Here is a 274,438-nt window from a genome sequence, read left to right as displayed (position 1 = left end):
CTAAAGGTTTTTTTTAAATAACTTGGCAAGAGTGATCAACATAATGAAACGATGTGCAGAGCCCAATGATTGGGTTGCTACCCCCAAGGTCAAGGTCACACTTAAAGGTCAAATGTTAAAAAGTTTAATTTGGTGTCCGCTACATAACTTTTAAACTGCTGAAAGTTTTTTTAAATAACTTGGCACAAGTGATCACCATTATGAGACGATGTGCAGAGCGCAATAATTGGGCTGCTACCCCCAAAGTCAAGGTCACACTTAAAGGTCAAATGTTAAAAAGTCTATGTTTCGTGACTGCTCCATAACTTTTAAACTGCTGAAAGTTTTTTTTAACCGTGTCAGAGTTTCATTGCGAAAAGAATCACTATGTTTTGTGTTCACTGCATTCCGTGGGAACCCTCTAAAAGGCTATCACCGTGGGTTTGGCAGCTTTACTACATTCCGATAGACTTTCACCGCGGGCTTCATTGCGAACAGAACCCTCTAAAAGGCTTGTCACCGTGGGTTGTGCCAGCATCACTGCATTCAGTGAGGCTGCGTGGTCTTCACACTAAAAGGCCTTTCACCATTGGTTTTGTCAGGTTTACTGTATTCCGCTTGGGTTTTATTGCGATCAGAAACCTGTAAAAGGCCTACAGTGCATTTCGTAAGTCTATCAACATGGGTTTCATTGCGACCAGAACTCTGTGAAAGCCTTTCACCGTGTGTTTTGCTAGCTTCACTCCATTCCATGAGGGTATCACCATGTTTTTTTTATTGCGATGAGAACCGTCAAAAAGGCCTAACACCGTTTGTTATGTCAGCTTCACTTTTATTCCGGAGGCTATCACTGTGGATTTCATTGCGATTAGAACCCTCTAAAAGGCATATCACCGTTTCTTGTAGCAGCCTCACTGCATTATGTGAGTCTTTTGCCGTGCGATCAGAACCCTTATTAAGAACTTTCACATTGGGTTGTGTCAACTTTACTGCATTCCATGATGCTTTCATCGTGGAAGTTATTGCGTTCTGAACGGTCCAAAAGGCCTATCACCGTGGGTTGTTTCAGCTTCACTGCATTCCGTAAGGCTATAACAGTGGGTTTCATTGCTACCAGAATTCTCAAAAAGTCCTATCGCTGTAGGTTTCTGTCAGCTTCACTGCATTCTGTTAGATTATCACTGTTGGTTTTATTGCAATCAGAACCCTCCTAAAGGCCTGTCACCGTGGGATTTGCCAGATTCTCTTTATTCCGTGAGGCTATCTCTTTGGGTTTCATTGCGACCAGAACCCTTTAAAAGGCCTTTCACCGTTGGTTATTTTCAGCTTCACTGCATTCGGTGATGCCATCAAAGTGGGTTTAAATGGGATTAAAACTCTCAAGGGCCTGCCACCATGGATTGTGTCAGGTTCACTGCATTCCGTCAGGCTATCACCCTGAATTTTATTTTGTTCAGAACCAAAAAGACCTATCACCGTAGGTTTTATCAGCTTTACTGCATGTCGTTAGACTATGACCTTGGCTTTCATTTCGATAAAAACCCTCTAAAAGGCCTATCACCGTGGGTTGTATGAGCTTGAATGCACACAGTGATGCTATCTCTTTGGGTTTCATTGCGACCAGAAACCTCGAAAAGGCCTTTTACCGTTGGTTTTGTCAGCTTCACTGCATTCCGCGAGGCTATTAATGTGGGTTTAAATGAGATTAGAACCCTCTAAAAGGCCTGTCACCATGGGTTGTGTCAGGTTCACTGCATTCCGTTAAACTATCACCCTGAATTTTATTTTGTTCAGAACCAAAAATACCTATCACCGTAGGTTTTTTCAGCTTCACTGCATGTCGTAAGGCTATATGACCTTGGCTTTTTTCGATAAGAACCCTCTGAAAGGCCTATCACCGTGGGTTGTATGAGCTTTAACGCACACAGTGAGGCTACCACTATTAATGGTGGGTTTCATTGCCATCAGAACCCTCTAAAAATCCTATAACCGTGGGTGTTGTCGGCTTCACTGTATTACGTTAGGCTATTACCTCGTGATACATTGCGATCAAAACCCCCGAAAAAAACTTATAATCGTGGGTTTTGTCAGCTTCACTACATTCCGTGAGACTTTCACCGCGGGAATTCTCAGAAAATTCTCAAATAGTCTTATCGCTGTAGGTTTCTGTCAGCTTCACTGCATTCCTTTAGATTATCACCTTTGGTTTCATTGAGATCAGAACCCTCTTAAAGTCCTATCACCGTGGGTTGTGTCAGCTTCAATGCATTTCGTGAGGCTATTACCTTGGGTTTGATGGCGATCAGAACTCTCTAAATTGCCTATCAACGTGTGTTGTGTCAGATTCACTGCATTATTTGAGGCTACCATTTTGGATTTCATTGCGATCAGAATCCTCTAAAAGGCCTATCACCGTGGGTTGTGTCCGGTTTACTACATTCCATGAGGCTATTTTCGTGGCATTTATTGCGTTATGAGCACTCCCAAATTAAGGCCTTTCACCTGGGGTCGTGTCAGCTTCAATGCAGTCAGTGATGCTATCACTTTGTGGCGGCTGTAAAAAGTCTCCCCGTACATTTAATCAATGATGTTATATTTTCGATCCTTGAAGATCGTTCAGCACGACATTATTGTTGTGCTTGTGGTATTTTTAGTTTCAACTTTTCGGCATTTTCTAGTTGGGTGGTTCCAATATTCCTACTTGAATAATGTTGAATCACCCTTAGGATATGTTGCCTGCTTTTTAAATTTGTCTTTTGACGTCTTATCTGTGATACGCAGGCTTCATAACCTCTGATCCCCTTTCAAAATTCCATTTTATTTAGTTCCGCCCATTGTTTTCTCGTTTAGGGCACACGCTTTTTATTACTTGGGGACCATACGCCGCTTTTCATGGAATGGCACGGAAGTGTCACATTGAAGGTTCCATGATAACCGCCGTATGAACACATCTGCGGATGTTTCTAAATTCAAAATTTTACTATTTTATGTTTAAATGTTGAATTCTGCTAAAGCCGGTGCTAGGGGGCGTGGACGGTAACTTGCACTTTACAGTACCGTCCATGAACAGGCTCAATCAAACCGAGCCTGCAACATTTTCAATTTTGCCGTGTTGGGCTTTCTATAGGGATTCTGTTTTTATCTATTTTAGGTTTACTTGCGGTCAGAACCCTCTAAAATCACCGCGGGTTCTGTCAGCTTTACTCTATATTCCGTGAGGCTATCTCGTTGAGTTTTTTTGCGATCAGAACCCTAAGAAAGGCATGTCACCGTAGGTTGTGTTAGATTCACTGGGTTCCTTGAGCCTATCACAGTGGGTTAAATTGCGACCAGAGCCCTCGAAAAGTCATATGATCGTGGGATATGTCAGCTTATCTACATTCCGAGGGGCTATCACCGTTGGTTTCCTTTACACCACAATCCTCTAAAAGACCTATCATCAGACTTGTTTCAGCTTGACTGCATTTCGTGAGGCTAAAACAGTGGGTTTCATTGCTACCAGAATTCTCAAAAAGTCCTATCGCTGTAGGTTTCTGTCAGCTTCACTGCATTCCGTCAGGCTATCACAGCGGGTTTCAATGCGATCAGAACTCTCTAAAAAGCCTGTCACCGTGGGTTGTGTCAGCATAACTGCATTCCATAAGCCTATGAGTTTCACTGCTATAAGAACCCTCTGAAAGGCTTATTAACCTGTGTTGTGTCAGCTTTAATGCATACTGTGAGGGCAATTCGATTAGAACCGTCTAAAAGGTCTATCACCTTAAGCATTGTCAGCGTCACTGTGTTCCTTCAGGCTATCACCTTGGGTTTTATTGCGATCAGAGCCCTCTAAAAGTCCTATCACCGTGGGATTGGTCAGCATCGCTGCATTCCCTGAGGCTTTCACTTTTGGTATAATTGCGGTCAAAAAGCCAATCACGATGGTTTGTTTCATCTTTAATGTGTTCCGTAAGGCTATTACTGTTGGCTTCATTGCAATCAGAACCCTCTAATAGGTATATCAGTGTGGGATGTGTCAGCTTCAGTGAAAAAAACTCCGTGTGTTGTACAGGCTTCTCCTGGGCTCCTTGCCGCTGGCGCTTGTTGCTGGGTCGGGTGGGGGCTGCGTTCATTGAATGCCGCCTTTCCTTGTCGATCTTGTTTATCATATTTTATGCTCACAACCGTGTTGTTTGTGCCGTGTGGCGGCTGTAAAAAGTCTCCCCGTACATGCAATCAATGTTGTTATATTTTCATCCTCAAGGGATTGTTCGGCGTTCATTGTGGGTGTCCCCCTCCTTGTCCAGTCTTCATAGTCCAATGGTTTATATTTATTTCAACTTATGATAATTTTCATACCCAACTTTTCTTTAATCTTACCATTTTGCAGTTTCTGTGTCCAATGTGGCTTCGATACTTTAGTCTCGTAACTTTTGTATAGGTGCCCCACTGGACACGGAATCATTTTATACTACACTTAATTATGAATAACTTAAATAGGAATAATACACATCTTCTTTCACCTCTTCGGGTACATTCTACGTCTACATATTCTATACAGATGAAACATCACAGTACACCTAGACGAACACCATCCGTCGTTCTTTCGCCTTTAAATTTGTCATCTGTTAATTCATTTTATATTCCACGATCCATAAACACTAATATTTTCAATAATTCTTTACGCATCAGGCTTTCCCCTATAAAACATACTATTCTTAAGAAATATAATATCACTACTACAAATTACCCTCATAGATCTAGAGTGTATCCTTCTATAAATAAGTGTAATTCTAAGAGGTGCGGATGTTGTAACTTTTTATCGCACAGGTCTACAATAACCTCTAATGTCAATGGGAGAACATTTAATGTAATTCTAAATACAGATATTGACTGAAAGGCTACTCATTTTGTTTATGTTTTGACTTGAAACACCCCTGGGTGTGGCATACAGTATGTTGGTCAGACAGGGCGTTCTCTTAAAATTAGATTTCGTGAACATTTTTATAAAATGAGAAATCGCTCAAAATTTACAACTTTTCTATATCAACATTTTCGTAAAGATGGTCATTCATTCAAAAATGTTTCAATTCAACCAGTAGAACATATTATTTATGATTCTGACACTTCGACTAGTTTTAAAGTAAAAGTTAGACACTTGGCAGAATTAAAATGGATTAAAAACTTACAAACGCCTTTCCCACTTGGCCTAAATGACAATATTTTTCAACAAGGTAACATCTCTAAAGATCCTAACATTGATATATTTTCTATTCTGAATATTCGTAAACGTAAATCCCGATCTCACGGAATACGTAAAAATGGAAACATCAAACGTAAATCTAAAATTACCCTGTCTGTCACCGACTTAAATAATATCTTAAAAAATTCTGGTAAGCATGCAATGTTATCACGTCTTACTTCTCTTTCATTATCATCTCTGAAAATCTTAGACGCGGAGGCAGATAATATAGTTATTCAAACAGATCCTTTATATACAGCAGCCTATCTTATTCAAAGTTATACTCAGCACGTCTTAAGACCTCATATTGACAACACTTCTGACCACGACAGGCATTTCCTAAAAGTTACCTTCCATAATAAAGGTATCGACTTCATCGATTTACCCAGTATATTTCGTGATAAACGTGTCACTGATTCAGTTCCTTTATACTTCAAAAACTCTGAGATACCTATTATTTGCTATAAATATAAGAAACCTGTTAGAAATATCATATTTAATTACAACAAAGTGGTCTCTGATTTAGACATTCAGTCTAATACTCCAACTACTTGAGACTGCAACACTTCTAATTTCTGTAATTCAGATTTTGGCCATATTATCACTGGTAATTTTGATATTATTGCAGACAAAAGAATTCGTAATTTATTCTTAAAAGGACCTAAATACAGAATTCCCTCAGAAATTGATTTTAATGCTTGTCGTTGTCAGATTGCTGAAACAATTGAGGATTTTTCAAGTAAATGGTGTCGCCGTGAAAATGCTGATAGTAATGCTCTAGCTACTTGGAAACGTAACATTTTCAAAATTATTGATTCACGTATTAATTTTTATCGTGGAAATGAACATCTTCTTCCACCTAAACCGAGACTTACTTTAAGACATCTGAAAAAGGATATTCTAGCTTTTCACTCAAAATTTGTTTTGGTACCAGCGGACAAGGCGGCTAATAATATCATAATTGTATGACGTATCCATTACATTAACGTTTTACATAAAGAACTTAATAGCACTAATGCGTATTCTAAAACTACTGCTTCTGAAAAAGACATTGTTAACAATCATGTTACTAATATTTCCAGTCTAAAAGTCCGAATCGATGAAAAAGAACTAAAACTTCCTATTATGTATTGGATTCCTAAATTACATAAAAAACCTTACAAAGCCAGGTTCATTGCTAATTCTACATCTAGCACAACAACTAAACTTTCTATTTTATTGACGTCTTGTTTGACTGCCATTAAAACACATGTAATTAGATACTGTGATAAAGTATATGAAAATACAGGCAAACATCTATTTTGGTCCATTAAGAATTCCGGTGAAATTCTGGATAAATTAAAAATTAAGAACTATCGGGCTTCAACTGTCAGTACATACGATTTTTCTACCCTTTATACTACACTGCCACATAATTTAATTAATGATAAACTAATTTCCCTTATTCAGAAAACCTTTGCACGGGAAAAAGTTACATTTCTTGCATGTAACTCTCAAAAAGCCTTCTTTACAAACTGTATTGTTAAACAATATACTATGTGGACCTGTGACGAAGTTTGTAGAGCACTCTCTTTTCTTTTAGACAATATTTATGTCAGGTTTGGTAATACCCTATTCAAACAAATCATAGGAATTCCTATGGGTACTAATTGTGCACCCCTGGTCGCCGATTTGTTTTTGTATTGCTATGAAAGAGATTTTATGTTAAGTCTCTCTGAAAATACACAACAAGATGTTATATCAGCATTTAATAACACTTCCAGATATCTTGATGACATTTTTAATTTAGACAATTCTTTTTTTGATCAAATGGTGTCTAATATTTATCCTACGGAGCTACAACTTAATAAAACGAATTCTTGAAATTTAACTACATCATTTTTGGATCTTCATATCACTATCAAAAACAATTCGATTCACACGAAAATTTATGATAAAAGAGATGACTTTGATTTTAGTATAGTAAATTATCCTCATTTGGATGGAGACGTACCGCACGCAACATCTTACGGGGTTTATATATCTCAGTTAATTAGATTTGCTAGAGCTTGTAGCAACGTAAAGGATTTTAACGAGCGAAATATTTTCATTACCGGTAAGCTTCTAAAACAGGGCTACCGCTATTATAAATTACGTAAATATTTTACAAAATTTTACAATCGTAACTTTGATTTAATTTCAAAATTCAATAGTGATCTAAAAACACTTCTGCGACAAGGGATTAGCCAGCCTGATTTTTACGGTGATGTTGTTTACAAACTTCGTAAGATCTTGGGTCATTGTAATTTTTCTGTTGTGTTTACTAAAATTATAAAACGTTTTATTAAAAGGGGTTATGACCCTACTATTTTAAGACATACCGCATGCTTAGTGTTCAACCCATTTACAGTTGGACACTACGCTTTCCTCTTTTGATTACATCTGACGGGCCAAGTGGGAGACTATATGATGGACAGTTCTTAAAGCCCTTTGGGACTGAATTGCCTTAATGTTTGTCTTCTGTCTTGCTTCGTCGGGCCCTTGTAGGTGATTTTCTTGTTGCTCTGTCTTCCTTTAAGACATCGAGTACTTTTGTTATGGTCATTGGGTTTACTTTTATATGTTTGTACATGATCATTTTGGTGTTTTACTTATTTAACCTTTTGTAACCATAACAACTGTTAGAATTTCACTTGGCGGGGATTCATTTTATTTACACTGTCTCGTTTATAGGAACATGGTGGGGCTAAGAGCGAGGTTTGGTGCACCATTAACCGGTTTAAACTCCCCAGTAGTCATTATTATGCTGCTGACCGTTCCAAGGCGGCGCCCCTCTGTGTTCCTCAGATGTATGTCTATGTTGTTTTATACTGTTTTGGTGACACTTTTGCTCGTGTCTCTTGTTGTTTCTCGTCTACGGTAAGTATCTTCCCTTTGTCCCTAGTTTTTATTTATTTTATTTCCCCCCCCCCCTTCCCCGTGTCTCATGTCCCCTTCCCCTGTGCCTTTTGACATTATGGGCCTTATATTAAATCATTTATTTGTTTTGTTTTAGTTCCTTATAAGTTACTTATTATGTATTCTGATGTAGTGGTTTGCCTGCCCGTACTCTGCCTTGTGCCCTGTCCTGTTTTTCTTTGGGGTCCTCCTGGGCTCCTTGCCGCTGGCGCTTGTTGCTGGGTCGGGTGGGGGCTGCGTTCATTGAATGCCGCCTTTCCTTGTCGATCTTGTTTATCATATTTCACCTCATACAGTGAGGCTATCACCGTGATCAGAACCAGGTCTATCACCCTGGGTTGTGTCATCTATACTGTATTTCTTGAGACTATCACATTGGGTTATATTGCGATCAGAATCCTCTAAAAGTCCCATCATCGTGGGTTTTGTCAGCTTCTCTGCATTCCTTGAGGCTTTCACCTTTGGTTTAATCGCGGTCACAACCCCCTTAAAGGCCAATCACGATGGGGTTTTTTGAGCGTCAATGCATTCCGTGAGGCTATGACCGTGAGCTTCATTGAGATCAGTACCTTTAAAAGACCTTTCACCATGGGTTGGTTCAACTTCAATGTATTCCTTGAGGCTTTAACCGTGGACTTTATTGCGATCGGAACCCTCTAAAAGTGCTATAACCTTGGGTTTTGTTAGCTTTACTGTATTCTTTGAGACTATCACCTTGGGTTTCGTACCTATCAGAACCCTCTAATAAGGCATATCACCGTAAATTGTGTCAGCGTCACTACCTTCCGTTAAGCTATCACCATGGGTTTCATTGCGACCAGAACCCTCTAAAAGGCATTTTACAGTAGGTTTTGTCAGCTTCACTGCCTTTCATAAGGCTATCACCGTGGGCTTCATTGCGACCTGAATACTCCATAGGCCTTTCACCCTGGGTTGTGTCAGCTTCACTGTATCCCGTGCGGCTTTTGTTCTTTTTGTCTATAAATTACGGAAAAACATCATTTTCCTTCGTTGCAACCAGTTAAAAAACCATTCGACCAATTCTATTGCAAATTCAATTTTGTACACATTTAGAGGGTTTTGTATGCACGTTATAAGCCCAAATCCCTAACACAAGAAACATGTTTCCAAGTTGCTTGCTCGTTTTCTGGGCCGCCGATATGTTTTCCCGAGGATTTGACCTTTATGTGTATAAATTGCGAAAAAACATTTTCCCTAGCCAACAGTTAAAAAACATTTGATCAATTCTGTTGCAAATTCGATTGTGTACAAGTTTGCAGGGTCTTCTTTGCACAAGTTATGGCCCAAAACCCTAACCAGGAGATTTCCGCGTGTCTTAAACATTTTTGTACAGCGATTTGATTTTTTTCTAAAACCGTTGATCGACTGAACATTTAGAAGTAAATTATGAAGACAAAACATTACTGAACCTGAGATTTACAATATTTCGATTGATCACGCTCAATGCTATCACAACTGTAGGAAAATGTAATTAACTTGTTCCTGACAAGAACACCCTTCATAACACGTCCTTATAACAATTGATCTCATACACTGTCAGCTACACTGTTAGCCATTGTTAAATCTTAAAAAATATGACCAAATTGGATTTTATTAGTTTAAGTGATCTTCTTCACAGTCATTATAACGCTCAAAACTCTGAGGCAAAGAAAATTACAGCAGGAGTCACGCGTAAAATGGTTTCCTTTTGAACAGGCGATTAGTTCTTTAAGAATATAAAGTCGAAGAAATTTCGTAAAATACCACTCTCAAAAACCATTTGACTAATTTTGTTGAAAATTCGATTTTGTACAAGTTTCGAGGGTCTTCGTTGCTCATTATTCGGCCCAAAACCTTCTAGATAAGGTCCAATAACGCTAATCGGGAAATTTCCGCGAGGCTTGCTCATTTTTTGGACCGGCGATTTTTTTCTGTATATAAGTTGTATATTTTTTTGGAAAAAACATCATTTTCACTAGCCAACAGTTAAAAAACCATTCCAGCAAATCTGTTGCAAATTCAATTTTGTACAAGTTTGGTGGGTCTTATTTGCAGGTTATTAGGCTCAAATCCCTAACCCAAGCAATATGTCCAGGAAATTTCCACGTGGCTTTCTCTTCATCTATCCAGTGAAGCTGACACAGTGCTTTTTATTGCGATTAGAACCCTCTTAAAGGCCATCAGCATGGGTTGTGCCAACTTCACTGCATTCCGTGAAGCTATTACCGTGGGTTTTCTTGCGATGAAAACTCTCTTAGAGGCCCATCACTGGGGTTGTGTCAGCTTCACTGCATTCTGTAAGCTTTCACGATTGTTTTTATTCGAACCATTCAAAGGGCCTATCACTGTGGGTTTTGTCAGTTTCACTGCACTCCGTAAGGCTATTACGGTGGATTTCATTGGAATCAGAACCCTGTAACAGGCTAATCACCGTGAGTTATTCATTCCGTGAGGCTATCACCGTGTGTTTTATTGCGTTCAGAACTCTCTGATAGGCCTAGCTTTCATAGTGTTCTTGTGGCAATAAAACCCTCGGTGATAGCCTTGCGGAATACAGTAAAGCTCACACAAACCACGGTGTTAGAGTTGTTAGAGGGTTCTGGTGGCAATAAAACCCACGTTGAGCCTCAGGAAACACAGTAAAACTGACACAATCCACGGCGATAGGCCTTATAGAGGGTTCTAGTGGCAATAAAAGCAATGGTGAATGGGTGATAGCCTCGGAAAATACAGTAAAGCTCGCAAAACCCACTGTGATAGGCCTTTTTGAGGGATCAAGTGACAATAAGACCCACAGTGATTACCTCTAGGAATACAGTAAAAGTCACACCGGTGGTGATGGGCCTTTTAGAAATGTCTGGTGGCATAAATTCCCCCGCCTCGTTGAATACATTAAAGCTCACACAGCCCAAGCTGAGGGTACTGATGGTACTAAAACACACGGTAATGGCTTCGGGGAATACAGTTAAGCCCACACGTCCCGCGATGATAGGCCATTGAGAGGGCTCTGGTGGCAATAAAAGTCACGGTTACAGCCTCAGGGAATACAGCTGTCACAACCCACGCCGATAGACTTTAGAGGGTTCTGGTGGGAGTAACACCGAGAAATACAGTAGAGCTCACACAGCCCACGGTTTTAGCTTTGGGGAATACAGTGAAGCTTACACAACCCACGGTGAATGGCCTTTTGGAGGTTTTTGGTTGCAAAAATACCCACAATGATAGCCTCGAGGAATACAGTAAACCTCACACAACACACGGTTATAGGCCCTTTAAAGGGATTTAAAAACCCATTGTGATAGCCTCGGGAAATAGAGTAAAGGTGACACAACCCACGGTGATAGGCCATTTAGAGGGTTCTGGTGATAATGAAACCCACGGCGATAGCCTCGGTGAATACAGTAAAGCTGACACAACCCATGGTGAAAGACCATTTAGAGGGTTCAAGTGGCATTAAAACCCAAGGTGATAGCTTCGGCAAAACAGAAAATCTCACACAACCTACGGTAGTAGGTCTTTTGGAAAGTCTGGGTGACAATTTAACCGACGATGATAGCCTCGGGCTACTCGGGGAATAAGGTAAAGCTAACACAACCAACGGTGAAAGGTTTTTTACAGGGTTTTATAACCCACGGGGATAGCCTCGTGGAATACAGTTAATCTGACACAACCCACTGTGATAGGTTTTTAGAGGGTTCTGATGCCTATAAATCCCACGGTGATACCCTCTAGAAATACAGTAAAGCTCACGCATCACACTGTGATTTGCCTTAAGAAGGTTCTGTAGGCAAAATTACCCACGACGATAACCTCGGAAAATACAGTAGATCTCATACAACCCATGGTAATAGGACTTTTTTATGGTTATTGTGTCAATAAAACCCATGGTGATAGCCTCGGGGAATACAAAAAAGCGGGCCCAAAACCACACGGTTTGATAGACTTAAGGGGGTTTTTTAGGGGGGAAAGAAAAACCCAGGGTGATACCCTGGGGGAAATACTGTAAAGCTCCCCCAAACCCACAGTGGGGGGCATTTTACATTTGTAAAAAAACCCCAGGGGATAGCCTAGGGGGAAAAAAATTAAAGCTCATTCTTCCCAAAAGTGATAGGCCTTTTTAGGGGGTTTTCTTGTGGCAAAAAAAACCACGGTGTTTTGCCCCAAACTAATATTTTCAACTGCCCCAATGGGGGCCATCGGTATTTCTCCATCACAGCTGTACCTTTTAGCTAAAATGATTCAACGCCTTTTTTTTTAACTACAGGGGTATATGCATTTTCACGGTTCTTTAAAAAAAAGGCGGGCCAAAATAAGACCGGTATTTCTGATTCTTTGAGTGAAAATTTTTGCTCCCTGGACGGTGGCCCAAGGGGAATGAAGTTGTCAAACATCTCAACCCAAATGTAAAATTTTTGCTTAAAGCCCTTCTCGGGCCCGCCCAGGGTTCCCAAAAATTAGGGAAAAAAATTGTGTTATTTCCCAAAGGACTTTGTTTTTAAAATTTCAAAAACAGTTTCCCGGGCAGCATTTCCCACGCAGGCCCCTAAATTGGTAGAGGGGACTTTCCCCATTTTTGGCCCAGATATCAAAAAAGCCATCGCGGGGGCCGTTGCACCTGGGGATTATTTGTCGGGCTGGTATCCCTTTAAGTTTTCATTGGTCCAATCGGACATACATGTATTTCGGGTGACATGAATAGAAAAATCGTATGTTACTTTTTGAAATAACGAAACAAGCAGATATTTATATTTAAGAAATAATTTATTTACATAAAAATGATCACAGATTCATTAAAAAGAGAAATGTTTGTAAAAATAAAAATGATATAATAATAAGAACAAAATGAAATGACAACACTATAAAATGATATTAAAGGACTGAAATACTGGACATTGTGCGATACATTAATATTTATAAAATATTTCATAATCACATACTTCGGAGTTGATAAACTTTGTTTTGGTACTCTAGGATTTGGTAATTATTTAAATCCTTTTATGTTATTTACATCAAAATCCATTCTCGACAAATGTATAATGTTTATTTATTTTTTAACCTGCTGAAAATAGCACATATTTATTTTAATTTCGGTTGTTGTCCATAATTTTTTGTCTTTTAAATTCTATTTTTGGGTCCCAAATTTCGGGCTTTTTGCATTTGGTTTTTAAAAGATCAAAACCTCCACTTTGAAATTTAGGAAAAAGGATTAAAAGAAAAGCATTTTCCCCCCAACCTTCCCCCCCGTGTTGTTTCCCTTTTAAATTTAATGAAAAAAAACCCCCTTTTCCCAAAATTGTCCCTAAAAAAATTTATGGGCATTTCTCATTAAAAAAATTTTTAAAAATTTCTAACCAAAATTTATTGGGGGTTAAAACTTTTTTTTGGTTATAAAATTTTAAACTGCACCCCGGGAAGTGAAAATTTGTATAAACAAAAATTGATAAATTTAAATTTTACAAACGCCATCATCGTCTGCTTCTTTGATCATTTCTTCAACTTTCCCCATCGGTAAGTCTCTTTGCCCCTTGTCCCTTATAAATTTTTTTAAAAAATCTTTCTGCACTAAAAACAAACCCGTTTTCCCGTAAATTAACGATAAAAATGTTCAAAAAAAACAGTTCAGGCACTCGTATTCTTAATTTTTTTTTCAAAATGGGGCATGTGGGGAAAGTGGGGAAAACATTTAGGGCACTTTTCTTTTATTTTGAGTTTTTGAAAAAAGGTTTTAAGGGGGATCCAAAATTAAGAATTTCTTTTTGCAAAAAAAATAGCTTTAGAGATATGGAAAAGACTTTCCCGCTTTTTCTGACGGGGGAAACCTAAGATTTTCCTTTTCCCTTTTAAAAATTTCAAGGGACCCAAAAGGGCCCCCAAAGCAGAACCACCAAAAGCTCCTTTAAACCCGCCTGGTCCCGCTTCCCCCAAATTTCCCCGTCGGAATTCAACCAAAAGTGGGAGGGGGAAGTGGTTTGAAAAATCAATGACCCTTTTAAAAAACTCCCCCCCGCTGCCCCCCATTTTAAGGCTTTAATCCCCTTTAGGCTATTCATTTAATGTGTGAATGAAAAATTTTAAAATATTGTAAAAATTTAAAAGGGTTATCTAAATAACTCAAAATTTTTTAAAATCAAAAGCCTTTATTTTACAGGGAAAAACGTTTTTTTACAATGTAATTTAAAGTAATTGACATCTGGGACAAAAGTATTGAACGTGACAAGAGCTCAAGATTTGCCCCCCCCAGTAGGGCGCACGTGCCCCGGGATTTTTTTTTTGTTTAGTTGAAAATAGGGTAAAAAACCCCCATAAATAAAAAGAAAAAAGAGGCCAAACTGAATGTTTAAAATTTTTAAAAGTATTTTTTATTTTAATTTTCAACCCCACCAAAATGTAATTAAAAAGTTTAGGCCAAAAATTTTTTAGAGAAAATCCGTAATATTTAAGGTGGTGTAAATTTATGCCAATGTATAATGCGTTCATTCTATTTTCCTGTTGAAATTTAAAAGATAATACTTTGATGAAATATCTTAATTATATTCAACATTTTTTATCGAAAAGCAAACTTTTATTTTCAAAAGGTTATAGATACTAGTATACATTTTCGTTTAATATTTTTATAACTGTTTCATCTTTATAACAGAAAGGCTTCCACCGACCGACCGACCGACCGCCCGCCCTGCACCCCCCCCCCCCAAAAAAAAAAAACAAAAAAAAAACAAAAAACAAAAAACACAACAAAAACACAAAAAATACAACGCAAAATCTCAATGTCGTCTGCTTACTTACCCTCTTTATCAAATACCCTGAACGCTTGTAAAAGTTGATCGTCTGGTTCCGGAACTGTTAGACGTTTTGCCATTATGTTTAGATATGCGTCAAAATCTGTCTGTACTTGACCTATAAAATAAAAACCCAACAATTTTACAAGGAAGAATAGTAAATGTGATAAAATTGTCAAGTGTTCGTGTTTTTTTTGAGTTATCAATCTACATGAAACAATAATCGTCTTGACATAGCATGCTCCACGCTGCGTTGTGCCACAGATATACATACATTCAACTCCATGGTTGTGCATTATAAAAAATCAAAGGAAAAAAAATCGTATTTCGGCCTCTATCTTTCATAACAAATATGTAAACAAGACTGTCATTATAGCTATTAATCGCTCACCGGAATACACATTCAAGTTGCTTAAATGAATCATTTTGTACAGATTTTGGTGCGTTTATTCGTTTGACACAAAAAGCGCTCTTTAATACATATTCTTAAATTTTAAATTAAACACGACCTACGAACAAAAAAGTTTTTGTTTGAATATTGTTATTTGTTTAACAGTGATTATGACTGTCAGTTTTACGTTTGGCAATAAAGTATGATTAAATTCAAATTCTGCTTACCCTCTTCGCCGTCTGGTTTCTTGACTAGCTCTTGAATCTCACTCTCTGTTGGATGCTGGGCCATGGCTCTCATGGCTTCACCAAGCTCTCGTGCCGTGAGATATCCATCATTGTCACGGTCAAACAATTTAAATGTCTCCTCTAACTCTGTAATGGCAATTTTATATATTCAACATATTCATTGTCCGTCAAATTTTGTAAACTGTCTAGAAGAAAGGATAAATATGGAAATTAAAACTTACATTCCATAATAATATAACAAAATAAAATGTTATAATATTCAAACACGGGTAGTATTGTTAACTGGAAAACATTTAGTTACTGAACGCGGACACTGATAGTTTTAAAAAAATATTTGAACAGAATTTTTTTACTTTAACACCATAATAAATAAAAAAGAAATTACAAATGTATCATTAATGGATGACAATGTCTTATGAAAACTCCCTAGACCTGATATATAACAACCCGTAGCCATTGTATCCGGTTGGAGACAAAGCGGCCAGCACAATCTGTTGGTAGCTCATTTTTTTATTCTTTATTTTATTTTTTTTATTATTTTTTGTTGTTTTTTTTTTAATTTTTTTATTATTACTGTTTTGTTTTTTTCCATTGAATTGCCTTAAACTTTGAATGTACTGTTTTAAATTCAAAGCAGGGCGAATCCATTATTCAAATTCAGGAGGTTAAAGTTTAAAGTTAAAGGTTAACTAATAGTATAACCATACCTGCTCTCTCCTCGTCGGTGATTGCCTCTACTGCCGTCTGAAATATTACAAACAGAATTGTATGTACATTGCCTATACTCGTTTACTCATATTAAGATAAAGATCATGAGTCCACATTACAATATTAGTAATATGGTTATGTTATGTTATAACATATGTAATTTTCTCTAAACTGTTACCTCTGGTATAAAGATACCCTCCCATACTAGCATTGTCTCCCGAAAGTGATAATTCAAACTGATAATGTTTTATTAGAAAAAGATATGAAATGCTAAATAACTATGAATTTGATTTTAAATTGTATGTATTTTCATCGGTAATGCTTACAAATGCATAACATTTATTTTTATATTTGAAAAGCATTTCAAAGGCTTGCAATGTTTGTTCTAAAAATGATTAACATTGTTACAGTAATAACTGTATAATCAGGACCCCCTTAGGACCAGTCAAATTATCAGAAATTATAAAATAACCAAGTAACAAATTTACAAAAATGTAATCTTTTTAAATAGATAAATAGAATCCATATTGGAATAATGTATAAATGAGCCACTGTACGACAAAAACCAACCATACTGGCGTTGCGACCAGCAGGATACATCAGACTACAATGTTTTTAGAATGACTGCATACCTGCGCATCTTGATTTCTATGTTGTATTCCATCGGTTGGCTTACAAACCACTAAACAATTGAGAAAACTGATAGGCGACAGCAATGGTCTGATCAGACTGCGCGGATGCGCAGGCTGGTCTGGATCCATGCTGGTCGCAAACCCATTATGTTGGTTTTGTCGTGACGCGGCTCAAATGTCATAATCCGATGGCTTTAATAAAATAGCATGATATTGTTGTAATAACATAGATTGTACAATAAGCCAAACTTCATATCAAATTATAGCATTTATAGATATGCAAAACATACATAAGAAGCACAATTCAAATAGAATAATAATATCTGTCATATGTTGCGGTTCGGACCGGAATATCCGTCCCGAGGGGACTCGCCCATTGGGCGGTAACGAGGCTTGTCGAGTTACCGAATCGCAAACATATGTCAGATATTTTTTCTTGTATATTCTGCTGTATTATTTCATATTTAAAATAGTTTACCTCAACATGATAAATGTTCATGGAAATTAATGCCATTTCCTCGATAATTATTTTCTTACAATAGCATAATTATAAACTTACAACATGAATAACAACGGCGAAATGACGTCATCCTAAGCACATAATTCCCTTCTAAAACGACGTCATTTTAACGCGGTTCATCCATAAAGCGCGCTAAAATGACGTTGTTGTTTGGCACGCGACTAATCTGGCACCCCCCATGCCAGATGAAATTTCCGGCATGGGTAAAATTAACGGAAACGCCAGTCTGCTATGCAAGAATAAGGAATATCAACAAGTTTAATTCAATAAGAAATATTTCTTCATGATTTCTTAATAAGAAAATGTTAACATATTCTATTAATGGCTAAAATGCACTGTCTAAATGTATCGACTTAATGCATATGATCTTGATTCAAATTAGAGAAAAATGTAAACGAAACAACCAAAAAATCTGCACAATCATTTATTGTTTCTATGTCAGGCTACTATATATTTTATATACGGTTGTGAAATATGGGGATTCAAAATATCAATACATTTATAGGATGTTCGATAAAATGATAAAATGAGCCGCGTCACGACAAAACCAACATAGTGGGTTTGCGACCAGCATGGATCCAGACCAGCCTGCGCATCGGCGCAGTCTGATCAGGATCCATGCTGTTCGCTTACAAACCCTATAACAAGTAGAGAAACTGATAGCGAACAGTATGGATCCTGATCAGACTGCGCGGATGCGGAGGCTGGTCTGGATTCATGCTGGTCGCAAAACCACTATGTTGGTTTTGTCATGACACGGCTCAAATGTAGTAACAGCATTTTGTATGCTTAAAGTCCAATATGCATTCTATAAAAAGAATATATTTGTATAGTTTTACGTTAGGATAATGCATTTGTATAGTTTAACATTAGGATAGTGCATTTGTATAGTTTTACGTTAGGATAAAAACTAGTATAATGAATTATACATCGGCGAGAACATGTTCATATATACATAAAGTAAAAAAAACAACACTTTTTCTACTATTCAGATTAAAACTTGGGTAAATTGTTTAAGTGTTACAAAAACATATTTTATCAAGATAATTGTGTTTTAGATACATGTTTTTAAGTTTCCTATCTAATCAGTATCGATAGATTTGTCTACAATTTAAGCTAGGACTTATCAACGAATTTATGCAAGCTTGTACAGTGCACATTGATAAAACTAGTGCATAATTATATAATGTCTGAAGCGGTGAAGTAATCTTTTGCTTTTAAGCCTAAATATTACATAAGATAAAATCATATTGCAAAACCATAGGGTAGCTTTAACTTAACTGCGTATATTCGCTCATTGTTGTATTGTTGTTATTTTTTGGGGGCTGGCTATAATGAAAAAAATCCGATCGGGCATTACTTCAACTCAAGACTAATGGTAAATATTGCAACTCAAATAAAAAAATAAATATATCTGGGAACTGTAAGTGTACGTGTCACAAAGTACAGACTGTAGCTTTTGACTATTTAGCCTCAATGAAACCTGTTCTGTTCTGTTTAACTGATTATTGACATTTCTGTAAAAATATTTACATTTGTAATCTTACTTAAATCCTGTAGGAATGCCGTTACATATTATATACAGTAAATTTCAAAACTTGTATTGTATTATCACGATTAACTTAAGATAGTTTCACACTTGAATGTCAAGTTAAGATAAATAGACTAACCCTTCAGAAAACAAAAGATATCAGCGCAAATATAGTGCTCAAAACATCAGCCTTTTGTAGTTTGAAATTTCCAATTCGTCAACTTTTTTAATTATACAATATTCTAATTACTCAGTCTTATTTCTTTTGTAAGATTTTAACTTTAAAAAAAAAAGTATATTTGCACCTTATTTTTGCTTTCAAATGGCTTTACATTTTTTTCCGAAACAAACAATAGTTTTTGCTAAAGCACACAAAACGAAATTGCCGAATATAAACATATTCATAAATTCTAAATTAATTAAAATGTTAAGTTCAGCTTAAGCCAGTGTTTTGGGGTGGAGGCGTTGACAGTAGCTTGTATTTACCACTATTGTTTATTTTTTCCGTGAATGTGTCCATTTTATATATTCCAACACTATAAAACTTTTGATTGTTTAAAATAACTAAAGATTAACAAATGCTAAACCTTGGCAATAAGACTTATCAATAAGCCTTGTACATGTAACTATATAATAACAATGTGAAGAAAAAAACACAATACTTTACCATAAATATTTAAGTTTTTTAAGGGGCTTGGTGTACCTGAACTTGTTAATAAGATGTTTGCCATGTTGGATTTAATAGAAGCAATTTGTATGTTTGACAGTTAAAAAACGAAGTTATGCCAAATTACTTATTTCTAACTATTATAAGCTTCTCAAAATCTATTTCCGCTTGATGGCAGCAAGTATTTATATATAGTAATATATAATTTAAAATGTAAAAAAGTAAGAAGAAAAAAATACATTACGTCAAACCAATTTGTTCAACATTAATTTGCTTAATATATGTGATTGCTAAAAACATATATGCGCCATATAATACATAGCAGTTTGTGACAGAATATATACGAAATTTCAACTTTTTGAGTTTCAAAAATTATTCAAAAATTTTACCTTCGTCATAATAAAGAATATTCCTTGATTTCACATTAACTCCAGCTTTGAAGAATTATAACAAAACTCTAATAATTTCCCTTAACACTATATGACCGACACAATATATCCAATACTTTTATAACAAGTGATCTATATAAAAGATTATGGATAAAAAGCTCTAATCATCAATGTAAACTAGCCAAAAAGGTCCCATACTTGACTGTTTATTTTAACGATTAGCCTGTATTCCATCAACATAGGAATTTGTCAAAGTCTGCCACTTAACTTTAAAGGTAGTGCTCGAAAATTTCTTAATATGACATTTTTATGATCATTATCTGTTTTGGATTTTTTTCTTCTTTCGATAATAAATTAAAAAAAGAAGAATACAGTCAATGTCAAATGACATTTTAAGTTAACTTTCTTTAAATGAATTTTAGTTTTTAAAGAAATAAAATAATTTTTGATTTTAGTCTTTCATAATTTCTTCGTTTTTTCAATTACACAATCAGTATGTTTTTCTTTGGTCAATGATTTTAAAATGAAAAAAAAGTTAACCATTAAAGGTAGTGGTCGAGAGTTTCGTCAAGTGACATTTACCTTAATATCATATTATAATATGTGTTTTTCTTCATTTGTTAAATACTTCTAAAGTAAAAAAGATGCAAACACATACACGGACCTGTTACTAGTCGCTTAAATATACACGAGAAAGAAAAAAGTGCCCCTCGATTATGATGTTACTTGGTCTAATTAATAAAAAAGTTCATATAAAAATTTATCTATTTCGTTCAGATTATTACACTCGAAAAAAATGCTTATTGATGGATCTGATCATAAGTATTTCACTTTCTTATTGTAAAGATAAAAAATCAACAAGCAAAATATATCGAATTTTAACAAATTTAAATGGATGCATGTATCTAAAAGAGTTCTGAGATTCGCTTTAATGGTATTAGCCTCGTTATCAATCATTTGATTCATCAAATATTGAGTAGTCATTTTATATGGATGAGGAGAAATCTTTTAAAAGAACATTTATGTCACCGTACCCCTCCTGTTTCCCGACCCCATCCCCCCTGCGCCCCCCCCCCACACACACACACGTGCGCGCTCACTTAGAGACACTTTTTGAAAATGTACATATATAAAGACAATAACAGATTCCACGTGATTACACATATCAATCATTATAAAACGTTACAAAATACATTCTATCTAACATATTCTAACACTTGCAGTTTAAAAACAGCTAAAAGCAGATCTAAATAAAAGAGCAAAGGGCTTAAAAACAAATCAAGCGCTACATGACTTTAAAGGAAATAAAAAAAGCTGAATATATACTGAATACTTTTCTGTCGACAAATCTCTGTACAACAAATGAATAAAGAATGAAAAAATACATCTATCAAATCTTTAAAATATAACTCACTTTTGGCATTCTGATTTATTTGATATCCACTTATTTTTTTTCTTATTTTAATTCCAACTGTTCCGTAATTGCACGCAGTACGGTGTCTTTTTTCTTTTTTCCAAACGTTGCTTCGCGTATAACTAAATTAATTGTGCTTTAATATTTCCGTATTACGCCTTAAAATCACCGTATATTTACAATAAAGAGTGGATTTTAGTGTCAAATACGTGTGATATAAAAATATTATCATACTATCCATTTTACCTTTGATTGATTCAATAGGTAGATTAAATCCTGGACAAGTCAAGACTGGGAGATGGTTTTTAATTATTTAGTTATCACTTGTGACGAATTTGCTCTTTTGTTGGCTAAATCGGATTGAAAATTACATTGTTGATATGGTAAAAACAACGACAATAGTATCGACATCAAATACCTAATACCGGTAATATGCGCTTAAAATTCATTTGATTTTTGCATGTTTAAAGGACACGTTTGATTAAAACCGTTTTTCTTTTTCTTTTAGAACCTACCATAAAACACACATTTTTAATTAAATCCAGTTTGTTGGTCTGACCTGCGTTCTTTTAATGCCTGGGACTATATATACTCTTCGACTGTTAAAATCTTAAATTTAGATACTGTTTTTCTGGAAAAAATATAAACTAAACAGAATATACTTTTCACTCTGCCTACGTTGAATCTATTAACTAAGATTATACTTAAACTTTGCACAAAGGCAACAACCGAAAACAAATAACTCGGTTTAGAATGAAACAATGTCTGGAAAAGGGAACTAAGGCATTTTATACAAGAAAACGCCACAACTTATAAAAGCACTGGGTACGGTATAATACAAAACAGGTTTGCTTTTTTTTCTATCCGCTAATTATATTTATATCTATTAATTATATTGATATGTTTGAACTGCATGTGATTCACTAAATTCAACTAATTAAAACAGTTTTTTTGCTTATTAATTTGTTCATGTTCAAAACTTTTTCAGCAAACACTTCTTTTTGATGCAATAATGAGTACACTATCAATTAAAATGAACATATAAACCACTTCTAACAAGAACAAAAATTAAGACTGTATTGTATTATTATTATTATTATTATTATTATTATTATTCTATCTTCTCTTGCGAATTGTTACTGCGAACTGGCCCATAAAATCCTGACATGATCATAATAAGTATGATGCTCCGAAACAAAAACAAAAATTATTCAACTGATCTGAGAGTACCTTTAACTATAAGAAGAACCCCCCTGTTGGTATCTTCCACCATTAAGCTGTTCAAATCTATATTCACTGACCTTAAGTCGGACCCAAGTGGCGAGATTTGATTGATTGCCGAGTGTTTTATCAATAATTTCATCTAATATCATAAAAGGACAACCATTGATAACGAATCTTTCACAACTATTGATAACGGATCTATTAGGTTTCCAGTGATTGTACAGTCAAACTTTCTGTTATGACGGATACAGACAAACCCCTGTAATTATGGGTACAGCCAATCCTTCTTTGATGACGGGTACAGGCACACCTTCTCTTACGACGTATATTTGGAAACGAAAATACAATCTTTATCAATAGATAATACGTTTAACAATAATTACTTTCATTGGAAAACAACTACGTTTGATTGTGTGCGATAGGAAACCTAGATATGTGCGTTCATTTTATTTCTATACCTAAATATTGTTCTACATGCCTATGTTTATGGTAAATATGCACTTACAATTTACACATAAAAAATATATAGAGGATATTAAATGAGTAATGGTTCAATACTGAATTTATTGAAAGAGATTAATAAAATGATGTTCTGCAAACCACTGTTTTGTAGTTAACGAGTTCAATAAATTTAGTAATGAAGCTACACGAATGCACTATTCTATATTTATATCACATATAAAACGTTTTTTTACGGAGTCGCAAAAACGGCACGGGTATGTGATAAATGTAGTTATAATTATAACACTAAGAATTTATATGTTAATGAATATCATGATGTGTCACAGAGCAGTACTTGACTCGTTTCTCTAAATTAAGTCTAAATTAAATAATAAATAACTAGAAAATAATGGACTTTACAAATTTGACGACTAGGCTTGACGAAATACTCATTTTTGATGACGTCATATGAGTGCTTTATCATCTGTTCAACATCATCAAAATCATCATCATCCTAAACATCAAAATCATTATCTTCAACAAAAACAACAACATATATTTGAATAAGAAACTGCAACTAAAATACATTTTAGCAAATAAAAGCGCATGTTGCAATACATGGATGATTAAAATAATAATAAAATATTTTCTGCAAAAAGCTATACATAATAAATAATAGTTTCTGCATAAAGCGCTGACACCTTACCAATTGGTCTGCGTCTTCAACAGCCTTCTGATTTGGGACCTGAGCCTGGTATATAGTAGATAATTTCAATATAACAACAAATTAGAAATTATGCTTTAAAAACACTTTCCTAAATTTGCTTTTTTGTCCAAAAAGCCTTTGGCAGAAGAACCTGCTAATAGTTTTCGCGCGCGACTTGAACTGTTGATTTGTAAAATTATCTGTATAGATTTTATCCCTGCAAAAAATATTTCTTGCACGATCATCTACCTAAAACATCAGAAATATTTTATTTAATTATCTTAGTCATACCAACACTGTATCTGGACACATTGTGTCTAATGAATAAGATTATAATATTATATTAGATTATTTTGAATGAATATTGTGATTAATAGCCCAACCTGTCACCCCCTACCCCCTTCTCCCTATCCAATAATATTGTAGAGCAAAATTTGCCGCATATATTTGTATTCTGAAATTTCAGAATAATGTCATATAAGTAAAAAATTATGCAATAAGAAAATCAAGAATAATGTCATTTCAAAAAGACCCCTCCTTTTCAATGCATGAAATCATTTCATTTACGCGATCTAGACACGTACATGTATATAGGGAAATATGCATTAAAATATCTTAAATTCAAAAGTTAGTTGTAGGACTACTTCAATATATAATATGAATATCAATATAAAAATGTAAAAATGTTATCAATCAAGAGCTGTGTAGGTTATAAAAACAAAATACACATTAATAGTATTTTAAGTGCCCCTACGTATTGAGCAAATAAAATGACAAAAAGTCTCCGCCATGGACAAACTTTTATAACTCAAAGAATCAAAATGTAAAATAATAAAGATATAAGTGTTCATATATTGCACGGTGGTTAATAAAAAGAAGACATTATGATTCTTTGACCTTAGAATTAAAAAATATTAGATTTTTTGTCAACAAATAAAAGTATTTCTAAGCCAACCTTACAGGCCGTATGGCCAAAGAAATCCAGAATTTGTTGATACATTTGCATTACTGGAAGTATAGCCGAAGAATTTTGAAATATGTTAATACATTTGCATTGCTGGGCGTATGGCCCGAGAATTACGGAATAATTATGTTAACACATCTACATTACTGGACGAAATATGTTGACACATTTGCTTTACTGGACGTATGGCCGAAAAGTTAGGAATATCAATACAAATTTAGCGTGAGAAGGCCTGTGACCGCAGGAATCCAGAACAAGTATTTAGCGTAAGCAGACGTTATTATGCGTTTGGCCAAAGAGTTCTGAAATATGTTAACAAATTAATCGTTAGAGACCTGTGCCATATAAAATGAATTCCGTAAAAGTATGTTCTCAAAACCTAGCTTGTTGACTAGAGCATAAATTTCACAATTTAAGGTATTTTTTCTCCAAATGATTCAAATATCTCGGTGATATTAGTTGTAACATGTGCAAACAAGGAACAGTATGACTGTCTCACTGGTAGAACAGAGCCCCATGACATCCCGTACAGCTATTCAAATATAGAATTAACAAATTAACAGGAAGTCTACCACTAAGCCATCCTCTTCTGTAAAGGTTCCACCACAGAATGTTTTTGGTATTTGGTACCTTAGTACTTAATACAAATGTAAGTTTGAATACAGAAATCAACTCCTGTGTAAATTTAAAAATGTGTTGTGTTTTTATTAAAAAACATATATTGTTTTATTTTTTTTAATACTTAATACATATGAGATTTATCCTGTATATCAAATCTGACGTTTTTCATTTATGTTAAAAGTAAATTAAAATGACTTCATTAAGACGTCATTTGAATTATAACAGAAAGCTTACTTTTAGACGAAACTTAAAATTCAACTTTGACATTTCAAATTTGAAAAGAAGGAATGGGAGCTTGCATGTTTATGTCCCTAGTAAATGCATTTTTGCATATGGAAGAACAAAACATAAGGCGGTATCGGGAGTTCGATAGTCCCATCAAAATATAGTAAATGATATTTAAGCCAAATACTTAAAAACTCTATCAATTACATCTAATTAAATAATTTCTTTTTCTGAACTTCATTAACTTTTAGGGATTACAAGTAGTGAATACAAGTAGTGTAGGCCTATATAGCTCTTGCTACATGGAAACAAATGAACAAAAAAAATCAAAGAAAAAAAATCTTAATAATGTGAACATATATACCGGTAAAGTTTCAGTGCATTGTGAAATGGGACGCTAACAATAATTATAGGCCTACATTTCAATTTTCATTTAAATTCTCAAAATATCAGGTTAAAGTCATGGTCCCGTTTTGAAAACGGGGTGCCTTGTTAATAACATGTCATGTACCGATTGTGTAAATTTAAGGAAAAATAATTGGGTATTGAAGGTAAAACATTTGTCGAGGGATAATGGTTATAATATTTTCTTTTCACAATAGTTTTCACAATAGTTTTTGTCATATTTTTTTTCGTTCTGCGTAGGTCTTTTTTCAAACCATACTTTCAGACAGTGTGAAGTTAATAAATTGCTTTTTTTCAAGGTTTTGTTATTGATCTTAGGGCTGTATAGAGTTAACATATTTTACAGAATGCCCGAATATGAAAATATTCTTATCATTCTTTCAATTAAATCTTTACACCCCTTACTTTGTTTATATGGATTCGTCCTGCTAATGTTTTAAGGAGTTATCAGTATAAAAAAAGACTAAATTATGCAGCCATAAGCACTATAAGTCGGTCAGATTGCATTGATATTCAGGCTGCCCCGACTTAATAGAATAGAACAGTCAATTTTGCAGTGATCATTCACATAGTAGTACATCATGATTTTTTAACTTCTGATTATGTAAAGCTGCCAAAGTTTTCATTCAAGAAAAATAATTTTCTTACCTATTTCAGACTATAGTACTTGTACAGTACCGAGTAGATAAATGAAAACAAAGCAGTTTTTCACTTCCACACAAAATACTAAATCAAAATAATTGTAGACCTACTATAATTTCAGAAATGCAAAAGAAGCTAAAAATGGTTAGACCTTATGGCCAATGGTGAACTTTTTGGGAACTATAACGGGACGTAAAAAAGATTGAACAATTTAATACATGTAGCTGTTATAGTTTTGTTGACAAACATATGTATTTCAAAACAACGAAGATAGGGCGCTCTAATTGATACTCTTTCGTTTCAAAGACGCAACAGTGACCTATAGAATTCAATGTCTGATTGACTTTAAAGAAAAAAGAAAACTATTTTTGTCAGACAATATCACATAATTAGCACACGTTATGACTTGTTGATCCTTTCTTTAGATAAAAATAAAATTGGCATACAGGCAATAATAGTCATGGTAGACCTTGACAAAACAAAACAAAAAAATATTAATAATAATAATTCTAAATTACAAGAAAAATGCGGACAATTTACGCAGTCCTGTCGAATTTATCCGCGAAAAAAAATCACCCAAAAATATACGAAATTGAATATCAATACATTGAGTGTATACTTGTTTGATATATATGAAAATCATTTCTTTAACACCTCGCTTAATCAAACATGTTCGCCGTGATCAAAGTAACTTGAGATGCCCGTTATTGATATCTTTATAAATAGAAACTTTTATTTAAACATTCCACACTATAATTATAGAGAAATATATCTGTGTTAGCCAAGGGACGTAATTAGTGCCGTACTATAGAAATGGTTATTTTATATAATTATATATTTAGATACACTTGTATTGCACAATATTACGTGTTTAAACGACAATGATTAATTATGCCTGACCAAATACTGGCACTCGAGATCACAAGTTTGATGAAAACTTCAAAAAGAACGAAACAGTAGCATAACCTAGCTAGCTAGACCCGTATCAAAACATATCAAATTTTTAAACTCGCTGAAAAATGAGATTTGCAAATATTATACCCACTGCCAGTTTGAAAGTCGTACTGGATAAATATTTAGTTTAGTAATTAAAAGTTAAAATATTATCATATATACTAATAAATATATTAAACATTTTTTATTGCAAATATATATAGTATTTAAATATTTACATACCATTTCTTTTTTAGAACAGCCTAATCGTTTGATCCACGCATTGATTTATTTTGTAGCTTAATTAATGCACTATTAACAGTGAGAGATTTACTTCAAATCTATACTTCACTTTTTATCTAACCTAATTTCGTCTACGCCTGAATAACCTTATGTAGAACTTAATATTGGCAAGTTCTAAATTGCTGTTCTAATTTGTCGTAAAAGTGTTTACCTTCAGAGTATCAATTTCACATTTTCACGCAGATCGATACATACATGTATTGAAATTGAAAAATATATGCATTTAACTGCCAATTTAGATGTTAAGAAATTAGGTTTTACTGAACGTGACGGTTGAAAACTAAACGCTTGAATTATAGATAGCAAAATCGTTCAATGTTAGGATAAACTATGAGTACAGGCCAATAAAATGGGAAAAAAGCAATACTCAATAAAATATATAAGGCATGATTTAAAGTGGATACATAATGAAAGAAAGTTTAACGGCGGAGTTTTGCTTATAGTTAATTGAATCTATTGGTTTTTGACGTGTTTTTATTAAGCAAAGTAATCCGGGTACAGATCGATTTATTTAACCGTATTTAAGAGCGGAAAATATAACTAGATTAATGAGGGTAAACTTTAAATTACTATAAATACAATTAGGTGTTTTGGTTTTTTAGTGTTTGGTTTAAGTCAAATCGACACATTGAACGTCATATGGCACCTTGTCAGCATAAATCAGTGGGTCTCGAGGGGGCACCTCGAGTAGAAATGCCAAACTACCAAAAGTCTCACAACATGAAAGAATTCAAAGTCACAGGCGGGATTCGAACCAACAGTGGTAAGGACATGTGAATTACAGTCGCTCTAGCTCTATTATAATTAAGAGTTTGCATGAATATTAACTACTAGATCTACTACAAGTATAAATTAAGCTACATCTAATGATTTTTTTAACGTTTCCCTTATTTTATGGTCGATTCACGAAAAAGCTGTAGCATAGAATGTCTCTGTTATTCACCACGTATATGTTAGTGTTTATCCGTGCTGTTCTACAGAAATTAGAAACTTCGACGGGAGCGATAGAGACAGGAGAATGTTTCTAATTTCTGTAGAACAGCTACGGATAAATACTAACATACTTAGTGTCAAGCTTTATTTGGCCTCATTATTATTCACTTAATTACGTCACTACGCGGTTCTATGAAGTACTATGAAAAATAGTAGGCGACTATGAACGGAATTCGATATAGTATCGACTTTTGTTCTTCTATGAAAATTAACACACACAATTTTGAAGAAATACAGCGTTTTCATTGGATGACAAATAAAGCTGGACACTAAACATTATTAGTGTCCAGCTTTATTTGTCATCCAATGAAAACGCTGTATTTCTTCAAAATTCTGTGCGTTAATTTTCATAGAAGAACAAAAGTCGATACTATATCGAATTCCGTTCATAGTCGACTTCTATTTTTCATTGTACTTCATAAAACCGCATGGTGACGTAATAAAGTAATTAATAATGAAGCCAAATAAAGCTTGACACTAAGTATGTTAGTATTCATCCTTAGCAGTTCTATACAGAAATTAGAAACATTCTCCTGTCGCTATCTCTCCCGTCGAATTTTCTAATTTCTTTAGAACAGCTCGGATAAACACTAACATATACATCTAAACCACACTCTTGTCCGTTTTTAACCTGCACTGTATATATTCCTCACTATTTTTACTCTTTCTTTCCGTCTTGCGCATTAACCTGTCAGTAAACTTCAGTCAGTATATTGGAAGAAGAAGAAGAAGAATAACGATTGTGTCTCCTATTTGCCAACGACAAACTTTGTGTTTTGTTGTTATATCTGACACTTAATACAATCAACTTATTTTTTGTATCATAAACCTTACATTATAGACCAATTCACTTTAAGAAAGTTAAAAATTCTGAAAATATATTGCCCTGATAGAATATTTATAGCATAGGGATCCAAACATGATGACAGAAACTTCCGTTGATAGTACATGTATATACACTATTAAAATTTGTTACGACATTCACGGATCTTGCCTTCACCTCTACCGAGAATTAAATTACCTTAAATTACGATTTGTAGCACTTTAATGACTACTTTTTATATTCCAAGGTGCCAGGTGATTTTAACCAGAACTAGGATACATAAATTTCAATCGTCCAGTTTTTGTTGTTGTTTTCGTGTATGTTTTTTTTTTTTTTTTTTGTGTTTTTTTTTTTATAAACAGGTAAGAGTATTTATACGTAACAAATCACCACACAGGTTTTGGTCATTAACATCGTAAAAGGAAGTTTCTGCATAAGTTATTGGTGTGGCATGAGTTTTTAAGAATCTAATGTTATAGCTAGATCCCCAGACCTGAATAGTTCAAAGGAGATAATAACTGAACTAAAGACTGATTATTGCTTTTCACTTAATGCATGATGTAGCATTGCTATTTACTTAATGACTATTGCTATTCAATAAGGGCATGATGGAGTATTGCTATTCACTTAACACGTGACCAAGTATTGCACGGGGGCACCTCGAGTAAAAATGCCAAACTACCAAAAGTCTCACAACATGAAAGAATTCAAAGTCACAGGCGGGATTCGAACCAACAGTGGTAAGGACATGTGAATTACAGTCGCTCTTGCTCTATTATAATTAAGAGTTTGCATGAATATTAACTACTAGATCTACTACAAGTATAAATTAAGCTACATCTAATGATTTTTTTAACGTTTCCCTTATTTTATGGTCGATTCACGAAAAAGCTGTAGCATAGAATGTCTCTGTTATTCACCACGTATATGTTAGTGTTTATCCGTGCTGTTCTACAGAAATTAGAAACTTCAACGGGAGCGATAGAGACAGGAGAATGTTTCTAATTTCTGTAGAACAGCTAAGGATAAATACTAACATACTTAGTGTCAAGCTTTATTTGGCCTCATTATTATTCACTTAATTACGTCACTACGCGGTTCTTATAATGAAGTACTATGAAAATAAGTGGCGACTATGAACGGAATTTGATATAGTATCGACTTTTGTTTTTCTATGAAAATTAACACACACAATTTTGAAGAAATACAGCGTTTTCATTGGATGACAAATAAAAGCTGGACACTAAACATTATTAGTGTCCAGCTTTATTTGTCATCCAATGAAAACGCTGTATTTTTGTGCGTTAATTTTCATAGAAGAACAAAAGTCGCATACTATATCGAATTCCGTTCATAGTCGACTTCTATTTTTCATTGTATAGATTGTCGACTTCTATTTTTCAACCGCATAGTGACGTAATAAAGTAATTAATAATGAAGCCAAATAAAGCTTGACACTAAGTATGTTAGTATTCATCCTTAGCAGTTCTATACAGAAATTAGAAACATTCTCCTGTCGCTATCTCTCCCGTCGAATTTTCTAATTTCTGTAGAACAGCTCGGATAAACACTATCATATACATCTAAACCACACTCTTGTCCGTTTTTATCCTGCACTGTATATATTCCTCACTATTTTTACTCTTTCTTTCCGTCTTGCGCATTAACCTGTCAGTAAACTTCAGTTACTTGAAGGTGGCCAGTATATTGGAAGAAGAAGAAGAAGAAGAATAACGATTGTGTCTCCTATTTGCCAACGACAAACTTTGTGTATCATAGACCTTACATTATAGACCAATTCACTTTAAGAAAGTTAAAAATTCTGAAAATATATTGCACTGATAGAATATTTATAGCATAGGGATTCCGTTGATAGTACATGTATATACACTATTAAAATTTGTCCGACATTCACGGATCTTGCCTTCACCTCTACCGAGAATTAAATTACCTTAAAATACGATTTGTAGCACTTTAATGACTACTTTTTATAGTATACAATTTGTTTCCAAGGTGCCAGGTGATTTTAACCAGAACTAGGATACATAAATTTCAATCGTCCAGTTTTTGTTGTTGTTTTCGTGTATGTTGTTTTTTTTTTGGTGTTTATTTTTTTATAAACAGGTAAGAGTATTTATACGTAACAAATCACCACACAGGTTTTGGTCATTAACATCGTAAAAGGAAGTTTCTGCATAAGTTATTGGTTTGGCATGAGTTTTTAAGAATCTAATGTAATAGCTAGATCCCCAGACCTGAATAGTTCAAAGGAGATAATAACTGAACTAAAGACTGATTATTGATTATTGCTTTTCACTTACTGCATGATGTAGCATTGCTATTTACTCAATGACTATTGCTATTCAATAAGGGCATGATGGAGTATTGCTATTCACTTAACACATGACCAAGTATTGCTATTCACTTAATGCATGGCCAAGTATTGCTGATCACTTAACGCATGACCAAATATTGCTGTTCATTTAATGCATGATCAAGTATTGCTATTCATTAATGCATGACAAAGTATTGCTATTCACTTAACACATGACAAAATATTGCTATGACTTAAGGCATAATCAAGTATTGCTATTCACTTAACGCATGACCACGTAATGCTGTTCACTTAATGCATGGTCAAGTATTGCTGTTCACTTAACGCACCACCAAGTATATCTGTTCACTTAACGCATGACCAAGTATTGCTGTTCACTTAAAACATGACCAAGTATTGCTTCTAATTAATGCATGACCAAATATTGCTGTTCATTTAAAGCATGACAGAATATTGCTATTCACTTAATGCATAATCAAGTATTGCTATTCACTTAATGCATAATCAAGTATTGCTATTTACTTAATGCATGATCAAGTATTGCTATTCACTTAATGCATAATCAAGTATTGCTATTTACTTAATGCATGATCAAGTATTGCTATTCACTTAATGCATAATCAAGTATTGCTATTCACTCAATGCATGATCAAGTATTGATATTCACTTAATGCATGATCAAGTATTGCTATTCACTTAATGCATGATCAAGTATTGCTATTCACTTAATGCATGATCAAGTATTGCTATTCACTTCATGCATGATCAAGTATTGCTATTTACTTAATGCATGATCAAGTATTGCTATTTACTTAATGCATGACCAAGTATTGATGTTCACTTAATGCATAACCAAGTATTGTTATTCACTTAACGCATGACAGAGTATGCCATATTGTTCATGCCTGACCAAGAATTTAAATACTTAACAAATGACCAAACAATTGCTGTATACTTAACAAAAAATAATGTAAAGGGTCTGTTATTACTTCAGTTATACAACAATCCATCATTATCAAAAACAAACAGCACATTTTTTCATTGAGTCAAGTGACCATCACCTGATAAATTAATGGATTTTTAAAAAAACAACAACAAAGACTGTGTAGGTTTAATGTTAATTTATGATAAATGATTTACACAATTGTCAATAAATAAATAATTCAATGAGCAATGAATAAAATGTTTTTAACAAATGAGAATGGATTTAAAATATGATAAAAGATACATTTATGTTCATTGTAGAAACCATCCTATAAACAAGAGCACTGCATGCGGTGTTCACGCTCATCAGTTAAAAATTCTAAAGTAAAAAATGGCATAACTCCAAAAATATTGCTTTTAGAAGTATGCCACATGTCTAACAAAAGCACCTTGTCATGATAAGCAAGTATCCCTAGTTTCATGTTGATACCTTTTGAAATTTTTTCATCACATGCTACATTAGAGTTTTTGCACAATAACGCCAATGCAGTGATCATAATAGCTTGGCTTTTTCTTCAAAACAGATGAGCAAATATAAAAAGTATCTATTAGAATAGCAGTTTTAAACTGACTTACACATATTTTATACTTTTTCATTTAAAAATTGCCACCATACACACTGTGTGCTAAACATAAAGTATATATCACAAATTTATATAAACATAACAAATTTAAGTAGATAAACTTGCAGAAACTTTGAGCTGTAGCAAAATTTTCAAAAACTTAAGTACAACCTCTATTAGCAGGCAAAAATGAATTTACAGTAACATTTAGTACATCATCAATGGTCTTTTCTCAGCAAAAAAAGTAAAAACTCCCTTTAATTTTATAATAGATGACATATAGAGTTGTAATGGGTATGATTTAAATCAAATTGGATTCAAATCTATCACAAATCATTTTCAAGCTATGACTTAAGTGAGCAGGTAGTGCCCTAAAATAGAGTCCTGTTTCATCCATGTTTCATCCATTGAAAACATTAGAATGTACTGTTTAAGTAAAGGACTTACAGATGTTGTTGACTTGTTCAATTCCGCAGAGGATAGACTCGAAAAGGATTCACTGAAAGCTTTAGGGTACTCTAAACAAACAACAATTGACAGATTTTTTAAGTAAGGTGATGTGTCTATGACTCACATGAAATGTATAGTGATATGTAAAAGGACGGATATGAGATAAAAAGAGACTTCTGACTTTCACATGTATAAAATGTATATTTACCATTTTAAATAATGTACCAGTTATGTTGTTTAAATGGTGTTTATGTAAAATTAAAATACATCAAATACCTTTAATTAGTTGTTATACAATATGTCATTTATCTGCCAGTAAAACAGTTTAAAACAGTGACAAACATGTCTGCCTATCATTCCTATGTATTAACCACTGATATTGAAGGTATATGTGCCTTACTGGTGTGTTATAATCTAGGGTCTCAATAAAGAGACCGACTCGATAATAAGACCACTTTTTGCTAGACCCACAAGTGGTCTTAATAGTGGAACTTTACTGTACAATGTACTAAGTTTCAACAAAAGTTTCACCCCAATCTCTCACTTGTGATGGCCTGTTCAAAATACCCCTCCCATACTCAAAATATTCAATGGCAATTGCTAACTGGAAAATCCACTCATTTACTGTTGTCAGCAAATCCAATTTGCACCTCCCAACAACTTTCAATGGTGATGGTAACTTAATGTGCTCCTTGTCACCTGAAGTTTTCAATGATGGTGAAAAACTTAATTCATTTACGTTATCCCTTTAACTAAATTTTCAACGGTGACAACTCATGCTCTGTGCACATTTACACCCTTCCCCTTGCCCCCAGAGCAATTTTCATTGGTGGATCACAAAGAAACTAAACCCTAAATAAGCACCTTTGACAATACTTCTGGCTTTTATATTATTTTATATAAGTAACACTTTGTTAAGTAACACTTTGTTATAACATATCACATGACTTTTGACCGGCCAGCCGACATATTTGTCCTTGATTTGCTTCCACTTCCTTCCCGCCTTTCCATTTTTGGAGGATGAGGGCTCATCATTTCACCATCCAAGGACAAAAGTTCAAGTCTTGAATCTGAAGCATCAAAACTATCCATCCTTGATTCAGAAAAACTGTTAAGCACCATGTTCACGGGTGTATGTACTGAGGAATTGCTACTAGGTCGTCTTTGATTGTTCACACCTTGTGTAACAAGTGTCCCCGAGGGATCTATTTCAGGCAATTTTAATGGCTCCTTTTCTTTAGTATCCCTTCCTGTCCCTAAACTGGACACACTGGCAATACTTGATGCAGATGAAGTCCGTGAAAAGTTACCTAATCCATTTCTAGCACTTACATGACTGGTCTCTGGATTATTTCTATTATTATTTTCACTGACAGATTCAAATGCCTTGTTATCATTACTTTGAGTATCTATACTAGATGTAATGCTTTCAACTGTCTGACTTTCATCCACAGTTTCCATGGAGATCAACTTCCAGACTTCAGATGGTATGGGAGTGGTTTCCTCATCCTCATCTAGAAACAAACAAAATAACTTTGTGTTAACATGATGGCGACAATACTTTTTGAGTTCTAGACAGCAATTAACAATTTCTCAGGGAGCAACTTACATTATAGTAACAATAATTAAAGAATATTATGAAAGTGTTGTTTTAACCCTTAGACAGACACACCCATGTCGTCTGATCAAGGTCTGCACAGTATACTATTCAGTCAGTGTATGTTATGAAATTTACCCTAAAAATCATAGAATGTCTTTTTTTCCAGATTGAAAAACAGATATTTACATTTAAGATATTTTGCAAGTTATGAGTTTAGAAAGTACATTTCAATAAATTTCAATAGCAAAATGTTAAAATTTAGAAGCTTGACAGCACAGATGGGTAAGTTAAATTGCGCTAGCTCTATACTGGTAACATAGGCAAGTTATTATCACAGCCATCATTCTAAAGAGTTACCTAACTTACCTTCATCATCCTCTTCTTTTAGAGTACTAAGATGTTTGGAGAGAGGGTTGTAGGCCTCTGACAGAAGTTTCTGTAACACATCAGGTGGTAGTTTTGGTGGATTATCTAAAATTTCCTGTCTCGCTGACCTTGGAGACCTGTAACAAATAGAAACAGAATCTTTTCAATGGTATATTAAAGCAAAACACTAAATATCAGATTATATTTTCTTTTCAATTGGGTGAGCCAAAATTTATTTAACATTTTAGGTGCCCTTCGATGCATTATTTTAGGCACAAACAGTACCTGAGTAGAACCACTAATGTTCTGTAAGCATGCTGATAGCTTCCACACATGAAAGAATCCAAAGTCCCTGTTGGGATTCTTACCCACAGCCGTAAGGGGCAAGTGGTTTTAAGTCAACATCCCTTTATATTTTTTTTATTTTTCTTGGTAATAAACATTATTTCTATGTAATAAACAGATAATTGGCTGCACTAGAAAGAACAGTTTGTTTTACCTTGGAGTATTGTCTGTTGTTCCATCTATTACATGACTGATTTCAGAAGCTGTGTCTGCAAACGATGTCCTTGACTCTGAGTTCAAGGTCAACCTTGACATTGAGGACATAGAAAGTGATGTCACACATTGTTCAATTAGATCTTTAAGCTGGTCCTCTCCTAGTCTTGGTGTTTCAAGCTTAAATGTAAATATATTCGAATACGTACAATGATCTATATTGTTCAGAAACATTTCAGTTAATACAGACAGATTTTATAAATATTGTTTTCTTTCTGATTCGATCCAGGTTGACAACCTTAAGCCTGCTGACAGCAACAGATTATAGCCAGTGCAGATAAAGCTGGATAATTCATGCCATCTGATCATGGTCTGCACTATTCACTTTCATATTTAAAAACCTTTCGTTTGACCATATTGAAATAAAGGCAAGTCCACTTAAGATATTAAGGATGGTCAAGGTTAAAAGTTCTTTAGCCAATATTATTTCATAAGAGATCCACTGTGGTCAAAAAGTCTAAAAAACATTAAAATTGAAATTTTAATCAAGTGAAGCACATGAAATGGAAATGCAAAAGATGATAAAGAAATGTATTCAGAATTAAATAGAAAATCAATGAATAGTGCAATTCTTAGCCTGGTTAAGTGCAAAGCTCTGCACTGCTTTCCATTTCAGGTCATTTTGCACAAAAAATGTTTATTCCAGAAAAAGGAATGAAGGAATTATCTGATAATTTGCACACAAGTTATTGGTTCAAAACTACATCAAATGGTACACAAATCTCTTTAGGACATTGTAGTTATAGAAGGTTTATACCTGGTAAAAGTTTCTTTCATAATAAAATTTGTTTCCTTCTACTATATACACACACACACTTATATATATTTGGCTTTTGAGTCATCAACATGGTTACGGCCATTTCAGCTTTTCTGATAAGAAGAAGACCTCAGATGCCTTCCATGTAGATTATTTCAAGCAAGAACCACTGGCAGAACTGACAAAATCAGTATTCTTAATTTGCAACCTGCCCTGCTGGAACTGTCAGCATTTTTGGCCAATATAGTGCCAGGCCAGCCTGCACTTCAACTCATTCTGACCACACTCTACTGATAGTGGGCTAATTTCAAATTTTAATTAATTTTCATCACTAAAACTGATAATAAACAGTCACTCAAAATGGAAGCTGGACAAGTCCAATGAAGAAATTCAGCAGGTTAAGGGTTGATTAAAATATAATTCATTGTCTCAGAAACATGAGAAAGAGTTTTAAACTTGCAACGGTGAACAGAAAGTCAATCAAAGTGATAGACCTTAACAATAAAGTTTCTAAAACCACAAAGGACAGACCTTGCCTCATGGTTACAAAACTTTTTTTCTGAGTTATGTCTCAAATCTCAGGATTTTCATTGGTCAGTGGAAATTCTGTGGCAGTTTCTGACCAATCAAATACCTGAGGTCTGAGTTTAAACTAAGAGTTATCTTTATAACCTCGGACCCAGGATTACCCTATTCTTATCAATGGTTATGACAGGAAACTGTGTAAAAGCAGATGTGTTTTCCTCTTCCAATTTCTTTTTTGACTATTTGTCTTTGAAACAAAAAAATGTATACCTCATCCTCAGGATTTTTTAGTCGTATTAGTTCCTCATCTATATGAAACATTCGCTCATTCATTTCTCGTTGCTCTGCATTTTGAAACAGCGCCCTCTCGCCCCGATTTTCCCAGTCAAAAGAATGTTTTACCCCAGTTTGTGTGAACAGCTTATTCTAAATGTGAAACAACAAATTGACAACAATATAACTAAGATGAGGTGTGAAAGTACAACAAAAAATATTTGTATTGATGACAATAAATTTAATGACAATAAAATCTAATACAGAACACATATTCTCTTTGAAAACATTAACTAAAACAAAATAAATTCCTTAACACTGTTCTTTGTCATCTATTCTTTTAACAAGCAAAGTAAATGGTGATTGAAATCAAATAAAATAATCTAAAATGTGTCTACTCAAACTTTAACACTGATAATTTTATAGCTACATTTGTATTTTCAGTATTTTGCACAAAAGTTAAAAAATGTAATACAATTCTAGACTCAAGTGCCTTTACTATGTGTCACTTCCTTTGCATATCACAAACATCGCAAATCACAAAACATGCATGCACTCTAAAAATCCAAGTTTATAACCACATGTTTTTTTTTATAATGTTCATCATGTTTTACCATGCTTATAAAGTTCTCATACACTTGAATGTAGCAAGTCACAAAAGATTTTGGCTGTTTTGCATTTTCATGAATTATCACAACAAAGACGTACAACATACACAAACGTGTCATTTTTTTCTAAATCTTCGAACAAGATATGATTCTACCTGAGGTAAATGACTCATCGAGGAAGAGGCGATTGACTGATAGTCGTCAGGCGGCATAATTTCCCGCAACCGAGAATCTATAGAAGTCAAGGAACGTAACTCTTCCTGATCCGGAACAAAACCTTCCCCAGGTCGGATAGCCAGCTCAAATGGATTATTCTCATCCTAGAAAAACAAGTGACACAAATACTGTAATGATTTTAATTAGGAACACAGAAATAAAAGCTAAGCCAGCAGGTGGTAAATGTTTCTACCCAAGTGACCAATGCAGAACAAGATCAGCTAGCACATCATGGTCTGCACTGTTCACTATTCAGTCAGTACATATTTTGAAATTTTCTTTGTTCTGTCCCGATTTAAAAATGGAAAAGTCCATTTAAGATATCAAGCGTGTTAAGGGAAAAAGCAGCATGACTGCAAATGCATGCATTTTTTTAAATATCATAGCACTTTTTCTTTTTAGTGAAAACTTTGTCAAGTGTACAAATATAATAGTTTAAGCTCTGCACAGGCAGTACATTTAAATATCTACAGAGAATATTTATACAGTGAGCCAAAATATGCGGCATAAGCATTTATAGATCCAATAAGTAACAAATAGATTTTATTTGGTTGGTTAAAAAGTAAATTCAGTCTACTAACCAGTGCAGCAGTATTTGGTATATCTGGAATATTTTCTACATCTTTAAGTAGATCATCTAATCTTTTCTTCTCCTCTTCTGTCATAGCTATAGCATTACTGGCATCTGCTGCCAACTGGTAACAGAACAAATAAAAAGTTTCCATAAATCTTTGAGTACACATAAAGCATATGTCAGTCCTTTAAACTTGTAAATATGTGAGTAAACACAAAGGAATCATCTGTCAGTCATGTAAAATTGTAAATACGGGAGTGTACACAAAGGAATCATCTGTCAAGTCATTTAAACTTAAAAAGAAAAATTTCTTATATTGTACTAAGGTAATTGCACTGGAGTTATTATGAACTATTATTATATTATTCAATAAAACAAGAATCAATGAAATTTTTTTACCTCTTTATTTCTTTTAATAAAGTCTTTCTTTCTTTTATTCTTATGTCTATGTTTTGATCCTTGAGTACTTCCACTAGCTACAGAGCTTGTATCTCCCTCACTGCCTGGTCTGTCACTTTCACCATGACTTCTATGGCTGGAGGCAGTCTGACCTATACATATACAAGAGCATGGTTAGTGGGATTAGAGTGTGGCGTTAAGGGTACCCAATTTTGACAAAAATTCTAAGTTAAAAAGAGACATAACTATACCAAAACTTAGTAATGCCCCTTGTCTAGCAACTGCACTTTGTCATGACAGGCAAGTATTCCAAGTTTCATGTTGATAACTTAAACTATGTTTGAATGATTGGCTACATTTCAGTTTTTGCACGACAACTACCATGACATCGACAACACAGTGATCAAAGTAGCTCGACTTTTTCTTCGAAACAGACAAGTAAAAATAATGCATAAGATTGCAAAAGGTTTCTGCATAAGATAAGCTGTAGCTTTCCTGGATAACAGTTTAAAGAAAGGCATAATCACAGGAAGAAAAGCAAGACAAACAAGATAGCACTGAGGTTGAAGGGAAAAAATGCACAATTCATGTACAATCAGTGTTAATATTGATTACTTGGAATAAAAACAATTTAAACAATCTTTATAATTATATGACATGGACACTTTCAAGTGAGTTGTTTAAAGGTAAAACACTGGTTCATGAAAATCAGTCATTTAAAGTTGATCTTCTACCTTTATCTTTAGTTATCAGATTTATTTGAAAATTCCGCATGGATGCTATATACCAAGATTTAGGTAAATGCTATTTGTGTCTGAGTAAACATGTTGATATAAAACCTAATCTATGATGATCTACTGTAAAATCATTATCATTCGTGGGGCACGGATTTTCGTGGTTTTCTTGGGTAGGTCAATCCACGAATTTAAGATCTGACGAACATTCATCCCAACAAATATTTCTTACCCTGTCTCTGTTCTATATATTACAAACATGTGTCGGCTCTTTTCCGGCCAATTTTCGTGAAATGGATGTATATACATAAATTACAGATAATTACAGATAATCAGGTTAGTGACAGATTAAATCCATTTGCAATATATAAGAAACTTGAAAGAAAACTCGATTATATGTCCTCAATTTAGATTCTACTGTCACAAATACACACTTGATTGTTGTTGATTGTGTTGACAAGAATACTTGACACAATCGAGTAAGTATAGGAACCCAGGCAATCCAATAATTAGCGCTTATAAAAAATGTCAGTTTGCTCTTATTAATTAAAAAAAAAAAGTCTTTGATTTTAATGTCGTAAGTACACAAAACTATAAAAAAAATACAATCGCTAAAACAGATGAATTGTACATTCTTTTGTCATTTTTAAATGATCCAGTTTAAATGAATTTTTATCTGTATTTGTGCAAATGCTATACCATTAACATCAAAGACGCCATCGACTTTTTCTAGATCCACACATACCCGTGTTATTTACTCAGATTAATTAATATGCATATAAACAGTCGCTGTTACGTTGCGTGTAGTTACTGTCAAATATGGCAAGACCAATTCAGGGTGTAAACTTTTTTTAACTCGCTGGTTAAAACGTGTCGGTTGTCGTATAAAATATGCGATGTTTACATTGGCGTATTACAGGGGCAGGGTGTCTAATGAAGGTGCATACCATGTCACATAAATGTGTTAATTGCAGCCAATTATAGGCAGTAATTGTGCCCAGAGGCATAAATTAAATTTATTGACAAGCGCTGTGTGACATGTAAAGATATGTACATGCTGTAAGTAAAAATGTTCAGCGATTAAGTTTAAGATTAATTTGCATTAGGTTACTCAATTTTTTTACAAGAAAATGAAAATCCACGAATTTAAGAACCCGTGAAAGTGCCCATTTTGATAAAACCACGAAATTTCATGCCCACGAATATAAGTGAATTTGCAGTATATTAAAAACTCACATGAACCATTGTTTCAGTGAGCTAAAACTGTAACAATTTGCATAAACATTCAAATTAACTCAAGTACATGTAGTCAAACAAAGAGAACTGTAATTAAGAGAAGATTTTTACATCACACAAACAAAACCAAACCAACCTTTTCTTGATTTATTTCCTCTATGAAGGCCAGGATATTCATCTTCATTAAGCTGGGTGGCAAAAACCTCTTCACCTGTAAACTCATCAGGTACTGTCACACCTGGAATTTATAACCATATCATATAATTACCATACTTTATATATATAAAACAAGAGCACCACTAGACGGAGCATTATATGCCCGAAAGTGATTTTTTATTTTTTAGTAAAAATGAAGCATTTTTAAGACATTGAAATTAAAAAAAAGTATTACCTCCTTCAAATAAGAATCCTCCTATGAATTTTGAATATTGTGGTCCAAATGGAACTTAAGTTATGCCCCGGAAACTGTTTTCAGTTTTAAGGTCATAGTGACCTTGACCTCTGACCTTGTGACCCCAAAATCAATAAAAGTCTTCTACCTAATATGGACAATCATCCTATGAATTTTGAATATTGTGGGCCAAATCGAACTTGAGTTATGCTCAAGAAACTGTTTTCAATTTCAAAGTAATAGTGACCTTGACCTTTGATCTTGAGACCCTAAAATCAATAGGGGTCTTCTACCCAATATAGACAATCATCCATTGAAGTTTGAACAATGTGGGCCAAATGGAACTTAAGTTATGCTCAAAAAACTGTTTTTAGTTTAAAAGTAATATTGACCTTGACCTTTGACCTTGTGACCCCGAAATCAATTCTTTCGGGCATATAAAAACACTATATTTTTGCAATCTTAATATAAGTGTAAACACTGCCTAAATTTCAAATACTTAGTACAAAGTCGAACATGGATTCTGCAAAAGAAAGAAGGGTAATACATGTAGGTTTTTTGTTTCTCTCCAAAATTACAATGATACTACAAAGCCTATTCTAAATGCTGTCTAAAATGCACTTCTTTAGATTTCAGACAAAAAAATCTTGTACATAGGGAACTGAAGGGTTTTTATTTTTACTTCTTATAATGTATATGCTTTCAAAGTATTCAAAATTTCTGCCAATGCAAACTTGTTAAATAACATATTCCGTTGGTTAAATTTAAGAGTATCTGTAACGAAATTTTGTCAAAACAATCAACACAATATCTTATATTTGACATCAAACTCACACCCAGATCAATAAAAAAAATGACTAACACACAAAAAGAGTGTAATTTTGAGTAGAAATAACCCCAAGTTGTTTACCTAGACACTGGAGATCATTTTGGTAACACTTCAAATACTAGGTGACTTTAGATTGTCTCAAAAACATTTTAAGTCCATCACAAAACAACACAGACTGTGTAAAAGAACTGTTATTTTGCTATTGTATACTATAAGCATACATGTCTAAATAAGGGATATGGAATAAAAGATATACATAAACTGACTGACTCATATATTTCTCAAAAGCAATTTTTTTTTCAGTAAAAACAATTTAGATTTTTTTCTTCACAAATAGTGAAGAAACATACACATGTATTTTGAACCTCCAGGCATCTTTTTCAACAAAAAGGACTAAAATATTTCTGAAGAAACTAACCTTCATTGTGCCTTTGAGGCAATTCTAAAGCCAAAAACTTGTGTTCGTTGTTTAATACTTCTTTATATTCATCTTTCTTTTCTTTGTTTATTTCTTCTATCTCTTTCCTCATTCTGAAAAGACAAAATGTAAAAATATGTTATATTAATATTCACATGTCATATAAAATGAAAAGTAAATCAGGAACTTTCCCGCCATTTTCAGAAAAGAACCTTAAGCCAACAATGTGGGGAATATATTATTGAGCTTATCACTGAAATTTAGATTTCCACAGCAACAAGAACTGTCAGTGTCAGTAGGACTATTCTCAGAGCTCAAAGTAAAATAAGAGACTGGATAATGTAGATTATTTTAAGTTCAAAAAGGGTATTATTCCAACAAAAACCATGTTTAGAGTTATAGGCCTTAGAGAGTGACCTAATATACTCTCAAATAAGTGTGTGAAGTTTCAACTCATTCCCTTCAGTAGTTTTGGAGATACCAACATGCATGCAAAAACTTAACCAAAATGTAATGCTGACGCCTAGGTTAGTGTAATAACTCTCCCTGTTTTACGAATAGTCTTGCTAATAAAAAAGAAAATGAAGAAACTATAAATCTTAACTTCATGACCAAGGCATGTTTATCCACAGAATTTTGTTTCACTTACTTTTTATTTTTATTCAATAAAACTTATGAACTGTTCATTCAACAATGCTTATGAGCCTTATGGCACAAATGATTTAAAATCAATGTTTATATACATATTTTAAGTTTCCATATTTAAATCCATGTTTATGGGCATTAATTCAAGCATAAATGGACAACAAAGTAGAACCAACCACAGGAGCTTGACATTCTATAAAAAAAAAGAAAAATATAAGCAAATAATTCATAAATAATGGCAAATATACCCCTCTTACAAATGAGCTCGAGGTGTTTCAATTTATTTCTTGTTTATTTTATTTGAATATATATACCAATTATTGATAGAATGTCAACTTGTCAAGCTCCTTGGAACCAACAACCTTTCACAACTTAGCTCCATTGTTCCTTTAGAGATTCCTACACACAGTGGTTAGGGACAAATGACTCAAATCGGCCCCCTTAACCATCTGGCCCGGCTTTCACCATAGAGCCCTTTGAATCCATTTCAAGGTACCAACTTTTTACCATAAAAAAATTGAAAATTGAATTAAACCTAATGAAAAGTTTTATCACGAACCTTCTTTCCAGTAAAATTCTATCCCTTTTAACCTCTTTTTCTCGTCTCACTCTCTTTGTAAGTATTTTATCAAGTTTTCGCATTTTTATAATAGCATTTCTAAGTTTTGGATCTAAGTTTTCCAGGTCTGTATGTAAGCCCCCTGTACTGTCTTTTCCCTGTTCTCCTTCTGTACCATCTAAAATAGAAATGCATAGACTTATATAAATATATATGTTGTGTCAATAGTATGTACATGTACATTTACATGTCTGTAAACAGAGAAAAAAAATATCTAATACATATTTTGTTTCTGAGATAAGTTATCAAATAAGTTATCATCACTTTAAAATCAGACGAGAATCACTTCCATACAAGTGGCAAACAATGCATATTGTGTGTTTGCTTGTTTTTTCAAGTTTTATACTGATATTTTTCTTATTTTATATACATTTTTTTGGTCATATCTAAGTAGTTGATACAGCTGACAGGCTTTCCTGGATAATTTAAGCCAGTTATAACCAATTTCTCTGCAAGTAACCGACTACTAACTTCACATGATTTCTGAATCAGTGGTGAGAGACAAATGACCATAAGACTCAATGTCAGAGTTCAATTGTCAGGGAGAAATTAACCTCTTCATATTGTGCTACATGTAGGTGGACAGACAAACACATATTGTAATTGTTTTAAATAAATTCATTGAACAATCATGGTATAATCATGATCTGACCATGAATGAAATTCTGAAGAAATATTACCCAAAATTAAATACTCTACAAAAACTTCCCAATGAAAACTACAGCTAGACTCTACTTCAATCTTCAACTGAGCTAAAAAATTATTCTTTTTGGGACTACAGACAAATTTCATGTGCTAAACATGATTTTGAAATGCTACTTTCCTGTTAATATGGAGACAATATTTTATTATGCAAATATTTATGAGGGTCAACAGAATCATAATCAAAGTGAGTATCTTATAGGAAAAAAAAGAAAGAAAAAATAATTTTTTGTTCAGGGTTTCAACTAAATTGTAACTAGTAAGTCAACTATTTTTGAAAATAATTTCAATTTCTCTGCTCCTGGCCAATTAAATTTTTATGTGCTTTCTAATGAACACTAATCTATACTTGTAGCTTTTAAACTTATACATTCATTAATTGCATTAAAACACAATGAAGCAAACCAGGTTTTCTTGATATTTGAAACCACAGCTGCTATGACATACATGCCTAAGACAAAATCTTTCTTTACTGTGAAAGGTAAAAAAGAATTTAATAAGTGCATTTACCAGCATTTCCTTCCAATTTCTTCAGTTTAGCTTTGTAAAGTTCTAACTCTGATTTCATCTCTTCCCTGACATTGTTGGTAATCTCATTACGGATTTCCTTCATTAGTTCATTTTCTTCTTCACTATCAAGATCTTCACCATCCTCTTCTATAATACAACAAAACTTCTCATGTAACATTCTCATTTTGTTGTAAATTTTAAGGTGAATTTAACTTAGTTCATTCAATGGGCAAAAAAGCATTGTTAATACATTGGAAATTTAACTCAAGGTTACTCCATTTATCATATAATGTATCTAAACAGTTTTAAGTAGTTCTACAAAATGAAGTTTAATAAAAACTGACACCAATTTATATTCAGACTTTATAAAGATACCTTCTTACTTTCTTACTGCAATTTTTAACAAGAGCTGTCGGTAGGACAGCACGCTCGACTATTCTAAGTGCTTGATAGTAAAAGAGCCTTGATAATGTTAAATTTTTTAAGGTCACAAAAGGGCTAATTTTTTTTTTATAAATTCATGTTATAGGCCTTAGAGAGAGTCTAATTATACGGTATTGGCTTGACTATTCGGAAGGTTACAAATGTCACAAGGGTGTTTTATTGAGTATAATAACACTTATTACCTATGAATACATAAATTTGACAGAAAAGGTACAAAGGCTTGTTATTAAGATGTTTTATCAAGTAAATCACTGCTTTATTATTATGAATGCATAAAATTGTCCCAAAAAAGGCACAAACCCTTCAGTAGTTATTGAGATAACAGCTTACAAGCAAAACTTTACCATGAATTTCTAAGTTGAAAAAGAGGAGAAAAATCAGCCTAAATGCAAGATAGAATTATGGATCTTTGTCAGTGACCTACAATTATGACCCTAAATGCATATGTGAAGTTTTAAATAAATATCTTTAATAGTTATTGAGATATGTAAAACTTGCATGTTAACATTAACCAAGAGACTAAGTAGAAAAGGGGATATGAATCAGCCTTAATGCAAGATAGAGTTATGGAACTTGGTCAGTGACATACAATTATAACCCTCCAATTATGACCCTAAGTGCATGTGTAAAGTTTCAAGTAAATATCTTTGAAGACCTTTAAACTTTAACAAAAATTTCTAAGTTTCAAAGGGGCAAATAATTCTGCAAATATTGCAGGCAGAGTTATGCAATTTTGCAAACTGATGTACATTGTTACTATAAAAAAGTATGTTAAATTTCAATTGAATATCTTAAGCAATAATTGAGATATTTGACTTTACAAAAAAACTTTAACCAAAATTTCTAAGTTCCAAAGGGGCATAATTCTGTCAATATTGTAGGCAGAGTTATCCAACTTGTCAATCTGATGTACCTTGTTACTATAAATAAGTATTGTTAGTTTCAATTGAATATCTCAAGCAATAATTGAGATATTTGACTTTACAAAAAACTTTAACCAAAATTTCTAAGTTAAAAAGGGGCATAATTCTGTCAATATTGTAGGCAGAGTTATCCAACTTGTCAATCTGATGTACCTTGTTACTATAAATAAGTATTTTAAGTTTCAATTGAATATCTCAAGCAATAATTGAGATATTTTACTTGACAAAAAACTTTAACCAACGAAGACGCCGACGCGGACGCGGGCGCGGACGCAGGGGCGACTACAATAGCTCTCATATTCTTCGAATAGTCGAGCTAAAAAATTAAAAAACATATTAAAATATTTTCAACAATAAATCTATACTTAAGAAAACGAGATGAATCAAGCTTTCTAGATTATCTTATAAAAGGAAACAAAGACTAGAATATCATAAAACAAACCACTTATGGGAATGAGTGACTGGCAATTGTTCATCCCAGTTGGTAGCGGAGTTCTTATCTGACCGTCTTCTGGGGCGTCCTGGGCAAGTTTACGCAGTTCATCATCTCTATCATCTGTGTCATCAAAACTCTCAAGGCTCTCATCATCGTCTTCATCATCAAGTTCTGATGAATCATACTCATCATCATCATCTTCATCATCATCAGAAAACATCATGATTTGCTGGAGATGGGCACGCAGGTCATAACCCTGTGAATAAATTTCAAGCAGTGTTTTTCCTAAACTTGAATGATACTGGACACTGACTGGATATATATTTTAAAATTGAAAATATTTGCTATTTCTTTGCTTCTGTAATGCATCTGTATTTACTAGTAACTTTATGGTAGGTGTTGCTATCTTAAGAGACCAAACAGGGAAATTATAAAATTAAGCATTCAGCATTTAAAGAGTCTGAAATGACTACAGGTCCCTGCATAGGTCAACTTTTTATAATCTTTAAAAATTAGATTGACTTAAATTGCAAGACAAGTACTACAACTTCTTTTTCATTTATAAATTTGTGTTTACCATCATTTTTATAATTCCCAAGGGCCCAATCAAGACTTGAATTTTGCACAAATATTAAGACGAATAAAGCAAAATTTGATAATGTATGCATCTTGATTTTGGAAAAATACTATTTTTTATCATTTTAAACATTTAAGAATAAGACATACCGTTATTGCTTCTGGTTTTGCAACATCTAAGCCATTTACAAAATCTGTTCGTGATTTGGTGACAGACTTTGACACAGAAGTTACTGACTTGCTGCTAGAGGCTCTACTATTGTCCACTGACTTCGTCAGAGTACTAGCTGAACTTGCTGGGGTAGACCGATTACTACCTGAAGCATTAGAACCTGTCTTCTTCTTTTTAAGATTCTTTTCCATCATTTCTGTTAATAATAAAACTTATTTATGATAATAAGGACATACTTGATTTCATTAAATATCAGGGAAAAAAATTTCATAACACTAAATTTATTGTGACAACTTATATAAGGTAAATGGGAACCCGGTGTAGATTAAAATCTATCAAATTGCTTCCAATCTATATGACTAGCCATGAAATCCTCAGGGTCATTTTGACTAAGTTTTACTCACCAGGGCTCATCCTGGGGGGAAATTTTAGGGAGAAGTGACTTCCTCGCGAAAATTAGGGAGAAGGGAAACAACCCAATGTATATGCATTAACATGCATGGCTATACATCCTTATAATATAAACACAATTAACATCACTTATAATATTTCTCCAGTTTATTAATAAATAGTAGATTAATTAATAGTAGTATTAATTAAAAGTAGATTAATTAGTAGTAGATCTGGCAATGGCATCTAAATGTTTTTGAGCTGCAAATATGAATATAAAAAATTATTTTTGATATCTATTGATCAGCTATTTATAAGCTTTCTCTAAATATGTGTTTATATATATTTTCATGTACATTTGTAAGAAAAGATATGATGATATAATCAATTTCATATTTTTTCTTTCCTCACTTTTATTAGAAGATGAAGTCACCTTGGATATTGATTAATAAAATCTGTTCTATTCTGTTCTGGTAACAGAAATTTCTTTGAAAATCCTCAATGTTGTAATGTCAGATTTATATGCATATAATTATGCTTATAAAACAATTTTCAAACATCAAAGAATATGTAAAATATGTATTGCAAACATTTGTGCACATTATATTTGATCACTAAAATTACATATATTCATTTCTTATTGAAAATTTTGACTGAGAAATTGTAGAAAATTAATTTCTAATTACCTCCCTTTATTTTCATGAAATGTTAAATTCGGTAATATCTTTATAAATAATGCTTTTTAGAATTTACAATATTGATAAATCTTAACCTGAGCGTCATATTTACGACATTAAAACAAATATGTATATTGAAACAGTAAGAACTCTTCTTCTTGACAAATTTTGTTGTTATATACGTTACATGATATACGACCAATATGTAGTTTAGCCATATGTAGTTTAGCCGGGATGTCTTGCCCACGTGCGTAAACTGTGTCAAATTTGTAAACAATGCCAAACACCCCCACTGTCTACAACATACCAATCGCAAGATTTTTGCGAAATGGTTTTCTTAAATTTTCGCATAGGTGTATCAGAATCAGTAACTTTCTTTTACTGCTATGTTTGGGCATTTCGCCCTGTAGCCATGACGTGAGCGACATAACAATTTTACAGTAAAAAATTGATGTTAACAGACTGAAATCATTCAAAACTATGATTAAGCTTTTAATCCGGTCGAAATTGATTATTTTTAATTGACTAACAGTTTTGTGATAGCCGTGAAAATATCATTGCACATCGCCTTTACTCGGGTTAAAAACCCACCATCGAAGTGCATCGTGTATATCAATTAGGGAAGATTGCACGTGTTTAGATAACCGGGGAAAAAACAATGTATAATTATCGCCAAATCCCGTATAAACACACAATTATACCGTTTCGGGCCGATGCTCTCATTATTTACTGTTTAGAGTAGGCGGTCTATCGCTTCGCTTACAGGTAGAAGGGTAGTATAAAGCGACGCTCTGATTGGATAATGATAATTAGCGGTCGTCATATGGGCGGATACAATCTCTGCTCTTTACATCGCTAAGTAATTACTATTTGGGAATTAAGATTTTATCGGCGATGTTGACTTCTCTTTGATCAATCGGAAGAGCGAAATTGGAATATACACGGCGAAGTTTTCGCCTGAATCGCCCTTCCGGATGAGCCCTGCTCACTTCAAGGTCAAATCCCCATGATTTTAACAAAATTTGACCCTCCAGTTCAAATCCTGAGGGTCAAATCAGGTCTTTTGGAAATTTGAAGGGTCAAAGAGTCATTTCAAGGGTCAAACGGACACCCTGTAAATATATGTGCTTGACTCAGAAGTCTACAGAAGTAATATTCAAAAAGTGATCATTAAATATGTGACTTTTACTTTTCTTCATCTTCATATTATTTATGCCACAGTCTTTTAATTCATTTCAGATTATGAGTTAGTTTATAAAAAATTATTTTAGTTTGATTGTGTTGGAAGCTATAAGCTTATTGAAACACTGTGGAATCCATTCCTGGAAACAACCAGTACTAAGCAATGATTATGTAAAGTTTCTTGCTCAAGGAAACAATGGCTTGTCGCTGACAGGGTTTGAGCCATCACGGCCAGCAATCTTTAGATAACTAGTCCAATACATTAACCTCTTAGCCACGCTGCCATTATGTGTTGACACTATAGTTAAAAAATCATTTGATTTAACTTAACAGTACATCAAATGAAAAACCAAAATTTATCAGTCCTGAAATGCAAATAAAATTCTTCTTGCCAGACTTCCCAAAATATGTCGGTCCGACGGACATGTCCGATAAATTTTGATTAGGTCCGACGTTTTTTTTTCCAGATCGGTCTGACTGTCCGGCTTTTATCCCAGTAGCATGTATACAAAATGGGGGCACTAAACAGATGCCAAACCTGGGAAAAAACGTAAATCTCCGTCAGAGGAGTGCCCAGAACAGCAATAAAAGATGAAAGAAAAGAATAAACCTGAGACAAAATTTAATGAAAAATGGAAGCAGGACCGTGAATTTTTAGTGTATGACAATTTCCTACCTATAACACTCGCGAGAGGGGTTGGCAGTACTCAGAGATAGATAGATAGATTATTAAGATAGAGATGAAAATTGCGCTGTACAGACTGTGCTTATTGTACGGCGAAAAAATTAATACCGAAAAGTTTCCCTTTGAATTTGATTAATTTTATTCGGTCCGACAGATTTCATTTCTGTCCGACAGATTTTCATGGTTTGTCAGACCGTATGGCCAACACTTTTTTTAAACTTTCAGGAAGTCTGCTTGCAAAAGCGAAATCAATTCAAATTACACAGTTTTTAAACTGCTTGTTTTCCTACGATTTCTAGCAAATGTCATTACAATAAAAAACAACAACTTATCTATATTTTTTTGTTTAATTTTAAAATAATGTCAATCAGCAAGTTCGATTTAATAGGATTAATAGGAACATTCTGCACAATCCGATCATCATTGATCAATTAGATATATAAACAACTTGTCTTCACCATGATCAACGGTTAGAATATTTCAAATTTTAATCAACTATGTATGAATAGCAGTTTTAGTCATATAGTTGACATAATTTCCATGGTGACAGAATAGAACATTTCATTAAACATGGTTTTCACTTTGACGATCACCCGATTAAACATTTCTCATTAATATTTAAGTTAAATTATCTTAAAATTATTTGTTTTAGTACATATAGATAAGCAAATGCATCAGAAAACTTACCAGAATCACGTATTTCCAATCTTAATTTTCTTGATATTCTTCCATATTGGAATTTATAGATTGGTTCCCCCGTTTGTCGTTGAACGCTTGATGAAGGCAAAACCAATCATAACTTCCGGCAAACTATTTTCCGTTATTAACGTAACTCAACCGTACAATATAGACGGACCTAAATAAAATACGGTCACAAAACGTGATTCATTTTCATTAACTTTTATATCATGTACATTTATGATTTGATGAAATCAAACAACTAATTCAAAAGATTTTTCATGAGTAAATATAATAGAAAGCATAAAAAATTTCTTCTGTCAATGTTTAAACCAAGTTTTTTGTTCTTTTTTGTCGGTTTTAACATCACACCAACACAGTTTATTAGGTCATATGATGATTTTGTACATGGTACCCCTAGTCTAAAAGCACGCTCCACTGATTTCATCTTCATAAAAAAACATCTGCAAATGAATTTTATATTAAAGTGACATTATGCTCATTTTTCCATTGTCAAGTTGACCTGAATAGACTATAATTATATTTCAAAAGATTGACTGATATAATGGTGATTGGCCAACAGCTGGTATTGAAAAATGTTAAAATATAATATAAATCTGTCTAAGATATAAAAAGACTGCCCCACTCTTTTTCTAAATAAAAGGTTACAGTTGAATTCTGATTGATATTTACAGAAATTTCCTTGAGCTATGTCATGTATGTCAGTAATATATATATATGTCAATGCAAAGTAAAAAATTATAAAACTGAAAGTAGTTATGGCAAAATGTAAACTTATTTTGACTTTCAATTGTTAACTCACTATATATATACCATCAGATGGGCATAATGTCATGATAAGAAAATGCAAAACCTTAGTAAAGGGATTTGACATTGCTTTTCAAATTAAGTGACTTCAAAATGGAGTTTTGTTATAATGATACAATCTTTCTCTTTTATCTATTTTGCAGCAAAATATACATGTAGATCTTGATCACTATGTACAACATTATAAAATATGTTCTTTAAAACTACAGGATTAAATATGAAACTCGGATATCTTTTAGAGAGAAAAGTTAGACAACTCCCATTGATAATAAAAGTTTTAAAATTGGATTTGTCTTCCTTTACATTCTTTAAATATGAATTACAATATAACTCAAAAAATATATTTTTTCTTTTGAATTATCCATAAGTAACATATATACAATCTAAATTAAGAATAAAAAATAAAATAAGATAACAGACAAACAAAATTTGAGGAATCATGAAAAATTCATGACTTAAATTGTATTCATTTAATCAATAACAGAAATTTAACAATTATCCTGTAACCTTAGTCTGATGATGGCAACTGAATTAATCTATGTAACCAGTGTGGAACAAAATTGTAGTTTTCAGATTTGTGTATTTTTCTAATACAGAAATAACTCTATATAATATTATATATGTATACAAATATTACGAAGTTCTGAAGGAAATTAATAGGAAGAACACAGATGTGAATTAATCTAGTTTAATCTAAGAACTGACCTCGAGGTTATAAAACTTTTATCTGAGATCTGCCTTGAATTTAAGGATTTTCATTGATTTACATTCTCTGTTGGTTTCTGACCAATGAAATACCTGAGATCTGTTTTTTGTGCTTATTAAAATTTTTTATAACTGTGGACCCTGGTCTATAGCGGGAATCACCTGTCTAATATAAGGAGCTGCCCATTCAGGCATTCATTGAATAATATCATACTAACCGATATAAAGGTCAAAGTTAATGTGTCATGTTTAACTGATATCATTACATTTCCCTCTCTTTCAATAAATATTCAAATTGTTTACTTGTAACTGTTTTAAATATCAATAAGCATGCCAGCGTGTTCTGCTATATCTGATCATAGTTTTTACTAGCTGTTCATTATTTAGTTGGTATACATTTTCCCTGGTTTTGCTTCCAGATTCATAGATGGAAAAGTTCATTTCAGATATTTAAGCAGGTAAACAGATTAATTTTGCATCAAGCCATTACCCCTTTGATATTTTGTAATACCCCTGCCCAGGTTTTGAATTTGGGACTGCTAAGTAGAAGTGGCATCAAAACATGATAAGCATGCAGGCAACAGTATATAGGACCTTACACATCAGACTTCCTAAATGAAGAAGCAATCCCAGGGCTCTTGAATTTTTGACTGGTTGAATAAACAAATTGCTTAAGCTGCTTAAACATTAAAATGCCATGACTTGTATTCCCTATAGAACTCCTATTACGTATTCTTTACAGTACATTTAATAAGTTACATCAATACTAAATTAAGTCCTTCCCACAGAATGTTACATGATGTGGATCTTAATGTATCTTTGAGTGTATGAAGTATGATTTATTGACATTATCAGAGTGGGAAATATTATCAAGTGAAAAAATTAAAACAATCTTTTTTTTTTTTATTGTGAATTAACATAACATGAAATTAAAGGATAATTAATAATGCACAAATTGTAAATGAGAAGGGAACATTTTAATAGAACTTTTTATATATTTTATATAAAAGCATGAAAAAACGTCTTTTTAAAATGCAAAAATGGAATTGTGCTTAGTGGGTGAACTTATGTGGAATATAAAGAAATTTTGATTAGTTATCACAAATTTGGTTCTTGTTGTTATTGTTTTTAGACTAATCATGTTACAAACAGTTTCATAATGCATGTGCATGTTATTCTGTTGTGTTGTGCTATATTACAAACGAAGCAAATTGAAGGTAAGTCTTAAATATTTTAACATACTCTGTGTTAAATGCCTCATGCATGTTTTATACAGGCAAACTTGTTATGTGTTATGTCTGGCAAAACCTTTGCAAATGTTTTATATCTGTCACCATCAAACTTGTGGAATTGTCTTATTTATCAATGTATCGGGTTATCTTAGCTGGAATACCGAGATTGTCTCTAAATTGAGCAGGTTCAGTCCTAGAAGTCTAAATGCTTTTCTGTTATTTCTTTTATTAAAAAAAAAAATCCATAATATGATGCTCTCTGACATTCTTTACTGAGATTTTTATTATACTTGGTGCAAGTGTTTATGTAAGTTGGGGTGGTGAGGAATTATCATAGAATGACTGTTTTTGTTACAAGTATAAATGTAGCAGTGAAATATATTTAATAATTTTAGTAAAATTATTAAAATATAATTTCACTGTAGCCAACTTATATTTAAATGTGGAAGATGGCATGTAGATATGTATGTATTATATATGAATCAAACTTTCAGCAGAAGTACATTCAATATTGTACGTTTCGTAATTACTTAAGGCATATAAATGTTTATTATCATGAACTATAGTAAAATAATTATTATATAATTTGATCTGTTTCAGGCTCTTTGGCTACATTGAGCAATGACTCAAACTGTTTTGATGGAGACAAAAATTGCACTGATGGTGAGAGAAGAAATGAAAATACCTCACAAGAAACTCTAGCTCAAGAACATACACTTCATTTTACAAAGCAGACAAATGGGTATGGACATTAAACATAATCTTTTATTGTTGTTACTGACTCATAACATATACCAGCTATGTTCCCTATTTCCTTTGAACACATTTCTTATTGTATTATAATGGCATTCTTTTGTGCCAGAAAATATACACACACTTGCACCATAAAATATATACGCATTTGTGCCAGAAAATATACACATATTGGTGCCAAAAAATAAACGTGCATTTGTGCCAGAAAATATACACATACACAAATTTAGCCAATTCTTATGGTTGTCCATTACATTTTTAAAGCTAAAAAGTGATCATGTGACCAAAATAATGACCTCTGTGATACCATTTATTTAAACACCTGCACATTGTTTGCTTTCTATGCAAAAAGAAAATTAAAAAATTAGGGCGTTTAAAATCAGGTTACTGCCTGAGAGTATGTTATTAATAAAAAAGTAGTCATATCAACAGAAAAAAATTATTTTAACCTCTAGCCTACTGGTGCTACCCTTGTCAACAGTGCAGACCAAAGTCAGCGATCATGGCCAGCACTGTTTGCTATTCAGTCAGTACATAATTTGAAAATTTCCCCAAAAATGATTAATGGTTTTGTCCAAATCAAGATTGGCAAGTCCATTTCAAATGTTGGTAAAAAAATAAAAAATTCAACTGTTAATAACAATTTTTATTTTCATTTTATAGCGATGAAAGGTTCAAGATGACAAGATTGTTGGATGTGGCACAAATGGTTTCTGTACTCACTGGACACAACATAAAGAATCTGTTTTCAAAGTTAATTATTACATACAACAACTTGTTAAATACCTACTCAAAACAAGCAACAGTAATAGCTCAGCATATGGCTGCAATTAACTTTAAATTGAAAAAACTGGAGCAAGATTTAAACACTTTGTGTGCAGATTTAGCTCAAAAATATGAAACGTCCAAACCCGATATAAAGTTTGCTGTGAAAATATTATTAACTAAAGCATTAGCTGAAAGAGAACTTGTCTATAAAAGGAGAATCTCCGAGTACAGGGTTCTACAGTGCGACAGGATAATGGGGATGTATTGTGAAACTGACCAAGATTGCGTGTGTTACGGATGTGGTTGTACATTACTATGCAAGAAATCCGGAATTTTCTGGTGGAAGAAGAGCGTTTGCAGATGAAAACAGATATCTGTGCCAGTTTTTTTTTTTCGATGTTAATTTTGACAAAATTGAACGTTTTCATTTAGAAATCATCATTCAAATTTCTATGAAATTTCGCTTGGTAATGGGGTATCCATCAATAAACCAATAAAAGAATAACCACTTGTTCCATCTTAAGTTGGGTTAGTACTTAATCTGCTGGATTTCTTAAAAGGACTTGTCAAGCCTCAATTTTTTAAACTATCCATTATCAATTTAGGGCCTATCAAGTAGTGAAAATACATTAAGACAGTCACCAGTAAAGCACCTGGCTGGCAGAAGACACTTTTTCAAGATTTAAGGATGTTACAAATATTGAATAGATTAAAGACAGCCATCAATAATAAAAAAATTGTCTAGAAACAAGCAAAAAGTATGGGAACAATGTGATAATACACATTTTTTTTTTAAATTTATACACATTTTAGTTGATATTTTTTCAGTAAAGTTTCAATAGAACCGAAAAGCTTAATTGGTAACTTCAATTTATAAAATAATTGACTGTCAAAAATGGGATACAAATATTCATGAACTGCCATAATAGAAATAAGCAACCACATCTAGCCCAGATATAAAGTCTATTGTGAAAATTTACTATCAAAAGTCTCAATGTCAAAAATGGGATTCAAACATTCATGTACTGCCATAATAGAAATAAGCAACCTCAATCACATCTAGCCCAGATATAAAGTCTATTGTGAAAATTTTACTGTCAAAAGTCTCAACTACTAACAAGAAATACTCAAAAAAAATATCCCTGTACAATGTACAAAGTCTTGAAGGGCTAGTGGATAATAAAAACATAAAAATAAAATGTTTTTTTTTTTACTTTTTAGACTTTAATACCAATTCTTTAACAAAACTGATAGGGTCAATCACAGTTCAATTTCACGATGATTAATTAAGTCTTTCCGAATTATCTAGGTCACTAGGTCACACATTCCTCCGTATCTATAGTTTTTGGCCAATCCAATTCAACAGCCTGAAAAAGATGTACAATAATCTTCAAACTGTATACATGTGATAAAATCAAATGAAGGAAAGTGGTGGTCTTGTGGATTAAGGTGTCTGCCACTTAAGCCAGGTATTGTGAGCTCAAGCCCTACTAGGGTCACAACTAACTTTTCCTCATATGATACCAGTACTGGTTAGTTCAAGGAACTGTACATCAAGAGCTAATTCAAATAATGATTCCTTTTCAATCGTTCTTCAATAAATAACATTTTAATCCTGATGAACAGGTCAGTGGTTGACCGAAACAGGTCAAAAAAAATTAATCACATAAACCCACTTTGATGACCTTGACCTGTAGTTCATCTTTATTTCCTTGTTTACATAGTTTAAACAAAAAATGGTCAAACTAAGAACAAAATTATTGTTTCTTGTTGTTTTTTTTAAATCAACATTTCCTTGTTTTTTCATGTTTTTTATTTTATCAACATTTCCTTGCTTTTCAAGATTTTTTCAACTCAAAGTTATTTAATTTTTAAAACAAGAGCCATGTCAACATGGCCATCCTCCGCTGAATTTGTTTGCTCATTGGAAGAATGTATATGTAGTAGAGCGGAATATTTCCATTTTAGGAGGTCTTTTGGTAATGAAAACTGATGGCTATAGTGATAGCAGATTTGAAACCTATGTGAATACTGATGGCTGAAAATAACAAAGGGCAATTACTGAAAAATAATGCAGGGTAGTTTATCATTCTTGTGTGCTGCATCCCTCCTCAGTAAAATCTATCCACCTATGAAGTTTCAAGTTGATACCTCAAATACTTTTTGAGAAAAAAATTGAATTGAAAAATTAAGTATGAAAAAGAACAAAGGGCAATAACTCAAAAATTATAAAAGGTAGAGTTATCATTCTTGTGCAGTGCACACCTCCTGAGTGAGATCTATGCACCTATGAAGTTTCATTTTGATATCTCAAAGGCTTTTTGAGTTATGCTCTGGACAAAAATTAATTTTGAAAAATAACAAAGGGCAATAACTCAAAAATAATGCAGGGTAGAGTTATCATTCTTAAGCACTGCACTCCTCCTCAATGAGATCCATCCACCTTTGAAGTTTCAAGTTGATACCTCAAATACTTTTTGAGATAAGCTCTGGACAAAATAGCATAAAAAAACAAAGGGCAATAACTCAAAAATTGTATAGGGAAGAGTTATCATTCTTGCGCACAACATTCCTCCTCAATAAGATCTATTCACCTATGACATTTCATGTTGATATCTCAAACACTTTTTGAGTTATGTTCCACTCAGGTGAAAAATTAGGTATGAAAAATAACAAAAGGCAATAACTCAAAAATTATGAAAGGTAGAGTTATCATTCTTGTGCACTGCACATCTCCTGAGTGAGATCTATGCACCTATGAAGTTTCATGTTAATATCTGATAGGCTTTTGGAGTTATGCTCTGGACAAAAATCAATTTTGAAAAATAACAAAGGGCAATAACTCAAAAATCATGCAAGGTAGAGTTATCATTCTTGTGCACTGCACTCCTCCTCAATGAGGTCTATCCACCTATGAAGTTTCAAGTTGATAACTCAAATACTTTTAGAGATATGCTCCGGACAAAAATGTCGAACGGAAGGAACGAAATTTTTCGGCGGGGGATAATAAGCAGTCTTCAGTATCACATTAAGTTAACACAGGTAATTGTTCTAAAAATTGTATATTTGAAATTAATTAGTATCATTATATTTGCTATGTATAGGTTGAGAAAACCAATAAATATCATTTTGCATAACTGTCCTACCAAGAAATTTGATTTGATAAGTACATCTTGTTTCTTTTGTCACTGCTGTTTATTTGTTGTTGTTTTTTTTTATAACAAACTTCATTAGGGCTTCAAAGATAACCCTGATTTTAACATGATTATTCACTTGATGATAGACTATGATTGCTAAAAATTACTAAAAAGGATAGTTATGCATAAATAACAAGAGCCACCGCCGGGCGGGGGCCTTGCTAGATTTTTTGCTCCATAAATAATCGACAATAGTCAGAAAAATATTATCATAATTTAGATAAAACTAGAACTTCGCGGGTCGGATGTGTAGCCTTGTGAACAATATAGTTTAGGAGAAATGGCCACAACACTAATGAAATTTGAAAATCAACAAAGGGCAATAACTCAAAAAATCAGAAATGCAGAGTACCAGTTCTTGTGCACTGCACTTTTTCTTAATGTGATCTATCATCCTATGAAGTTTCATGTCCATAGCTTTTATACTTTAGGAGAAATGGCCCGGACAAAAATAAAGTACGAAAATTAACAAAGGGCAATAACTCATAAAATAAGAAATGCAGAGTTCCAGTTCTTGAGTACTGCACTTCTTCTTAATAAGATCTATCATCCTATGAAGTTTCATGTCCATAGCTTTTATACTTTAGGAGAAATGGCCCGGACAAAAATAAAGTATGAAAATTAACAAAGGGCAATAACTCAAAAAATAAGAAATGCCGAGTACCAGTTCTTGTGCACTGCACTTCTTCTTAATAAGATCTATCATCCTATGAAGTTTCATGTCCATAGCTTTTATACTTTAGGAGAAATGGCCCGGAAAAAAATAAAGTTTGAAAATTAACAATGGGCAATAACTTAAAAAATAAGAAGTGCAGAGTACCCATTCTTGTGCACTGCACTTCGAGTCATTATTAGAAGCATGCATACCAAGTTTGAAGTCAATCCAACTGATAATGACTGACTTATGCTCCGGACAAGCTTTAGGGGCGCCAACGCCTATAACGACGACGACAATGACGCCGACACCGCCAACAAAAGTAACCCCTATATGTCGCCTTTTTCAAGGCGACACAAAAATAAATACATATGCACCAATTGTCATTTTATGCATAAATCAATGAAAATTCAAAAATTAAACTTTCAAGGTCAAGGTCATAAAGAGCCAAGGTCAATTTAAGTTTGAGAAACATGAAGGTCTTGTCTTGTCCTTAAGAATGTTCTGTTATAATATGAAGTAAATCCATTCAATAATAGCAAAGTTAAAGCCAGTAACAGCCAAAAATTTTTGAAAATTTCAATAATTTGACCTTCAAAGTCAAGGTCATTTATGAGTGAAGGTCAAGGTCTGTCTGTTTATTTTAAAGGGCTATCCTTGAAGATTATTATGTTCAAGTTTGAAGACAATCCATTCAAAAATAACAAAGTTACAGCCAATAATAGCAAGAACAAGCAAAATTAGGACATTTGACATTGAAAGGTCATTTATGGATGAAGGTCAAGGTTAGTGTGGTCTACTGAAAAGTCTTGTCTCAAGGGTTGTTGTGGCCAAGTATGAAGATAATACACCAACAAATAAAAAAGTTATGATCCAGGTACAGGTTTGCAGAAGGCAATGGCAACAGCAATGTCGCCAGGACTATAACAATACCTCTACTTTTTCTTTCAAAAAAAAAAAAAAAAAAAAATCGAACTTAAAATTACTCTAGTAGCATACAGGTTTATTTAAGTTTAATGTTGTCAACCTTTTGCACTTTTTGAAAATATGCAAGTTTGATCCATTTCAATCAAGAACTTGCAAAATATGTTAACAGCTGTACAGCTGCATCTGTATAATAAGTTTTACTGCACAAATATTTTCTGTTCGCTTAACAACCATAATTATCCTCACAATTCAATTAACTTTTACAATCATCAATCTAGTAACATATGTGGAAATAGAAATGTTTTATACCAGATTTGTTTGTAAAACATGATTGTATGCCCACTATCGGCAGTCAATTAGTCATGTGGCGAGGTAATTGTGACTGACATTTGACCTAATGACCAAAAAAAATAGGGGTTATTTACTGGTCATGACTAGTAACTAAGTCATCGTGACCGTGCAGCAATTTTATGACAAAGTTACCACAAATCTTACCAAATTATATATGGATAAATTTTATGAATCATGTAGGATTTTGAAATGTGTGTAACAAAAGCATGAACCTGTGAAGTTTTAAGGTAAATGGCCCATGAGTTGTTGAGATATTGATCAGAAAACGTTTTTACATATAAGGTCAATGTGATACTTGACCCCAAAAATCCATTGATCATCTTCTGATCAAAGCAATGCATTGTGAAATTTGATGGTCAAGGGTCCATGGGTTGTCGAGTTATTGATAGGGAACTGTTTTTAAATACAAGGTCAATGTGACCTTACCTTGACTTCTTGACCCCAAAATCAATAGGGGTCATCCACTGGCAATGCATTGTGAAATTTGATGGTCAAGGGTCCATGGGTTGTCGAGTTATTGATAGGGAACTGTTTTTAAATACAAGGTCAATGTGACCTTACCTTGACTTCTTGACCCCAAAATCAATAGGGGTCATCCACTGGCCAAGACCAATGCACCTATGAAGTTTGAAGGCCAAGGGCCCATGAGTTGTCAAGTTATTGATCGGAAACCATTTTGACATTCAAGGTCAATTTGACCTTGACCTTTGACCTAAAGGCCCCAAAAACAATAAGGGTCATCTTCTGGTCATGAACAATCCCCATAACAAATTTGAAGTTCCTAAGCCTAAGCGTTCTTTAGTTATTGATCAGAAACCATTTGGTCTACGGACCAACCGACCGATCGATAGACAAATGCAAAGCAATATACCCCCACTTATTTGAAGGGGGGCATAATTATTTATCATTATAGTTTAACTGTATTATAATTATTAAGCTTTTGAATGTTTCAATCCGGACAAAACAATTCATATTTAAGGGAAATTTTAAAATATGTACTGATTGATGATTACTGACAAACAGTGCAGACCATGTTCAGACAACATGGACATGCTGGCTCATTTTGGTCCGCACTGGTGGCACGGGTAATTCAGTTGCCACTAAAGTAGGCAAATAGATATAAATTTAATGCACATTTCCTATAAAAAAAGTTATAGCATAGTTGTATGATGATTTTAACAGCATTGGACAGTGGTTATAGCATGGTATTAGTGATTATAGCATGGTTGTACAGCGGTTATAGCCTGGTTGTATGGTGGTTATAGCATGGTTGTACAGTGGTTATAGCATGGTTGTGCAGTGGTCATAGCATGGTTGTATAAAGGTTATAGCATGGTTGTATGGTGATTATAGCACGGTAGCACAGTTGTTATAGCATGGTTGTATAATGGTTATTGCATGGTTGTATGGTGGCTATACCATGGTTGTACAGTGGTTATTGCACGGTAGCACAGTGGTTACAGCATGGTTGTACAGTGATTATACCATGGTCATACAGTGGTTATAGCATGGTTGTACAGTGGTTATAGCATGGTTGTACAGTGGTAATAGCATGGTTGTACAGTGGTTATAGCATGGTTGTACAGTGGTTATAGCATGGTTGTACAGTGATTATACCATGGTCATACAGTGGTTATAGCATGGTTGTACAGTGGTTATAGCATGGTTGTACAGTGGTTATAGCATGGTTGTACAGTGGTTATAGCATGGATGTACAGTGGTTATAGCATGGTGGTTATAGCATGGTTGTACAGTGGTTATAGCATGGTTGTACAGTGGTTATAGCATGGTTGTACAGTGGTTATAGCATGGTTGTACATTGATTTTATACTATGGATGTACAGTGATTATAGCATGGTGGTTATAGCATTGTTGTACAGTGGTTATAGCATGGTTGTACAGTGGTTATAGCATGGTTGTACATTGATTTTATACCATGGATGTACAGTGATTATAGCATTGTGGTTATAGCATGGTTGTACAGTGACTGTAGCATCAGAGAACTGTGATTATATCGTTTTAAACAACATAAATACATTTTCAAAAAGGAAACTTTCAGTTTCTGATATTACTAGTATTTTTAAAAGGTCCACATCTGTCACTTTACTTTCTGACATATCAACTTTTGTAATCAAGAAATTTTACAATTCTTATCTGATTTACATTGGAACATGAGGTAACATATGTTTGTTTTAATAGAACACATTATACAAGTACAAAACTCATATTCAATATAAGATCATTTATGGTCTCTCGAACCTATCATCATAGTTACAGGTTTTTTATATTGATTTGTCAGTGAAATAATGAAAATCATCACACATAAATGAGCCTCATCATGACAAAACCAACACAATGGGTTTGCGACCAGCATGGATCCAGACCAGCCTGCGCATCAGCGCAGTCTGATCAGGATCCATGCTGTTCTCTATCAGTTTCTCTACTTGTTATAGGGTTTGTAAGCGAACAGCATGGATCCTGATCAGACTGCGCGGATGCGCAGGCTGGTCTGGATCCATGCTGGTCGCAAACCCATTATGTTGGTTTTGTCGTGACACGGTTCAAATGTTCTATTTCACTGTTTTGTAACCTGTGGCATAATGTAATTCGCATTCTCCTTGAGATTCTTGAAAATCTAATTTCTGTCGCTCACTATTTACTATATATCATAAACTTTCAATATACAACATGTACAATGAAGAACAACAACTCAAGGTCATTTTGGATTGGGAATGGCACCTTACATCAGCCCATGATGACTGCCCTGTCTAGGGCAATAAATGCCCTGTCTTACCACTTCAATAACTTTTTTAATAAGCATAAATTTTCAAAATGGCTTTGTTAATAAAGTGGAAGAATAAAAGATTACAGACTTGTCTCAAGAGTAAAATCTAATTCAGGAACTTTAATTTCTAAAATGTTCACTTTCATGAATAAATTATGCATTGGGACACAATATTAACAGGCCATGAAATAATACATCCGTCATAGCTTAATTGGATAATTAGGTGGTATTGAATCTTTGCGAGACTATTACACTTTAGTTCACTCTGTATGAAATTTTCCCCTCAAAGAAATTTATTATTAAACCATGTATATACTGGTAATTAAAACTGATGTAAAAATTAACATTACCTTAACTTTTACCTTGATGAATTGATTAAATGAACTCCTCCTTCTCTGCCTTTAGAAGCATTAATTAACTTTAAAACAGAAAGGAATTTTAAAAATAAAATGTTATATACGAACAAAAGATATGACACAGTAATAGTAGTTAGGTCATCCAGGATGTCATATAATAACTTTTTTAAGACATGTCGTTATAGCCTTTACTGTATTGATCACACGGTGAAAATACAATAGTATGGCGGCATTAAAAGTCAATCAATTCTAGACTTATCAGTGACAGGTTTCGATTTTTAATAAATAATTTATGTGTTTATTCCATAATTTAAAGACATGAGCAATGAACCTTTAACATATTAGTTTTAAAATAGCACTTCCAATTGAAACAAGATATGTTTGTAAAACATGTATGCCCCCTATCAGCAGCCAATTAGTCATGTGATAAGGTTATTATGCATGACGTCTGACCCAGTGATCAAACAATTAATAAGGGTTATAAAGTATCTACTGGTCATGACCTTGACCTATGACCCCTTGACCCAAAACTCAATAGGGGTCATCTGCTGGTCACGACCAATCATCATACAAAGTTTGAAGTTCCTAGGCCTAGGCGTTTTAAGTAAATTGATCAGAAACCGTTTTTACCTACAAGAATGTGACCTTGACCTTTGACCCCTTGACCCCAAAATCAATAGGGGTCATCTGCTGGTCATGACCAATCACCATGCCAAGTTTGAAGTTCTTAGGCCTAAGGGTTCTCTTATTATTGATCGGAAACCGTTTTAACATACAAGGTCAATGTGACCTTGACCTTTGTCCCCAAAATCATAGGGATCATCTGCTGGTCATGACCAATCACCATGCCAAGTTTGAAGTTTCTAGGCCGAAGCGTTCTTTAGTTATTGATCAGAAACCGTTTTACTTACAAGGTCATTGTGACCTTGACCTTTGACCCCTTGATCCCAAAATCAATAGGAGTAATCTGCTGGTCATGACAAATCACCATACCAAGTTTTGAAAGTTCCTAGGCCTAAGCGTTCTTGAGTTATTGATCAGAAACCGTTTTTTTACTTAAAAGGTCAATGTGACCTTGACCTTTGACCCAAAATCAATAGGGGTCATCTGCTGGTCATGACCAATCACCATGCCAAGTTTGAAGTTTTCTAGGCCGAAGCGTTCTTTAGTTATTGATCAGAAACCGTTTTTACTTACAAGGTCATTGTGACCTTGACCTTTGACCCTTGATCCCAAAAATCAATAGGAGTAATCTGCTGGTCATGACAAATCACCATACCAAGTTTGAAGTTCCTAGGCCTAAGCGTTCTTGAGTTATTGATCAGAAACCGTTTTTACTTAAAAGGTCAATGTGACCTTGACCTTTTGACCCCTTCACCTAAAACTCAATAGGGACATCTGCTGGTCATGACCAATCATCACACAAGTTTTGAAGTTCCTAGGCCTAAGCGTTTTTTAGTTAATTGATCAGAAACCGTTTTTACCTACAAGGTCAATGTGACCTTGACCTTTGACCCCTTGACCCCAAAATCAATAGGCCATCTGCTGGTCATGAGCAATCACCATACCAAGTTTTAAGTTCCTAGGCATAAGGGTTCTTAAGTTATTTGATCCGAAAGCATTTTTACCTACAAGGTCAATGTAACCTTGACCTTTGACCCCTAGACCCCAAATCAATAGGGGTCATCTACTTGATCATGACCAATCACCATCTCAAGTTTGAAGTCCCTAGCCTAAGGGTTCTTTCATTATTGATCGGAAACCGTTTTTACCTACAAGGTCAATGTGACCTTGACCTTTGACCCCTTAACGCCAAAATCAATAGGGGTCATCTGATTGGTCATAACCAATCACCATACCAAGTTTTTGAAGTTCCTAGGCCTAAGGGTTCTTTTGTTATGATTGATCAGAAACCGTTTATAATTAAAAAGGTCAATGTGACCTTGACCTTTGACCCCTTGACCCCAAAATCAATACGGGTCATTCTACTGATCATGACCAATCACCATACCAAGTTTGAAGTTCCTAGGGCCTTAAAGTTCTTTAGTTATTGATCGGAAACCGTTTTTACCTACAAGGTCAATGTGACCTTGACCTTTGACCCCTTGACCCCCAAAATCAATAGGGGTCATCTACTGATCATGACCAATCACCATACCAAGTTTAATGTTCCTAAGCCTTAAGGTTCTTTAGGTATTGATCGGAAACCGTTTTTACCTACAAGGGTCAATGTGACCTTGACCTTTGACCCCTTGACCCCAAAATCAATAGGGGTCATCTACTGATCATGACCAATCACCATACCAAGTTTGAAGTTCCTAGGCCTTAAGGTTCTTTAGTTATTGATCGGAAACCGTTTTGGCTTTTAAGGTCAATGTGACCTTGACCCTTTGACCCCTTGACTCCAAAATCAATAGGGGGTCATCTACTGGTCATGACCAATCACCATACCAAGTTGAAGTTCCTAGGCCTTAAGGTTCTTAAGTTTATTGATCGGAAAACCGTTTTTGCTTTCAAGGGTCAATGTTGACCTTGACATTTTGACCCCTTGACCCCAAAATCAATAGGGGTCATCTACTGGTCATGACCAATCACCATACCAAGTTTGAAGTTCCTAGGCCTTAAGGTTCTTTAGTTATTGATCCGGAAACCGTTTTTGCTTTCAAGGTCAATGTGACCTTGACCTTTTGACCCCTTGACCCCAAAATCAATAGGGGTCATCTACTGGTCATGACCAATCACCATACCAAGTTTGAAGTTCCTAGGCCTAAGGGTTCTTTAGTTATCACTCGGAAACCATTTGGTCTACGGACCGACGGACCGACGGACCGACGGACCGACAAGTGCAAAGCAATATACCCCCTTTTTTTCAAAATGGGGGCATAATAATTGATGCTTCTCCTACAGGTTTAAATTAAAATCTAAAGTATGTTGAACAAAGTAATAAAGGATTGAGTGCAATATTTTAAGAGTATATATGTACATCATATGAAACCTGGGTGTAAAGTTCAACCAGAACAAGATAAATAACCTTGAAACTTGTTTGAAAATAAAATATGCACATCTGCATCAAATACTTGTATATTTCATTACTATTAATTACAACAAAATGTTTTAAAGATATAGCCTAGACAACAATTTTTCAAAGTGACATTATGCCCATTCAGGTGTAAATAATAAGTGTACAGATAAAAGTCAAAAATTACTTATCACATTATTTCTTTTCAATTGCAAAAATTATCAATATACTAACGAAAATTTCTAAAACTAGAAAACTTTATTGAAGTCAAACAAGATGTAAAGATTAAGCCAAATCATAATGATTGGTTAAAAAAAAATGATATCAACGGGACATAACTGTATGAAATCTAATGAAAGCAAAACCAAATTGCAAGGGAGATATATAACTATACGTACTAAGAAAAGAAACATAGACAAAATACCTGTCAAGGTTTTATAAGCATTAAATTTAGATGGTAAATGAGACTTAAGGCCCTCTAAGTTATTCAATTATTTAAGCAGAATTTCTGATTATTTATAATTGTACATCCATGCTATAATAATCAATTTATAATCAATTTGAAATATGTCATTGAAATACAACAAGGCTGGAAACAAGAGCTGTCGGTAGGACAGCAACGCTCGACTATTCTAAGTGCTTGATAGTAAAAAAATGCTTGATACAGTTACCTCCTCCTGTTTACAGGTTGGGGTAATGATGGTGAACAAGTGTGCAAAGTTTCAAAGCCATATGTCAATGGACTTTGAAAATATTTTAACTATTACAAAAACTTTAATGTAAATTCTAAGTCGAAAAAGGGGCATAATTCTGTCAAAATGCTTGATAGAGTTACCTCCTCCTGTCTACAGGTTGGGATCATGATGGTGAACAAGTGTGCAAAGTTTCAAAGCCATATGTCAATGGACTTGGAAAATATTTGAACTATTACAAAAACTTTAACGTAAATTCTAAGTCGAAAAAGGGGCATAATTCTGTCAAAATGCTTGATAGAGTTACCTCCTCCTGTCTACAGGTTGGGGTCATGATGGTGAACAAGTGTGCAAAGTTTCAAAGCCATATGTCAATGGACTTTGAAAATATTTTAACTATTACAAAAACTTTAACGTAAATGCTAAGTCGAAAAAGGGGCATAATTCTGTCAAAATGCTTGATAGAGTTACCTCCTCCTGTCTACAGATTGGGGTCATGATGGTGAACAAGTGTGCAAAGTTTCAAAGCCATATGTCAATGGACTTGGAAAATATTTGAACTATTACAAAAACTTTAACGTAAATTCTAAGTCAAAAAAGGGGCATAATTCTGTCAAAATGCTTGATAGAGTTACCTCCTCCTGTGTACAGGTTGGGGTCATGATGGTGAACAAGTGTGCAAAGTTTCAAAGCCATATGTCAATGGACTTTGAAAATATTTTAACTATTACAAAAACTTTAACGTAAATTCTAAGTCGAACAAGAGCTGTCGGTAGGACAGCAACGCTCGACTTTCTTAGTGCTTGATAGTAAAAAAAAATGCTTGATACAATTACATCCTCCTGTTTACAGGTTGGGCTAATGATGGTGAACAAGATTAGTGTGCAAAGTTTCAAAGCCATATGTCAATGGACTTTGAAAATATTTGAACTATTACAAAAACTTTAACGTAAATTCTAAGTCGAAAAAGGGGCATAATTCTGTCAAAATGCTTGATACAGTTACCTCCTCCTGTTTACAGGTTGGGGTCATGATGGTGAACAAGTGTTCAAAGTTTCAAAGCCATATGTCAATGGACTTTGAAAATATTTGAACTATTACAAAAACTTTAACGTAAATTCTAAGTCGAAAAAGGGGCATAATTCTGTCAAAATGCTTGATACAGTTACCTCCTCCTGTCTACAGGTTGGGGTCATGATGGTGAACAAGTGTGCAAAGTTTCAAAGCCATATGTCAATGGACTTTGAAAATATTTGAATTATTACAAAAACTTTAACGTAAATTCTAAGTCAAAAAAGGGGCATAATTCTGTCAAAATGCTTGATACAGTTACCTCCTCCTGTCTACAGGTTGGGGTCATGATGGTGAACAAGTGTGCAAAGTTTCAAAGCCATATGTCAATGGACTTTGAAAATATTTGAACTATTACAAAAACTTTAACGTAAATTCTAAGTCGAAAAAGGGGCATAATTCTGTCAAAATGCTTGATACAGTTACCTCCTCCTGTCTACAGGTTGGGGTCATGATGGTGAACAAGTGTGCCAAGTTACAAAGCCATATGTCAATGGACTTTGAAAATATTTGAACTATTACAAAAACTTTAACATAAGTGGTTACGCCGACGCGGACACCAACGCCGACGCCGACGCTCGGGTGACTACAATAGCTCTACTTATTCTTATCGAATAGTCGAGCTAAAAAGGGGCATAATTCTGTCAAAATGCTTGATAGAGTTACCTCCTCCTGTCTACAGATTGGGGTCATGATGGTGAACAAGTGTGCAAAGTTTCAAAGCCATATGTCAATGGACTTTGAAAATATTTGAACTATTACAAAAACTTTAACATAAGTGGTTACGCCGACGCCGACGCTCGGGTGACTGCAATAGCTCTACTTATTCTTATCGAATAGTTGAGCTAAAAAACCTTCACTATAAATTTTTAATGGCATATCTTGCAATATAATACATTAGAAAACTATTTATCAAATGACACCATATATTTACATCTTTTAACATAGGGCAGAAGTCATTAACTCTCACCATTGCCAGTAACTGGGTCAAATACCACTGATACTTTAGTATCGGAAATTAAAAAACATCTTTTTCATTAAGGCTGGGGCAAGTATCCGAGTACTCGGATAATCAGGAATCAAAATGAAAAGTCGAGTACGAATATTCGTCAGTCCAGAGATCGTAGATTGCGATCTTATTTGTTTATTATACATTCGCTGTTTCTTACACATTAAATGTCAAAAAAAAATGTGTATGAATTATGCGGCCTTTACCTAAATACAATTTGCTCATTAAAGACAGAAAGTAAACAAACATTTACCATGATGCTGAGCTAGGAAGTCATTAGTTTCGAAAAAGGAATCACTTTATCTTTATTGAGCACTTATTTTCAAATGAAAATAATGAATAGTTTTAGTAGCTATGTATAGATCTATAATGACCTGACATGTATTTTGTCAACATTGTAAGTTTAATTTTTTTTTTTTGGTTGGGTTTTATGTAGGGATGGCAACGAATACCAAAATTAATACTCGAGTACTCGGTCATTTTCCGATCGAGTACTCGGTTACTTGGACGATTTCCAATGATCTTCAAAGTTTATCACACAATAACAACAACGTCCACATGCTACATTCATTTTCTATTTACATTCATAGAATTCGTAACTACAGATAGGACTGCGAAGGAGACAAATGAATTAAAATTAAATCAACGACATTATACTTTAGAACATTTTAATTAATGTAATATCAAGTTTAAAACATCTTTAGCATTTGATACATCTTTTTCTTCTTGTAATAAAATAGACTGATCGGCGGCAACAAAAGTTTAACCAGGTCTAAATACTACCTTAATTATTATACCATAATAGCAATACGGCCCTTTGTTGTTTTCAAAAATGTTACCTTAAAACAAGATTCGGGTACAAACTGCATTATGTAACACAATTAAAGGTTACTAAATATCATAAGAGGCCCGATGACGTAAGCGACACATGTGCGCGTGTCAAACTGTTGATCGCCTCATTAAATTTATGGTATCATGTTCGCACCTCTGCAAGGAAGTTGTGATTGCATTTAACAGGTAATTATGAAGGTATAAGCACATCTTCGAATTTTTGATAATTGGATACACCAGACTGTCTAAATAGCAAATAAAATAGAAAGTATACATTTTGTTAACCGATATTCGGACGTTCGATCGAGTACTCGGTTAACCGGTTACTCGTTGCCATCCCTAGTTTTATGTTGCATCAACACAATATAGGTCATATATGGCAACTTACCACCTTTACTGGTGGAGGAATACCTCAGGTGCCCTTCCATGCATTATTTCAGGCACGAACGGACACCAAAGTAGAACCATCAACAATCCGTAAGCTAGCTGGATACAGTTTAATCACATTAAAGAATCCAACGTCCCTGTTGAGATTCAAACCCACAGTGGTAAGGGGCAAGTGGTTTAAAGCACTCAGCCACAGATACCCCCCCCCCCCCTTAACTATTTCAGGCAGAATGTGATTAAAATCTTAAATCTTTTAGGAAAATCACATCACATATTATAGTTCACTTCTTGGACTAACAAATACTAACATCAATGAAGAAATTAAACATGACTGGCACGCAAATTGCGATAAGTCTTATTGTTCCTGGGGTGAGTGGCAGACACCTCAATCACAGGGCGACTGATTGTTTAGAGAGAACATGTTATTATGGTCAAATATCAAACCCTTTACTCCAAATTTAAACAAGAAAGTGTCATTCCTTAAATGAAATGATAAAGAAGCATAAAATAGGTTTGGTATACTTACAGTTACATCAAGTTCTAGAATATCACATTCCTGAGACAATAACGATGATACATTAGGTAACGTCCGTCCAAAGTCACTGTGCACAAATTCTTTAACATATCTGATCTCATAGTCAAGGATTTGAAGAATTTATATAACAACTATAAAATCTGCAAGGTATTAAAGACTTTTTTGGTTTTTTTTTTATATAACAGGACTGGAATTAATTTTTTCATGATTTCTGCACCATTTCATGTAGATCTAGGTCTGGACCATTTAATTGTGTGCAAATTTTCAGACAATTTGCTCACTATGTATTTTTTCAGAATAATGTTCTTTATTGTGCAAAATGATTCAAAATTTAAAAGCTTTTATTTACTGTTACAAGTGCTCCAATTGTCCTATGTAAGAATTTCAATGTTCATGTTTTATACTTCTTTAAATGAGAGGACAATCTAAAAGAGACTGTAATTTGCCTTAATTGGGTACAGAGTCAAAAAACAGTCTTAAAGAGACAATGATTTGGGCTGACAGTCTAAATGAGACCATGATTTACATTCAATGGTTGAACAGTCTAAATGAGACCATGATTTACATTAAAAAGGTTAACAATCCAAACAAGAGGGCCATGATGGCCCTGAGGTCGCTCACCTGTATATAGCCCCCCCCCCCCCAATGTTGCAGGGCCAATATAACCCAAGGGCTTTTATTTGCAAAAACTTGGTAGACACCCATAAGAAGATGTTTCATGCTAAACATCTAAGCTCTAGCTCATTGGGCTTTTTAAAAGAAGATTTTTTAAAAGTTTTTACTATACACATATAGTTAAAAACAATGACACCCCAGGGGCCGGGCCAGTTTTGACCCCAGGGCTTTTATTTGAACAAACTTTGTAGACACTTACTAGAAGATGTTTCATGCTAAATATCTAAACTCTAGCTATTTGAGTTTTTTCAAAGAAGATTTTAAGTTTTTGCTATACACATATAAAGAAAATCAATGACCCCCGGGGCGGGGCCAATTTTGACCTCAGGTCTTTTATTTAAACAAACTTTGTAGACACTCACTAAAAGATGTTTCATGCGTAATATCTTAACTCTAGCTATTTGGGTTTTTTCAAAAAAGATTTTTTAAGTTTTTACTATATGCATATAGGGAAAATCAATGACCCCCTGGGGCGGTGCCAATTTTGACCCCAGGGCTTTTATTTGAACAAACTTGGTAGACACCTATTAGAACATGTTTGATGCTAAATATCTTAGCCATAGCTCTTTGAGTTCTTTAAAAGAAAATTTTTTAAGTTTTTACTATATGCATATAGGGAAAATCAATGACCCCCCGGAGCGGGACCAATTTTGACCCCAGGGCTTTTATTTGAACAAACTTGGTAGACACCCATTAGAACATGTTTCATGCTAAATATCTTAGCTCTAGCTCTTTGGGTTCTTTAAAAGAAGATTTTTTAAGTTTTTACTATATGCATATAGGGAAAATCAATGACCCCCGGGGCGGGGCCAATTTTGACCCCAGGGCTTTTATTTGAACAAACTTGGTAGACACTCACTAGAAGATGTTTCATGCCAAATATCTAAGCTCTAGCTCTTATGGTTTTTTAAAAGAAGATATTTAAAGTTTTTTCTTTTGGTTGCTATGGCAACCAGAGTTCTGCATGGAATTAAATTCTTTGAACAATCTTTAAAGGTGACCACCAAATGAACATTCCTGTGAAGTTTGGATGAAATTGGCTTAGTGGTTTATGAAGAGATGTCATTTAAAGAAAAAGTTTACGGACGACAGACGAACGCCGGATGAAAAGCGATCACAAAAGCTCACCCTGTCACTTTGTGAGCTAAAAAGACCATGATTTACAATTAATAAAGGGGCAGTATAATCAGTTGTTCTGAATTAACTTTAAAATATTAAATGGACAAGTAATAAATGTTTACAGTAAAAAAGAAGTCAAAATAAGATTTTGCTGGCGCTGTTTATGAGTGAAAGCCTAAAAGAGATCATGATTTACATTGAATAAGTAGACAGTTTAGAGGAGACCATGATTTACATTAAATGAGTGGACTGACTAAAAGAGATCATGATTTACATTAAATGAATGGGCTGACTAGAAGAGATCATAATTTATATTTAAAGTGGACAGTCAAGAGGAGACCATGATTTACATTAATTGAGTGGGCTGACTAGAAGAGACCATGATTTACATTAAATGAGTGGACTGACTAAAAAATATCATGATTTTCATTAAATGAATGGGTTGACTAGAAGAGATTATGATTTACATTAAGAGTGGACAGTCTAGAGGAGACCATGATTTATATTTAAAGAGTGGACAGTCTAGAGGAGACCATGATTTACATTAAATGAGTGGACTGACTAAAAAATATCATGATTTTCATTAAATGAATGGGTTGACTAGAAGAGATTATGATTTACATTAAGAGTGGACAGTCTAGAGGAGACCATGATTTATATTAAATGAGTAGGCAGTCTAAAGGAAACCATGATTTACAATAAATGAGAAGACAGTCTAAAGGAGACATGATTTATATTTAATGAGTAACCAGTCTAAAGGAGACCATGATTTATATTAAATGAGTAGACAGACTAGAAGAGACCATGATTTACATTAAACAAGTGGACAGACTAGAAGAGACCATGATTTACATTAACAAGTGGACAGACTAGAAGAGACCATGATTTACATTAAACAAGTGGACAAACTAGAAGAGACCATGATTTACATTAAATAAGTGGACAGACTAGAAGAGACCATGATTTTCATTAAATAAGTGGACAGTCTAGAGGAGACCATGATTTATATTTAATGAGTAGACATTCTAGAGGAGACCATGATTTGTATTAAATGAGTAGACAGTCTAGAGGAGACCATAAATGAGTAGAAACACTAAAAAAGACCATGATTTACATAAAATGTATGGACAGACTAGAATAGACCATGATTTACTTTAAATGTCTGAACAGACTAGAAGAGACCAAGATTTACATTAAATAATTGGACAGATTAGAAGAGACCATGATACACATCAAAAGAGTGGATAGTCTAGAGCAGACGATGATTTACATTAAAAGAGTGGACAGACTAGAGATCATGATTTACATGAAACGAGCAGGCAGACTAAAATGGACCATGATTTACATAAACAAGGATACGTCCCAGCTTGTGTTGACATTTCCAGCATGAAATGATTCTGATCTTTTCTGTTTGCTGACATCTCATGAATTATTCTATCTCGTGTTGCCAAAGGTCGTCTGAAATATTGTTATTCATGTGTGACAAAAAAATATACCAAAAGTATTGTTCACATTGATTTTTTTTTATAAATGAATAATCATCACCAAATTTGTCATTATTCACTGGTCTGCTAAGGGTATATAATGTACTTTGAATTTGAAAGTGTGTAATGATTGTTTATGGGATTACTCACTGGATTAATAAGATTAATCAGACAATAGTAGAATCTAGCCCGACCATACAGACGTGCACACTGACCAGGCTCTAAACTAGGGGAGGACAAAGCTGTAACAGGTAAACCAAAGGGACTGTCTAGTATAAGTCAATGCTTGGTTGGAAAAATAATACAGAATCTAAAAACTTGTCCATTGTAACAGTTTAACAACATTCTTTATGTAAGGTACATGTATATACACATGTATCTGAAAGCTATTTCTGTTAGGTACATGTATGTCTGAAAACTATTTCTTATTTCTTGTAAGGCACATGTGTATATTATCTGAAACTATTTCATAATCATCATCATACAATGTACCTCAAGTAAAATGTCTTTTACCTAACAATTTTAGCTCTTAAAATGTTCATAAAAATGATAAGTTTAACAAATAATATTTTTCCATTCCTTTACTTTCAAAAATTTTCAACTACTCTCAACTGTACCAGATTCATATGGAAACTAGAAATGTGTCATCATGCCACGCATGCCCCCGCATGCAGCCAAAATTTCAGATGGTGCATTTAAGTTCAAAGCCCTTAAAACTTTTCAATGTTAACACAAACCATTTTCATACAATGTTCAAGGCACTGAAATTATTCAGTCTTAACCTTTTAAAAATAGCATATTGCATATTTGTAGCCAAAATTATGGCTAAAAGAATGCTGAAACTGAAAGTTCAAAATTTTTCCAACATTCAGGAAAGATAAGTTTGTCTAAATTCATTGAACCACGACCAAATTCAAACTTATACTGCTTATTCCTAAGATGTATCTATATTATTTTCAAAGTGAAAGGGACATAACTCTGCCAAAAATTCATCAAACCATGACCAAATTCCAACTTGACCTGCCCATTCCTTTGACATATCCATATGTCAAATTTAAGTTGAATATGTAACACTGTTGGGTAGATAATGAACAGAAACTGTAAATTTCATATTATTTTCAAAGTGAAAGGGGCATTACTCTGCCAAAAATCATTGAACCATGACCAAATTTGAACTTGGCCTGGGCATTCCAAAAACATATCCATAAGTCAAATTTGAGTTAAATGTGTTGTACCATTGGGGAGATTATAAATAAATGGAAACTGAAAATTTCATATTACTTTCAAAGTGAAAGGGGCATAACTCCAAACCATGACCAAATTTGAACTTGACCTGCGCATTCCTTTGACGCATCCATATGTCAAGTTTGAGTTGAATGTGTTGTACCTTTGGGGAGATAATGAACGGAAACTGAAAATTTCATATTGTTTTCAAAGTAAAAGGGGCATAACTCTGCCAAAAATCATCGAACCATGACCAAATTCGAACTTGACCTGTATTTTCTCATGACATATCCATATGTCAAGTTTGAGTTGAATGTGTTGTACCGTTGGGGAGATAATAAACGGAAACTGAAATTTCATATTATTTTCAAAGTAAAAGGGGCATAACTCTGCCAAAAATCATCGAACCATGACCAAATTCGAACTTGACCTGTATTTTCTCATGACATATCCATATGTCAAGTTTGAGTTCAATGTGTTGTACCGTTGGGGAGATAATGAACGGGAACTGAAATTTCATATTATTTTCAAAGTAAAAGGGGCATAACTCTGCCAAAAATCATCGAACCATGACCAAATTCGAACTTGACCTGTATTTTCTCATGACATATCCATATGTCAAATTTGAGTTGAATGTGTGCAACCGTTCTTAAGATAATGAAAGGAAACTGATTATGACGGAATGACAGAATGACAGAAGGACGGAAGGATGGAAGGACGGAAGGACGGAATGACGGAACAGGGTAACACTATCTGCCCGGCCATTACATGGCGGGGGCATAAAAACAACAACATTGTTGTGACCAAACTAGGGTTCAAACCCATAAACTATATACATTAACATTTCTTCATACTATTTCAAAATAGGATTAATTTCCAAATTTCAACATTGTAAACTGTACTTACCTATGGAGCACTCTGATAGGAGTTTTCTGTAGAATTGTTAAGTTCTGAAATTATCAGAAAGTTTAGAATAGAAATAGAACACAATTCACATTAGAATTCAACAGAACAATTATACAAAATTTCCTAAATACTTGTACATGTAACACTGTACATGTAAAAATATTGTAAATAAAGTTTATGTTACACAATAAACATACAATTTTTCTATTTTCATTGAGGGTAAATAACCAATATTTAAAAATCTCTACATCCTTAATGTAAGAAAATAGATATCGGTATAAATCCATCTTTTCATTATTTCCCTTTGTTAAGTTGAAAATTATGGGTGAGATTTGCAAACAATGTCTTTCTAAACAACCATCAAATGGTAATATTGTATTTGAAACAGCACATGTGTCATGGTAATAACTATAGGTTTCTTTAAAATACCCAAAGATTTTAGCATACATTTACTAAATCTATTACCATGCATGAAAAGGCTAACATATGGAAAACATTTTTTTATTTCAAGAAAATTTGTATTTAATTTTCACTAAAAAAAATAAAAAAAGAAGTCTTTACTTTAATATTTGATAATGTGGCAAGTTGTTCATCTGTTACAGGAAGCTTTGACCAGCAAAGGGCGCTATATCTCTTCACTTTGTCGATCTCTCCTTGCTTTAAAATGTCCGTCTCTTCTCTACATGAATATATCAACATTGAATAAAATATTATAGTGGAACCCCATTGTATCGTGCTATTCATTGTATCGATCTATTTACAAATCTTTCGATTTTTTCAAAATGCACTAGCTACTGATTGCTAACATTTACAACAGTGTCACGAAATTCTTTCGCATTTGTTTCGAGCCGAAAAACTGACCAAAAACATGTTTCCCGTACCGTCAGACTTTGTAGATAATAAATAGACTTATAAATAGTGTGTTCTTATTAAAAGCACATTTCTGTCTGTTGAAAGTTCCTAAATTTATGCTGACATTTTAAAACAGACATCTTTGATTCTAATTGACTGAAAAATCTAGCATAAAGATGGGTCAGGGTTCCCAAACTTTGACTAACTGAGCGATTCTCACAATGCATCGATATAATGGCGAGACCTAATTCTTCAACCTGTTTGACATGTCTGTAAATATCCGTATATTCCAAAGCTAAAAAGTATAAATCAGTGATGTTTGCCATGTAAATATTATGACAAAGGGATCAAAATAAATGATACAAAATAAAGATTCAGGGATATTTGATTTTTTTAACTGCAGTTGTGATTTATAGGTAAATAGATCGATACAACGGGGTTCCAGGCTACTTTAAAGAATAAAATTGCTGAATATTTTAAAGATAAAGACATCTTAATATAAAATTTTTATACAATATGCAGCCATTTGTAGTAGTTCAATTGTATGGCTCCTTTTTAGTTTTGTTTTGTTTGGTTTGGTTTTACTTCCCAGCTCTATTGGTGAAGGAAGACTACAGGTACCCCTTCATGCATTATTTCAGGCAAGAATAGGCACTCAAGTAGAACCACTGGCATTTCATAAGCTAGCTGGATAGCTTTTCACATGACATAATTCAAAGTCCCAAGCATGATTCGTACCAACAGCATTGAGGGGCAAGTGGCAAGTGGTTTGAAGTCAACCACCTTAACCATTGGGCTATGCACACCCTGTAACATAAGTAATATTATCAACAATTTTATTTACAATATCAACAGAGAAGATATCAAATAGCTAATTATCACTTGTTAGAGAGAAACTGAAAGGTAGCTTTTCTAATTCATCGTGGATTTACTTACTTAGTGACAATCTGTAAATCTCTACACCTTATGTCTTTTGTATTTGCATTTATTGCCTGAAAATATCAAAAGAATTTATAATAATTCTCACATGAACGCATGATTAATTATGTCAAAAGTATTGTATCTTATCAATTAAAACATTTCCAATCCAGACAATTTCCAAATGGTAAAGGTTATAAGGGCTTATTTAAATGGAAATTGCTGTACTGAACAATAATTTTTTCTTAGAGGTGATCTCTCCACTCTGACTGTGTTAGAAGTATTCTCATGTATTCAGTACCTTCTGTATTTTTGTCATCTCATCTTGTGTTAGTTCTCTTCTTCTTGGGTTAACCAACTCTAATACAAATGGTCGTCCTGAAAAAGCAATGTAAACTTTATCTGATTTCAAATTAAATAAAACATGGATAAATAAAACCAATTAACACTTAACCTGCTGGGACCAAGAGTGATTAACCTTAGTCATCAGTTTAGAGCCAGGCCGGTCTGTATGTCTATGCACTCTATATGGTTGGTAGCTCAAGTTTTGTATTTTTATATTGATATCCCAGCAATTTTGAATGGACTGTTCTAAATTTAAAGCAGGGTAAAGCCATTATATAAATTCAGCAGTTTAGGGGTTAAGTTGACCTATTATCTTCTCATCAAGACAGTCATGCAGTTACAAAATTGCACGATCAAAAAAAAATCTACAAAAAAAATCTATAGTCTAATAATATCTACCCAGCTTATTGTTAGTTCAGATACTCAGTTTGAACTATAGCCTAACACTTATTACATCTGAAATAACTTGTGCGTCACTGGCACTCCCTATTTCCCAAACTGTGATTACTTTGCTACGAAAACATTAAATATCGGTAAAGACAACATTTTAGCTACTTTAAATTCAAAGTCTATACAGGCCTACCATTTCCCAACATAAGAACATCCACATCTTCTCGTCCAGATGATGAAAACTTTATCTCTGAAAAAGATCATAAACATGCTGTATAGATAAAAATCCTGATTAAAAGTGAACCTTTTATTGAAATTTTTTTAAGGTGGGAGGGGGTAAAGTTAAACAATCTGCACAACCGAACTTGGTGGCGATTCATCATGGTGGCAGTTTCCATTAAAGTTTAACATTAGATTGTAGACAAAAACAAAATGCCATATATTTTCCAGACAGAATTAAATAGCTATCATCGCATGAACAGTTATCGAACAAGAATACTACATTTAGACAAATATTTACCCGACGGTTTGAAAATCTTCTTTATCTCTCCTTCAAGTAGTTCCTCTACGGAAGATTCTGTTTTACTTACACCATCAATTAACCATGGTGTCTGACTCAGTGACCTACTGTATTTGTTGTATCTACCTGGAAAAAAATCATACATACATATACATGTATATATAAATATACACACGTAAAAATCACATTAAAAATCAGCATGCCACAGTCGGGACCCCAACAACGGGTCTCTGGATTGCAAGGTCCAGTATGACAATTTTTCTTGTAACTTTTCTGTGTATGATTTCCCGCTCATAAAAAAGTCATGATTTGGAAATTATATATATATATATTGTATTTATTATAAACTAATGAAACTGACAAGTCAAATTATATCTAACAAAATATTATTCATCATATATAAATCATGTTATAATCATAAATAATTTGAAAAGCATTTGCACATGTAACTAGTGTCACTAAATCTTAGGCCATTCAAATTTCTTGTATTTTTAACCCTAACTTGTTGAAATTCCTTATAGACTTACTCTGGAATTAAGAATATTTTGGGTTTTCCAAGCTAATCCAGGGCTACAAACAAATTTTTACAGTTACAGCTTCGAAAATATGCGCAGTAGGCTGACTTTTTTTCTGAACGGTAGTGCACAATGAAGCTGTAGCGGCAAAAGTTTGTACCAGGGGATTAGCTTCAGAGTTCAAGATTACAACTATTTTGAGAGGAGGGAAATACTTACCAGCAATAAATATATTCTCATTTTGGCACTTGACATCACATTTAGTATATGATCGTGGTTTTGATGGAGGGCATTGGTAACTCCTTAAAAATGGAATGATAAAAATTTACAGTCAAACAACTCTGTCCAATATAATTCATAACAAAATTGTTTTTATGTAAAAATCTGCTACGAAAATGTTTGATTTTTATTATGTGAAAATGTTTGATTTTCATTATTTAGAAAATTTAGTTCTTCACAAAAGAAGGCTAATAAAAGTACAAGAATGGTCTTAGTAGATTTGTGGGGGACATATTGTTTAACCATATCAGATAACAAAAATATTTGTCATCAAACATTTCCTTATGTCAAGAAATCTTTTGTTTACATGTGAACTAATTGTAAAACAAATTTTTAAATTAAAAAGCTCTGAAGAAGGCCTTATTATCGCAACTTTTATTGGTTGATTTTTCAACTGATGGGATAAAACTTTATAATGTACATAAGTTTATATAATTTCAGACAAAAGGTGCATATGAGTTGAAGAAACAACCCTCAATATTACTAGAAAGGCTCCTCAAAAGTAACAATTTTAATATCCCAGTCTGAAATAAGTCTATGCTCTCACCTTAATACTTTCATTGAGATGCAGTGCAGTTATCAATATCAATCAATATCAAAAAAAGTAAAACATCATAAACCTTTTAAATTCCTCTGTGGACATATCTTCTGCAGCTTTGGCGACATTTGACCGAGTATACACTGCAAATGTTGTCTTCCGTCGGTTATAACGTCTATCCTGCTTCCTTTTCCTGAATGTGTCATCTGTTTCTGCATCTAATCTAAAACATGAATATACAGCATGAATAAGTTTTAATTGTGAATTTGTTCAAAACAAAACATAAAATCTAAGAAAAAATAGGACAATCAATTAAAAATTGTTTGTCTGTTTGTTTGTTTTGTTTTATGTCACAGCAATATTACAAAGGCATGTGTGCATGTTCAAAATGAACAATACATTAACCATTATTTTTATTTCTGTCATATAGAACTAGAACTCCGCGAGTCGGATGTGTCGCCTTGTGAACAATATAGTTTAGGAGAAATGGCCGGAACAAAAATGAAAGATGAAAACTAACAAAGGGCAATTACTCAAAAAATAATAAGTGCAGAGCAGCAGTTTCTGTGCACTGCACTTCTTATCAATAAGATCTATCACTCTATGAAGTTTCAAGTCCATATCTTTAATAATTTATGAGAAATAGCCTGGACAAAAATAAAGAACTAAAATAAATAAAGAGTAATAACTCACAAATAAGAAGTGCAGGGTACCGGTTCTAAGTAATGTACACTGCACTTTTTCTTAATGAGATCTATCATCCTATGAAGTTTCATGTCCATAGCTTACATACTTGAGGAGAAATGACCGGGACAAAAATAAAGTATAAAAATTAACAAAGGGCAATAACTCAAAAATAAGAAATGCAGAGTACCTGTTCTTGTGCTCTGCACTTTTTTTTAATGAGATCTATCATCCTATGAAGTTTCAAGTCCATGGCTTTTATAGTTGAAGAGAAATGGCCCGGACAAAATTAAAGAATGAAAATTAACAAAGGGCAATAACTCAAGAATTAAGATGTGCAGAGTACCGGTCCTTGTGCACTGCACTTCCGGTTATTGAAAGAAGCATGCATACCAAGTTTGAAGTCAATCAGACTTATAGTAACTGAGTTATGCTCAGGACAAGCTTTAGGGGACGCCGACACCGCCGCCGACAAAAGTAACTCCTATATGTCACCTTTTCAAGGCGACATAAAAAGACAGCTTTCAGGAGAATAAAAACCTGGACTTCAGGCAAATGTCTGAAAATTTGTACCCATGTTTTATGGTGACATTCCAGTTTTGCTGGTGTAGGAAGACCTCAGGTTCATGCATTACTTTCGGCATGAGCCTGCACTTTAGTAAACCACCAACCTTCTGTACGATAGCTGAATAGCTTCCTCTCATGAAATAATCCAAAATTTGATGGGATTTTAACCCACAGCCTTGATGGACCAATGATTTGAAGTTGATGACCTTTACTACTTGGCAAAATCAATGTGACTGCAAAATGGCTCTCAAGAAAATAAAAACCTTTATTGTATCAATAAACATTAATTGATTTCAAATACAATTTGATACAGGACTTACAAAAAGCTACACTCCCTGTTTGAGTTCTCATATTGGAATGTCATAGTGACTTCAAATTTGCTCTTAAAATCAAATGCTGCTCCAAGTAAATCTGTCAACAGAGGACCACATCTCCACTTCCATATGTCTTTTATCTGTGCCACATCTGTATATTTTTTATTTTCATACACTGAACTGAATACAGATAAAAAGTAATAGTAAAATTCAAAGCGGTTTAGTAAGGTTCAAAATCCTAAAACGGCACACATCAAACAGTAAAATATATAAAAATATGCTAAGAATTTAAGGCCCATTATTTCTCAGAAATAGAGGATATTCAAGTTTTTTCTATAAATACATGATTTATTTTCATCGAGTGGTATGAAAATAAATATTTCATGAGTGGCGGTAGCCACGAGTGAAATATGGTAATTTTCATGCCACAAGATGAAAATAAATCATGTATTTATAGAGAAAACTTGAATTTTCTGTTTATTATATACATTTTTCTCTTTTTTGCGATAAAATTTGAAAGACTTTCCCTTAAATTTTGTGTACTGGCAGAATTTAAAAGAAAGAAGTCCGGCAAGACACCAGTGAAAATACGGAAAATATGTTTCACTGCAGTGAAAAATAAATTTTTACAGTGAAAATACGGAAAATGAAAATACGCATTTTATTTCATCAATATTTCTCAATATTTCATTTATAAGTATATAATAAATGCTTTTATTTATCAAAAACTTTTTCAATTTTTGTGTATTTTAAGTAATGTTACTCATTTGCCAATTACCTAAATCATCTTTTCATCTGTTGCTTTTTGGCAATAAGTACAGTTATAGTGATTTTGTATTTTGTATGGAAGTTATTATACTAATTTTTTTTCATTTCGCTACTTTTATGACAATTACTTCATATTCATCACTTAGTACTTTTTCAGGTAACAAGCATGTAACATTCTAAATACATATGCATTATAAAAATCATGTTTACCTTTCTAAAGAAGTAAAAATTAATTTGTTTATGAGGCATAATGTGCCTTTAAAAACCAATTATTTGTAAGTAAAAGCATGCAAAAATAACTTTTCAATGTATGATCACAATATGCACAATTAAAATAATTACTTTGGCAAAGCAGAATAATGAAATCATCCGAAATTTTGCACTAAAGTTATTGGTCCAGACCTTCATCAAATGGTACATAAATTACAATAAAATAGTTCCAATATGTTATAATGTAAAAAAAAACGTTACTTGAGTCCCTTTAAAATAAAAGATGTTTGTATCCATTAGCAGTTACATTTCACCGTACACAATATTAACTGATTAAATATTCATCACAAGTCATCTTAACAGATTAAATGTTTACCATATGCATTATGATAACAAATCAAATATTTAAAATAACTATGAAATGTTCCCTATTTAAAATATTTGCCATCAGATTCTTTTCAGCAGAGATTATAGAGACTCGCTACATAATTTTGTTGACAGAATAAAAACATTGTTATTAACAGACTGCATGCTTAGTAAAAAATATAACATACCTGAACCTTTCTTTTAAATGTAACATCAGGGCATACTGAAGAAGAACAAATCATGATATATGCATTGTAACTTAAAAAAAAATCCTAAAAATACATTGTACTTTGTAATTGTCACAAATGTCACAGGCAAGGTAACCGTCAAATTGAAGGCTTAATAATTGACTCGTATACTTTCGTGACTTGAAACAGAGCAAATGATGACCAATCTTTTCAATGTATACTATGAAACTGATTCACCACTAATAGTGTATTACTCTGCAAAAAGAACAAGTTCATTTTCTTGTAAAAGCAAACAAGAACAGCTATTAAATGTTAAAAATTGTTGACTAACAAAATCGTTGGAATTATTTTTGAAATAAGAGCTTTTAAAAATCTTAACAAATATAAATGAGCCGTGCCATGACAAAACCAACATATTGGGCTTGCGACCAGCATGGATCCAGAACAGCCTACGCATCCACGCAGTCTGACCAGGATCCATGCTGTTCACTATCAGTTATTCTACTTGTGATAGGGTTTGTAAGCGAACAGCATGGATCCTGATCAGACTGCGCGAATGCGCAGGCTGGTCTGGATCAATGCTGGTCGCAAACCCACTATGTTGGTTTTGTCATGACAAGGCTCAAATCAATGTCCCTTGGTGTAATGAATCTAAAGTAAACCATTCAAGAACTAACCTCTCTCAATATAACACAGACTGGTATCATCAAAGAGCACATGTAAGCTGAATAGTGGAACCCTTCCTCATCTACATACTCCTTTAACTGAAAACAAGCAATAAATTATTCTATAACTGCTTTTGCAATATTTTAATTATTTCGTCCGCAAGACTAGTATCAACAGCAAACACACTTCATTGAACAAAATAACATGCCTAACTGACTTCTACAGGAATGAGTAAGATTACCATATCCACCTATCATTTTGGCAAATTTAGTAGAAACATATTCAGGAAGACTTGCGAAGATTCTAGGAAAGACTTACTGCAAACTGGTTGATGGGGGTAAATCCTCAATTCTAACAAGAATATACTGTGTTGTTAACACGCACCTGTTAAAAATTCTATGTTAAAAAGGGGCATAACTCCAAAAATATAGCTTTCAGAAAAATGCCCCTTATCCAGCTACTGTGCTTTGTCAAGGATTTCAAGTTTCATATTGATATATCTAAAATTGTTTGTGTAATGAGCTACATTAAAGTTTTTGCAGGACAACAACAACAGTGACACTGCAGCAGTCATAATAACTGTAATTTTTCTTCAAAACAGACATGCTAATAATAATAAGTAAAATGCCTTGAAGTACAACCCTGACTTTTTCCAAGTTGCTGTTAATTTCTTAACATTCATTAAGTTATTAAAAACCTGCATATGTAAACCATTTACACAGATTGTCTCAAGCCAAATTGTCAAAGAATCAAGTGTGTTGTTTGTTAAGCTAGTGAATGCATAAGTTGTAAAACTTTTTTTCCCACTGACCTGTGTTCTAGTCAAGTAAAATGTGTACATGTATAGTATATAATCTACATTTTCTCAATTATAAATCCTGTAATTCAAAAAACTAGATCACATAATCAATGATTTGCACTTAAAACTATACTTGTAAGGGATTCCATGCAATTACACTTTCAAAATAAGTACAATGTAATATCCTTGATATTAAAGAAATGCCCACCTTTTTACAGGAACCTTAAAACTTATGAATAAACACTTTATCACTAAGTGTTAGGTTATCTTAATATTTACTCACTTTTCTAAGATATTTCTCTGAACAAAAATTCTGAAGAATTCCAAGACAGACAAAACATTGTGGTATTTGAGGGTCTCTTTCACCCCATACAATAAACTCCTTCAAACTCGCTTTATTTTCATCTTGATTCTTATCTGAACATGTTTCCACATATGTCACACTCTCAGTGTGTGTGTTTTCACAATCAGATTTGTTCGTTTGATCAGATTCAGCGACTATCTCTTTATGTCCAGACCCTGCACCATTGCCAATGATCTGCTTACTCTCCAAGACTATGTTATTATCAGTCAATTTATCATCAGCTGCATTAGCTCCTACAGCAGTCTTTGCTTCATGATTACTTTCAACTATTGCAGACTCTTCATACTCTATTGACATATTTTCTTCCTCTTCTTTCTTTTCTGTATAGTTTTTGACATAGCTTTCCATTTCCTAAAATAAATTAAAGGCATTCAACTAAACTGCATCAAAATAAAAAGTTCAAAATATCTGGGATTTTTAAAGTATGACTTTGATGCTTTCACTGCCAGGCACAGATTACCTATGTGACAATGTAAACGGTCCTACCTAGCAAAGCTAAGCTAAATGAAATATTATTTTCTTAAAGTCAAAAGTACAATCTATTTCTCTCATATGTTTCCCTTAATTTATCATTTGATTTGCAATCCTAAATAAATTTAACCATGATTTGTTTTGACTAAGTTTTCTGGACTGTTGGAAAGTAAATTTTAGACAAGAAGCGCCGCAATGCGACAAAAACCAGGTTTTCAATGACCAAGTTTTGATGTGACAGCAATCAATAGGTCAAAGTGCACTGAAGTTATTGAGTAGATACTGAATATTCTATTGTAAGCAAATTACCTTGACCTTGCTCCCAGATATCTAAGTGGTAATCCAAAGCTGCCACTCAGCAAGTTCGGTGAAAAAAGGTCAAAGCCAACTCAAGTTATAACATGAAAAATAAATGCATTAACCTTGACACAGACACCTGGGTAGCAATCCCAAACTGCCTCTTTGATATAAGCTACGCATTCATCAAGTTTTGGCGTCAATAGGCCAAAGCAAACTCAAGTTTTTGAGCAGAAACTGAATTTCTATTTTTAGTAACAGTGACCTTGACCTAGATCACAGACACCTGGGTAGCAATCCCAAGCTGCCTCTTGATATAAGCTATCCATACACCAAGTTTGGAGTCAATACGCCAAAGCAAACTCAAGTTATTGAGCGGAAAACTGAAATTTCTATTTTTAGTAACAGTGACCTTGACCTAGATCACAGACACCTGGGTAGCAATCCCAAGCTGCTTCTTTATATAAGCTATCCATACACCAAGTTTGGTGTTAATAGGCCCAAGCAAACTCAAGTTATTGAGGCGGAAACTGAATTTCTATTTTTTGTAACAGTGACCTTGACCTTGATCACAGACACCTGGGTAGCAATCCAAAGCTGCCTCTTGATATAAGCTATCCATACACCAAGTTTTTGGAGTCAATACGCCAAAGCAAACTCAAGTTATTGAGCAGAAACTGAATTTCTATTTTTAGTAACAGTGACCTTGACCTAGATCACAGACACCTGGGTAGCAATCCCAAAAGCTGCTTCTTGATATAAGCTATCCATACACCAAGTTTGGTGTCAATAGGCCAAAAGCAAACTCAAGTTATTGAGCAGAAACTGAATTTCTATTTTTAGTAACAGTGACCTTGACCTAGATCACAGACACCTGGGTAGCAATCCCAAGCTGCCTCTTGATATAAGCTATCCATATACCAAGTTTGGTGTCAATAGTCCAAAGCAAACTCAAGTTATTGAGCAGAAACTGAATTTCTATTTTTAGTAACAGTGACCTTTACCTAGATCACTGACACCTGGGTAGCAATCCCAAGCTGCCTCTTGATATTACCTATCCATACACCAAGTTTGGTGTCAATAGGCCAAAGCAAACTCAAGTTATTGAGCGGAAAACTGAATTTCTATTTTTTTAGTAACAGTGACCTTGACCTTGATCACAGACACCTGGGTAGCAATCCCAAGCTGCCTCTTTGATAAAAGCTATCCATACACCAAGTTTGGTGTGAATAGGCCAAAGCAAACTCAAGTTTTTGAGCGGAAACTGAATTTCTATTTTTAGTAACAGTGACCTTGACCTTGATCACAGACACCTGGGTAGCAATCCCAAGCTGCCTCTTGATATAAGCTACCTACACACCAAGTTTGGTGTCAATAGGCCAAAGCAAACTAAAGTTATTGAGCGGAAACCAAAAGTTGACGCCCGCCTGCCCGCCGACTTCGGCATTACAATAACCCGGTTTTCGTTGAAAACCTGGTTAATTAAGTAAACTGAGTGGTAAAATAGCAATATAAAAAAGCTTACATAAGTAAAAACAACCCAAGCAAAAAAAGAAGTGAAACAACCTTTGAATCTCCCTTGTAGAAGTACATGTCTTTTAAACCAAGATATCTTAGAGTACATCTAGCACAGCAGCCACAAGCTGACAACTCTGATGCAATGTCTTTTATCATTGCCAGATCAGACGTGAACAATGGCAGCGCCATTCTGAAACACTGAAATGCATACATAATTTAAGACAGATAAATATGTACAAATAATGCTATAAAAAAATTTGCAACAATAAGGCCTTAAAAAAAATTAACATATGTAATTGAAAGTATATTGGCTATATGTATGCTCATGCTATTTTATGCCAAATAAAGATTATGTTATGTCATGTTAAAAAAAAATTGTTTGTTTCTGATGTCCCTATCTCCCTATTTTTTGGCCACCGACCCTAAACTTTTTGAGGGAAAACAGGCCACATTTTTTGTTTGACGCTGCATAATAAACTTTGTGCTGCAAATTCATATTTCCGTCGCATACACTTGATAAAAAATATTTCAAAAAAAAAAAATGCCTACCTACCTACCCTATTTTTTAAAACCATGTCACTGGAAACAAACATTTTTTTTGTTAGGCCTACGTAAAATAATAAATCCCCTATGTATAATCAAAAATATGAGAAAAAATAAAATCCCAGATTAGGTCATTTCCATGAAAATGTGACATTCTTTTGCCATGAATCTTCACACTGTGCCTATTTCAGTCAGTGCATTGACCATTGTTCATTTAGGGCCTGCTCGCAAAGCGAGCTTTACGGTAACGTGAGTACCTGCTAGATAGTGATGGTTTTGAAAACTTTGTCCGAGGTACTGAACTGACACATCGCAACTTTTTGAATTACAAGATTAGACTGGAGCCCTACGCACTTATGGGAACCATCATAGGACAGTGAACCATAATAAACGGAAGCAGTGTATAAAATACCAAATGACAATTTTAGAACAGAAAATGTAAAATGAAAATGAACGATTATTTTATACTATTTCACGAAAAAAGTAAATCGAGCTCGCTTTGAGGCTTTGCCTTTTTCATATTAATTTTTACTGAAGCTTTGCATTTCAAAGAAATACTCACCCCTGAAACATCAAAAGTGTGGCATGGGGCCATTCTGAAGTGTCAGTTTCATAAGGGGAAGTCAATGGCCGTGACTGCAAAACGGGCCCGGACTTTGCAGGGATTTTTTTTGCCTTATTTTATAGCCGATATTCGGTCATATTCCCAATCGAAAATAGTATATTATTTTCCCAATCCACAGGAAAAAATTCCCAATTGAAAGTTACAAAATAAAAATATTTAATAACAAATTCTAAAATCTTAGAAAATAAGGACTTCTTCACTGTTATGGTGTTTAATAGTTTGAAGATGCCTTCCTAGACAGTTATTCTTTGCATTCATTTAATCACTGCAAAATTTAAGTCATGCAATTTTTCCCAAATTTTAACAAAACATCGCTGAAATTCCAATTTCCATGGGTATGGGTCATGTTCCCAAAATCCTGGAAAAAAAACCTGCTTTGGCTTGCCCGGTTATAGACATTATAACATATGTTATAATATTTAAAAGAAAATCAAATTAAAAACAAGTAAAGAACATATAGAATTGTATACCTATCAATGAAATTTACAGTGTCAGTTTAAGTCAGGGTATTTTGTTAACTAATAATCGCAACTTTTCAAATTAATAATATGGGGAAGTCAAAGGCAAGGTCCGCGAAACGGGCCCGGGCTTTGGCTTGCCCGGCTATAGACTACATGTGTATATTTAAAAGAAAATCAAATTAACTTTTTTTTTTAACCAACTTCCCCGTTCATAGGCTTTGCCTTATTTCATATTAAATCGTTGAGTATTCCAAGTGAAACGGAAAGGCTACATGTTCAAATATCAAGTGATAAATTTAAAACGGAAAAATGAACCATTTTTTTATCCAACTTCCCTGTTCATAGGCTTTGCCTTATTTCATATTATTTTCTTAAACAGCTTCAATTGTGTCAGTATTGAGATATATCAGAGATATACTTTACAACGGTGAAGCTGTTGCATTCATATGTCGCGAAAATATATTACACTTAAGTTTATGAGCTTGAAAAGATTTAATTTATATGTGACAATGACGCATTAACTATGCTTGATATGGAGATATATTAGAAAAGTAAAAATATTACAAAATTTACATTATTCAAAAACATTTACCTCTCAAATATTTATTGTGTTCGTTCTATTTCTCGAATTAGAGTTATCCCCCTTCTGACAAACGGTGTTGATGTAAGAATCGCCCCGTCTAAATGTTCTTTTAGCAATATTCTGCAGCTGATTCTTCAGATCCTTCTGTCTCTTGACATGACAGGTAATGATTGTTTACATTTCCTTTTGCCAGTTATCAGTTTACTTACTTTTTGTCTGTTCAGAAATATTTGATATTTGTTAAACATTTTGGCTCTCGATAATTTAATTTTATCACAAAGCAACATTTTATTTTGAGGACAATCTCAACTATTGCAGGAACAGGCCTTGCATCCTGTTTGGTCTGACGGTCAGTCGGTCACTAGTCCAATTAGACTTGTCAAAGAGACATCAAGATAATTTTCTTTTTCCAAAGGGTTTGACAGTATAAAAAAAAGTTAGTAAAATGGGACAAACCGTTCACGCCAAATTAACCAGGCTAGACGGTCACATGGCATAATATGCGGTGTTGTACTGCATGTTTTTTAGTGCCAAAAGTTGAAAACAAATTAATTCATCTCTGAATCAGTAGTGCGGGGACAGACAGTATTTATCACTTTATTGACAGTCTACTGTAGATGAAATGACAATCTTTATATTAAGGCTGTGTGACTTTTCAAAACATTAAAATCTATTCCATATATAAATTCAAAAGCAGAACCAAAGTGGAATCGAATATTTAAATGAATGCTCTAATGAATTCATATAATAAATTGACAGGTCAATAAAGTCAGACTATAACAGTTAGATTTTACAGATTTTGAAATCAACTGATTTGTTTTGAGTATTTATTAACTCTTTAGCAATAAATGGGTGAACTACATGTAATTCCAATATTTAACTAAAACCCCTGTCACACTTGGGCTGCGTTCAAAGAAAATTTAGAACACTAAGGTGAGCGCAGTAAGAACGCAAGCATCGCAGTGGCATCGCATAGAATGCCGACCTACGGCGCGCATTTTGAGCATCCTCAAAACAAACGCCGTCACTTGCATTTTGATAAGAGCGCAGAAGGATTGCAGTAAGGACCCTGTTGCAACTCTGTAGTATCTCCTACAAAGCTACAGGAGCGCTGTGAAAGCGCACAAGGGTTGCTTGTACGAAGATTGTGCAGTGTCTCTACTGCACTTTTACTGCGTGTGTATGGCGCTTTTACTGAGCTTTACGATTTCAGTGCAATGTAAGCACAGTGGAAGCACAAAGAACGCAGTAGAAGCGCAATCCAAACGCAGACAATCTCCAATAAGAATGTGCTATGAAAGCATTACAACACCATAGAAGCTCCGTAGCAACATTATGATCGCTGTGAAGACGCCTTGAAGTCTCTATGTCATAAAAAAAATCACATTTTTCTTACAATCTCGCAGCGCTTTGCTTACTTTAACAACACCATGACAGTCTAGTGTGACAGGGCCTTAAATCAGTGGACAAAGTATACCTTCTATTCATGAATGCATTAAACTTTATAACATTAACTTTTACTTGTCAGAAATGTGTTTATTCTTCACAATAGTGTAGAATATAAAAAATTCTTTCTCAACATGTAAAATGGTACTTGAAAAGTAATCAAAATTTAATCAATAATTACCCTGTTTTTTGATCGTTTATCATTCAGTTACAATTAAAGTATTTGAAATTTGACTCAATTACTAAGTATTTCCAATTATTTGACATTAGATAACTATTTGTTAATTACTTAATTCAATTACCCAGTCCATGGACAGTAAACAGTAAAAACTCTGCTTTTATTCTCCCCGCACTTTAGGGGACTCTGGTCACAACTGACTGCTTTGTATGATACTTGCATTTTTGCAAAAGTGACAAGTAGGACTAGCCACATTGAATAAGAAACTGTGCCTTTACTTTTTGTAAAGTGTTGCATGGTACCAGTAATAAGTTATGGACTTGATGAGCTGTCGCAAATTACTTGAACAATATTGACTTGCAAATCCTTGGGATCATTATTGTTAATGCAAGCATAAACGATTATTAGATATGAATTCCTGAAAAAACATTTTCAGGTAAATGAATTATTTTTTCTCGTTTTGTTCCATTTCACAAAGTACCAATACCTGTGTGGGTATTGGTAATTTGCATAACGGAACGAAACAAGGCGAATTTAATTTCACTATTAACATGCTGCCTGAGATGCATCATTTGACAGCTTATGTTTAGTACTGTTTACAAGACTTTATATATATCTGGACCAGTAAATAATATAAGGTTGCTCTCTGGTTCATATACATGGACAAAATAATTAATGTGATCGTAAACAGATGTATTCAGTGTTATGCTTTTAACTACAAATAAAAGATAGTGTTTTATTCCTTTTCACCAATATATCTTACTCTTTAAATTTTTGTTTTGTTCTGTTTCGCAAAATACCAGTGCCCATGTGGGTAATGGTACTTTGCGTAACGTAACGGAACAAGACTAAAATTTAATGTTTTGTGTATTTTGAGTTTCATTGGACATTATACATCATACGACTATGATTATACAGAGTTTATATTGTTTACTATTACGATTATATCGAGTTTCCAAATTTAAACTTGAATTCTTAATTTCCCCTGTAAAGTGCCCCTAGTTCTGTTCCGTTTCGCAAAGTACTAATAACCAATAGAATGTATTTTATCTAAAAAAAAATGCTAAGCACATCCTTTCAAAAGGAAGTTAATACATGTTAAAATAGAAAACATAATTGTGCAGAGTAAATGAGTCAATAGCATATATGAGATGTTTACAAAAAATACTTCTAATTTTAGTTTTTGATGCATGAATTTATAAATTATTTAATGTGAGCAAATAAATGAAGTTTTTGATAATTAAGATATATGAGCTTATGAAGTATAGGTTAACTGTGTTATAAGATATTAGTAATTTTATATTTGCAGGAAGCATCAGTAGTGGCAACAATATAGAACATGAGGAACATTAAGAATGGGTTTAGAGGCTATGATCTGGAGTCACTATGGAAAAGCTGTTTTGTTGCTTCTTGTAATAGTTGTTATTTTACAAGCTTATCATATGTCGAAACTTATGAAATATCATGACAGGAAAAAGGCTGAGTTTAATGCTGTGGATAATTTTCATGAGGAAAAGAAAAGTGATAAAAAAGTAGAGAAGAATTTAAGAGCAGCTCACAGCATTAAACAAAATAATTTGCTGAAGTACATTGAAAAACTGGAAAATCCTCATGTGATGGACTCAAGTGGAACGTATATGATAATTCCTGATATTTTATCAACTGTGACTGAAGAAAGTAATGAGACTTTGTCTATATGTACACAGACAACTGCTAATAATTTACATTATTTGAAAGATGTGACAGAAACTTGGCATGGGCCAGTGTCAGTGACAGTTTTTACACACAGTTATGATGCAGTATTCGCGCTGTACTCTGTTGTATATATGCACAATTGTTTGGAGAAAGTACAAACTATGGTGAGATTTCACATAGCATTTCCTATATCAAACCCTCCTGTTAATTTAAAAACAATCACAAATATGGAAATGCACTGTGATAACTTTGAAAGTTTTACTTACGGGAATAAAAATAACTACGAGAATGAGATTCCATATCCACATAATGTATTACGTAACATCGCTGTGACTTATTCAATCACTCCATATATATTAATAATAGACATAGATATGATTCCATCCAAAGATTTAAATGCTCATTTCTCCCAGTTTTCAAACCGGAAGCAAAGTTCAGTAACAAAAGAAGATAAAAATATGGAGGAAAAGTTAGTGTATGTTGTACCAGCATTTGAATCAAAGTCTAGCAGTAGAGTATATGATAAACAGTTTCTTATAAACGAATGGGACTTGCAAAATGTGCGTTCATTTTATCAGAATGTTTGTTGGAAGTGTCAGAAAGTGACAGACTATGACAGATGGCGGGGGTTACCTAGCTTGCCTTTCTTTGATGTCGGATATGTATTGGAATGGGAGGATCCGTGGGAACCATTCTATATTGCCAGGAAGCAGAATTTACCGTTGTATGATGGGAGATTTAAACAGTATGGATTTAACAGAATCAGTCAGGTATTCTTTTATCAATTAGTATACAAAATATCATCTGTTCAGGGAGGATATCTTTACAGACTTCAAAGGCCATTAGTTTAGTTTATACTAATTTATTTTTGTTTCTTTGTGTTGGAAGCTATAAGCTTATTGAAACACTCTCGAATCCGTTCTTTGAACCAACCTGGTCCAGTACTAAGCAATGAGTGTAAAGTTTTTTGGTTACAGATACAACGGCTTGCCCCCGACGGGATTTGGACCCATACAGCTAGCGATCATTAGATTACTAATCTGACATGTCTATGTTATTAAATATACATAAGTGTTATGGGTAAACAGATTAAAAATTTCCAGGAACAAACTATTTCGCTGATAAATTAAGAATGCATGAAATCATTGCCAAACCTACTAAAAAAGTAGGTTTGGCAATGATTTCATGCATTCTTAATTTGCTCTCAATAAGGTACACAGACAAAGTTCTGTCTTTTTAGATATTCTGTAATTATTTTAATCACAATATAAACAATGGTTTTACAATCCACAGACAGCAGATATCTAGCTTTATACACTTTAAATGAAATAAGCTCTTTATTTTGACAGATTCATGAAGAGAATGATTACATTTCAGATTTGTGAGCTCCATATAGCTGGGTACCAGTTTGCTGTTTTAAATAATGCATTTTTAGTGCACAGAGGATTTAAGGAACCAGGAAAATTTCACTCCAAGAAAGATGAAGAGAATGACAAGAATAGGGAATTATTCAGACTTTTTAAGGAAGAATTAAAGGAACGTTATCCTTCATTAAATAGGCAGTGTTGAACAGTAAAAAGTATTTTGTAAAAGAAAAATGCTGTGATTAAGAATTACCTATAAGCATTGTGCATGTATGGGACTCATTAAGCCAGTAAATAGGATGTAGGATTACTACACATTGGCAAAAGGAGTCAATGCAAGTGATTACTTCACTACATATTGGCTAAGGAAGTGCAACTACATTATAACATTAATACATAATGGCTAAGGGAGTGAGGCCACATGATTAATACTTTACTACATATTGGCTAAGGGAGTGAGGCCACATGATTAATACTTTACTACATATTGGCTAAGGGAGTGAGGCCATATGATTAATACTTTACTACATATTGGCTAAGGGAGTGAGGCCACATTATAACATTGATACATATTGGCTAAGGAAGTGAGGCCATACGATTAATACTTCACTACATATTGGCGAAGGGAGTGAGGCCACATGATTAATACTTCACTACATATTGGCTAAGGGAGTGAGGCCACATTATAACATTGATACATATTGGCTAAGGGAGTGAGGCCATACGATTTATACTTTACTACATATCGGCTAAGGAAGTGAGGCTACATGATTAATACTTTGCTACATATTGGCTAAGGAAATGGGGTCACATGATTAATACTTTACTACATATTGGCTAAGGGAGTGAGGCCATATGATTAATATTTCTCTACATATTGGCTAAGGGAGTGTGGCCACATGATTAATACTTTACTACATATTGGCTAAGGGAGTGAGTACTTTACTAGATATTGGCTAAGAGAGTGAGGCCATATGATTAATACTTTACTACATATTGGCTAAGGAAGTGAGGCCACATGATGAATACTTTACTACATATTGGCTAAGGGAGTGAGGCCACATGATTAATAATTTACTACATATTTGCTAAGGGAGTGAGGCCTCATGATTAATAATTTACTACATATTGGCTAAGGGAGTGAGGCCTCATGATTAATAATTTACTACATATTGGCTAAGGGAGTGAGGCCACATGATTTTTTTTCACTATATATCGGTTAAGGGAGTAACTAAAACTTAATTCCTGAAGGTATAAACATGTGTTAAAATTTAATTTCGTAGTAGTTAGGTGAAGGCTAGTTGGTTGTAAAAATATTAAAGTAGGGAAATATTGTGATTCTTTAGTTATTTCTGAGTTTAGTTAGTACAATTTTAACATATTTAAGTGTGATTGCGAAACAAGCTCTTCCATATTTAACTGATCACATCATAATTTGCTATGAGGTCAGGGGGTTGTGATATATTTTGTACACTAAAATATTACAGAGGGTAAATAAGATTTTTTTTACAATTCTTTTTGCGGCCATGTATTTTGGTTTGGGATTTTTACTACTAGATATGTGTGGATCAAAATTGGATACACATTTGTGCAGTAAAATGTAAATGTCAACATGTCAGCTTGTTGTTATTTAATTATCTGTTAACAGATAATTGAAGGTTTGGGGAAACATTATGGATAATCACAAAGTCTGAAAGAGGCGAGAGACATGCATCATACATGTCATATGTGGAGGATTAGGCATTTGATTTTTTTTTTTAAATCTAATCGATAGTAAAAAGTTATTTTGGAAATACATGTACCTTAATTACTAAGAAAGAAATTCAGAAAAACACTACTTAATCTGGTACTAATTTAACCATTTTGAAGTTCACTATAGCTAAAAAGTCACATCATGGATTCCGCATCCTTTTTAACATGAAACTTATCAAAGAATATCTCTTATTCCACTCTCTAGAACTGAGAATAAATAGTTATTTATACTAGCACTGTGCTGTTTACTCCTTGGTGCTGTCCATATCTCTTCATGACCAGGTATGTTAGTCTAAGAATGAACTCTGTTATGTAATATGACTGGCTGACTGATTCAAAATTTCTGTTTTACTTGTATAATATTAAAATCACATTTTAGTGCTTGAAGCATAGAATTGTCATATAGTAATATTTATGCCTGTACGGGGTTTAGATAATTGTCTAAATGAAGATATTATGATATCTCATGGTTTAAAACAATGTCTGAGTCAATTAGATCTATGTTATACATTAGTGATTAACTGATTATATACTATTGTGCCAAACTGTGATAACTATATAAAAGATTATTTATTTACATGTAAAGGCATGGCATATTATTTTAATATTACATTAAAAGATTGAAAGAGCTCTTGCCTTTAAGACTTTTATTAACTGACCCCATCAAATCGGTCTATAATTTCTGATTTCCATTTCTGAATACTGCCATAAATCACTTGAATAAATTTTAAATTTGTCAGCTTTCTACTGGGGTATTTTCCCCACTGAGGGGTTTCCTTAAAGGGTTGAAACATCAGAATTTAAACCATCGTTTATTCCTGCGTGATTGTTAGAGGCGACTAAATTGGTTCAAACTACTGGAGTCTATGCATCTTTAAGCTCCTTGCTTTAAGTTTGTAACGCCCGAATTTGGCCAAAATCATTTCCTGTTTCAACACCATATAACCTCAATTGTGTTGGTTACAAAACGAGCTGGTATATTAAAAGGGTGTAATTCTGAAAGCTATAGTTTTTGAGTTATGTCCCTTTTGAACTTCTTGGCAAAAGTGGTTATTTTAACAGACAAACCAACACTGCATGCAGTGTTCTTGTTGGAACTGTTCATTATCAATTTTGGGTAATCAAGATGAAAAGTTTAAGTTGGTCAGTCAACAATATAGACCTTGATCAGAAGGCATGGATCTGCAGTCTGGTTTGGCTCTAAGCTAATGCTAATTTTTTTGGTTTATACAGAATTTATTTTAGTTTGTGTTACTCAGGAAGCTAAAAGCTTATAGACAAATTTTTGAATCCGTTCCTGGAACCAACTAGTACTGAGCAATGAGTGTAAAGGAAACAATGGCTTGTCCCTGGCGGGGTTTGAACTTGTGCAACTATTGACCATTAGATAGCCTGAGACTAGTATAGTCTGACACATTAACCACTTGGCCATGCAGCCACCTGATTATTTTACAAGCAGATTAAGGGTGATCTCTTTGTTTGTTACTGGAGATGACGACTAGCCTATGTCACCAATATTTATGATGTACAGTACATTACAATGTGTATGGAAAAGTTATAATCTTATTGTACTATTTGCTGCTTTACAGTTCTTCATACATGTATTTTGTTATTGAAATCCCTCTCATAATTCAAATTGAAATTAAGGAAAGGTCATGTTATCATTTCATTTGGTTAATATAAAAAAAAAACAATGATCAAACATTTATTTTTCTGAAGAAGACTAAAAATTATGTTTGTTACTGAACAGATTATATTTGGTTTATATGCCAATTTAACACATTTCTGGTCATCTCGGCAGTCAGTCCACCAAGTAGTAATTACAAATTTTTCGCAGCAGTGACAAATGACAAATCCCACATCATCACATGATTTTTAGATCAATGGTGAGAGAGAAAATTGAGCCGCGTCACGACAAAACCAACATAATGGTTTTGCGACCAGCATGGATCCAGACCAGCCTGCGCATCCGCGCAGTCTGATCAGGATCCATGCTGTTCGCTATCAGTTTCTCTACTTGTTATAGAATTGGTAAGCGAACAGCATGGATCCTGATCAGACTGCGCGGATGCGCAGGCTGGTCTGGATCCATGCTGGTCGCAAACGCATAATGTTGGTTTTGTCGTGACATGGCTCAAATGATCATTTGACTCAATGCAAGATCAGTTGTCACAGAAAAGTTTCACCTTGCATGGTCTTGCCATAATCATAATGAAAACTTTCCAGCTTTCACTAGTGAAGAACAACCCTGCCAGTCAACTTGTGCATAAACTAGACACATTAGGCAATTAATATATCTGGCACCAAATTCCACAAACTAGCTCCGGTAAATCCAATGTGACTTTTTGCCTAATCCAGAGTGAAAACTACCAACACCCCCACAAGCTAGATTGATAGCTACCTCACATGAAACAATTGAGGGTCTTTGGTAAGATTCTTACCCACAGCTTTATAGTGTAATAAATGTATATAATTATGATGAATATTAATGAAAATAAACACAAAATGTCATGCTTCCATTTTTTTATATCGCAAAATTCATACCATATAGTTCAACAAATGTTAAACACAAACAATAAGAAATTATTCAATTATTTTGATAAATATTGCTTTAACCCATTACTTCATGAGCATTTTGTGAAAAATGGCTGTTTTCATTGAAAAGTCTCCCGTTACAAGTTCAAATTGCTATAATACTATAAAAACTGCTTCAACACTAATCAAACTTGGCACAAATGTTGACTGGACCATTGCCCTTGCAACAACATGCTCAGGCTTAAATTTTCTGTTACCATGGCAACGAGGGGACATCTCAAAATTGCCAAAAATCACTATTTTGCGTTGATTTTTTCCATCATAATTGATTTCAAAGGGCTGCAACTTCTCAATGGATTGAAATAGAGTCAAATGCTTTTCAGCGTTGGTTACACGTTACCTTATGATCTCTCTGAGGTCATTTATAGCCTCTCACAAGTCCAAAATTTTCTTGGCGATGAGGGGGACTCCGCCCCCCTTCAAACCCCCCAAACAGAAGGGGGCACATCCCCCTTCTGGCAACCCCCTGATGTATCTTTTGGTTGGGGGAACGCGCCGAAAAAGTGGTCACTTTTTTTAACAACATTTCTCAAACAAAAACAAGTGTTGGGGGCCTAAATAAGGCATTTTTTCACCATTTGAGACAACAAAAAGGGTGGGGGGGGGGGTGAAAAAGGCGTTAAAAGGCGTGTATATGAAGTAATGGGTTAAAAGATGGTTTATAAAATACATGTACATACATCTATCTATGACAATGAATTTTGTGGTGTAATTTTAAGGAAATCCAGCTCCCCATATTAAAAAAAAAGTTAAAATGAAATTATACAGTATTCCATTATGTAAACGTTGTCTTTTTGGTTTTGCAAGGATTTAAGTTAAAATGTACTTAATAGAAGAACTTTTATTCAATTCATGTTTCAAAGTGGTAAATTTCGCAATAGATGCTCTTAAGCCTTTTACAGTATGAATTATTTCAATTCCATAATATTTTGTCTACTGTTTTGACGAACAACAGAATAATAATTATTACAAAATTTTCTTTGAATTTAAAGGAAATGAAAATGTCTTATTTCCATGTAATGAAAAGGAATTACATGTACACATGGAACAAAATTCTGTTCGATAAATTTTGTAGATAAAAAAGCAACAGTAAGTTTCCATATTAAAAAGAGCAAATTTACAACAAATTACGAAAGCTATGCCTAATTGTGATAAAACAAACAAAAGTAATATTACAGTAAATAAATGTTTTCATGTTATTTAAAATATAGAAAAAAGGTAAAATTGAAATCTATGGCAAAAAAATAAAAAATTTTTTTAAATAAACCAAAAATGAGAAAATTGAGAAAAGCCTTTTAAGCCTCTATCACATAAGCCGCATAAAAAAATTTGGGTCCTACGCTTTGTATAGAAATCTGTGCTATAGAAAGTCACAGGCAATTTGGCAGTCTATCTAGAGGGATTAGTAGATCTGTCATGTGACAGCATTTGATTACGGTCGACAGTAGCTGCACGATGCTCGTGCAGCAACCCTGCAGTCCTCGCAAGACAAACGCAAAACATTTTTATTTGAGACCTTCTAGAAATCGTCTTCTGTACTATTATCATACGACAGACTCGAGACGTCCAAAATCTGTCCAAAAAATCGCAAAAATAATGTGCATGTTGAGAAATCAGTCTGTGACATTGCGGTTACCTTGCGACCTTAACAATTTGAACGACTGTCTTGCGACTTCCACATGAAACACAGCAATTTTAGTGAAATGTGTTTGAGCGACTGCCGTAAGGCTGAAGTGATAGAGGCTTTAATCAATTCAAAAAGACATATTTTTTTTAATAATGATCATCCAACTGTTATGTTGCAATTTAAAAATATCAATTTTTAGAAAATCTATCTTACTTTCTTTGAGTTCATATCTTTCATTTTACAGTTCATCCCCTTTTCTCACGAAAAAAAGTAACAAAAATATAAAATAAACAAGAGGGCCATGATGGCCCTAGCTCGCTCACCTGACTTATCAAACTCATCCAAACAATTACCTAGACAAGCATTCTGACCAAGTCTCATGACAGGTGAGTCAAAAATGTGACCACTACAGTGTTAACAAGGATTATCCATATTTGAGCAGTGCGACCTAGTTTTTTACCCAGGTGACACATATTCAAACTTGACCTAGAAATCATCAAAACAAACTTTCAGACCAATTTCCAGGATACTTGGATCAAAACAGTAGCAACTAGAGTGTTAACAAGATTTTTCTATTTTTAGCTCCGGTGACTTAGTTTCACATGCGATTTCGAACTCATCCAAGCAATTACCTAGACAAGCATCCTGACCAAGTTTGATGATAATTGAGTCGAAAATGTGACCACTAGAATGTTAACAAGGTTTTTCCATATTTGGGCGGTGTGACCTAGTTTTTCATCCAAGATGACCCATGTTCGATCTTGACTTAGAAATCATCAAAACAAACTTTCAGACCAATTAACAGAATATTTGGATCACAACAGTAGCCACTAGAGTGTTAACAAGATTTTTCTATTTTTAGCTCCTGTGACCTAGTTTTTCATCCGAGATGTCCCATGTTCGATTTATTCCCAGCAATGACCTAGACAAGTTTCCTGACCAAGTTTGATGACAATTGAGTCAAAATTGTGACCACTAGAGTGTTAACAAGGTTTTTCTATTTTTAGCTCCTGTGACCTAGTTTTTCATCCGAGATGACCCATGTTCGAACTCATCCGAGCTATCACCTAGACAAGCATCTTGATCAAGTTTGATGATGATTGATGCAAAAATGTGACCGCTAGAGTGTTAACAAGGTTTTTCTATTTTTAGCTCCGGTGACCTACTTTTTCATCCGAGATGACCCATGTTCAAACTCATCCGAGCTATCACCTAGACAAACATCCTGACCAAGTTTGATGATGATTGAGGCAAAATTGTGACCTCTAGAGTGTTAACATGGTTTTTCTATTTTTAGCTCCGGTGACCTAGTTTTTCATCCGAGATGACCCATGTTCGAACTCATCCGAGCTTTCACCTAGACAAGCATCTTGACCAAGTTTGATGATGACTGATGCAAAAATGTGACCGCTAGAGTGTTAACAAGGTTTTTCTATTTTTAGCTCCGGTGACCTACTTTTTCATCCGAGATGACCCATGTTCGAACTCATTCGAGCTATCAACTAGATAAGCATCCTGACCAAGTTTGATGATGATTGATGCAAAAATGTGACCGCTAGAGTGTTAACAAGGTTTTTCTATTTTTAGCTCCGGTGACCTACTTTTTCATCCGAGATGACCCATGTTCGAACTCATCCGAGCTATCACCTAGACAAACATCCTGACCAAGTTTGATGATGATTGAGGCAAAAATGTGACCGCTAGAGTGTTAACAACTAAATGTGAACGGACGGACGACGGACAATCATCGATCCTAAAAGCTCACCCTGAGCATGCTCAGGTGAGCTAAAAAATTAAATATTATATTGGTCTTAAGAAGAATGCATTTCTTATCAACTACTACCACTTTATACTAATGTAGCTTGAAATTTGAATTACATGCACTTTTTTAAAATACAAGTTTCCACTTTATTTTTAAAATCTATATTATGTTCATGTACACTTTTCTAACACTCAATAGTACTTTTTGAACTAGATATACATTTTTACATTTTCAGCACAATTCACCAGCACATCTTTAACAAAAATAAGAAACATATCAGATAAAAACATCAAGTAACATGTAATATATAATATATACACTCTAAAAAAATATTTCCAGATACACTATTTTGCTAAGAAATTTGTTTTAAAAAAAGAAGAAACATATTAAAACTAATCACAGTTGTTTTAAAACGTCACAAACACAAACATTGCACTTTCATGACATACCTCTGGTTTAATTAATAAATAAATTTTATAAAATATATCAAATATAAAAAAATCATTTTTCATCTTGGAACTTTTTAACAAGTTCTTTAACCCAGCCTTTCATTATAACTAAATTATCAACATCCATACTAAGAAGATCAAGCCTTCCGGTTGAAAATGCCGCTTTCATTCTCCCTCCGCCCCTAGAGCTTGACCCTGACCTACTTCTGAATGAGCAATCATCAAAAGTTTCCAGACCCGATTTTGTCGGAAATTTATTGACTATATACTCTTGTAGTGCAGATCCAGTGAGTTGCCTTTCCTCGCTAACTGCGCGGCTAGAAGAGCAGCTCTGGGTACGACTTGTTGCCGTACTCATACTGCGGCTGGTACTTGAACTTTTGTTACGATATTCGCTATGCGCTGTTAAACTCTCCATTCGCTGTTTGATTGTAGCACTCGGTTCCTTCTGACGAACCTTTACTGGTGGTGGCATTTTTTGTTTATTCTTTTCTTCCAATTGACTAATGTAACATTTAATATTTACAGTAGGAGTAGGTGGTAAAGGGTTTGTTTTTTTCTGTGTAACAGCCGGCGGAGAATCTATGTCATCACAATACACAGCAGAATCTCTAAATGCTTCATCGTTATTAAAAACTTCAGAAAATCTCCGTTCATAGAAGGTGCCTGTACCTGAAGATTCTTTTGAATCTTTATCTTGACCTGGTGACTCCCTACCCTCATGTGATTCCCCACGACGAGGTGAATCTTCTGTTGAACTAGAATCATTATCTGCACTTTGAATAGAAAATGCTGAATCAGACTGGGCCACATTTTTCAAGTTTGCTACAGGATGATAAAGTTTGGATTCAGACTGAGACTGCTGTTTTGATTTGGCAGACTGAATTTGGTTTAACTTAAAACCAGTCAAACTTGCTGATGAAAATCTCCCATAATGCAATTGTTTACCTTCCTGTTTAGATTCAGTTGTTTCTGCATCCTGAGGTAAAGAAAAGGTCGCATAATCATCTAGATCGGTGTTTGCCATTCTCGAGCCAATAGCTTCACTACCTAGTTCTGATTCTTTAAGAAGGGATGGTAGATTTAGTTTCCCTGATCTATGTTGCCCTGGCTTGATTCGTAAACTGAGATTATTGTTTATCTTGTTTGGATGATCTTCAGGAGTAAATCTAGGTGAAGTTTCATTCAGTTTTGATATCTGCGATTGTGATATCACAGACTTCTTTCCAGTGAGCTTTGATGTAATGCTACTTATTTTATTCTTTATTGAATCAACTAAACCTTCTTCTTGTTCTTCTTTTTCTTTAAAGTCACTAGTGCTTTCATATGAAGATGCAGATCCTGTGGATAAGACTGAGTTTCGATTGTAATTTTTGTTTTCATTCTTTTTCTCGAAGTTTGGTATATTGGTTGGAAATTTACTATTAGAGGAACTTAGACTTCCACTTGATGAGGTTGATCGCTTCAAATAATGCTCCATCTCAGCAATGAGCTTTTCACTTTCTTTCATGCCATCACCTAGAATATCAGCAGATGCTGGTCGGTCTTCATGATGCTGCCTCTTTAACTTCGGAGAATAGTCTGACCCTGGTGATGAGAACGATCTAGAAACTTGTGCCCTTTCTCTTGGGAAGAATTTTTCTGATAAACCATTATCATCAAAAACCCCATCTTTCAATATATCTGGACTGCTGCATGTTTCACTGCTTGTGTTTGTTGCTGATAAAGAAATTGAGCTTTCGTTCATTCTAAAATCTGTTTCTTGACCAGAACTATGATTGCTGTAACTACTTGATGAAGTATTAATGGGTGTACTGTGTGAAGCTACAGCTGTCCGATGCTGAGGTGTTTTCATCATCTCTGCATCACTATATTTGGACAGTTGGGTTTGGTCCATTACACCTCTAGGTGGTGTGCAAAATTTATACTTTCTGCCGATTTCTTCACTTGCCAGACCCGAAACTGGCAAAGAGTTTCTGTTTGCATATACAATCCAGTCTAAACTATTGTTTGAGGCCATAGTGTCTTCTCCGTTAAAAGACTGGGTTCTTAAATGTCGTGGATTGTTATTATCTAAACTAAGTCTATCAATTTTTCTGTTTGTTTGTTTACTTGGTGACCTTTCAACTTTAGGAGATTTATTTCTCATTGCATCTAAAGTCAATTTTGTTTCTGTATAAGACCTCTGTTTGTTCCGTACCCATGGATCATCTTTTAAATGTGACAAATCTGACATAGATCCTTTGATGAACCTTTCTTGACCCCATTTATTCAACCTTGCTTGTGATTGTAGAACACTGGCGGAACTTTTTAAAGTGGAAGTGAAAGGCTTAGGCTGGGTTAAACTTAAAGGTTTTGGCACTTCTCCAGTTTTGTCACAAAGGTTTTCCTGAGATTTCCTGATATGTGAGAAAGTATCGTTAAAAGCATTAACATGTTTTTGGTCCTTTGTCAAACTCTGTAAATCGTTTTCTTTGTTTTTAGCTGGTGAAGACGAAATTTGATTTATTTTGTCTCTACTGCATGAAAAGTAAGGTTTAATATCAATTCTTTTGGCATGGTGTATGCTGGATCTTGGTAGATGATTCATTGTTGGACTATAGGCCGACCTCTCGGATGACAGTCTTGAAGTGCGAGGAGAACTCGATGGTATAGTGTTTAAAACAGGCATACTTGCATAGCGTGACCTCTTCGGTGAACTGAGATCATCAAGGTAGCTTCCATCAAAATTATGGCTTTCACCATTTGACGTCTTTTCACGGAAATATTGATCTGACTTATTTCCGCCACCATCTATGTCATCAATACTTTTCCTGACTGATGGTCTCATATTGTCTACAAGTTTCTGAATGTCTCCATTCAATTTAACATTTTCTTCTCCTTCATCTTGACTCTGAAGGATTCTGGCACCGTCTACCGAATCGAACCGAATTGGCGAAACTCGAGTCGCCAGTCGAAAACTGTTTGTTCGAAGAGCTGGTCCATCTGACTGAGACAGATTATCCATGGACATGGAATCCACATTGGATTTCTCTTTTAAATATGGCTCAGGTGATGGACTTTTTATAGAAGAGGTCTGGAAACTCCGACTTCGCTGAATAGAGACAGGACGTTTGGCAGCACGATTTGGAGACCAGTTCTCCTGGTTTTCTTCTTGTTTGGAGACTTTTGATCCTCTTGCAAGCCCTGATGGCGTTCTGTAACCATTGTTCTCCTGAAATATGTACAACAACCATGTTTCAATAATTCTTAGTTTTACTAAACTTTTTGACATTTTACATCAAAACTACACTGTTTAAATGCTAGTTATTGAGTGACTTTAAGATCTTACTACTGGAGAAAGACCCTAAGAGCTCCTCTTTACATTATTTAAGACTTATAGCCACCTACTTTATAACATTTTTATGTTTAACCTTTAACCTTTTTGAATTTCATAAAACAATCTGTTTAGATTCCATTTTTGTAAATGTCCATTATCAATATTACTTATATTAAGATGAAATTTTAAAATGTTAGTAGAACCAGCTCGGACTGCGCATATCGTCACCATTGTACAGTCACGGTTAACTCTTACATAATTTATTAGGAGTTAACCTGTTACTACACTAAGATGACAATATGTGCTGGCTACCTGTTGGCAAAGATAGGATCTTCAAGTTCCAGAAAGGTAATACTTATTTATAATCACCAAACCTTTCTTGATCATAAAGTAAATCAGAAGCATTTCCAATGGACCTTTCCGGTTTTTCGTAGCGGAACATTTAGCCACACCTTTTCCATTCATTGCTAGGTCAACTGCTCACAAACAGTATCACAAACATAAGCACATGTTCTTTTGTGCAAACCAGGTCAACCAGTGACTATGTATTATCTCAGTATAGCGATTGGATAACAAATTAGCCAATTTACATAAAACTGTAAACACAGAAAGGTCCATTTTCTGTTAAAGTGTTATTATAACTAACAAAATTAAAACCTGAGAAAATTTGAGATCAACTGAAATGATCACATCACTTATTGTATTCAGAATTCTTACTTGATATTTGTTCTTTGTATACATCAAACTTTCTAAAGGTTGTGGCTTCAAGATAGGTGATTCAGACTGAAAATTCAAAATATAGTATCTGTAAAATCTTTTCCTAAACCATAAAATACAAAATTAGCTTTTTAAACATGTATATGAACAATTTTAAACATGATTATTTGGCATTCCCTTTATAGCTATGATCTAATATTGTCACTGATGGATTATCAGGGAAATCCCATCCTTTAAATTTAAAAAAAACAAAAAAACTTTAAAGAGCCATGCTATAAAGTTTAATCCATTCTAGGACATCTAAAATGACTGCAGCATAGCACACTTTGCTTGGAAATGTTAATAATAAACATCTAGCATTCACTCACAAATGGAACTTTTACAGTTTTTCAATATTTAGTTTTCAACATATTGCAAAACAACTATAATTTATGCTTATCAAATGTAAAATAAGGGCACATAATAAGGTGCAAAATATGAAAATGAAACGATACCTTAGATTTTGCTTGCTGAGCTCTTCTGTTCTTTTGAGGCCGCAATATTTCTGTATAAATTATAATTAAAATTGCTTTCATTCCAGCATGATCAAACTTTTTGAGAGGTGTTAAAAACTTCACCAATTTCATAAACTGTTAATAACATTGTTTTTATTTTCTTCTAGTTATATTTGGAGAGACTTTAAGCAAAAAGTGTTTCAAGTCATTTGAGGTACATGTACTATGTGAAAAGAAACCTCTACAAAATTTTAAACTGTTAGTCTCATAAGCGATTCCCACTTTATCAGAGATTCTGAAAAATGTTGGTACTTTGGTAGGAGTATTTTCCATGTTAAGCAAGTAAAAACTGCAATAAAAGAATATGTAAAACATACCTGATATAAGGGCTGATCCTGATTTTCTCCGTGCTCGTAGACGTTTCTCAAGATAATCTGGTGTACTCACATGACTTTTTCCGGAATCAGCCGTACCGGCCTGAACCAGTTCTGAAAGTTCCAATAAAAATTAGTTCTTGTTATTCCTTAGGGAATGGGCTATCTGCATAGTCATATTTTAATGTAAATTGTAAAAACAAAATTGTTATTTTGACTTTTTTGCGGAAATTGAAAAAAAAATCATCAACATTAAAATTATATTATTTCCTTAATTTTATGTTCAATTCCCAAAGAATGTCTCTGTAATTTAACACACATGAATATTGCACTGTTTCATAAATAGAATAAAATGATTTGGAACAAAATATTATTCTGCTATTTTAGGTACTAGGGTTTTATCAGTTTATCAATGATTTCCTGTATGCGTGGTTCACATTTAAAGGCAATTCACTACCATGTTTATGTCATCTAAGTATTTTGGAAGTATTATTTTTTAAAATTCAAACACTAATTTTTGCAGCAGATATATAGCTTTATACACTTTAATAATCATTTAAATATGGATTATTTATATTATCATCTTACCATCTTCTTTACTCTTGCCGAGCTTTTCAATAATGAGATCTTTAACATTGTCTGGAATCTTTTTCGAGTAACTTTCGAGTATAAGACGCTTAATCTCCTGACACCATTTCCTTTTCTGGTCAAGATTACGAGCCTGATGAAATAAATTGCATGTGAAAGTAAATTTAAAGAAAATAGAACGCTTATAATCATCACCATACTTCAATAAGTTGAAGCTGCACATGTTCACAGATTTGCCCTTAGTGATGTTGTGGTTAAGTTAAACCTAGGAGTTGTAGGTTCAGGCCCTTCTAAAATTAAACCATCTGCTGGTTAATCCAGAAAAAAAATAATCAAAAGCTACTTATGTAAGTTTTGAAAAAGAAAAAAGTACATGTATAATGTATACAAGAATACTATATTTATTGTTAGTTCTGGTTTCAACACCGATTTTAGAACAGTTTTGGTCATACTGGTATCTTGGTGGAGTCATTTTATCAGGTTTTCTGGGTAACTAACGAGTTATTACCAATTTCTCTGCAAGTGACAGACTGCTCATAATGAAACCCACAGGAGACAAAAATACTAACTTCCAAAATAAATATGGTACCATATACTTACATGGATGATATGAGCAGCTTTAGGGTTATCGAAGGGAATAATCTGGAAGTTGAGGGGTTCCTTAGGGATGCTTTCTACTAACATCAACTGGTTACACTGAAAGTAAACAAAATATGATATCAAATCATTTCATGATGTAAGTATGACAGCTTTAAGATAAAACAAGAGCAGCGCATGTGGTGTTAATGCTTGCCTGTTAAAATTTTAAGTAAAAAAGGGGAATAACTTCAAAAATATTGCTTTCAGAGTTTGTTTGTTTGTTTGATTGGGTTTAACATCACACCGACACAGTATAGGTCATTTGGCGACGTTCCAGCTTTACTGGTGGAGGAAGACCTCAGGCGCCCTTCCTTGCATTATTTCAGGCATGAACGGGCACCTGAGTAGAACCACTGACGTTCCGTAAGCTAGCTGGATAGCACTTTCAGAGTTATGCCCCTAAAAACTGCACCTTGTCATGAAAAGCAATAACTCAAAGTTTCATGTTAATAACTTTTAAATGTTTAAATAATAGGCTACATTAAAGCTTTTGCATGACAACAATGACATTATGCAGCGATCATAATAGCTCAACTTTTTCATCGAAGCAGACAACTAATTATGCTAAAGGTGCATTTCAACACTTCAACACACTGACACTGTTAGCAACAGCTGATGAGTTTTAAGCTGATAATCAATAATTATGTCAAATCAATAATTATGTCAGACTGCATGTTTTAAATGAATTAAAATATATTACGCAAAACATTCCAAAGATTTAACAACAACATCATATATATATACTTTCTTTTTAACGTTTAACCTACTGGAAGCAACAGTGATAAGCCTTTGGCACTAGAATACAGTCAGGCCACACAGCACATCCATGCTGTCTGACCAGGCTTTATGCTATTGGCTGACCAACTTCAAATTCTCGTCCTCACATACCCTAAGTTGATTAATAACAGATGAGTTTTAGAGAAATCAGGGTACTAGAAAACATTAACCCTTTCCCTCTTGAGCATATTGTGAAAAATGGCCATTTTCACTTAAAAGCCTCCTCTTACAAGTTCAAACTGCTATGAAAAATGCTTCAATACTAATCAAACTTGGCACAAATGTTGACTTGACCATTGCCTTTGTAACGACATGCTCAGTCTTAAATTTCCTGTTACCATGGCAACGAAAGGACATCTCAAAATTGCCAAAAATCACTATTTTGCCTCGATTTTTTCCATCAAAATTAATTTCAAAGTGCTGCAACTTCTCAAGGGATTGAGATAGAGTCAAAGGCTTTTCAGCGTTGGGGACACGTTACCTTATGATCGACCTGGGGTCATTTTAAGCCTCTCACAAGTCCAAAATTTGCTTGGCAACCCCCTGAGGTATCTTTTGAATGGGGGGCGGCGCCGAAAAAGTGCTCACTTTTTTTAGCAACATTTCACAAACTAAAACATGTGTTTGGGGCCCAAATAGGACATTTTTTCACTATTTCAGGCCTAAAAAAAGGGGGGGGGGGTAGAAAGTGCGTTGTTTCGCGTATATATGAGGTAAAGGGTTACTTCAAAGAGGATAACAGATGTCGGAAAAAAAGAGCAGGAAGGTTTAAAAAGTTGATCGGCAGATTGACAGACAAAACAAATTTGCTCATATAAAACATATACAACAAACTCTACTAATAATGATATTACTTATAATGATAGAATGGTTATGACGATGCTTTTGCCTTGGTCTCAAATTGGTTGACTCTTGGATATAAGGCTATCAAATTATAACAATATAAATTTGGCGGTCCCCTTAATAACATTATAAGCAGATTTCACTGTATTTAAGTTGAATAGATAAAATATGAAACACCAATAAAAGTTGAAAAGACAAAATAATGCATTCTGAATATTCTCAATCTTACCACTGCACTGATATCTTTCAAAGAATAAAAATTGACTAATGACAATGCAGACCAATGCTAGATTGCTCACCTGGGAACCATGTGCTCAAGCGGGTTAAAAGTTACATATCAACTTACGGGTATCACAGCCTTGCAACTCAGCATCCCGTCTTCTTTACGTTTGGCAATGATTACACCTTTCTCGAAAAGGAACAATTGACGTGAAGCCTTGACCCCAAACATACGAAATGACCCCTACAAATAGATGATAAGATATGAGTATAATATAGATAAAATCATACACATTTGTTAATTCAAATTCAACAAACATAATTATTCAAAATATTGTTAGAAAATATGGATACAACAGTGTACCTACTTTAACAAAGAGCATGCTTTAATTATCTTACTTTGATGATAATCATAAAACTATTTTAACCATGAAATTGTCAAGTGTGTTCAAATATTTTTATGATGTGCACTAAACATTTATTCACCATTAACAAACTAATAAATGATGTTTTACAGGTATTCTAAATATTCAATATTGCATCTCGTAAGTCAAGTATCTGCCAGGTACACACATAAAGCGAAACATGATATAAAATCATCATATAAAAATTTATCATTGTAATCTAAAACCTGATTTGAAATGTTGATTACCCTTAACACAAGTAAGCAGTACAGTGCTCAGTGAATTTCAATTTTTCACACTTTATCTATTATGTCTAAAGACTATACACCAATATATTGGTTCAAGCCATTTTGAACAATGAACATAGCAAATTCAAAAGAGGGTTAATGCACCATTTTTATGCATTAATATTCTGCAGAAGCACAAGGATGCATTTAAAACATGAGCCTGCATGCTGAGGGATTTAATGAGTCCAAGGACTTCTGCAGATGTAAATGCACGGAAAAAAGGTGCATGAAAGCTATTCTTACATAAAAGTTTATGTCTGATTCAGTAATTACACATTTAGTTATTTGTTTTTTTGTATTAAAAACTAATACTGTAATGCTATGCAAGTACTAGTGTGATGTAATTCGACATATATATTTTGATAATGAAACTCACTAGGTCATCATTGCAGTAAGCTTAGAATTTTACATACCCGATTATAAAAAACCTGTAACCAGGGCACATGCTGGTGCATAATCCGATAATTAATGTTTTCATCTCTGTTTATGTAAACCAGCAGGCAAACAAGAACTGTCGGAGGACAGTAACGCTCGACTATTCGAAAATTTGTCACAAGGGTGTTTCATTGAGTATAATAATGCTTACCTATATGAATACATAAAATTGTCCGAAAAGGTACAAACTCTTCAAGTTTCAATACATTTCCTTCAGTAGTTATGGAGAGACAAGCTTACATGCAAAAACTTTACCAAGAATTCATGAGTCGAAAAAGGGGCATAATTATGCAAAAAAGCAAATCAGAGTTATGGGACTTGTACCAATCATCTTAGATAATCACAGAGACCAAGTGTGTGAAGTTTCAATCCATTCCCTTCAGTAGTTATGGAGATACAAGCTTACATGCAAAAACTTAACCAAGAATTTCTAAGTCGAAAAAGGGGCATAATTATGTTAAAAAGCAAATCAGAGTTATGGGACTTGTGGCAATTATCTTAGATAATCACAGAGAACAAGTGTGTGAAGTTTCAATCCATTCCCTTCAGTAGTTATGGAGATACCAGCTTACACGCAAAAACTTAACCAAGAATTTCTAAGTCGAAAAAGGGGCATAATTATGTAAAAAAGCAAATCAGAGTTATGGGACTTGTGCCAATCATCTTAGATAATCACAGAGAACAAGTGTGTGAAGTTTCAATCCATTCCCTTCAGTAGTTATGGAAATAACAGCTTACATACAAAAACTTAACCAAGAATTTCTAAGTCGAAAAAGGGGCATAATTATGAAAAAAAGCAAATCAGAGTTATGGGACTTGTGCCAATCATCTTAGATAATCACAGAGAACAAGTGTGTGAAGTTTCAATCAATTCCCTTCAGTAGTTATGGAGATAACAGCTTACATACAAAAACTTAACCAAGAATTTCTAAGTCGAAAAAGGGGCATAATTATGAAAAAAAGCAAATCAGAGTTATGGGACTTGTGCCAATCATCTTAGATAATCACAGAGAACAAGTGTGTGAAGTTTCAATCCATTCCCTTCAGTAGTTATGGAGATACCAGCTTACATGCAAAAACTTAACCAAGAATTTCTAAGTCGAAAAAGGGGCATAATAATAAAAAAAGCAAATCAGAGTTATGGGACTTGTGCAAATCATCTTAGATAATCACAGAGAACAAGTGTGTGAAGTTTCAATCCATTCCCTTCAGTAGTTATGGAGATACCAGCTTACATACAAAAACTTAACCAAGAATTTCTAAGTCGAAAAAGGGGCATAATTATGAAAAAAAGCAAATCAGAGTTATGGGACTTGTGCCAATCATCTAAGATAATCACAGAGAACAAGTGTGTGAAGTTTCAATCCATTCCCTTCAGTAGTTATGGAGATACCAGCTTACATACAAAAACTTAACCACAGGGACGCCGACGCCGACGCCGACGCCGACGCCGACAAATGGGTGACTGCATTAGCTCGATTATTCTGCGAATAGTCGAGCTAAAAATGGTTTGCATGTTTCACATGTTTAACTATATAAGTTATATGTCTAATGGTGCTTTAATAATTGAGCAGAACATTAAATTTTGCAAACCAATGCACCTCTTCTATTTCCTCTATAATGCGCCAAAAGAGTCTATCGTAGGTGCCAAAAGAGTTTATCTGAGGCTTTGTTTGTTTGTTTGTTTTGGGTTTTACGTCACATCGACACAGTATAGGTCATATCGCGACTTCCAGCTTTACTGGTGGAGGAAGACCTCAGGTGCCCTTCCGTGCATTATTTCAGGCACGAACGGGCACCTGAGTAGAACCACCGACGTTCCGTAAGCTAGTTGGATAGCTTCCTCACATGAAAGAATCCAAAGTCCCTGTTGGGATTCGAACCTACAGCGGTGAGGGGCAAGTGATTTGAAGTCAACGACCTTAACCACTCGGCCACGGACGCCCCTTATCGGAGGCATAAGCAAATAAAATTCAATTATGTGTATACCTCAAGTACAAGTTCTCCCAGCATTGTAAAGTCCTCGCCTTCATAGTCTTCTAGTTGTGACTGTATTTCTTGAACACGCACGGCGTGCTCGTGTTTCCGTTTCATCTCATTGATTTGATGTGACATGTTGGTCATGTGATTTAGAGCTGAGACCAACTTGTCATGCCCGGGATCCTTCTTACTGTAGTGCTTCAGAATATTCTAGAAAAGAAAACATTGCTTATTCTAAATCATTCCTTTCCAAATTACATACATTCTATTTTCATGTTTTTTGATTAACACCAAAATCTCTTTTGGAAAGCAGGAATTGATGATGATATTATATTGATGATATTATATTGCAAAACAATTGAAAAACCTGAAGTAGGTTAACCTTGAATTTATGCCTGATAGAACTGGTATTATAATGTTCATGTACCTTGTATACAGAAAAATTCTTATTAATCTTATTTGTTTGATAAATCATGTTGGGCATCCGGTAAATAACTTACAAAAAAAAAATATTGAACAAGCTAAAACTTGCCTGAAATGTCAGTCAGGAAATACCTAATCAGAAGGCCTGACATAATACTGGTAAAATTGACTTATGTTGGAAAATTTAAGCTAAGTAAAGGAAAATAGAATTCCAAGATTAAGACCATTCTTCTTCCACTTTTACCATTTTAATTATGGTTTCAAATATCGTAGGTCAAGAGTTACATAAATGTACAAAATCATTGCCTAAAGAGCAGGATGGCAATGACCATAGATATGCTCATTTTCTAAGATTTCCTAATGGGTTATAAAATATTGAAGCCCAAAATTACCTGAAGCAGAAGATGATATTTTAAAACTCTCTGGACTGGTTTCAGTAAATACGCTCCCAGTGGTAGACTGTGATTCAATGCTAACTGTCTCTGTTTAAACACAGAATTAAGATGAGGATCACACATGACCTTTGTCAACACTGCCACAGCACTGCAAAACACAAATATTGTATCTTCTTATACTTTAATGATCAGCAATATGGTGCTCAACTAGAGCTGTGATTGATTCAATGCAAAGCATATTGGCGATATATCGATATCAGATGAAAAATACTTGCGATGCACTGATATATACATGTATAGATAATTCCTTATAATTAATTGTTTATCATGCACTTTCATACCTATTTACATGATTTCAGTAACAAAACATAATTATTCTGTTCATACAATATTACGAAGTGCCTTGTTTATAAATGTCAATGGCATGATTTTTTTTATCTCATCACTGCTATGAAATATGCTCATTATACAATGACACCATAGTTTAAGACATGGACACCTGCTTCTGTATATGCTTTGTGTAAATTTTCATAATTTCTACTCTTTAAATCAATAAGTCAATATTACAAAAAAAATTCAAGTATGTATCGATAAATAATCAACAAAAAAATTTTGATAATACATTGATATTGTTTTTATCGCTGACAGCTCTTTACTTAATTGACAATGCTTGGGCCTATCTTAAAAAATTTGCTGACAAACTATGAGGTAAGGAAGAAAAATGATAATCACTGATCTCCGTAGCCTTTAATCTGTCTTATCAATCACAAATCTTACCTAAGGGTAGAATTTTTTTATGCAAGGTATCTAAATACTGGATATCTTATCAGTCAATATGGAAAAAACAATGACTGAGGCAGTTTCAAATCATGTTCTCAAATGCTGTCAAACCCTTGTGTCAAATTTTGTCAGTTATAATATTTATAGCTTGAAATTTATGCATTCGGGAAGTGTTACATGAATCAGAAATATCTTTCATGGTTAGGTAATTTCTTCAAGATTCTCAATGTTTGAGATGATAATGAAGTCCATTAGACAAAATAAACAGAAAAAAATAACCATATGTAATGTCCCCATTTTCCCAAAAGAATGTGAAAAAAAATCTGTTTTGCATTTTTTGTACTTCCTGTTACATAACATTGCACAGAAACATGGTACAACATTGACAGAGTGTTGTATCTATGCATAAAGGTGAATGTAACAATGCAAATAACAGCCCCTGTACATTTGATAACATGAAACACATAGGAGGAAATAGAGTTATATTGTCAAAGGGTTAGCTGCAACTGTTACGAAAAAAAAGACTACATTTCAAACATAATCGGCAATGTATCTGTATATCATTTTGATTTGGTTTTAAGACACTGATATTGAGATTTTACTGCTGTCTTTGTGACAGAAGACCTTAACTTGATCTCTAACAAGCAAAGATTGAGGTAAAAGTGGGTACCCAACCTGTACCACCAAAAATTCAAAATTTTTATCAGAGCATAATTATGAAAGAAATAATGCAGGGTACAAACCTTGGATAATTTGTACAATAGTGAGCATATATCACAAATCCTTCACTGTTCTTCAAGAAACATCCTGCAACTTTTATAGGGTCCATCCCACAATCCTCTAGCTCTGACAGGAAGTGACTGTAATATGGTAAATTTCAATAATATCCTGACTTAAAAGATGTCATATCTACTACACAAATGAAAGAATAGATAGATTTACTGCCACATATTGTTAGAAGGTTCCTTATGTTAACTGACTTACAGACAATGGTAGCGACTTGGCAAAATTGTCCTTCAAAATATTTTTGGCTGGCAAAATAGTCCATTAAAATTTTTGGGTGGCAAACTGGTCCGAAGCAAAAATGTTCTGCTTGCCAAATGCTGTTCAAGGTTATATGGCTACTTTTCAAATATATAGTTTAAAAGTTAGCTTCTTTAATTGATGAAAAAGTTGTATACAGTTTCTTTACAAAAACTTTCAAATGAAAAACCTATTACTGCGACTGAAACTTAATCTATCACTAAATTTGCAAAATTTTTATATGGAAAATATTAAAGCATTGTTACCGGCTAAAGTTATATATTTCTAATATATTTCCAAACAGGCACTCCCTCTCTTGTACAGTGATGTTTAGAGTTTTAGAATCTGCTATATGCTGATAGTAACCCTGTAAAAAAGCAAACAATACCAGATTTCATTAACAAATAAATACAGAAGAAAATACATGTATTAATGACCAAATGCATTATTATAATACATAGTTTGGACATCACCATGTAATATATTGATTTGAAGAAAACATTTCAGACACAAATAAGCACATTATCTGCTTCTATGAATGGGGTGCTGATACATTTTTGTGCAAAAGAATTTCTTAGCTTTATATTCCAAACTGAAAATTGTTCAGTACCAAAAGTTTGGAAATAGAGCAACTAACAGAAATTGGTAAATTGCAAAAATACAGACTGGGCAGCTTAATAAATTTATTGGTAAAATTGAGTCATTCATAGCAACTAGCATTCGGAGAGTTTATAAACTCAGGTTCAACTCTCAAATCCCTGGTTTATTATTAAAATTATGGAGGGGTAATGAAAATATTCATAAAGCACAGAGCTGTTTTCATCTTTTAATTCTAGGAGATATTTTGAGAGTTTGAAAATCTAAAGTTCAAACACTTTTAAAAATATGCAGCTTTTGTGAAGATTAAGATGAGATTTTGGGGCCATTAAAGTTATGATTCAGCAAATGCTTAAGATATTTGAAAGATTGTACACTCATTATCTTTACACAGATAACAATATTAAGATTTTTGAATTTTAACATTTTACACTGCTGATAAGCCTCTGTCCATCAGTAAGGACCCAGACCAGCCTGCATATCATTGCATTTTGAACAGGCTATAGACTACTGGCTGACTAACCTTTATTTTTCATCTTGATATCCCCAAATTGATAATAGACATTCGATTTTGAAAGCTGGAAAGGTCCATTTAAAAAATCTAGCAGGTTTTGGATTAAGAAAGCGTCTTATTATAATTCAGGAAATGCAAGCCAGATTTAGTTAAAGAAATGCCTGCAGGTGGTCTCAAGGTCATAAATTTATACACCTGCTAATTAAAATCTCAATGGCATAATATAACAATGGCATATAGCAGTTTAAAAGAATCATAAATTTTATCATTTTTCAATTTCGAAAATAATAATATCAAATGATAAATACAAAAGGTCAGAACTTAACATGCATGAGAATAACTTTTCTGTACAATTTACTAATATAGCATGTGGTATAAGAATACATATATGCTTCATATAATACCTGTCATCATCATGAATGTTATTTTCACCAGTGACCAGAATGATTAATGTACCTACCTCATATATATATACTATAATTACATACTAGCTGTGAATTTGATAGAATGTTCATTCCCCTTTATGATAAATGATCATGTGTCAAGAAGGCAAAAGTATGCAAGTAACATGTGTAATAACAAGTTTTTTAACCAGTTTTTTGTTTTCCTTACATGTACTAACAGGTGGAAAATAGAAAATACAAGAACAATTTCAATCGCCAATGTTTGTGAAATATATATGCATCTGTTTTGTCAATTAAAGAGTAGGCCTTTATAAATAAGAAATGCATGTACTTTGACAGCGGAATATAAATATTGCATTAAAATTATCTATTGTGCATAGTATTTACATGAGTGACCTCTTTTGTGAATTATAATTACAACAATATACAATGTAGTAACTTTCTCGTCTTCATTTCCATATAAAACTTTTACCATTTAACTCTCTAAATACTAGAAGTGACAAAAATTACCTATGCTACTAGTACATAGGTGTGCCAGTCTGCAAATCTATGCAACTTAATCAGACTGTGCTGTTCTAGCTAACATCTTAAAAGGGCAGGGTTTGAAATACAATGTACTTTGAAAGCTAAGTTTGTGCTTGTCAACATGGTAATTTTTCTAAAGGAAAGGGTAAACAAACCTTTATGCACACAATTGTTAAAAAGAACCTTTGGCAGGAAGAGCTTAGCTAGGGGAGGGAGTCCCCGCCCCCCTCCTCCCCCCTCTGAAGTAGTGGTTTTGGGTAGGTTCCTCTAAGAAAATTAATTTTACAAAATACAAACTGAAGAAGTTAGACATCCGTTGACAAACTTCAGAGTATGACTCTTTGCATTCAACTTTACCACCTAGACACCCAATCCAGTGACGAGTGGAGACATTGAAAATCCTTGTAAAGCTCCAACAGTCAGACTGTAAACTCACATCTTTTACTATTTTGGTAACAGGATGAAACCATAATATTGACTATAATACCCTAAAATACTAATATTAAATTCACTTTAAACTGTCAAAGCTCCAAATTCAAAGAAGGAGAAGACAAGTTTACAAAATTAACAGTGCAGGAATTATGTAACTTTCACAATTATGTACATAAATGACACTTAAACTTCAATAAACTGATCCCTGTAATCATAATTAAACTTTAATTACATAAAATTCACCAGTTGTTGGGGAAAAGTCTACTTTGATTTTTATTTCATCTTAAATTTGACACAATAAAAAACATAATGTCTTTTTAAGTGTCCTGGGCCAGGATGTAGATCTATTAGGTAACCTACACTTTGTCTCTTAAAAAGGCAAAAAAGAAAATGGCAACAAGCTTGTTTATTAACAAGGTGTTGAATTACGCTATCTCATTACACCATCCTATTAAAATTGATAATTAAAACCTACTTATAATGCAGGAGAATGTGGTAGAGATATCTATGTACCCATAAATAGAATGATAGTTCATGATATTAATCATGATGATCACAATATATGAGCTTTAAGCATTCCAAGCTCTGATTAGCTAATCATTTTGGTCAAGATAATTCTTATGTCAATGGCTATTATATAAAAGTATGAAACATTTTTTAAATCAACCCACCTGCTTTATATCTTGTAGATTCCAAACATATGTTCTCTCTGTTTCCACAAGTTCAGTGACTACTCTCTGTACATAGCTCACATAGTGAGCCTGCTGTTTCAATGAAGTTGACCTTGACATTCCAATTGACTTCTGTGATGACCTTGATGGTGACCTTCTGACCTTTTCACCTTCTGAATTACTATCAACAGACTTTTGGTCAGAGGTCAAGGATGATATATCAGCAGTGCTGCTATTGGCAGAATTAGCTGAAGTGAATGATAAGTTTGTATTTGATTGGTCGAGAGACAATGATCTTTCTTGTTTCAAGAGTTCTGGTTGGTCCGATTCATTTATAGAATGGTCCACAGATGAATGAGACTCTGAGTCACCCCCTGACTTTCCTTTATCCTCTGAGGACACAGAAAGTTCTTCAGCACTTCTTTCATGCCCATCTTCTTCAATGTTGTCATCAATGTATAAAATATTGTCAAGTTTTTCAATATCTAGCTGACTAGAGCTGGGTGATTCAACATATTCACTAAGATTTGGTCGCTTTCTTCTTCTTGGAAGAGAAGAGGTTGATGAGGAAGACATTGAGCTTATACTTAAAGGTCTCTTCTTATTATCTTCATCCAGATCAACTGGATTTCTATGTTCAGAGTCAACCCTTACTCTGTTTTTCTTAAACTTGTTCTCAACCTCAGAGTTTGCACTATTTGGCTGATTTAAAAGTTCCCTGAATTTTGATTGGTCAATAATTGTATGTCTGGAAAGAAGAGGTGAAGATTTTGGTGAATGACATTGGTTATCAGAGCCATCCTCCAAGCTATCATTGGTCACAAAGTATTCAACTTCTGATTGGTCATCTGGTCCCTTATCCATTTTGTCATTGGCTGATGCAATCTTGTCATATATTCCTAATAAGGTTGGGGTGAGATCAATGGAGGGCCCTGAAAATATATGAAAAAAAGATAATGTTAAATTCAATTTCAAAATAACAAATATTCAGTTGTTTTTTTTTCTCCTAGGCATTCTTGCATTTTCACTGCAATAAGATATTTGAATTACAAATCAAAAGAACTGTTATGACCTGACTGACAAATCTTTCCATAAAGTAAATGTTACTATATTAATGAAATGAAATGGTCAAGCTTTGAGTTCAGAATTGTCCATTGCTTACAAAATGATTGTAATTAATTCTCTATATCTGCCTTTTCCATTTTTAAAAAAAATTAACATTTAAATCCCTTATACTTTGAATGGACTGTTCCAAATTCAAAGCTGGGCTAGTACATTACAGCAGGGTAGGGTTAAGAGGACAATTGTATAGATTTTGGTTAATACCAAAAGGCCTCAGACGGCATAATTATACAAGTTTTCAAACAGTTATAATAAATAAACCTAAAAGCACATTTTTTGCGTCTAGCAAATTTCAAGGTGACAGGGTTAATATCACTTCATATCAACCAAACAATGAGTCAATAGGAAGTAATTTAAAATATTCATTTTCATGGCGAGATTGAAAAAAATCTAATTTTAACCACTCAATGTATAATCATTTCTCAATTATATGGTTTTAAACTATTTTCATTTGTTAAGAGAGGTGTGACCATCAAATGAGTATGTGTTCACGACTGCAGTGAAACACTTTTGCAAAACAAATATAAATAAACATTCAGGGATTGTAAGTTTGATGCTCAACTAAAGTAACTAATTGGACTTTAGTTATAAGTTCCATGTGAACATACTAATAATTGTATTTAGGTATGACCTTAACTAATGAACATAAACATATGTATTTTCTTCATACATGTTTCAAGAACTGGGTGTATATACTTCTAGCATAAAAAATTCCATGCCAGACAGTCTATCCTTCAAATTATGAGAAAAACAAAGTAAATAATGGCATGGTTGAAAAATAGCTTATACAGCATTCATAACAGGCCAGATGATATGACAATCAACAACCAAAAAAATACATGCCTGCTAGTTTTGCTTGTAATATCAGTTATACCTGGTAGGATAATAAACAACTGTTTGGACCAGTGTTACAATTATATCTTTATCCCCGACTTTTTTCACCACACACCTCTACAACAATGATCTAGCTGTCATAATTTAACAATAAACTAAATACTAACATCTAGTAATGTTAACAAAATCACTGCCAATGTAAACATTCAGCTTCATAAAGACCATATGAAGAAGTCCAAGCAACAGTACATTAACTCCATGTACTTGGAAAGAACAATTTACGACTTTGTTGCAATGCCCATGAGATTTATTACAAGAATGGCTTTCCATACACCAGAGATCAAGGGATGGTACCAAATGTTTAATTAATATCTGTTACTTTGTATACATTTGAAAGCTTCTGATTGTTTCAAATAATTAACATATATATTACCTATAAAAAGCAGAGATACCTACTTAGTAATGAATAAAGTAGTTCAAACATTGGCTTCACCTTGACCCTGCTATTCTGGAATATTCTGCTCACATATATTTTGGTCATGCACTAACTAATTGTACTACCAGCATTGTATTATTTTATGTATAGTCAAAATATTGTGTTATTTCATGCATAATGAAATATTGTGTTATCTAATGTAATCATGTATAGTCAAAATTTGTATTTCTTATGTTACTGAAACATATATAACTTATGTATGGTCAAAATGTTGTATTAACCTATGTATAGTTGTAAATTTGTGTAATGATATGTATAGTTCCTATATTGTATTATGTAAATGTAGAATTATGCATAGTTAATTATTGTGTTAACATACATATAGTCGAAATATTGTATTATTTTATGTTAAGTCAAAATATTGTGTTATTTCATATAAAGTCAAAGTATTGTAATATTTTATATATAATCATTATATTGAGTTATCATAATTGTATAGTCGATATATTGAGTTATCATATGTATAGTCGACATATTGAGTTATCATATGTATAGTCGATATATTGAGTTATCATATGTATAGTCGATATATTGAGTTATCATATGTATAGTCGACATATTGAGTTATCATATGTATACTCAATATATTGAGTTATCATATGTATAGTCGACATATTGAGTTATCATATGTATAGTCGATATATTGAGTTATCATATGTATAGTCGACATATTGAGTTATCATATGTATAGTCGATATATTGAGTTATCATATGTATAGTCGACATATTGAGTTATCATATGTATAGTCAATATATTGAGTTATCATATGTATAGTCGACATATTGAGTTATCATATGTATAGTCGATATATTGAGTTATCATATGTATAGTCGACATATTGAGATATCATATGTATAGTCAACTTATTGAGTTATCATATGTTTAACAAGAGTATCTCAGAGTCTGCTAAATAGATAAACCTAGTTTGACTTTATCCTTACTCTATAATGATGGTATATGTGTTAATCATTATAAGTTCAAGTGTTCAACAGGTTAACAAGCATAAAATAATTATCAACATATGGAGATAATAATTACTTCATGAAATAAAAACTGAAAATTGATAGATGATTTTACGATAATAATAATTATGATTTATGATTTTTTTTAAGGAAAAAGTATGTTTCATATATAATTAGACTTGGTGGCTGTATGTTTGTTTTCTTGTTGTTGGACTTTATTAGTCTCGGCAATACTATAGGTCACATGACAATGTTTCTGCTTCGCCTTAGATGTCCTTTAATGCTTTTCTATGGCACAAGCCAGCATATGAGGAAAACCACCCAACTCTATAACCTAGCTACATAGGTCTTTCACATAAAATAATTAATTTCAAACCAGAAACCTTAACAATTGGCCATAGAAAGGCCTGAATAAATATTAGTTTTATAAATTTTCATGCATCCTGAAACATCTGACAAACTTACTATAATAAATCAAAACAACAAAATAACACAGAGAAAGCTCTGATTATTGCGAACTGTCATAGACTTATACAACTGTTAATGATTTATTTTCAAAAATTACAGATGTTATGAAAAGATTGCATATGATGATTCACCGGCATTGCTTCAGATGATAACAAAAAATGATGTACTGCAGGTGTAAACAAAGACAGATAACTCTAACCTTATCATCTGGAGAACTACTTTACCTTCTTTCTTTTTATTTAATATACCCAGCGCTTGCGATAATATCTCTGCATTTTCCTTGTTACCTTTTCATCATGTTTACAAAAGATGTCTCTGTGAGACATTTACACCAAACAGATGGATAAATTCATCTCACCAATCTTGTAATATACACTACTAATTTCACCAAAACATACTATTAATCCGGATTTTAGATGTTGACACATTAAGTGAAGTATCTATAACTACAATATCATATTATTCGTGAAAAAGGAATTTTACAATCTGATATTATTTAAATTTACTATAATGTACCATCTCGGCTATAACATTTTTGTATTACTTCACAGTTAATGTATTTTAGTAGATGTCAGATAACTTGAGAGAGAAAAAAATATAAATGTATGTGGATAAGAATGCCTTGCCTAATATGTTATGTCGTTTATTTCGCAAAAAAAACCATCAAAATTAAACTGCTGACTCAGCTTCTCTATTCTGTCATACATGTTGCAAATATAAGCCTTTCTAAAATTTTAACTTTGTAAGAGAATGAACTGACTTCTATTTTTAATATTTAGAACTCCCTACCCTTCTTCCTACTAATAAATTATCAGAGAACAATGTACAAAAATTTTCTTAGAATACAAGATACTAAAATTTTCTTTTCTTCCTGACATTTTATAAGTTAGGAGGGTTAATGATTTAATGGTATGCATTGTAAATAAACATGAAGAGGACTCACTTTTGATGTTCAAATCTGGTTGCAAACAAGCCATGATAAAATACTTGTTAGTAAAAGATGTCTAACCTTGCAATGTTATCTCTTATACACTGAACAATCAACATCAAAGAAGTGCATTTAGAGATGCACATGCCTTATAATTAATTACAGACAGAACAACATGCCTTACTTCATTAATTTTTTACCTGGAAACATTTGAATTTTTTTTGTTTTTTTGTAAATCATTAATTTTAAGGACATAATTATTGTTTTCACTTGCATAATCATTAAGGGATAATGTATCTATGACAAAATACGAAATAACTGATTGATCGTTGTATTATTAATGCTTGAAAAATGAAATATACGTGCATTTCACATCGAAAAACCTACACAAGGTCAAAATAATTTTTCATTTTGAAAGTCAGAATCTCTCTGAGGTATATATACATAATTATGTAAAAATGATATAATACCATAATATCTGGACTCACAGAGGACAAAAATTTAACATATTTTGGAGTATCTGCTGCCTTATTTCCAAGATTTCATTTCCTTTTTATATGCATTATACATAAGAGATCCTTCTTCTTCCATAATTGAGTATATTTCATACATTGATATTATATGTACATTAAATCATTACTTGTACAGAATTTATTCAAGAAAATGCCTATAAATCAATTGTTATCACCCATGACCTTGTCCAGCTGGCAGTGGCAGTTTGCCTTATTGCTGAATTATTGTCAAACCATCATTCATCGTTGGATATAAAAAAAAATTCTGCATGTCACTATGACAAAAGCAATTAATTAAACTATATTATATCCTCTTAAATTTCAGTACTTTTCAAAAGCATCAAGTTTTTTTCTTTTTTAAAAATAAGACTGATTCACAATTGTATTAAAAGATTTTAGCCTCAATTCGGGAAAGAATTTAAAGATTAGAATGAAATGCAGCCTTTAATTATTACCTTTGTCAAAGAGCTGTCCCCATAAAGAGTTGACATTAACTCCTGTATCGTACTGCTCCATCCTCAATTATATCACTTATTTCCTCATTATAATCATCCTATTTCACAACACAAGAACACATTTCTGCATCTGACACACTAATCTTATTAACTGACAGTCACTCTCATTTTTTTCTGTACCATAAAAAAAAACCTAGTTTTTTCTGTACCAAAAAAAAATAATTTTTTTTTATCTATAAACCAATGTGTATCTTTCTTATCCAATTGTGTTTTCCCTGAAAGAAAACAAACTATTGCAAATTCCAGCAACAATTCTACGATTCCACAAAATGCAAAATCCAGAAATATTTCCCCCAAAATAATTAAAACACCATAAAAACTTGCAGCAGTAATATTTCCATGATTTTGAGCACACACTGTAAAGACATCTGAAATCTTCTGAAACACCTGGAGGTTTATAATAGTATTAGGCCAGGTGACTGCTTTCACAGAAAATCTCTACAGCATTGCCAATAAAAAACTTTCAAGATTCAGCAATATAAAACTCATATTAATTTGTATTCCGCATAGCCGAGTCTTTCCAAAAGTTACAAGATCATAAACTGTTATATACCAAAAACATTATGACTAATGTAACCAAAAATGATAAAAAAAATGTAACTTTAATACATTAATATTAACATATTGCATAACAAATACTGAAAAATTATGAAGTATTATGACACTCAATCCATAGAAAAATCCTAACTTAAATGATCAATAATCCAAAGTGAAAATTGATAAAATATTTATATTAGATTGTCAAAACAGTTTTGATATTACTATGAAAAACACATGATTTTTTTTTTTAAATACAACCATACAGTGTTGAAAAAAATCTGACCTAAAATGACTACATAAAATGATATTCTGTATAGAGCTAGAATGAAGATAATTATGACATGTCATAAATCATCGGTTACCGGCCCATGTTATACAAGAGCTGTCCGTAAGACAGCGCGCTCGACTTTTTTAGTGCTTGCCTATAATACAAAACATTGACAGTTAAGGGCCATAATTCAAATAAAATCTTTGACAGAATTACCTTCTCCTGGACATGTTTGGGAATCATGATTGTAAACAAGTATTCCAACTTTCAAATTAATATCTCAAACAGTTCAGTCAAAAAGTGGACTGGTACTAAAAACTTAACCAAAAACTTAACCAAGATTCTAAGTCGATAAAAGGCCTTAATTTTTAAAACAAATCCTTGACAGAGTTACCTTCTCTTGCGTACAGATGGGGGTAATGATGTGAAATAGCATTAAAAGTTTCAAAGCAATATCTCAAAGGGTTAAGGCAATAAGTGGATTTTACCCATATTCAATGTATTTTCTAAGTCAAAAAGGGGCATAATTCTGTCAAAAACCTTGACAGAGTTATGTCCTCTTGTCTGTTGATGAAGGTCGTGATGGTAAACAAGTATGGTCAGTTTCAAAGCAATACCTCCAATGGTTTTGAAATAAAGTGAGGTGGTACAAAAAACTTAACCAAGCTCAATACACTTTCTAAGTCAAAAAAGGGCCATAATTCTGTCAAAAACCTTGACAGAGTTATGTACTCTTGTCTGTAGATGGAGGTTATGATGGTGAACAAGTATGGTAAGTTTCAAAGCCATACTTGTAATACTTCTGAAATAAAGTGGGGTGGTACGAAAAACTTAACCAAGGTGTGACGCCGACGCCGACGCCGGGGCGAGTAGGATAGCTCCCCTTTTCATAGAAAAGTCGAGCTAAAAATGTTTCATGTTTCATTACGTATCTCACAAAGAAAATTAGTCTATAAGCTTCCTAATGAAAGTGCACTGGTAGATTTCAGTATTTCCAAATGTATTCCTTTAAATACCACAACACTAATATATTTTCACAACTTTAATTTTATATAAAAAATGGGCTTGCCCTGGTTTGGATTTTGAAATACTAAGGACTTCAGTATTAAAGTGTACTAAATTAAAGTGAATTGGTCTATAAATGGGAAGTCTGTAATACAATGAATAATTACATTGATAGTATTTAGTATTAGACATAACAACAAAACATGAAAGTTGTTGGCAAGTGTAAGATACATGATCTGATGTATATTTATAAATCAGATAATAAAGTGATATATTTCTATTATTTTATTCAATAATTGAAATTCTAATGGAAAATGTGCCAATCATTGAGCAATCCACTTTAACCAGTTAAAGGTTTAAAGTATTAAAGCTGTAGCAGCAGACTGCATGGAACTGCGAGCTTGCCTTGGTGCAGCATAACATTATATGGCACGAGTGAGTTAATATTGCCCCCTCCCCCCTTAGGGTATCATAAATGTTGTAAAATTCTTACGGCTCATTCTTCTTACAGTAATAATACTGATGACACTAATTCAACCTTTTTGTGTCATATGACAAATTTATTTCATATCCCTTGAGATTAGATTTTGTATGAAAAGAGAAAACTGGAACACAGTATTCCGCTTTGAAATATTTTCAGGCAATCATTCATATATGGTTCATATGTATATTAACTGCAAGTATCTGGCGACATCATATTATATCCATGGGACCAGTACAGACCAAAATCAGCCAGCATAGCTATACATGCTATACATCCATGGGACCAGTACAGACCAAGATCAGCCAGCATAGCTATGCATGCTATACATCCATGGGACCAGTACAGACCAAAATCAGCCAGCATAGCTATGCATGCTATACATCCATGGGACCAGTACAGACCAAAATCAGCCAGCATAGCTATACATGCTATACATCCATGGGACCAGTACAGACCAAAATCAGCCAGCATAGCTATGCATGCTATACATCCATGGGACCAGTACAGACCAAAATCAGCCAGCATAGCTATACATGCTATACATCCACGGGACCAGTGCAGACCAAGATCAGCCGGCATGGCTATACATCCACGGGACCAGTGCAGACCAAGATCAGTCAACATAGCTATGCATATTATACATCCATGGGACCAGTGCAGACCAAGATCAGTCAGCACGGTTATGGCTATGTACTCTTATCATGGTCTGCTCTATTCAATATTCAGCCAGTACAATCCTCTTATTCAGACATTTTCCTTAAAAAAGATGAATGGTTTTGTGCAGATTGAAAGATGAAAAAGATTTAGCATGAATAAGGTTAAAATATTGTTCCTCAAGAAAAAAATACATTTTACAATTTTTCCAGTGTAACAATTACATGTTTAATGCTAACAATTTTACTGCATGGTTTATCATTGCCTAAAAATCTGACAGTATAACAAGTTAAAGAATTTCTTTAAAATTTTCATTCCATTACCTTGAAATATTTAAAAAAGTTCTCAGTCACCTTTCCATATGTTGACAACACCTGGTGATATCGTATATCCTGACTTGAGTAAGCAAATTCTTATCAAAATTTCCCATACATAGAAGACTGTTCAGTTATACGGTATGCAAATTTTAATAAATTGTAGATAGATTAATAACACCAAATAATGCATCAATATTCTTATGATAAACAGATAAAACATGCCTTAAAATATGGAATGTGGCCTTTAAAGAGATTTATGTTAATTTTAAGATAATTTAAACATATTTATATTTGAAATTACAAACAGAGGAAATAGTGTGCTAAATATCTTGATGCGTGATAACACTGGAATTCTTTTTTGCCATCTTTTGAATAAATGCGAATAGATCTTGATGAAACTTTGCAGTCACACGTGACTGCATAATACATGTAATAATTTCTTCATAGTTTCATCACAATCAGTTCTACAGATTGTAAAAAAATAAAGAGCATATATTAAGAATCCTACACCAGCTGCCGGTACAGATTGGCACCGGTACCGACCTGAATATCTAGCTAAAGGGTAACTGTTTACAGTGGTTACTAGGCTCTGCCGATAGATATATTGCCATCCTGTGACAACAACCGGTTTTTGATTCTTAATCTTAAATATTACTTATAAATCTTACTTTAGACAGAAATTAAGAAAACAAATATTTTTATTTAGCACCTTTTTTTATGACAACTATGAATTTACAGCTTCTTTTATAACAGCAAAATGATGCCATGCTAAGAACAGGGGGTTAAAGTGAGGGTTTTCTAGCCCCGTTGTAGACTATAGATAATCCTGTCTGATATTCAAGAAAAAATAAAGCAATGGTATGTCTTTTCCCAAAAAGATTTTAGGTGATGAGCAAAGGGCGTAAAATTCTCTTTTGCTTTCTCGTAGCATGCATGACTAAGTGTATTAACATTACATTTCTTTTCAATTACATGCATTCGTAATGCATTCAGATTTAAACATGATAAAATACTGCATGTTAAAAGTGCATTCTGGCATATTATTTTATGAAATTTTGTATCATCACAATAGAATTTCATGATAGTTGAAATGTTCATCACAATTCACTGCACTTTCATTTTAATGAAACGTAGCGTGTAATAATAAACAGGGTTATAACAAGTTTTAATATCATCTTACTTTAGGGTATTCCTTGAGAGAATCAAATTTTTACACCTCGGGTGTCAAATTTGGACAATAAATTCCCTAGTATTAAACCCAAAGGATAAAAATTCCCAGTTGGTAATCTTGTTTGTAGTTTTCCTGCATGTAAATTAATCATTTAAACCATGATGATAATAGCGATGAATATCAAAATTCCCTTTGACTGATGAAATTTTAACAGATATCTGCGGCCTGCCGGGTACCGTAGGATCAGACAGATTATCTTGTTCAACGCGACAACCTGACCACAAGGAAGGCATGTCTTCAATATTAAACCGACAAAATTTAATATATTTAAAAAAAAAACCCTGTACACCTGGAATAAATTGTTTTTAATTGTGCCCCTCATCTTTGTGGATTTTAAAATTTGCTTGAGATTTCTAATTCTTTTTTATGCGAAAATTATCAAAAGTTATCGAAAGTTATTGAAAATTTATCTCACTAGGTGATGGATGATGACACTAGTTCTGAACTTCTGCCTTAAAATTTTAAGTTAGTAGGGCCTACTTTATTTGTATGCAAAGACAAAGGTGCACTGGGGCATCATGCAGAAGCCTTTTTCAACTGGGTAATACACTCCAAAAAACACTAAATGATCAAATCAGTGTTTTGGCGACAAACGAAAACAAAAAACCAACCTACATAATGCCGATTGTCACCCAAATCATGTCTTTATCTTCTCAAAATAGGTTTAAATCTGTCAGCTACATTTTTTGGGTATAAAAAGCACTTTTAAAAGGGGTGACCCTTTTGACTAATTTAAAAGGTTACAACAATTCATAACACTCAAATTACCATTATTTTTGTCCATCCTAGGCACTACCTTTGGGGGGATTTTTCTGAAAAATCTTTTACAAGGAAAAGGGGATTCCCCGTAAAAGAGCGGCTCTGTTCCCTATCTTAGTTTATTACTAGGATTTAGTGACACCAAATCTATTTCAAGGGGGTTAATCCATGCGCGCGCATCCTTAAAGTTCTGATACCGCGAACACTTCAACGGCCGGTATTTCGAAGAAAAACGAGTGGTGTGAAGAAATCAGAAAAGGTATGAATTTAATTTGTTTTGCAAAGAAGATGTCCTAACTTCTAGTTTTTATTTACAAAATGTCTTGAAGTAACTCTTTCCTGTTTTGTCAGTATTTCGCGTTGAATGCGATTTTGATTCTGGATAGTGCGTACACCCGGCGTTGAAATGTTACAGAAAATGAGCAAATATCGATTAAACTGGCCGTTTTAAACGGCTGGAAGTTATATTGTTGTAGAATCCTTTTCAAAAATATATTTTCAACCTTCGTTCCAATTCATTTGTACTCAAAACGTATTTAAACTCACTATTTACAGAAAACAAGGATAATGATATTGCGTACACTCTAAAAAAAATCCAGATACTGCGTACACATAACTATGCAATTGATAAAAAGTAGGTATGTGAAGTTGGCTTGTACATTGTAAATCGTAGTTCAGCTTGTTATACCCCAATTACAAGCTAGTAGTTGGGTATTCAGCTTGTAGTTCGGTACAAATACGCCAGCATACACAATATTTTAATTACTAGCTAGTAGTTTAGTATTCAGCTTGAAGTTCGGACCAAATACATCAGCATACACAATATTTTAATTACTAGCTAGTAGTTTAGTATTCAGCTTGTAGTTCGGACCAAATACATCAGCATACACAATATTTTAATTAATAGCTAGTAGTTGGGTATTCAGCTTGTAGTTCTGACCAGATACACCAGGATACGTTAGATTTGAATTACGAGCTAGTAGTTGGGTATTCATCTTGAAGTTCTGACCAAATACATCAGCATACATTATATTTGAATTACAAGCTAGTAGTTAGGTATTCATCTTGTAGTTCTGACCAAATACATCAGCATATATTATATTTGAATTACAAGCTAGTAGTTGGGTATTCAGCTTGTAGTTCGGACCAAACACATCAGCATACATTATATTTAAATTACAAGCTAGTAGTTGGGTATTCAGCTTGTAGTTCGGACCAAACACACCAGCATACATTATATTTGAATTACAAGCTAGTAGTTGGGTATTCAGCTTGTAGTTCGGACCAAATACACCAGCATACATAATATTTGAATTACAAGCTAGTAGTTGGGTATTCAGCTTGTAGTTCGGACCAAATACACCAGCATACATAATATTTGAATTACAAGCTAGTAGTTGGGTATTCAGCTTGTAGTTCGGACCAAATACATCAGCATACATTATATTTGAATTACAAGCTAGTAGTTGGGTATTCAGCTTGTTGATCGGACCAAATACATCAGCATACATGTCAGCTGACAAAATACATCAGCTAGATAATATTTTGTATGCTGGTGTATTTGGTCCAAACTACAAGCTGAATACCCAACTACTAGCTTGTAATTCAAATATTATGTATGCTGATGTATTTTTTCCGAACTACAAGCTGAATACCCAACTACTAGCTTGTAATTCAAATATTATGTATGCTGGTGTATTTAGTCCGAACTACAATCTGAATACACAACTACTAGCCCTTAATTCAAATATTATGTATGCTGATGTATTTGGTCAGAACTACAAGATGAATACCCAACTACTAGCTCGTAATTCAAATTTAACGTATCCTGGTGTATCTGGTCCGAACTTCAAGCTGAATACTAAACTACTAGCTTGTAATTCAAATATTATGTATGCTGGCGTATTTGGTCCGAACTACAAGCTGAATACCCAACTACTAGCTTGTAATTGGGGAATTACAAGCTGAACTACGATGTACAATGTACAAGCCAACTTCACATACCTACTTTTTATCAATTGCATAGTTATGTGTACGCAGTATCTGGATTTTTTTAGAGTGTACGCAATATCATAATCTCTGTTTTCTGTAAATAGTGAGTTTAAATACGTTTTGAGTACAAATGAATTGGAACGAAGGTTGAAAATATATTTTTGAAAAGGATTCTGCAACAGAATAACTTCCAGCCGTTTAAAACGGCCAGTTTAATCGATATTTGCTCATTTTCTGTAACATTTCAACGCCGGGTGTACGCACTATCCAGAATCAAAATCGCATTCAACGCGAAATACTGACAAAACAGGAAAGAGTTACTTCAAGACATTTTGTATATAAAAACTAGAAGTTAGGACATCTTCTTTGCAAAACAAATTAAATTCATACATTTTCTGATTTCTTCACACCACTCGTTTTTCTTCGAAATACCGGCCTATGAAGTGTTCGCGGTATCAGAACTTTAAGGATGCGCGCGCATGGATTAACCCCCTTGTATTTTAGGTTACAATGATACTTTCTTTTTTTATTTAAGTTAATTGTTTGCTGATTTAAGTATGGCTGGGTTGGAGTGTTTTTAGTCAAGCTGACACTGCTCTGTAAAGGTTGTGTATCGGCGTTGCAGGACAACTTCAGGTGTCCCTTTGCCAATTTTTTCAGAAGGAGGAAGGACTGCAAGTGCCCCCTTAGCCAATATTTTCAGACACTAATCCAGTAATCGGCACCCACAAAAACAGATTTAGTCACTTTCTTAAAGCAAGCTGGATGGTTCTCAACACGAAAGAATCTACAGTTTCTGGCGGGATTCAAACCAAACACTGTGAGAGGCAAGAAGTTCAAAGCCATTGACCTTAACCATGCAGCAATTATAAAGACCCTGACCTCATGCTAAAAGAAAATCTATAGGTTCCTATAAAGGAATATTTGAGAATTACTATGACAGTTTGAAGAATATAGTAATCTGTTGCAAGATTTGAATGAGAAGTTTTGGACTCTGGTGGCCATAACCTCATGAAATTTAAATCAAAGACCTGTCCTGTTTTGAATTTTGGACAGTGCCTATTCTCAATTGAGGGAATTTTCATATCAAAAGTTTGAAAATGGGTTGATATGAACTTGATCCAGTTACATACATTTGAAAGCGATTTCTTGATCCAAGAAATAACAGGCAAGGTAATCATTTAAATGGGGTGATCAGTCTCCTGACATTAATGTAATTAATAAATAATTTATGAATCTCATTCAGATAAAAACTTTTCAATCAAGAAATAAGCTTTCAGCTGTAATCCTCTACAAAATGTTATGTAACATTCCACAGAAAGTCATGTGGAGGTATCACATTGATAACTACAAATATGCATTAACCTATAATCTCCTGAATTTTTTAATGGATTGGTCCAGGTTCCATATTTGGAACAGTCAAATATCAGTTTTGGGGATTTCAAGAAGAAAATGTATAGTCAGTTAGCCGACACAGTATAGAGCCTGGTCAGATAGCATAGGCTCTATAACTGCTGGCAATGGCTCATCCCTTTCGGTTTTAGCCGGTTAACTTGGTAAAGTTGGGACACTTGAAATCTTTCTACTCCAAGAAAAGCTGGGAAGTTGCTTTTATGACCGCAACAATGGCTGTATGTGTGACATAAAACAACTTGATATGTGGGAAGGATCAAATTCTTTGATGTGATAAATAATCTTTAAACATAACAGGAATTAATATAATAAAACATTTAAAATCCATCCCACTCACCACTATAAAATATGAATTTAAACTTATCATTATTTATGGCATACCCTTGTTAAACAAGTTGTTCAAACCCTGGCTTTATTATTACTCAACAGGGCAGGAATCTTGGTGATATCAGTACAAATTAAGATAAAGGTTAAGTAAGACTTCATAACAGCTGACATTTTGATAAAAAACATAGTTTTGATCCATGAAAAAATCTCTGTCTTGTCTTGTTTTCTCTAAATACTAGTGATGTTATTATAATAAATGACCTGCTGAATTCTTGTAATAGAACTGAATATAGTTTTAAATTTGGAAGAGTCCATTTGAAGGTAGATTGGATTTCAAATATCAAAGTATAAAAATTTGGCTACCTTAACAGTATTGAACCTGGCAAGACTGCATGGATGTACAGGCTGGCCTGGCTCTATACTAATGGCACAGGTCTCAGTATAAATCAATTTGTTGCTGTTTTGTAGATATTTTTAATTATTTCACATATATACCTTAATAATAAAACAAGAACAACACTTCTTTGTCCAGCAATGCCTGAAGTAATTTTTTTACTCCTTTGCCTTGATATATAAAGATACAGGTGTTGACAGACATAATTGGTAAACAAATTAGTAGATAAAGTAAACAAACAAAGACTAGTGACCCTGAGGCTTTGTTATTACTGACATACAATGTTATCATATTTGATCCAAGTCAGTCAATCACAAACTTGTTACCAATAAAAAACAACAACTGCACAGACGTCACAAAATATTGCATATTAAATTAGCTGATGTGTTTTTTGACATTATAATATTACCTAACGAAATTACTATCATTTTTTCATACAACTATAAATAGTAAATTTTGACTAGAAGTCACAATGTACTTGAATATAAACCTTTTCAATTATTCATTTGACTTTAAAACATTAATTAATAAGAAAATTAATGTGGTTTTATTTTTATTTTTACCTGCAAAGATCTTGCACTGTTATTTGAAACTGTTCATTGTTAAATCTGATTTCAAAATCAAAATGTTTTAATTAAGAAGTCAACATGTCTTGGCAGACAGCAGGAATGTGCAAGCTTAAGCCTAAGCCTAACTTACATGTTTGTTAAATTACAGGCACTTGGCTTGTGGATTTGATCCCTGTCAGAATCTCAACTACCTTTTGCCAGGAGCATTAAAACCGAGATTAATGAGACTCGATGTTGACCCTACCCAACCAACCCACCTTTAAGACAAATAAATTTCATTCTCTTACATTAAGCACTTATCATACAATCCATTAAAATCTTATTTGAACTGGATTAAAAACAAAAAAATCTTTCAATCTTTAAAAAATTAGTCTTGGTATGGGTAGAATACGTATTGCTACTCAGGTATCAACCCTAAAACTCTTGCCAGGGTTTGAACATGGGACAATAGCAGTATCCTACTTACAGCTAATATGCATACAACAAGAGCACTGTTAAAGGTTATCTGTTAAAAATTATAAGTTTAAAAGGGTCATAACTCAAGACTAGCTAAAACTGGAAAAAAATTGTTACACCAGGGCATAATCTTATTATATGGTATTTTATCAGATAAACAAGACAAGCAAAACATCTCTTTATTGATATTTTGACTTTAAACTGTCAATAAATGAGTAATGAGCCCTATTGCATGTATAGGTTTTTCCCTACATCTTACAGTGTCATCCACAATAAAGTACCAATACATTGTGCTTATTTCTGAAACACCACAAAGTTGTAACTGTAGTTTGTCTGTACATACAGTACTTTTAATTAGCTGAAAAATTTCCAAATATATATTTGTTATTTCGCATTAATCTTATTTGATTGGAAACATAATTGTTGCAATTGGTCCATCAATTTAAATGTTTTGAATAATTGAATTACAATTATACTGTTATTTGCACTGGTGCAAAACAAAATATTTAAAACACACCCAGGCATCTGTTAATGCTTATTCAATGTGTAGATACATATTGTGCCACACCTCACAAGATTTTAACAAAAGATTTCCACCTCTAAGATGATAATCATATTATTTTTAAGACACTGCATCACAGACAGTATATTTCTAGAACTTTGAGTTTGGATTTGTAACTTTTGTTAACTTGGTGATATGTCCTAATAATAAATATATATATATATATACATGGTATATCTGTGTGTGTTTTCACCTAAAGCTCTAGTCCAAAATATTTAGATGTATACTCTGAATTTGAAGCTATATTTTTACATTTAATTGAGTCAAATCTGCTATAATTCACATTTTGAGACAAATGTAAAACTGTAAAATAATGAGAAATTAAGAATGCAGAGTCTTTCAATGGACTACTAAAACTCTTGCATGCAGTAAAAAAGAAAAAATATAACCAAATACATTACCGAAAAATTCATCCCAGTGCAGAGAATTCCTGGAGCAATTTAGATTCTCCTTTCTAACATCATTTTTCCCAATGTTCTTCATGCCCCACTTTAAAAGAGATACTTTGTTATATTCACAAGGCACATGACCTTGACCTTTCATAAAGTTCTGAGACATTGTTACATCACTGTTCAAGTCCATATTCATTTGCTCATCCGATTCGAAATCATATCCACTATCTCTTGCATTCATGAAATCATTTACAAAGTTCTGATAAGCACATGCCTTCCCAACCCCTTGTTTAACAGAGGTGGTCGCCTTCCTAACCCCTTGTTTAGCAGAGGTGGTCATCTTAGCAGACTGAGGAGGTATGTTGTTACTACCATCAGCCTGACTGTCCTCGTAACAATGCGCCTCACAAAATAGTTCTGTTTTGTTGCAGACGTCACTTTTTATATCACAATACTCCATTATCAATGTAATTATATCTCCTTGTATCTCACACAAGCTTTCAAATTCATTATTTTATTGCATTTACAGTGAAACATATGCTGAGAGGAGAAAACCACAGTTTTTCAGTTTAAAATTTTAACCTAAGATGTGAAAAGATAAATTTGTCAATTAAAATTTAACACACATAAATAAAGAGAAAAAAATCAATCAAAAAAATTTATTACATCAGGATATACCAATTAATAAATCAAACATCGGCTATCTTTGTTCTTTATTCATAATCCTACTGATAAACAAGAAAGTATAAACATTGATTTTGATAAATTTAGCCCTGTCAAACCCTCAGGCAACTAAAAACTGTCTAGATACAATTAGTATGTCTATATATAAATCACACCTGTTCAAAAATGTAACTGACACAAAAATTGATATTCCCCACCTTACCCATATCCGCCACCTTAGACATAAAGGAAAATAAACACAATGGAAATTAGACATCACACTCTTAACTGAAACCATGTGATCAACTTAATACATTTACCAATTTGACATTTTACGCAGAATTTTAAATGTCACATAAATCACTCTCATTGTCGAGTATTAAGTCCATAAAGAGCATTTCTTTCATCAAAACAAAAAATAAAGAATTCACAACAATTTGGTATATTCTACAGAATACTTTAATTTATTTGAAAACCGAAAAATTATTTGCATAAAATTTGAAATTGAAGCTGCAAAAAAAAAAGACAAAGTAGTGAAATTTTATCCAGGAATATTGTCATAAAGAGATTATCATTTGACTTTATCACCTATGTTCCACTAAATCAGAGTAATGGACTTTGCCATGTCTTTAATTTGGAACTGTCCATTGTGAATTTAACTAAATAATTATGAAACATTGTATAGTCAACAGTAAAGAGCCTGTAAAATAAAAAAAAAAATGAATCCCTAACAAACGCCCATCAACAAACTTGAAAATATTGCAGACTCAGTTTGATTTAGCCTGTTCAAGGATGGAACAGTTACTGGAAAGTGCAAGTTACCATCCACGCCCCCTAGCACCTAGCAAGAATTAAACATTTAAACACGAAAATTGTGAAATTTTGAATTAAGAAACATCTGCAGATGTAAAAACTGCTGGCCAGGCTTAGATATGCTTGCCTGGCATTGAAATCCTAGCCGGGCTTGGATCTATATAATGTTAGCATGTGGCTGTCAATATAACCTGGTCAGTATATTGGTTATATGTTACCTCTGATTAAAACCGACAAGGTGAAACTGCCAAAAATATCAGCCACATAGAGCTAAAATATGTGCCATGGAAAGTTTATTGTTGCCAGATAGTGAGATAATAAATTGTCAATTAGCTAAGTATCATATCAAGGTAACATTCTGGAAAACATATGTGCCCTAAATATGTAATGATTGTCACTGATGGTCATTCATGTCCACCAAGTAACAGCTGATTTATTTCATATAAAATACATTAACCTACTAGAAATAGTGAAAACTGGAAATATGAAAAACTTTCTCAACACACTGAAGGCTGTTCAAGTTTAATTAAGTCTGTTTATGGAAGGAAATCATGTCCATGTAAGCTCTCTAAGCACAACCTTAAACACCATTGATCATTTAAGTATACAAATTAAAAATTTAGAAAACAACTGCATAAATATGTGGATTTCACAGAAAACACCAAATAATGCTTGGGTCCAAAACACACTGATGAATGATTAAATTAGTTTGTCAAAAATTAGTGTAGCTTAAAACATCGTTTAGATTTTCAGAATGGAAACATTTCAACGTCCATTTCTTAAAGTAAAAAATAAAAAAATTCATAAGCAATCAGTAATCATACCTGGTATACAAAAAGTCTAGCTAAAGACTGAGTAAAATGTTAAATATTATATTTCAATACTGAAATATCTTATTAAATATTACTGAAATACTATATCCACAATGTCTCATTTTATCAACTGCAATATTTACCAAAATGTAGCGATAATGTACAATACTTAAAGAAAAAAATCACAAAGTTATACTGTAACACTTAAGGCGAAATAAATGTATTAAATGTAGTAAGTAGCGAAATATTACAGCATTTTATTTCCAATAATTGAGGAAATAAAGAATCACCACTATTTAAATTGTAATCCATTTTAACTCCAAACTCACTAAAAAATAATTTCTTAAATCATGTCCATGACTAAAATCCATCCAACCAATCAAATAAGACACACAAAAAACACATCCAGGAGTGGTTCAGTATCACAGACACATTAGTGTATTGATTTTAAACAAGCTGTCAGCATCCTCCTGTCCAGTTTGACAGTGACAGAAAAGGTAGATAGATAGGTAATTGAATAACTGTCACAGTTAGTGAGAGACCACAACTTGCACATCTAATAAGCCAAAAAATATGCCTGTTTCCAATTTTGTATCCGACCCTTTAATTTTCGAAAAAAGTTCTTTTCGCATGGATATGATTACATGTGCACTTAAGTGTAACAATTACAAGGGCTCTCAGAAAATTATATTATTAAAGACATCGAGAAGGGAGGCAGGTACTTTTCACTTGTATTAATTTTGTACTTTCATGAGCAAGGTCAAGTACTTTCAACTAGTTTTTATCATTGTAGGTCCAACACTAATGCCTGTGGTCAAATCTGTCTGTCCCTTTTATCAAAAGGGTCATCATTGTGTATTGTAGTATTATTAAATTAACAAGATTACATCCCTTTTAAATGTTCGGGGACAATAATTTTTAAATGCGTAAAAGTCAACATACCCGAGGGGACTTACTGTAAACAGATGTCATAACAATTATTTGAAGATCTCTTTCATTTGTCTGACCAAATATGTTAATTTTTGCCTAAGGGATATAGACAATTTTAACGGCCTTTGCTCAAAATATGTACAGAAGGAATGAAAAACTTTATTCAATGGTTTTTCTTTTTTGCAAGGTCTGCATAATTTGTAGGGAGGAAAAATTTTTCCTCCCTTCAAATTATGCAGGACGGTACAAGATATTTTCATGCAGAAGAATATGCTTTGACAAATAAGTGTGTATTATTACGTCTTTTAAAAATTTGCATACATAAATTTGTAACTTAAGTTGTAAAATATTTTATTTCTAAAAAATGGAAATCATCGATCATGACTTTTGCCAGTATTCATCTCATTATTGGGCTTCCATTTGGTCATATGTCAAAAGAATGCTTTCCGTCAAATTGTTGCTTTTACTGGGGCAATAAAATATAAAAGGGATAAGCAACTAACTACCTGACTAGATATAAACAAGTCATATATTGCTGTTGAAATGATAGCCAATCAATAGATAAAAGTGGTGTTTAATTAATATAAACTCAATATTTTTTTTACAAATTTTCATAAAATCATTGTTAACTAAACGACTGTTAAAATCCTATGCCATTATGGGCTTATGTATTTTTCATTTACACTGTTTACTACAGACAAAAAATACCCGTTTTACAAGGATCAAGATTCGAAGACACATGTTGACGAGTGCGCCTGATTGTACTAAAAGATAATGTGGCGCTAATATTCAGTTGCCTGTCACTTTAAATTATGTCCTAGTTTTTACTGAAATACCCACTGTAGGGTGAAATAGTACTAAAATAAAGAACGCGCCCAAAGGTTCCTTAACCAGAAATGGTGGAAAGGCTGCAAATGACTGGAATTAGCAGAGCTGCAGCAGCCTTTCTTGTTTTGCTGCGGTTTTACGTTGCACCAACACTAAACAAGCAATCAAAATACTAGGGGAATAAAATTGATGTCCCTGCTTTTTTCAATGATTAATTCTAAATAAAGAATTTACGTCAATACCTGCAAGCTTAAATTTTTGCAAAAGTAGTAATTAAATAAATTATGTCTCATGACCTCTTGTGACCCACTGAAATGTTCGAGATGTCTTCAGATGATATAAACACAGTGACAAATATAGCAAAAATTTTCTGTCATCAGTAATATTTCACCATGTTACATACCACTAAACGAAAACCTTTTTCTCAATTTTATTGATGACTAAACTTTATTGATGACTATTGACCCGGTCGTTTGATGAACTGAAGTCAAAGATTTAACTATAAAAGTAGATAGGGTATTGGAAACATCAACATTGCAAAAATGACATTATTGAGATATTCTAAGGTCACTGCTTTTGCTTAAAAAACTGAAAATGCCTTACTCAGCATTATTTCAGACAGGACAGACACTCTAGTAAAACAAAATCTTCAGTAAAGTACCTGGATTATATGTTCCCTCACATAAAACAATTTGATGTTGTATTTGATTTTAAATCTAGGCATCATGCAAGGATCTTAAATACACTACAATCTGCAACCCATTCTGCTAATTTCAGCTGCATTTAAGATAATATACCATATTAAATAAAAAAAAAATTTGCTTCAACAAGTTATGGAAGCAAAAAAAGGATATTCTAATCACCATTCCAATGTTACGAATATATATCATATAAATTATATATTTTGTAAGGTAAGAAATTATAGCCAGCAAAACCATGGAAACAATTTACTTGTATTTATTGACTATATAGTCAGATTAAAATACCTTCTTAAATACTCCACAGAAGAGCTGCTATATAAAACAACTTTTAAAATTCAATCCTAATTTAACAGGCAATATATCCATTCAAATGATCCACTGTTGAGCATGCAAACCCAAATTAACAACAGAATGTTTTCGCTATTATTTTGGAAAAAAATTATGACACAATTAATCTCAAAATCCCTGAACAAACTGCCAATTCAATTTCTGTCCATGTGAATATTATGTGCACTAAAAATATAATATTCATGATCTTTAAAATGCTATCAATGGGAACCATCTGAGGTATCCAGATACAAAATTCAAGAAACTCTGGAATGTATACAAACATTATCAAGTACAAGTGAAGTGTTTAAGTGCCATCGAAAAAATATCCTTGAAAATTGAACGAAAAAAATAATTTCATTTTAAGAGATTCTGTCATGTTAGGAAAAATACTAATATCTAACAATTAATAAATTACAAAAAATAAAAATTAAAAAAAATAATATTATTTTCCGATTTTTTTTTTGGTCATGCGTGAAAGTGTGTGTAAGTTTGGTTGTATGATTACAGATTTTCAATCCTGCACACCACATAGTGTCACCAAATTGCACATTATTTAATTGTAAAAAAAAAAGACTCAATTTATATATGTACAAAATCGTTGTCTTTAGGATGAATGAAAAATGAGCCATGTATTTTATCTAAACAAATACTTCATGTTATGTTAGCAGATCTTAATAAAGATAAACACTTATCTAATTTGGTAATTAGAGAACACTTTGATGTACATTAAAAACACATTAAGAAACTTTCACATATCATATCTCCAGCAATCTGGACAGATTAAAATTCCGAAAGTAATTCATTTAACCCGAACTGTCAATTTTCATCATAAAATTAATATGTAAATAATTTTAGTTTATATTCCCAGTCTCATTTATAGCTCCATTCGAAAAAATTTAAGAACTATCAAGATTTCAGGTCAGCCACAAATATTTGTACATAATTATCTGAATTTTTTCAGGAACAATTCCGGGCAATGTATACTTTTTTTCAATCAAACTCACAGAACTTTATGACTCTTTGTTTGATTCTTTGTTTGAACTTATTTGATTAAATTGACAGATGTAAGGAAGTAAAGTAAACAGGGTTCTGATTGTGTTTATAATTTGTTCCAAAAATTGACCAGAAAATTATAAACAATTTATCTACTTCCAGAATTTCTTTTCTCTCCTGAGGAAATAAAAACCTTAATTTTTCAAACAGATAAAAACTAGAAAGAAAGATATCCAGTGGCTGTAACATGACTATTAAATTTATTTATTTAAAAAAAAAAGAACAATAGAAATTTAAAAAAGACAGAAACATGTGCAATAATCATAGTCTGGAGAATTTTACTGTAAATTATGCTAATGATTTCATAGTTCATTAGCCCTACTTTAATTTGCAGTGAATGTCTTTAACCATTACAATTTGATTATTTTGCACAATTTTAGCATGTAAAAGCCTTTTTATCACACAGAAATAATTGCCCACTAAGAATATGATAGGTAGATAACCAGTGCCATTAATGTAAATGATGAGTTGCATATGCCCTGAACATGTAACCAACATTATACATTGTCAAAAACATATTGAATTTTCTCCCCCCAAAAATTACAAACTACCTACTACCAAACTTTAACATATTTTTTTTTCAATTGAAATTGCACAAAAAAAACAGATTACATTGTTGATAACATTAAAAAGGGTCTCACCGCAGACATGCCTGGAGTGCTTGATTAAAAAATAATAAAACATTCTGAATATAGTGCAATATTTACATTTGGAGAACCTGAGATAGTTAATGGTTCATGCATGTCAAGTTTTTGCAGATAGCCATCAAATCATGAATGAAAGCTATGAAACAATATGTCTCTTATCAATCCAGTTTTTATCCTAGTTATTTTTAGACACATATCCGTTGATAAAATATCATATATACAATGTATGTTTTATAATTTCCGATGTTTGAAGTTCTATTAAAAGAGTATGTTTTCCTTCGGCTTGCACGTTGCAGTGATTATAAATAGTAACTATATGATTCAGTTGTGTTAACAGACGGATAAAGATTATCAAAAATGCAAAATTTTGTGATTCATTTTATAAATACAGGATTTGCAACTGAAAAATTCATAATGCCTTTTCTTTTTCAAGCATTAGTCATAAAACACAGGCAGCCATTGTGATGCTTTGTGCCCCCCCCACCCCCCCAAAAAAATAATGTCACCACTTAAAAAAAATAATGTCATAAAGAAATTAAATCAAATTAAAAATGAAAATGTGGTGAATATTTCAGGACATTTGACCACAAATTTAATGCCAAATTTACCTTTCAACCTCACCTATGTTGGATCAAAAGACTGCAAATGTAAGAAAAATAGCTAAAAAAAGGTGTGTGCTAAAACAGTTACAATAATTCCATCATTTTAAATTAATTTTACCATATATCACTAAAAGTTGAAACATGTCGTTTTATGGATGAAATAACACACAACTTCCTATTTTTCTAATGGAATGAAAGCATAATGCTTGAAAAAACACCTTGAAAAACTATTTTCTTCATCATCAATATAAGGTATAATACCTACATCATTATATACTCAAGTGTACCCCTAATCCCCACTCCTTCCATACATCACATTGATCATTGCTGTGAATTATGAGGCTGACCTGAAAGATTGGATAGTTTACCAAGACTTTGCTGGTCCCCCACCAATGATGATTCTCCAGTGTCAATCAAGGTGTCCCAAAAGGCATATATTTTAACCAGGATTTGCTGGTAACTGCAGATAATTTAATACAAATGACGGATATTATGCCACTTGTTGAGTATGGACCTGAGAAATGATTTTTTTTTGTCTTAATTAATATTTCCGAATATTATTAATATATCATTTCATTCTTAGTATCATATAAAGAATACAAATGTATTTCTTTATGTAAAATAAAGAATATTTCTTTGTGTAAATTTTGTAGATATCCTATAAAGATGAGAGAGTAATTTTCTATATAATAATGTTAAATCAAAGTCCACATACAATGTGATTGAATTTCAATGAGACAGAATGATAGGTTAGCGACCTATGATGTACATTTCAATTAAATAAACTACATTCAGAAATGGATCAAAATTTAAGGGTGGGTAAGTTTTACTCTTACACTTAAAGATGAAATATGAAGACTGTGTAAACAGAAAATATTTTTTTTCAACTGTCATGAAATGACATCTTTTAAACAGTATCAATACAATCATGTATCATATCAGAATAATGGGCTTGTCTTGCTCTTATTTTGGAAATGATCATTGTTAATTCAATGTACATGCAGTGGAACTTAACTGTTGGTATGTACATATGGAAGTCATTATGACCTCCTATAGTCAAAAAAGGTAAATACTAATTATTCTCTGAACATTGTGTCAGTTTTATTGACTCTGAAGCTATGGACCAATAGAAAAATTAATAAACCCTTTAATTCAATTGCTTTAAAAAATTTACTCTCTTGCATATTGATCAGTCCATCCTAACCCTGGGTCCCCCAAACCTGGAAATATTTTCAAAATATAAACAAATTTTTAACCTTCTATGTGAATGGCCAACTTGCAGTGCAAAGGCTTTTAATGAGGGTTTTACCACAAAGTGACATCTTTACAAGGAGATTGATTATTCGAAAATCGAAGCCTCATTACATTTATTCCATGAGGATTGGAGGGAAGGATTACAAATGACTGGTACATTACTCTTTGCTTCTTCACTGTTCTAAATCAAAGTGGGTGTGGGGGTAGCATAAGGGTGGTTGAAAGAGACTGACCAGCTTGACCCAGTGTATAAACCAAAATTTCATATAGTTTGGTCAATACTTGTTACTACTAGTGACCCTCAAGTAACCGGGCAAGAGCTATTCAAATAGTTCAATGTAATGAACTACTTTAAGAACTACAAGATATTTTAACTACAAGGTATTTTAATGGGTAACCAAGATATCCTGGAGATGAACCATGACCAATATAATATCCCGATTTTAAGAGTTTATACCTTTGGTTTTCTATTTATTTCAAGTTCAAGCAGCAATGTTTGATTCAGTGTACTATAGACACACACTCTCTTAACTGTACCCATGGAGCCAAAAAAGCTTTACTTAAGGAACACATGCACCACTTGGCCATGCCATACTGCTACTAAATTTTATGATTGACTTGAATTGGCTTTAGGTTTACAACTCTAAAGTTAGGTCGTTCTCTCTGCGTCAGACAGAATTACCAGGTTTGCTATTGAATAGCATCCACTCTAAGTCATGCTCATGAGTAGCTTAATTTATGTAGAAGACTTGAGCTGGTATTTTACTGGTATTCAAAGAATTTGGAAACCATAGTCTGTCAAATTCATTAAGTTGATGTGTATTTTAAGCACAATTACTAATGTGTATTAGAAGTCTGTTTAATATTATTTTACTATAATTAATTAACTGGTGCAGGCTTCCATAAAGAAAAGACTTGTTGCTTCCAGTCTAATGATTGTAAATGTTATGTATGTTAACATGTTTTTGTATCATGTGGCAAATAAACCACAGAAAAACTACTTCTTAATACATAAGAATCAATACTAAGATATGTTATTAATGAATGATCAGTTTTTTTTTATTATTTTTATTATCATTATCATTATCAAATCATCCAACAATAAAAAAATGATTAAAATTACCTCCTTTCTCATCGTAAAGTCCACTTTTAATGCGTAAATCTGTTGTACAAAGAAAAGTAAAAGTTATACACTATTTGTCAGTATTAAGACTTCTAGGTAACCCTCTTAGCTATATATTTGCATTGATGTCCAGATTCAAGTAGTTTTATCATGGTATGAACATAGGTAATTAATTCATGTTGTCAAATGGTGGTCAGTTTTATCACCGGGTCATTTTCTCATTATAAATACCAGTACTGCAAGTGTTTTTCTTCTAGTCAGTCAATTAGCAGCTATCTGCCCAAATTACTTAGCCTGATTCTACATAAACATCTTAAATGGACTGGTCTAGCTCTAATCTATGGAACTGTCCATTGTCAAATTTAGGGATATCAAGATTAAAATATGAAGTTCCTTGGTCAGCCAGAATACAGCATGTCCAACTGCATATTTACATAGCAGATTGGTTCTTTAGTGGTGTCAGAAGATGTTTACTTTTGGTTCCAGCATTTTAAAGGTTAATCACTGCATTATTTTATTTTTGTCTTCCAGGCTTTACCACCCCTAAATTTGTTTGATGGACTTGCCCATCTTTTAATTTGGACTGGTCTAATGTTGAAATGAGGTATTTAATACAATGTATGTGAAAATGATATTATGTTAATTTTAAGTATGGTCAGACAAATATAATAAAACCAACATAAAAAGTCAGTTTTTCCCAAAAGAAATTCTAAACCAGTCTACCCAAAGGTTTATTTTTTGACACTTTTAGTCAGTGTTTTAAAAATTACCCATAAAAATATTTTCAGAAGAATTATTATCTCTTGAGGACTGCTTTAAAGGCCCTTCACAGACTGTTAACATTTTGTACACCCTTAATAATTCATTATGAAAGTAACTTTTCCGTAAGACTGTTCTCCACTTTTGTTTTATGAAATATTTCTTTTCCTTCATTTAAAGATTACTTAAGCAAAAACTTGCGTAAAATCAATTTCAATTTCAAGAGCAAAATTTTTTTTTATTAATATTTGTTAAATATATAATATGGCACATACTTATGAAATTGAAGTTAACATTTATGTATGCACTGAGATCTATTGAAATTTGTCTCACTTTGTATATTCAAATAGACTTTATGACTGAATTGCAAACACTTTTATTTGCTTTTTACAGGTATAAAGTTTCTTTAATAACACCAACATACGCGAATACGTTTCAGATTTGCAAATGTTGCAATTATTTTTTTTTTGAGAAAATTTATTTCTAAAAGTTTTTAGTGTTTTGTTAAAGATATTTTTGTGCGCCTCAACGACCTTTAAATGCTAACATATGAGGAAGATATCTGGCTCACTTTTAAAGCTCTGTGGCTCAACTCAGGAGCTTACTTATGCCTTAAATACTTAAGAGGGGACTTCAGGGAGGGGCACTGTATGTATTCCTTCTTTATTGCAGTCTTACTACATCCCCACTCCCCCCTCCAAAAAAAGAAACCTAGTCATAATTCTAAGTCCCTCCTTCAACCCCCAAACACAGATTCCCCCACCCCAAACCACCATTCACAAACACAAAACTCTACTGTTTTGTTTTGAAAGAACTCTATATTCATGAGTGTCAAGAAAACAAAAACAACATACAAATTATATAAAAAATAACATCAGAACAAAGAAACAAAAACAATGAAAGACAACAATAACATCTGGGGCACTGCCTAAAGCTTTAACAATACAGATACTCTTTGAACACAACATTATGAAAATACAAACTATAAACATACAAAATTAAATGTCACAGTGACAAATAAATAATAACTTCCAACCAGACAGCTTTCAATTCCTTGTATTTACTAGATTAATGTCTGAACAGTCTCAAGTAGATTATCTAGTGTATTAACAATAAGATAATCTCCTTGATAAGGCACTTGCATACCAAAAGTCAAGACATAACATAATGAAAATAACAACCTTCTAAAAACATCATTTATTATACAATTAAGATATTTCTCAAGATTTCTCAAGATAAAGAATGGATATTTTTTTATAAAAACTGAAAGAAAGCTTCCTATAAACAAATGTTATATTGAAGGATTTGAGGTCTACTTTTAGAGTATATCATAAAATAAATATTTATTCATGTCTGTCTGGCACAAGATATTTGTGAAACCGAAGGTTGCCCTACCCACCTCTCTTAGTAATACTTATTCCTTTTGAGAAGGGAGTTAACTCAGGCAGGCTTGCGCATTTTAGGCATAAATAAAGTTAAATTGCTGCCCTTCTTTATGATCTTAACAAAATTGATGTTTTCAAGGATACATGCAAAAAATATTTTAACATTTGAAACCAATATACTTTTGAAAAACCTTATCAGTCCTTCATAAAAATCTGAAGGAAAAACAGAGTCATACTTGAAAACATACAAAATATTTCAAGCCAACCAAAATATTTTAAGCCAAGCAAATCCTGTCCTGTTTTGTCACTATTCAGTCAGTCAAAAATAATAACAGAAAAAATAACTAAAAAATCTGGATATTGGTCAGTGACCTGCAATTATCATCCAAAAGATATGGATAACCTTAAATGGTATAACAGGTTGTACACCTAACATTAACCATGCATTTCTGATATGGGTGCCAGGTGGTTTACGACAACCCCATTTTTCTTTGATTAGCTAGCTTTAAAAAAAACTTGATGTTACGAAATCAAAATCAAGAGATTCTAAATTTCTTACAAATTAAGGTCATGTACATAGGGACGTGGATGGTACCTAGCTCATTCCAGTACCGTTGATGAACAGGCTGAATCAAACGGAGCCTGCGTTATTTTCAATTTTGAAATAGACGTTCTCAAGGGATTCTTTTTTGTGTATTTACGTACATATGACAGACATACATATATGTTATCTACGAACACACCTTAAAACATCATATAAACATGTAAATGCAGATGACTCAGAGCCTCTATTGTATTGTTGTAATGTATTTTAAAGGCTCTGCTGACATAATACTACCAAATTATCTATAATTGTTCAACCAAAACTTGTTTACAAATTTTAACAGTATCTGCTGAGGTAATATTTACCTGTACATGACCAGGACTTAAAATTCAACTTTGATAAAATAAAACCCAATAAACTCAAACTAATATTTATAAACTTAAAACGAAATAATCTTTCATTGAATAAATACAAAATATTTATTATCATAGTTCAGTTTTATAAATTTTTGGATTTTCTTTCTGTCAAAACATAGAGGGATTCTTACTGACATATTAATTATTCCTATTTTTTTTGTATTTCTGTAGACCTCAACCTTTGACCTCAACAACCTCCAACCCAATCTATCAGTAGAGGTCCATGCAGGATACCTATACATGCCAAATATCTATGAGAAAAAATAAGTAAAGGACCCACAGTGACAGATGAATGATGATTGGACAGGTGTGTATCCTTTCAATAAGGCGCAATGCATATTCCAGAGAAGGTTTGGCATTTAATTAGTTTTCCAGATGGGGTCACAAATCAAATTTTTGTGTAATTTTAACTGAAAATCATTATCAACCATATAATAAGAGGCCAGGGAGGGGAGGACTTGACCTCCGATCCTAACCTGAGCTCTAAATTCGCACAAGATGGATTATCTGCTGAAAAAAAGAGGACAAATCAGAAAAGAGCTTGATTTAAGGTGTTTTAGTCTCAAAGGATCAATTGATTTAACATTGAATAACAATATAACACATCTATATTAATTGTCCACATTGATGATAATAACAGTTACTGTAACTGTTGCTACTTTCTTTTGTAAAACTATACACACTAATTTTCAGGGCACTTGTCTTTGATGTGATAGGTCGGGATCTATGTAAACAAATTGCTTTATTCATTGAGAATACAAATGTTTAATCTAAAGTTACAACCTGTCACATAAATCTCCATGTGATATCCTCATTCTAAACTACAATACATATATACATTACATCAGGCGGATAGAGTAGAATGTCAACCCTATTACAACTGACAGTTACCTTACAGTCTTTACTATGCAACTTATCAATGAAGTCACGATATAAAATATGTTTCATATAATGATAGCTTGGAAACAATTATTGCATTATATAGTTAGATGCATTTTTAATCTTTTCTTGAAAGACAATTTTTCAAAAATATCTCTCTCTCCCTATATCTCATTAAAGGCTGTGCAAAACCAATATTTAAAGGTTTTTCAATTATTGCAATACATCTTATATAACAAAATTTTTGAATTGTAAATCAGTATAAGACATGTACTGCAATATGGTATTCAATCTACAACAGTAGATAGGTATTGCAATATTTTTTTTCAGCAATATAATACTGCAATGTGAAATATCCAATAAACTGCAATACAAGTTGATTAATATATTACAATATTAAAATGAAACACTGCTATTGTTTTACAGGCAGGACTATACAGCAATTTGATAAAATCAGTTTAGAAAATGGCTCATTTAATTACAAACCAACAGATATTGCAAAATCTTCTTATTGGCAAAACTTATATTGCAAAATAGCTTACTATATTAAGTTAACTGCAAACACTTAGTCAAATAGCTCAATATTGCAATACATTAGATACTGCAATCAATTTTAGTGGAATAATTATACTGCAATGTGATAATATTCAGTACAATACTGTTATATTGCAATATCCATTACTATGAGCAATGTAGTCAGTCTAATATTGCAATTCTGATATATTGCAATATCCATCACTCTGAGCAATGTAGTTAGTCTAACAGAACAATACTGATGTATTGCATTATCCATTACTTTGAACATGATGTCAGTCTAATAGTGCAATACTGATATATTGCAATATTCGTTTCTTCAGAGCAATGTAGTCAGTCTAACAGTGCAATACTGATATATTGCATTATCTGTTACTATGAGCAATGAAGTCAATCTAATATTGCAATAATGATATATTGCAATATCCATTACTCTTAGCAATGTAGTCAGTCTCTGTTACTATGAGCAATGTAGTCAGTCTAACAGTGCAATACTGATATATTGCATTATCTGTTACTATTGCAATATCCATTACTCTGAGCAATGTAGTCAGTTTCTGTTACTATGAGCAATGTAGTTAGTCTAACAGCGCAATACTGATGTATTGCATTATCCATTACTTTGAACAGTGCAATACTGATATATTGCATTATCTGTAACAATGCAATGAAGTCAATCTAATATTGCAATAATGATATATTGCAATATCCATTACTCTTAGCAATGTAGTCAGTCTCTGTTACTATGAGCAATGTAGTCAGTCTAATAATGCAATATTGATATATTGCATTATCTGTTACTTACTTACTTTGAGCAATGAAGTCAGTCTAATATTGCAATACTGATATATTACAATATCCATTACTCTGTGCAATGAAGTCAGTCTTATAGTGCAATACTAATATATCAATAGCAATGTAGTCAGTCAAATTGCAATATCCATTATTCTGAGCAATGCAGCACAGCATTATAGTTTTTTGTATTATATTGTAAACAGCTGTGCGTCATTTTATATATTTATATACAGATAATAATTGTCATGAACAGTGATATACTTTGTGATACAGTAAAATAGGAAAACTATATCAAATCAATTAAATACACATAAAATAAAACAGTATATGACAATAAAAATGTTGCATTTTGTAGGCAGACTTTTATTCCAGCAAAATGTGCTTATTTTACTCTGTGGAGAAAACTTGATCGTGTTTTTTTTATGTAAACTTGACATGGTTATTTTTTTTCTAATTCAGAAATGTGTCTTTTTATCATAACAGCTTATCTTTATAATAAAACATGAAATAAGAAAAACATACTTAACCTACCCAATATATTTTCCTTTCATGTATACAATCCAACATCAATAAATACATTAATAACCATCCAGTGTGTAAATCACTAAATATGTACATAATATAAACCTATTCAAACCGAAATTTCTCTTTATTGAATCTCACACATAAGTTTACCGACCTGGTTAGTAAATTTCAACAAAATGTCACCGAATGAATTAAAGTAAATGTCACTAAACACCCTGTATAATTTAAGTCCTTGGCGGGTTTTCTCATGATGAACCTTTCACCTGAATACCGTCGTGAAATGTTATGCGAGAATTGACCAGAGGCAGTAGCGAACTATTTAATAACACGACCCTCGTCCTCCCTATTATTTTTACTATCATTAACGTTTAAATTAGCATATAAAGGTAACATATATTTAAGCATGTTACCACCCCAACTGTCAACACTGGCGATATACTAGCATTCCAACAACAAATTAGAACATTATATTAATCATTGTACAAAAGCATTGAAGAGACAAAATTTGGTAACATTACTGGGCTAAAACTTTGGTTGGTTGGTTGGTTTGGTTACCGTTAGTTGGTTGTTTGATTCAGTTTTACAAGTGGTTATTTTTCAGGTTTACTGGTGGAGGAAAAAAATCGAGGATCCCTTCCTGCATAAGCGTGAATCTCATTAAAATCACCGTAATGACAGCTATAGATATAGCTGTCATAATTTGAATGATTTGAAGTAAGAAGTACTTGGAAAATCATTAAAAAAAAAATTAACATGACGTAATTGTCAATCTTTCCTTTGTCAAACCTTATCATATTTTCAAATTTGAAAAAAAAATCCTGAACATCTGACATGGCTTCAAGGAAACAATTCAACACTAAAATGAACTTTTAACAACCATTTTTTATAAAGATTTTTATAAAGGCCTGCAAAAAAACTGTTCTTATTTTAAAAGTCAAAAGGTACTCGTTTGATTTAAGTTTGAAATGACATTTGGCTGCCTTTCAAGTTATGTCAAAATTGAATGTTTAAATGAAAAACAAATTAAAATCAATGAACTTCAACAGTTTTTTTTATAGCCGGATCATGTCATATGATGTCACAGTGTAAAAAATACAATATTTCAGCGCCCCGTAGTTATTTAATTAGCCTAAATTTCCATGAAGTTTAACCAGGTTTAACGGCATGTAGCAAAGCATGTAGCACGGTCAGGAATTAGTACCCGTACCTCAGACCTCCCTTCAACCCCCAAAAAATATTTTATATGAATAAAAACATTTAAAATGTCATAATCATCATTAACATATCACAGATGAATTAAAAAACCTGAGCTCTTACTGCCTATATGAAATAACATACTGCATATATTATAACATATATATAACATATAGTATGTTATTTGATATTGAAAATCCTTTAGGTTGAAAATGAAAAGTTTCAAATTCAAAGGTTACGGCAAGACCATTACCAGTTTACTAGTACTGGTTGCCTTCTCTTTCTCAAGGAACTGATAACTTCTATACAAAGTTACAGTGCGAATGACCGTAGAAAGGACTTTTTTAATCACTCTCAAAAAAGTGATCCGCACTGTCCAGGAATCGAACCTGGTCCAGTGCTGGTCGCACGATTCACAGTCGAACAATCTACCTATTGAGCTAACCTGGCAATATATAGTGCGAGACCAATTTGATGTCCATGTATGAAAGCATAAACTGTTCTTTGCAATGGAACTGCCAAATTGGGCCATTAGTTTAAAATTAATGTTAAATAAAACTGTTTTACTGGAACATAAATAGCGGGGTTTCCTATACAAATAACAGGTGTGCAACCATTATATCAATTATATATATTATATCGCTTTAACTGAAAAAAAAAATATACTAAATTATATTTTTCTGATGCAAATTAAAGAATATTGCCAAAAAAACATTTGAATAAAGCTATTAAACAGTGTTTGAAAGTTCTGTACAAACATCGGCAGGAAGTATCTGATAACGGCTTGGCATACATCACGAAAATCTTCACCAGATCTCCTTTCAAACTGTTTCAATTTGAAAAACCAGAGACTGGTATAAAAAACAAACAAAAGAATCTTTTGAAATAAAATTCTTCAGAATATATTTTCATTTCTTTTAATTACAATAAAATTATTGCGGGATACAGGTCTGTTGTCTGACTCATATTAATTTTTATCTCATATTCATATCTCAGACGAGATCACGTAAAAAATTTAAGCGTCATATATCACAAAATCTCTATATAGTATCATATTACACTGAAATTGTGCATAATATGTCACAAATTTGTCATCATACATGTATATATTGATTTCATGTGCTTTTAACTATAATTAGCCTGCTGGCAGACACTGACTCTACCCATGTGACCAGTGCAGACCAAGATAATGTCTGTGCCATCTGATCATGATCTGCACTGTTCAATATTCAGTTTATTCTTATTTTGAAATTTTCCCAAATATTGATAAATGGTTTAGTCCAGATTGAAATACAGTAGAGTCCATTTTATATATTAAGCAAACTGAAATACCCCTGAACGACACTCATTTCATGATTATCATAAAGTTTCACCACCAAATACGAAAGGAGCAAGAGTTTTGGAATTGAACAATAAAGGGGTGATTGATGGATCAAGATAGACCATGTTTTTAACCAGTCTTTGTCACAACCAATATTATATACAGCAAGACCAGTCGGGACATCCATGCAGGCAAGCCATCTCTACACTTCAAATTTTCATTTTGATAACAAAAAAAAGAAAAAAAAGTGAAAAAGCGAAACAGATATTTATTTCAAAATTAAAGCTGAACAACTGGAGAAACTCAACAAGTTAAATGAAATAAACCTACAGTAAATAAAGTACCATCAGCACTGTGACAAAGAATTATTTCAATTTATTGCAATCCCAACTATCTTGATCTTGATATAAGCTTGCTATACACCAAGTTTGATAACAATATCTCATTCCTAACCCTAGTAATTGTCTGGAAACCATTTTTCTACTTTTAGTAACTGTGACCTTGAACCCAGGGAGTCCAAATGCAATACCAAGTGTGGTCTTCATGTAAGCTTGCTAAACACCAAGTTTGATTACAATATATGATTCCTAACTTTAGTTATTGTCCGGAAACCATTTTTCTATTTTTAGTAATGGTGACCTTGACCTTGGCCCAAGGGGGGTCCAGATGCAATACCAACCTATGTCTTCATATAAGCTTGCTATATACCAAGTTTGATTACAATATCTGATTCCTAACTTTAGTTATTGTCCGGAAACCATTTTTCTATTTTTAGTAGCGGTGACCTTGACCTTGGCCCCAGGGGGTCCAGATGCAATACCAACCGGGGTCTTCATATAAGCTTGCTATATACCAAGTTTGATTACAATATCTCATTCCTAACTTTAGTTATTGTCTGGAAACCATTTTTCTATTTTTAGTAACGGTGACCTTGACCTTGGCCCCAGGGGGTCCAGATGCAATACCAACCGGGGTCTTCATATAAGCTTGCTATATACCAAGTTTGATTACAATATCTCATTCCTAACTTTAGTTATTGTCCGGAAACCATTTTTCTATTTTTAGTAACGGTGACCTTGACCTTGGCCCCAGGGGGTCCAGATGCAATACCAACAGGGGTCTTCATATAAGCTTGCTATATACCAAGTTTGATTACAATATCTCATTCCTAACTTTAGTTATTGTCCGGAAACCATTTTTCTATTTTTAGGATTGGTGACCTTGACCTTGGCCCAAGGGGGGGTCCAGATGCAATACCAACCGGGATCTTCATATAAGCTTGCTGTACATCAAGTTTGATTACAACATCTCATTTCTAACTTTAGTTATTGTCTGGAAACCATTTTTCTATTTTTAGTAACGGTGACCTTGACCTTGGCCCAAGGGGGGGTCCAGATGCAATACCAACTGGGGTTTTCATATAAGCTTGCTATATACCAAGTTTGATTACAATATCTCATTCCTAACTTTAGTTATTGTCCGGAAACCATTTTTCTATTTTTAGTAACGGTGACCTTGACCTTGGCCCCAGGGGGTCCAGATGCAATACCAACCGGGGTTTCCACATAAGGTTGCTATATACCAAGTTTGATTACAATACCTCACTCCAAACTCTAGTTATCGTCTGGAAACCATGATGTGGACCGACCGACGGACCGACCGACGGACCGACCGACAAGCTGACTCCTATATACCCCCCCTAAACTTCGTTTGTGGGGGTATAATAAAAGTTTGCCATATCCAAACAGATAAAAAATGCAGAGAGGAGCATTGTGGGTCTTCCCTTCATGAGTAAATCAGGAAAATCCCCAATAACCCCTACAGTGTTGATGTGAATTCAAAACAAAACAAAAATATGAATTACATCATTAAATACACTGTACACTAGATATAGGTAGATATGGTAAGATAAAAGCTACTGTCTGACATAGCATAATGATTAGCTGATAATATTATCAAGTTGACCCACATATCACTCTGCCTAAAACTTCAAAATACAAATCAGTGTTCATTTATACATTAACCCTTTCGCTGCCAGAGGGTTATTGTTTTATTGTTAACCTATTTGCCAGAGGGTTTTCTAAGAAATTACTATATTATTAATTAATATAATTATTATTATTTGTTATAAGTATTATAATAATTATATATGTTTCCAAATCTGTTAGTATAATAATAATTATTGTCGATGGTATAATTTTCTTTATATTTATTATTATTTTTATTATTATTATTATTAATTTATTATTATTACTATAATTATTATTGAAACGGCTAAAGCCGTCCATATGGCAAATACGCCGAAAATAACAGGGACGGCTTAAGCCGTCCCTATGGCAGTGAAAGGGTTAAACTTTCATGTACTAACTTATCATCTCCGCAGTGTGACAAAATAATCAACTGTCAATGTGACATAATAATCACTGTGATATTGACATTTTAAATGTCACATTTTAATCCTGATAACATTAATTTTCAGTGTGACATAATAATCCCAAGCTATTACAGAATTTTCACTATAGACATTATATTCACTTTTGTATCAACTTTAAATTTGACATAAATAATCATTGCAGTATCAATTTTGTATGTGACTTAAATATTCTATAGACCTAAAAATGTGACATGGTAGTCATTATATTTAATTACCCTCTCCAATGTGACATAATAATCAAAATTGTCTATTGTATAAACCTAATAATGTGATATTATAATCACTATTGTCTTTAGCCTGTTGTGTGACACAATATTTTATATAGCTTTACTTGTGACACTATCAATATTCGTACAATTGCAAAATTGTCCAAAGTGACATAATAATCACTTAACTTCAAACAAGACACAATAATTACAATAAGCGTCAAATGTGACATACTGGTACTATTGTATGTAACTTCCAATGTCACATACTAATCACAATAGCAGTATTTTTTTAGCCTCCAATGTGATATAACATAAATATATTCTACATAAGCATTTCATAATATAAGAATACGAATTTTAAATAAAACTAAATACATTGCTTATAGCCAATAATATAATGACATAACTACATAATTGTTTAGCCTGCTGTGTTACATAATAACCACTTGATTGTTTTTGCCTCCCATATGACATAATCACAATTGATGTGATATAAGAATCATTATACATGTATTTACATCAAATGTGACATATTATTGTATTGGTCTTTCAACATTGTGTATATGAAAGTCCAATGTGACATAATTATCACTTTTGTTATAGCCTCAAAAGGAACAAGATAAGATAATTATCACTTTCGTCTGGGACTTAAAATATATTTTTGGTCCTAGCCTTCGTACTAGCCTCAAATGTGACATATCAGCCTCAAATATAACAAAATATTAGATGTTAAGATTGGATTAAAACATGACATGATAAATACTTTTATATAACCATCCAATGTGACATGATATACAGAATTATATAATCAGCTGATCACAAATAAACATAACCTAATTATCAAAATTGATCACTATGAACATTACTTTAAACCAATATTTATAATACACTGGTTAAGTCTATTATACCTATTTCACATAATATTTGACATCTAATTGGCTTTTTCTAACATTAAGATATTTGAATAAAATTATTATTGAATAAAAATTCAACAAAAATTGATCAATCTTTAAAATAAATCTAAGGTATAAACTTACCAAAAATCTGTTGAATTAAAATCCAAGCAGGGGTAAAAATTTAGAAAATAACAACTCCTGTCTGATTGTGAAACAAGTTTTTCAACCACTACCCTGCACGGTAATTGGTATACTTTTAAACTTTTTTATCTACACTATCTTTTCTATTACATGTTTATATCCCACAATGCACTCTGTACACCCTTTTTTCGATTTTGAGCAGACATAATTTAAAAGCAGACAGGTAAAAAGCCTATGCATGTAGTATATATAGGCCACATTAAAAAAGGTAAACACTAATGTGTATTTAAAAAAGGTGTGTTAATTTTTCATGTGTACTAATATGTCCAGGCAGTATAAATCTATATTTAAACATTATAATCCACATGTGAAATATATCAGGCCAATTATCTCCAGTCACTATTATTTGACAACATGAACCTATCATATTTCTCAACTGGTCTTGTTAAAAAAAATTACAGACCAGCCAGGCGTTTAAATCAAGGTTCACACACAAATTTCAAAACATTGACCTTTTAGAGGTATGAATGAAATGTGAAAAGTATTTTTAACCTTTAAGTACCCTGGTAAAATTTCAGTTGATCTTCTGCTGATTTTCTGCCATAGTAAATTTTGCTATTTTGAATAACTTTGATTAAAAGGTCCTGGACAGACTAGCAAACTGGCTGCAGGCTTGATTCAATACTGGTACCTGACAAGTCATATATAGAGAGTTTAATTAAGACCTCTGTCTGAATGATCTATCAAAATAAAATTTATCTTGCAGTGATATCAGCAGAAATAATTTGTCAATTGAATGACTCATCAGCCATTAGATAACCAAACCTGATAAAGTTGAAGTTTGTTTATACTCTGTGAAAAGCAAAAATCTACTTGCATAAATTTAGTATCATTTAGTAAATTACTGAATTTTCAAAATTTATAGGTCACCCTTTGGTTCATAATAACATTTAAGGACATGAATGGTGACATGTCTGGGGTTCGTACTCTCAATGCCTGAGTTTATTAAGCCAAGAATACATACAAACATACCCTGTGAAAGCTAGAGACTAGTCTTTGCTGGGCAAGTACTGGGTAAAGCGTAAGGCCACCCAGCATTAACTTACTTGCATGCATCCACATTCATACTTACTTTCATGAAAATTTTGAAAATGTATTATTAAGTAAAAATATTTTGAAGAAAGCAAAAGAAAGTAATTTTTTGCATTGCACTCAACATTAACAATCAATGTTCTATACCAATGGAGGCAAAATATGCAAAAATAGCCTTTACTGCTTTAGAAATGCAGGAGAAACATGTTGATAAATTTTTCAAAATCAGTATTTAATCACAAACACATAACATGCACTTATTACTTGAATTTTAATTCTTTTTACTTTTCTAAAAATCTAAGTACATTTTTCTCAAGTGACCAATGACCTTTCGCCAAATCACCAGACAACTACCTCACATAAAGATATTTATTGTCATCTAACCAGCTGGGATTCGAACCAACCGTGGCTATTGGCAAGTGCTTCTAAGTTAAGGACCTCTACTGATTAGCCTTAAAGGTTGTTAATAAAGGTTACTAGATCTCTTGAACAATCACTTCTGCACTGATGACCTTTCCATTAAGAAATACAAAAAATATGTCACTTCCCAGCACTGCTATAATAATCCTGAGCTAAATGAAGAATGACAATTACACGACTTTAAGTCCCAAAAACTTGTTTCTTAATTATGAAAAAGACAAAATTGTAAATAAACTTTAAGAAATCCTAAATACAAAAGACAATTTCCTCAGAAATCTTTGTTTTTTAAAAATATGTTTTATGAAATATTAGTTTATTAAACAAACTGGATTGTCATAAATTCAAAACAGGACCAGTCCATTACATTTAATTCAGCAGTTGAACGTTATATTATGATGTGCAGTACAGGTACTTATTGATAGAACTAGTTGGATAGACACACCTGTCTGTTTAGATTAAACTTGAAAAATGATAACTTAGTCAATAATAAATGATAAAATATGATAAAAGATACTAGATATGGTATCTTCAAAAACGGGTAAATTTGCACTGTACATTATTATTGGTTCTAACCCTTATGAACTGCTCTGAATTTGTAACATCAGTCCAATTGTAGTTAGCATCCAATTGAGTATCAATTTGCACAGAAGGCCATGCAAAAAATCTGGTTAAATGTGGCGTCATAATAAACATCATCAAAAAAGTGAAAATTGTATTTTTAGTACGGAAGACTTGATATTTGATTTAAAATAGCTTGAATTTAAGCACAGTTTTACTGAAATGCAAAATAAACAAACAAAATAACATAAATAGTAAACATTAAACAGTATAAATCTCTTAGTGCCAGGTTTTTTCTTTAATCAACAAAGATGGTTTTAGAGCACAATGTGCAATATTGCATTTTCACAACAATATCAAAAGGTGCATCTTATTACCTCAGACTCTTAACATAAAAAAAGACTTTTCAGAGAGCAAATAACAAAACAACAACAAAAAACAACAGAATATAATACTTATGTTCACTTTTTTTTCAAAAAAAATTATCATATCATATATTACCAGGCTTCTGTTTCAGTTTTCACCAGTAATGCATACTTTTTTGTTAAGAACATGATATTAAAATATAGACTTGATATAACTGGGTGGTCTTTCCTCTTTATGTATTGGTATATCAAGTGAGCCAGAAACATAATTACATGTATTCAAATATTTTGTGACTGTAAATGCATAAAATTTACTATTATTAAGCATTTTGACTCAATAAATCTTCACTTTTATTGAATATCATTATGAATAGGAAATGAAATATGACAGCAAAAATACATTAAAAATACCCCATAAATAACTATTTGTGTGCAAGAAACTTCTGTGTTATTCAATTGTATCCTCAGCTCTCAAATTATCCCTGGGTAATAAAAGCCTGCACTTTCATTTTTGGATTCCCCCCTCCTCCCCCGGTAATAGCCCAACCCTGTTAGGTTTATCAGATGATAAAAATCTGGCTAAAAACCAACACATTGACCCCACCGTGCCAATACAGACAGGGACTTAAACTTAGCTCATTTTCCCAGCCCTTCCTCAAGGGCTAAAATTTTCTGGCACATTATACCAAACAAAGACAAAGATTAAAATAAGATTGACATTGGAATAATCATTGGCATGCAGTCGTCTAAGCAGAACCATTAAGACATAAAAAGGTTAAATGTCATCTAATCAGGTGGGATTCAAACCAACCATATATATACCTATTGGCAAGTACTTCTAAGTCAAGGACCTCTACTGATTAGCCTTAAAGGTTGTTAACAAAGGTTACTAGATCTCTTGAACAATCACTTCTGCACTGATGACCTTTCCAAAAATGCAAAAAATAATTGAGCTAATTGAAAAATGGCAATTACACAGCTGAATCCCTAAAACTTGTTTCCTAATTATGAAAAAGATACAAATTTGTAATTAAACTTTAAGAAATGTTGCAATTAAAACCTAAAGACAAAAGAAAATTATTCCTCTGAAATCTTAACAAATATTAGAGCTGTGCATGATATTCCCTGTCAATGATATATGACATTCCATGTGATGATTTGTATGATATTCAATAATATATGACATTCCATGCAATGATTTTCATGGTATTGAATGATATACAAAATGTATGACATTCTATGTGATGATATGTATGATATATGACATTCCATGTGATGATTTGCATGGTATTTATGATATATGACATTCCATGTGATGATTTGTATGATATTTAATTATATATAACATTCCATGTGATGATTTGCATGGTATTTAATGATATATGTCAATCCATGTGATGATTTGTATGGTATTTAATGATATATGACATTTGCATGTTATGATATATGAAAATCCATGTGATGATTTGTATGGTATTTAATGATTTATGCCATTCAATGTAAATGATTATGATATTTATTAGGCATTATATATGGCATTCCCTGCAAAATTCTCTATTATACATGACATTGCAAAATAATATGGCATTAAATTTCCATGATAAATGATATTTCTTGTCTATGATATATATGCGAAAATTATTTTTTAAAAGATATAATTTTCCATTTATCAGGTAACAATAATATTCCATTTATAAGATATGATTTTTCATTGATGTTATGTGAAATTGACATGTCTATAATAGGATATTCCCATATTCTTTTTTTTAAAAATACATTTGAATTCAATCTTGATTTATTTTGCTATATATTGTTCTGCAAGAAATAAGAAATTTAAGCACAAATTTTGTAATGGAAATATTGTGTAAAATGCATAAAACATACATACCATTTTATACATGCATTTTATTCCTTGATTTAATTAAAACTTCTCCTTTAGAATACAGTTATGTTAAATATAAGGTAAAAAACACTGTCAATATGATAAATTATGAAGATTCAAGTGACATACACTCAATTACCTGACTTACAGGCAAATTTTCAATAGCTTAAACTACTTAATCGCCAAATATTTATCCTCGAATTTGAATTTGAACTGGGCTTGCTGAAATGGTCAAATAGGCAAGTAAAGTTGAATATTCAATAATGTTTTGAAATGTTAAGTCAACAATCAACAAAGACAACAATGGCTTATTTGACCATTATCTGGGATATCTGACCATTAGGTCAGACTTATATAAAGGGATGTAACTCCAACATCAATAAAGAGAACTGATTAAAGATTTCACAATAGATGTTTACAAAATGTACAAATCAAATTGTAAAAGGCTATAAAGTTTTTCAATCTAGGCTAATGGACCAGCAGACAATGTTGTTGTTTGTTCTTTCAACCATTTTTATTGAATACAGTAAAAATTATAAACAGTGATAATCACTTCAAATGGGACAAATATCCACATGAAATTTGTTAGGAAAAGTATTATGTAGTATCACTAAAAACTTTACAAAGTGTGTTTTTCTTCTTTTTTTTCATGCTTGAATTACCAATCTTTTCAAATCAACTCTTAAATAATGCTATGCTTCATATAAAACATGGGAAAACATTGGGAGACATGAACTTTAAACAGGTTGCTTAGAATTATTGGGCAATTTGGCAGTAAATTGAATTTATTATGATTTTTATTGTTATGTTATCAATCATGCAAGTATTTTATTTCTGAAGAAAAAATAACATTCAACTTGTTAAAGATTCATTAATATACAGTTTCTTTCTCAATAAATAATAATAATTGCCTTCCTTTAAATCAAATAAAAATACCCATTTTCATAAAAGATCCTGACATACATTTGTATATGTAAGTTCAAATGTTCAGTTACCTTAAAATTGCCATACCACATTCCGGATTATGCCACTTTGTAATTCAAAGAATCAGAAAGAACTCAAATTTCATAAAGCCCAAACAATCTGTTTTACAGCAGTGTGCTTCTTCTAAATGAGATTCATTATTATTATAAGTTGCTCCTGCAAAGCTTGTTGGACTTCTAAGTTATACCTACATATAAGCTTGTTGGGCAGAGAAAACTTAAAATCAAATGACAATAATAAAAACTGTGCAGTACTCACTGTTGTCTAAATATATAATTTTTATGTCATTTTGCTTAGCTGAACTTAGACATACCGGTATCTATTTAAGCTAGGTTACAACCAGAACTGACAAAATTAGTGCTTGTGTCATTTTTACAGAAACATGGTTGTGTTTACAGTAAAGCTTGAACATTAATTAAATTGCTGTTATCTATCATTATATTCATTTCTTACTCAATGCTTGTTTATTCTTACTAGCCCACAAATTTGGAAAATTTGTGCTGATGACAAAACTTTCAAGTTTATATAAACATCATACAAGAATATTGTTGTAAAATCCTAGCTATGTCTATAACACATATATACATAGGATTTTAGATTGACGAAAAAGAAATTCAACAAAATGATAGCGATGGATATGGTATGTTTGAATCTTTCTTTCTTAATCATTATCTTTTACATATTTTCAAACAAATTTCAAACTGTTGATTGGATATAATATTACACGATCAAAGCTAACATTAAAGAAGCCGCACTTAAGGTCAAGTGCTATTTCAAGGACCGACACACTGCCCCTGTATCTTATCATAACAATTGTGGTGTTCAACCAAGATTTTACTTAAGGATTGGCTGCCATAGGCACACTTCTTACATAGTTGTGGTCTGTGACCATATTAAATGTACTTCTGTAGAGATAACAATGAAACTTATCTATTTTTAAAGGCTATAGTTTTCACAGCAGTATAAATATAGAATGTACTTCCTTCCATTATCAAGAAACAATAGTGATATACATGACTGTATACATAAAATATTTTGTAACTTTTTTTTTTTTTGATAAATTAATAAAGCTTTACTACAAAAACAAGCAAATTCCCCTGCCATTATGAAGATACAAATAAATTGATTGAAGCCTTTGAGCAATTTGAGGTACATAATAGCAGTGAAAATGACTTAGATATCTCTCCTGTTAAAAAAATAATGATATATTAACCTCATTTAATATCAAAATAGCTCTAATAGTAAATAATATCATTTTGTGATAAAATAAATTAATGTATGTTAAAGTATAGTTATAAAACAGTGTAATATCATTTGGTCATTGATTCTAAAATTACAATAATAGGATCCGAGTACATGTATAGTGAAACATACAAATTGTGATTAATTTCATAGAATAGGATCGCGAATGTACATAATCTTAACATCTCATTTGGCGATATACATGTTTTTTATAAGAACATTTCATAGAATCACTAACAAGATCCAAAAAATCTAAAAAAATTGCAACAAAATAGGCTATTAGAAAATAAATATGCTTAAAAATGTTGGGTGATATAAAAGGGAGGTAACTTTGCTGTATTCTTCAGCTCTGGTTACAAGGCCTTATCTCCAAGGCCATATCTCCAAGGCCATATCTCCAACTGAACAATACATGCGTCAACTATTATGTCATTAAAGATTCACCATGTTTATAATGTCCTCATCAATTCATGTCACATTCATGTTAATTTTCATTAAATACTTTGAAGTTTCATGAACAAACATAAAGGGCCATGCATACTTGATAAAGTGAATCATTTTTATTTGTTTGGGTCGTCAGACCAAACAAATAATGGTAGCGAAATTTCAGAGTCTAATGCTGTTAATTGCAAATGCCGAAAGTAGTCCACTTTTTTGAAGCGGTTACTTCCCTTTATATGAACACTAACGCCGAAAACTTCAGGGGAGATCACTGCGTAAAGATGGTCAAAGACAGGCGCATTAATTTTCAAGCAAAATAATTCCCGAATGGTCGAAGATTTCTAATATTGTTTTATTGTATTTTCTGATCGAAAATAAGTAAATACAAAGCGGACATTCAATCTCTGACACAGAAGTTTACGACAAACCTAACAACAAGTAGTTCTCTAAACAGCTTAAAACTGGCGATTTTAAGAAAGAAATATTTTTATTTTGTTACAAGTATCCAACAAATTACAACGCATTCAAAGTTTAAAAATAGCGTTGGCTTATAGAATTGTCAATAAATGCACAATCACAAATTACGCGGATGAATATGATTTTATCAATGAAAATACTATTTTTAGCGATGTCGATTACCGAATACTACACAAACCGAGTAGTGGAATATATAGATTCTACATGTCGGACTGTGTGGGCGAGAAGATTTTCGCTAAATTATTTACTTTAATTTTAAACAACAAGTTTATCCTGAACAAAATACCTCGAAATTAATAGGATTGACATAGGATTACAAACCCGAAATGCAATGGAAGTTCTAAATTTAGAATGACTTGATGTTATTCAGACATTCTTTGTATAACACCACCGTGGTGCAGGGGTAACGCGCTCGCTTAGTGAGAGAGAGGTCTGGAGTTCAAATCCCAGTCGAGGAAACTTTTTTTTTTTTTAAAAGTCCTTGTTAAGGAAGTAGCCATGATATGCAAGGATAAAGTGTGGCTGTCGTAAAAAATGAACATAAATGATTTTTTGATGCAACTCTAGTTATGCAGAATTCCGTATGTATCAAACTCTGGTGCCTTGCAAAATGAATTATAATACATAAAAATAAACTTATACAGGAAAATACATACAGATATACAGTACGATTTAGATAAATACCACAGAACTTGCAGCCCTTCGATTCTTTATAAATATACATGCTTATAGTAAGCTCCAGGATTATCTACATCTGTGTTAAACAAGAGTTAAAGTCGTTACAAGCCCTAATTTAGAATAATATGGTTTTCTCCAGACCGTTCACATATAAATTCACCGTGGCTGAAGGGTTTTCGCGCTCGCTTTGGAAGCGAGAGGTCTGGAGTTCAAATCCCTGTAAAGGCAACTCATTTTTTTTTCAAATTGTTTAAGTCAAATCAACATTGGATTGAATATCAGTGTTGCAATTAGTCTTATAGCCAATTTACTACAATTAAAACGTTGGAAAGCATTGGTGGCACTATACATATAATCTCACAACCTGTATCTTTCTTACATTCTGAGACCCAAACAAATTCAGAGCCTTCTGTGCTTTGATTTCCTTACTGAAATTGTGATCACGTAAGGACAAAGAAATTTAGGGCATGTAAATATGCTAAGTATTCCTGCAAAATTTAAAGAAAATTAGACAAATAGATTCCAAGATATGGCCCCGACAGATGGACAACACCATTTTGATATCCCCTTCATGATTTCATTGGTGGGGGATGAAAAAATTCTACTATAGATACTTTTAAAAATCAATAAACAAAAACTACCTTTTCACCAATTGGAATGTCTTCGGATTTAAGTGCCGAAAAGTTGCGATTGCCCTTTCATAAAATCTGAATGCATTCCATAATGGGTTTCGTGCTTTGGCGTGGACGACAAATATTTTAGTACATTGTATTTCTTTTGCATAAGAGATACTGGTTTTGATTATTTTTGTTAATAACTTGCCTTTTTCTTGTTCATCTTCACCAGAACTGTCTGACTGGCTATTGTCCAATGGCTCAGCTATTTTAGATAGTTCCTGAAAGTATATATACTTTGATAACATCATGATGCATTTTAGACTAATTAAAAGTATTTTTTTCTTCAAATTTCTTTTGTGTTGTTTTGTTGGCAAAGAAATGTTGATGATACAGCAATCAAGATTTTTAGAATTGTTCTTACTTTTTATAATCCTGTTATATAAATAGATTGAGAAAACAATTAAATTTACACTTAAACTTAACCCTGTTTTCTGAATAAACAATTGTAAAGATAGTTTCACTTTCTAAATTATATTGTTATGCTACATAATCATAATGCTCTATAAGAATATTAGAATTGGAAAATCCATATGTCAACAACCCTACTACATTGTATTCCTAGAGATGAGGGAAGTGGTTACTGACTTTTCCCTGAGAACAGTCATCTCAGTGCCTCAAACAATATTATTGTGCTTGTGGGTTTTTAACCAGTTTAATGGCTTTGCATTATGACTGAGTTTATATGATGTTGTTTTCCCAACATTATTGTTTTGCAATAATTTATATATGATGATGTTTTTTTTTCAATATGCATTTTTGCAATGTTTTATAGATTTGCAGTAATTTATAATGGTGCTTGTTTTGCAATATTTAATGATGGTGTTTTGTGAACATTATTTCTTTGCAATATTTAATGAAGATTTTCTGTTTCAATGCTATTGTTTTGTGATGTTTTCTCAGCATTCATTATTACTTTGCAATATTCTATAATGTTTTTTTCCTCAACATAATTGCTTTGCAATGTCTTATGATGATATTTTCTCATTGTTATTGCTTTTTTAGCTCACCTGTCACAAAGTGACAGGGTGAGCTTTTGTGATCGCTTTTCGTCCAGCGTCCGTCGTCCGTCCGTCCGTCCGTAAACTTTTGCTTTAAATGACATCTCCTCATAAACCACTGAGCCAATTTCATCCAAACTTCACAGGAATGTTCCTGTTGTGGTCACCTTTAAAAATTGTTCAAAGAATTTAATTCCATGCAGAACTCTGGTTGCCATGGCAACCAAAAGAAAAAACTTTAAATATCTTCTTTTAAAAAACCATAAGAGCTAGAGCTTAGATATTTGGCATGAAACATCTTCTAGTGAGTGTCTACCAAGTTTGTTCAAATAAAAGCCCTGGGGTCAAAATTGGCCCCGCCCCAGGGGGGCATTGATTTTCCCTATATGCATATAGTAAAAACTTAAAAAATCTTCTTTTAAAGAACCCAAAGAGCTAGAGCTAAGATATTGGGCATGAAACATCTTCTAGTGAGTGTCTACCAAGTTTGTTCAAATAAAAGCCCTGGGGTCAAAATTGGCCCCGCCCCAGGGGGTCATTGATTTTCCCTATATGCATATAGTAAAAACTTAAAAAATCTTCTTTTAAAGAACCATAAGAGCTAGAGCTTAGATATTTGGCATGAAACATCTTCTAGTGAATGTCTACCAAGTTTGTTCAAATAAAAGCCCTGGGGTCAAAATTGACCCCGCCCCAGGGGGTCATAGAGTTTCCCTATATGCATATAGTAAAAACTTAAAAATTCTTCTTTTAAAGAACCCAAAGAGCTAGAGCTAACGTCATTGATTTTCCTTATATGTGTATAGCAAAAACTTAAAAATCTTCTTTGGAAAAACCCAAATAGCTAAAGTTTAGATATTAAGCATGAAACATCTTTAAGTAAATATCTACAAAGTTTGTTAAAATAAATGCCCGGGGGTCAAAACTGGCCCTGCCCCAGGGGTGTCATTGTTTTTAACTATATGTGTATAGTAAAAACTTTAAAAATCTTCTTTTAAAAAAGCCAATGAGCTAGAACTTAGATGTTTAGCATGAAACATCTTCTTATGGGTGTCTACCAAGTCTGTTCAAATAAACAAATAAAAGCCCTTGGGTAAAAATTGGCCCGGGGGTGGGGGGGGCTATATACAGGTGAGCGACCTCAGGGCAATCATGGCCCTCTTGTTATGTTTTCTCAACATTATTGCTTTGATTATGTTTTCTCATCATTATTGTTTTTTTCTTTTCTCAACATTATCACTTTGGTTATGTTTTTTCTCAACATTATTGCTTTGCTTATGGTTTTTCTATATTATTATTTTGGCGGTGTTTTCTAAATTTTATTGCTTTGGTTATGGTTTCTCTACATTATTATTTTGGTGGTGTTTTCTAAATATTATAGCTTTGGTTATGGTTTCTCTATATTATCATTTTGGTGGGGTTTTCTAAATATTATTGCTTTGGTTAATATGGTTTCTCTATATTATTATTTTGGTAGGGTTTTCTAAATATTATTGCTTTGGTTATGGTTTCTCTATATTATTATTTTGGTAGGGTTTTCTCATTATTATTGCTTTGGTTATGTTTACTCAATATTATTATTTTGCAAAAATTCATGGTGGTGTTTTCTCAATATTATTATTTTGCAAAAATTCATGGTGGTGATTTCTCAATATTATTGCTTTACAATATCATAGTGATGGTGTTTTGTCATCATTATTGCTTTGTAATATTTATTATGAAAATCTGCTCTCAACTTTATATGCAATTTGTACAGATTAATTTTTAATAATAAGACTATATAATTCAGTTAGTTGCTGTATTTAACCCTTTCACTGCCATAGGGACGGCATATGCCGTCCCTATTATTTTCGGCATATTTGCCATATGGACGGCTTTTGCCGTTTCTATAATAATAATAATAATTATAATAATAATAATTATAATAATAATAATAATAATAATAATAATAATAATAATAATAATAAATATATAGATAATTATTGACAATAATTATTATATACTAGCAGATTTGGAAACATATATTACTATTATAATACTGATAACAAATAATAATAATTATATTAATTAATAATGTAGTAATTTCTTAGAAAACCTTCTGGCAAATAGATGATCAATAAATAAATAACCCTCTGGCAGCGAAAGGGTTACCGGTAATTTGATTCTTGAGTTTACAAAGTCCAAGCAGGACAAGTGTTTCAAATGATGACCAAATGACAAACATTAAAGTTTAGACAATTCTGCAACAGTTCTTTTGTCTTTTTGTATCATATTAGGAGAGCATTTTAAGAAAAGTTTTTTCTATTTTTAATAGGTTAAAACTCTTCTACAGGTTGTGATACTGGTGGAGAACCTCAGATACCTCTTTATGCATTATTTTAGGCATTATTGGGCACCTGGATAGAACCAATGATCATCCATATTCCAGCTGCATATATCTTCCTCACATGAAAGAATACAAAGTCCTTACTGGGATTTGAACCCTCTATGCTAACAACTAATCACTTTGGTTAAGAATAGAACATAGACATAAAGGAGCATAGCCTCGGTCAATATGTCATCTGCCGGTGAATATCAGATCATATTCAATGGCTTACTAGTCAATAATTGTATAGTAAAACACCATAACATATTTGTAATTAATGTTATTAAAAAATGCTAAATGAAAGCTAGGTTGTGCATTTCTATAAATCTTTAAGTGTACCCATGCACCATTATATCCTTTCATATGTATTTTTAATAAACTTATTAAAATCCAAATCAGATAGAATTTAAATTATGAAAAACAAAAAAATTTTTTATACTTTATCTTGTAATCTATTCACAATTATGTAAGCCAAGTCTGCATGATAGTTTTGATATAAAATACAATGAAAAGGAAATTTATACAAATTTTGAAAAACATTCGCTTAGCTGATTTTATTGAAAACTCAGAAGATAAACAAAATGTTTTGACATTTAAAAACCAGCAAAGGTCAAACAAAAGATTTCACTGAACCACCTTATTACAACTTGCCTGCTTGTCAAACATAAAACAAGATATATGGCCCATTATTTGTCAAAACATATGCAGAATTACCATCAAAACATTTCTATCGATATAAAAGCATTATAATGGGCGATGGGGGACTGAGATTCTCCGATTTCTAGAGGGGAGATATTGCCCAAAGGAGGAAAAGTGCAATATATCACTTGCAGTTGATAATGTTATTTGGACTATGGGGGAAGGTTGTGTATGTGTAGAGGGTGGTGGGAGAGCAGGGAGTGATGTGGAGGCAGGAGTGGAAAAGGATAATGTATTGAAAAAAGTTTTGAGAACTTTCAGATTATAAAGAAGAGTCTGGCAGATTTTTTGGAATGTAAAATGTCTAGAGGCATTTTTGAACTATAAGGAATATCAGTTAGCCTGGGTTGTTTTTATTTGTTTGGGTCGTCAGACCAAACAAATAATGGTAGCGAAATTTCAGACTCTAATGCTGTTAATTGCAAATGCCGAAAGTAGTCCGCTTTTTTGAAGCGGTTACTTCCCTTTATATGTAACACTAAGGCCGAAAAATTCAGGGGAGATCACTGCGTAAATATGGTCACATGACAGGCGCATTAATTTTCAAGCAAAATAATTCCCGAATGGTCGAAGATTTCTAATATTGTTTTATTCTTTATAGATATACATGCTTATAGTAAGCGTCATGATTATTTACAACAGTAAGCGTCGTTACAAACCCAAATTTAGAATAATATGGTTTTCTTCAGGCCGTTAACATATAAATTCACCGTGGCCGAGGGGTTTGCGCGCTCGCTTAGGAAGCGAGAGGTCTGGAGTTCAAATCCCAGTTAAGACACCTCATATTTTTTTTAATTGTTTAAGTCAAATAAACATTGGATTGAATATCAGTGTTGCAATTAGTCTTATAGCCTATCTACTACAATTAAAACGCTGGAAAGCATTGGTGGCACTATACAAAAACAAATTGTTTTATAATCTCAAAACCTTCACATTTCTGACATTCTGAGACCCAAACAAATTCAGCGCCTTCTGTGCTTTGATTAAATATGAGGAATATTAATAAGTCTGGGGTATTTTTCGATTCTGTAAACCAAGATATTCTTTAAGTATGGTCCTTTTTAAAGTAAAACATAATCGTCAAGACCTACCCCAGATCTGTTTCCTCTAGGCTGAGTCCTTCTTTTCATAGCTTTACGTCGCTGTAACTTGGAACTCCTTTCTTCTGACATTTTCTTGCTCCTGTATTCCTTATCTTAATATCTTCAGAAATAAAACACCTTTAACACTGTTCAAACCAAAAGAGATACAGAATTCCTCACATATCCAGCACGTATAACTAAATTTTTCCTTTTAAAACAATCATTCATATTTTATCATTTTCAAATCTGAGTATATCAGTTATGATATCTGAGAACAACACACTGTTCATAACAACACATAATTCCCATGAATCTATCTAATTCAATATTAAACTTCCTTTTATTATTACATGTATATTATATCCAAAGTTTTGGAAAATATTTTTATACTTGAGGATTGAATATTATCAAAGTTTTAACAAACGTATTTATAAAACATATTTCAATATCATATTTCTATCTTTGGCAAACATATATATGTCTATTTTCTATTTAATGTGTGTTTAGTATTTGCTGAAGGATGACAAAACATAATGTTATCTTGGTTGAGTGGTTATTTCGTTGTACACACCTATATATAACCACATGCATGCGGATAAAAAAATGTCTTTCTTGATAAACGTCGTTGCACGCTATTCAATATTCAAGGCATGTTCAAGATATTCAAAATTCTAATCTGTTCATCTTAAAGTTCATCCATGCATAAAGAAAATTTAAAAAAGCAAAAAAATATAAAAAAAATAAATAAAAAAGCAAAGCATATTAAAGTCTTAAATATAACATGCACAAGGAAATGCAAATAATACCTTTGATCTAGTTTATGTTATGCTAATCAAATACAATGAATTAAAGATTTTAAAGGGAAAAAAATTATAGCCTGAATTTAAAATATAATGTTTTTTTTTTTCTTCAGTTTTTGTTTTAAAATACAAGCAGAGATCTGTGCAATTTGATGCTGTTTGCTGAATTTGTTGAAAACTATTAAACTATATACAGTCTCAAGTTCAACCTGGACAAGTCCATACTCTATCCATGTATGACAGTTTTAGGGGTGATGTAGATAATGTATCTACAATATTATACTCAGATCTACAATATTAGACTCAGATCTACAATATTATACTCAGACTCAGTTTTATTATTTTGATAGTGAAATCATTTTAGCCCTTTTATACCACACTAATTATCTAAATGGACTTGTCCGTCTTTCAATCTGGACAAAACTATTCATCATTTTTAGGGAAAATTTTAAATAATTATGTACTGACTGAATAGTAATCAGTGCAAACTATGATCTATGGCTTATCTTGGTCTGCACTGGTCACATGAATAAAATCTGTTGCTGTTAGCTGGCTAAGAGTTAAAACTTGCAATTTACTGTTGCAAATTCAAAACAGTGTCAGTCCATTACATAAAATGAGTTAAGTTAAGATTAGTGTAGAACTAAAGAACATCACATCACCTTAGTGCAATAACTGGTTAACTCCTATTAAATTTAGAAGGACCGTTATTGCACTAAGGTGACGATTATTCAGCTAAGAAAACAGTATGAATGAATTTTTGAACAATGTATCATTTCCTGTCTTCATTGAGCCAGACAAAGATATAGGAAATGATGTGCTTTCCTTCTTCCTATCTAAGGCATGTCAAATCTTGTGCACACACACACAATGTCGGCCAAGGTTATGTTACATGGCTCGACAGTCCTCATCTTATCATATTAGTTCATGTGTGAAATTTAAATGTAATTACAAAAAATAACAGAAAAATACATGTCATGGTCTAACTTTCATCAGAGTTTATAATCATATAACTAAAACATTTTTTTCATATTTTTAATTTTACATGTTATATAATTATTTATCCCTGGTTTCATGCATGTGGCATTTGTTCTTTGACAATTGACAGATTTTTATGCTGCAAGAATCTTTCAATTTCCATTAAATACATATCCGATGCACAGAAAAACCCTACTATTCTCAAATTAAAAAAAAAGCTATAATAGAGAATAACTTTGACAAATAGTAAGCAAGAATTAAGTAAAATTGCATTGTTGGCCACACATGGCATAACCATTATTATACATGTTAATCAACTATGGTGATGGGTATCCAATGATGGTGCCAAAATAAAGAATGCAAGCATGTGGCTAGCTTGACTTTAAAGTATCCAGTGAGTTTAGATTTTTTTAAAGTTGCAAACCTTTATGTATACTAAAGTCACTCTTTAAGTATTAAATGAATATTTACAGAGTTTAGGAAATGTTTAAATATTCACAATCTGAATTTTTGCTACATGCAAAATATGCCTCACTACTTTTCATACATGTAATTTTGTATATTTGACAATTATGACTTATGTCTGAGGTAGAATTGACTTAAAATTTTGAACAAAACTTTAACTTTCTAAAACTTCCTGTAAATTTTCATATAAGTAAGAATGAATCTGGAGCTGTGCTGCTTTAAATATGAGCATTTTGTATGGAGATATGGGACACACTAATTACATAAAGTTGTTTTGTGAAGACCTGTGAGTAAATAATACTGTACTCTGAATTATATAATCAAACCTTGTTTTCTCACTGTACTATTTATTATCCCATTTATTTCCTCATAGTAATTGACAAACAAAATCTAAACTTTTATTTTCGTCCTTATTATGACAATTTTTTTTGTATTCAAAATCAATTAATTCACAGACAAATACTGGTATATGAAATATCACATTTATTACAATGTTCTCTTAAATTAAAATGAATAATTTCCAAGAATTTTCACATTTTCAAGAAATTTTCAGTTTTTCCTCCAGGAAAAATGCTTTTATCCATCTTAAAATAATGTCAAATTCCTCGTGGGGACGTACACATAATTATAGAAACGAAGCATCAATGCTGTATGAAAATATTCCTTCTACTTTTGAAACTGAAAATAATTCTGCAAGCTAATTTTTGCTAAGTTTAATCTAAGAACACACAATACATTAAACACACCCTTGTTGTAATAACATTTTATAGTGTGTTTCACGAATAGTTGCAAATGAATCGAAATCTTCTGCTGTAATTACAGAAACAAATTTACCAATTTTATGAGATTTAACCTATATAGGTAAAACTTAGTAGAGAATGCATTGCTCTTAAATGGACATAAAATGTCCTAATGTCCATCATATATTGACACATAGGTGAGGGAAGGTGATTTACTGTAAACCACCTCATCAATAAAATCCCATCAACCATTGAATATATCCAACTAATTTGTATAATGGGTTTGACTTTGAAACATACCGGACCTGTCCATTATCAACTGATTACACCTCTAATTTGAATAATGGACAAGTCCTGCTTAAGGTTGGAGCAGTTCATTAACATTTGAGGGGATTGCCAGATGATAACACAGAAAAGAAATTACTATGTACAAAAAACATCATTATGTAAAAATACATCAGAAATAATAAAACAAGAGGGCCATGATGGCCCTGAGGTCGCTCACCTGTATAAAGGCACCCGGAGCGAGGCCAGTTTAAACCCCAGGGCTTTTATTTGAACAAACTTGGAAGACACCCATTAGAAGATGTTTCACGATGTTAAGTTTTTACTACACACATATAATGAAAAACAACAATCTACCCCCCCCCCTCCCCCCCCCCCCCCCCCTTGGCAGGGCCAATTTTAACCCAAGGGCTTTTATTTGAACAAACTTGGTAGACACCCATAAGAAGATGTTTCATGCTAAACATCTAAGCTCTAGCTCATTGGGTTTTTTCAAAGAAGATTTTTTAAGTTTTTACTACACACATATAGTTAAAACCAATGACACCCCTGGGGCGGGGCCAATTTTGACCCCAAGGGCTTTTATTTGAACAAACTTTGTAGACAATTACTAGAAGATGTCTCATGCTTAATATCTAAACTCTAGCTATTTGGGTTTTTTTCAAAGAAGATTTTTAAGTTTTTGCTATACAAATATAAGGAAAATCAATAACACCCAGGGCGGGGCCAATTTTGACTCCAGGGCTTTTATTTGAACAAACTTTGTAGACACTCACTAGAAGATGTTTCATGCTTAATATCTAAACTCCAGCTACGAGGGGTGTCTCAGAATTACGTGGACTTTTGCTATAACTTTTTTATTTTTTAATGCATTTTTTAGCAAATTTGTACACAATACCTTTAACATATCCATAATGAATATGTCCATTATTTTTAAATTTCTAACATTGCTTCTCTATATTTTACGTCGCTATAGTAACGCAGTATGCGCAGGGCGGGGCAGTCCAATATTTTGTATTAATAAGTTGTCTTTACTTTCGTATATCTTGCGTATTTATACGTAAAAAAATGGGGCGACGTCGTAAGCATATGCAGTGACGTCATATGAACGTTCGTTTGAAATTTTGACATCATAGCTGTCTCCGTTATTGTTTACCAGCGGACAACTGACAACCGTTGCTCTTGGATATTTAACAAAAAATGATGTCCAAGGATTACGCGGAACATCGGACTATCATCGAGTTTTGTGTTAATCTTGGGAAGACACCAACACAGACGCAGGAAATGTTGGAGACTGCAAAAGTGAGACCTCCTGGTTGTTGATCACTTGTTTTCAAGTGGCATAAGCGTTTTCGAGACGGCCGGGAGGACATTGAAGATGACAAGGGTCGTGGGAGGAAGTCAACATTGACTGCGGCGTCAATTAAGGAAGTCAAGGACGTCATAGATCGGGACAGGCGTTAAACTGTGCGGGACGTGTGCAACATCACGGGTTTGGGAAGATGATTTTTAAAAATTAAGCTAATCACAATTTATTATTTTAAACGCAATTTACCCGCTTCAGCTTTTAAGAAAGTGAACTCAAACTGCTATAGTAAGCAGTGCACATGATAGGTTATTTCCCTTGTTAACGCACATTGTCTTTGCGTACAAAATAAAATCCACAATAATAATAATAATAATAATAAAAAGAATAATAATAATAAAAATAATAATGATAAATAATAATAATAATACGGTGTCAGCATTATCACCGTCGTCTTTAACACTATTATCATAACAAAAGTTAGTAGTATGCTTTATTATTATTAAAATTATTATTATTATTTGCGGATTAAGTATATGTACAATATCGCTTACTTAGTAGATAAATTGTCTATTTGTCAGGTGTTACGGCGACGCCACCGGAATGACGTCGTAACGTCGAAATGGACTGCCCCGCACCCGCTACCCCTTGTCTCATTACCCTGCCAACAGACACTGATCCAGTTGCCGGACAACTTTGAAATTTTTTGTACTAATGCAATAAAGTTGCATTTTGTTCATGTTAATTTTGTTTGTTTTTATTTTCAGTAGTTTTTGAGTTACAGCAAAAGTCCACGTAATTCTGGGACACCCCTCGTATTTGGGTTTTTTCAAAGAAGATTTTTTAAGTTTTTGCTATATACATATAAGGAAAATCAATTTTGACCCAAGGGCTTTTATTTGAACAAACTTGGTAGACACCAATTCGAACATGCTTCATGCTAAATATCTTAGCTCTAACTCTTTGAGTTCTTTAAATGAAGATTTTTTAAGTTTTTACTATATGCATATAGGGAAAATCAATGACCCCCTGGGGCGGGGCCAATTTTGACCCCAGGGCTTTTATTTGAACAAACTTTGTAGACACTCCTTAGAAGATGTTTCATGCTTAATATCTAAACTCTAGCTATTTGGGTTTTTTCAAAGGAGATTGTTTTAGTTTTTACTATATGCATATAGGGATAATCAAAGACCCCCTGGGATGGGGCCAATTTTGACCCCTGGGCTTTTATTTTAACAAACTTGGTAGACACTCACTAGAAGATGTTTCATGCTAAATATCTTAGCTCTAGCTCTTTGGGTTCTTTAAAAGAAGATATTTTAAGTTTTTACTATATGCATATAGGGAAAATCAAAGACCCCCTGGGGCGTGGCCAATTTTGACCCCAGGGCTTTTATTTGAACAAACTTGGTAGACACTCATTAGAAGATGTTTCATGCCAAATATCTAAGCTCTAGCTCTTGGGGTTTTTTAAGAGAAGATATTTAATTTTTTTTCTTTCAGTTGCCATGGCAATCAGAGTTCTGCATGGAATTAAATTCTTTGAACAATTTTTTAAGGTGACCACCAAAGGAACATTCCTGTGAAGTTTGGATGAAATTGGCTTATTGGTTATTGGTTTATGAGGAGATGTCATTTAAAGTAAAAGTTTACGGACGGACAGACACAGAGGTGGGCTTTATTATTTTTATTTCCCTTTCAGATTGATTGTGTATGAATACATTTTTGGAATCAACATGACATGTATTTTGCAATGAGTGTGAAGTAACCTGCTCATGAAAACAGCTGTTCACTAGCTCCTTACAAGATTTGAACCCACGCAGCTAGCAATCTTCAGATTACTAGTTTTTGACAAATTAACCACTAAAAATTTGGGAAGTTAGCTCAAGAGTTTCTGATTCGTACTGGTATTATTATTCTTGTTGCGGAAGTTTAGTGATAACAACTCTGAAATATTTATTTGCTGAAAAAGGAAAAAAATGCCATCTGATCTGTGTTTTCAAACTATAACAACACTTTCCACATAATCAAAATAGCTAATGTAATACTTGTAGCTAGGTGATGCATGATTAAAGCGTTTGTCTGGTCATCCTTTTAAACCAACTTTAAAATACACTGTCAAATAAACACTTATTACTATATTAATCTTATTTTCTTGGAAATGATGATAAAATATAATTTACATATATGTAAATATAAATTACAAGGGTCTTACAGCATTTTTTTCATGCAATCACTTAAAATTTTGCTCAAAATAGTAATTATTGTTATGAATGCCTTTTTTAAGAACATAAAGCAAAAGCAAATTTTGGATTTTGATTGCACTTAGGGGTCCGCATTTCCCTATTGATATATACATTCCTGCCAAATTTCAAGAAAATTAGACAAATCAATCCCAAGATATGCCACCTGATACAATAAAGGACAGGCAGGCACCATTTCAATATACTCCTGATTTTATTGGCAGGGGGAATGTGGAATAATATATTGGTTTATTGACATATTTTGATGTCTTATTTGTAAAATAATACACTTAAGAGCTATAAATCTTTGTTTAATAAAAATAACTGTCATCAGTGATAGAATATTATACACAAATCAATGTACAGAAAATATAAAATATTTAAACAACAGGATGTATAAACTGAGATATGTCCTTCCATAAAATTTAGTCAAAAACATCTTAATTTACTAGTTCATTGAACTGTTCAATGATTTAACATTTGATGTAATTTTGTCTTTGACATTTGACTTTTTTTTTTCATTTTCATTTTGTGATACATGGACGCTTTTTTGTAAATCAAGTCCAGTTAAAAAGAAATCACTTTATAAATAGCCACTATAATGTTTATTTAATCTGAATAGAACTGCATTTTAACGCTTGTATTTAACATTTTCAGAATTTATGTCACAAGAAGAGGAAGATAATCATGTGGAGATAGATGCTATGGTAAAGAGATGGCCAAGAGATGGGAGCTGAATAAAAAGTGAAAGATTTTCTACATGGGACATAGTTTACTTTGCCAATGTGACCTTCTTGTTCATCAAATCATAATCATTTATAAAACATTTGTAGACTGTTATTAACTGATAGCTTGGACTAAAGATAAAATGAAATGTTTACAGAAACTGTTCGAGACAATGTTTAATATACATCATGCAATTAAAACAACTCATCTCAAAGCAGTTGTATGTAAGGTTTGTAAAATTATAGCAGTCAGCATAATAAATTACCCTGCTAAGTTCATATTCTGTTTCATCTTTTACGTTATGAATTTAAAGTAGCCCAAGCCTTTATTCTTTTAATCATGTTCAGTAACTGTTGACAGTAAGAAACAAGAACTGTCGGTAGGACAGCAACGCTCGACTATTCTTAGTGCTTGATAGTAAAAAAAATGCTTGATACAGTTACCTCCTCCTGTTTACAGGTTGGGGTCATGATGGTGAACAAGTGTGCAAAGTTTCAAAGCCATATGTCAATGGACTCTGAAAATATTTGAACTATTACAAAAACTTTAACGTAAATTCTAAGTCGAAAAAGGGGCATAATTCTGTCAAAATGCTTGATAGAGTTACCTCCTCCTGTCTACAGGTTGGGGTCATGATGGTGAACAAGTGTGCAAAGTTTCAAAGCCATATGTCTATGGACTTTGCAAATATTTGAACTATTACAAAAACTTTAACTTAAGTTCTAAGTCGAAAAAGGGGCATAATTCTGTCAAAATGCTTGATAGAGTTACCTCCTCCTGTCTACAGGTTGGGGTCATGATGGTGAACAAGTGTGCAAAGTTTCAAAGCCATATGTCAATGGACTTTGAAAATATTTTAACTATTACAAAAACTTTAACATAAGTGGTTACGCCGACGCCGACGCTCGGGTGACTGCAATAGCTCTACTTATTCTTATCGAATAGTCGAGCTAAAAATACTAGCTTTAGGAGTTACCTGCCTTAAAATGCTCCAAAGATAACAGCTCTTGAAAACTAAGTATTGAAGATCAGACATATTTTTTTTGTCTTACTTTTTCAATCAGTTAACTTAAATATTTCCCATGAAATAGAGTAACAATATGAATTGCAGATAATTAAGATGTATGGTGGCACTGCAAGGTTTTTCACCAGTACAAGCCAAAAATTCTCAATAAGACTTAATACATGTACATTAATGTATAACATTGAATATTTCCTCACAAATCTGTAACTCAAGTTTTAAATACTCTGACATGGATTTTTTTATCATTGTAGAAAACATTATCATCAACCACAGACCCTCTGCCCTATTAAATGCAGTCAGCCTCGATAAATAAAGACAAATACAGCCACTGCTCATTATAAAAATATGTTTATTGCATAATATCTATATATTCAATATAAAGACAACAAAATGATATATACTTCACCATATACTTCCTTATCATATTATAATGATAGCATATACAACAGTTTCTATACAATCAAGACATAAAAATATTAATGCCTTGGAAGATTTATTTAGTATTAATGTACTAACATAATTGAAATGTAACTTTTTCTATAGCTAAAGAGAAGCTTGAACTAAAAACCTTTTACAAGATATTATACATATTAGTTGTTTTAGTAAGATACTTAAAATTTAAATACAAGAGAAAAAAATTTCAAAATTTTTGGTAGTTTCAGAGTCAGTTGTAAAGTTAAGTATATTACAGTTTACCAGGTTTTTTTTTTTTAAATATGCACATGTTACAAAGAAATTCCATGCTGAAATTGACATGTGCCAAACTGAACAAGGATTACTGAACATGAAATAGTTAACAATGGAAAATCAGATTGAGGAAACCTTTCTTATTTACAATTGTACCTAGTTAAAATTTCCTAAAAAGCTCCCAACTGTATGCATAATACATTCTTATCAGATGACACAATGTCAAAAACAGTGGAGAAAAAATAATTTTTAACCTTTGTTACCAAATGAAAGAACATAATGTAATCTAAAAACATACTGTATCAAAAATATATTTGTCCATTTTTTCTAAAATACTGGTCCTCTAAAAATTATGACTTCAAAAGACAAAACAGATCTAACAATGCTTCAGTCATACATGTAAGTATATGATAACCAAAAAATTTGAATTTAAAATATTGTTCCCTCTTTTTATTGAAACAAAGGTCTATACAAACAATATCAGTTTCAAGAGAGAATACTATGTTATTTGATAGTTGGAATGCCAACTTTGGTCCCTTTGTTGAGGCTAGACTATTTGAGCATATAAAATGGTCCCTGCCTGGAATATTATTTTTCATCATGTGTCAAAAAATGTTAAAAATATAAAGAGGAATTATTACAATATTTAATCCAGAAACCCCTAAAGAGATATGAGATAAAAAAATTTAATATTAAATCCAGAAATCTCCTAAATGTTTAAATGAATGAAATTTTAACGCAATCTGATGGTCATTTACAGATAAATAGAAATACATACGAGATATTACAGCTGGGCTTTATCTCTTCTTATACCTCGGTCATGTACTATTAGGCCATAATATATCATATTTTACAAAACTATATACTTTATACAAAAATAAATTATGGATTTTAATGCATGTAAAACTGTGTATTGTGTTCTTTTTATTCAATAAACCGGTATAACATATATAATTTTATCTACATAGTGACTACAATATAACAACAGAAATATTGTCTCTATGTTCAACAACACAAAACATACGTAAATATCTTACAATTTCTAAAATTGATTCACATAAACTACAATCCCAGAAAAAAAAAAAAAATACTCTAAAGCACTTTACGTCATGTCCTTGCCCTAGAAGCACTATACGGCAAACTGTGCAATTATAATATTCCCGAATATAAATAAGAAAAACACGCATAAAATATATAAGCCATTTTACCTTATAAAAAGCTGTATAAACACCATGTAAATAAAAAAAAAAAAACAAAAACAACATACATTTTCCACATACAGAATAGACCAGTAAAACAAAATAGCACGCAAATAAATCATAAAAAAAAAAAAGAAAAAGAAAAAAGAAAAATCTCGATTTTTAAGAATTTCTTTTCTTCCGCTTCAGCAGTGTTTCTTTCTGGAAGTCTCTTGTATAAAAAGGTAAACAATATTATATGAGAAATATTATCTGCACAAACGTACAAACAAACAGAGTGCTGGTTAAGAGTGCATGACACCATTTAAATATCCTGAATGCGTAGCACAGTACCAACAAAACTCATAACAAAAAATTCAACAACAGAAACAAAACATATGCTCACCTGCAATAAAAAAAACAAAAATATATTCCATGTATCTAAATTCATACAAATAATAATTGGCACTAAATATTTCTATAGTATTTCAATATATAATCTAAGCATTTTATCTATAAGCCTTGAATTGTCTCTCCAACACTTCATATCTACCATAATGATAATCTAATACATTGTACAGTAATTTCATTTTTATTTTCTTTTGAACACAAAATCAATCAGTGAACAGTCTGTAAACTGTCAGTATTAACCTATATAATTTCTTTAAAATCCAGTATAACAACACAAAACATACCAAAACTTTTAATCTTGGCCCCTATTAGAATTTCTGTACTGAATGCATGATTTTACAAATCAATTCTATTCACCTAAAAAATCTTCTTTTTTCAGATTCAATTAAAAAATTTGAAAGGTGAAAGAAAGATAAAACTTGTGCTCTGTTTCTCGTGCATTTAATTATGATATAAAAAAATCTCTTCTTCCCCCTTTCTGTCATGGTTATTTTAAACTATAATCGTTATATCACAGTAGAATGGCAGTGCAACACTGCCTATAACACATAAAGTGGCAATTTTACTCTTCCAGTAATAAACATTATTATAGTCCTAAATATGCTGTGGTGCATTTTTTATTCTCAATGCTTTCAAAATGTTTAATTCACCTGCAACCTTCTCAGATTGGAAGATGATGTTTCACCATTGAAGTTCTCACTTTCCTATATAAGTCAATTGTCTTCCCTGAACTTCTACTTTTAAGGTAGTTTCCTTTATCGTTCTGTTTTCCTAAAGCCTTTGACATTTCTAGCCACTTTTAATCTATCTTTCTGTATGTCAACCTTTTTTCTTGAAATTTCTATATCATGGTTTACATCAACTATACTTCTAGAAATTGTTAAAATTTCTCTTTACATTCACTGTCTTGTTTATATTTTTCAATATTAACCTTTAAATCCTGTCTATTTCATGTAAATTTTCAGATTTTTTCCTTTTTATGTTTCTTTGAGTCTTTCTTTTCATGATGCTCTTCATGATGCTCCTTGTCTTTCTTCTTTTTAAGAAAACTGAACATAGATTTACGTTTCTTCTCCTTCTCATCATGTTCGTCCGGAGTGCCCCCTGGTGGCAACACTGGTTCTGATAGAGGTCGCTGTTGTGAAGACCGAGGCGATGCTTCTGGCCGTTTCTAAAATACCAGAATAATGTAGTTATTCATATCAATATTTGTATGTCTTTTTCAAATTTTTTCAAATATGATGCCATCAAACTTAATCTTTAGATAAAATATAGCAGAAGGAATGCTGGCTTCAAATCCGGCAGCTTACTTAGACAGGACAAATCAGTGCTAGTATAAATTATCAAAGAAAATATTTACGAAATATCATATTCTAATATTTTTACAAGAAGCAATTGGCAGTTACTTATTCAGGTATCTTAATTTGCAAGTTTAAGCCATAAAGTTACAAGATAATTCATATATTAAAGAATTCATGAGCAAAAAATTCTTAAAAACAAACAATTATTTAACTTACCCTTGGTTCATCTGAATACTTGACCATATTGTTATCATGGCTAGAGGCTGTTTCTGCAATATAAACATTGCCAAAACTGACTACATGTACATTTCAATTCAACACATACCTATAACTTGAAACAAACTAAATATTTTCTTTGATATATATATTATCAGAAAAGATTAAAGGGAGGCAACTTCAAAACACAAATTTTTTTCTCATTTATTCTTATGTAGTTGTCTCTGATTGAAAACATTAGCTACTGTTAAACAAAATTACTACAATATCAAATGCCACAACACAGAAAAATATTGAGGCTGCACACCCTTTATCTGCTTTAAACAGAACCAATGACAAACAAGGTTCTAAGTAAGTCTTGCTATTGAAACAAACACAATACCTCGACTGTTTACATGTTGATCACGTCTCATGTCTTGCCTCTCAGCATGTTGTCTTTGAGGGGAACCAGGTTCTTGCCTTCTTGGGGAACCAGGTTCTTGCCTTCTCGGGGAACCAGGTTCTTGCCTTCTTGGGGAACCAGCGGTGGCTGCCTGATGGGAGGGGGTCGGCTCAGAAACGACAGAATCTTCAGGTATTGTTTGCACATGAGTGCCCTCTGTTGGTGAAACACTTCGACCTCGACCAGGAGGTGAAGGTGATCTCTGTACATCAAGTTCCGATGTATCTACGCTGGGTGCCATTTCTGAAACATAAGTAAATGTTCATATCAATATGGTCAACTAATACAACATAATTATAACAATATATACATGAACTGACACCAGTATCTAGAAATAAGAAGTGTAAAGATTATAGAGAAGAAATTTGAAAGCTATGATAAGTTGCATAATCATGTGTGTGTGAAAAATATGTATATTTAAAACATTTATTTTGTAAAAAAAACTATGAATGAAATATTTGTTTTTTAGAGTAAATATTGAAAAGAAATGTAGTACTCTATTTAGGAAGATATTAAAGACATTCAATTTATTATTTAAACAATTAGTATAAGAAATATTTAACATGAAAAGAAATCTGAAAAACAGAAAAAACCACTACCAATGTAAGCTGAAAATGTTAAAAACGCCTTTCTAAAAAGAAAACAACGTTTTCTAAACTAATAGAACTTGAAATCAGAGAGCCAAAAGCCCCAAATATTTATTTATTTATTATATTAATGAAGTTCAAATATGTTAACTAAACTATTTCAACCATTCACTTTACTTAACAAGGGACATCTAAAAGACCTTTAAGACCAAACAGAAGACAATTGCTTATTATTAAAACTGTTTATGATATGTAAAATTCAGAGGACAAGTTGTACTGCTAAATTTCTGAATAATTGAGCCGTGTCACGACAAAACCAACATAATGGGTTTGCGACCAGCATGGATCTGGACCAGCCTGCGCATCCGCGCAGTCTGATCCGGATCCATGCTGTTCGCTTACAGACCCTATAACAAGTAAAGAAACTGATAGCGAACAGCATGGATCCTGATCAGACTGAGGTGATCTGGCTCCATGCTGGTCGCAAACCCATTATGTTGGTTTTGTCATGACGCGGCTCATATAATCTTGTCCATCTCTGGACTTTATTGTTCATCATTATTATGGGAAATTTTCAAGACAATGTACGACTTGATCTGCAAACAGTGCAGACTATATCAGTAATCTTGGTCTGCACTAGTAGCACAGGTAATTGGTAGATTTTATAACCACAAGTAGAATTTAAGGGTTCAAGTGACATTATACTTTTTTTTTTTCATAACAATATCACTTAAATGATGACTGCCAAGTCAAAGAGGTCAATATGACTAATTGGTTTAGATAAAATTGTCTGAAAATCATTTTTTCTACCCCCTCACCCCCACTAACACCTTTGCTATTTTTTGTTGTAATTAAATACTGATGCATCAAACAAGCAGAATATATTACATATTCTTACAAAATTATTTTTCTGCCTAATATATAAGTGCATCTACAAGTAATGACGTTTTATCTTAAATGCGTACACATTTCATTTTCTGTTTTGGACTTTGATCACAAATCGCTATTATTTTTTTCCCCATGCAATTAATTAAATTACTTCTTAGATATCTGCTTAAATGTTTTCTATATTAGCAGAAAAACAAAAACCCATTTTATTATTCATTTTAATTATTAGAGACCTCCTCTGTGCAACTGTACATGCTTCATAACAAATACTATGTATTATGTCCATTTTGTTAAATTTCAATGCTCAAAATGAATCAGCAAGATATCATAATTATATTTTGCAAAAACTCCTTTGGCATGAAATACTTTTGTGTTCAACAACAACTTATATAACTAAATTAGCACAACACAAATTTATTACATCTAACACTCTTCTATACACACATTTAGCTTATTTAATGTTCTACACCATTAACCTGATAAAACTCCATTTTATCAACTGTCATCACCAGTATACAACCAGGCCAGCCTGTACATCCATGCAGTCTGACAAGGCTCTATTCTGTTGGTAGCTCTTTTTTTTGCATTTTGATACAGAAACCCCTTAAACATTGAATGGACTGTTCCAAATTCAAAGCTGGGCCATTCCATTACAGAAATTCAGCAGGTTAAGGATTAAATAGAACAAAAAATCTAGAAGAAAACTAGAAACTATCTACAGTTTTCTCTAGTTCCTGAACTGATTTCGAAACAAACTTCTACTAAATAACTACAAGCCAATTCTATTCTATAACATTTTTATCATAAATTTTTGTCAATTTGTTTGTCAGGAACAGGTGAGTTTTCACTTGAAAGTTGGGCATTCCTCAATTCTGCACAAATATCAAACAATTCTATGCAAATATTAGCTTTCAAAATTTGTATAGGTAAAAAGAGTGACTTTAAGAGCACTACCAAATTAATTGTCAGCCAAATTTACAAGGAGCCAAAATGTAAGCTGTTGTACACTATTGGCTCAAACTTGAGACCTTAAGATACAGGTATACCTTTACCCAGTGAGACCTGCTAGGATAATAGGACAAGCTCCAAATGATGTCAATGGTTAATTTTAGCCATTATCTGCCTACATTTATTTAAACAATGGCAACTCCTATCCTAATACATTGCTAAAGCAAAACACTGCAAACTAAAACGAAGCAAATAAAACAAGAGCTGATGGTTCTACAAAACAAGTGCTCCTATATGCAAATTTAAGGACTTAATTTCAGTGCAAATAGATTGTGTGAAAGGCCTATGGTCTACATTTGTTTCTATGGTCTATGGTAGGATCTTGTATCCATTTCTATGGTCCAAAGACTAGAATAATGAAATGATTTCTTTTTTGCTGTTGGAAACTGATATTATAACCACATTTGTATCTATGGGAGTGGGAGCTGAATTTTAGATTACCATAACATTACTGTTTTTACTCTGTTGATCAGAACTTTCATTTAACACAAAAACATACAGGTTGTAAAAGGGCCATTATGTTCTCATCAAAGGATGTTACAAATTAAGCTACTTAGGTAAGGTTAATGTAAATATTCTTAATCTTTTCTGAAATATACTGTAAGGGATAAACTGGAAGGTGGATGGGGAAAAAAATGGAAAACTGATAAAACTGGAATAATAGCACTCTTTTGAAGGAACAAATTTCTAAATAAAATCTGAATAAGGCTGCATTCAAAAACAATATTGCTGAATAAATGTTTTCTTTATTACCTTACACCTCACATTCACTTCTTTTTCCCCCCGCTATTTTTCACAAAATAGCATGTTAATATAAAACTCATTGTAACTAAAGTGAAAAGTGTCCCATGCATTTAGGGTAACATACAATTTTGACACATAGAATTCCAAAGAAACAAATTTGGCATATTACAAGATAAAGCAAAAACAAAATCTGAATCCCTCCACCAAATCAATTAGAAATCTTTTTACTAAATCCACATCAACCATGAGTAAAAGCAAATTGAAAGTACTTGTCCATGTGAGTTGTAAGGAAAGGCAAAAAAAATATATAAGGAGTGAACAGTAACACAAAAAATTGGGGTTAAAAAAAAATTGCATTATGAAAAAAAAAGAAAACTATTGATTTTAGTTCACCTCCGTCGTCTTCCTCTTCATTATGATTAAACTCCATGTCAGCAAACATTGCCGACTTCGCTGTAAACAACCAGTCAAATACATCATATATATCATACACCATAATTATATAGCACATACAATATCTAAATCAATGTCCCATGGTTTTCAATTCAAAGTTCACAACATCTACATTGCTATCCATTTTCATGTTTACAAGCACATTCCATATTTCTGTGGATGAATTTTGTGTTTTTTTCCAAGCTCTCACCAATTAAATAACTTCAAATAGTGGTAGTTGAGATCACAATTTTAAAGGTATTTATAACCTCACTTGTTCGATTCCCCCACCTAATCCAAGTTAAGTGGCATCTGTGCTAATATGATGAAAGAAGAGTGACCCAAGTGACCCTTCATACATTATTTCTGGCTTTAGTAAGCACTCTTGTAACAATTAAATGATTTAGCTAACAGAGAAAATACTTAAGTTTCAAACCTTAACAAATATGGTTAATAAATTATACAAACTTAAAGTTCACTAAGTATCATAGACCAGGCTGTTCACACCTTAAATTTATCCACAGAAATAATTGAGGTGAATTTTCTAAACAACACCCAACCAACTTAAAGACTACCTTTTTACACTTCAACATGCTACATTCATACATCATAAATACACAAATTTCACAAATTGTATCAAAACTACACTTGATTATCAAAGGTGGAATACATCAATATATATCAATTAATAGAACAATTTAGCAAATATTGGTTATATATGGAATTTTTAATACTTGCATTATTAATTATATTGAGAAGAAATATTAGAATTTAATCTCAGGAAAAAGAAGATGAAGATAAATGTTTGAATGTGAATGGCAAAAATGTCTTGCCTTTACTGTAAACTATCTTGACAGTAAAATCATTGAACGTAATCTACATGTATTTTGACAGTGAAATCCTTTATGGTAAACTATTTTGACAGTGAAATCCTTTGGTGTAAAATATTTCGACAGTGTAATCTTTTAATGTGAACTATTTTGACAGTGAAATCCTTAAATGTAAACTACCAAGTAGCAAAAAGTGCAGACCGCAATCAGATGGCACATATGAGCTTGATGATATTGGTTTGCACTGGTTGCTTGGGTACTCAAATTTAAAATAATGAATATATAAAATTAAAATTATGCTTTAACTGCATTTTCCACATTCAAACATTTACAATATAGCAAATTTCAGAATATTACATGTGAAATTCTAAAGATATTATATTCATTAGGTATAAAACTTATAATAGTTATAGTGGCAACATCTTAATAATGCATAACATAGCATGGCAAGCAAAACAGTTTTTTTGAAGACATTCTGGCCAAGCATCAATGTCAAGGCCAAATTTGTCACAGGGCAGACTTGTCTCAAGCCATTTAAAACCTATATCGCTAACCAACACATTTTAATGAGATTTTCTAAAATATTGCCACTTATATGGATTGCATTAAATCAGATGTCCCATAGTGTTATATCAAGGTTTCTTTTATTTTGACAACTAATATGGCAAGCAAATTTAATTATTATCAATGTTCAACTGCACTCATTACATACATTATATATTGTAAAAAATTTCAGTAATAAGCAAGCACAATTATTATCCTTGTTCATTATGGTAATATACACTGTCATTATATAGATGTGTTGTATTTTCCCGTTTCTGTAAAAGAACAAGGAGTGCAACTACAGAACATCTGTACAAAACCAGTCCAAATCAACTGCAATTCATCCCCTTACTTTTACTGTTGAGCAAACATTTCATTGATTTTGGTATTAAATTGGATCGTTTTTGTTTTTGTTAACTATGACATTATGTCATTCAATCATTTTCAAGCATATTTGCAGCATATTTAAGCATCATTACGCAATTTTCATTACAGTAATCATATTCAAGGACAATTAAGCACTTTTTTTCAGTTTTAAGCACTCTCTAAAGTGACTCAAATTTAAGCACTTTTAAAGACTGTATGGACCCTGTCAACTGATAAAAGTTCTTCATTTATCCAGACAAAACAGGTACCTATACCATGCATCTGACATTTCTCATGTCTAGTTTCTAAACCGAACCAAGATCAAAATTTCTTGATTATAGAATAAACTAGACCTTATATGAGTAAACAGTATCAAATGTGCACTAAAAAGATGTTGCCTATGTTAATAATGAATAATATGTTGATATCAAATAGATTTATCATAAAGCATACCAGCAAACTTGTTGATATTTCCCATCCATTCACCCATCTCGTTTTGACTTGGTACCTCCAGAAGGAACTCTGCTCCATCATGGAGTCGCAGACGTAATACATGCTTTTTCTTAGTATAGTCTGAAGCTACCTCACATACGGCCTGATGTACATTGAGTGGAGGGACAGCAGCCACTTTTTCTGAATACCCTGTAAAATTGTGTATCATCTATAGGTGTAAACAGGTGTATTTGTATTTAAATGTTCAAATGATGAAAAGGTTATTTCTTTGTAGTGAATAATTATGGACTATATCTCTCCAAACAGTATGATTTCTTGAATAATATCAGAAGTAAAAAGTAGAAGGGAAAATATATCAAGAAAATCTTACTACCAAGTGAAATATATCCCATAATCACTAAACAACAATTTTCTTTTTATCTAACATCATAGTCTTTAAACTGCTTGCTCCGAATCTGCCAAAAATTTGGAAAATAATAGTTATACCACATCATAAAAATCATTTCATTGATGTGCGTTTTCTGTTGTTATGCCTTTAAGTGTAAAGAACGGGAGCCAAAGTCCGGGAACAAAAGGTCAGTTTAAACAATGTGATACGACTTAAAATCTACACAGATTCTTATATAACTACATGATTGTATATATGTTATTTAAAGCACTTTTGACCATAAATACTATCTTTATGACACTTTAATGGTCTGTGATTTTATGTGATCTGTCTGAAACTTCTAACTTACCATCTTTGTCTTTAAAGAAACACAATAATTGTCCGAATAAAACTGCATAAAAGTTTTTCCACGATCTAATAGTTGCTTTCTTTCCACCACTTTGTAATTCCTGTTTTCTTTCTAAAGCACCTTCCATTTCTGCGGGTGGTAAATTTTCTGGAAGCCTATGTTTATCTTTGAAACTTCTTGTTCGTCTCCTTAAATTAAAACTAGCAGTCCGTTTTTTCTTGTCATCACTTTTCATATGTTCTAAATGTTTTTGTTTAGGACTTGATGGGGACATGTGTTCCTTCTTTGACAAAGGAGATTTTGAATCATGTGACATCTCTGGGGGAGGGGCTGCTGGTAAGTCGGGGGCGGGTTCATGTGGAGTATCATCAGGAGGCGGAGTTATTACTCCTTCACCCTGCCTAAATTCTTTCGCTTTCTGTAAGACAGGTGGTGGTTGACTAAGCTCACTTTCACCGCGTGTTCTAAAACTAATTGCACGTCTTACACCTGCTGAACTCTCCTTGTTCATTTTGATACTGCTGGATCTGCCAAGTATGTTCTTTGCAGCATTCTTGTCTAAACCTCTGAAATATACAAACATGCAGTTTTGTTATATATCCTATCATCAAAGACAAACTTCAAGTATCAAAGTCTCAATACACCATTACATTATTTAACTGAACAAAAATCTATATCACAAATTCTGTAACCTGAGCCATCATAGCAAATAATAAAGATTATAATAATTATCACTTTGGCTTTCAGTTCTGATGAGGTATCCAACAGCCCAATCAACCTTTCTCCTGCAAGTTTTAAATAATCCATATTTCCTGTAGCGAATTTTCTTGCTTATTATATTTGAAATGCGTCAAAAACTTCTTAATGTAAAAGACATTGTTAAGTTAGACAGCAGTAACATGTAGGTTTACAATAGACTTTATGCTGGGTGCATAGACAAAACTATTGTTATCAGTGCTGACAGGTTTAAAGGAAGAAAAGACACCAACGCCCTTAGAAAAAAGAATTAAAATGCTTTTATAAAAAAAAAAAGATTATACTACCTCCCTTCATCTTCACTACCAGATTCGTCTCCGTCCGATTTTTGTCGTCTCAAAATTTCTTGTGCTTTCAACATATCTTTCTCGCGTCGTCTTTCCTACAAAATATACATAGAGTCTGTAATTTCAAAAGAATTTCACATCTTACCTACTGGTACCTAAAGAGACTTTAAGACTAAAATCATAAGACTTAGACTATAACACAATGTCACATTACAATTATCAGATGATTCCAACTTAAGCTAAAAATATATACATATATTTCTTTACGAAAAATAATATTATAAAAAAAACCCCTCTGTTTTAATAACACTCCAACAAATGAAAAATATAGAGAGAAATATCATTAACAAAAATTCTTATCATTAAATGCATGTATCCTTAAAACAGAAAATTTAGTGATAGAGCTAATGGTGCATTTTGACCTTGAATTAATTACTTATTATCAAAGAAAGAATGAACTACCATATTTAACAACAATACATCTGAAACTAACATTTAGTTATTCTGATTAAGTAGAAAAAGTGGCATATCATACAAGCAATAGATGGAAAACACACATCAAACACCATATAAAAGTGGATATTACTTTCTCTAAATAATTCATAATAGCACAAAACCATTCTGTACTAATCACAACACAAGCTATGAGCAGTGAAGTATTAGATATAGAACATAATGCTGTCTTATTAATATTCATAAATGATACCAGACAGATGAACACAGTGGCATAACTTCCTAAAGAAAGTGTAGGCTACTCCTTTTTTCCAGAAAAGTAAAGAAAGAAGACATTTATTTATCTGGCCTGCAATTTCTAATAATTCCCTAAATGTATGTATGCAGTCCATGTTTAACAAGGGTTCATTTGCATGCTAAGGCACAAAAAGTAGTTTTTGCTATCGAGTACAGACCCAAGACATGTCACCTATCATGCCTTTAAACAAATTCAGCCTTCACATAACTTTAATTAAGCTATGCCACCGATTGACTTTAAACACTAATTTTAGAGAACATGACTGTTCTGGCATTCTAATATACCCACATCTGAGAGATAATCTCAGGGTTCAAAAGTCAGACTACATATTCTATATACAGTTGACTCTCAATAAGTCAAAATCGGTTTACTCAAAATTCCGCCTTATTTGAATAATTTTTAAAGTCCCGTCAAATTTCCTTCTTTATCTTTGTATTTTAACTCCGCTTAGGTCAAATTTTGACTTACCGAGACTCCTGTTTAGTCGAAAAGAAAATTTGGTCCCGTCAATTAAAGTCCAACATATTTTCATCTCAATTAGTCGAAGTGTGAAAACAGCCGACTGATCAAAGGTCGGCGACATCAAGGTGAGATGTTGTCACTCGTGATCTACACGTTTCATAGTAATATTTAATTGCCGGTCATCATGTATTATTAACACGTCGTAAAAGTGTCTTTAATCCGTTTCAGGACTTAATTGGTTTTAACAGTTAGATAACTAAATTAAGATTTAATTACATTTCTTTAAAAAAGTTGACTCGTGCCAGTCTGACGGGTGTTAGTCAAATGAAAGCCTAGGTATTGATGTGTATTATCAACGTAAATGATATTTGTATAATTAATGTTCCGTCATATTGCATACATTAATTTGTACTTCCGGTTCACGATAGTTTCGTCCGATGATCAATTAAATCAAATATAATTGTGTGTTTATGTTTCACTATTAATATACATGTATTAAATTTTTGAATGATATATTTTTGTTCATTTATAATTTGTAGTTGAAAGTGATTTACCGTCATTTCAATGGTTAAATATTGCAGCACTGCCGCTAACAACAATAACAAACCTACTTCTTTGCACATTCAATCAGGTACATGTATATACATGTACCTATGTCAACGTTATGGCGGTAGTTCCACGTTACTCGAATTCCGTTTCTCTCGAAGTAAAATACCTAGTCCCTTGGATTTCGAGTTACCGAGAGTCAACTGTATATGTAAATAAAAATTTATCATCACACAAATTCACTGCATAGCATAACTATTATATTCTAGCAAATCAAAATGCTACCATGCATTACTTTAAAAAAGACACATGTAGTTACCTATAAGTATTTTTTTGATATTTTACCCACCAAAATTTAATTGGAATTTAATTGGAAAAAGATTTGATTAAAGCACACTTTATTCTCTGCATACAGAAGTGTAACATGCAACACAGTATGATAAACTTAACAGTGCAAGAAGTTCATTTAAAGTCACAGTAAAGGTCATATGGTGACATTCATCCTTAACATGATGACGCTGATCTAAAGTGCCCTTCTGTGCATCATTTCAAACTAAAGGCACCAGAGAAAACTAAAAAAAAAACTTTACTAAACTAACTCATCGTCTTCATTGGGATTCACACCCAAAAATGTAAGGGGGTGCCAAAATAGGTTCTGCTATGCAGATTTTGGAACTGCTTCAAAATAGGTTTGTAAATTCAACCTTTATCTGTACTGACAAGGTCAACAGGATTACTTTACATTTTTTATGACCAACCCTTTGCTAAGTGACAAAGTCATTTGATTTAATAAAGCAATGTATAAAAGCTAGCATTGAGATAATCTGTGTAGACAGAAACAAAGTGCATTATGACAATACCTCTGCAGAATGAATCTTCAGGAAAAGAAAACAAGAAAGTTGTTACTGTTAACATGAAAACAGAAAATGACACCACCAACAACAACAATTCACTCTTGTTATAAGCACGCAACAACTATTATAATCTACAAGTCATGAAATAAGAATAAGAAGAGTGTTATTTAGTGTTTTTTTATACATTACTGATGAAATATCACTTTTGGACAAAAATATTTTAGAAGTATGTTTATAGTATGCATAGTACTAGCTTCAATAAAGGCAGACCTTAGTTCCCCCATTACAAAGCAAGCCTGCAGTCTGCACAGAGCGTGACTATGCTCTTTGCTGTTTTTGTTCCATTGAAATATCTTAAATTAACAAGAGACAATTCCAAATTAAAATCTAGCTTCTATAACATAAATTGAGACCAAATGAACATTTTTTCTAAATTTTAGCTCTTTTTTCTTTCATTTATATGCTTAAAAAAGGGATTCACAAAGGTATTTTAACATGTTGGGACTTTTTTCGAACATCTGGTTGATTTTAGAACTGTCCACAGCTAATTTAGTGAATTTCAATATCAAAATGTTCTGAATAAAACTGATCATCAAACAATGTAGTGGAACAGAATTCTATGAAAGGGTAAAACAATTACAAAATCATGCTAGGAGGACAACATTTTTCTTTTGATAGTTTCATCATAGTAAGAGAAAATGTTGATTCAAGAAGGCGACAACATCTGCCAGTCTCTGTTCATAATAGATCAACATAGCTGTGTCATTATTTAACAGCATATTAAAATAGACATAATATAATTACACTGTGTAAAAATAAGTTTTAAATTAAACAGGCTCTATAAGAATGCTCAATAAAGGTTAATATAAGCACAGTTCAAACACTGTTAGTATGAAAGTCAAGCAGCAGTTCTGCAAGAAAAATATGAAATGTCTCTGTTTATACTTGGATATTCTCAAGTTATATCAAGAGATAAAAAAAAATTTAATTTTTTTTTTTTTTTTTTCCTCCATGTTTTTCATGGAACCACAAAATAATAATGTTTCTACTTTCTGTGTGAAGTCTGCTATACTCAATAGTAGGTGTTATATTTAAAAAATTCACCTCTCAAATTACCATAATCATTTATTTGCTTCATTGATCATAGTCAAATTATACTCCCCACCCCGCAAATAATTTATGGTTTTACCCCCCTCCCCCCACCAATTATAGACTACTGGTAAAATTCAATAGATATAAGTGGCATACTACAAAATTAGTAAACAGATTTTCCCATTCTAATTTTAACATAAAGGAGAAGAAAAAAATGCCCTTTCATAATAGGTTTGAAGGATTCTTGTAAGATTCTGGTATTAATAGCATTATAAACAAAGAGTAAAAGATGAAAACAAGAGCTGGTAATCTATTCTACTTATGACACATACAGGCGGGGTCTGTAAATAAAACACATGTTATGTATAAATTGTTAAATTCTACTGTGCAAAACATAACATAAAGACATCTTATGAACAGACTACTGTATTTAACGAGTTGCAAATACAGTAGACAGTTCATTGGGATGACTAATATTATATATCTTATAGTTAAAGTGCAACCTTTTAATAAAAAAATTAGGTTAAAACAATTCTTATCAAAGTGACCATAGAAATTTTAATAGCAATTATATGACTTCATAACATATTTTTCAATTAAGAACACAGAAATCAAAATTGGTAAAAATTTCAACTGCTCTCAAAGAAATCAGAATAAGTCTCCCTATCTTTTCTGTTTTGTTTTCATTTTCTAACACAAGGCATCACTGGAAAAAGGTTACACTATAACATGGGTTATATCAAAGTGCAGCTACCTGATCAATAATGAATAAACACGCATAAATTCATAAACTAACTAATATCAATATCAATAATACAAATATTACCATAACAAATTGTTATTAACACTTGCTGCGATAAGCTATAAGCTTAAATTGAATCTGAAATCTGACTTTTCTTTAGATCCTTACTACTTATTCTTTTAACTTAATAGCATCACATTGATATGTAAATGTACAAGGAAATGAAACAGTCACCAATTCAATAAATATTTATCCTGGACAAAATTAAGATAATGTTATGCCCCGCAAAAAATAAGCAGCCGCCGACTTAAGTTCCATAAGCCTAAATTTCATCAACACCATCTTTAAGCCTTTACCAACAAAAATCATGCTTACAATAATGATGATGATAATAATAATAATAATGATGCACCAGTCATTTGTTATACCATCCCAATACCCTGAAATATTGCAGGAAGTTTCACTTTGGGATTGTAACACACTGCTAAAAACTCTCAATCCAGATTTGCTAAGTCAAACATCCCCCCCAATCCCTGGCCATTTTTGTTGCAAAATTAAAATCAATGCATTAACCCAGAGCAGTAAGACCAATTTCCCCTGCAATCCCAAAACTTCCCAAGTTCAAATTTGGCAGTAACAAACAACTGGTACATTATATTAAACACATTCTATAAAACATGGAAGGTCGGGATAAAGTGACATTAATGATATCAATACATTAGTACTGACAATATAGCCGGACCATTACCATACTTACATCCATGATCTTAGCTTGTTCCTTTCTTCTCATCTCTTCAAGTCTGTCTTTCTCCCGTCTCGCCTCCTCGGCCTCTCTAAACTTCTTGTTCTTGTCTTCTACACCCTGTTCTAACTGTAAATACAATAGCAATACTGATATAACAATTTAAAGTAACACATGAAAAGAGAAATGCAACTTTGACTTAATGTTTTCTTTCACATCACCTTTCGTAAGAAGGAATGATTTTAAGTTAAAACTGAATAGTTAAGGTTATATAAATGGTGACTTTCGGAAGAACACCGTTTAAAATGAAGGGTTTGTTCATCTGAATTGAGCAGACTGTCTGATATCACCATTTATTTCACACCTTATAAAATATAACATATAAACTCAGTGTTTCAATCACATGATGTTCCAGTAGAAATCAGTATCTAATTCAATTGCATATCTTACTCCATGTAGCCTCATTTCCATTTTCAGGTTCAAAAATTTATTTCATTTCCTTATTGTACCTAAATTCTGTCAAAATGTCAAAAAAATAAAAAATTCCTGTGAAGGTAAAAAAAGCACTTTTCAACGAAATGCCAGATTGAAGTATATGCGGGAAACTTACCATTGTAGCCCTCTTGATGGCGGAGAACTTTTCTTCCTGAGCATCTACAGTTTTCTCAAAGTCCTGCTGTCGTCTCAACAACTCCTCTACTATTGTAATGTTATCACCAAAGTTCTTGTCCTTGGTCTGATTCTCTCTTACTGACATCCATCCTTCCAGCTGTTCCATCTCATGTTTCAATTGCTACATTTTGTAAAATATATACAATTGTTAGGAGTGCTTAAAACGAAATAAATTAAGTCATCTATTATTAAAAACCAATCGCTAATGGCTTTACAGGATATGGAGTACACTTTTGAATATACAGTCCCCTCCAAAAGTTTCCGGACAAACATTTTTTATTGAAATATACTATGTAATTTGCTTATTTTACAAGTTTGAAACAACAGAAGTACATTAAAATAAGGTGTGATAAAGAAAGGTAATAAATTAACATAGTCAGTGTGCAAAAAGTCATTATTTGTGCCAAAAATTGCTTTTTCCCTAAAACCTATGTTTTTTGTGGTACATTTCAATTAACCTTAAAGTGAAGTGTATGGGAAAAACATTCCAAAATCAGGAAAAAAGTAAATTGTAATGAGTATGATAACATGTGGAAACAGTTGTCATTTCTTTCCTTAAAAAGAAGAATGCTGTCAGACGGATCAGGGTGTTCCTGTTGTAGAGATTGCACGCCAGCTTGGGAGGTCAAGGTAAGTCATTCTCAGTTTTTTAATATGCATTTTGTATTAAATTTAAGTGTCACATAGTGTTGCATTGTTGTTTCAGGCAAGCAAAAGTAAGAATTTCCCCCTTTTTTAACCCTCACATGGATTTTGTATTTCAGGTCAACAGTCTACGAGGCACTACAACGTGGTCAAGAGAGCGGTTCCCATGCTCCTAGACCACAATCTGGAAGCCCCAAGGTCTCCAACATGAGGAATGACAGGCCACTCATGCAAACTTCCCTCCAGAACCATAAATTAACAGTTCCTGCCATGAGGCTGGTCGGGCAGGAAGGTGTAGTGAATGCTTCAAATTCTACTGTGAGACGCAGACTTAATGCCGCTGGCCTCAATGGACATTTAGCAGTTAAGAAGCCTCTTTTAAGTGTCAGTCATCTCCAACTGCCATTGGAGTTTGCTTGCCATTATGAACACTGGTCTTATGTAGACTGGTCAAATGTGTTATTCACGGATGAGTCAAAAGTCAGGTGTAGGCGTACCGGTGAAAAGTTCAGGGATAATTGTGTGATTCAAACTGTGAAGTTTGGAGGTGTTGGGGTGATGGTGTGGTGTGCCATGACATACAGGGGGGCATACATGCCTACTAGAGATGATGGATGGTTAAATGGAACAGGATATGTGAACATTCTGAAAACTTTTGCAGTGCCATCAGCCCCTCTCCTGGGATATGGGGACAATGACTGGCACAGGATGACAATGTGTCAAGCCATAGAGCTAGACTAGTACAGGAGTGGAAGGAGGGCAATGACATAAGGTGTCTGGATTGGCCCCCACAATCACCAGACCTCAATCTCATAATAAACTTGTGGTGGAATGTGAGGTGTGGACTTAAGAATCAATTAAGATTCAACATGGGTGAACTGGGGGCAAATGTAGTAGCATCATGGGAGTCCATAACAAGAGAAAGGTGCTCTCGGCTTGTGAGAGGCATGCCTAAAAGAATACAGGCTGTCATTGAAGCCTGCAAAGGGCATACCAAGTATTAAGGTGCACAAACTGTAAGGTATGAACAAGGACGTTTTGAGGACAATTGGACTGCTTCAGATAATTTTGACCGATTATTTACATAATTGGCATCAAGATGTTGACAATTGTTTTTTTCGCTAATGTTTGATGTTATTGTTGAAAATTAAAGAGATATTTATTCCGTTGGCTGTTAATTCATTGATATTTCTTTCATTTTATATGACTTGTGACTATGTCCAGAAACTTTTGGAGGGGACTGTATATCAAACAAAGAAATTTTTATTTTGGTCATATAATAAAACATTACTAGTATGAAGATTTTGTGAATATCCAAGTAATACTTATTGACCTGGCAAATGTTATATTCACCTCATCATTGTACAATAATTGTACAGTCATCATTCTCCAGAGTTTCTATAATTTTTCATCCCACAAACTGCCTACTGATTGAATCTCAAATAAAATTTCAACAAACAATTATGGTTGTAGGACACACAGAAAAATCCACTAGACAGCAGACAATATCAAAACATGGCCAACAAAATTTCAAGTAAACACTTTCTTTTCAACAGGTCTAGTTAAGAACATAGTGTAGAACATATTTTACAATACCTGTGCCTCCAAGTTCTGTTCACATAAGACCTTTGTCTGCTCTAATGTGGAAAGTAATAGTTTCCATGCAGAATTCAAGTCTGTAATTTTTGCTTCAATCTAAAAAAGACAGAAATTTTATTACTGTCCTTTAAACATATTCTTTTTGGAGCAAAAATGTAAGGTTCATACAAATGTTAGGGGCATATTGAATATCATTGAAATTGAAATCCCACAAGCTAACATTGAAAAGGTAAAAACTGAAATCAAAGGACTGATCAATGATACAAATTCTGCATAGGTTAGACTATTTCTAGTTAAAAGTGTACATTTGTCAAATCAACCACACAATTAAATGTAACCATGTAACAAAATGTGAGGAAAAACTTGGAAGAGATATCTATGCTTGTAATACTTAGAGGATGACAGCAACAAATCATGAAATGTAACATATTATCGTTTTGATTTGATTGTTTCTAAATATAACATATACCTGATCACTGAGGAAATGTTTCTCATCAATCATAACTTGACCTGTCTGTAGGAACCTATTTACAGCATCTTTTCTCGAATCCACCTCAGAACGGTGCTCCTTCCAGCGTGACATACTGGCCTCTGCACCTTGAAGGTCTCGAGGAAACTCCATGGCTGTAATCACTGCCCTCATCTCACTGATCCAAGCCCTGTTGATAAACAAAGAAAGGATGTTAAATGTTTTATTTCATAGGTCTATATAAATGACTGTCTCTAATATTTCAAATGATGCATTTTAAACAATATACAAAATTAAAGGCATTAACTTTTTAAGACTTTATCATCTCTCAACAATGAAACTACTTTTTCAACTTGTCTTCATTTTGGTGAAGGTAACCACTAATATAACTAGAACTATCACTAAATGTGATTAATACCCCCACAAGTCTGCTTCGGAAATGAGGATGTTACTAGTAACAGAATACCTTGTAATAGAATTGAAACATAGAGTTATGGTTGTGGGCAATTAAAGATAATTGTGGTTCATGTATGTTGCATTTCCTTTCAATGTGGTTGGCCATTGATGAAGTTTAATTGAATTACTCTGTAATAAGTCCAGAGAGACAAAGAAAAAGAACAAAGGGCAATAACTCTATAAATACTGAAGATAGAGTTATAGTTCTTGTGCACTGCACTTCCTCTTATTGTGCTTGACCATTGTATGAAGTTGTTTTGAATTCCAACCAGAACGTTTTAAGTTATGCTCCGGACAAGGAAAAGTATCAAAGGGCAGTAACTCTGTATTTTGTCAAAATGGAGTTATGGCTCTTGTGCACTGCACTTCCTTTTAATGTCCTTGACAACTGTATGAAGTTGTACTGAATTTCAAACAGTAGTTTTCAAGTTATGCTCTGGACAAGGAAAAGTACCAAAGGTCAATAACTCTGTAATTAGTCAAGATGGAGTTATGGTTCTTGTGCACTGCACTTCCCCTTATTGTGCTTGACCATTGTATGAAGTTGTTTTGAATTCCAACCAGTAGTTTTCAAGTCATGCTCTGGACAAGGAAAAGTAACAAAGGGCAGTAACTCTGTAATTAGTCAAGATGGAGTTATGGTTCTTATGCACTGCACTTCCTCTCAATGTGCTTGACCATTGTATGAAGTTATAATGAATTCCAACAATAAGTCTTCAAGTTATGGTCCAGACAAAAGAAAGCAATGGAAAAGTAACAAAGGGCAATAACTCTGTAATTAGTCAAGATGGAGTTATGGTTCTTGTGCACTGCACTTCCCCTTATTGTGCTTGGCCATTGTATGAAGTTGTTTTGAATTCCAACCAGTAGTTTTAAAGTCATGCTCTGGACAAGGACAAGAAACAAAGGGCAGTAACTCTGTAATAAGTCAAAATGGAGTTATGGTTCTTGTGCACTGCACTTCCTCTCAATGTGCTGGACCATTGTATGAAGTTATAATGAATTGCAACAATTAGTCTTCAAGTTATGGTCCGAACAAAAGAAAGCAATGGAAAAGTAATAAAGGGCAATAACTCTGTAATTACTTTAGATAGAGTTATGGTTCTTATGCACTGCACTTCCTCTCAATATGCTTGACCATTGTATGTAGTTATATTGAATTCCAACCATTAGTCTTCGAGTTATGGTCCGGACAAAAAAAAAAGAAGGCAATGGAAAAGCAACAAAGGGCAATAACTCTGTAATTACTTTAGATAGAGTTATGGTTCTTGTGCACTGCACTTCCCCTTATTGTGTTTGACAATTGTATGAAGTTGTTTTGAATTCCAACCAGTAGTTTTCAAGTTATGCCACGGACAAGGAAAAGTAACCAAGGGCAATAACTCTGTACTTAGTCAAGACAGAGTTATGTTTCTTACGCACTGCACTTCCTCTCAATGTGCTTGACCATTGTATGTAGTTATATTGAATTCCAACCATTAGTCTTCAAGTTATGCTCCGGACAAGGAAAATGCAACGGACAAAAAAAAAAGCAATGGAAAAGCAACAAAGGGCAATAACTCTGTAATTACTTTAGATAGAGTTATTGTTCTTGTGCACTGCACTTCCCCTTATTGTGTTTGACAATTGTATGAAGTTGTTTTGAATTCCAACCAGTAGTTTTCAAGTTATGCCCCGGACAAGGAAAAGTAACAAAGGGCAATAACTCTGTAATTAGTCAAGATAGAGTTATGATTCTTGTGCACTGCACTTCCTCTCAATGTGCTTGACCATTGTATGTAGTTATATTGAATTCCAACCATTAGTTTTTAAGTTATGCTCCGGACAAGGAAAATGCAACGGACGTCTGGACCGACCGACCGACCGCCCGACCGACCGACCGACCACCGGGTGACTCCTATATACCCCCCCAAACTTCGTTTTTGGGGGTATAACAATGAACATTAAAAAAATAAGACCTGCCTTCTGAACAAAACAAAATTATTATGAGACTTCATAATTATACTATTAGGAGTATTTAACAAAATCTCTCTAATACCAAGTTAACAGAATTATTGCCAAAAAGGAACCATAAACCTTTCTCAATACCAGCAAAGGAGATAACCCTCATTAACTTCTTTAAATCAAAACTGACAATATTGGTCGTATTATAAAACAGTCCTAAACGTACATTAATTCTCTGTAGTCATTGAAGTACATCTGTAATTGTTCCGCTTGGTTAAGTTTCTCTTTCCTCATCGCAGCTTTTTCCACGAGGATATTCCAGGCCTGTACCATTTCTTCATGTTTGGCAGCAATATGCTCCTGGGCATCTGGAAACTGACTGATCAACCTCTCAGCCTCCTTGGTGATAGACTCTACCTGCTCACTGATGGCCGCAAGGTCACGCTGTGAATTGAAATATTTATATTTTGCACTACAAGTTATTTCTTTGTTTCTTAAGGAAAGTAAGTATCAAAATTCAAAACACTATGTTGATATCATTTTGCAACTTTATAGTTTTAAACACATCAGATAACCCTTCAAAGCATATTCTTCACACAAAGACCAGAATAAAGCCATAAAATTTTTAAAGGCTAGCCACATACTAGCAACCCATTAAGTGTTTAAGACAAATGATTCAACAAGAATTTGTAACAGAGTTACCAACGCCCCCCGCCCTGGGAGTTTTATATGAAGCATAAAATTGTGCTATTTCAAAAGATTGAGGTATGGATCTCAGGACATTCAGTCCAAAATCATGATCAATGCTAGATCTGCAAATGTAACAATAAATTTGTTAAAAAAATAAAATGAAACACGGAATTTAAAAATCTATCATGTTAAGCTTTGACTTCTAAGTGTGAACTTGACCTTGGAGGTAGGGGAGCAGGTGTTGTGCATGACATAACGTCTTATTATTGTGACTATTTGTGCCAAGTTATTTCAAAATCCCTTGAACTATGAAGAAGTTCTAGATTCAATACAAAATATACCCTATAACAGACTATGTTAATTTTTGACCTCTAAGTGTGACCTTGACCTTGGAGGTAGGGATGCAGGTGTTGCGCATGACACATCCTCTTATTATAGTGACTATTTGTGCGAAGTATTTTCACAATCCTTTGATCTATGAAAAAATTATAGACCTGACACAAAATATACCCTGTAACAGACTATGTAAGTATTTGACCTCCAAGTGTGACCTTGACCTTGGAGGTAGGTGACCGGTTTTTGCGCATGACACATCATCTGATTATTGTTAACAATTATGGCAAGTATTTACAAAAGTCCTTCATAGATAAGAAAGTTATGGACTGGACACGACATATACCCTCAAATAGACAATGTTGACCTTGAATGAACAAGTACGACCTTGACCCTGAAGGTACGGGTCTGGTTGTTGCGCATGACACATCGTCTTATTATAACAAACATTTGTGCCAAGTTATCTCAAATTCCTTTGATAAATGACAAAGTTATGGACCGGACACGAAATATACCCTGTAACAGACTATGTTAATATTTGACCTCCAAGTGTGACCTTGACGTTAAAGGTAGGCAACTGGTTTTTGCGCATGACACATCGTCTGATTATTATGAACAATTATGGCAAGTATTTACAACAAGAGCCCGGTTTGAGCCGGGTGATGCTCCTCGAATAGGTTTTGGACACAGGAAAGTACACCTCTTGTAGTTTCAGAGTTATGTCCGTGGAAAAAGTTCAAAGTGCAATAATTCTAAAATTAGGCAAGGCAGAGTTACAGTTCTTTGCACTGCACTTCTAATCAATGTGATCTATCAACCTACAAAGTTTCTTGATGATATCTCTTATGATTTCCGAGTTATGTCCTGGACAATTCAAAAAGTAAAAATAAACAAAGGGCAATAACTCCAGAATTAGGCAAGGAAGAGTTATGATTCTTGTGCACTGCACATCTACCCATTGAGATTTATCTACCTACAAAGTTTCATGTTGATATCTCTTATAGTTTTACAGCTATGTCCTGGATAAGATTTTTCTAAAAGGGGAGATTATTCAAAAATAAAGGCTTAACAGAGTTATGGTTCTTTTGCACTGCACCTCTACTCAATGAGATCTATCTACCTACAATGTTTCATGTTGATATCTCTTATAGTTTTAGAGTTATGCCCGGACAAGATTTTTCTATAAGGGGAGATAATTCAAAAACCAGGCAAAATAGAGTTATGGTTCTTTGACACTGCACTCCCCCTTGATTGCCCTCTACCACTGTATGAAGTTTCAACAAATTATCTCCAAGGGTTTTCAAGTTATGTTCCGGACAAAGTTCAAGTTCAAAGTATTAAAATAAACAAAGGGCAATAACTCCAAAATTAGGACAAAAAGAGTTATTGTTCTTATGCACTGCACATCTACGCATTGAGATCTATTCACCTACAAAGTTTCATGTTGATATCTCTTATAGTTTTAGAGTTATGCCCCAGACAAGATTTTTCTATAAGGGGAGATAATTCAAAAACCAGGCAAAATAGAGTTATGGTTCTTTGACACTGCACCCCCCTCAATGCCCTCTACCACTGTATGAAGTTTCAACAAATTATCTCCAAGGGTTTTCAAGTTATGTTCCGGACAAAGTTCAAAGTATTAAAATTAACAAAGGGCAATAACTCCAAAATTAGGATGAAAAGAGTTATTGTTCTTATGCACTGCACATCTACCCATTGAGATCTATTCACCTACAAAGTTTCATGTTGATATCTCTTATAGTTTTAGAGTTATGCCCCGGACAAGATTTTTCTATAAGGGGAGATAATTCAAAAACCGGGCAAAATAGAGTTATGGTTCTTTGACACTGCACTCCCCCTCGATGCCCTCTACCACTGTATGAAGTTTCAACAAATTATCTCCAAGGGTTTTCAAGTTATGCTCCGGATAAGACAACGGACGGACAGACGGACGGACGGACAGACGGACAAGGCGCCGACTATATGCTCCCCCGAAATTTTTCGGGGAGCATAAAAACCCTTCATAGATAAGAAAGTTATGGACCGGACACGACATATACCCTCAAATAGACTATGTTAATATTTGACCTCCAAGTGTGACCTTGACCTTGAAGGTAGGTGACTGCTTTTTCCGCATGACACATCGTCTGATAATTGTGAACAATTATGGCAAGTATTTACAAAATCCCTTCATAGATAAGAAAGTTATGGACCGGACACGAAATATACCCTGTAACAGACTATGTTAATATTTGACCTCCAAGTGTGACCTTGACCTTGAAGGTAGGTGACTGGTTTTTGCGCATGACACATCGTCTGATTATTGTGAACAATTATGGCAAGTTTTTACAAAATCCCTTCATAGATAAGAAAGTTATGGACCGGACACGACATATACCCTCAAATAGGCAATTTTGACCTTGAATGAGCAAGTGTGACCTTGACCCTGGAGGTAGGGGTCTGGTTGTTGCGCATGACACATCGTCTTATTATAATAAACATTTGTGCCAAGTTATTTCAAATTCCTTTCATAAATGACAAAGTTATGGACCGGACACGAAAGTGTGACGGACGGACAGACGGACGGACAGACAGACAGACGGACGGAGCCTATTTCTATATCCCCCTTTTTTCTTCGAAAAGGCGGGGGACAATTAATCTGAGCAATAGTAACCACTGGAATTAATAGACCTTAAAATTACTAACATTTATTACACATACTTCTGCTAAAGTTAGAAATATCATTTTCTATCCACAGTGTTACAAGTCTGTTTATTAATATAAACTAATCTACCTGAATCCAAAAACAATATCACAAACTAATAAATTACCTCCATGATTTCATGTTTGCTAACTAATGCTTGTGCAGTTTCAAGGTCATGGCCAAAGTTATCACTGGAAACAACGCCTTCTTTTTCCTGTATCCATTCCAGAGTGTCGTCTGCATCACGTCCATATATATGGACTTGTTTTGCAGCCATGAGTGCCTGAATTCAAAAGATTCATTTAAACAATTTTACATTAGCAGATAAAATGCCTTACCTTTAGTGTTTAGCCAAGCCAGATAAAAATCTGACCAAATATTTGATGGTGCCTTAATTTTAGAATTCTTACACTAAGGTCACTTGAATGAACAACAGACTGTTCTAATTCAAAATCGGACAAGTACATCACATAAAACTAAGTTTCAATGATTATTTACTATTTCTTGATTATCAATATAAATCTTATGAGATCATATAGTTGTTCTATCAATTTATTGCAAGATGTAAATAATAAATTCAGAAAATATTTCATTTTTACCCTATTTTGAAAGAATTTTTCTTCCAAATTATTGATTTTTTCATTGTTTTTATGCTCTTGTTGGGATTCAAGGGCTCTTCAACATCTAAGGATAAATTGGTTAATTTTGATTTTATAGAAAGGATCTTAGCGTGCAACCAGGAACCTTCCAAAAACTTTTAAAACATGTCATCTACAATAATGCTCGGAAAATAACCAAGAACTATGTACCTCCTGTCTAGCATTGGTAACTTCCTTTAGCTCCGCCCACATCTGTGTAATTTCAGTGTTCTTTTTCTCAATCTTATCTTTTTCATAGTGATCAGCTTCAATCATTGCCGCAGCTTTACCTTGAAGTGTTTTAACACGGTCCTCACTTGCCGTCAATTCATGCATGAAGTCGTCAAACTTCTGCTGCAAGATCTGTAATAAACAGAATGTGGAACAGTTTGAATACTAGCATAGTAATATTATTTTGATTCAGCCAAGTCTTTTATTTTAGTTAACAATACAAAACTTAAACTAACTAAAATGATTCTATATACTAGTTCAGTTTTTTCTTCCTCTTCATTTTACTACGGAAAAACTAATGTCATTTAGAATATATGTCATTTTAATTCGGTTGGGTTTCAAGGCAAACCAACAATCTTACATTCTAGCTTTACTGGTTGAGGAAGACTTTCAAAGATCTTCAGCACATATTTCATGCACAAATAAACAAGGACCTCTACCCATCTTGTGCAAACTAACTGGATAAAATTCTGAACGTGAAAAAATTCTGCAGTCCCAAGCAGGATTTATATCAACAATGATTCAACAGTGATGAGGGGTAAAGGATTTGAAGTCAGTGGTCTTACACAACTGTAACCAAAGGATATATTCTAGACTATAAAATAGAGAAAAACGAAATCCCTAAAGAATGCACAAAGCAACATAATTGAAAATGTTACAGGCTCTGTTTGATTAAGCCTGTTTATGGATGGTACTGGAAAGTGCAAGTTACTATCCAAGCCCCCTAGCATTGGCTTAAGCAGAATTCAACATTTAAACATGAAAATGGTGAAATTTTGAATTTAGTAACATCCGCAGATGTGTTCATACAGCAGTTATCATGGAACCTTCAATGTGACACTGCATGCATTTCATGAAAAGCAGCATATGGTCCCCAAGTAAAAGAAAGCACAAGCCCTAAACGAGAAAACATAGGACAGAATTAAACCAAACCTCAACATGTTCAAGATCCTGACCATAGTCTTCAGATGCAGCTATCACAACCATGTCAGCTATCCATATAGACACCTCTTCACATTCACGATAAAATTCAAACATGGCACGTGTCTCCATTAACTTCTTCCTTCGCTGACTTGTCAAATCTTGTAACTCACTGTATTTATTCTCTATTGAAGCCTTAAAACATTAAACAAATTAGTGCTATGTTTAAATATATTACACTTGTAAATGAGAACTGTTACAGAGAACTGGTTTTTTATCCATAATTACCCCACAGCAAAATTAATAATTTGAGGTGCTTTTTTGGCATATATAATTGATCTGTAGGGTGAGATACTTTATATTGTAATGTCAGAGCCAGGTAATTTTCAAAATAGATGTATACCATGTTGACAATATTTGAATGGCTGATAACAAAAAAAATCCTTAAGTTCCCACGAGTAAAATCTCTTCCAATTTTCAACATATTATCTCTTTACAAGAACATCATGCATATGATGGTTATGGATTGCCCTCAAACAGTTTAAAAATAGAAACTTGTCTAATGACCAAGTTTTTTTCATATTAGATCACTTGAAACCTCATATCTGAAGTTAAAAAGTAAAACATGTAAAACAAATTTCAATCATTATGTTCATTGGCTTTCAATCTACCAGCACTTAAGGAGTAAATCTTAATGCACACAAGAATCAGATTTAAAAGAACATGAAAATTTAAAGTTACCTGTTGTGTTTTAATATTCTCACTATCAAAATGGCTCTTGTCAACAAGGCTTCTGCTGAGTGCAGAAAGTTCACCTATATTGTTCTGAAAGTTATCAATATCTCTTTCTAGAGCATCCAATTTCTTCTGTAACATCTGAAAATATATAGTATCTATGTGAATGTACACTGCCAGCATCATTTAAATGTATCATAAACATGTAGCATCAATGTAAATGTATAGCATCTATGTCAATATGTAGCATCAATGTAAAGATGTAACATCAAAGTTAATATACAGCATCAATGTAGATACATATAGCATCAATGTAGATATATAGCATCAATGTAGATATATAGCAACAATGTCAATATGTAGCATCAATGTAAAGATGTAGCATCAATATAATACCATAAATATAAAAAATAGCATCAATATAAATATATAGCATTGATGTAAAGCTGTATCATCAATAAATATGTATTGTCTATGTAAACATATAGCATCACTGTAAAAATGTAAGATTATGTTAATATATAGTATATATCAATGTAAATATGTAGCATCCAAGTATAATATATGCAAAGCATTAATGAACTATTTTGTAAAATATAGTAAGTATACAGAATCAACTTACATATAGCATCATCGTAAATATATTAGCAAATTATTTGCATTCAAATGAAATTTACAGCATCATACAAAATTTTTTTACCAGTTTTACTGAACAATTGTAAAAGCTCCGATACTTATGTTCATTAAAAAAATAATTGTGCAATAAATATATAAATTACTTGAACTGAATCTTCATCCTTTCCAAAGTCTGGATTCGTTAATGATGGCATCTTTTCATTCATCCACAATTCAGCCTCTGTTACTTCTGAGTAGAACTGAAAAAAAATAGATATGATATAAAACTTATCGAGTTAAGCAAACTTCTATTCATTAAATACAAATTAACTTTGATAGGAACTGAAGGCACTTTAATCCTTTTAATCATGAAACTGGAAACAGCAATAATTAATAACAGGCCTTAAAGAATTTATATAGGGTCACTTGCCCTGCATGAGAATCTCACTCGCACTACCGGCCAAGTTTGATCAACATTTTTCTCGCCCGACACAAACTTTCACTTGCAAAATGCGTGTGGATGAGTGGATTTTACAAGGCCCAAGATTGTTTCAAAGTGGGATTCCTACAATTTCCATTCAGTCAACTAATCAAGTAAGAGGTAAGAATTTTTCAACAATGCTAACCTTCTGAGATTCAAGAGCATCCTGTAATTTAATCCTTCTAACAGACGACACTTCTTTCAACTGTTGTAATTGTAAATGTAATTCATCTAATCTCTTCTCAATTTCAGCCGAAGCAAAATGTTTACTTTTGATCATATGTTGCGCAGCATTCGCTACAGCATCTATTAAAGGTTCATGAGCCACTATTTCTGATTCTAAAGCCTGGTGCTTCTTTGACAAGTTTTGCACAGCCACTAAAGAATTTCCAAGGTCCGTTGATTCTGCGATTGGTTTCTTTTCTTGTATCCAAGACAACTCGTCCTCAACATCGCGATAAAACTGATACATAAGTAATGCTTCTTCAAGATTATCACGACGGATATTACTAGGCTCGTGCAATGAGTCATATCTGTCTTTGACCTCCTTAGCACGTGCCTGAAGTTCTTTGTTTAAGAAATGTTTTGCTTCTTTGAATTCCTGTGCTGCATCAGTAACATCTTGAACTTTTTCTTGACGCGTGTTAATGTCTACCTCTAGTAACTGCAATATAAATGTTAAATATAACCTCATTGTCAATGAAAATACTGGTATAATAAATAAACAATTTGGATACAACATCTTTATTAATATTCTTCTACTACAAACTTTATGAACATTTTCATTTCAAATACAATCAATGCTGTTAAAGAAATAAGAATTTTAAGTTTTCATGGTGGAGAACAAACATCAACCACTGATAACCTGTTTGTCACACTGAGACCTCTTCATGAGGACATTCTTATCATTTGAATATCATTTGTCATTCAAGTTCAAACATCAAAAATAGAAGTCACATTAAAATTGTCAAGCAAAAACCAATCATTAACTAAAATATAATCATGACAAATAAAGAAACAAAATCTCTATAACAGCACGTATTTCACTTAAAATGTAACTTCATATCATACCTGATGTTTCTTCAGAAGATTTTTAACTGACGACAAGTCTTTCCCATGATCCTCTGACATCAGCTGATTCTCAACTTCATCCATCCATGTTAATAGATCATCTACAATACGGTTAAACTGTAGTGCCTGGTATGCATCTGTTAATTTATCCTTCTTCTCAGAGCTTGCTGCTAACAATGCCTGCCAGCTCATCTCTGTCTCCTCCATTCGTTTCTTAATATCCTCCGACTGATAGTGGTCCTCGTCAACTAGACCTTGACCTTCCGCGATGACGGCATCAACTCTGTTACGATTGGCCATTACTTCAGCTTCAAATGCCTGGTGCTTCTGTAATTTAGCTTGTAGATTTGTTGGATCTCTGTATGATTCATCTGTGGCAATCTGAAGTTTTTCTGTAATCCATGTGGATACCTGCAAAACAGAAATATCATTGTTTTTTCCTGCACAATTGTTTGTATGCTTTTTTTTTTACTCTTTTTTTTGGTCATGTTTCCTCTACAAGAATCAACATAAAACACAGACAGTTTAGACAACATGCCACAAACTTACAAATCCGAGATCTTCTGAATTCATTACATGTCACTGAGCTCAACATAACGCTTTCCTGTTATTTTGTTTTAAAGAACTAATAATCAACAATAACAATTTATATTACTGATACTGCTCAGCATTTTGGAAAATAAGATACTAATCTTTTTTGACATTATTACACAAAATAATTCATAAATGAAAACATTTGCCATAATATTCTAGATTTATGTAACTGCAACTTGAACTTTCAGTACACAAACATTTTTCAGCAAAAATTATTGCAATATTTAACCTTCAATCAATATATCAACCTAACACACATTACTAATACACACCTCATATAGATTTCTCAAGAACAACTGGTAATTTTTGGAATCTCCCAGTTTTGTCTTCCTGGCAGATGAGGTTTCCTTCAGGCGTGTGTATCTGTCTTCAACAGCCTGTTTACGTTGTTTGATCTCGTCCCAGGCGTAGTGGTTCTGTGTCTCCAGCTTGGCAGCAAACTCCCTCACATCTTCTACCTGCTCTACTTGCTGCTCCATCAAGTTCTCAAACCTCTCGTGATTCTTCAATAACGCTTCAACACCATATAAGGAATTCTATAACAACAATAATGAAAGTTTTTGCTGAAAGCAATTTAATACTCTTTTTTTTTGTTGGGTTTTGGTGACATACCGATACAGTATAGGTCATATGGTGACATTGCCTTTCTGTACATTATTTCAGGCACCCAAGTAGAACCAACAACATTCCATAAACTAGCTGGATAGTTTCCTCACATGAAAGAATTCAAAGTCCCTGTCAGGATTGGAACCCACAGCGGTGAGGGGCAAGTGGTTTGAAGTTAGAAATCTTAACCACTCTGCAACTGACACCCCTTAATACTCTTTATAAACTTATTTCATTGTAAATCACTAATTCTCCAAACATCCTTTCAACATGACACATAACTAATATTTAACCTTCTGCTCAAACCAAAATGATACACCTCTTCCATCAGTATAGAGCCAGGCCAGCCTGCATATGTGCAGTTTGACCAGGCTCTATACTGTTGGTAGTTTAATATTTTAATTTTGATGTAGACCTCACTTAAACTTTGAAGGGATTCTTCTTAGTTCAAGCTAGGCAAATCCATTACAAATACTCAGCAGTTTAAAAGTGTTGTGTATTAAGTGAATAAGAAAAATAAATTGGATATCTTGTCATCAGAATTATTTTACATATGCAAGTATGAATTTTTCAGGTCAGGTGAAAGGTACATCTATTTAAATGGGAAAGGCTTTTGCAAGCCAAATGTACCTATGTACCTATTTTCCTTGAATATTAAAAGTATTCAAAGTTAGGAAATTATCAATCACCAAAACATCACCTGTTTGATTTTTTTTAATCCTGACCACCTGTTTAATGGGATCAATTTAATTTAATCAATTAAACAGAAAAGAACAGAAATTAAAGAGAAGAAAAGGACAGAAACTTACACCAAGGTCTTCATTGGTAAGGAAGGCTTCTTTACTGGCCAGCCATGCATCTGCTTGTTCAGCTTCAACTTGGAATTTCTACAAGACATTATCATCACAGTAAAAGTAAAATACAAAACCATGGTATGATTTCCAAATCCCAAATATTTTTTGTAACATAATATTTAAAATATATCTCCTTTCATACTATCAAGTGAAGATTCAATGTTCACTATGCATCATTACAGTAACTTTATCAAGCAAAGATTATGATGATGGTTCATAAATAGTTCCTTTGCTCTTAAACCTTTATACCTTCAAAACATATCAAAGGGTCGACTGCAAAACTGTTGTAAGTCTTTCTTTATTTCATATAAGTTTAGTTACTGCAGTTTTTGTGGTCAACCCTCAACACACTTCTAATATTGTAATATTTTAATCTGTATAATAAACAAATTATTTATGTAATCACCCTAAGTTCATGGCACTGCTGTAAAAGATGTTGGCGTTTATCCCATGCTGCACTCAACTGTATTTTCGTCTTGTTTAACTGACCGATCATACTCTGTATTTCCTCTAGCGCATAATGTTTCTCTTTAATTAAATTGTTGCCATGTTCTCGTATTGTAGCAAAGTGAGGTTTACGTCCATCAATCTCTGCCTTTCTCTCAGCGTGTAACTGTAACTGAGTCAAAGCCTCAGCAACATCCTTTCCAATCTCCCCGGAGTTCATCTTAGTGATCATATCATTGGACCAGGAAATCTGCAAAGATCAGGAGCAAATTTCCACAGGTCAGTTGACAAACATAAAAAAGTTTCACGTCATTATCATATAATTTGACCAGGTAGTTACTTTTACTATAATCATTGACTCAAATGTTTGAAAAAATATCAGTCAAAACAGTAAAAAATGCTACATAGCTTTTGAAGTTTCACTCAAAATTCATTTCAAAATTTTACAATGAAGTTTTAAAATTAACTAGAGGATGCTTTTGTAAAAAAGCGCATGTCTCCCCCACTGCTGAGAATAACTGTGAATGGAAACAGGACCCCAAAAACAATAGGGATCATCAGCTCTATAAGACCAATCATCCTATGAAGTTTGAGGGCTGTAGGTCAAAAGGAACTCTAGTTATCATCCGGAAACGAGAAATTGACCAACGGTCACTGTGACCTTGACCTTTGAACTACTGACCCCAAAAACAATAGGGATCATCTGCTCAATAAGACCATTCATCCTATGAAGTTTGAGAGCTGTAGGTCAAAAGGAACTCTAGTTATCGTCCGGAAACGAAGAATGGACGGACGGACTGACGGACGGACAGGGCAAAAACAATATGTCTCCCCCCAGTTTGAGGGTTGTAGGTCAAAAGGAACTCTAGTTATCATCCGGAAATGAGAAATTGACCAACGGTCGACCAACGGTCACTGTGACCTTGACCTTTGACCTACTGACCCCAAAAACAATAGGGATCATCTGCTCTATAAGACCAATCATCCTATGAAGTTTGAGGGCTGTAGGTCAAAAGGAACTCTAGTTATCATCCGGAAACGAGAAATTGACCAAAGGTCACTGTGACCTTGACCTTTGAACTACTGACCCCAAAAACAATAGGGATCATCTGCTCAATAAGACCAATCATCCTATGAAGTTTGAGGTCTGTAGGTCTAAAGGAACTCTAGTTATCATCCGGAAACGAGAAATTGACCAACGGTCAGTGTGACCTTGACCTTTGACCTACTGACCCCAAAAACAATAGGGATCATCAGCTCTATAAGACCAATCATCCTATGAAGTTTGAGGGCTGTAGGTCAAAAGGAACTCTAGTTATCATCCGGAAACGAGAAATTGACCAACGGTCACTGTGACCTTGACCTTTGAACTACTGACCCCAAAAACAATAGGGATCATCTGCTCAATAAGACCATTCATCCTATGAAGTTTGAGAGCTGTAGGTCAAAAGGAACTCTAGTTATCGTCCGGAAACGAAGAATGGACGGACGGACGGACTGACGGACGGACAGGGCAAAAACAATATGTCTCCCCCCGAGGTGGGGGAGACATAATTAATTCTGGTAGTTTTTTTTACCGATTCTGATGTTTTGTTTTAATATATCCAAATCAAACATCATTAATCACATTCACAAAGCTGTGACTTACTAAATGTCACTTATTTAAGTCTTTGTCAAACCATTTTATACATAAAAGTGTATATAAATATATACTGGTATTCAAACTTTTCTGTAATTTCTATTCATATTATTTTCAATCATTTACCAGTTCTCTAGCTTCAGATAAGAATTTCTGCAGTTCGTATGAGTCGGCAAGTTTTTTCTTTCTCTGATCGGCAAGTTCTTCTAGTTTCTCCCAGTTGTCGAGGGCCTCGTTCTGCTTGTCTGAGATATCACCAGCACGATCTGGGTACTTCTTACATAACTTGGCTGATAATGATTCAATTTTCTGTAAAATTAACAAAATTATTAATATTTTAAACTTTCTCTCTTTAGGGGTATTAAATTTCAATAACATTCATAATTCATCAAAATCATCAATATTTACAATACTTTAGATAGATGATAAATGTCTTAGCAAACACAAGAAAATTTGCAAACATTAATCATTAAGTATTCAGTGATTGTATATAAAGATTACCTCAAGCTGGTTCTGAAGAGCTGTCATATCTCTTTCAGTCTCCTCTTGTTTACGTTGTAACGACTGAACAGCCTCGAGATCTTTACCGAGGTCCTCCGATGACAGAAGTACCGTCTTTTCATTGATACGATCATCTATATCGTCAACATCTCTATTGAATGAGTGTACCTCTAGGGCAGCTGCCAAGTTCTGCTTGTAACCCTGTAATGCCCCTTGTAGATCCTTCCATCTAAACAGGGGAGATAAATATTATCATTAAACAGGGGAGATAAATATTATCATTATATTATTATAATTCATTTTGAAGTAAATTTGCATATTTCTGTTCATATAATCATTTGATAACCCTACTATCAGAGGAAAATATTCATAACAATGCTTCAGTGAAATCTTTTTTTCAATCTTAAACAGACTCTATGACAAGTCTGGTACAATACACTACAAAATAAGTAGTATGTGATATTTACAAGCAATTTTGACATCATCTGATGGGATGATGTAATGCCAATATCAACCCCACTGAACACAGCTTAATATATTCATTAGAAAGCAATTTTAATCCTAAAAACATGTTTTACCTCAATTTGTTTTGTCGTTTGACATAATATAAAATTTACATTTTTACTTTTCTCCGACTACATACTTGATTATATAAAGCCTTATATAATACCTACAATAAACAACTCATAGTCTTCAGTTATTACTTATATTTACTTACTTCTGATTCATACTATTGGATTTATCTTTGACTGCACTTGTGTCCGTTCGTCCCTGATGGATCAGCTTGTCAGCTAATGCATTGATACTGTTTATTCTCTTCTCATCTACAGTTATACCCTGATATCATACAAACAATCCAATTATAGGTAGGCCAGTTTGGCGAATGAATGGTATACAACATATTTTAAGGATTACGATCCCTAATGAATTGCTAAAATTAATGTCAACTAATTTCCACTGATATAGTAATAAAACTTGAAGTCTTTGCAACATTCTTCCTTATAGTACCTATTTTTAGCACATTTTTGTCATTGGACACAGTTTTCACCAATGAAACATCAATAATACGATCATTATTTTAACAACATCTGTCTCTTTACTTGTTATTGTAACTATACTGTGTCATTATATCATAGGGACACTTTTAAGGTTATAATTAAAGCATGCTTAAAAAAAAAAAGAGTACAGATGACACTGCATGCATTATACATGTAGCTATATTAAGTTTTCTCACATATGATATTTCAATATCCAGTTTTCAATTTAAATGAAACAATGGTCAAAGAAATTGTTAAACTGCCATATGAGCAAAGGATTTTGTTAATTGCATATTTTATGGTACAAGCATGAAACGTCAATATTGTTATTTTCGCTTTGTCATTTTAAGCTGCAAAGAACTGTTAAAATATATACTTAAGTAAAACTTTCAATATATAGTCCTGACTACAAAATGCAATTACAATTCATTCACAATTCTTAATAAAATAATTGAACATTTTCAAAATCAGAAATACACCTGTATAACTGACTGAAAACTTATATTTTAAATCCTAATTTGATAACTGGTTGATAATAAAATTAAACAAAAAAACTTCAGCTTGGCTAATTTTAATTGGTTTGCTTTTTAATGTCACACCAAATTTGACAACTTCAAGCTTTATTTGTACACGAAAGCCTTGGACTTCACAGCCCATTTTGTACCTTTTTAAGACAATGACACCCCTTTGTGTACTTTATTTTCAGATATTGGCCAGTACCTAGAACTACTTTCAAACTGTTACTGTATCTATGTCACAAAGTGATCTATTCTGTATCATATACATATTACTTTATCATGCAAAATAATCCCAGGGGGAAAAAGCATTAAAATGTTCATTTAAAATGGCATGATACCGATATACCTTCACTTTTTATACCTACCATGTGCTGCATGTCAAGAATAAATATATACAAAAATAATTTTTATGTTATTGTAATGCTGTAATGCTAATTATTTATACTATTATTAGACATTTTCCATTCTTACAGAAATAAAGATATGCAAATTAACATATCAAATAAATCATCTGCTCTTTAAAATTATCAAGATGATGAATTAATCCATCATGAATGTCCATACAGAAAATTACCATTCTTATCACAGTTGTCACATCTTATATACTTAAAATTCTAACATTGTCATCAAAATGATGAATCAAAATACATCAAATATGTATTTATTAGTAAGAAACTCTAGAGTTACTATACAAAGACCAGCAGTAATGTTTTATAAGATATTGTAATACTTACAGCCGACTCATGGTCGTTAGCTTTCTTCTGTAGTTCAACACAATGTTCATAATCTCTACCCAGATCTCCTGCATGTATCAATGCCTCCTATAATATATATAACAAAATCAATGTATTTATTTATAACTTAAACATATTCAACCAGTTAATTAAAATATGTTTTATTTTTGCAGAATTGTGAAAAAAGCAGAAGTTTATATGAACTAATCTTGAACCTTTAGTCTATTTCAAGTACTTATACATTTGGTGAGACCATTGTAGGGTTTGAACCCAACATCCCTGGCTTGAGAGGCAGATACTTTCACCATTATGATACCACTACCATATCTTGATTATGATTCCGGTAGAGCTTAAATCCATTATATCAGGGTTTTGAATCATTCAGCCAACTGTTTCAGTATCAATCATTTAAGAGTCGCTGACATTTAAGATGTAGACTTAGCAGAGTATCATGCCTAAATTTAAAAGCCAAGATTTATGTAAAGTTTTTATAAGTTTAAAACACAAAAAAATTATATTTAATCTAAAAACAAAAGAACACACAGACTGAAGATAATCAACTGACCTTTTCTCTGATCCAATCTTGTACCTTGTCCACCTGTTCGTTGAACTCTAGAATGTCCTTGACCTCTCCAAGACCTTTGCCTCTATTTTCAGATGCTTTAAGCAGATCATTCCATTTCGACATGAGTCGGGTCACAGTCTGGCGGATATCATCAGACGCTATGTGACGCTTCTGAACCAGATTCTCTCCAAGCTGTCAAATAGTAAAACATCACATTCAACAACATTTCAATCTTCAATATGATCATTATCTCCATACTTAACCTATAAGCATGTCAAGCTCCGACCTAATATAGGTATAAGTCAAGCTCAGATCTAATATAAATATATAAGTATTCCCATAAAAAATCTCTATGTTCTGCAAGACAAGAGCTAAATGCAAAAGATGAATATTTTATATGCAAACTAAAAATCTGTGCTTCAAGCAATTTTACAGAATAACATAATAATATAACACATTAATATACGAATAATTACAAAAATGTTTGGTTTTTTTTTCGGTTTTTTTCCCCATAAACTATTCAGGTTTAATGGTGAGATGACCTTGGGTACTAAATAACAGTCATGGAATCATGGACCCTTCAAAGAGCAAATTAACCAACGTTAAAAATTTTGTAAGACATAAATATCATTGGTAGAACTTTAACCAACAGTTGAGAGAAGAAAAAGATAAGCATTATTAGGCACAATGATACCCAGTTATGGAAAGATTAAAAAGATAACTGTGAATAATGGAGTTTGCGAAGTAATTGATAGTGGTAGGGACAAGGCAATATCTTACTAAAAAGGATATGATTGTGATACTAGATGATGTTTAAGTAATAATAATTCCTATTTTAATCAATTAAAAAATGTGACTTCTAATCAACTAAAATCATCTTGACAATTTATTTCTCTCTCAACCCTGTATATTATCAATTCATCATTACACAATATGTAAATTCTGAAAGGGGAGGGGGTATTTTACAAATTAGTAATAAAATTATGCAGAAGTTTCAGAATTAAAGAGATGGCCTAATAGCAATAGCTCATTCTCCCTAGCAACCACTACAAAATTAATGACACAATTAGCCATTCAAGTTGGCCAAAAAACATTGCATTGTTTATCCATATATTTATACTTACCAAGTTATTAATTAGGCCAATAAATAAAGCCTTTATGATGTAATTAGTTTCCTATGTTACCATTATAAAAGCAGACCAGTCCCAGTTTCATTGCAATTTAAAAGCATGCATTTTCAAAACAACACCTTTTTTTCATAGAGAGAAATAATATGTAAAATAAATATCACAATATTATTTGATGAAATATACATGTATGTAGGTCTATTTCTGATATGGAATGCGTGAGTTTTACTAGGTGCAATTCAACACTGAAAAACAAAAGCAAAAGTATTTGCCTACTGCATGTTTATCTTCGATCCTTGCATAAATTAATGAAATTGCATCTTTACAGGACACTATTTACATTGTTCCATTTCATGAATTCATAAAACAATTACATCATTACATAAAACAATTACATTGCATCATAACAGGTAAATATATCACTATAAATATTATTACATGAAACTAATAATACGATGTTAAACATGAAACACAATTAAATCCTTGCTAGGGACTTTTAGACAGAGAGGAAATTCTACGGGAATTGGTGATGATATTTCACTGAATATTAATAAGATAATTTGTGTTTTAACAATTTGAGCTTTATCAGATATAGCAGGTTAAAGGTTTAGAATAGGTAATGGTTTATTTATATAGGAGAGTAGTACATGCTATTAAAATGTTGCCAACATCCAAGACTTGCATAAACCATTACAACTACATTATCTACATCAACAGTCCAATAACTTACAGGCTGTTTAAGTGATCTTAGCTTGTCACCCATCTGATACACAAACATAAAATATCAATTATTCATTTTGTAGCTTTCATTCTTAATTTGATTCATTATTATATATTGTATATTTTTGATATAGGACAATAAGTCCAACATATATTTAACAGGCATGAGTCAACTTTCCAGTCAAGAGACAACTTTCAGTTATGAGGCAACTTTCCAGGCATGAGGCAAATTTCCAGTCATGAGCCAAATTTCCAGTCATAAGGCAAATTTCCAGCCATGAGGAAACTTTCCAGTCAAGAGACAACTTTCAGTCACGAGGCAAATTTCCAGCCATGAGGCAACTTTCCAGTCAAGAGACAACTTTCCAGTCATAAGGCAACTTTCCATTTACTACTGGTAGACTAATATCCCCTTTTCTCATACACAGCAACTGTGTAGAATCACTGATCTTCCCCATTCTTCACATAAATTTTCTACGATCTTTCTTGTTTAAATGTCTAATCTAATACATAATGTAAGTTTTATAATTTCAATATTATTTGCCTTTTTTTCACAACAAATTTACTTCCACCTTGCCCTATTCTATGCTATTCATTTACAAAAGTGGACAACAAATTTGTATACATGAATAAAACACTAACCAGAACAGGAATATGAATATGCCACCAGAACATAAAGACCATCAAAATGAATAGATTCCATGAAGTTTCAATCATAAAATCCCTTTAACTTGAAAAGAAATATTAAGTTTTGCCCTCATTCCTTATTATGGATAACTGAATCAAAATGTCACTGGCATAATTTTAATTTTAAGAAAATAGCATCAGACATACCTGTTTAATTTTGTCAATGCGGTCTGTATTGGCAACAATTTCTGCCTCGAAAGCCTGATGTTTCTGTAATTTCCTCATTTTACCCTGTAAGTCGGAGACTTCTTTAAAGTTATCTTCATTTGCTACCTTCAATTTATCATCTATCCAACCTTCCGCCTGAAAATCAAGATAAACAAATTCTAAACTAGATAAATAACACAACATCATATATTCAGTCATTCCATGCCTGAGTTAAGTTCAATAAATATATCCTGAAAGTTTTTTTTTTAATTTTTTTTTTGCGAGCATAGTCCATAAATTTGTTGGAAAAGTGTGCAAATTGTCAATGACATTCAGTGTGAGTTTGTTTCATCAAAATATTACAAACTTCACAATTCTGACCGATTTTCTCTGCTATTGTGTAAGCAGACTTTGTTTAAATAGCTTATTTTTCAACAGAAAATGTCCCTTGAGTTTTCAGCAGGCAACTTTAAAAGTTATCAATTCTGTTTCAACTGTGTTTTAAGCTGTAGCTGTTAAAATGTCCTGCTTATGCATGGCCACATAACAGGTGCTCTCTAAATCTTTCAATTAATGGAAATGAACTGCACAGAATTGCAAGAGGAAGATGAAATCTACTGTAAACCTGACTTTTGGCCAAGTCCGAGCACATAACAGGTGCTCTCTCCCTTAATGGAAATGAATTGCACATATTTGCAAGTGTAAGATAAAATCTACCATTGGCCATGTCTGAACAGGGTCTGGATTTCAGAGTTATATCGTATATTGTACAACTCTGCCATATTAATAACTGCTGCATCATAATAAGTTCCTTACCTCCATGACATCTCTACAAAACTGTGCATATAAAAGTGAATCTGCCAAGTTTCGTTTCCTTTGACCGCTGAGGTCACGTACTTGACCTTGCCTAAATTACAACAATGAAAATTCTTTATTAAAATGGCAAGAAAATTTGACACATAAAAGTAAAGAAAGAATTTATATAAGAATCTGTTGCTACTTATAAGGTTACAAAATGTACTGATGTAATCATTAAATCTGAGGGGCATATCAATATTTCAATGAATTGTCTGATCTTAAGAAACTATTACATGTATTATCTACACCACTTATACTATCTTCAAGATTTTAACCCTTACCACACTAAATATCATAAACGGACTTGTCCATATTTCAATCTGGACAAAACCATTATCATTTTAGGGAAAATTTTTAATATGTATTGATTGAAAAGTAAACAGTGCAGACCATGATCAAATGGCACATATGTGACTACTGACCTTGGTCTGCACTGGTAGCATGGGTAGATTCAGTTGTAGCTATCAGGCTTACAGTTAAGCACATACAAATGAATTATCTGCTTTATTTATATACTTGTATATTTAGTTGAAAGTAGTAGATTACCTTGACACAATGCTTTCAAGAGTTTGTTCCACCTTTGGAGCCTCGAAATGTTTGGCTGCCATCAGCTGTGTTCCATGTTCTTTTATAGCCTCCAGCTGAAATGTACATAACACAACAGTAATATTACTTCTTTTATATTTCATTATACTGATTTTTCTCTTCTCTGTTTTATTAGATTTCTGTTCTATCACATGACTTGAAGATCATAATTCTTGCAACAATCTAGCTTTAGCTGGCACTGGAAGACTCTTAAGTTAACCCTACATGCATTATTGCAGGCTAAAAGTTTGCACTGGTACCAATCTGCCTATTTTCAAGCTGACTGCTCACAAATTAATAAACATCTCAGAATCTATATGCTATATAACTTGAATTTACTTTATCAAATTTTCACGAATTTGACAAGAATATTCAAATAATCAATTGAATTATGCCATTTAAAACAAAGAGCTTTAATACAATCAATCAAGGGCCTTTAAATTTAAAGAAAAAAAGATTGCATTTGTATGCTACACTGTTATATTGTAAAATTTTACCTTCTCTTCTTGATGTGTCAGCTTATTTTCAAAAGCTTCATGTTTTCTGATGAGTATGTCTACTTGATCTTCAGCTGTCCCGAAATCTGTGCTGCTCAAATATGCCTGTAATATAGAATACTGCTTTACAACATGTGATTCAAAAATATTGTGATTTTTATATATAGTAAATTTCTGAAAGGAATTCTTGTACAGTAATAATAACAAACATGTCTTACAATTTATACTTCAATTTAAAGTTTATAATATATGAATAGAGGAGATATCATTTTACAGACTAAGCCACTCGAGCAAGAATTTACTGACCCTGATGCGAGGAATTTTAAGAAATTTTACCACTCAGCTATGGAGGCCCCTTTGCAGCCATTTATAACAAACTTATACGACTACAAGACTAACCTCCTGAGAAGAGCAAGTATTATCAAGCTGTTGAGCATCTCTCAAGAAGATATGGAAGTCATATAGTTGATCATGGTAATCTTTCGTGTTAGCCCAGGTCTTGTTTAACTTCTCCTGTGCTTCTTTAACCTGTGCTACCTTCTCCTGAATCTGGGAAACAAACAATAATAATTACTATCAACTTGAATTACGTTATGAAAAAAGAAATAAAGACTATTTCATCTTACAAAATATCACTATATTGCAAATTTGTGTAAGTTCTTTTAATCAAATGGACAATACTTAATACTGAAATATAGTAAACATTTACATCTTTATAAAACAATCAAAATCCGATAAACTTGGTATTGGATTTTATTGTACCACTCAACAAAATTTTAGACAATTATATGTATATGTAGGCAAAAGTAGACATTTGCAGCAATGAGCACAATGGTTAACTTATATACTGTTTTACTAAAATAACACAGAAGAAAAATAGACTTATTTATTAATTACATACTGAATTGCACATAATGCATTTATCGACCAAAATACTATGAAATGAAATTTAATATTATATATATGTACCTCTTCCTTGGCATAGTGATCATTTTCCACCATGTCCTCGCCTGTTCTAATGACAGTGTTGAATGTATCCTGCCTAGTTTCTATCTCTGCACGGAGCTCTTCGTGCCTGGTTCGTACAAGATCCACGCTGTTTACATCACGTACAGGCTTATCAGCTGTCATTTCTCTCTCTATCTCATTCGACCAACTGATCAGATCACGTACATCTGAATTAAACCTGGAAGGGAGAAAAAAAAAGATAATCATATAAATGCTTATTCCTTTAGTCGCTGCAATAATGCTTATGCCATAACATGGGTCCTTGACATCAGTCAAGGACTAAATCAGCCGCTATATTTGTGCAGTCTGACCCGACTTTATGGTGCTGGCTGCTCTATTCATTGAATTTTAAGGAACTTTCAGTATCAATTTAAACTCAAAGAAGACAAGAACCGGTTGAACCAGGTGATGCTCCCCGAGAAGGTTCTGGACACAGGAAAGTATAAAAAAAATGAACAAAGGGCAAAAAGTCCAAAATTAGGCAAGGCGGAGTTATGTTTTTTTGCACTGCAATTCTATTCAATGAGATCTATCTATCTATAAAGTTTCCTGATGATACCAGAGTTATGTCCCGGGTAAAATTCAAAGTGTAAAAATGAACAAAGGGCAATAACTCCAAAATAAGACCAGGCTTTGTATAGGTTCTTTAAGCATTGCAGTTCTATCCAATTATATTTAGCTACCTATAAAGTTTCATGCTGATATCTCTAATAGTTTTAAAGTTATGTCCCGGACAAAAGTCAAAAAGTAAAAATAAACAAAGGGCAATAACTTCAAAATAAGGTAAGGCAGAGTAATGGTTCTTAAGCACTGCACTTCTACCCAATGAGACCTATCTATCTACAAAGTTTCATGTTGATATCTCTTATAATTTTAGAGTAATGTCCCGGACAAAGTTCAAAGTGTCACAATGAACAAAGGGCAATAACTCCAAAAGTAGGCAAGACAGTGTTACAGTTCTTGTGCACTGCAAACCTACTTAATGAGATCTATCTACCTACAAAGTTTCATGTTGATACCTCTTATAGTTTAAGAGTTATGTCCTGGACAAAGTTCAAAGTGTGAAAATAAACAAGAGGGCCATGATGGCCCTAGATCGCTCACCTGACTTATCAAACTCATCCAAACAATTACCTAGACAAGCATTCTGACCAAGTCTCATGACAGGTGAGTCAAAAATGTGACCACTACAGTGTTAACAAGGATTATCCATATTTGAGCAGTGCGACCTAGTTTTTTACCAAGGTGACACATATTCAAACTTGACCTAGAAATCATCAAAACAAACTTTCAGACCAATTTCCAGGATACTTGGATCAAAACAGTAGCAACTAGAGTGTTAACAAGATTTCTCTATTTTTTGCTCCTGTGACCTAGTTTCACATGCGATTTCGAACTCATCCAAGCAATTACCTAGACAAGCATCCTGACCAAGTTTGATGATAATTGAGTCGAAAATGTGACCACTAGAATGTTAACAAGGTTTTTCCATATTTGGGCGGTGTGACCTAGTTTTTCATCCAAGATGACCCATGTTCGATCTTGACTTAGAAATCATCAAAACAAACTTTCAGACCAATTAACAGAATATTTGGATCACAACAGTAGCCACTAGACTGTTAACATGATTTTTCTATTTTTAGCTCCTGTGACCTAGTTTTTCATCCGAGATGACCCATGTTCGATTTATTCCCAGCAATGACATAGACAAGTTTCCTGACCAAGTTTGATGACAATTGAGTCAAAATTGTGACCACTAGAGTGTTAACAAGGTTTTTCTATTTTTAGCTCCTGTGACCTAGTTTTTCATCCGAGATGACCCATGTTCGAACTCATCCGAGCTATCATCTAGACAAGCATCTTGACCAAGTTTGATGATGATTGATGCAAAAATGTGACCGCTAGAGTGTTAAGGTTTTTCTATTTTTAGCTCTGGTGACCTACTTTTTCATCCGAGATGACCCATGTTCGAACTCATCCGAGCTATCACCTAGACAAGCATCTTGACCAAGTTTGATGATGATTGATGCAAAAATGTGACCGCTAGAGTGTTAACAAGGTTTTTCTATTTTTAGCTCCAGTGACCTACTTTTTCATCCGAGATGACCCATGTTTGAACTCATCCAAGCTATCAACTAGATAAGCATCCTGACCAAGTTTGATGATGATTGATGCAAAAATGTGACCGCTAGAGTGTTAACAAGGTTTTTCTATTTTTAGCTCCGGTGACCTAGTTTTTCATCCGAGATGACCCATGTTCAAACTCATCCGAGCTATCAACTAGATAAGCATCCTGACCAAGTTTGATGATGATTGATGCAAAAATGTGACCGCTAGAGTGTTAACAAGGTTTTTCTATTTTTAGCTCCGGTGACCTACTTTTTCATCCGAGATGACCCATGTTCGAACTCATCTGAGCTATCACCTAGACAAACATCCTGACCAAGTTTGATGATGATTGAGGCAAAAATGTGACCTCTAGAGTGTTAACAAGGTTTTTCTATTTTTAGCTCTTGTGACCTAGTTTCTTATCCGAGATGACCCATGTTCGAACTCATCCGAGCTATCAACTAGATAAGCATCCTGACCAAGTTTGATGATGATTGAGGCAAAAATGTGAACGGACGGATGACGGACGGACGACGAACGACGGACAATCATCGATCCTAAAAGCTCACCCTGAGCATGCTCAGGTGAGCTAAAAAGGGGGATAATTCAAAAATTAGGCAAGGCAGAGTTACGGTTCTTGTGCACTGCACACCTACTCAATGAGATCTATCTACCTACAAAGTTTCATGTTGATACCTCTTATACTTTTAGAGTTATGTCCCGGACAAAGTTCAAAGTGTAAAATAAACAAAGGGGAATAATTCAAAAATTAGGTAAGGCAGAGTTCTGGTTCTTGTGCGCTGCACACCTACTCAATGAGATCTATCTACCGACAAAGTTTCATGTTGATACCTCTTATACTTTGAGAGTTATGTCCTGGACAAAGTTCAAAGTGTAAAAATAAACAAAGGGGAATAATTCAAAAATAAGGCAAGGCAGAGTTACGGTTCTTGTGCACTGCACACCTACTCAATGAGATCTATCTACCTACAAAGTTTCATGTTGATACCTCTTGTTGTTTCAAAGTTATGTCCCGGACAAGAAAAGGGGACGGACGGAAGGACGGAAAGACGGACGGACAAGGCGGCGACTATATGCTCCCCCGAAATTTTTCGGGGAGCATAAAAAATGATTCCATTGTATTTATTCAACACAATAGATAATGAAATCATTCATCCAACTACAAAATATCTATACAATGATAGTGTATGTTATTCTATGAATTCATACTTATCACTCATTCAAATTGCTTTCTATTGGAGACTAAGTGACAGAAATAAAACAAGCAACATTCTGAAGGGCCATTGGCCATTCACCTAGGTTCCTATTTTAAGTAAATTTGTTGAAAAAGATCTTTAAAAGTGATCACAGGAAACAGTTTTTATGTACAGACAGACGGACTGAAGGACACTCTAAAGTTATTTTTTAAACATCCCTGTTATCAAAATATAACATTTTTAAAATCCTATCATGATTGAAGAAGTTGGAGTAAAAATTACCAATTTCTCAAAAAAAAATCTAAGTTCAAAAGGGGCATAATTCTGGAAATAGTCTTGCTAGAGTATTGAACACTCACAAATGTTGAGTGATAATAACAAACATTTATATGAAGTTTGAAGTAGATACATTCAGAAAAAGAAGTTATTAAAAAAACAATGTTTTTTTTCATGAAAATTTTAAGTTCAAGGGAGGTAATTCTGATAAATTTTGTGCTAGAGTTGTAAACCTTGTCACATATGATGCGGTTGATGACAAGCAATTTATATTTAAAGTTTGAAGAAAATACCTTTAGAAATAAAGAACTTATAGTGAAACAAGATTGCATTTGAGAAAAATGCTATGCCACCGCATTAATACAATACTATATAGTAGTGTAGGAACAGATTTTTTTTTTGTTTCTATACAATTTTGAAGATTGCCATAATGCATAGATCCCTGACCTTATAAATAATCTAATTCTTATTATCAGATTAGTGGTTAAATCTGTTGTTAATTTAAAAAGGATCAGAGTAGGAATATATCAATGCACGCGAGTCTAGTGAATTTGGTGGTGAAGGTCATATTTCACACATCCTAAATTTCATGACTACATCAAAGGACAATACAGTAAGACACTTTGTCAAAATCTAGGTCAGCTGAAATCAAAGTTCACTTTACATCTTAATCTCACAGTGCACAATTTTGGTTCAAATTTCATAGCTGTACATCAAAGGACAAGAAAGTAGGTCACATCATCAAAATCTAGGTCACCTGATATCAAAGTTCAATTTTACAACTAAAACTGTGCACATGGTCAAAATTTCATTGCTGTACATCAAAGGACAAGAAAAGAGGTCACTGTCCCCTTGGGCAAGGCCAAATTTTGGACCCAAGGGTTTAATTCAAAACAATCTTGATACAGGTCCACCAAACAACATTTCAAGTCAAATATCTAAGCTGTAGCTTTCTCCCATTCAGAAAACATTTGTTTTATTTTCTGCTTTTACTATGTGTACATAATGAGAATCACTGCCCCCGGGCAGGGCCAATTTTGACACCAGGGGAAAAATTTGAACACCTTTGGTAGAGGACCTATAGATGATATTATATAGCAAACATCAAAGCTCTATGTCTTGTACCTTCAGACAAAAATATTTTTTGTTTTTTTACTATATGTACATAATGAAAATCAATGACCGCCGGGGCGGAACCAATTTTCACCCCATGGCTATAATTTGAACAATCTTGGTAAAGGTTCACTTCGCAAAGTCTCATGCCATATATTTAACCTCTAGCCTATGTCAATTCAAAGAAGATTTTTCAATTCAGAGAAGAAAATTTTTCAAGTTTTTATTTTATACATATAAGGAAAACTATCGCCTCTGGAGCAGGGCAATTTTAACACTAGGGGCATAATTAGAACAACTTTTGTAGAGGACCCATAGATGATATTATATACCAAATATCAAAGCTCTAAGCCTTGTACCTTTAGACAAGAAGATTTTAGAATTTTTTACTATATGTACATAGTGAAAATCAATGACCCCTGGGGATGGGGCCAATTTTGACCCCAGGGCTATAATTTGTAAAATCTTGCTAGAGGTTCACTACACAATGTTTCATGCAAAATATCTTAACTAGATAGCATTTGTAAATGAAGAGAAGATGATTTTTTAAGTTATTACTATATACATATAAGGAAAACCTATGGCCCCCTGGGCGGGGCTAATTTTGACACTAGAGACAAAATTTGAACAACTTTGGTAGAGTACCTATAGATGATATCATTTAACAAATATTATAGCTCTAAGCCTTGAAACTTCAGATAATAAGATTTTTTGATTTTTTTACTATTATGTATATATTGAAAATCAATGACCTCCGTGGCGCGGGCAATTTTGACCCCAGGGCTATAATTTGAACAATCTTGCAAGAAGTTCACTTCTCAATGTTTCATGCAAAATATCTCACCTTTAGCATTTGTCAATTGCTATAAGAATTGTTTTTAAAGTTTTAAAATATTAAGTTTTTACTATATACATATAAGGAAAACCAATGACCCCCGGGGCGGGGCAGATTTTGACCCCAGGGCTATAATTTGAACAATCTGGGTAGAGGTCTACCAGACAATGCCTTATGCAAAATATCTAAGCTCTAGGCCTTTTGGGTCTTTACAAGAAGGTATTTTAAGTTTTTACTATATGTACATATAGTGAAAATCAATGACCCCCGGCGCAGGCCGATTTTGACCCCAGGGCTATAATTTGAACAATCTTGGTAAGGGTCTACCAGACAATGCCTTATGCAAGATATCTAAGCTCTAGGCCTTTTGGGTCTTTACAAGAAGGTATTTTGAGTTTTTACTATATGTACATATAGTGAAAATCAATGACCCCTGGGGCGGGGCCGATTTTGACCCCAGGGCTATAATTTGAACAATCTTGGTAGAGGTCTACCAGACAATGCCTTATGCAAAATATCTAAGCTCTAGGCCTTTTGGGTCTTTACAAGAAGATTTTTTAAATTTATTCTTATAATTCCTTTTGGTTGCCATGGCAACCAGATTTCTGCATGGAATGAAATTCTTTGAACAACTTTGAAAGTCCTTCACCCAAGGATCAATCCTGCCAAGTTTAGTTGAAATTGGACAAGTGGTTTTTCACAAGAAGATTTTTGAAGTTCACTATATAATCTATATAACACACACACACACAAACAAACACACACACAGGTGAATCGCTATATGCCACCGCATCGCAGATGCTGCGGTGGCATAAAAACTTAAAAACTAGAATCAGAAATCTTAAAATTCAGTCTATTTGTTGCCATAGCAACCAGAATTTTCAACATAGGAAGATAAGAAAAGAATGTGCATAATTTCTATACTGTCATCTACCCATATGTCAAGTTTCATAGACATATTTTCAGTACTTTTTGTGTTATCACTGGATCCAGGTTATGTGTAAAATTTGCCATATTTTCAGTCTATTTGTTGCCATAGCAACCAGAATTTTCAACATAGGAAGGAAAGAAAAAGACGTGCATAATCTCCATACTGCCATCTATCCATATGTCAAGTTTCATAAAAATATTTTCAGTACTTTTTGCGTTATCGCAGGATCCAGGTTATGTGTAAAATTTGCCATATTTTCAGTCTATTTGTTGCCATAGCAACCAGAATTTTCAACATAGGAAGAAAAGAAAAAGACGTGCATAATCTCCATACTGCCATCTATCCATATATCAAGTTTCATTAAAATATTTTCAGTACTTTTTGCGTTATCGCGGGATCCAGTTTTGTGGACGGACGGACTGACGGACGGACAGACGGACGGACTGACGGACGGACGGACGGACGGACAGACGGACGGAGGGTAAACCTAAAGTCCCCTCCGGTAAACCGGTAGGGGACTAATAAGGATACAGGTTAATTAATCAAATGGTTTATTTTGCTACTACAAGTACTTTAACTGTAGTATGTATACAAATTCTTTTGTACTTCTGAGTTTAACCCTGAAATTCAAGTCCATATACCCATTTAAACTTAAAAACAGATTTTTTTCTCTTTTTTTATTCAACATGGTCTTAAGTACTGCTTTTCCTATTAGTGTGACATAATCTTAATGATTTCTCATGAACTCTAATCATTCACCTGTGCAGATCTGCAGCAGCCATTAGCTCATCTTTCCTCTGTGCCGCCCTGTCCTGCAGTATTCCCCAGTTTTCAACAACAGTAGCCTGGAGATGTTCTATCTGGTCGGCATTCTCACCAGGGTATGTCTGCTGTAATCTTGTCGAGTCATCTATCAAAACTTGAATCTGTAACATGGACACAAATTAGTTATTACATCTTAAATATTACACAAGACAAGTTATATTAGAAGTTATTTTTGCTTTTAGGATTACCTTCTATTAAAACATTAACCCAATTCCCTAATGAAATTGACTAAGTGGCATGCCTATAATTCTTCAAATTTTGATCTGTCCACTTAGGTCTAGCATTATACACTGATAACATAATAAACTTCATAAACAGTCAAGCATAAAGTATTTATGACTTTTGCAAATTTATGACATTTCTTTTGTTTAGTTTTCAGAAAAAAATAGATGTCATTAAAGGCACAAATGTCATAGAATTATCAATCCTGCAAAAATATAAAACAAACTCCTTATATAACGACATTTCTATAAAACTGACAAGTTACATGTATGAAACAGTATGCCATAAACAAGATTTACCTGTGCTTCAAGGGCTATCAGTTCATTTTCAAAGCCTTCATGTTTCTTCAGGTAGCTCTGGGTAGCGTTGATATCTCTCCCAAGGTCATCTGGTATACTCTGATACTTCTCCTAGATGACAAAAAAATATTTTACATTAAATTCAGTTCTTTATCATAAAGAACAGAATGATATTTTTCACTGTTTTGAAAGTATAAAACCCATGAAAAAAGTCCTCATACAGTATTGTTACAAATGTTCCTAAATTCTGTACATGTATAAAAAAACCTAAATTTTCTCTTCTTTATTTATCTGCTAATGTCTATACCTTTGTTACTATTTATGAAAATAAATCAAGACTGCTTGTAAAATCAAAGGAACTGAAGTTCATTATAAAGAATGGTTCACTACTCTAAATGTTCAAAAGACCCATCTTTACAAGTCGATTACCTGTATTCTAGTCAAAGCATCTTCAACATCTCTATTAAATCTGTGGATCTCTCCAGCACCAAACAGTTTCTGGTCCCTGGCTTCTATCTGCTCTAGTAACTGGTTCCAGGCATCATTCAGCTGATCTTGACGTTCTAGTACCTGTTTCGTGTACGGCCCTTTGTCTTCTACGAGCCATTTTGCCATTCTTTCACACCGACTAAATCTCTCCTGGTTGGACTCAACGTTTCTCTTAAACTCGTCAAATTTATTACGTAATATACACAAATGTTCATAATCTTGTCCGTACTCCTCTGAAGCAGCAGTCTGCATTTGTTCATTTATCCATTCCTCAAAATCACCACTTTCTCTTAGATAAGCATGCATCCATTTGGATTGCTCGAGATTCTTAGTTCTCTCTGCAGCTAAACGTTTTAATTTGTTCAATTGCTCTTGTAAATTATCCTGGAAATACACATTAAATTTCATGCAAATTATTAGTTATGAACCTTTACTGTTGATACCTGTCATCACATAATGAAAATACAAAACACATGAGTGAAACTTCTAAGTTCACAACTTATGACTTGTACTTGACAAGTTAAATCTTTCAAAACAAAATTATTGTAGATCTTTGATCAATACAAAGATAGTTATAATTTTTAGTTTCTTAAATTTGTTTATTATTTTAAGTCACATCAATACTTTGATTAGGTCGCATGACAATTTTCAAGTTTTACTCATGGAGCAATTTTCAGTTCTACTGATGGAGCAATACCTCATAACCTGAGCAGAATCACCAACCTTGAGTAAACTTGCGAGATAGCTTTCTCACAAGAAAACCATTTAAGACTCTGACAGCAGGTGATTGGCAAGTGATATAAAGTCTTGCTTGTATGTATACATAGATCACATGCACAATTACAAAATGAGTAAATGCTCAAAAACTTGAAATAAATGTACAAACAAGTAAGGCCATGAGTATCATTTACACTTTACTTAAAACAGAGCAGTCAAACTCAATTTGAGGTCAGATGATGCCATAAATGAAATATTGTGAATCAAACAAGCCAAAAACATTCTCATTCTTTAAAAGGAAGTTGCTAAAACAAAATCAGTGCATAATTATAGCACCTACCTGAGCTTTTCTGAGTGATTGTGGATCCTGACAACCGGTTTTAAACAACCTTTTACACTCTCTGTCCACACCAGATACGATACCCTGGTATGTCTGTATGTCTGTCTCTAATACCTTGTTCTTGGCCAACAATTTGTCGGCTGCGTTCTCATCTTTACCATAGTCTGTGCTAGATGCCAGCGATGTTTTGTCATTTATCCAGTTCTCTATTTCATTTACCTCTGATAAATACTAGAAAATAAAATATATCAGTCTAAGATTATGAAAAACTTACTTGACAGTTATTTGATGTATTATATATCACTAACTGACCATTTACCAAAATCATTAATAATATACAGTATGTCCCTCTCTTTGTTATTGTTGATGCTGTTTTTTGTCGTTGATTTTTTTCTTCCAGTATATTACAGCAACTTATGTACATGCATATCAGTAATAAATCTCAAAATACTGTAAAAACATACATGCACATTTTTATAAGCTTTTTCATTTTTTTTTATTTCATGATAGTGGAAAATGTATGGTGGTTAACAGATAGAATCTAAAGATTCCTTGAAATGATATAAAATGATTCCTTGAAATGATATAAAATGAACTATAGATAACTAAGCTAGAAAGTCTAGACCCAAACACTAACATACAAATGTAGGTATACATAAACATTTCAATGAAAAAAGAGTTGTTTTGAACTTACCCTCTGTATCTGTACAGAAAGTTCTAAATTTTTCTTGCGTATTTTTGCTTTGTTGAGTAAATCGTCCCAAGACACCTGTAATTCTTGTAGTTTATCTTTTATTGACTTAGCATTTATATGTCTCTCCTCTATCAACTTGTCACCACGACCTTGAACCTTCTCTACTATTGGTAGATGACCTTGGATCTCAAGGTCAAGTTTCTGAAATAGAAAAATAATTTGAGTATTGAATTTATTTGAGCTGTAAGGTTTAAAATATTTAACATCTTTGATGTATTTTTCCTTTATTTTCTATTTCCATTTTTTCAAATATGAGTACAAAATATGGTCAAGTACAAAATTCTATAATTCAAGCTTTTTCAGCGACATTGAAAGAGAATAAGAAACAAAACCATTATTATCATTGAGGCAGTATCTGAAAAGTTAGGTTCATACCTGTTGTTTTTTCTGCAAGTTTTGAGCATCCGTCAAACTTTTCCCGTACTCTGTGGATGCCGCAGCTGGAATTCTCTCCTTGATCCACTGTAACTCCTCGTCCACATCAAATCTAAACTGATGGAAGTGCAGTGAATCCTGTAGACGTACTTTACGGTTAGCAACTTCAGGTTTCAACTTCTCAAACCTACAATGGAAGGATTTATGTATTTACAATAAGTATGACATAAAACAAATGCTTCAATTGAATTAAAAACTGATTTTGCTGTATTTTAGCATTTAATTTGCCCTGCTTGGATGTGTACTTATCCACCTCAAGTTTGAAAGAGTTTCAAAATGAAAATGCAAATTTTGAGAAAGAGAATAGCAATAGTATATAAAACTTGGTCAGACTGCTCAGATTTGCAAGCTAGTCTGACTCTAGACTAGTGGCAATGGCTATACAGTTTGAGCAAAAACCAGGGTTAAAGACCAAGGTATACAGTACTGAAGAGTAACGCACTGGATGGAATTTATTTAAAAATTAGAAATCAATAAGCAAAGCAGCAGCAGCAGCAGCAAAATGTCATAGACTGTTACACATATACAATTCTTCATAAAAAAACAACAAAACATACAACTTATTTAAATGAAGTTTCCATTTTCTACAAATCTCAATTGGAGAGATGCACTGTATAGTACTAAATCAAGGTTCAAGTTCAAAAGTTCTAAAACAATTATCAATGATTTTTGTAGTCTTTACATAATGTACTTTTTATCTCCTACCCATTTCACTTTATTTTTCTATCAACCAATATACTGAAAATCACCTACATCAGTTATTTTTGCATGACAGGTGCACATTTTCACATGGGTACTCACAAATGCAAGAACAAGACCAAGTCATAAGATACTTCTAAAATTGAAGGTGATTCTACACAATACCTTATACAAAAATATTACCTCTTATGAAACTGGTCAACAGCTTTGAGAATTCCTACTCTATCAAAATGGCCTGCATCTGCAAGAGCTTGTCCTTTGTCCACAATGGTTTTAATTTGATCATCTAATTGTTGGAGGTCATTTTCTAGCCCCTGGTGCTTCTTGAGTAAGTCTTTGACCCCACGTAAATCAGACCCTACATCTGGGTTAGCTACAGATTTCTCCATCTCATCCAGCTTGTTCTACAAAGTCAATCATAACTCATTTTCAGGCTCAATATCTTAAAGTGGACTTGCCATCTTTCAATCAGGACCAAACCATTAATTAATTGTAGGGAAATATTCAAAATAAATACTTGCTGAACAGCCAACATGACCAGTCTGCACAAATATGCCAGCAAGTCTTTATTTGCTCAGTTTGCTAGAAGAATATAATTATTACTCACTTGGCTTTTGTTTAACCCTTTTAACAATTTTGGAACCGTAAGTGATGGGCCTTTGCCACCAGCCCGTCTGTATATCACAGTTTAGTCTGCCCTGGCTCTATTCTAGCAGCTGACTTAATGTAAATTTTTATTTTGATATACCCAAAAATGATAATGGACAGTTCCAAAATGGAATCTGGACAAGTTCATTTAAGAAATTCTGGATTAATTTGAGAACTCATTTTAAACAATAAACATTAGAATTTGAAGCTGAATGCAACTGTCACAGAATACACATTGTATCTTTTCCCATTACAAGTTTTGAGAGAATGCAAGTACCGCACTGGTATTATAAGGAAAGTTAAATGAAGTTGTATAGCTATGATTGGTTTATTCTGTAGAGCCCATCACAATTGTAGGGAATTTTCATGACAAAATTGGTATTTTTTTTTACAGCTTTGGGGAAAAAAAATGTATTTTGGTAAAAAAATGTCAATGGGATTGAAGTGGTATAAATAATTATGCTGAACTTTAAAATAATATTAAATAAAATTTCAGCTTCTTTAAAGATCTGAAGAAGAATTTGTAAAATATGTACTGCAAATATTTGTACATATTATATATACCAGTAATCATTAAAATATATGCAATTAATTTCTTATTGAAAAATTTGACTTAGACTTCATAGATAATAAATTTCTATTTACCTCCTTTTATTAACATGAAATGTAAATTTGATAATATCTTTATAAATAATGCTTTTTGGAACTTACAAAATTGATAAATCTCAATTTGTGCATCATAATTATGATATAAAACCATTAAAAAATTTGTGTTACGAGATCTTTAACTACAAATCACCTTTAGGTTTTATTGTATAGTGATCTGTACATACATTTTTTGTATGTTTATATTGCATAAGGTTATACAGCATGTGTTTCAATATCATGTGTCTGTCAAGTTGTATAATCTAACTTGTTCAGTGAACTTGTACAAACAACACATCATGATCAACACATATAATACATTCTTTCCAATGTCCATCAATACAGACAATTAACAACATTAACTCCCCTACCCACGCGTATTGTACCACTCATATTTTCATTTGATACATGAACTTCCGATACAACAACACCAAATAAATACCCTATCTCTCTTTAACAATAAAATTATCATCAGGACAAATCAAACAAAATCATTGGCATAATGAAACAAATTATAAATTCAATATCATATGCCAGTTGACAATAACAGGTTTATATACAAATTAATAAACACCTTTTAGGTTTTACAAAGACCTCCACAAAAGTATGAACAGCCATAGCTTATTGAGTTGTTCACACATGTGGTCATGATTAAGTAACATGGAGATAGTACTACATGAACTACTATAGTTATTGATGGTTGAAAATTAACCCAACAATGGACACAATATGGCTGCTACCATTTATTATTATGAACAAATCTGTCCAATTATCTAACTGTGAATTAGTGTATTTTGTTGCATTCACAGAAAGTAAATGGCTATATCATAGTAAATTAACAATTATCTTGCTCAATAAGATTTTTTACCAGAGTCCTTTCATTTTTGATGTTGTTTCCTAAACAGAACTCATTTGCTTTTCAGCTAATCAAATCTTTTGCTTTTGAGCCATTAGTAAACATATACATGTAGTGTTATCGATTTTATATTGAAGATACATTTTCTGGCTCCGCCAAGCCCCTTTTCTTTTTTACACCAACTTAAATACTTTTTTTGTGTCATTATCTCAGCCATCGATACACCTATCCAGCTTTCCTTGATAGCAAAATCAGTGATTCTGTGCCTATAGCATTCAAAATGAAGTTGTTTTTTGATATAGTTTACTTTGTAGCATGAGACATCCCCCCAAAAAAACAACAACAAAAACAACAACAAAACAACAACAAAAACACAAGAATTATAAGCAGCTCACCTGGGCATCAGCAAGAGCCTTATTAAGATCATGTTGATCTGCTGCTTGACGTAATTTCTGACCTTTGTCCATAGATTTATCATACAGATCCTTCCACTGTTTGTTCATATCCCTTAATGTTGTCTGTATATCAGAAGTGGCTGGATGCTCATCTTCTATCAAAGCATTCCCTTGCTGAAAAAAAATTTATTTTTTTTACAACAAATAACAATTATCGCACTTTCATATTTATCACTGAATATTTTTGTCTTCTATTTTTTCTCCCTTAAATTAAAGAACTCTATTCAACAATATGATAATGACCTTTGAATAATATAACTTCAGGTCATGCTTGGCCCCTAACTGACTTCACCGGACTATACTGTCTCAAACAACACTCTAATTAAGGTGGCGACAAACTTGCACTTGCACTTTTGCTACTCGAATGACAAAAAAAGTATCTTTTTTAACACATTTACTGGTCAAAGATTCTCAGGTGCCCCACTGCTGACTATTGAGTACAGCCATATCTTCCCTAGGCTACCTGGTTAGCCTCCCCACATGCAAGACTTCAATATCACTGTTAGGAACGATGTACCTACCTCATTAAGTTGATTAAGCCTGGCATTGTTTGCCTTCAGTTCCAGCTCAAATGCTTCGTGTTTCTTCAATTTCTCCTTCAGGTTGGTCAGATCCTTGTATGACTCATCCGTTGCTGTCTTGTGTTTTTCTTTCATCCATTGTGATAACTGAAACAAAACAACAAAATTCCTGTTTTAGAAGTTTAAGGGTTTTTTTTATAAATAAATGTAAAATTGTAATAAATGTTATACTGTATACGTGGATATTTCCTTGTGTTAAAAAGTCAACAAATTGAAAATTCAAGACATGAGGAAATATTAGCTAATCCTGCAAAGGTAGAATTTAATGACAGGTTGGTTGAATGCTAGAGGAAATTTTGGTTATTTTCATGAATTCACCAATATTTCTGCGTCACTTACTTAACCACTTATACAGTAGTACTAATAAAGTTTGACCCTTTATAATGAGATATGTAAGATATTCATAAACTAACCATACAACTTTTATCTTTTACCAGATTAATAAAATGTACCATGTAGATTCATAATTTAAAGTATACCTCTGCGGCGTCACGTTTGAACTCCTGGAATGCCTGAGAGCCAAGTAGAGCATTATGTCTCTCTGCAGCCTGATCTTTGACCTTTTGTCTCCGTGCCAACACCTCATTACGACGTTTATCAATGCTGCAAGATAACAATCAATATAATTAAAATACGCATTCATATAAGAAAAGCAAAACAAATACAAACCCCTTAATGAATTATTTTATCTAAAGGAACAAACAAGACAAAACTCCAAACAAACCTTATTTTTTTTTATTTTTACATATCTTTGATGAATATTTCTGTCATATGTGACTTTCAGTGACCTTGGCCTTGGTATCAAATCCTTAGACAGAAAGGTAAACCAATGTGCATGTTCATACATTGTCCAAATGGCTTCTTTGTATGATAAACATGGACTTTGTTTTTAAAATCAATTTTCAGACAGTAAACAATGACCACTATGCAAGAACAGAGATTCATTATCAAAGTATTCTGATATTAACTTTCTAGGCAACATTTATTTTATTAACACTCATCAAATAATTTTAAAACTTTGATCATAATTTTATCAATAGATATAAACTCATTGTTTCAATGCCACATTTTGTAAGAAAGCAAACTTAATGATGTTATCTATGTGGTTTAAAAATTAGCACATACAAAAGATACACATACATTCATTAATGTAACATCAAAATTTTAGACTTAATGCATGGTATGGATACATATGTTTCATTATGTTAAGAGGAATTATCGAAAAAATTTCAAAGCCATATCTATCTACATAAGGTAAATTATATGTACAAGCCTTTATTTGACTTAAACAGCATAACAGACAAATAAATCAAACAAAATCACTCAGACAGAATCATTTAATGAGATCATAAATAATTGACCCACTTAGTATAAATTGAAAACATGGTTGTTAACATCGCTGCTTATTTGTACAAGACTCATTAAATTACATTAATTTGGAAGAGAATTGATTGAGTTATAAGGTTAAAGTTACAATGTAAAGGGTAAAATTATGGCATCTTGCCAACTTTATTGGTAGAGGAAGACCTCAATTGACTCCTCCATGCATTATTTTTGGTGAGTATAAAACCACAAACTTGTCAAAAACTTACTAGAAAGCTATCTCTCACGAAAAAAATTGTAAGTCTTGTTGTTTGTTTCAAAAGTCACAGTAGTGAGAGGGGGAGGGGGGGGGGGGGGTGATTTAAACCAGTGACCTTAACCACTCAGCCACAGAACACCCCTTACAAAATATTTATTAATGGTATTTCATTGCTAACCAAAATGACTAAGAAATTTGTATATTTTTTATATCTTTTAGTATAAGACATATGTAACAAAATCCTTCAAACACAGGGATACTACAAATTTATTTGAAGGGGAACATTAGGATGGATACTACAGATTTATTTGAAGGGGAACATTAGGATGTATTTGGGAACAATGTGGTAAAACTAAAACTCACTGATCTTTGTCCGGGTGGTCATCAGCGATAAGTTTATCAGCGAGATCATTCAGATTCTTCAGTTTCTCATCCTGAGCCTGCAGTGTACTCTCTAGATCTTCATGTCTCTTATACAATGCTTCCACATCACCAACATCAGCCTGGTAAATATAGCCAGATTATATATAGAGGATATTTGTTTAGTTCAGTGTAAGATCGAAATATATTTCACTGAGTGAGCACCAAAAGGTATATTTCACGAGTGGCGCAGCCACAAGTGAAATATGAACTTTTGGTGTTCACGAGGTGAAATATATTCCGATCTTACACTAAACTAAGCAAATTTTCTTTTTATTATATGCAAAGAAACGTTTAAAAAGACATTTTAACATAGTACTAAATGAAAAGGGCGCCAAATAATAATACAACGTAACGTCATTTACGACGTCACGTCATTAAGTTGGTTTCCAGTACTGTGCACGCTTGTATTTTAATGAAACAACGTACCGGGCGCAAATATTCAAAACAGTGAAATTATCAAATTGATAATTTCACTGTTTAAAACAGTGAATTATCAGTTTTTATTTCACTGATATATTTCTATAAACCACCGAAAAGCATGTAATAAAAAACATTAATCTTGCTAAATTTGAGTAAAATAAGTGTCCTGATTTTAGTTTGGTCTCATTCTCCGAATGTGTAAAACATTCTTAAAAACCAATTAAAATCAAGAGATGAAAACATGGTCGTTAACATCACTGCATATTTGTACAAGACTCATGAAATTACATTTACTAGCATTTATTTGGAAGAGAATCGGCTCTAAATTGATTCTAGAAATTTCAAGATACTGTGACACTGTAAAGGTAAAAATAATGGCAACTTGCCAACTTTATATATATATATATAATTGTTTCACTATCTGTTTAGTAATTTGCATGTTTTCAATGTTATTTAATTTGTTTTTGTTTCTTCCTTATTTTTCATAGTAAAGACTTGGAATGGATCTGACAGCATACTTCTTCAAAGAATTACAAAATAGACAATAGTATTGACATTGTTCTGACTAAATGGATGTGCATTCAAAACTGGCCCTATACTGGTGGCATTTTAGGTGTGTTAATTTTGTTCGTTTGTTGGGTATTATGTAGCAAACCAACACTGTAAAGGTAAAATGGGACTTTCTATTATTATTTGCAGAGGAAGATCTAAGGTGCCCCTTCATGGATTATTTCATGTATGAACTTGAACCCGAGTAGAAGCACCAATCTTCTGTCAGCTAGCTAGGTAGCTTCTTCACATGACAGAATCCAAGTCTGGCGGGACTCAAACCCACAGCAGTAAGGGGCTAGTGATCAGAATACTGTTGGCATAGACAAGTCATTATCCTGACTGGAATTCAGAGTTTATATGACATGTGTATATGTATGCCTAATACAGTGTTATAATCATTATGATGAACAAACCAAAACTTGGTTATAAATTTTGTTCAGAAAATCGACTTACTCCAAGATCTGACCGACTGAGGAACTTCTCGTGGTTACCAGTCACTGAGTCTATCTGGTCTGCTTCTTTGTTAAATAACTGTAAAGATAAATTAAATCATTAGAATAACATAATTCAAAGGTCTATTCCTGTTAGTTCCTCTATGATCAATAAAACAACCAGTCAAAATATCTAATCTAATAAAACAGTCAATACAACAATGACTTGAAATATCTGATAATAAATCGTTTCAAAATTTAACTTTCAAACATTTTATCAAGAAAGTTAAGAGTTGGACATATCACTGCATAGAAGTAAGCACTAACTCATTAAATTCCACATACTTTGATAATGTTTGTTACCATCTGTGTTGATAAAAAGCCCATATTTCTATAAATTGATATGTTTTCTACAAACAGTATTTCATTTTGAGTAAAACTTCATTTCATCTTCATTTAGTCACAATTGCAAACCCATATCATTTAAAAGAAACAAAATTGGGCAAATTGTGCATATTCTGGCATCAGTAAAATTTCATTTCAGCTGTATCATTTCTTGCCTTTAGAAAAGAAAAGAAGTACATAGATATTATCATCTCAGTAGTTAGTGATATAAGTATATGATTTAGAATCATTATAATTCTGCACAAGTGTAGTTAACGAAGCCTATATTACATGTAGATAATCTCACCTGCAAGTCATAAGCATCTTGTAAATCTTTGAGACGTTTCTGATACATATCATCAATAGCATGTTCATCATCTGATAATTTCTTCATCTTATCTTTAACATCAGTAGCACCCGGTGTCTTACCCAGCACGGCTGTCCCCAGTGCTTCAACCTTCTCAAATCTAAAACAAACCACACACAAAATGTTTCTTTTCAGTTGACTTTCATAAAATGTAAATGCCTCAAACCCAAACCTAATAATAAAATGTCATTTTCTTTCTTCAGAGATTTATCACGGTCAAATGTTGGTATGTCCAAAAATAAGTTCTTGTCCAGAATTTTGTTGCCTCCAAGACCCTTATACATATAGAATGATGATAATAATAACATCAAGTTTAAATTCTGTCTACAGAGACCAAAAAAATAGCAACAAACAAACACAAGCAATTCCAACACAAAAAGTATTTATAACGGGCCAATCCATTGATGTATATATAATTATATAGTGGCATCATGAAAACTAATTTCTTCTGGATACTTACACAGGTTTATGAGCATCTATATCTTCTGCTAAGTCTTTATGATCTTTCAGTAAATCCTCTGCAGCCTGTACACTCTGTGGTATTTCTGCATTCTTCAGTTTCGCCTTAGTCTGCCCTGTCCAACTTGACTGAAATACAAAGCAAAAATCCGCATATTAATCTGATGTTTTTATTTCTTTTTTGTTTGTTTGTTTTACATCACACTTACACTGTCAAAGATATAGGGCAGCTTTCAAGCTTTACTTTTTGGAAGAAGACAACTAAAGTGCACCTGAACAGAACCATCGACCCTTCTCTTCTCTTCTTTACAATAGATCAACAAGCTTTCCAAAACCCAATCAGAATAGTGCTTGGCCAAAGAATAACAGAAAGGCACCCCCACACACAAATAAAAGAAAGAATGGATAGATTCAGCTGGTGCAAATATAAATTCTGCAGCAAAACCAAAGGTTAAGGGGCCTCTGTGGCCGAGATGTTAAGGTCGCTCACTTGAGATCACAGGTCCCTCATTGCTGTAGGTTCGATCCTCACACGGGTCGAAATCTTTCATGTGAGGAAGCCATCCAGCTGGCTTATGGAAGGTCGGTGGTTCTACCCAGGTGCCCGCTCGTGCCTGAAATAATGGCCGGAGGGGCACCTGGGGTCTTCCTCCACCAATATAAGCTGGTAAAAAATAGACGAAAGAATCTCGGCGACTTGAGTGTACGGTCGCCCATATGGGCCTTCCAGTGGTGACCTTAAATAAACGCATTTAAAAAAACAAAACAAAGGTTGGGTCTTTCTTCTTACACAGGTGATAAACCAGTCAAACACCTCACATTTTGTTATAATAGAAACAAGAGGGCCATGATGGCCCTGAAGTCGCTCACCTGTATATAGGCCCCTGGAGCGGGGCCAGTTTAAACCCCAGGGCTTTTATTTGAACTAACTTGGTAGACACCCATTAGCCCATTAGAAGATATTTCATGCTTAACATCCAAGGTCTAGCTGGTCAAGTTTTTTTCTTTACACATATAGTTAAAAACAATGACACACCTGGGGCAGGGCCAGTTTTGACCCAAGGGCTTTTATTTGAACAATCTTTGTAGACACTTACTAGAAAATGTTTCATGCTTAATATCTAAACTCTAGCTATTCGGGTTTTTTCAAAGAAGACTTTTAATTTTTTGCTATACACATATAAGGAAAATCAATGTCAGCCGGGGCGGGGCCAATTTTGACCCCAGGGCTTTTATTTGAACAAACTTTGTAGACACTCACTAGAAGATGCTTCGTGCTTAATATCTAAACTCTAGCTATTTGAGTTTTTTCAAAGAAGATTTTTTAAAGTTTTTGTATAACACATATAAGGAAAAGGAATGACCCCCGGGGCGGGGCCAATTTTAATCCGAGGGCTTTAATTTGAACAAACTTGGTAAACAATCACTAGAAGATGTTTCATGCTTAGTATCTAAACTCTAGCTATTTGGTTTTTTTCAAAGAAGATTTTTTAAGTTTTTTCTATACACATATAAGGAAAATCAATGACCCCCGGGACGGGGCCAATTTTGACCCCTGGGCTTTTATTTTAACAAACTTGGTAGACACCCATTAGAACATGTTTCATGCCAAATATCTTAGCTCTAGCTCTTTGGGTTTTTTAGAAGAAGATTTTTTAAGTTTTACTATATGCATATAGGGAAGATTAATGACCCCCTGGGGCGGGGCCAATTTTGACCCCAGGGCTTTTATTTGAACAAACTTGGTAGACATCCATAAGAACATGTTTCATGCTAAATATCTTAGCTCTAGCACTTTGGGTTCTTTAAAAGAAGATTTTTTAAGTTTTTACTATATGCATATAGGGAAAATCAATGACCCCCTGGGGCGGGGCCAATTTTGACCCCAGGGCTTTTATTTGAACAAACTTGGTAGACACCCATAAGAAGATGTTTCATGCTAAATATCTTAGCTCTAGCTCTTTGGATTCTTTAAAAGAAAATTTTTTAAGTTTTTACTATATGCATACAGGGAAAATCAATGACCCCCTGGGGCGGGGCCAATTTTGACCCCAGGGCTTTTATTTGAACAAAATTGGTAGACATCAATTAGAACATGTTTCATGCCAAATATCTAAGCTCTAGCTCTTTGGGTTTTTTAGAAGAAGATTTTTAAAGTTTTTACTATATGCATATAGGGAAAAATTCAATGACCCCCTGGGGCGGGCCAATTTTGACCCCAGGGCTTTTCTTTGAACAAACTTGGTAGACACTCACTAGAAGATGTTTCATGCCAAATATCTAAGCTCTAGCTCTTTGGGTTTTTTAGAAGAAGATATTTAAAGTTTCTTCTTTTGGTTGCCATGGCAACCAGAGTTCTGCATGGAATTAAATTCTTTGAACAATTTTTAAAGGTGACCACCAAAGGAACATTCCTGTGAAGTTTGGATGAAATTGGTTTGGTGGTTTATGAGGAGATGTCATTTAAAGCAAAAGTTTACGGACGGACGGACGCCCGGACGGACGGATGCCGGACGAAAAGCGATCACAAAAGCTCACCCTGTCACTTTGTGACAATTGAGCTAAAAATCACATTTTTAAGAGTTGTTATGTTTTCATAAAGAGAATGGTAATATTAGATGAAAGGCAGAACATATCAGTTTTTTAACCTTTAAAGTTGAAGGCAGCAACTGAACTTACCCATACAATAAGGATTGTTAAATCCTTCTTTGGGAAATCATAATTAAGTATTTAAATAAAAAGGAAAAAAACGTGATTTTTTTTGGATAAAAAACCCCCCCTACTAAAAAAAATAAAAGGGAAATATAATCTGAATTTTTGGGTTTTGGGAAGATCTTTTTTCAATCAACGAAATTTAGGGAAATTTATTCATATTTCCTTTAATACCCCAAAAAATATTTAAATTTAAAAAACGGGCTTTTGGATCTTACTAGACTTATTATTTTAAATAACTTTTTTTAAAATTACCCCTAAACAAGAATGAAAAATCAGATAAATAGAGGAGTGTCAATGCTTTGAAGTCACTGACATATACATGATATAGAAATTTACTTGTAGTAGTTGGTGGTCTGTCAAACTTAAATATCATTCATCAAACTTAGATTTACACTCGACACCAATAATAAGATGATAGACTAGTCAACAGCTTCTTAAATATCATCAAAAAGGTCATTCCCCATATTGAAATATCAATGATAATTATAAGAAGCAAAATCAAACAGGAAACCATATCCTAAAGAGAAAAACACATTTCATTCATGATTTACTCAAACTTGCAATGCCACAGTCCATAGATGCTTGCCAACTCAGCTAAACTCGAATGGCAATATGCTATCTTTAATTCACAAAGATATAAGATAATATAGAAACTATAGTCTACTAAGATATTAGGTTACTATGGTAACATACCAGTTCTTTAGCACTATCATCAAACTGTAATCTCTCTGCCTCCTCCTCTAACTTTCTCTTCCTGTCTGCGGCCTTGTCCTAAAATATATATCATTATCATTATAATAATTAATTCCCAGACATCTCTTGCCATGTACTAAAAAATTACATTATCAATTTTACATTGGACTCCTAGACATCTGCCACCTTGGCCTTAAAAATATACATTATGATTATTAAATGGAATTTCTAGACATATTCCACCTTGTCCTTAACATGTACATCATCATTATTACATTGATATACTAGTATTAAAATATAAGCTGGATTGCTTATAAAATGGCAATCCTAATTTTACATCAAAATCAGCATTTACAGTCTCATATCATATTTAAAATGATTATATATATGATAAAATTAATGTAACACTTACCATAAGATCTTTCCACATTTTGTCCAGCTCTACCTTCCTTTTGTCAACATATCCCGATTCTTCTGGGTAACTTGATTTTACCCTAGAAATAAACATTTCAAGGCATTGGCATAGATGCTTGAATGCTGTAGATATTTTCATTTTTTTTTTTAAATCAAACTTATATTGTTAAACTTATCTGGCAATTATTCAGCTCTACTTATGGTGGCAAATGCTTTTTTCCACCTAGCAAGGACCTTCTGGTAAATTTTAAGTGAGCTGCTTTTTTCCAGCCATCCAGGGGAAGGAGGTTTTTGGTATTTTATCTACAATTGATTAAGAGGCTTTTCAACATATTCTATCCAACATAAGCTTTGGAATGCCTGAAAATTAAATCATGTTTTATTTAAAAAAAACAACTATTAATCTATTATTAGAATTACAAAAACTTACGCTCCAGCTAAGTATTCCATTCTGTTCATTTTTTCTTGGACAGGTACAAGTTCCCGCTCAAGGTTCTAAAAAAAGAAAATGACAAGCAATGAAAATAATCATTTTTAAGATTTAAAAAAGACATACATCAGAACAGAGACACAACAAATATGTTACTGTTTGTCTCTTCAATACGAATTTCAGTAATTCTTGAAAAATGCATGAAATTTTGTTCGCAATCATGGCAGACATTTTCTATTGTTGTACACTAGAATTCATAAATTCAAAGAAAAATATTTAAGACAAAGTATAAATCAAACAAATCTACATACAGCATGTTTCCTTTGGAGTGCTTGGTTAGCTTTCAGATCTTTGCCAAGATCATCAGTGGCACTTAGGACATTGTCCTTTTCTTTAATCCATTCAACTAGCTCATCACATGTAGACTGGAACAACTCTATGCTGTAAAACATACATTAATATCGCATTTTATTTATGTTCAAACAACTTTATGCCACTGGCATAGATCTGGCCATGCAGTCTGACCCGACCAAACTGGCACTGTTAGTATTAGTCTGCTGCCAACAATAGGACGAGAGAAGACCAAGATGAGTTGGCACAATCATACTATCAGATTAGGGTCTGCACTGTTTACTATAAGTCAGAACATAGTTTGAAATTTACCCTGAAAATGATGAATGGTTCTCTCTAGTTTAGAAGATTAAAGATTCCATTTTAGATATTTTGTGGGTAAGAGTTAATATCAACATTGTGATATTTAAATCCCTTTAATCAGCAAAAAATAGTATATAACTTAACCTAATAACTTAACCTAACACAAAGTCAAAGGAAACAAGAAATGCAAGAAGAGGTAAAAGATAAGAAATTAAAATTCATCAAATGGCCAAGGGCCCTGCTGTTTTCTTTAATCAATTGTTGTTAGTCATCACAATTTTATCTTGATAACTGAGCGAATTGCCCAACAGCTGCGACAATGACAAAAAACAAATGTTGCAATTGTTATATACCATCGCAGGATTACATCATTTAAAATATGGCAGATGTATCATGTAAAAATTTGCTGAATTCATGTTATGATTGGACTTCAAGTCTGCTTATATTTGGACAACCTTTTCCTTAACATGCCGCTAATGTATAAAAGTAAAAAATTCTGGAGAAAGAGTGATCCCTCGGAAACATTATAATCATTACAAAATTACATGAAAATTGCAGACTTGGTTTGATTGAGTCTGTACATGAGGAAAAGTTCCAACATCCCTCATGCCCCCAAGCACCAGCTTGAGAATTTAAAACACAAATAAGTTAAAAAAAAATCATAAAGCTTTGTAAAATATGGTGTCAATCACCATAGACTAAATCAGTTCAAGACACTGACAAGTCCTATTTCGTTATACCTGATTCTCTAACTTTATCTGTGTATTAAGATATATAAGTACATAAATATTCAACATTCATTTTTATTGCTTTATGAACTATTCAATTACATATAACAAACTTGTTGATCAATTTGAGAAATTTGAGTTTTCTTTCTGTTTTAAGCCAGTTTGTTATACAGGTCAGTATTACAATCTATCAGATTTAACCTTATTGCAGTGCCAAGATACAAAAAAAATCATTTAGAATTTCAAAGAATACATGTATAACAATTAGAACAAATTTTTTACATAACAGTAAATGTATAACAATTAGAACAAATTTTTTACATAACAGTAAATGTATAACAGTTAGAACAAACTTTTTACATAACAGTAAATTCTATATTAGCTGTAACTAGTAAGAGCTTTGCTAACATAATCAGCTCTATTTTGTCAGCTTCTTTATGGGAAATCTGATTTTATAAATCAGGCACATTTACATTTCCTAGAACGTTGATGCTTTATAATGATTAAAACTTTCCATTTTCACTTTTTTCTCAGACAACTTCTCCTGTTCACTAGGCTAATAGCTATCTTGACTTCAATATTTGAATCACAGATTATATTTCAAGGAAATAAGGATTAGCTAAAAAAGAAGAATCAGAGAATATCCAGTTCTGAGTTATGTTCAATTAGGTTAAGAGAATATCCTGCTCACCGGAAAAGCACTACGATATAAATATGTCTATAATTTGCATGATCTGAACAATCTTCAACTTTAAGTACCACTTAATGTAATGAATATTCCCTATAAAAATATGTTAAAATGTCAAAGACACCAAAGTGAGGATTAAATAGTTGATAATTATGCAATCCATTAATTTACATATCTATAAAGTTTCAGTTACTTTTATTTCTTATCATACTCATTGCTCAATTAATTAAAGAACAGAATTTTAGGTGGAACTATCGATTGTTAAGTCTGCAGGATCTTGAATGTTATATTTTTGTTGGGTTTTGTTGAAAATTAAATACCCCTGAAGCCAGTGCTAGAGGGGCCTGAGAGATGTTACAGTTTTACATTATCTCTCATGAAAAAGCTCAATCAAACCTGCAATTTTTAAATAATATTGTTGCTTCACTGTTTCCAAGGCATTACCACTTTTCCAGATTTGAATCATAATGGATATTGCCAAAATCAAAGCAGACCCAAGACTTTTTATGCATTATTCAAGGATAGGCTTTTCATCCATTTCTGATTATTTATCAAACAGTTCAAAGAACCAGTAATTAAATCCTATTTGATGATTAGTTTCTCATTCATCATAGGTTTCATTTGACACAAATAGGCGGCAACTTTACCGAAGTTTATGTATGGAATAGAATTATGTTACCTAGAGGCTCCCTGGAGATTCTTTTCTTTATCCATTTTTAGCTTATTGAGTCTTTCCCATCTGCAAGATTAAAATGTATGCTTAATTAAATGTTCACTAAAATTGTTTACCAAAATAATTTAAGAAATAAGCCACCTTTCTCAGACACTCCTTCCATAAATGGAACTTCTGTCACCTGTTAAATTACTATTCTATAACATAAAAAGACAATGCTATTATAAAGGCTATATTAATAAAAGTATACAGAACTGATAATTTACAAGATACTATAATAAGTGAATGTTTATAAATTGGTTCACAAGACATTAATAAGATTTTTTATGAGATTTCTATTTTTAAAACAAGTTAATAAACTAATATAACAAGAATATTCATTTAAACAAAGAAACAAACAAAGTTAAATCCATAGTGGCAACCAATCCCTATCAATCATTTTTAGTTGTTTTTTCTTTGCTGGAAGTAGTAAGGACTTTGACTTTTGGAATACCCAACCCTGACAAATGACTTAATATACTAAATGCCACTGAACTTTGAACTGGAAACATTTCCTGCTTTATGATTCCATAACAAACAGTGCAGGTCACAACTAATCATGACCTTGACCTTATTTCTTCTGATATTCCCTCGGTGTTCCCAATGGACAGGTTCATGGATCATTATTTTGAAAGTTGTGTGATAAAATTATATACCTGTCATTAATCTCCTTCTGCCGTTTTTTAACCTGATCTTTTTGACTGGTTCCCCGTTTCAAAATGTCATCTGCTAATTTGTTGATATCGGACAGTCTGCCACTATTTGCCGCTATATTGGTTAGGAGTTGCTGAAATAATAAAAACATGATTATTTACTTCAATAGTATATCAATTTTATTCCTTTAAAAAAATTTGAGTCCGCAACTTGACATTTGAGTAGAACTACAAGCTTTTTAAAATACATGTTCTATTTACATTTTTCATCATATATAAGAACTCCAAATAAGAAGCAGAATTTGGACCAAGAGAATTTTAGGTGCAAAAGATATGAATTCAGCTAAATGAATCATTTCTTAAACTTCAGCCTTTGTAACCCTTGCTTTACTAAAAATCTTAAATGGACTTTCCTACCTTTCAATCTAAACAAAGCCATTCTTCATTTTAGGGGAAAATTTCAAAATATGAGCCGCGTCATGACAAAACCAACATAATGGGTTTGCGACCAGCATGGACCCAGACCAGCCTGCGCATCCGCAATCTGCAAACCCATTATGTTGGTTTTGTTGTAACACGGCTCATATGTATTGACTGAATAGAGAACAGAGCAAACCATGATCAGACTGCACCTATTACAGTCTTTACTGGTTGTGTGTATAGAATCTCTTCTGAAGTTTAAAAGAAACAAAGACAATAAATAACACAGTTAAGTACAGATTATTCTACTGATTCAAACCATGTTTGGTGATGTTAAGTATACTGATTTACAAAAAGAAATCAAGCAATGGATTTCTGTTGTTGTTTTTTTCACTTTGGTTTACCCTTACAAGAGTTCACAGTTTATGATTGAACACAGGAAAAATTCAAAGGATGCTGTTTTATCAATTTTAGAGAAATCAATCACTGCATGAGGGGCCATGCATGAGATTCTAGATTATCTACCTAAAAAGGTTCAGGAATAGGCTAATAGAATTTACTTATAGGTAACAGTTTATTAGACAGAGGGTTGAAACAGTTTTAAGGCATTGTTTTACATGGTGGCCAATGATTCAGCGACTGAATACCTACCTCAAATTTCTTTCTTACAGCATCCATATTATCAGAGAGGCTCTCTTTGCTTGTAAGGAGAAGTTCTTTCTCTTTCATCCAAGTTTCAAACTCGTCACACTCCCGGTAGAATTTAAACAACTTACTGGCATCTTCAAGACTGATTCTTCTTGTCTGAAAGTATGAATTTTAAATATATTTTTTTTTTATTGACGTCTGGTTTAACAAGAAATATTGTTTATGTTATTATGTTACTGTCAATAGAAACACATACCAATGACCAACCCATCCTTGGAGAATAGTTGACACATTTTGATTCTAAAAACCCTGGTAAAGAGCATACCTTCTGGGACAGTCAAATTTGATATATCCCCCTCCCCCCTTGCTTTTTTGATACAACATCAGTGCTAGACCAGTCCGTTGCAAAGAAGCAATATAACAACTTTCATTATTTTGCAAATTGTGATCAATAAGTGTTCTCTGCTTCCTAAAATGCAAGCCACTTCAGTAATTCAGTAAGACTAGTAATTTATAAAAATATTTCTATAATCATAACAATGGTCACCTGTAACAGGGAAACAGGCATTAAATAAAATAATCTCAGAGGAAGGTTTTGGCCAAAAATGTTGCAACACATGGCTGCACACCTACATAAATTTTTTTGGTGTTTAATGTCTATACTCGGTATAGAAGGTCCACATGGCTACTTTCCAGTTTTACTGTTGAGAAAAGTAAATATCAATACAGCTTCTTGACTGAGTTACATCAAGGAACTGATTATTTCACTCTGTGGTCTATCTAGAGCATTGTGCATGTTTCTTTGTAAAGTTCTTGGTCAGATCCATATAGAATAAAATTTTAATGATGCCTTTTTACTGACTCTGTGGAACAAATTTCTATATGTTCAGAAGATTATGCAGCACACCTATCTCAATATTGATCAAAAGAAGTATTCTTAAGGTCGTTCAGTCCAGGTCACATTATTCTCTGATCCGGTAAGAAGATTTTATTCATAATCCTTAGAAAATCTAACAATTGACATCACAGTATATGTGATCACGCACACGGTAAGAACTCCATTAGTATGATTAACGTAGAAGCCAATTATCATATATGTATTGTCTTTAACCAAAACAGAAAAGTTTCCATGTTACAAAAACATGAGAATTCCTTCAATGGTCGTAGAATATGGTTTACCCTTAGTTCAGAAATACAGCACAGGACCTATAAATACAGTTACAGTACCTATAAATACAATTCAAATCACTGCAATTAAGCTATTCTTCTTACAGTTTCCTCAAAACTTAGGAATATATTACACTCTAGATAATAGGGTAATTTTATTTACCATTTATACAACTAGTGTAATATCTATATAATTTATTTTGATTATTTGAATATTACTATTTTTCTTAATTTCTTTTGCTTTAAATATTTTTCAGTTTCATTATTTCCATTTTATTAATTGTGTAAATTTTTGGAACTATATAATTACAAACTTGCCAAATTTTCTTATATAAAAACAGAGTAAAAGAAGCCATCAAGTCAGCTTGGGTTATTATTGTCTGAAAATGTATGTGCTGGCTTAAATTCTATAAGTGTTAAAAACATAGCTAAATCTTTAACAATGTAGTTTTATCAACTCTTACTAGAATGACATATCTTAGTAAGCAGTGTCAATCCCTTAAGTAAAAAACCCGACCCTTAATTGATTACAACACAAAGATAGGTATGAAACCTTAGTTCCTGCGTTTGTAATGCAATAATCCTTCCTGGGGAAAAAAAGCTATTTTTTAAAGTCATTCTTTCTTTGGACTTCAGACATTAAACGTGAAAGAACAGTTTATAACTGTCTTTTTCATCTTTTCCAGGTATGTGATATTTCTATATTTTCTAATGTACAATTTAGAATAATTCTACTAAATATGATACTTAATTTTCTAAATATTTGTACTTTGTTTACCATTATGAATTTTTTATCATCTGAATTTTTGCAACTGTGTTATATTTTAATTTCTACTTTTGAAATTATGTTGTAATTTTTAATGGTATTCATTCTCAAATATTTTCATATTTAGCGAAAGTGGTAAAGGATCATAATTGAATCCATTGCTTACCATAATATTAAACTTTCTTGTAATTACTTGAATTTCTGACAGTTTGTAAATCCTGTCTTTATAACTTTTTATCTATGAAAAGGAAGTTAATAACAAAAGTCACAAAACTTGGTGTAAATATGTTTTTCTTGTTAAATGTGTTAAGTTGATTTTTCTAAAATTGAATAAGATTTAAATATTACGAGAATTATTAAAACAATATTGTAAAGATCACTGTTTCATTTTTTTTCTTAACAAAAGGACAATAACATTAATAAACACTTTTATATACGGTAAGTTTGCAATTTGCAATTTATACTAATATACAAAGTTGTTTAGTTTAAGTAATGACATTGTACCTTTCACTAGCTTTTAAATGCGAGTTATTATATTTTATTAAATGAACACTTATTATTTTCCCCATTATTATTAAATATATATTTATTGCAGTCTGCAAATATAAGTACATAATTATGTTGTGATATGTTTTTATTATGTTAAAAACTATTATGTTTTTCAAATTGTATTTTATATTTGTACATAGAATGTATATAATACATTCTTACTTTGGACTTCAGAAATTAAACGTGAAATATCTGTTTAAAACTGTCTTTTTCATCTTTTCCAGACTGCTAGCCCAAAGGCCTTGCATCTTAAACCCCAATTGCAACCAAACGTCAAACCCACCTCTCAAGCTATGTCACCCCCGTAAAACCCCGAGCGTAAAAAATATTACAACTTAAAACTATCCTTCATCACTTTAGTGCAGTAAAATGTTAACTCCTTATATAGTGTAATAGGTTTTAACCAGTTTCTGCACAAAGGTGGCAATTTGTGCTATTGTCCATAACTATAATAGATAACTATATTTTCAAAGAGGAGGATCTGATAGTTTCAGAAACATGAAAGATCATAACACCCCCTGCAGAAATCAAAACTACCCCGATACGGGAAGTTTTGAAATCAGCAACCATTATAACTTTGTCACAGATGATCTCATGCAATTATATTTTAATATCGGTCCAATGTATAATACAGTTTCAATGAAAGAGAATAAAGCTATATTTTAGTAAGTCAAAACATAGAGAAAAATTAAAAGTAAGAAAAGAACACATCACCATCTAAAAGGTTAGAATAAAATACAAGCATAGAAAATTAATGTTTGAATATATTGACAAACATCATAATAATTTTATTGAAGAATTAGAGTTTGTGATCGTCTGAAAAGACAGGTGAGGTATGTGTATAATCGTTACTAAAAATAGCATTTGAACATTTTATTAGATAATATTATATTCCGTTTTATAATTCAACAGTGTTATGGAGAAGATATGATTTTTTTTATCAAAGTTTCTCCAAATACCAGAAAAAAATAATGTATTGTACATTTATTGAAAACTTTATATATCTGGCTAACTGGTGAAATAAGGGTGGCCCTGTTATTGGTGAAATAGGGTGGTCCTGAATTTAATTGGTGAAATAGGGTGGCCAATAAAAGACTAAATAAACAAACCTGAGCAAGCTTCAGTAGTTTATTAAAGGTCAAGGTCAATCCCTTCTGTCGTGATTCCACATTTTCTTTGTCAAAGTGGAGATTGGACTTTGATCTCACTGAAAGTTAAAAATACACAATATCAAGCTTCAAAATTATACTGTAGAAACCAGATTATTGGAGGCTAATGAACTTACTGTATAGTGAGTTACCTCATTTTATGGGATTAAGGGATCTTTTCTGTGAAGATTGGTTCTTTAATGTCGACACAGAGACATCAATGAATTGGTGAATACAAAATTTTAATACTTCATTATGTTATACTATACAACCATCTTTTTTCATTTTTAACACATTATTGCCTAAGGTAGTATATATCTATATGTAAATGAAAAATATATATGTAAAAGAATACATGTATGTTTATTATTCATGTTTATTCATTAAGATGAAAAACTTAAAATCAAGAAAAATAACGTAACAGTCTTATTGATCTTTTTAATCAGGCTATTAACCAGTCTTGTTCATAAGGATTGGCCTAAAATGACAACATAATTAAATGCTGATTACAAGTAATTATATCAAGTTCACTGAATAATTTAATTCAATTAGGTTGTTTTTATCAATTTTGTATTAAACATTTACACCTTATATTTACATTTCTAATCAAACTTGTTGTATTAATTACAATGTAATCTCTATATTAAGCTAATATACTTATTACAAATCAAATTAATTCTGTAATCATGAATACAGAAAAGATGCACAAACACATATGTCAACCTCCTACAATATAAAATCATTGAACTATTTACTTGTCTAACCTTTGATGAAATTATGGTCTTTAAAGTTTGTTTGGTTTTTACACAAAATTTAACACATTTTATTATTTTTGTTCGAATCTAGGTAGTCCACCTAACCGCCTCTCCTGGGTTCTTCACGAGTAATAACCAATTTCTCTGCAAGTGACTGACTATTTTTGAACCAGAGGTGAGAAACAAATGACCAGTGAACTCAATGTCCGAGATTAAAAGTCTTGGAGAAGTTCAACTTCATGCAAACCCTATCTTTTTATAAAGCAACACACTTTTATATTCATGTTTGATTTTAAGAAAATTCCAAAACCATGTTCTTATGTAACCCAGTTAAAATGTTACCAAGCAAACAATATGATTTAATTGAAAAGCTGGCATTTGAAGCCATTAAGAACATTACTTACAATGCATATAAATTACTTAAACTAATATGCTAAAATAAATTAACTAAAATGGCCTAGTGGTTAAGGTGTCTGCCTCTCAACCTAGGGATCATGGGTATGAGTCCTACTTGGGTCATGACCATATTTCCTCATATGAGGGTCATGACCATATTTCCTCATTTGACACCAGTACTGGTTAGTTCAAAGAAGCAGCCTCGAAAGTGATTAATATAAGTTCAAGGAGGCAGCCTCAAAAGTGATAAATATTAGTTCAAGGAGGCAGCCTCAAAAGTGATTAATATTAGCTGCAATCTTGTTTAACAATTGAGCTAAAAGAAATATGGTGATAAATTAACTAATTCAAAAATAGCTCTTAGTATGGTGGTAATTGGTAAAAATATGTTGATAAAATAACAAATTCAGTTATGTTGGTAACTGACAACTTTGCCACACATAAAATGCCATAAAAACACCTTATTTTGTTAAATCAATTATTTCTAACACTGTTTTTCATTTATATGTCAAACAGGAAGTAAACAACTCTCTTAAAGATGCCTGCAGCAGTTTCAATATTGCTTTTTTATTTAATTACCAGATTTCCCCTAGCATTCTATCATTGAGAGATCATTATATTTATTTATCATGTTTAAACAATAAAATAAAATACCAGATTACAGATAATACACTTAATAGAACACTTAATCCCTAGCTTGCTTGCAACACCTGAACATAACAAATCATCCAGTGCAGACCAACTGATCAGCATATCCCAGCTGTCTCATCATGGTCTGCACTGTTCCCTAATTTATCAGTTCTTATTTTGAAATTTGTAGATTGAAAAATGAACGTGTCCTTAATAAGATCCTAAGCTTGGTAATGGGTTAATGGCAGCTGAAAAAAATAGCTATGAAATCAAACAAGAGTCAGCCTAATAGAATTTGAAATGATATTTACTTGAAGGGGCTCTTCTTAATGTGCTGGGCTTCTCTGCTTTTGTTTTCACAATTTCTTTCTTCATAACAGTTTTCTTCACTATGACTTTTTCCGGGACTTTCACTGGTTTCTGTACGACCTTCTTTACGACCTTTGGTTCAGTTTCCTTCACATAATTTGCTGGTACAAAACCTTCTGTCCCATCACTCTTCCTAATCTGCCACCAGTCGTTGTTTGTTTTCTGGATCAAGGTCATGACCTGGAATATAGATACCGGTAGGTTATACATTTTATTAAAACTATTTTTACCAAGCCTTCTTATGCTTTAAATTACTACAGGAATATCGAACTTTACATTCTACCCCTTTTTTAACCTATTAACCTGCTGAAAGAGAAAGGCATTAGTATAGAACAAGGCTAGCCTTCACATCTGAGCAGTCTGATCTGGTTAGATCTACATTTTATTACTGAAATCATTCAAATTTTGAATTGACTATTCTTAAAATTAAGACCATTAAGAAGAAGAATTTTTCTTACTGTATTTTCTAACGAGAGTTATCTGTTTGTGAAGCCATATGCTGCCCATTGTCTTGCGGGCAAGCAAAATTTGTAAGTGTAAACAGAATGCAGGTTACTGCTAATGTGATCAGAAATTTATAATTTATGGAAACCTCTTGGAAAATCTCTAGGGTTTTGTTTAGTATGACCTAATAATGTGTTTTCACCCTAATGTATTAATATTTGAATATACATAATATTTTTTTAATGGTTATGCCATCAAAATATACTGTTGACACTATTTTCACAAACAGGTTGTAAGTTAAGCAGGAAAAAACTTCATATTTTGTTTTCTGTTTACAATAAACTGGTCTAATAATACTTTGATTAAACAGAAGAAAAAAAACACAAACAGCACATTGGAAGTAAAAACCTCACTTCCATGTCAAGTAAAACTAGAACTGTGTCCAAAGGACATGGATGCCCCCACTGACAACATATATATGGTATATAGTGAAAAAATTACAACAAAGGGCCATAATTCTGTTAAATTTGGTTGCAGCAAAAATTCCTTCCTTTACTACCATCTACACATTAAGGTTGTTCATCCCTGGAAGTTTAAGCAAAATCTACTATCCGGTTTTAGAGGAGTTGCGTTCACAAAATTTCTATATGGTATATAGTGAAAAAATCAACAAAGGGCCATAATTCTGTTAAATTTGGTCGCAGCAAAAATTCCTTCCTTTACTACCATTTACACATTAAGGTTGTTCATCCCTGAAAGTTTAAGCAAAATCTGCCATCCGGTTTAAGAGGAGTTGCGTTCACAAAATTTCTAATTGGTATATAGTGAAAAAATCAACAAAGGGCCATAATTCTGTTAAATTTGGTTGCAGCAAAAATTCCTTCCTTTACTACCATCTACACATTAAGGTTGCTCATCCCTGGAAGTTTAAGCAAAATCTGCCATCTGGTTTAAGAGGAGTTGCGTTCACAAAATTTCTACATAGTATATAGTGAAAAAATCAACAAAGGGCCATAATTCTGTTAAATTTGGTCGCAGCGAAAATTCCTTCCTTTACTACCATCTACATATTAAGGTTGTTCATCCCTGAAAGTTTAAGCAAAATCTGCCATCCGGTTTAAGAGGAGTTGCGTTCACAAGATTTCGGGACGTACGGACAGACAGACGTACAGCGTGACGGACGGACAGACGGACGGACAAGTGCAACGCTATATGCTCCCACTCTGTGGGGGCATAAAAAGAAATACACATTTAAACAGTCAAAATTTAGTAAAAATTTCTTTCTTTTTCCTCCCGTAAACATCCCCTTACAGTCATTTCTTAAAATACCAAAAAAAAGGTTCAAGAATGGTTTCACCCACACCAATCAATTATTAAATTTCATTTGTTAAGATGTTGCATGTTTGTAAACAGAAGATTTCTCAATATTGACAAAGATGCTTTACCATTGATTTCGAAATCAATTTTTCTCATTCTTTTCATCAACATAGAATAAAACCTCTGTGAAATACAAATATTATACAGAGCCGAGTGTCTTTACAAATCAATTGACATCTTGTTTACCTAGTATTAAATTAACCGGAACGTACTCACATTTTAAGAACGGTTATTTCACGCAGGAAGGAAAAAGCTTTAGTCATTACACAAATACAATGATCACCGATGTTGACAACTAAATGAATCAAAATCAGTGTTCAATAGTCAAATGAAAGTGTTTAGGACTGGAACATTTGGAATTTACTAACTTTGTTTAACTTTTGAAACTTAATATTCCCGATAAGTGATTGAAATGACATACTCATAAAAATAGATATAATACTTTCCTGTTACAAAGTTTACAAGAACGGTCATTTGATCAGCATCACTTTTGGTAACAGTCTCTATTACAGAGGATAAAACTTTGTTATAACGGTCATACTGGATTATAAAATTCTATGTACTTAAATATTTGGACTTGCGAAAACATGACGCAAATGCTGTACTCTTATGCTTCATGACTGCAAGAATTTTCTCACCTCCTTAACATATATCTGCAGGCACAACAAAGTAACAATTAAAAATACTGTATTAAATACAGTAGCAATGTACTTTAATGGTCTGAATTCAATTACAAATTATACGTAAGCTACATATGAACTATATTGTTACTAAACAACATCTCAATTATTGTAGAACTGCTTGTTAAGTTTTCATTTGACCAGTGGAGAAACGCCAATGGTGGATATTTTAAATAATTACTTCTACAATCGTCATATTGTGTATTCCTGACGGATCACAGCATCAGTCATCACTCATTGGATATACTCTGACGACATTATATTGGAATTGACCATTTATATAATATAATACTTGTTCACATTGGCATTCAATCAACTGGACCTTTGACCAGGAAGGTAATGTAGATATTTTTTCTATTTATTATTATTTTATTATCATTTTTTGGTCATGCACTGATTTAATTAAATCTGTTAAAAAAATTATTTTAATTCTGACTTTTCAATTTTTTAACCTACAAATTTTTTTCTGAATGTAATTTTAAGTTGATCACATCAAATTTCATTTATTCTCCAAAACAGAAATGTATGTATTCAAACAAAAATTATATAAATTGAAAAATAAAATGATAATATAATATAATTTATGTATTATGATTTACATAAAATAGTGAATTTGCATATTCAAAATTATAGATTTTTTAACTCACTGAATAAACAACTATTTTCTAATTACATTGTGTATCAAATGCAAGCATCAATATTATAGACATGAAATTTTATTTTCAAAAATCCACCATTTCATAAAATTTTTAAATAATTATTCATCAGTATCAGAGTAAAACTTTTAATTTAGGTTAAACCAAGCAAGTTCTCCTTTTTAAACTTGAATCATCTTTTTCAAATTTTGATTTAAAAGATCAAGTCAACTCAAATGATATGACATGTTTTTTTTGGAGTTTTTTTTTCCTCTGTATTTTGGTATTAAGTCACACTAACTATGTTTTAGTCATGAGGTCACATAGTCATTTTGTAAAATAGGCACAGACCATTTACTTTATGTTTTTTTTAACTCAGAAGTTTTTTGGGCACTCTCCTCTTGTTTTTGTTTCTGTATGTTAATTGCTATTAATCATAATAAAAATAATTGCAATAATCTGTGTAATGTATTTTCCCAGCTTTAAATTCAGAACAGTCCATTCAATGTTTAAGGGATTCAAATATCAAAATAAAATTTTAGCTACCAACAGCATAGAGTCTGTACTGGTGGCATAGCCTAATCACTTATGGTTCCAGCAGCAGGCTTATGAAACATGAACTTTTGTTTAAAAATAACTGAATTAAACAATCATGTGTCATTTAAATTACCCCCTCCCCCTTAAAAATATGTTATATAAATCCCAGTTTATCAAAAACCAATGTTTATATGACTTGAGTGTTGATTTATTTTTCTGGTCCTTCTGGATCATTTATTCCAGCTTTTTAATGTGTTGAAAATGGAGTACCGCTCAAGCGGGTGCTAGGGGTCCTAAGGGGCGTGAGGGATGTGGCACTTTTTCATTATCCCTAATGTAAAGACTCAATCAAACTGAGTCTGCAATTTTCATGTAATTTTGCAGTTTTTAATGCTTCTGAGGGATCACTTTTTTCCAAGATATTTAAAAGTGTGAAATTCGTGGAGAATTGATTATACAATAAAATGCATGTTGTCAATCTCATTCTAAATATAGCTTTTCACAAATACCCTATGCTTCTTAATTACTAAAATCAGCTTATAAAATTACAACTTTATTACAGATTTAATCAGTTTAAACTAAGATGTTCAAAGAATTTGTTTGCCTCTAAGTTTTAGTCAAGTTCTATACATCATAGAAAATAGTAAAGATAAAATCTTTAATATCATCACATGTCTAAGACTTCTACTTTTAATTAAATTAGGAATGTAAATAATTTACGCATAATTATAGTAATAATTATGCTCAGAGACATTTTCTGCTAGTTCATGCGTATCATGTTGACAAAAATTCAAGATCAAAATCTTCTATCACCATTAATTTTATATTTATATTCAAAACTGAATCATAACAAGGAAGTAATGGCAACTGTGAGCTTCCTGGCTACCGTAATAGCCAGATCAGCCCTTACACTACTGAAGTTTTTAAACACTTCACCAGCCAGCTTCTATTTAAGAGCTGTTGAATAGTTAGTTTAGTCCTCAACTACTGAAATTTTGAAACCAACTTAGCCAGCTTCCATTTTAGAGCTGCTGAAGTATCAAATTAGCCCTTCATTTACTGAAATTTTTCAAACAGACCTCACCAGCTCCCATTACAGATCTTTGTTAGGAATTTTTGTGATTTTAAAGGGACTCCACTGAGGTTTTTTGACATGTCAGGACTGAATTTTTTTTGTCATGATTAACATTTCATTTATATAGATCATTGGCTCAGAATAATTTTTTTATGTGAAAGTTTTGCAAATCTCTCAAAAGTCTTAAATCTGGCTATATGAATGGCACAAAAACACAACTTTAAATTGATTTCTGAGAATTTATCTTAATTATCTCTTGCATATATTTTTCTGTTTCAAGTGCCCCAGCTGATTTATGTCAGAAATGAAAATAAATAAATAAATTTCTCCTTAATGAACATTAGAACAATTTTGCAAAATTTTTGTCCAAATGTAGAATCTACAAAATATTTAAATAAAACACCCATAAAAATAATAAAATATTTCCTGGCTGATATCAAATTTGAAGATTTATATTAACTTGAAAACATATCAAGACGCCATCACCATCTTCATTTCATTATCTAGTCATCTTTTATCATTTGACACTGAACATGAATATACATCTGCTCAAGTGTGAAGAAATTAAAATATTGTGACATATAAAGAAATGTATAAATTGATAAATAAAATTCACAATCCAAACTGACATCTTAAATTTTAAATTATGCTATAATTCACTATTTCTACAACCCATTACTTCAACATCGACATGACATTGAAGGTAATTTCTATATTTTTGTTTGTTTGTTTTGGGTTTTACGTCACATTGACACAGTATAGGTCATATCGCGACGTTCCAGCTTTACTGGTGGAGAAAGACCTCAGGTGCCCTTCCGTGCATTATTTCAGGCACGAACGGGCACCTGAGTAGAACCACCGACGTTCCGTAAGCTAGCTGGATAGCTTCCTCACATGAAAGAATCCAAAGTCCCTGTCGGGATTCGAACCCACAGCAGTGAGGGGCAAGTGGTTTGAAGTCAACGACCTTAACCACTCTGCCACGGACGCCCCAATTTCAATATAGGAATACTATCAAATTAATGTATAAGGCTAGATTAACACATAACCTGTTGAGTTTCTAAAAAATGGACTTGTTTGGAACTGTTCATTACTAATTTTTGGAATACCAAAAATATGTAAAATCACTAAATTTGCACATTTGTGTCATTATTTTACAAATAAGAACAACAAATTATCTGGAATGAGGAAGTGTGCTGCATTAATTGAAGCCCTCAGAATGATTAGGTGTAACAAAATAAATTCTTTAAAAATTACAGGATATAGAGTAAATTAAATGATTAAAACAGTATAGTTTCCAGTTCAAAATCATAAATCAGTTAATTAAATGATAATATAACATGATATTACATAATAATTACAGCCAACTGGAACAGATAATCGGTTATCAATATTTTCAATACAAGGTTAGTTTAGTTTACTTAGCTACGTTGATATTATGGAATAGCTGGGCTATAATCGAAAGAAAAAAAAAACAACAACAAGAAAACAATAAAATTACATCATTTCAGATTCCAAAGGGTAAGCAAAACTGTTTGCTTTTCAGCCAGTACAAACTTTAAAAAAATTCCGTACACATGATAAATGTACCAAAAAGAGGTCAAAATATGCAAAAATAACCCTTACTGTGTAATAGCCATTCATTAGATATATGTTGATCAGTACTGCAAAAATCAGTCAACAATGGCACATTACATGTAAATCAATCATTACTTGAATCTTTTTACTTTTTTTAGAATCCTAGTACATTATTTTCAAGTTTGATTTTCTTGAAATATTTCAAATTATCTGAGGGCATGGAGCTTTAACCTGCTTGAACCAAAAGTACCAAGCCCTGTGCCATCAGTAAAGAGCCTGGCCAGAATGCACATCTGTGGCAGCTCAATTTTTGTACTGGTTTGTTTTTTCATTACTAGTGTGTTCCACATTAAATGGACTGTTCCAAGTTCAAAGTACACAAATTCAGCAAGTTAAGGGATATCTGTATAAAAGTACTGAAATCAATGTCAAACAGAATAATTAGGCAAGTTAGGTAAATCATATAAACTAACCTGTCTCAATATGGCTGACATAGAAAAGGTTTCACAACTGCTACTATTCCAACAGTTAATTAAATGAAATCTCAAATGTCTTATCATTATCATTAATGTATAATGACATGGACCAATGATAAATGAAACTAATTTCATTCATTTCTATTTGTTAATTTTCTTGCAAATAAAATGACCTGCTGACCACTGATGGAAACAAAACATAGGTTGAATACATTTTATTCCATAATATTAATACTTAGACCCTCTAGCTGAATTTGTTTTATAATAAATATTAATTTTTGAGCATCTGACTTGAAAAGAAAATTGAACAATTTATCATTTTTGAAATGATTTTCTTACTGGCAACAGCACTAATGTATTTCCCAAGATAATGGTGATTTAATGATAATTTAAATTAATTGTTTTAGGTGGTCACATTCATATAACTGTGTTAAACATATAGTGAATATTGTAATTCTTATTTTCAGGATAATGACTTTGTTCTGACATTCAGAATGACTAGCGAAAACTCTACATTTGATGGAAATACAAGCCAAAGTGTATTAGGTGAAGAAGTAGATCAATTCCACCTGAGGAATACCTATGAAAATGTTTTTGCCATTTTGTTCCTTATCATTATTATGCTGACATCCATATTCGGAAATGGAGCTGTAATAGCAGTAATCTGCCTGAACAGACACATGCGGAAAGAAGTTTCAAATCTTCTTATTGTCAACCTAAGTGTCACGGACCTATCCAACACTTTACTTGTTATGCTGAGTGCCCTCGTTGCTTTGATAACGGACGAATGGATATTTGGACAGCATTGGTGTGATTTCATCTGCGCTACTAACTACTGTTTAATCATTGTTTCAATGTTAACACTTTGCTGTATCAGCATAGACCGTTACCATGCCGTCATGCATCCATTGTCCTACACTTTATTCATCACTAGGAAGAGGATGGTGATGGTCATTGCCTTTACATGGATTCAAGCGATTACATTTGGAATAGCTCCATCTATAGCAGGATGGGTGGCATTTGATTACTGGGAGGCGATATGTGCCATACAATGGCATAGTTACAGACCGGACTCCATCATTTACGTCGTACTTGCTTTTCTCCTCTGCTTTCTCATACCTGGAATTGTACTGATCTACTGCTACTCAAAGATTCTCCAGGAAGTGAAAAAGCAAAAAGCTCAGGTGGCAATTAACACAACAGGAGATTCCAGGGCGCATGAAAAAAATAAGCGGAAAGTCTCAGATCGCTCAAAAATTGTATGGAGTTTACTTGTGGTTGTTTTCGCATATTTTGTTTGTACAACTCCATTTAGTGTGACTAAGTTAATTAAAGTGTTAGCAAATGGTAAGGATCCCATTCCTGGACCAGTGAATCTCTTATCTGCACTTTTAGGGTACGTAGCCAGTGCAATCAATCCACTCATTTACGGAATCTTCCGGAGAGATTTCAGGACAGCATATAAACACTTACTCTACTCCGTTTTTCTGCATGAAAAGTTCCCAGACAAATTTTCCTCAGATACACGCAGCCAAACTGGGAACGGGACTATATCTCATGCAAACAACCTTACAATAAATCACGAGCATGACAACCAGATAGCGACACTTGAACATGCACTGGAGGAGTTACGTAATTCCTCAATGTTACCAAAGAGCCATGAATGTTCGCCAAAAAATGTCAGATTTTTACCAAGTGTGGAGGTCAAATCACCAACATTTGGTAAAGACACATGCTTTACTGAGTTAAACTCTGAAAAGGCTCATCTAAATGCTGTTGGTGACAATCTAGAGAATGGTAAAAGAGCATGGAGTGCTCTTTCCTGCAAACATGTCATGGTAAAATCTGTAAATGGATCCAGAGATGTTGAAGAACCATAGTGAATATATCAGCGAAACATCAGCAAGAAAACCATCACAAATACTGCTAGTGCATTAAAGCTGCAGGTCCCTAGATGAGTGAACTATTTGAATAAAGTCAAACTTTAGAAAAATATTTTCTTAGAGTTTAAGAAGCATACAAAATTCAATATTCACAATACATTTAACAGCCCTTTGTAATTATTATTAATGACTTTACTATTTCTTTTACCAAACCTCTACCCTGTTTAAACAAAAGAATTAATTGGTCATATTTTAGGGCTATTTTTGATCTGTAGTTTGATGCAATTTATGTAACATATTCTTGGCTCAACGTGCCTAATGTAAGCTTTAACTACATGTATATACTTTGTCAATAATTTCACACTATTTTAGCATTCAAAAGCCAACTTGAGTACTTCACTAATTAAATTGTCTTATTGTTAACATGAAGGCATCGCATTAATAAAGTGCACATTTTAATCACATCGATCGAAAAACCATTTCCTAAAAATTTGACCTCAAAAATGGTATAAATCTGTTTTAATTGCTTACTTATTTGTGATATCTAGAGGGAATATTTACTGTTTCTGTGGAGTGAATGAATAAGTCAAGATTAAAACATCTCATTAGTATATCTTTTATATAACAAGAAAACCTCTGCAGCCATTTAAAAAGTTAGGGAAACAGGGAGGAAAAACACAAACCACAGGATGTGTAATAAGACAGAAAACAGTAGGTGGAAATAAATCAACCATTTCCATATGAAGACTAAATTAGATTTGTCACATTCAGGTCATTTTACATTGTGTGAAAGATATGTTGTTAAATGTTTAAAAATATTTGATATCTTTAAGTCAGGGATGAAATTTTCTATGTAAAAAAAGTGGTATAAACTTTAAATAATTATAATAGAGGTATGCTACATGCCCAAAGAGAATGTTTCATGGTGCTATGTATAATGAAATCTATGTGAGACACACTTTGACCTTGAACTTTTAGGAGAACAAGTGGCAAAAGTGATGAACCTTTGCCACCAATATAAAGCCAGGTCAGCCTGCACATCCTGTAAACAGACAGTACTTTATACTGTTGACTAACTGCAGATTCTAATCTTGATATCTCCTAAAGTTGACAATGGACTGTCCCAAAACTAGAAGCTGGACAAGTTAAGTTTTACAAGATAAACAAAATTCATTTACAGGTAATTTTCAACTATTGTGTTTCTTTGGCAATTAAAATTTATATTTTAAGCTGTAGGTCACTATGACCTTGACCTCTTGACCCTTACTACAATTACATTACGAAGGTCTTTTCCTTGATTCTAATATTAACTCTGTTACTTAGATTCTGGTAACTGCACATCTTATTTTTTTAGTTCCAAGGACTATAAAGTTATTTTCAACTAAAAAACTTAACAAATAATTTGGATCTAAAGTAGATGCAAGGTCACTAAACAAGATGCAAGGTCACGAAACTATTTCTTTAGAAAGTATAATGCAGATAGAACTAATCTTTAGAAAGTTGCAACGACAGATAAAAACACTCAAATGACGTCTTTAATGACGTGTGAATTGTAATTAATATATTGCATGTGCATACTTAATCTTCAACACAAATGAGAATATAATGTTTATAGTTTATACAGTAACATGCTTATCACCATCCTTGTACATTATCTACAATTCCTACAATATGTAACATCTTCAGGTAACAGATAATATTGATCTCTCAACATTCTCCTGCAACTGGTTTTGTTCACTCAGAAATGTTTCTATTCAAGTGTAAACTGGTTGTTATATTATTCATTTTTTTCAACAGTGCTATGTTTTTTGTTGTTGTTATTGCAGACAACCCTGAAGAGGTTGTGATCTAAAGAACAAGTTGTTATTTATTGTTTGTGCTTTCATGACTTTTTTGTTATATTTTGTATAATAAATATAATTACTGAAAGAAACTGTCTTGGGTTTGTTTATAATTTTGTTTAATGGTACCTACACCGACAAAAAGTACACATAACAGGAAAATTAAATGATAACGTCCCCTTTCTCTATAATATAGCAGAGCCAGAAAAAAATGATTATTCCCCTTCCCTTTTATAATTATCAAGCAAACTGTTACAGAAATAATTCAATTATTACTATACAGTCATGCAAGTAGTGCAAAAAGGAAATAAAAATGTTTTTAACTATTTCTTCTCATAAATCCTGTAAACAATGCAAAAACCTAACTATAATTTGCTCCACTTTTTTCATATAGTGATGAAACCATGTCAGAACAATACAACAATTACCTCCCTTTATCTATAACAATGCAAACAAGGTCAAAAACATTTCACTTATTACTTCCCTTGCCTAAAAAGTAGTGCAGACAATGCCAGCAACGGTTCACTGATTACTTCCCTTGTCTTTTATAGTAATGCAAACAATGCCAGAGAAAACAGTTCTATGATTACCTCCCCTTTTTCTATCGTCATCCCCTGTCCTCTGTAAGTGTAAGCAGCTTTCACTTGCGGTATTTTACGAGTTTCTACATAATCTTGTAACACTTCCTTCTCATGTATCTGCAATGAAATCATTATGCAGCCATACTGGTCGGAGAGATAACTCCGACGCCTAGATAACCCCGACACTTTATAAATATAATTGTTTTAGCTTTGTTTTTCAACAAACAAGCACATGATCACCTAAAAGTATAGGAACAGGACAGAATGTGATGATTTGTTATAATTTGGTAGACTTTTTAATGTTTTTCAAATAACCTAAACTTTTTGTAGGCAAAAACTGCTTCAAAACATTCTTTTTACTAAATTACAGTAAGGTAGTTAGAAATGTATTGACCACAGGCCACTGACTTGGGAAAGATTTTTGAAAAATTGTTTAAATATTTACAAAAGATAAATAAACCATATAAGATGTACAAATAAATTATTGATGCTGATTATCCAGTCATTTTTTACTTAAAAATTTAAGTGTCGACTTTATCTACTGTTGGGGGTAAAAAGACCATGTTTTGTATACCTCATTCAAGACCTTAAAGAAGTACCAGATTCCATTTTTATACATAGATTTTGTGGTGTAATGTAAAGTCTTTGAACTGAAATTTGTTTAGGTGGTTCAATATTTAAAATATACTGGAAGATAATTAAAATATTGCAAAAAATATGTGATTTAGTGTCGGCGTTATCTCCAACCAGTATCAAATTAATATTCAAATTTTCAAATTTTATTATCAATGGTTATTCATAAACAATTATACAATATGTGTTCCCCTGTATATGATAAAAAAACTCACATTATTATTTTTTGCAAGCAAACCAAATTTCATCCTGCTAAAGATGAAAGTTTTAAAGGAATGTATAAATGTTGGTTGTTTTTTTAAATATACAATTTGATAAAATAATTTCATATCAAAGTCAACTATAAAATTTGTATGAAGTTAGCACATGCAATATTTAAACAAACAAAAAATGCTTTCAGTTTTGCAAGTAAACAAGACAATCTTTGTATGTTAAATTGAAGTGTATGCTACATTAAACTTGTTCAAATGAACTGTAACAGACTGTTGTTACCGCCCCTAGGACTGTCAATCCTACTGATATGATGATTATCAAGCTGTTCACCATTTTACTACATCTGGCACGTTAAACAAGGGAGACAATTTGTCCCAACATTTTAGCCTTGTCTTTTAGAGTTGTCTTTTCTTTAATGATTTCAATCACTACCCAGTCTACACAGAAAGACCAGACAATTAATATTCTCATTAATAATTACCCCTCTAATATCAAACCGATGATGCAACACCTATGCAATTTTTGTATTTTAATAACAAAACCCCTTAAACTTGGAATGGACTGTTCCAAATTCAAAGCAGGGCAAATTTACAACACAAATTCATCAGAATAAGTGTTTGAAGATGTAAAAATAAACATCTAAGATTACCTCTTCAACATCAATCTCATGAGGTCTTTCAACAACTTCATCTTCATACATTTCATCATCTGACTTCTGTCCATTCTCCGCTGGTTTAAACTTTTCTAGACTTATCTGAAATAAGGAATAATGCACTGAGAAAGTTTTGTGTCATTTACCTTTGAAATACAATCAAACCTGTGTAAAAGACCACCTCTGAAAAATGAAAAAAATTGCCCTGTAAATAAAGGACGCTTTTCACCAACCATTCAATCAGTGAATAGAAAAGAGTAACCTTCAAATAAAAACTGTATGTCTGTAAAGGTCATGTTCTCACCCTTGGATGACCTTTGTTCACAGGATGGACTGTATAAGTTCACTAGAAAGATGTTTCAAAGACAGTATCTATAGCAAATCATACCAAGATCAGCATAACTGTAACATTACACCTGGATTATGTTTGAGCACCTAACAGAACATAGTCATACATGCATTTGAGGTAAAAAAAATGCAATTTCATTATTCTGTTCTAAAGTTTACTACAAAATGCTGAGTCTGTTTTGCAGACCCTAAAAGAAGTTAACTTACATTATGTTCGCTGGCAGCCTTTGTCATTAGTTGAGCAAGTTCATCAAGTCTCTTAATCTCACTACCAAATGTTTTGATCTCGCCCTCAAGTCTATTGTGTCGGGACAGCAATGTCTGAGCACTGCCCTCGTCCTTACCATAATCATCACTTGTAACTAGTGGCATCTTCTCCTTCATCCAAGATTCTGCTTCATTAGCATCAGCATAATACTGAAAACAATGTCAACATAATACTGAAAATAATGTCAACATACTGAAAACAATGTCAACATAATACTGAAGACCAAACAATGTCAATATAATACTGAAAACAATGTCAACATACTGAAATGTCAACATAATACATGTACTGAAGACCAACAATGTCAACATGATATCGAAAACAAGCAATGTGAACATTTGTTATTTTAAATCCTCTATTGAAGCTTTTAACAACTGGCCCAAAAATGATTAGTGTTACCTAGTGTTTTGAGCTACTATGTACATGGTTATTACATGCCTTTTCCCCCAAAAACACTTTAGACGCTGCAGACTTACTTATCACAAATTTTACTCTAGTAGGTTCAGACTTAAACAGTGCTACAAGAGTGATCAGTAATCACATGTGTCGCCTCATGATGGCCAATTTCATGTT

At 33.0% G+C, this 274,438-nt stretch overlaps 8 protein-coding genes across 24 annotated transcripts; 3 read left to right on the top strand and 5 right to left on the bottom strand.

Moving 5' to 3' along the window:
- Positions 1-14,896: 14,896 nt before the first annotated feature.
- On the bottom strand, positions 14,897-27,973 carry LOC132727396 (uncharacterized). 5 transcript variants are annotated; one of them, XM_060712854.1, is made up of 5 exons: positions 27,818-27,969; positions 23,785-23,829; positions 16,260-16,296; positions 15,532-15,678; positions 14,897-15,031 (listed from the first exon to the last, which is right to left on the bottom strand). In XM_060712854.1, the coding sequence occupies exons 1-5, from the start codon at positions 27,818-27,820 to the stop codon at positions 14,913-14,915; spliced, it is 351 nt and encodes a 116-aa protein (XP_060568837.1). In that variant the 5' UTR covers positions 27,821-27,969; the 3' UTR covers positions 14,897-14,912. The 5 variants fall into 5 exon arrangements, with proteins under 5 accessions (XP_060568837.1, XP_060568841.1, XP_060568840.1 ...); XM_060712858.1 differs by lacking the exon at positions 23,785-23,829 and having other exon boundaries at positions 27,818-27,973; XM_060712857.1 differs by lacking the exons at positions 23,785-23,829; positions 27,818-27,969 and adding an exon at positions 21,414-21,529.
- Positions 27,974-34,532: 6,559 nt separating this feature from the next.
- Positions 34,533-52,300, bottom strand: LOC132727394 (fibrous sheath-interacting protein 1-like). The gene is made up of 14 exons (XM_060712851.1): positions 52,158-52,300; positions 48,515-48,732; positions 47,795-48,044; positions 45,986-46,132; positions 44,714-44,891; positions 43,510-43,622; positions 42,008-42,109; positions 39,902-40,053; positions 39,510-39,623; positions 38,868-39,032; positions 38,102-38,257; positions 36,491-36,669; positions 35,992-36,128; positions 34,533-35,539 (listed from the first exon to the last, which is right to left on the bottom strand). The coding sequence occupies exons 2-14, from the start codon at positions 48,728-48,730 to the stop codon at positions 34,965-34,967; spliced, it is 2,484 nt and encodes an 827-aa protein (XP_060568834.1). The 5' UTR covers positions 48,731-48,732; positions 52,158-52,300; the 3' UTR covers positions 34,533-34,964.
- Positions 52,301-53,483: 1,183 nt separating this feature from the next.
- On the top strand, positions 53,484-56,798 carry LOC132727395 (uncharacterized). Its single transcript, XM_060712853.1, has 3 exons — positions 53,484-54,898; positions 55,514-55,655; positions 56,330-56,798. The coding sequence occupies exons 1-3, from the start codon at positions 54,841-54,843 to the stop codon at positions 56,796-56,798; spliced, it is 669 nt and encodes a 222-aa protein (XP_060568836.1). The 5' UTR covers positions 53,484-54,840.
- Positions 56,799-57,635: 837 nt separating this feature from the next.
- On the bottom strand, positions 57,636-91,557 carry LOC132727404 (tRNA pseudouridine synthase Pus10-like). The gene is made up of 17 exons (XM_060712873.1): positions 91,448-91,557; positions 89,275-89,424; positions 86,860-87,291; positions 85,789-85,875; positions 85,112-85,146; positions 83,586-83,759; positions 82,097-82,237; positions 81,417-81,499; positions 80,683-80,808; positions 80,356-80,412; positions 79,729-79,805; positions 79,446-79,501; positions 78,219-78,336; positions 77,658-77,701; positions 75,403-75,501; positions 72,241-72,340; positions 57,636-57,801 (listed from the first exon to the last, which is right to left on the bottom strand). Exons 2-17 carry the CDS (start codon positions 89,413-89,415, stop codon positions 57,748-57,750), a joined length of 1,824 nt encoding a protein of 607 aa, XP_060568856.1. The 5' UTR covers positions 89,416-89,424; positions 91,448-91,557; the 3' UTR covers positions 57,636-57,747.
- LOC132727405 (beta-1,4-glucuronyltransferase 1-like) lies at positions 91,528-98,322 on the top strand. Its single transcript, XM_060712874.1, has 3 exons — positions 91,528-91,601; positions 94,372-95,527; positions 96,135-98,322. The coding sequence occupies exons 2-3, from the start codon at positions 94,418-94,420 to the stop codon at positions 96,324-96,326; spliced, it is 1,302 nt and encodes a 433-aa protein (XP_060568857.1). The 5' UTR covers positions 91,528-91,601; positions 94,372-94,417; the 3' UTR covers positions 96,327-98,322.
- A 4,926-nt stretch (positions 98,323-103,248) lies between these two features.
- Positions 103,249-174,618, bottom strand: LOC132727398 (serine-rich adhesin for platelets-like). Of its 8 annotated transcripts, none has more exons than XM_060712864.1 (14): positions 174,105-174,618; positions 169,097-169,169; positions 121,147-122,078; positions 118,270-118,370; positions 117,724-117,840; positions 116,198-116,348; positions 115,392-115,592; positions 112,404-112,520; positions 110,399-110,494; positions 109,799-109,931; positions 109,214-109,324; positions 108,837-108,886; positions 108,343-108,408; positions 103,249-107,520 (listed from the first exon to the last, which is right to left on the bottom strand). In XM_060712864.1, exons 1-14 carry the CDS (start codon positions 174,183-174,185, stop codon positions 104,359-104,361), a joined length of 5,391 nt encoding a protein of 1,796 aa, XP_060568847.1. In that variant the 5' UTR covers positions 174,186-174,618; the 3' UTR covers positions 103,249-104,358. The 8 variants fall into 8 exon arrangements, with proteins under 8 accessions (XP_060568847.1, XP_060568846.1, XP_060568845.1 ...); XM_060712863.1 differs by lacking the exons at positions 169,097-169,169; positions 174,105-174,618 and adding exons at positions 138,357-138,929; positions 139,234-139,433; XM_060712862.1 differs by lacking the exons at positions 169,097-169,169; positions 174,105-174,618 and adding exons at positions 138,357-138,929; positions 139,229-139,285.
- Positions 174,619-182,993: 8,375 nt separating this feature from the next.
- LOC132727407 (spectrin alpha chain, non-erythrocytic 1-like) lies at positions 182,994-274,014 on the bottom strand (the record flags this gene model as incomplete). 6 transcript variants are annotated; one of them, XM_060712875.1, is given in 61 exon segments in its annotated part: positions 182,994-186,109; positions 186,456-186,508; positions 186,838-187,140; positions 190,518-190,577; positions 192,749-192,937; positions 193,486-194,051; positions 194,529-194,623; positions 197,148-197,162; positions 199,733-199,846; positions 200,328-200,510; positions 202,631-202,729; positions 203,103-203,292; positions 205,729-205,946; positions 209,357-209,512; positions 210,039-210,230; positions 211,032-211,214; positions 211,761-211,895; positions 212,534-212,629; positions 212,996-213,514; positions 213,922-214,332; positions 214,788-215,051; positions 215,931-216,008; positions 216,382-216,672; positions 218,188-218,370; positions 218,563-218,791; positions 219,281-219,399; positions 220,852-220,938; positions 221,417-221,608; positions 223,274-223,306; positions 224,098-224,253; positions 224,914-225,004; positions 225,502-225,596; positions 226,038-226,142; positions 226,437-226,586; positions 227,007-227,223; positions 234,286-234,452; positions 234,873-234,983; positions 235,302-235,745; positions 236,419-236,649; positions 237,113-237,313; positions 237,548-237,734; positions 238,490-238,710; positions 240,851-241,024; positions 241,432-241,578; positions 241,971-242,094; positions 243,437-243,576; positions 244,922-244,999; positions 245,591-245,750; positions 246,111-246,238; positions 249,518-249,595; positions 249,930-250,011; positions 250,362-250,426; positions 250,673-250,802; positions 253,111-253,170; positions 253,800-253,930; positions 254,868-255,020; positions 258,456-258,553; positions 260,587-260,824; positions 271,761-271,868; positions 273,247-273,351; positions 273,805-274,014. In XM_060712875.1, coding segments are annotated over 61 exon segments (10,248 nt in total), but the record flags the coding sequence as incomplete, so codon positions are not given.
- On the top strand, positions 267,623-271,256 carry LOC132727408 (histamine H2 receptor-like). The gene has a single exon (XM_060712882.1). It carries the CDS (start codon positions 267,941-267,943, stop codon positions 269,324-269,326), a length of 1,386 nt encoding a protein of 461 aa, XP_060568865.1. The 5' UTR covers positions 267,623-267,940; the 3' UTR covers positions 269,327-271,256.
- Positions 274,015-274,438: the final 424 nt, after the last annotated feature.

This window comes from Ruditapes philippinarum, unplaced genomic scaffold (genome assembly GCF_026571515.1).
Source record: "Ruditapes philippinarum isolate M1 unplaced genomic scaffold, ASM2657151v2 ctg86_1_1_1_1, whole genome shotgun sequence".
In the NCBI taxonomy this organism is placed as follows: Eukaryota; Metazoa; Mollusca; class Bivalvia; order Venerida; family Veneridae; genus Ruditapes; species Ruditapes philippinarum.
The sequence above is the reverse complement of the archived record's forward strand: the minus strand, read 5'-3'. Positions and strand labels throughout refer to the sequence as shown.

What these genes read in the sequence shown, in the direction of transcription:
- LOC132727394 (XM_060712851.1), bottom strand. Translation starts at nt 48,730, where the DNA reads ATGATGGAAAAGAATCTTAAAAAGAAGAAGACAGGTTCTAATGCTTCA. An exon ending in CAAAACCAGAAGCAATAACG is followed by an intron (nt 48,045 to 48,514) that starts GTATGTCTTATT and finishes ATTTATTCACAG; the next exon opens with GGTTATGACCTGCGTGCCCA. An exon ending in TAAAAAATCCTGAGGATGAG is followed by an intron (nt 36,670 to 38,101) that starts GTATACATTTTT and finishes TTTACATTTAAG; the next exon opens with CTTGAAACACCAAGACTAGG.
- LOC132727398 (XM_060712860.1), bottom strand. Translation starts at nt 138,807, where the DNA reads ATGGAGTATTGTGATATAAAAAGTGACGTCTGCAACAAAACAGAACTA. An exon ending in TGGGAGAACTTGTACTTGAG is followed by an intron (nt 112,521 to 115,391) that starts GTATACACATAA and finishes ATCTATTTGTAG; the next exon opens with GGGTCATTTCGTATGTTTGG. An exon ending in CGGCAAGAGTAAAGAAGATG is followed by an intron (nt 109,325 to 109,798) that starts GTAAGATGATAA and finishes TGGAACTTTCAG; the next exon opens with AACTGGTTCAGGCCGGTACG.
- LOC132727405 (XM_060712874.1), top strand. Translation starts at nt 94,418, where the DNA reads ATGGGTTTAGAGGCTATGATCTGGAGTCACTATGGAAAAGCTGTTTTG. An exon ending in GATTTAACAGAATCAGTCAG is followed by an intron (nt 95,528 to 96,134) that starts GTATTCTTTTAT and finishes ATTACATTTCAG; the next exon opens with ATTTGTGAGCTCCATATAGC.
- LOC132727408 (XM_060712882.1), top strand. Translation starts at nt 267,941, where the DNA reads ATGACTAGCGAAAACTCTACATTTGATGGAAATACAAGCCAAAGTGTA.
- LOC132727395 (XM_060712853.1), top strand. Translation starts at nt 54,841, where the DNA reads ATGCATGTGCATGTTATTCTGTTGTGTTGTGCTATATTACAAACGAAG. An exon ending in ACAAACGAAGCAAATTGAAG is followed by an intron (nt 54,899 to 55,513) that starts GTAAGTCTTAAA and finishes GATCTGTTTCAG; the next exon opens with GCTCTTTGGCTACATTGAGC. An exon ending in TTTACAAAGCAGACAAATGG is followed by an intron (nt 55,656 to 56,329) that starts GTATGGACATTA and finishes TTCATTTTATAG; the next exon opens with CGATGAAAGGTTCAAGATGA.
- LOC132727396 (XM_060712854.1), bottom strand. An exon ending in TTGAAGACGCAGACCAATTG is followed by an intron (nt 16,297 to 23,784) that starts GTAAGGTGTCAG and finishes GTAATATTTCAG; the next exon opens with ACGGCAGTAGAGGCAATCAC. An exon ending in GAAACCAGACGGCGAAGAGG is followed by an intron (nt 15,032 to 15,531) that starts GTAAGCAGAATT and finishes TTTATTTTATAG; the next exon opens with GTCAAGTACAGACAGATTTT.
- LOC132727404 (XM_060712873.1), bottom strand. Translation starts at nt 89,415, where the DNA reads ATGGCGCTGCCATTGTTCACGTCTGATCTGGCAATGATAAAAGACATT. An exon ending in TGTTCTTATGTTGGGAAATG is followed by an intron (nt 79,806 to 80,355) that starts GTAGGCCTGTAT and finishes TTGCTTTTTCAG; the next exon opens with GACGACCATTTGTATTAGAG. An exon ending in ATGTCAACACAAGCTGGGAC is followed by an intron (nt 72,341 to 75,402) that starts GTATCCTTGTTT and finishes CTATGAGATCAG; the next exon opens with ATATGTTAAAGAATTTGTGC.